At 40.1% G+C, this 230,185-nt stretch overlaps 1 protein-coding gene and 1 long non-coding RNA gene across 6 annotated transcripts; both read right to left on the bottom strand.

The window, feature by feature from the left end:
• Positions 1-9,514: 9,514 nt before the first annotated feature.
• On the bottom strand, positions 9,515-11,761 carry LOC113746427 (uncharacterized). Its single transcript, XR_003462851.1, has 3 exons — positions 11,677-11,761; positions 9,787-9,923; positions 9,515-9,697 (listed from the first exon to the last, which is right to left on the bottom strand). It is a non-coding gene; the product is annotated as an uncharacterized LOC113746427 (long non-coding RNA).
• A 17,047-nt stretch (positions 11,762-28,808) lies between these two features.
• fibcd1b (fibrinogen C domain containing 1b) lies at positions 28,809-173,473 on the bottom strand. Of its 5 annotated transcripts, XM_027282254.1 has the most exons (9): positions 173,384-173,473; positions 143,793-143,884; positions 101,419-101,502; positions 96,026-96,505; positions 87,375-87,534; positions 80,120-80,256; positions 64,110-64,206; positions 34,663-34,842; positions 28,809-32,633 (listed from the first exon to the last, which is right to left on the bottom strand). In XM_027282254.1, the coding sequence occupies exons 3-9, from the start codon at positions 101,485-101,487 to the stop codon at positions 32,368-32,370; spliced, it is 1,389 nt and encodes a 462-aa protein (XP_027138055.1). In that variant the 5' UTR covers positions 101,488-101,502; positions 143,793-143,884; positions 173,384-173,473; the 3' UTR covers positions 28,809-32,367. The 5 variants fall into 5 exon arrangements, with proteins under 5 accessions (XP_027138055.1, XP_027138056.1, XP_027138054.1 ...); XM_027282255.1 differs by lacking the exon at positions 101,419-101,502; XM_027282253.1 differs by lacking the exon at positions 143,793-143,884.
• Positions 173,474-230,185: the final 56,712 nt, after the last annotated feature.

Genomic DNA, 230,185 nt, shown 5'->3' with positions numbered 1-230,185 from the left:
ATATATATATATATATAAGAAAAAAAATATTTTATCTCAGTCCAACAGGAATTGACTCTTTACTGTTGAGTTAACTCATAAAGTGTAGTGAAGACTTTGTATTGCAAGAATGGTTTCTGCCCGTTTCATTGAGATTATTACATTCAGTGACACTGCCATGCTTTTCATGGACTTTCCTTTTAATCGCCATTTCATTGGTGACAAACCATTGAATATTTCTGAATAGCTGCACTGGAAAAAAAACGACTCACCAACAATGGAGTGTAAATTACAGTCAGTCCCTCAGCTGAGTGCGTACAGCGTGGATGTCAAAACACACAAAGGGTTAAAAAAGAAGACGCACGTGGCAAAAACCAAACACATGAACGCGCAAACAAACAAAGCGCACACAGACACGAGCGTCGCTGCGAACGTTGTCGTCCTCATACTGTACAAAGACATATTCTGCAGGCTGTTTGGTATTTCTGGTGCAAAGCTCTCAAGACACTAATGAGTAAAATGTTAGCTCATGTTGGGCGGATGGATTTTCACACTAGGCAAATTCTGCCAGAGAGGTTTCACACAGAGACATTGTTTTATGATTCGCACATATCAAAGGGAATGCACTCACACAGAAATAAACACAGATTTAAAGAACACTTTACATTGTTGGAAGTCGCATACTGCAGCCACGGGGCTCTGTGTGTCTTATATTCTGTATTCAGAGGCTGCCTATGGTTTGGATATAACTCATTTCTGAAAGCAAAAGCCTGACACCCCACTGTGTCTCCTACTGGCTTACTTTTGTTTTTGTTTTTCCTGCTGCTCTAATATTGCTTTCCCCAGCTCGCTCACTTGAGAACAATCTGCCTGAATTTACTGCAGCTATAATACCATTTTCCCCAGGAAAGGTGACCTCCACTCCAGGCGTGGTGAATCCGTCATACAGAAGCTCCATCCCTGCTGCTAATGACAACAACGCGTTGGTGTGTATCTTCATGCTCGCTTTTGCAACAAAAGGAACATTTGACTCTGAAGTTTGTTAAAGAGGGATGTAAATAGGCTGGGGGTTGTGCATATATGACATTATACAATATTTACTTGGCTTATACAAAACTAAGAGAATACACCTCCAACTTCCTTTCTTCCAGTTAGCTTTTTCATATCACAAGGATTTTTATGCAAATACTTTGTAGCATTGTTTTAAAGATGCCATAGAAACAAAGATATTATTATATATAGAGAAGAAGGGAAATGGAAAAAAATATTATGCATACTGGAAGTTTTTTTGATGAATGGGAGAACATTCAGTTTTTATATGCAAAATTTAAAACGTGTACAAAACTAGCCTACTTATGCCTATATTGCTTACTTTTTTAGAACATGTGAGATGTGCACAAGCCTTTTTTGGAAAAGTCAAGTCAAATTAAATGGTGTTGGAATAGACTAGTAAACATTACGAGTCTGTGCTTTTAATTCAACTTCTGTAAACTCAAAATACATGTTGCATTATAGGCAACAGTCATAGTATGATGTTGAAGCTGCGAGATAAAAGCTTCTGAAAATGTGAAACGTGGCGCCAGTTTGACATCTTTACATCTGCTTAGTAAAAGTATACGCATTACCGGTGAGAGCATACTCTACATTTTTAACTCCAGAGCTAGATGAAGACCCACTTACTGTGGTAGTTGCAGCAGCGATGACATCTTTCTCTGTCTCCCTCTGTTTAATTTAGCAACAGACAGAGATTTTAAAATGCGTTTCTCAGGTTGTGCAACTTGACTGACCTCTTTCTCATACCCCAGAACAAAAGAGATTTTCCACTGTGAGTTAAGCGCGAGAGAGACTCTACATTTGGATCATGAAAAAGGCATGCATCAAATGTGCAAAATTTGGGTGAGGAAGACCCATGGAGGGAACACCATCTGCCGTAGGATGACACTCTGATTGACTGTATTTTGAGAAAACATGGACTGCTTTTTATCATGACTTTGCAATTTCATACCACCGGTGAACAGTATTCTCATTAGTATGTATTCTCATACATTTCAGCAGTGGAGAAAACCCTGAGCTCCAAGAAACATAGGTGCTTTTTAATTTTTTTATAGGTACAGATTTTAGATGCACCCTACTATTAGATATAATTTATGTCTCGAGGAACTAGGTCAGCATTAACATGGAGAATTCAGGATTGGAATACTAAATAGTAACTCCAAAACCCTTTCGGACAACCATTAATATGCTGACTAAGGTACAGAACACCAATGGAAATACTCATAACGTAGAGCCTAGAGATCTATAATGACCCCTGGTTACCATACATCTGATGTGAAAAGGGCTGCAGGGCCATGCAATGTAAAACGGTCCACTCCATTAATATCACAGGAGCTGTAAAGCTGTCACTGCCACTCCATGCTCTTCCCACATAAAGCTGATTTGTGATGGCTCCAATCCACCAGCCCTCAGTCTCCCTAATGATGGCGAGATCCATCACACTCATTTAATCAAGAGCTGAAAGGAAAGCAAAGGAGATGGATGAGGCCATTGTGTGCCTCAATAGGTACTTTATAAAGTCACTCTCATACCCCGTCCAACACCACCCAAAATCTAGATGATAATATAATCAGTAATTTAGAGCAGTGGATGTTGCTCTCTCTCTCTCTCTCTCTCTCTCTCTCTCTCTTGAAACCGCTTGAACTAATGAGAACGAAGCACAAACAACTTACACTCCTGAATTGATGGTTCCATTCGATAGAATGTCCATTCCTCTAAGAGCAGTTAAGGCCAATGAAAAGAAAACAGAGGATGTGACTGATGAACCAACAAGTCCTCCAAACTTGACAAAGTTGTTTGTAACGATTGCGTTCCGCGGTGAACCTTATGACCATTTGAAGAGGAATTCATATGTGTGATTTCTGATCTGGCACCCCCTACGGGCAAAGCAATTTGTCAAGCATTTGTCAGTGTATTCCGAAACTCATAGAAACCTATCATGGGAGCTTAATCATGAAATTAATCACGAGACTTTTATTATTCATGAGGTAGATTAGGGTCGGGTTTAGGCAACTAAACCTACCTATCCACCTGAGAGAATATCAAGTTACTCTTGTCTTTGCCTCTCAGAAACATCTACTTGTTCACATGACCACAAGAGGCTGCTTGCCAAGAAAGATTTATAAAATAGTCCAATAGGTAGAAACAGTTTTGATGCATGGATACAAACAGAAAGACAAGGAATGTACCCATTCACTACTGTTACTGAGTACTGACTTTGAGTGAGTACATTACCAAGAAGGTCTTTCTAATCAACATCCCTTTTTCTTCCTTCCACATTGCGATTCATAGCGATGTACTGTACAGCAAGTGTACAGCGCTAGAGTGGGCAGGTTGAGGTGGTGGACTGGTGCCCCTGGAGGACCTGGGAGTTCACTGTGCAGTCAGCTGTGCAGTTACTGGAGAGAGTGCGAGTGGTGTAGACGGGTATGGAAATAAGCCTGTAATTCTCCGTCTGCAGGAAAGTCTGTTCATGACTGGACATGAATAATCAGTCATGGGACCTGTCCTTGCACTCAGAAACAGATGAAAGACAACTGATTTAATAAAGTCTAAGATTAAAGTGAACATGGGACAAGGTTATGTGATTTTTTCACTACTTCTACTATTACGGAATAATATTTCAAAGTTTCTTTGCTGTTTCTTTTCTTTGCCCTTTTTCTGTGCTCTGCCATGGCCATTTGAGAGGCTTTTCTGCACCTGGCCTTTACCTGTTCCTATTCACGAGTGCAGCCAATTCCACCACCATCAATGGTGACGGCTGTGCTGTGTATGGACATTACGTTTGCAATTCAGCAGAAAGTTGACAATGTTGTTCTTTTGCCTTGAGCTATTGAACCATATCCGTCAGTGCACAGCAAGCCACTAAACCATCTGTAGATGTGTGGGTGTGTGTATATTGGGGGGGGGGGGATGCTTGGCGGGTTGATATATTGGGAAAAACAAATGTGTGGACAGAGGTGGGGGTGGACAGTGGGAAAAGACAGAGGAGTATAGGGGCTGTTGGAAGCAGGCAAACAAATAGCTGACTCTGTATTCCTCCAGGCAAAATGAGGTTACTTCTCTGGTGAAGCTGCCCAATAAACTCTGCAATGAGGTTAAGGTCATCGGAAGACAGGACTCACAGCTTATCACTTTAGGTATGTGTAACTGCTTGTGTGCGCGGCCATGCATTAGTGAGTGTGTAAGGGAAAAGAAGGGAGAAAGGAACGAGAGAGCTGATAACGATGTGGTATCAAAGAGGAAAAAGGGGAACACAGAGAGAAAGAGAGAGAGAGATACCTACCTTCTCTGTTTGACAGAGCTTAGCCCAGTGGGACAGTCCATGCCACCATATTAGATTTTCTGCCTTATTGCCTCAGCCAAACTCACTTGCCTCAGGTCACTTTCCTGTATAAGGGGACGGGCATTACTCCAATCTGCTCGAAACCTCCCTGATATGTTGATCCAAGGCCAAGGCTTTAATATCAGCCGGCTAACCTCTTACAATCCCACCCCCGGTTAATTCAATTCAGACAACGTTAACGGCGAACATGTCAATATTGAAAATATTAACTTCAGTAATACATGTGGGTATATCCTATTTCAACAGGCATGGGTCCTGAGAGACCAGGAGGGATTCATCTTAATAGTGAGCTGAATCAGCAGCCGCATCAGTACTCATTTAGTGAATAAATGATGAGGGGTGTGTTGCCGGAGAAGCTTCCTTTACACTTTTTCTATTTGGTCATGGGGCGGATGAAGGCGTATGCAAATGACGAGGGAGGGAAGCTGTAATCTGCAACTGAGACTGATGAGATCTCAGTGGTTTACAAAAATGCCAGCAGTAAAAGAAAAAAAAAATCTATAGAAATGCAGTGCAAGACTTTCAAAAACCACTTTATCTCCATCTCTCCTTTGCTATTTCTCTATCTGGCTAACACTGAATGATGAATGTGAGTGTCTGCAGACACACACTTAAAATGTAAGCATGACATACTCAGACAATACCCCCCTCGTGCCTTCTATAGATTAGTATTATAGATAAAAATGACATTAAAATACACTTATAGTTCTGAATCTAAATCTTTCGGGAAAACATCACCTTCGCGGAAAAGCAATAAGCTTTGCAGGAAAGAGCATGCTCATCATTTACTCCCATTTCTTATGCACATAACCTTCAACACCACAGTCGCACTAATTCACCAAACATCGCTCAGAGAAATTGATACGGATGAACTCCTGACATTCAGCCACACAGTACAGATGGAGTGAGGGCTCTGTGGGTGATTGTCGATGCCTGAAAACAAATTATGAACACATACCATATGACTCATCCATCATATGTATCTGTGACATGGCTCAGCATGTGCTGGAGTCTTTAATCTTCCCCATGCAAATAGCTGCACACACTCTTTTTTTCCACATCTAATGTGGGCTGATCCATAAATGAAGATGTGCAGCAGGCACACACACATTACTTGGACCAAAACGACTTGTCAGATTTGCTGCTGTGTACTATTCTCAAAACAGGAGTTATCTACATTGTATATGTGCTGTTTGAAGTCCATATGCTGAATATCTGCCTGAATAGCACAAAAAAAATAAGGGGGAGGGTGTACTTGAAAAAAAAAACATTACCGTTTTTTTCATTTGCATTCTCTTTAAACGGAGAACCACAACAAGCTATTCTAACAGCAGTACCGACAGTAAAGAACTCGCTGAACTCTGCGTGGCATGATATACAGAGACGCTGAGGGGACAAAGGAGGGGCATGAAAGTGCAAAAGACATTTCTGTGGCAAATTAAATAGAGATAAGTGCTGTCTCAAAACAGAGAGAAGAAAAGAGGTATTTGCTGGAAACTGTGAAGTCATTCTTAGGTCACGCAGAGAGACAAAAAAACAAGATGAGACTGCTGTTGAAGCTGTATCAGCTCCTTTCTTATCAGCCCAGGCACCGGTAACAAGCTTTTTCCCCCTCAGAAGTGGACAAATGTCACCAAAGCCTGAAATCACGGACGGCCTGAAGAATGGCAGCTTTAATGACTTGAGAGTCCCATTTTAATGGGAATAGACCAAATTATGTAATTTAATTCTCTATGCTACATTTAAAATCTACTGGCCTTAATCTTGGTTCAGTACAGCGAGCTGTCCAAGCTCTGTGACACTAGGCAAGTCCCATCAGTCTCATGGTAGTTAAGAAGTGCAATAAAATGACTATGCGTCATTAGCAAAGGCGATGCTATCTGTTACTGAGTTGAAACAGATAGCGTTTCCAAATGGTTTTATGGTTTTTACCGCTGTTACAAAGACTGGATTGCTTTCTGTTTACGTTTGGAGAAAAAGCCTGATCGTGTTAATTCCTTTTGTGTACATAAAAATCTCATTAATCAAGCTTTCATTTTCCTTGAAAACTTCATGCCTAGGGACCTACAGAACTGCATAGAGAAAGCAAGGCTTATATGGATCTCAATCTAAATGCGGATGGTATCATTATTCTATAGCCATTACAATTTACAATCACCATTTTCTTCATAATGATTAAAATTAAGGAAAAAGGTTGTCTATTTCTGCATTCAGGGATTGTTTAACTGGCCCTTGTTTTACAGGCTGCGACGTTGCATCATCAGTTTCCTACTAGGCCATTTTTATCCGCAACAATGTGTTTGTTTAATCTAGTCAATATTCAGAGCTACACCTACACACATCTAATCAATAACAAGATAATGAATAAAACAAAAAAAGGACAAAACAGGCCTGATTGTGTCCTGTTATCTGTCCCATTTTGCAGCTTGATAAAAAGGACTCAGGTGAAGTAGTTTCCACAGCAACTTCCTTTATCGGTCTCATCGGATCAGCTGGAGGATCTAAGAGATTTTCAATGAAAGCACCCTCTACATTGGATGCTCATGCGTAACTTTGCTCCAAGCACTTCTGGAACCCTCCTTGTTCCTTTGACCAACATTAATGGAACTGAGACAATGATGATGATGATGACAGAGCTTGATCACATTCAGGGTCATGCACAGGAAGATGCGAAAGATATGAAATACTCGAGACATGACGCAACCACACAGCCTTCATGTGCAGACGTTCAGTCTTCCTTATGAAGTTCAAGAGCCGTCTTTATAAATACTAACTACGATTAATCCATATCAGTTCACTGGTTTAAAGTGAAGTGAAAATCAATAACATATAAAGCATATCTTCAACTGACGGAAGGCTAGTAATGTTATCTAGCACTTTTTGCCCCGGAGCTAGAGAGAAAATAACAGTACTGCACATTATCATCAAAAAGCTCACATGAAACGACCGTGCAGTAATCGTTACATTTTCTCTGAACTCTGCAGGGTCAACACAATCAGCATGACTCGGGATTTCATTTCGCTAAACGCCGCAGAAGGCTGGAAAAGCATTTTCGACAATAAGATGTTCAAAGAATGGTAAAAGGTGATGCAAGTTTCATTTCTAAAAACTTGGGTAAGGTTTTTGTAACTAGTTAAAAGTGTACATAAAAAGAGATATATAGGAGTGTCAGCAGTCTCTTGTTTAGATTCTGCTGACTATGGCGTTATGCAACATTATACAGGGTATAGACTGAAAAGTGAAAAATGGGTCCATTGTGAGTTAAAATGAGAAGGCCAATAAATGCCTCTGGGCACGAGAAACTGACCATTAAAGGGGGACAGTTTTAAGTAGCCAGCTAAAATATTAATTATTGGTTGATCAAGGTTACGAGACAGTACCTTGTAAACTCTGTTGCATGTGAGACTTAAAGTAAAGAAAATAAATCTACACTGTGGCTAATGATATAAGTTTTTAAGCAGCAAAGTACTGTGATAATACTGTGGCTTAGATGAGCTTTATTGCAAATAGCAGGCAGAACATTCATACTTTCTAGTCATGTTGTCACATAGCACACACACAAACAACAGGAGGTATAAGATGTATCCTGTCTTCATGCTTGAATTTTTTGGTACTTTAGTTTGGCAGCATTCCCCAGCTGTTCCTGGTCATGTTGACACACCTTCTCAGTTTCTGGAAAGTTGTGTTTTTTTGTTCTCACAGTCTCCCATTATTATGCAACCTTATCAACAGTACATTCAATTCACCATACTCACTACACTTTCTGCAGAGGGTTTCCATGCTGTTCATTCTTTTTTTCAGTGGTGTTAGATGAAATTGTATTATGTTGTCTTCTTCTCTGAACCAGTCCTAAACTTACTAAATTTCCCGCAGTTATAGGATGTATTAAAGCAGAATCAACCAGCTCCAATCACTTCTTCGTATGTATTTTTTGCATGCTCCAGCCTTTGAGTTCGCTTTTTAACTTTCTTAACTTTTTTTCTCTTTTGTTCGTTTTTGTTTTCTTCACTGGTACGAGGTTGTATTTAGAGAGTTTCGTGCTTTTTTTGTGTGTTTTTCTTCGTGTTGTTTTATAAATGCCGTTTCCACCTCCAGACGCTAATGCCAGAACTGTAAATTTGATCTTTTATGTATCTTATATATATAATCTATATATATATATATCTATATCTATATATATATATATATATATATTGTTCTTAATAGATGATTACTGTTTAACATATGTTGTTTGTATACCTGAAGTATAAAAATTATTTCCCCCTGGGATAATTAAAGTATTCTGATTCTGATTCTGATGAATCTCAGAGTAGGATGCACCATCACTAGTTGAGGCACAAGCATTTAAATGAACCTATAGTGACTGGATGAACTACATGCATGGACAATATGATCCGACATCATCTATAATAAAAAATCTAATTGTCCCCTACACACTAAAACCTTTATCTTCTTGGCAATTTAGTTTTTTCCACAGGCACAGTCTTTTCTTGGTGAAGCTGGCCATGTTATATGCATTGAGTCAGGTGGAACGGGAAAAGTCAAACCATGCACGCTGCTGTATTCACAAGGGGCGATCAAAATGCATGGCCTTTGATAGGACATGACAAAAGCTAGATAGCACAAAGATGCACTTGTACAGATCCTTGTCTGGAAGCACAAGATGAAAGTTTTTTTTTTTTTTTTAAACCAGCTTAGAGTACCCACCATTTTCCCTTTATGGAGACCTCTCACAAATCCTCTTGGCAAAAAATCAGAAAATAGACACCCTGGATGACAATCTACTGACAAACACACAGATCCACACAAATGCTGTGACCACAGCTGTGAGGACCCTTGACCGAGAGGAGGAATCCTACCACCAAGAAAAGAGCCAGTGTCACATATTTAGAGACTTGAGATTATGGCTCATTAAACCCACTAATTCCCACTCATGTTTAAATGATTTTTTATGTTCAGCTCATCAGCAGTATTTTTTTTGTTTTAATCTGAATAGGGATAAAGCAACAATATGGCAAGGTCAGAAGCATTTTGCAGCATATTGGAGCCTGTTTAAAAAAAAAAGACCATGGCTGATTTTATTCTGATACTGTCTCTGTTACTACGCATACATGCACACGTCAGGCTTAGAAAACAGGACCCAAAAGCAGATGTAGCTGATGAGAAAGTGACAAAGTTTATTGCCGAACAATCAGAAAGTACTGAACAGAGAGTGGGGGAGGAATTAAGGCTGGCTTTGGGTTCTATTGTGGATGGAGCTGGATCCAGGTGCTGACTGGCAGGGTAGACGGGTGGTCCAGGGTAAACAGGACAAACTTCCTAAGGCAAAAACAGAGTAGAGGGAATGAGCTCACAGGAATACAGACTAGAAACAGCAAACAAATGCCAGAGGCTGGTGCAAAGCATACTGAGGTACACAACAATCCGGCGAGGACTGGAGCGCTGGGCAGGTCTTAAATAGAGAGCGGTGATTGCAGGATGGGAGTCAGGTGCTTGATGGGGTGCAGGTGTGCCATAGTCAGTGAGCTGAGGCCACGCCCACCAGCTCCAGGAAACATGGGGAAAAAAAGGACAAATGGAAACACACCACAACACACCCACACACCTATCACTCACACACCCAGCCTCCAGCCAGAGTCATAGTCAGGCAGTCTTGACAGTACAGCATTAAGTGCATAGAGCCGCCATAGCTCTGGGTGGTTTAAATGCTCTGTAATTACCTTTAAACATAAGGCATATAATTTCTGCCACTCTCAGTAACAAATATCACTGACATAACGTCAAAAGTTATGTAGTGATCTGGTTAAATGCCATTGTGAATTAACATAGCGCAGCGTCTTTTCTGATGAAAATCTATCTGGTATTACCATGACTCTATATTCACCTACGGTCATGAGATTTAGGTAGTGACTGGAAAGCCAAATTTAGTTTCCTCCATAGAGTGGCTGGTCTGTGAGGAGCTCAGACATCCGAAGGAAGCTCACAGATGCCTCCTGAGTGCCTTACTTTGGAGGTTTTCCCAGGCACGTTCAACTGGTAGGGACTATATAGCCCATCTGGCCTGGGAAGACCTTCAGGTCCCGCAAGAAGAAGCTGGGAATCGTTGTTGGTGATGGGGGACATCTGTACCACCGTGCTTAACCTGCTGCCACCACGACCCAATGCCGGATAGACAGATGAGAATGGATGGATAGATGAATAATGCATAAATGTTCCATGTTATTTCTTTGAATGGAATTTTGTGCATTACAAAAAAATTGCATAATATTACAAAAACAAAAGTTTGTATTTATACAATTTTTAAAAAAGGAAGGGTGGTTAATTACTACTTAATTTGTATGATGCAACAATTACAGGAAAGTAGTAATAGTATGAAAGAGCCCTGTGACAACATGGAGATGTTTTAGTCAGATTTTCCTTCAAGGTATTGCCCTTTACTACTATTGGTTTTTATACCGTATGACAAGCAATCCTGCAAATTTGTTGAAACTTCACTGCTGAACTGTACAGACTCCAATCCAGTGAGAGAAGCTCAGGCATCATTTTCCAAAGCCACATCCTCCAAGCTCCTTCTAGGGGTTCCTGAGGCATTCCCAGACAAGTTATTGTATATATATTGTATAGTTACATAGTCATATATATAATCCCTCCCGAGTTTTTTGGGCTTCCTCCAAGTCAGACGTGCCCAGAATACCTCCAGAGGGACGCTTGAGGGAGACATCCTAATCAGATGCCCCCACCACCTCAACAGACTCCATTCAGCATAGAGGAGTAACTGTTGCAAGAAAAGGTTAAGAACTTAGATAGGGTATCAGAGAATCTGAGCTCCCCAGCCTAAAACAATTTTCAGATGCATATACCTGCATTTTCATCTATTTGGTCATGACCCAAAGTTTGTGACTAAAGGTGAGAGTTGGAGCAAAGATTAGCTGGAAAAATCCCGAACTTCAACTTGGGCTTCAAGCAAGGCCAGAAGGTGAAGACAGATGAACAAATTGCATGTAATACAGAGAGAAAGAGCCTAACTGAGGTAGATGGATGCTTTAGGAGAAATCCAGAGTAGACAGCAGTAAACACTTGCATGATCGAAGAAGAGAGAGAGACAAAGGAGATGGCATTAACGTCCCATTTGCTGTGAGCTGTAACACGGTTAAATGTTACTCATAATCAATTAGGCATGGCATAGGCTAATCTGCAGTGCTCAATCTCTAACTCATTGTCTTATAAAGGACTGGACTTATTAATGTTGTGAGCATAAATGAGAGCGGCCATGCTGTGTGGGAAGACATTTTACTTACCAAACAGTGATTTAATTGAAGTGTTCGGACGGTTGCCAAAGTCACACATTGGGAAAGACTTGAAGTCTTTCTCACAGAAAGAGCCTTAAGAGGATCGAAAAGTACAAATTCTGTCATTAGCTGTGGTAAGTGTCAGCAACAAGAGTGTGCGCATTTGTGACAATCTGTTAGATGACTCTTCAGTTAAGAAAAAACAGCAGTTGTGCAAATAAATAAGTGTTTTTTTTTTTCAAATGAAGCGTGTGTCCAAGTTTTAGCTGCAAAATAACATCTAATTGTAGTAATTCTGTGATTCAACAGCAGCGTGAAACACGTGAAAACAACATCTAGAAATAAAAACTTTGTCACTGCAGTGGGATTTTGGCTACATCAAATATCTCACAGCCATTGTGCCAAATGTGGCTGTGTTTAGTTGATGGAGGAGTGTGTTTGCCAATGTGTGAACGAGAAAGAGGCTGTGAATAAGCGAAACAAAGTGTGTGAAAAGTAGACTAAAGGGCATTGTACACAAGATTATGAGGGCACAGGAGGAAATAATGGTGGATGCGATGCACATAACTTTGCGCTTAAACAACAGCAGTATATCCTGTATATTCCATATATTAGGCTTGGAGTGAGAAAATCATTTCGCCATTAAACCTCTTGAGAATGAGTCAAGGGTTACAAAAGGCTGATGTACAGACTGTAACTTTTTGTGAGGCTTGTAAAGCTGCCCAGACTTGTATGTGCAGAGTTCCCAGCACAGTTTTTCTGCTTGTGTAATTCTGCCCAAACTAAAGCTGCATCAGTATCCCACTATCAAGCTGTGTACCAGGGGAGTCCAAACTGCTCATGCCAGGGACCATGTGGAGAAAAAAAAAATACATAGTCTTGTGCCGTGAGTGTCCTGTCGACTGAACACATTAAAACACTGTTAGGTGGAGATATTGCAAACATGTTTGTTCTACTTTACAGACATAGAAATCATTTGGATATAAGATTACACACATTTGACATTGATTGATTTCAGTGTTATGTTGTTTGGTTTGTGAAATGGACAGGCATCTATTAAAGGTTTATGTTTTCTGGAATAACATTTTTAACATTGGTTATATTGCCAACTGACCCCATAACATGTACCAAACAACCCTGTGATGGGGCTGACTGATTCGAGAAAGCAGATAAGGTTACCTCCTCACCTGCATTTGGGTTAAAAAGTCATTTTTATGATACAAAATAAACATAAGGAGGCTGGAATGGTGCATAAATTCAGCACAGAGCAGATTGTGCGGGGAAGGAAATCAGCTACCAAATACAAAATAAAACCCCGGTTAATTTTCAAAATAAAATACTCCATGTTCACCGTGGAATGGGCGAGGCCGACCTGAAGTCAACAGGTGAGGGGTTTTCAGGCGTAATTATTTATGACACCTTACATCCTTTTTATAAGGACACCAGAAAAAAGATGTGGCGTGAAATGCCAGTGCAGAAGTCAAAGAAACTACAGCCGGCAATATTGTGCAATTATGGGTGAATTTGCGAGATCTTGTGCGTTCTCGCGACGCTCGGTAGCCAGCGGAGACGCACCTGAGTGCATCACAAACGGATTATGTGTGATTTGGCGGACGGCGCCGTACTGCAGCCGTTCCGTGCGCAGTGTATTTTCGGGGTAAGGCTGTACAAATCAGGACTGGGAGCAATACAGATTACGGACCAAAGAACAGAACGGGGACAAAATACAGGACATGGAAACCAAACACAGTCAACCTGACGAGGGAAACCAAGAAACACAGTGTCAATACACAAAAGAAGGCATGTTAACGAAACACAGGTGAAAACTAATCAGGGACAGGTGAAACTAATCACATATTTAAAAGTGGCTGGGAAACGCAAAGACAGGAAGCAAAGTAACACAAGACACAGAAAAATAAAAACATCCATGACAGGTTGGCACAAACGCACAACATGAATCACCTAATTTCAGAAAATATTTGTGTATATTAAAACATATTTATAGCCGAGGCTTTGACCTTTCATTTGCCTCTGGTGATAATATTCTAAGATAAATGATGCCAAATAAATATGAGAGAGGGAGAAAACTGTGCCAACCAACTGCAACCTCTCCTGCACTTGAATCTGGACTGAGATGATTTTATCACTATTAAAAAGGTGATGGTAGGCCTTGTACTGAAGAATTGCTGTCAGGTCAGCTCAGTCTGCTCTTGTTCAGTGTCATTAGAGAAAATGTTTGCTCACATATGGATGTAGAGGCAGATAAACTGAACATCATCTTGGCATGGTGCCTCATCCGGGGGAAATCTGGACCCAGTGGAAGCTGCTAGGAGGATATCATCACATTGCTTCTCACTAAGCCTCCATTGCATGTCCTCCTGTAATCCTTGCACATCAACAGACAAAGAGTTTAAGAACGGATCAAAGTCATTCCTGCAGAATCTTGAAACTTGCTGGGTTGCGCGCACAGTCACATAACGTATATATCTCGATTTTCACAGAAATATTTTCACTTCTTTTTCTTCAGTTTCCTCAGATGGTGAGTGAGATAAAGTCAATTTGATTAAAAAAAAACTCACAGGCCATATAAACGAATGTGTTTGGCCACACGTAGCCTACAGGCCAGCGTTTGGACACCTCTTCTGTATGTGAATTTTGCTATATTTTATTAAAACTATGACAGTTTGGAACACACTGGATGGCAGAGAAGCAAATTATTATTTCTAATGTATAAATAGTTGCTATTTGAATTTATTAACCGACATAAATTCTTGTTTTCAATACCGACCTTGCACAGTGCAAGAGGGAATTTCCGGATATAGTATTTATTCATAAAAAAGATCTACCCGGCTAACTAGTTTCGATGTGATGAAACCTGTATTGATCTAGGGATTTAGGTGAAAAACTAACAATAGGTCTTACAGTTATTTTAGATGTATGAACAATACAATATGTTGCCATTTGTATGTGATTTGTTTTTCTAGTTTGTCTCACAGAACAGCTTCCATTCAAGTGTACTCAAATCCCCACAGGCACCAAGAGCCAGCTTAATGATGCTTGTATGACTCACGTCAATATGTACTCTTTTTTTTTGTCTCCTGTGCTGCCACAGTACAAATGGAGACATGAAGGTTTGGTAATAGTTCATCCCTTTTATCCCAAAGCACAAGCAACAACCTCTTTGTATCATTTCAATAAGACCCTTTTAGCTGAAACCTCACTTTTCTCCCGTCAACATTCTTCCATCAACGGCTCTCACCAGGTCGACTTAGTTATTAGCCACTGCTCCATATTTGTGAGGTGTCACCAGTAATAAGCAGGACTCAGGTTACCTCTGGCTGTGTCTGTCAGGGAGAATACCGGATCCACAGCTCCCACAAGGTCCCACTGGGACCTTCTACCTGCCAGCACCATCAATTAGCCTAACATACAACATCACATGCCACAGGGAGATGGGGACTCCTGGGAGCTAGGAGACATGGTTACCTGGCCTATGATATTTTCACTGATACAGGGCCTCCCTAACAAAAAAAAAAAGGACAGCTCCATTATATAATTCTTGCTCACAGGTGAACATAAACTGGAGGTGGGATGGACACATGCCAGCAAATAGGGGCAATTATTTCAAATTTCGAACTGAAACATCTCAAAACTCTTGTTAAAAAAGCAGCTCCATTCATTCCTAACAAGAGCTACAAAAATACCTACCAATATGGAACTCCAGATCTATAAGTAGTCTATGTTCATAGCCCTCTTATTGGATTTGCAGTTGGTTTACTCCATCAACTACCTTGCATTTAGGAATTTCCAGATGATCAAACCCTCCCGCCTCCCTTCAGTACAGCCAGCAACAAACCTACATCATTCTAGTATTGCAAGATTAGGAAGAAAGAAGCAATCCCATCCCGTGGTGGGGTGCCTCTGAAACAATATAAGATATGAATCTGAACCGGCCTTTGTATCCGTGTAACAGTGTGGAAGTACTTAAATTGCTCTTTACAGGTGAAATGAGGCACGAAGGGATGGAAACGAGAGATAGCATCCAATACTGTCTTGCCATCATTCACCCATTAGCCTCATCATATGTACGGTGCCTTCTAATCTACATCACCACTGAAAACAAGTGCTTCAGTGTTAGTACAGTGAACCACTGCATGTGCTCCTTCAAAGCTGACAAGCCCAACAGAAGACTCTAAAGTTGACATGGGTGGTATGAATCCTGTTGAGTCCTGATGGCAAAACCTGGGACAGTCAAGGAAAACATGGACCGTAGTCTGTAGATTAACCTGACGCCAGCAAAGGACATAATGTTGCTAACTAGCACTGGTAACTCAAGGCATGTGAATGTGATGCTGCAACAGCAGTGATATCAATCTAGGGTTAAAACAGTTTAGCAAATCCAGCAGTACTAGTCTAGCAATAAGGAGAAGTGGGGCAAAGGAAGCGAGCAGTGTGGAAACTTTGACAGGACTTGCTTAGAGATCTCCGTGACACCGGACGTGTCCTGAGACTGTGCTCAAGGTGGCTGAATGAAAAAGGGAACCGAGTGACAGGTGGGAAGCTGTTTTATAGGGCATGCATTCTACCACCTGATTTGGGTGGTGCGTAGAAAAATCTGTCTCAGGGTACTGAGGCGGAGAGAATAGAAAAACCAATAGAGAAGCTCATTAGAGGGCATAGCATGTATAAATTAGAAGTTCTTGTAAGGGCTTGTAAAGTTGCCCAGAGTTGTCTGTAGTGAGTGCCCAGCAGAGTTTTTCTCCTTCTCTACTTCTGTCCAAACTAAAGCCGTGTCAGTATCCCACCATCAAGCTGTACACCGGGATAGTCCAAACTGTGAATGCCAAGGACCAGAGGTCCAGGGAGAAAAAAAAAAGTATAAACCTTTTTCCTTTCTTAACAAACAAGTGATGCTGAGCCTTGGAAATTGTGTTGGGCCACACATGGCCTGCGAGTCACAGTTTGGACACCCCTTATCTATTCCAAGTAGTCATACCTCTAATTGGGAATTGATTCTTCTGAACACTCAAGCTCACAGATGGATGACAGAGAAGTGGATAATACTGCAGGAAGTATTCCTATGAATATTCTGTTATTTTTTAACCCCACTCTAAAAAATATTAACTGACATAAATTCTAGTTTACAGTATCTGATCTGCTCCATGAAACAGGAAACGTGCAGATACAGTATGCTTACCGATATGTCCCAGTGGACTGGATAATATCAACCAGCGAGTCAATGAGGTCAACATTACTGCAGAGCTATGTTTCCTTGCTCGGGCTCATACTGCTTATGCTAGTGAAAGCAAAGCTTCATTCTGTAATGACTGCCAGCAAATGAATGTACACACACACACACACACACACATACAAACAGTGGTACTCCATCACACAAATATAAATGCCTGATTCATAGCAACAATTGTATATGGAGCGTTTATCTCATCGGATCTCCAGGGTTGGACACATTTAACTATCAAAACTTTACTCTAACAATGTTCCCTCTATGCTGCAGTGTATCACAACTATTTCTAATTGCTACAGATGCAAATTTCCCTTGATTAACACCAGAATACATTGGCAAATTAAGTCCACTCCACGCTGACATAACAAGCATTTGTGTGTGTCAATCCCCACAGACACCAAGAGATGCTCTGCTTGTATGACTCGTGTCAATATGTACCCTCCTTTGTCCTGTGCTGGCCCAGCACAAACAGATATGCGTATGTCTGGCCACACAGCACTGGCTCATCCCTTATATCCCAGAGTGTAAGTGATAACCCTTTGTGTCATTTCAATAAAAGCCTGTTAGCCGAAACACCGCTTTTTTCCCGCCAACATCTCTCCATCAAGCGCTCTCATGGGGGTGTGCTTAGTTATTACCCACTGTTTCATATTTGTGAGGTGTCACCAGTAATAAACAGGTTCCAGGTTACCTCTTCTGGTGTCTGTCAGGCAGAATATTGGATCCAGAGGCTCCCCATTAGGCCCCACTGAGACTTTCTACCTGCCAGCACCATTGATTAGCCGAATGTCACGGGGAGATGGAGATTCCTGAGTTGAAGCTTGGAAACATGACTACCTAGCCAATAATTTCAAATTAAACATATGCTGTACCTCCCAATAGAAGAAGGGGGGGCTGCAGAATATAATTCTTGCACATATACTGAAGCATAGATAGAATATTGGGACAATTACAAATGCAATAAATTTAGAAACTCTGGTTTGAGCAAGCCTCAACAATCATGAGGTACTAGAGATACTAAAACAAGCAGGCATGTTTTTTTTTTTTCTGTGTGAAACCCAAATGCAGATAACAAAGACAAACGAAACAAGATCCAAATCCAGACTATAGATGTCCAAAACATACAAAAATCCACAACTGAGCAAATCTAGAAACAGGAGCACTGGGAGAAGAACAATGGACTAGGGGGTTTACACTAGGGACAGACCTGACAAACAGAGACTAGATGACGAGACACAGGTGAAAGCTAATTAGGGACAGATGAAACTAATCAGCGTGAAAGAGATAATCAAAAGTGGCGGATGGAAAAAACAAAAGGCCGGAAGTAAACACATACAAGACAGCCTATGGAAAACCCTTTCAAAATAAAACAGCAAATGCTAAACAAGAGACACAAAATTACAGCTCAAGCTGTAAATGCACATTTATCTTAAAACCGTGATAAAGGGCTAGTCTATCGAGCAAGAACAAGATCTGATGGCAGTCAGGTTTTAGCAGCTTTAATATCAAATGACATTAAATTAGCTGAATTTTCCATATTTTTACTTATGAATGTACTTTTCTATGTATTTAGTAATATATTCCAGTCCACAGTTTACTCTTATTTCATTCACTGACAGAAACAAGTTGATTGAAAGACGTTTTTTAACAGCCCACTTCAGCTCTCCACTCCGCTGCTCTCATGCTGAACTCTGCTCAACTTTCTCCTGTTTGCAAAAATGCTGAGTTTTCTCCTCCCGTGTCGCTCTGCTCTTCTCTGTCGCTCTTCGTGTCTGAGTGCTTATTTGAAATGAATGACTTCTGTCTCCCCATGTCACTGCCGGTGTGAGTGTTTGGGTTATAGGGGTTGACACGACCTGGCTCGGAGGCAGTGTCAAAAAAAGAAGGAAACACACAGTTTAAAGATTTACCAAGGATATCATTTATTAAGGTTAATCAAATAAATTAATTAACTTTGCAACAGAGGAATAAATGTGAAATGGGGTAATCAGTTGTCAGTGATTTAAATGAGAAATGTGCTGCGAGTGTGTTGTGTGGTGCAAAACTCAGAACAAAAAGATAATAACAACAGAACCAAAAAATGTGCTGCTGTCGTCAGGGAGCCAGAGAGTGAACTGAGGAATAAGACAAAGCCTTAACCACCACCTCAGAACACTAGCCAGGTGCACTGAGTTGCCTAATCAAAGCCCTGTCCCCCAATCAGCTCATGATGAGGAAAAAGGCAGGAGTAGCCAGCCCAGGCCCTGCAAGATCTCTACAGGGGCTGTGACAGGGTTGTCACTGTTGCTGCCAAAGCTGGACCCCTCGAAAACAGTTCCCAGTTGTGGTTGCGTGTCTGATGATCTGTTGGAAACGGCAAGTGCTGTCTCACACTCTGTTGTTCGAAAGGTTCAGTCTGATCTTCAGCAACTGGGTCAGGATGGATGGCTCTTTGAGCGAGGAAATATTGAATGGACACAGGTGGAGTGCATTCTTTGCTGAAAAAGCTTTGTCACACAGGAACAGGCAGACAAAGAAATATAATTTCATTTTACCCTTTCATGGCAGTACCACAGAAAGCAAACAAAAAAAAAGCCTGGTGATTCACATAATTCTCATTGAAAGGACATACATTATGATTAAAAGACTAAAATTATAGATGGGCATACAGAAGAATAACCAGATTTTTGGCCAACATACAAAGAATTTCACTTTTTTTTTTTTTACAGTGCTCTCAATATAGACATCCAGCTAAAAATAAGGCAAGAACAAAACAGACTTATTAACTTAACTATTATATTCAGACTCCAGTCTCTATGCAGTCTCATTATCATCCTGGCTGGGGCCGATAACGTTACGTGTCATCTGAAAACTTCACGGGTTTAACAGACGTGTCTCCTGAGGTGCAATTTTTGGTGTAGTAGGAGATGAGAGAGCATCTATTCATGGAGGGTGGCAGTGCTGATTATTTGGATGCTAAGTTCATGCCAGTAAAACGCTGAGGTGGAGCTACCTACTGATTTTTAATGAATATGCCTTGCAGGGATCAGTTCCCATCTTTATTTCGTAGAATAACAATTAATTCCACATTAAATTACAAAGCATTTTGGAATTTTGAGTTTAGTGTTGTCAAGAAAAAGAAATGCAGCCAGTCAGAAGAACAGTTGAGGGGTCATGCTTTCATGATTTTGATTCTGTCAGGTAAGCCGAGTAAAACAGTCAGACTCTATTGCATCAGTGTTTCCTCAGACGCTCCTGTTCTCTCTTTGGATTATTATTCTAATTAAGACGCTGACAGGTCAAGAGCTGGCAACAGTCACCGTGCGGTACAATACAAAGTTTAATAAAAATCTGTATGGTTTCTCACATTACCATTTTAATGTGTCACCACCGCAGAGCTCGAGATGAAGAAGAAAAAACAAAGGAAAAGGGCATTTTTGTTTTTCTAAGAGCCCACTACATGAAAATACCAGCCATACCAAAACTCAAGCACAATTCTGCAAAGGACAGAGGGACCTCTATATTTATTTGTGAACACCTGAAAGCTCATCAGACCCAACCATAGGAACATCAAGGCTGCGTGAAGATCCCAAGGAGCGACTGCTGCTCTCAAACTAATCAGTGCAATGAGTCCCTGTCATTGTTCTGTCATGCCCAGCACTGAGACCCTTCATGTGATAATAGGCTCAAAGGAACCGACTGTGACATGATGAAATGCCTCTGCTGCAGCACCACTAACAGAGTTAATTTATTGCTTTTTTTTTTATTTATTTTTTTGAGCTGTGTGCGAGGAAAATGGTGGAAAAACATGTTGACAGGTAGTTTTATTTTTCCATCTAGATTCATGGAGGATGACCTGAATGACTTAAACTATCCCAGTTGTTTTACACTTGCTGTACATTTTGTATATACCAAACATTCAGATGGACAAAAAAAGACAATAAAAGACCAACAATAAGATGCATCATATACAGTATAAGGCCTGTTGAGTGGAAATTAGATGGTATTATTGTGGCAAACCTGAGATTTTCTTTAACACACACCATATTTTTAAGCCCTTTGAGGGAGATCACAAATCCCTTTCTTTGTTAAGTGCTCACATTGGATTCTTCGGCTGTCCAAGCAATGTGGGTGAATTAAAGGTAACACTTAATTCCATTTACAGATGGCAGTAAGAACAAAATACTTACATGGAAAGGTTTAAGACACCTACCTTTGTATCTGTTTATTTACCTCTTGTAAAACCACTGAATCAAAGGATGATTATGAAAAGTTAGTCAAGACAGATGCAGTTGTTTCGGATTATTGTTAAATGCATATGGCGTTAATGTAGATGGTGAGATGAGCTAATGGTAGGCAGCTCTGAAAACAGTCGTGCACTTCTGGGGATTGTGGATAAGAGCGGAAATACAAAACTTTATCTTGTGTAGTGTGTTTGGGCGCTCTCTGAGGACGAGGGTATTGTAAACCTATTCACACGCAGACGCGAGGGTGTGTAGAAGGACGAGGAGTACAAAAGGCGTTGCGCATGAATCGATGCAGCGAGGAGAGAGAAATGGAAGATTAGAAATCAGTACATTTGCAGTGCTTCTGTTATCACAGGTAAAGTCACAGGTAAAACGCTTATCGTTATATGTTGAATTTGTAGCAGCAGTATAGGGCTAACAGTACAGTATGGTCTAATGCATATAGAAATTAAAGGGATAATCCCAGAATCTTTATTTGTTTTTACAGGCTTAAAAGGTGGCTGTAAAGACAATGTACTCCATTATTCATTAATCTGACATTACATTCACATGTGACAAAGAAGAACAGCAGTTTTAAAGTGTTTAAGAAGTCAGAACCAGCTAATTTTGTTAACGAGAACGGTAGAAAACACCAACATGACACAAAGGGAATGTGCAGTGCAAGTAAGGGAGCCTGTGGTGGGATGTCCAGGTTGGTGGAAAGATGTGATACAAGCTAGACATGACAGACTCATGAGAATCATGACTAATCAGACATTACACCAAAAAAACACATCATAGGCGATAATGCTGTCTGAGACCAAACACTCTGGCAGAGTCTGGAAGGTTGAGTCTTGATTTAATGCAGCATACTGTAGGTTAGGGGCTGGTGCAATAATCAGATGGACCAGAGGGAGCTGGAGGCCACACCCAGAGACCCACAAACACTGAGAGACAGACAAAAACACAAGGGATGGCAAAGGAAAGGAAAAACACTAGGTAGGAAGGAAGGAAGGAGGGACAGCCTCCTCTTAACAAATTTGGAAAATGTTGCCAAGTTTGTTAGCTTTAATTCATGATATATACAATAAACGATAATAGTGATGAGATTTCACATCAGAAAAGTATAAAATGTCCAAAGAAACTTCTCAAACTACTCCTGCAGCGTCCATCTGTGGTCTCAATATGTTCCACTTTTTAATTTGCCGTTTGCTCGTTAGTTACAGTACAGCAACAGCAACGACATCCAGGATGGACACGGCAAAAACATTCAATTACTCTCACAGAATCTGTGTCCTCTGTTCTCATCGCCTCTCTATATGAATCTAACTAAAATCTCCTCCAACTAAACGTATAACCTTGAGAAAAAATAAGGTTTCTTCAACTGATTTTTACTTCAAACATATGACTCCTCGAATTACTGACCACTGGGGCAATGGAGCACAAAATGAAATTCATCCTCAGTGACACCAAGATCAACATAACCGCTGCTCTTCAGGAATACCTTTCTGCCAGTGTCTATTGTAAAGTAAAGTAATAAACTGCCAACAGTGATGGTCACTTATTTTCAACTTTGTTTGCTTACATTTTTCAGCATGAAAGAAGAGAGAGCAGGATGGGCAGGCAGGTCAGCTGCTTTTGAAAAAAAAAGGAAGAGAGTGGCAAAGGGTCACTAATGCAGTTAGTAATTTAAAATAAGAGTGCAAGTGTAAAGGGTAAAGGGCTTAACTTTGAAGGGAAGGGAAAACAGCCATTATCTCTACTTTAATATGACTGTACAACCACTGCTGGCTGATCAACAGGTTGAAATGGGTTATTTTCATGTGCAAAGGGGAGTGAGATTATATCAAGTTATTTAATGTCACCTCAGATGTGATGTGCAGACTTACATTCATGCTCAGACTGCAGGGAGAGCAGAAAGTTTTCAGGAGCGCACACACACACAGAGCTTCTATTAAGAAGCTATTAATTGTCGTTTGTCAAAAAAAATCAGCATGCTCTCTTTGCAAGGTCTCCTACCAGCACTAAGGCAGCCATTGAGTGGTCATTACTCAATGTGTTGGCAATTCAGTTACTGATCAAATGAGAAGAAAATTAATAGAACTGGCATGATAACCTGTCTACACTACATTGTGTTCAAAGTGTTCTGCAGTAAAGTCATAATTGCACCGTACCGAGTGAAAACTAAAAGAACATTAGTTCATTAGACAGCTTAACAACGATCCAAATTTCTGATTCTAATACATAAATAGTCTTTCAAGCTAAATGTTACAAAGTGACGAATCAGTTCTGCCTGAAAATCAGAAGTTTATTTCTCATAAATACCAATGTGTTAACATCTGCATCCTCTTAATGTGTATGGATCTTCATATATATGCCTCGAGGTTATCTAGACGAAGAGGTTTCAGCGCCATGTAAGAAATAGCGAGAATACACGACTACCAACAAGAGATGGAAAAAAAAGAGGAAAAACAAGTCTGTCAGCTGTTATGGACTTGAGTCTAGGCAAGTAAAAAAAAGAAAAGTAAGCTGCAACCAATCACATGACATCTTTGGCCAGTTGCAGGCAAGTGTTTGGGAGCAATGAACAAGGCTGTTCAAAAATTATGACAAGCGTGGCAGACCAGCCGTCACATACTTCAGGGATCGAAGCGAAAGCCTGCGATTTGTTTTGGTCTTCGCCCAGTTTGCCTCTTCGAGCAAATTTGATTTTTGCGTGGAGGATACTGCCAGCTTTACTGTGAGTTTTTTTATAGTCCGTGCATGACATGACACAAAGCACGGACGCTGCTGCCAACCCATCTTATTATTAAATTGAAAGAACTGGCTTTACATATTTGGAAGAGAGCAGTCCTCTTCGAAGAACTTCAATATCACTTCCCCGAACACATACACACAAACACAAAGGGCAAATGCTTCACTGAATGTGTCATACGTATATGTATGTTTAACTTTTTTTATGTAAATCGACGTGCCCTTTGCAGACTGCACTATCATCAATTTTGATGTTCCTTACATTAGAACACATTGACTGTGACCAAAGAAACAAAGCACCATGCATTTAATTCGGTCGGGAAAAACACAAAAAGATAAAATCTTCGAAAGCAACAAATGGCAACACAGTTCCCTCTGACATTCATATATCTGTAGTAAGCTGCCTTCCCAGCAAGCATGCTGAAGATACAGCCGGGCTGTAATGCAAATCCCCCTATGGGTGTCCACAGAGTGAAGGCAGGGCAACAACAGTACTGTGTTATCGCTGTCAGAGTCAATGGATGCACTATATCAGATAAGGGTTTGGGTGAGATAGGAGTAAAGCTTTACCTTGCAGCAGAATGGGGTGCAGCAGTCTACATCAATCAGCGCACGGCATGTAATTTGAACAGACTCCCTCTTTTATGACAAAGGATGGAGATCGGTGTGTGCAGTGATTACCTGATAGATTAGCAAAGCATGACATTTGTGCTGGCTGAATGAATACAACGCTCTCTTTCAGTCAGGTGCTCGTGTGTTCAGTGGGTTTTCACGGCTCCGCAGTAATCTGTATGCTCTCCCCGCTGCCGCGCTGAAAAGAGAGACAGCGAAGGGAATGCTAATACCCCGCAACTATGTGGTAAAGACGGAGCAGATGACCTTTGCTAATTGATAATTGGCTCAGATTTAATTCAATTCATTCAAAATGTGTTTTTAATCATCACGTTGTAACTGCACATTAATCCATTGAAACATGTTTCAACATACATTATCCCTAGCTACATGCCTGTGTGTGGAGCTTCTGATTCTGTGGTACCAAGTGTGGACACAATGCCACAATCCCATCCCTCATCCCAGCACTGCCACCCTTATTTTCTTAAAACTATTCCTTTAAAGGTCTAATGGATTCAGGGGGCATTATTTATAGAAGATTAGAAGATGGAATATTCATAACTATGTTTCCATTACTCTATAATTAACTTTTTTTTATATCATAGAATGAACCGTTTATATTTATGGATGCTGTGGGTCCTCTTCTATGGGGTCTGCCATGTTTCTACAGTAGCCCAGAATGGACAAACTAAACACTGGCTCTTAATAAGACTTTATACATGTTGCCGCTGTAGTTTACCCCTCTAAGTAGGAAAAAGAGAGTAAAATGAGCAATATTCCCTTAAGGCCCACTCACACCGTACGCGCTGCGTAACGGCTGCACCACGGTCACCGGTGCTGATTGCTACCAGTCTAGTCAATGAGAGCACTCACACAGGTCACGCTATGGAGCGTCTCAGAAGCGTATTTCCGTAGCATTTCTATTTTTGACGCAAGCCGCTGCTAAACCTCGTAAATTTCAACAGAGCAGATCGCACCAGACAGGAAATCCAACACAAAATCAACGTAATAAACTTCCGCCCCCTTTCAAAATAAAACACAATATGCAGTTCATGTAGCTTATCACAACTTCACATCAACGTTACGTCATGACCGGTGGCACCAGGTGAGCAGTCAGTTGGTCAAAGGGTCTCAACATGGTCCAACATAGTATATCACACAAAATATTACACTGATGTTGTGTCATTCTTCCTTGATGATCTTTGTATGAGCATTTGGAATACCACTTAAAACAACTTGGCACTGCTCCACAAGACTAGCAAGCAGAATATTTGCTCCCAGGTCTGGACTTTGAAGGGGCTCGGTTAATGACACAGCCAGCACACACACAAAGTGTCAAGACCAGACTCGAATGCCTTGTTAATCTAGTGGTTCTACAGTCACTAACATCATTTGCCGTTCTTTTGAACTATGAATCGAAGAGCTAAATTACACGGCTGGCATCCCTCCTCAGTGTTACTCTAACACGAACCCTCCTCATCATGACTCACACTCCTTCAAGGCAATTAGTAGATGCACCATATTGGCCTGGTTTTTGGCAACACACAGACTAAAACTTAAATTTGATCAGTGACATGTTATATTATATTGCAAAAACACCAGGGGATCTTAGGACGGGCGGCTAACCACAGGAAGTATTTGAGTTAACTTGTGAGACTAGACAGGCATAAATGTATTTTCTATGAAATAAGGTGCACATCCACGTGGATTGTTGGAGTAATATGAATCAAAAGAGTAAGCTAAATAATTGATTGATGACAGTAAATACACAGCCAGTAAAGTATAATAAGCAAAGGAAATAGTAAACAGAAAGCAATAAGACAATAAAGTCAGTCAAGCGAGACTTAAAATCGATATAAGCTTAGGAATTATATTATTTTATATATTCACATACATTGCCAACATTTCAGAGCTACAAACTAATGGATACATTTCAGTGTTGTGTTACATTATAACAATTAAAACTAATGTTGTTTATGCTCCTGAGTCTCGACAGCATTATTGCAGAGAAGCTCAAAAAATGCTTATGGAACAAAATACCTGACAGTGTTTTTTCCCCGTAGCAAGCACACATTACTAATTATCATCCTGCGAATATTTGTTCCGATCTCTTTCTGTCTTTTACGGCACAGCAGGTGTACCGTTTGTTTACACAACAATGTGGCATCTTATTGAGTCTATTTTTAAGTCCGCTGCATGTTCCAGACGGGGTTCGCAGTGACGGGGGTATGACTCGATTGAGCCAAATGCTGCTGTGAATCCTGATAGAATTGTCAGTGCAATTAATATCCAGCAGTTCATTCCATTTAACATTTTATTATGTTCAATTGGCTACCTGCTATTTAGTTTGAAAACTTGTTTTGTGCCAGAATTAGCAGGGAAAGTGATTCAAATGTTTACCACCTCTCAGGCGTATTAGTGAAACTTTAAAAAATGTCACCCCCTGCCAACATAACAACTTAGTGTGATTTCAGTTGTAGATCACCATTCATCCTTATTAAGGATATTTTATTCTTTTTTGGCTGTTGTCTTTTTGTAATTGGACACCTCTGTCACAGGTTTATTAGCCTTATTCTAAGTTATAGCTTCAGTAATTAAGCTGCACTAATCCCATTTTAAAAAAAATGAATAATGATCAAATGACTCAGTGTCATGTGTAGAGTTTTCTGCTCAACTCAATGGTGGTGTTTTAGCGTCTTTTGGCTAATTGTTTTGCTTTTATCGCTTACAACTTTATTGTTTTGGTCTCGCTGTTCTCTGCAACCTTGCAACAAAAAGAAAAGCAGCAGTATTCAGGACAAAAAGGCTACGATAAAACCTGTTGTATGCTCCCCAGCATGCTGCTGGTAGTTAAAGAGTCAGATATTGGTTGCTGAAGACGAAAACCAGAGCTTAAAACAGAACGAATATTGGATGTGAATTTGTTGGCCGGAAACATGACTACAAATGTGACTCCATGTCTGCTGTTTATGTAGTTTGCTAAAATATTTGCTATACAGTGGTCCCTCGTTTATCGCGGGGGATACGTTCTAAAAATAACCCACAATAAACAAAATCCGCAAAGTAAGTTTTACAATTATTCTACATGTTTTAAGGCCGTAAAACCCCTAACCACACACTTTTATACACTTTTCTCAGGCATTAACATTTTCTCACATTTTTCTCTTATTTAAACACTCTCAAAGTTCAAACTTTCGCAGATTTAACAAAAATAAGTACAATACTATATTAGTAAATAAAACCAAAGATCAAAACCTGTTTTCAAGGCCAAACATTTTTAACAAATTTAATTTTAATGATCAATCTACGAGGTTTGACACATAAGAAAATACTACTAGTAACTCGCACGTGTTTCACAGTTCTTCTGACGGTGCCGAACACAATGCGCGTTCGTATTGTACAGTACACTGTAAAAAAAAGCATGCAAAATTACACAAAAAAAAAATCCGCGAAACAGCAAGTCCGCGAAAAGTGAATAGCGAGGGACAACTGTAATTACTAGTCAATACAGTAATAATATATCAATGTGGCTAGTATTTACAGTGGATAAGTAATCAGAGGTTATTGCGATGATCAAACTAAGTTTAGAATGAACCTGATGAGTTCAGAATTCAGGCCAAAGTTAGACAAACAATCACATGACAAAAATATAGTTTTCATTCATTTCTTCCTCATATGCTCCCATCAGATGAAAGTTAGTGTGTGTCCTCTTAGACTTGCTGATACACAGATACGTGTGGGCTAACTGTTATACACATAAGTGTTATAAATATTGGAAACTCAGCAGACTTTCTTGTGGTAGCTTGGAAATGCCACACACATAGCTAAACATAAATAGGGCCATGGCAGTTTATCTGTGGAAATAAGATGATTTTAGTGAAAGCTAATTAAAAGCTAATTAATTTCCTCTGATATCTCCACTTGCCTTAATATTTTTTTTATTTTAAATATTGCCACTTTCTAGGTATGCATTGGCACGGCATCATCTTGTTATTGGTGATAACAGCTCCACACGGGGAGATAACACAAAATGGACCATCACTTAGTAAAAGTAGAAAACTTTTAACAATCCGGTAGAATATTAAGAGTAATTGGGACATTGTTGCAACATGGTAATTTCTTTTAAAATGACATTTTTTCTTTGGGCCTTCCAAACTAAATTAAATTAGCCTCTATTGTATTGGACTGGAGATGTTATTTGAATCTTGAATGTGGAGCTTCATACAGAGCTGCATGTCTGTTCAGTTGGATTTACCAAACTCAAATATACCACCCACACTGCTGTAGATGCAGTGAGGAAAAAAAAAACCTCACCACACACACACTTCAGGGTGTTCCCCATTTATAAAATGTGAATGTTTATTAAATGTTGACAGGAACATTAAAACACAGTATCAAGATTCAGCAAAACAATCTATAGTACTTCACCAGAAATGAAAGAAAAAAGAAAGACAGAGTTAGTTCTGCGCTGGGACTGAAGGAAATGGGAGGACTGAGGGCCAGGGTGGAGCAGGGCGGGGACAGGAGTTAGGGGGCGCAAAAAGCAGAGCAATAAAGAGACAGGAGCTGGAAAGAGAGGAGAATTTAGGAGCTATGGAGTGGGGGGGAATTGGCAGCAGCAGAGGCTAAGGCAATTAAGGAGGTACACAGTAAGAAAGATAGAAGGTTTGGGGACCTGGGGGATCGATAGGGAGGGTGCTGATGCACTGTAATGAGCGGGATAACTGGGAATGATTAGAGCCTCAGATTTCACTCTTTTATCATCTCTTCCGTTGGAGACTTAGCAAAGCTGCAGCAGAGAGAGTGGCTACAAAGGCATTCACTCAACAAAAACACAGAAAGGGGGCATGGCAAATAATACTCGGCTTTACATTTAAATAACAAGGGGGCAACGTAGCATTAACATATACAGTGAGCACAACGTTCGTGTCGAGGTGAATAAAAGATTTTGGGAGTGGGTTCTTGGGAGAGGGGCGGGGGGGGTTTAAGGGTACGAGCGCAGTTCAACACAGTACCAGAAAGTGGTGTCCATTCTTATGGGTTCACAATCACAATAAGTAATAGTTCTTTTTATAATTATGTAAATCTCTCTGTTATCAACACAAACAGCAGGGGAGGCAAGTTGTACATAAGCATCACATGACTTCAAAATTTCCACAGAGAGACTCACTCGACCTCCCACTCTGTCTTCCGGCTCATGCACATGGGCATGTACAAACCAAAGCATGTGCATATATGTGTACACACAGAGACACTGTAGACGCACACATGTGCACACGCACTCTCTCTCTCACACACACACACACACATTTGCACACACACACAGTCCATTTCCTTCTCCATATATTTCCATCTTTTTTTTTTCTTTTTTCAAAATTTGCTATATCCTCTTAACATTTCTCTGTGCCATAATAACTTTGTAACGTGTCTGTGCTTTCATGTTGAAGAGAGCTGGCAGTAGTCCACCAAGACATGACGTAGAAGCTGCACACACAGGCGCTGTAGAAACGCACCAGGCGATGGGAGATCCTTCCGAGCACCGGTGTTGACAGAAAAACTCACAGCTGTTCCAGTGTCAGAGGTATTCAGCACAATGTTACTCGGTGTCACGCCTTAACTCACTGTCAGCTGGGGCGACACCTTACACAAGCACACATTCAGGAAAAAAAAAGAAAAAACTGTCTCCAAGTGCCGCGGGACTTTCCAAAGCCTAAAATGTCAGAAAGATCGCACATGTCCAAGACAGCTGACGTGCCGAAGAGGTTTGAAATCTCATCTCATATTGTGCCTCCGTAAAAGATTCGTATTTGTGCTGCAGATTTGAACGGTCATGTGCTTGAGGGATAATCACATTCCTCCTCTTCTTTTATATTCCACCTGTGGAGCAGCGTGGGCCACTGCCACCCGTCCTTCGGATAGAGGAAGGATAAAAGTTCTGTAAATACATCACTTCTTTATTTATTTTTATTTTTTTTTTCAATTTTATAACCAGTGGAGTCCATGTGCTTGAATACTCTTTGTGTTTTAGCATAGTAAGAAAACTGCTTCACATGCTCTAAAAGTCATACACACTGTACAATAAAATCTACAGATATTTTTTTTTTAAAGCTTTCAGTACATCCAAAGAAATCGATGAAACTGAGAAAAGTTGATTCACCGACTTGAAAAGAAAAAAGGAAAAAGAAAGTTTGAAAAATCTGAATTGCACTATTTTCTCTGCCCACAGGTTTGAGTTTTTTATTTTTTATTCGTAAGATCTTTTTTTTATTGTTATTATTTTCCTGTCACTTTTTTTTTTGTTTTGTTTGCTTGAGGCAATTTTGTTTTTGCCATAATACATTGCAGAATTCCTACTGAGAAGAAGAAGAAACAAAAAAAACAAGACTGTGGTGTGAAAGCCTCCGATATATATTTTTTTTTTTACAGCAAACTTTCGCTCCATTTGCGTGACGAAGAAGAAGCTGTCACACAAACGAATCCAATAATAATCACCTGGAAAGGAGGTGGGGGGGAAAAAAATCAAAACAAGATGGGCGTTGTTGGCCAAAATGTAACATTTCCTCAACAGGTCCAAGAAAATAAAATCAACCCGGGGCAGGTATGACACACACTCCTTGATTCCTCTTTCATTCTTGGCCTCCTTGAAATTGTTAAAAGGTCTTTTCCTTCATATTACATGTACACACATTACAGGCTTTGTTATTTCAGGTTAACTACTTAGATGGAGAGGGTGAAGATATGCCAGCCATGCATCATGTTTAGTCTGTCTGTGCTAAACATTGTAGTCAGCCGAGACGCTCCACTGAACTCATAACAGGGAATTGATAGTGTTACCAAATTCTGTCTGTCTCTCTCCATTGTACACACACACACACACACACACACACACACAACACACACATATGCACATACACACAAAGTGCTGGGTTACCATCTGTGAGTGCTGCATCAGTTGGCCAGTACTCAGCTGGCAGGCAGATCAGACAAAGTGCCCAATATGCTCCCTAATGGCCCAAGTCAGATGAATGAGATCCTCCGTTGTCTCTTTCTCTTTCTCATTTCTTTTTCTTCATCCCCTTTTTGCACCTCCTCTTCTTCCACTTCCTCTCTCCCCCCTTTGATTCCCTCTGCCTCTCCTTTGCTTCGAACTAATTTAGGTTTTTGTCAAATTGTTTCCCCCGTTCTCTCTCTGTCTCCGTCTCCCGCTCATTATCTTAGACCCTGCACTTCTTGCCACTACCCTGCTGGGTCTCATTCACACAGATCAATGATGTAAATGTGAGATAGGGTACCACTGCGCTGTCCCTTCTCACTGGGGAAACTCTGAACTTCTTTTGTGGGGTGTGAAAAGGTTTTTTTCTCTTTCTATTATATTTGGAGCGAGCCTCTCCATCCACAGATTATACAGCAAGGGGCAGTGAGACTGAACCACAATCTGAATGCCATGTCAGCACAGTTGAGAGGTCAGCGTTAGATGTCAGGGGGGAATCACTGGTGTGTGATTCTGCAGGGGATATTTGGACCACCATGTCAGACTGAGTAAAGCCAGCGCAGTGGACTGTGAGCTCTGGGATGCTGTTTTTCTTTTTTTTGTGAACTGAACTGATCAAAAATAAAAGGGATGATGGTCACATTATTTTTTTCAAGAAAAGGACCAAGCGGGATGGATAATGATAGCCAGCATGACACTAGTAGCTGAGTGATGGAGGAAGAGGAGCAAAAAGGCAAAGAGACATCAGGAGGCAGACGGCAGAGTTAACTAAACTCAAAGAGGTATGTTTTTTTTTAGTGAATAAACAATATCAAGACAAATATCTCCTTCTAGCTGTCAGAAGTTGTGGTTTGTAATGTTTCATAAAATCTCTTCTTTCGCTTCTGTCTTTCTCATTTATTCTCGGGGTCACGGGTAGGTCGTATCTTCATCTCGGAGAACTTGAGGGAGTACTGCCAGCCAGTCCAGGAGGACCACTCGATGCCGTCGGCGTAGGAGGTGTGCTGACCGCGCAGGTATTGGCCGTTAAGGTTGGAGGTGTGGCAGTTGCGGTACCACCAAGCGCCGTGGTAGAACGAAGCGCAGTTGTTCTCCGAGTGGTCGTTGTCCCTGTCTTTGGTGGTGAACTTCATCCCGTTGTGCTTCAGCAGAGAGTCACCTACGTCGGGGGAAAAAAAAAGTTTGAATGTGTTAGTACGTACGAACTGAAGAAACTTTTCAGATCATCTGTGCCTTTCACCAACATGTTCTTGGATCCAATACTAGAAACAAGTAATTAAACAAATCCACAAGCGATGAACCTCCAAATGGCATCGGACACTACAATAAATCATTTCTATAAACAGGAGGAGATGATAGAATGAAAAATAAAACTACACAGTTCTCCAGTGTATTGCTTCTCAATATTAAAAGCAGAAGTTCAGACGGATTTGTAGCCAATTTATCAAAGGTTCTGTGGTGACCTTTTTAACTTCCTCTTTTTAATAACAACCCCCAAATGATTTGATCCGGATGCCTGTCAGTTAATGGACAGAAATGTCACGAGGACAGGAAAGGCATACTTAATCACAAGTCTTGATGTCAGTCTTTCTCGTAGCATCAATATTCATCTTTTTTTTTTTTTTTAAACTGGCACTAAAATCATCCACCCGTGTTTGTGAAAACGAGAATGATGTAGGACCACTGCAGGGATGCGGGGCAAGTTCACCCAAATGCATTTAATCATAGTCTACGCCGTAAAGTCTGATCCACACCATGAAATTGCAGAACTCAAAATATCTACTCGCTATACAAAGATTTCTCCCTGCATCGATAACAGCCTCAGCAATCCGCTGCTCTAAGAGGCTTACGAGTAAAATGAAAGCAACGTCCTTGCAGATGCCGCGCAGGTACACCTTAAGTTTTCAGCAAATGGATGTTCAAAGAGCTAATAATGTTCAATAAACTCTCCATACCTCCCCTTCACACCGTTGCGTTCCCCTTTCCTTTCTACAGAAGGCGTCACACTGTGACCAGAAGTGGATAGAAGTGTAAAGCAGAGAGCGGAATGAAAGACCGCTCACCAGCCATCAGGTGATGGCTAACAGCTCGTCAAGGGCATCAAACAGCCCTTAATTGCCCAGGATGTGGCCACCCATCTCCTCACTCAGTCCTACTCTGCTCTCCATTTGGCATTACCATGGTAACCAACCGGCGGGGAGAAAAAAAAGATAATCTGACAGACGTGTCTGATATTCACGTTGTGTGTTGCTCGATGTTGGGGAGAAAACAAAACAATGTTGATTACCATTAACATCCAGCCCAAATGAGCACCTGTCAGCTGATCAGAAAGCAGCCACGGCAGAGCGGAATACAACTATCGATCGATTGTGAGTGAGAGCAGCGCTGCCGAGAGGGGAAGCTGAGGTGAGATCGTGTGCAACCCCCCCGAGAGAGACTACCCTTAATTTGACTGGATCCAAATGTCCAACAGGCAGATAAGTTCAAGGTCGGGTTCTGCTGAGGACAAGCCAGGAGCATTACAGGACATTTTAGCAGACAGCATATCTGGGGAAAAGGCTGTTACACATGACACTTCTTTTTTTCCAGTCCCCTCCCTTTTTACTTCTCTGCCTTATGCTCATCTTTATTTACCTCTTCCTGTTACTCCCTTCTCCTCTCGCACCTGTCCCCTTCATTCCTCCACCCTATTTCTTCTCACCCTTCCTCACCACTTCTCTCCGGGTGCTCCATCTCTCATATCTGTCCCCATTCTCTCCGTGTTTCTCGGTAGCAGCGATCCCCCAAAGGTTCTTTTAAATTGCTTCCTCATTTTTCGACGGCAGGTTTTTGTTTACTCTGCAGGTCAAGCAGTGCAATTAATTGGCAGTAATGTAATCAAGGTGACAGGTAGCTGGCTTGGATCTGATAGTTGGGGAACAGAGACGCAGACACTTGCAGTCCCTCTCTGTGTGTGCAGCTGTCTAGATGGTTTAATAACTGCATACACCTACTGCACTGTAAAAAAAAACAATATGCTGTTATGTTACTAAGAGGCAGCATGTGCTGGAAGTGGGTTGGAGCTTTCATCCACTGCTGTGACTTCTGGTTTCACAATTAGGTTAAAAAAGGTGCAAAAATAGTAGTGTATGCAAGCACACACAAAAATATTTCAAGCAAAGTCTAACTAGTTCACAGGACATACATACCTGCATTGCCAGAATAGTCTCCCACGGTCAAAGGGTATCCATCATCATCAGGGTCCACTGAGAAGAGGCCCACTCCAAACGTGCCATACTGGGCATATGCGGTGCTGTTCTCAAAGTCCTCCAAGTCTATACGTAGCTCGTAGTTCCCCTGAATGGACAGGGCATGGATCTGCTTCAGTCCTGCAGAGAAAAAGAGCGAGACATAGACCATAACAATCCATTACACAGTACTGCCATTGTTCTCAGGAAACAATTTAAAGCTATTTCAGCAGACTCTCCACGCTGTTCATTTTCTGGAAATAAGATGTAACAGGTTTTTTTTCTTCTTCTTCCCATTTGGTATCTCCTGCTGCATGCGTAGGGTTTCTTTCCAAAACAAGATTAGAGTTGCTTTTTTGAAAAGAGTGTCTAGTGCTTAAAGAAAAGTTTGCCACGAGAACGGCGAGACCAGCCGGATCCACTGAAAAGATGCGTGTTATTTTAAATGCAGTGATGACACAAACGTCTTCACACTTGAAAAAAAATTTGGATAAGAACATCTGGACGTAACGTGACTCATGGGTATGTCTCGCACGTTCTAAAGATGTACTTTGAGCTAAATCTCACAGCAGTAACCTAATTTTGAAAAAATCATTTTTCTCACCCATCTCTGCCTGAGAACTGTTTGGTTACAGCTCTTCCATTGCTTTCCCCGACTGTTAAAGATTGGGAATTTGCCCGTAATTGCTTTGAACTCTGCATGCATGGCAACATGAGACGCCGTAAAATTGAACCCGGTGAGAGAAGAATTATTTTCAAAAATGAAATTCAGACGGTTTATGTGTTTTGATTCTCTCTCTTAAAGTATTTCTCCAACTAGAAAGGCTGAAATGTGGATTGTAGCGTGCTCTAGCAGGGCTTCACATACCAACCAAGGACGGTGAATTGGTTTCCGAGCCGATTGCTTCTCATTCATTTAAAAAAAATACATTTGTATTAATTCCCTGTTCTGTCTCCACATATCAAAAAAAGTCCTCTAACACTTACAAGGATACTCGACTTGCTACAGAAGCTATCCTTTTATTATCCAAGAAGAGAAATTATAACATTTAACAGCAGATTCAAATATGTCTGTGGGCCCACTGATAATGAAAACACACAGTATTTTGAAGTCAAGTGTAGTCTGTGCTCTTATTAGTTATGTGTGCTTAAGCTTCATTCAGAACACACTGATAAAAGATGAGTGTTTAAGCTCTCACTACAGCACTAATGTCATTTCAGTTCCCTTAAGGTCAGCTTCAAGCAGAGAAAAAAAAAATACTCTCACAGGGTACATTCACTAAAACAGTGAGATAAAGGCTCAATAGGCTAATTTGATGCTCTGCTGGGGGAGGAATCACTAAAAAAAAAAGGGGTGTAACATGGTTGGAGTCATCATTTAGGAAGATTGTGCTAAAGAGTTTCTCGTTTGGATTTGAAGAAATGGGTTTAGCTACTCATCTATAAATCCTTACTAACCTTCGGTTTCATGCACACGATGAAGCATATCATGACCACTGTAGGTGCCATATGCTGGGATGTTGATGTTTATGTTTGTATCGGTCTCAGCTGTAACCTTTCACGCATGTCACAGGGGGTGTGGTTAAGGTGATTGAGTGATTGAATGAATGGGCATATAGTCACCTGTTCACGGCGGCGGCGGCATGGAGAGGGGGTGAGTAGGGAGAGCGTATTTTTTGTTGACCGCATAATTTAACTGCAGACTGAGTTTTTGAACATCTTGCATTGCCTTGCCTGGATTTGTCTGTTTTGATACGCTGGAAATAAATACGGACACAATCGAGAAATACGGAGATGGCTTTGTTGTTGGTGTAGCGAGTCAGCAGTACAATGCTTCCTCACTTAGCCTCTCGGTGACTTCGCTTTTCGTTTGGAGTCACCACAACCACAATTTTCATGAATGGATGGAGGCACCAAAAACTTATTTGCACACCAAGAATTAACTTTACTATGCACCCTTAGTTTGTGTATAGATAAGATTGTTTTCATGTCAAAGAATGCTTTTATGGATTCTTGGTGCTCTATGCTTGGAGTCATTACTTATGCTAAAATTCCCTCTGCAGACCACTTTAGAAATGAAACAAAACACTTGCAATAAACTTCCAACTATCTAGCTCAGATTTAAGCTTGCCACTTCTTCATCAGATGCCCTGAACTGATCTGTATTAATTGAGTGTATAAGACAGAAAGTGCCAGGAGGAAAAGAGGTTTCCATCCCGTCTTCCTTGCCCCCTTCTGCGTTGGAGCCATGGTGTCTCCCAGGGCAAGTTTCCTCTCCTGGGTTGATCAAAGGGTACCAGCAGAATAGTCTGTCAGGCAGAAAGATGCGAAAGGAACTCAACCTGGGTTCCTTGAGCACAAAATTCAAGGAAGGAAGACAACCATAAGTGTACTCAGCCTGGAGACTCTTAACAGCTTTTCACCGTGCTTACAAATGCACTCTACACAGTTACAGAAGTTATTTGACAAATAATAAATAATATTTGAAAGCGTACACTGATGGAGAAGCTTCAAAGGCTTCACGGTTCTCTTCGAGAGAGAGAGAGAGAGAGAGAGAGAGAGTTAGAGAAAGCTGTAGGCTGGAGTTGCCGGTTGATGCTTTGTTTTAGTGCCTCTCCTGTAACATGAATCAAAATCAGCATGAAAGGAGATGCACCGCAGGAAGGAAGGTGTTTTCATGAACTTCAACACTGTCATTTTACCTCCTATGGCAATCATCGCTTTCACAAATGAAACTCATTCTCCCTTTTGACACTTACAAACCTCAGACTGACTTTGTCTAATTTGAATTCCGTTGTTGTCGAGAATCGCACTCTGAGAGCGCCGTGTCTGAAGTAGAGGGCTAATTTGATGACAAACACAGCTGAAAGACCCCATTATTATTCAGAGACAGAAGCTTGCAGTCTGAGCCCAGCCACTTAGTTTGGGTTTAATCTAGCCCAATGGGAGGTTGATCCCGTTCTTTTCGTTTTCACAGTGGATCAGCGAATTGGAGGTGGCGAATCGGCCATTAATACATTCATAGGCAGGTAACTTCATGCATGTCGGTTTCTTGTTAATTCTCATACATGGATAGAAAAACTAAGTAGAGTTATATGCAAGGAACAGACACCCACTCGCACACATTCCCACACGCATTCACAGAAACGAAAATGGCTTCTTTGCAGAAATAGTTTTCGTGTCACACTCTTTGGAGAAAAAGTATCAATTCACACACACACCTTAGGGAAATGTACCCTGGAGTGATTTGACAAACTTCAAAGCAAGACTTAGGATATTTTCTCTTTCAGAAAAGAAAAAAAAAAGAAAATACCAGATGCAACACAACTCTATTTAAAGACTCTGCGGCTTCCAACTGTATTTACATAACTTTAATTCAGTCCCTAATTAAAGCCCCAGAGAATCTCAGCGAGACTTTAATTCAGAATAATTAAAGAGGAAGACACGTGAAATAACAACAGAGACTTCTTTGGTTAAAATCTAAATGCTCAGGTGTAACTCCCTGTAAATTAAATGCTATTGTTAGGTTTTTTTTTAAAAATGGGTTCTAATACAAGAGAGAATGAGGTGTTTTGCTTCAGTATTAAACATGCTGATTGCTCCATTGGGGGAAGACTCTTCTCTCTTCTCGCTTATTTGCCATTTAATGGAAGCTCAGAGAGAAAGAGAGTAAAAAAAAAAAAAAAAAACGTCTGTCCTCCTACGCGGTTTATGATCAGCAATTAGGGTATTCTATCTGGTTTTATATCTCAGGCCATACTGAGGCACATTGCTTTTTATCACTGCTTGTTTTGACTGGTACTGTCTGGTCTATCTTGTTTTAAAACTGGATCAGTGACCAGGAGAAGTTGCAGGAAACTGTCCCAGGAAACTAGATCCTCAAAGTCCCTGAAAGCATCAGGTTATCTGTGTAGCACCAACAGAAATAGCTAAAGTGGCTCTTGTATTTTAATTTCTCACTATTTAGGTCACGTAGGGGGGCCCCCTGTCAGAATCTAGTTTAATCATATACATTTTCGACATGGCGCACGGTCCTCAAACCAATGTGTTCAATCAAAATGATCACAGACATCAGTTGGTTTCCATGTGGGAACCATAGATAGTGTGAAATATGGATGTCATCACCTAATGTACAAAGATCCTAAGGTGGGCTGAATGAAGCCTGGTTGCTTAAACAAACCTCCTGTAATTGTACCTACCTGCCAATCAAAGCAGCCACACTGTTAATTATGAATAACTTTAAGCCTTAATATAATTTTAACCTTAAGCCTTAATATAATTTTAACAAGTTCACCCTCAGTACAGTTGTCACGAACGAATAAATTAGCTATAGAGACCAAAACCAAAAACTGTAAACATGTTTGTTTCTGCTGTGAAGCTCGATTTGGAGACTTACTGTATGGAGGCTGAAGGTTGCTGCTCGATGGGAACATGAATGTGGAAGGGCTCAGAAGGGACTCACAGGTCCCTGAGTGGTTGGTTCCATTTTTCATCAGCATGCATGCAGTGATTGTACATTTCTACAGCTCTGCCTGTGCTATCCAACACGTCCAATAACAAATTATGAATGGGTATAGCTTCTTTGAACTTCTTTCTACAGATAAATCTGGATATTACACGAGCAGTAGCACACAGGGACAATTACTCAATGTCATCTAAAAAGGAGATAAATAATACTGGAAAAATCTGCATCTCATTTCGAACAATCAATGTGTTTACTGATAAGGGATCTCATTTGGTGTGTGCCTGATTAACAAACACATCGATGGGAACACAAAAATCTTTAGGCATTCTTTGGCGTTAAATCATCCGCGTCATTACAGTCAGCCTTTACGACGTCTGCTGCAGTAACATTAGAGCTGAGGGCCAAGAGGCCAAGACGTCCACGGTATTAAAAATAGCATGTCCACTGAAAGCCGAACATTATCTCCACCTTGTCCATTTTTATGAATATTGGGACTACAGGTGGCAAAAAAGTCGAAGAGTATCCTCTCTTCTGCATACGAAAAGCGGGACGATCTTAAATTTAGAACACATTAATGCTCGTGGGAGCCAACTATTGTCCTTTCTGGATATAAATCTATGAAAAACGACAATAAAAATGATATATATCTGCAATTATCTCATTAAACTAGGTCATGGTAATCCATAACTCATTTTCACAGCTCTGAGGTTTATGGGGAGGAGGACAAATTTAGCTTGTTTAGAACATGAAGACAGTAATTTGTCATTTTTTATCTTTTATTCATTCTGTGAGGGCATGCTGTGTTCTCCAGATCTAAAGAGTAACAAAGCTCAAGTCTTCGTGACATTGATTAAACTATTACCACGAGAGATTTCAGCTCCTTCGATGTGATTTTTACAGCTAATGAGACTGACATCAATGACTTGATTAAAAATGTAGAAGACCTCTGCGAGATGTCTCTCTGATTCTGCTAAAAGGGCCAAATATTAATGATTTATTTGCTTTTATTTGAAAAGTATGTAAGGGAATGTATTGGATGCTTTTAGGGGATGGGGTTTGCGAGCCTGTGCTCACAATCTCAGCGTAGTGCAAAGCACTACAGGGCATAAAAGAAAAGAATAAAAAACAGATCTCCAAACCCAACAGAGGAATGATTACACTTCTCTCTGCCGCTTGTGACATTTCTAGAAGTTAATTATTCATCATGCTTTTCTCCCTCTGTTGCTGGGGGGCAGCTCCTGAGACTGTTTCAACCGAAAAGGAGAAAAAGAGCAGCACTCTTCCGTCTCCTCCTCCTCCTCCTCCCACTATGACTCAAGACCTCCCTCGTTTTGTCTTTCTTTTTCTCCTTTTTTTTCCACCCATCCCTCCTTCTTGCTTAATCTTCCTGTCAAGCTGTTTTACTCCACAGAGATCAAGCATGGGGAGGAGTTAGGAGGCGATTGGGCTATTTCCATAGCTACGAGGACAGTTGCTGCACCGTTTGTCATTGGAGGGGGGGGCGGCTCGGTTGGTTGGTTGGTTTGGGGGGGGCTTGCGAACACACGTCTGCTGAAAGGCTTCCTGTCATCCGCTCTTAGGGAATAGAAAGGGCTTGCTATCGTCGGCTGTCCTCTTGCGATCAAAAGATAGGAGCGCAGGGAGAAAAACAGAGACAGGTGTGGGCTGAACTCTCCTGCCTTGCTGCTCCCCTGGAGCCAGCTGTGACATTTGGTGGGACAAAAAAGCTAAAGAATTTCAAGATTAACTGTCTGTTAAAAATGTCTGTGCTTATTTAAGTTTCCTCCGACATTCATATTTTCCAGGAACTGTATGTTATTTATCATAAAGCAGATGGTACCCTATGTATTTCTTTTTTTAAACCCTTGGGGAGGGACTACATGGAGGGAATACATGTATTTCTGCGGTATGCTTTGAAGAATAAGCTCCTGATCTCAGCCATACAAGTATAAAAGAACTTGGAAAGTGCAAATCCTTTAACCCTACCCACTCACCTTTCTCTTTAAATGATGAATGTTCAGGCTAACTATAGATCAAATGAGATATGGCCCGTTATGGCTGCTAAAATGCTCCCAGTTCTTTCATCCTTGTGGAGAGAGAGAGAGAGAAAAGGATTGTGGGGGCTGCACTTTTTTTTTGGCTGGCTTCATACCTGATACAAATGCATAAGAGGCTGATTACACTGTATTCAAAGGCGTTTCAAGTCCGACTCTAGAATATCCTTTAGCTGAATGAACATTTCGGCTGTATTATTTGTTCAGCAGCAAACACACTGCGCCGTTCCCCAGACTAAGTCTAACTTGGGAATAATGATCTTGGGAATGTTTGTTCACTTTGCCCACAGCGCCCCCCATTACTGCTTTCAGAAGTCGAATTCTTCATCTTTGAAGATAGATACATTCTGCAATATATTATTATTACATATTGTTTCCCTTTGAATCCTTATGGCTTCCTGAATAGACAAAAGCTCGCTGAGCCGAGCTGTTATATTTCAGACCTGCAGCATTTTCACATGAATTAAATCCAGCGCACTTTAATGGGAGTTGTCTCACAGTCAAACAGATGGAGGTGGTTCAGCATGACTGCAGGTGTGAAAATGTGCCTCTGTAGATTTGATGAATGGTGTGTAGGATGACAGTATGAAGAGGGAATTATCTGTGACTCTTTCATTTTGCAACACTGCTAAACACAGATATGTTAATGCCGTAATCATGAAAGCAGAATGGCTTCTCTTCGTTATTATTTCACAGTCATGGGTCTTATTTAAGTGGGCAATGTACAGACAAAAACTATAGGACCTTTGTGGTCCCTACAAAAGCAGGTAACACCTGAAAACAAAGCTGGTTTTGACGCAGTCCATTTGAGCTACTCAGTGACAGAGAGAGTCAGAGATGAAAAAGCTGGTAGAGCTCTAATGTAAGGTATAATTAAATGTTAATTCACCGCAGAACACGTGTACTTTCACTGCGCTTTGAAATTCTCTTTCTCAAGCTCTCACTGCAATAAAAACTATTTTAATTGGCAGAAAGTATTTTGTTGGTCTTCCTTTGCTTTAAGCAACAGAATGCAATATTGCAGCTGCCTCACTGAATTAAGTAAGGTTAAGATAAATCAACAGGGATTTGCAAGTAATCAATAACAGTTGCTCCACTATTACCTTAATGACTTTAAAGATTTCAGTCTTCTTTTGGTAGCACTACACTTCCAAACTCCTCCCTGAACTCCATGAATGTCTTCCGTACTACCAGAGAAGCAAAGGTGAAGTATTAAGATATTAATTTTGTCAGAGCATCATATTTAATCATTTAATGTTATATGTCATGGTTTAATTCTGCACTAAGCTATTTAGTGTCAGTCTGCTTGTCTGTTACCTCTTCATTTACACTGGCCATGTTCAAATGTGTTCATTTGAACTGCTTTTAAACAGATTTTAAACACCATTACTTGCATCACAGTGGATATAGTTGCAGTCACTGTTTAAGATGATGTTTACCAGCACTTGGTGTGAATTTTCAATGTGTTTGTTATATAGCATGAACCCTTAATTGCAACATGTGGTTGCAGGTTATGGCAGAAGGTGATGAGGGGGAATGCCATCCTCCTTATTTGCAAAAAATGACAAAAACACATACCCCTTGTTAACCCTCTGGGATTCTATCTGCTATCCTCCCTCTCCAGGCCCGAGTACTGAGTTCATTTAAAGACAGACTATAGAAATATAACCAACAAACTTTTGAGAATTATTAAATTTTACAGGGAGCTTCTGTTTTTTAACCAGCACAAATTTTCTAGCCTTTACAATATTAGTTTAACAGGAAACTCACAGACCAATCATCTGACGTGATGCCAAATGTGTGCATTCTGATAAGCGCTGCGATTCGAGTCAGTGAGGGAGATTACACACACACAGGAGACAAGACAAAAGACAGTCGGAGAAATAAGTGAGTCAGAGAAAAGTAAATTCACATAAAGTACGTGACGGCTTTAAGATTAAGTGCCGTATATTGAAGCCGCCTAGTTATAAATGTCTGGATGTAGTCAACAACCAGACTCTGAAATCAAATAAAGAAAGTACAATTCAATAATGTTTCACCAAAGTCCATTATCTGTTTTTACATTTAACTCAAGGCACTATAAATACTAAATCCTGCAACAATACTCTACCTGATTTTTTCATTTCGAGTAAAATAAAGGCTGCATTGAAAAATAAGATACATAAGAGCCTCTGAAGCATGTACAGCTTGAGATAAAATACTAGCTGTCAGTGGCAGCAGATGGATTTGTAATTGTGCCTTTTTCTCTCAGTTCCACCCTTCTGTCAGTTTCTTCTTGGATCTATAATATTCTCTAAAATATGGTTCATATAGTAACTTGAAAGAAATGGTATTCCAATCACTAGGGCGCTCCCATTGGGATTTCCTCCCTTTAAAAATGAACAAATTGCCTACTGCTCAAAGCTGACTCGATATGTCGATCTATGTGTAATCAAAGTCAAATCTAACTTTGATTTTTCTTTTTAAATTAGTAACTTCAAAATCTTTCCATGTAACCCAGTTACTACAGAATTAAACACCTGCTGGGGTACAAGTACCCCTGGGTGGGAGTCAGTACTCTAAAGCATCCATAAACCATTTATGTGGCTTCAACTATCACAAGCAAAATTTCAAATCCTGAAAGATATAAAGATGCTTTCATTCACTTTCATTCAAGTCAGTGCAAACCTTCATCTTATGGGTTATACTAAGCTGTGGGCTGTGGCTAACCATGCACTTAAAACCAGCAGTGACTTTGTGGGTGTGTATCACCAATAAGCTGCTGTCTCGCAGGATTACTCTCCATACTGTGTAACACTAAGAAAGTACACAAGCCAGTTACAGCACTCCTGAACTGTCAGTCGATAGCTGATCTTTAAAAGAGACAAAACAATCAACGTATACATCCTGATGAACACACACATACAAGACATATCATATGTTAACTGGCCTTACTATCTGAAAAGATTATTAGATCATTAAAGGATATAAAAAAATGAGATTTTTCATATATACAAATTAATATTATCATGAATATGCTTTAAAGCATTTAAAAACACATAAAACAAACAAAAACCCAAATACTGTATATTATGCCAGACTAGAAAAAAATCTGAGACAGCTGAAGAAAAACAAGCAGAATCAATAACTGTGTTAATGCTATTTCCCATTATCTTTACAAATGATGAGGTGTTTAAAACTACTCCCCGTCTCTGCTCATTTAAAGTTGAACCGTGCTCGACTTCCTCCTGTCACTGAAACGCGGAAACCTCTCCACCAGCTGTCACTCTCTCTGCTCTCTGTCGCACCACGACTCGCCCGGCATTCATTTGAAATGAATGAGCACCGGCCGCTTTGTCTCGTGTCGCTGCTGCCGGTGTGTGAGCGCGACAAGTTTGCTCATGTGTTGCTTCTAATGCAACCCGAACGACTGCCTCTCATGTTTGTATGGTTCAGCTACTGCTAGTGAGCTTGATTCGGAGTCGCTTGCACCCAGACGTTAATCTCTTCTGAAAACCTCTTCATCTTCCCTCTTGCATCTTGACTATTATTAATGAGCGGGTATATTATTTAATAGATGGGGACAGGCAAAGCTGGTGTAACGCGTGAGATACAGAGCTAATTGGCAGGTCACAATGATGTATAGTAACGATGAGTCTTGATTAAAACTAATGTTGCGCGTTTACCCCACCAAGTAACACTTGCCACAGTTTAACATCAATAATACATCAAGAGCACACACACCCTCATACATCATATGCCTTATACAAAGTTAGAGTCATACTTTAACTAGAGATATATATAATAATAATTTCACTTCATCACACATCGCTGACTCCCTCCATGTTTATTTCCCTCTCATCATCTCACCGGTAAGACCCACATGGAATTTCCTCGTGTACCCAGGTCCTGGTATGATATATTATGCATAAAACATTTGCCTTTGCACTAAGAATAATTCATGCAGACATAATTGAGCACAGAAGAAGAAGTCAAAATGTCTGCTGTGACTACGCAGTTGACAGTGATTACTCATGATAATAACGTATCACGTGCAATTTGTATTCACATGTTGACAAATGTTTGAAAGAACGAGTGCCTTCGAAGGCACGAGTGCAAAATAATAGGGTGTTCATAGATAAAACGTCACTTGAAAGCTTTCAGTTTTTCCATGTATTACAGCTGCTAATATGTAGTTTGGCTCTTTTCTAATGATAGTACTCAAAGTGGCTGATTTTGAATTGTTTAAGTACCCTATATTTATTTACAACTGTGTTGTCTTGGAGTCGGTTTAAATGTTTTCTATTAGCTTTGATTTCCCAGAGCACTTCACTACTGCACCTCATCATTAGTGTCTTTTGGAGAGCATTTCACTGACAGCATGTGTGGGTAAGTGGGCTGGATGTTATCCTATTGGTCCACTCCAGATGCTCTTCAAAAGCAGCAAAATGCCAAAGTCAGAAATTCTCATAATTGCAGCTCAAGTCCCAGCCAGCTAGTTTGTTTATCTCACTCAAACTGGATTCTTTTGTTTGTGAAAAATGGCAGGTACGGCATGGTTGACCAAACAAATTGAAATCTCTCAAGTCAATCTGATTCCAATGTTGGCCAACGTCACATGAGATTAATTTATCGGATATCTATATAGCCCAGATTGATGTCAGTATTAGATTTCAGGTTTGCTTGCCATTTGTGAAACTAAATGCCATCCACCGGTCAAAATAAAGAAGACAATTTTGCTCAAGCGGCAGGATTAGAGTCATAAAATCATGAGAGAGATGAATGAGAGCCAACAACCCATCACATCTGATATCCTCAGAAATTAACCTTCGGGGTGGAAAGACTGAGCCAAGAGTAGTCATCGGAGATACAGAGCGAAAGTGGAGGAGAGAAAGAGAGGAAGGTAGACAAATGCTGGGAGAGTTGGCAGGCCTGTAAGGCTGTAATTCAGAGAGAAGACCACATTAATATTTAGAAGTGCTCTCAGGTAAAACAAAATGAGCAGAGCAGCCCCAGCTTGACTGGCAAGACTGGCAACAGACAGGGCATAAAGATCCACTGAGTATGCAGCAGTCACACCGACACGAAGCTTCACACAGAAGAAAGTCAGTACATTCGCATCAGAAATCGTCAACTTACCAATAACAGTCACAGCACATGCACACAGTATAAGACAGGTAGAGATCCATCCAAAGGTGGATTCATGGGTACAAAATTTTGAGCCTGATCTAAAACAGACCCTTGGATAACCTGACTGAATCTAATGTGCATAAATACATAAAACAAAGCTGAACCAATCCAAAAGGAACCTGAGAACAATCAGAAACAACAATGCACCCAATGCAAAACATGGTCATCCCAAACAAACCGATACAAAGTGAAACGGTCCCAGCATGGCGAGCCATGAATTAACAAGCAGCCGTCATGTTTAGCCATGCTAGAAGCCTGGTTATATAGACGGTCAGTCATTTTAGTCCAGACTGAAACATCTCAGTATGTCTTTTCATAAAGTTCCTTTAATGGTTCCCAGAGGATAAATCCTAGAGAAGCTGGTGATCTGACTTCCCGACTTTCCCTCCTGTGGTTGACAATAAAGGTTTTAAGTAAAATGCCTTGACATCTCTTGTATGGACAAAGTCCCCCTCAGGATGAATTGCAATAATTTTGGTGATCTCTTCAAGGTCCGGTGTGTGTGATTTAGAGGGTTGTGTTTACAGAATATGGCAGAAATGGAATCATTTCATCATTCATTCATAACTATCATAACACCCTCTCCTTCCAAGCCTGAAGGTGAAACTTGAAACGAGGGGCTTGGAATCTGCAGCTACACTAGATGCAACTAAATCCCGGTCCTTTAACTTTGCCCCAATCAGCTCCAAAGCACAAGTTCATAACAAAATACCTGCAAAATAAATGAGCCTCAGCTGTACAGTTAATACAGAATAGCATGTTAATATATATGCCAGAAGCCTTGGTAGACAAATAGTTAAGATGCATATTAACTATGCCTATTACATAGGTATTAGACATAATGCATGGACCTCAGACCCATGGCAATATAACTGAAGCCAGCCTAGATCTGATTAGACTGAATGGAATTTGGTACTGAGTCAGGTCTTGGTAGAAATCCAGAGGACCTGTAAAGACCTCTACCATACAGTACACTTAATCTGCCCTTGGGGGTAAAAAGGTAAAAATGTGAAAAAGCTTGCTGAGCAGCAAATCTAACTTAGAGAGAGAAAATGTGTTAGATGGAGGAGGAAAGACCTTGACAGAGGGGGAAAACGGAGGGAGCGAGTTGACATGAAGAAAGACACGATGAGCAAGGAGTAGAACATTGAAATGCCATGAAGACTTTGATCACGGGCACATGAAACCATTAAAACTCAGGCAAGGGCAGTGTGATGGTCTTGCTAAACACCCTCTCCGATATCGGGATAATGAGAGGTTTGAGTGAAAAAGTGTGTCCGAAGGGGCGACATATCTTCAGGCCCTCCAGCGCTGTTTGCCTGTAATGAGGTTGCCAAGAGTTCAGTGCTAATTAAGCGCCAGGCATCATTAGAATTTTATGATTTTTTAAAATGCTTCAAACATAAATATGGTCAACATAAAAAAAAACAAAAAATACGACCATTATGGTCTACTAAAAACATCCATAAATGCCCCTTCAGATGGAATAAAATGATTTTGAAATAAATGTCACAATAGAGTAAAAGAAAAAGAACTTTTATAAATTACAAAAAGTCCAATGGGTACTCAAAAGTTCCCAAGGCTGAACATTTCTATCAATAGCTTCCAAAAGAGGTGGTGACCCTTATAAACAGTGGAAAGTAAGTGCTGAGGTGTCAGACATATGTTTAATTCATTGCGTCAAGCATGCTTTTCACAGTTGCCATCACCTCACCTCTTATTTAGAGTCTTATTCACGATGAGTACGTAGCAGGGATGCCACCCTGGTGAAATGTGTGGAAGCAATGTTTAAAATGATGAATTGTTAATCTGTATGTTGTTCTGTTGTCTTACGTCTGACCAGGCGTAAACAATGTGGCACTGTTATGTACAAAGAACTGACAAAAGCGTTACATATTGTTTAATTGAAAGCCCTTAGGAAACCCCAGATGGATGACAAAATACAAATGGGATTATGAGAAGAGGGATTCTCGCTATGAAGACTTCTGTCCCTGTCACTAGGAGATCTGTTCAATCATTCCTCAATCAAATTTTCAATCACCCCATCTGTGCTCGTTCAACATTCCTTAATGAGAACATTCTGCTCATAAATTTTTACATGTTCTGGAAAATAAAATCCCATCCTCCTTTTTTTAAAGAGAGTTTTTCTGCAGCACAGTCCAAACCAGACAATGGTACCAGCACAAGTAGAGAGGTGGAGGAATATACCTGTAGGCTGGTGATGAGAGGCATCAAATAAAGTACCTGGGCCTTGTGGAGAAGGCTATGAATTGCTCTGGTCCTCATACATATCGAAATTACTGGCAGAATTGCTGCAAATTGCAGCTATCTCCACTCCAGCAGTGCAATCTAGTGCAGATGGAGTGTCTGCCAGGGTACAGCCACACCAATCAGAGCGAGCATACCCTCCTGAAGGAAGCAGAGGCAGTGCTGGAGGCTGAGGCATCATTGTGTCAGCATCAAGGCTGATTGGCGAGACCTCAGCTGGCTAGCTGACTGGATCCCTGGACAGGCAGCATCAGTGTGTTGGACTGACTGAAGAGGAATCACACTCTTGAATAATTGATTGGATATGAATGCAGTATTGGAGAAGCTTTAACTGAAAACACTTACATGTGCTCTAAATAATAGATTGCAGGGGATTCAAGTCCTGGGAGATACTGTAGTTTATATTTCTCTTTGTCATGCGGGATATAGTATCACATCATATATTCCTGTATTTCCTGTCAGCTGGGTTCCACTCTCATCTTAATCACACCCCCTGGTATGTTTTGATTTGCACTTTGTAGCATGTGCTGGCATGTTAATCATCATATTAGGTACAGTCTGCATAATGCACGTGTACACATGTACTCACACTGGAAATGCCATATACTTTAGTAGTTTGTAGTGCTTAATAAGGTGTCCTTGTAGATTAAGAGATCATTGGTGCTTTTGCTGTTAAAGTAGAAAAGAGCACATGCGCTTGTGGTCACATGCAAGACATGCTCATGCATATTTGAATATGTATATTAAATATACATATGCATCCGTCTGCATTAAGGTATGCAGACCAAGTATGTCACTGTGTCTGTGTGGAGTGATTTGTAAATATGAATCAGAAGACAGATGATATACTTCTACATTATGTGCAGTAGTAAAATAGAGTGAAATAGATTTTTCTTTTCAAAGATATCAATAAAAAAAAGTGTTGATGGGCACATGTGACAATATCTAATAATAAATAGACAGGACACTTGTGAATTTGTCCTGTGAATACACACACATTATATATATATATATATATATATATAGTGCATAACCTTATTATTATTTATTATTATGGGTGTCTTTCCAAATAATAAGTGAATAGCCAGGGACCAATGTAATACATAAGCTACATAAAGCCCTTTTCATGTGGAGCCAATTATTATGGCAGCAGTTGTATGAAACGCTCTTAAAATTGTGCACTGTGTCATAGTGAGGAATTAAACACAGTGTTAGCAAACTGCTGTGGTTGTACTACCCCCTGAAATGGTTTTTCTGGATTATAACTATCAGTGGGCACTGCTGGAGGGAGGAAATCTGGAGGGTAAAAAAGCAAGCGGGCAGTATGAGCCACATGGGCACAGTGTGTGGGCAGACGCTGACTGTAAAGAGCTGCACCAGGCACTAAAAAACAATTGTTTTCCTGATGTTAGGGTCATCTAGGTGATCCCAATAAGCATTGTTTTGCTTTAGTTCAGTATGTCGTAATCTTGTTGTGGACATGTGCACATATGGAATTATAGCATTACTAACAAATCCATTATTCATAGAGACTGTTATAGAAATAATTAATTGTGGACCGAGCAGGGAAACTGTAATGAACACAACATGGTCCTTAAACATGCGACCCAGCCAGTCCAGCCAATTAAAAAACTAAGTCAGTGTGGGCACGAATGTGTGGGCTTTACCAACAACTGTGAAGAAGTGATAGTAAATGTACAGTAGGTCACTTTGCATGGTTATTTGTGCAAGATTTAAACTTATTGGCAATATGCAAGCAGTGTTGTTGGAACATACAGGACAGCAACAATCCATGATCTATGTGCTGCAATTAGAATAATTACTCTTTGTGCATCATGGATGAATAAATTATTGAAAATTCTCAGTGTCAACCACTATGAAATAATAAATCAACTAAAGAGATGACTCTGTATGCATCAAGAGTAATTCTGTCAATGCTTTGTTAAAATAGTGGTGACATGCAGGCGTGAGTGGTTAACGATCCCTAAATAGAGCAACAGCTAACTTGTGTTGAACAAGCACCCTGATATGTTGCAGGATATGCAAACTGACAACTTGTTTCTTCACTGGCAGGTCTGGTGGATCTAATGTCACCTGCTGTAAACAGCTGACGGGGTCTTTAAATTTAAGATTTGCTTCGTCAAACAGAACAAAGCATTGTGAGCACTAGCCCTGCGCTGCATGAAACGGCAAATTATATTGTGGGAATCATTTTAAAATGCAATAATAATTCGTGCAGTGTGGTTCTGTGAGGACTGCTGTGAGAGGCTAAGAGAATCAAGAGTTTTGACAGCAACGTGACAGGAGGTTTTTTAGAAACAATGGAAAGCAACACACGGGGATGGATGGTGAGCACCTGGCGGAATAATGAGGCTATTTATTCCCTCTAACGGGAACAGAGACAGAGAGTTCGGAGGGATACTGTGTTGAGCCTTGTGGAGACTTTCTCTAAGCTGTGACCTTCCTGCAAGGTAGCAGCCTTTATTGACTCTACGCCAGTTTCTTATGCACGTTGTGGCTGTGCATGTATATGAGCTTGTGCATAGTTAGCCTTGTTAGTCTTTTTTTCTTTTGCATTTATGCATATGCATCTTATACAATACTGGAAAATGTATTCCTAGAGTGATGGAATTACAAAACACTATTTAGAAAGGTGTTGAAAAACATTTAAAATAGTCCACATCTGAACAAATGTATTAGTTTTTTCCATAAATGTGTTATGAATAAAAAAGTATAACTGTTCTTAATTAATCTCTTACTGTAGCTTAAGCCCCTTCCTGAGTCGCCTATGCTTTAATTTATTCACCGCTCCCTTCCTAACAACCTATTGGATTTGTACTCTCCTGAACTGCTGCTTCGCTAACTCCAGTGTGCTCCAACCTAATCGCTGACAAATCCTTGCCAAAGTCGCTCATCTGTTTCCTTTCCCAGCTATCTCACCAATTTTTCAACACATATCATCTCTCCAATTCTTTTTTTTTCACCTGTCCTCTCTGTCTTGACTCTTAAAGTCTCAATAAATAATATATTTCCACAGACTACATGGGCATGGACACTGGCAAGCTGTGCAGCCGAAGGTCCTGCTTTTAAATGAGACAAAAGCGTCACCGATCTATTAAAGATCGGAGTAATAAATCTCCCGGAGCATGATCGATCAATGCTCCATCCCCCTATTTTTTTCACTAAGCTGTGAGAAGCACTGACCTCTGACCTTGCTGCTGTTAGTGGTACTGCTGCCAAACTGGGAGAAGAAGCAGCAACATATGAATTGAGTATTTGGCCGATTTTCACAGATGAATCATTGACAGGGTCAAGGCCTGTCTGCAGCAATAGTTGTTTTCTTTGTTTGTGTTTTTACTCCACAGATATGCCTTTAGAGTAATCAGTGCTTCTGTCTACCATAGATATTGATGCGGGTTTGTGATGCAATTTCATCATAGACTTCAGGGTTATGCAAAGTAAATGTGGAGAAGAAGAGGTGCTTTAGGAATAGCCCCCATGAGTGTGATCAAATGTTTATTCAAACTCTTGCCTGGCTATGCAGGGCTATTTTCACTTGCACAAAACTGTCCATAGACAAAATAATTGAAAAAAAAAAAAAAAAGGTACACAAAGAAAGGCAAAATGGGCCGTCATCCTCACAGGAATTGTGATGTTCTTTGATTTGTGCTCCCTTTTGTAGATACAGTCCTCTTTAGATTTTCTATTGCGTGACAAGAATATAAATACGAGCCTCAGGATGCTGCATTGTGGTAGAGGCAAGCTGGGGAGGATAAATGCGCGAGGATGTGTTTATGCATGGGTCCGTGGGAAAGAAAAAGATTAGGAGGAAGGAAATGATAAAAAAAAAAATAAAATAAAAATAAAATAAATCACCAACAGAGAAATAGCTACATAAGGTAAACATGTGGAGTGGCTCTGTACAGAAAAATGCTGCATTATTATGTGTTTGAAATTTAGGATGTTCTTAGATGCTGGTACGCAGCACGTCTATACTGTAAGTTCTTTGCTCTGTTTAGGTGGCGGATGCCCTTAAAAAGCCCTTCATAAGAGAGAATGTGGTTGTGCATCATGCAGTGTGGCAGAAGCCATCAACAACCTTGAAATGGGTGGCTGACAATCGCAGCTAAATCGCTGCATTATTATGATCTTTTTGTCGGCGGTTCTTGCGGTTCAACAACAACTGTAACGCCTCAATGCCTTGCCCATCCTTTTCTCTCAGGACACCAACTACTCAACAAAATAAGCATGTTTGGCCCCTTTTTTTTCCCATCACATCTATTCTTTCAGCCCTCCCATTGTATGTGTGTTCCAGCGATGTGTGCAGACAGTGTGTTCTCTCCAGACTTGAAGATGAATGGGTTCCCCTGCTGTGTGTGGCTCCTCTGCTCTGAGTAGTTCTACAGGCTGGGAGTTAATTGCCAGAGACTCTGTGCTGTTTCACCATTGATCTGTGAAACATGGCTAGGACTCCAGTCACAGAAATGATACAAAGCATAGGAGAGGGATGAAGGGAATAAAATAGCAAAAGAAAGACAACAGACATTTGGCAGCTGATTTACCGTGAGTGTTTGAGTGTGAGTGCAGATGAGGGTGTTTTTTTTTTTTTTTAAATCGCATCTTCTCCTTCATTGTACTTTGTGACCATCGGTGAAGTCACTTACATGAAAAGATGGTGGTTACATTTTTCCACTGAACACTGTGCTTTAACATTTTGATGCCTGTCGCTACACACTGTTTTTCTCTCTTCAGTCTATTCAGGCTTCTCCTTTGAAGGGAAGTGGTCCTCACTCGCTTAGGACTGACACAGACAGACGAGCTTGTCAAACGCCCGTCTCCAAATTATAGTCATCGTTTTTTTTGCACGTCCCTCACTTTCGCATAAAACACACACAAACAGGAAAATATCTTATTCTTTGTGGCCCATTGTCCTATAATCACATGAGCTTACAATACTCAGGTTGGGCTAAGGGCTCAATTATAGCACTTGCATATGCCCCACTCATTAAAGGTGAGCAGTATGTAAAGTGGTTAATGCTGCAATCTTCCCACACTATTTGGTGCTATTTTCGTGACAGGCATTAGAAAAGGACTGTATAGGAGGGGGGGGAAAAAAAAGGTTTTACTTTTTCTATTTCTTCTCAGTGGCAGCTCTAAGTGTATCTTTAATGAGGTAGTCAGCCGAGGGATGTTAGATCACAACGAGGCACTCGTCAGATGGAGGACAACTTGCAGGCAGAGCAGTCTTATTACATTGTTCCCCACTGCTGGGGACCATCACAAAAATCTGATGACATGCTCTGGGCATCCTCAGTACAAAGAGAATCACTAAACACTTGAAGGGAAAAAAATGACTCTTGTATGTTATTCGGTGCTGAAATGTAATAAAAGGGAAACAATGGCAGTTGTTTTGGGATATCACGAATCAGAACCACCTTGGCCAACTATGCTGGCGGTTGCATCACAGGTGCTGCTGAACGATCGCGGAAATATTACACAAGAAGCAGTCTTGTCTTGATGATCTTCGCTCTCTTCCGTGACTACACGTTGCTACTTGTCACTTTGATCACCAAGGTGACACTGCTCGACGGAGTTTAAAGGCTACAATGGAGTTTAGAATCGAGTATTCATGGTGTATAGTTTAGAGAATATAATAGGTAGGTATAGAAAAAAAAAGGTGCAATTACCAAATACGTTACTATCCGCTACTTCAGTATCATGGATGGCGCCGTGGATTTAGCAATGCACAACACAGCCTTTGATATTTACCAGGTCACAACCCCTTATTTACCCCTCACTCTGTCTTCTGTTAAGGAGAGCAGGGAGTTGCAGGTTATTATTATTATTTTGCTAACAAGGAGGCTTGGCATCCCGCCTCAAATCACTTAGTGTATAGATGGAAAATATTACACAGTTAAATGTACAACATACAGGTCAAGTATGCTGTAAATACAGGTTTCTGGTCTTGCTGGTAATTGCAAACAGGTAGCATGACTATAAAAGGGCTCTAAATAAATAATAATCAAGTAATGCGGCAGTGCTGCATATTGTGTGGAGCTATAGGCTTTCTAACAATGGCGTGTGCTATATACGGGGTAGATGGTATTGCACAGCTATTGAGCAGATATTGTTTTGAGTCATCATGTGCTCTGAGTTATCTGTTCATTACTGTAAAGTCATGTGGAAAGAAATTGTTTCTGTGCCTGCTCGTTTTGGTGCACAGTCATCCGAATTAGCGGGCTGCAACAGTAAATACAAGCAGATCTATTTACCCAGCGATGATCATCATCACGGAGATGAGAGACGGATGAAAGTTCATATATAAAAAATATGAGAGCCTCCAAATATGGCACGAAATTAAGTTTCAGTTTCTCTGCTTTCTACCTACCCGCTCGCCCTCCTGCTGTTTATACACTAGTTGTGCAGCCAAATCTGATCTGAAACAGTAACCAGTGCTGCTCTGACGTCTGGCATTACAACATCTGGTTTGCATCCCTTGCTATCTGAGAAATGACATAAACTGCCAGCGAAACAAGGACACGATCCATAACACTGCCTCAGGCTTTTTAAGGAATTCAATGAGATTTATTTTCAGTTCACGTCTTCTACAGCTGGCTTATTAGACAGTTGAGTAACCATATTAGCATTTTTATTTTAGATTAAAACCATCCATAAGGGCTACATGTGTTTTATTTTCCCTGAGGTATAGGGCAAACAGATTTTCATCAGAATATGCTATTGTGGGTGACAATGATCTCCACATGAAAGGAGTGATGGAATGGCACATCTGCAGGAGTGGGGTGCAATAGTTGAAACTCCTACGGGAATAGGTGGATATGGAATTGTACAAACACTCTTTTTTCGCAGAAGCACCCAGCAGAAGGGGAGGACTTAAATAATTTGTGGTCAGGCTTAAAGAGGTCTCAGGTGGTGTACATGTCCCGGAGTGGTAAGCTGGCTGGTGCCAATGATATTTCCATCAGCTGGACTATTTGTTGTTCCTAATTTGTGGCCAACCAAGACATTTACTGTACCTAAGTAACAGCTCAAGGCACAGAAAATACACCCTCTGCTGGGTCTTTTTACAAAGCATTGGTCTAAAACTGAAAATTCCCATGGCAGCCACAGTGTTGAATATGGTGAAGGAGGTGGCATGGGAGTCTCAGACAGGACACGTGTGTCCCCAGAGGTACAGTCATTTGTGTAGGAGGAAAAGAGCAGTGAGGAGAACACACATCCCTGGGGATCACCAGAGCAGGATGCGAGTTTCCCCAGCCTCCCCTGTTGCATCCTGTCTTTCGGGAAGTTGGGGAGTCACTGGTAGAAGTGGATTAGTATATCTGTGTTTTGAACAGTGAAGTTCCAGGAGAAGAAGAAGAAGAAGAATACTTGCATATGGTCCCCATTAAAGATGTTGCAGGATAGAGTGCAGTGCCATAATGACTGCTTCATTAACCAACGTGTGTGCCTGGTAGGGAAACAGCAGGGGATTCAGCAGGGGGCCTATGATGTGCTTTCCGTGGGCCATTACTAGTTTTTCAAAAGAATTTTGGGACCACCGAAGTGAAGGAAACAGCCCTGTAGTTACTGCTCCTGTTATGCAAGCTTTATGAGAGACAGTAGGATTGTGAAGCATTTATAGCAGGAGAGAACTTCACACAAATTGAGTTATCTGCTTAAGATCTGTGCGAAGACGAGAGCCAGTTGGTCACCACAGGCCATCAGACAGGAGTGTGAGACGCCATCTGGGCCTGGGGTTTTCCTACATTTTTGGCTCTGAAAGAGTCGTGAGGCATCCTCTTCAGCGATGCGGCATGCAGTTTGAATGGCAGGAGTGGTGGGTGAAGGAAATCATTCGAAATTGCAGGTTGTGTAGTGAGTCAGTTGAGATCAGGGAGATATCTGAGCTTCTAGCTTGTCAGTATAGCTTCTATTGTTTGTGGACTTATAATAATAATAATAAACCTGCTTTTATTGTTGTATTTCAATCAAGTCTTTGTGAGAACATATTCTATATCTGCCCTGACACCTCACAATGTTGCAATATCAGTAAAGCCAATAATATTGTTTACCGTCATCCCACACTGTTTACCAGAGACTTTCTAGATTTTAGTTTTCATGTGTGAGCTGCGAGGAAATGAATGACCAAAGGGGCCAAAACCTGCATGGAGCAGGGCAGTATCATCCTTTAATACTGTGTGATGGTGTGTTTCTGTCCCTGGTGAAATACTTAATATACTATCTGTATTTGTGCGGTTCATGGCAGAGGTTTGCTCTTTTAAAATCCCCCCCCAGAATAATGAGAAGAGAGTCAGGGCGTTCTTGCTCCATACTGGTTATCTGGTTAGCCAAGCGCTGCAGTGCCCCGCTTACACAGGCTTGAGGCGGGGTGTAAACACCGGCCAGAATAAAGGAGGAACACTCCTGTGGTGAATAAAACGGCTTACCGTAAATGAAAAGAGCTTGAAGGTGAGGGCAACACCGTGACATCGATACACCAACCTTCAAGCAGATATAAAAGCAGATTCTGTCTCTCCTAATTTCTCTGATACACCGCCTCCAATAGTCTTTTCCTTAGAGTAAGAAAACTAGGCAGATACATAATGAAATGTCCAGGTTGGATTCACCTCGCCAGTTAACGTGAGTGCAACAGATATTGAGGAGTCCTTGCCCAGAGACTAAAATTTAATTCGGTTGGAGCTTTAGCAGTATTAGCATCTTTTCCCTGTTGATTCAGAGAACTGCCTCTCCTTAAACTAGAACATCCATAAAACTCCCAGTGTGTGAATTTCTTACACATTTTCTCATGGCGTCAAAATGATAATAAGGGATCGACGTTTTCGTGCTTAAAATTCTTAAAGAAATCAGCCTCCATTTTCATTTTGCTTCAAAAACCAGAAAAAAAAAGAAAAGAGAATTGGGGATTTTACATTATTACATTATTCATAGAATTGTTGTACTTGACTTCAAATGATACCAGATGCATATAGATTACTGACAAAAAGTTGTCCCAAACGACTACAGGATAAAAAAAGATATTAAAAAAATGTATGAAAATAAATAAACGGATGACAGAAATCCAATCCAGCAGTGGATGAGACAACAAATAAATATTAATTCTTACAAGAAAACTAGAATTCCATTTAGAGGTATTGATTAAGCTGTTAATGCTCCACTGATTAATAAAATTGAGTACTGCTCAAGAATGTTAAGTGTTTCTGTTTTTATTCAAATAGAAAAAAATAATCTTTTATTAAAGGTAAAGGTAGCCGGCAGTCGCTGACAGGCTCAGGTTGTTATTTGACAACATTGTGGAAGGATCCTTACAGGGACAGACATTTGCATTCACGAGTAAAGTGCTTTTTATTTAAGCACAAACAGCTGTTATATTGCTCCATTCCAAAACCAATAAACTCCATTAACAAAAGCATTTTACTTTGCTGATCGTAGCTTTTTTTTTTTTTCAAGATCTATAAAATAAATTTAAAAAAGCCACAATCAAAAGGACAACTGAAATAAAGACGAAACTCTCTGACAAATAGCTTTCAAAACACTTTGGAAACAATTCTTCTCAACGTCAATTCCCTGATGATAGGTTTCACAAAAAGAAAAAGGGCGGAAATGTCACTGGAATTTGGCTGGATCAACTTTTGACTGATATTCCATAAATGTCCAATACACGCTAGCTAAAGTGACAGCTTGATATTTTTGTTATAGTATTTTGCTCGTACACACGTATAAATCACTGCAGTTCGTTCATTGACTGAGACAGGACATGAATATGACAATAGACAATTTGTCTATCCGCTTTCCGCTGCACCTAAGTGCTGCTTTCAACACTTCAGACCAAGCTATGTTATTGTAATAGGCCATCTGGAAAACTGGGTTAGTCTCTTTGGGACGGCATTAAACTGTTTCAGGACCTATATTACAAGTAGACAAGTCTACATCAGCCTCAGAGACCAGGTGTCTAATAGATTTGACGGCAACAATGGAATGGCGTTGACCCAGTTTTATGCTCTTTGTACATGCTCCTCTGGGAGAGATTATTTAGCAATATGTTAGTTTTTACACTTACACACAGCATGCAGAAATTATATCTTTCTCTTAAGCCGTAGGTCTTAAATTGGATGTCATTTCTTCTGCCTGACATAAACAGTATCCAAAGAACTGCGAGTGATGTATGATAACCTTTCATTTAAAAAAAAGGAAAGAGAAAATAGTTTGTGTTTTTCATGCAGCAGGTTTCTTGCTTTGATGTAAACGGAAACTTAAGGTTGCACACCCGTTGTAAATCATTATCCATGACTCATGATAGGACCGTGCCTTCATCAGAAAGCAATAACAACAGACTGTCAAAGTGTCAAAGTGATGCACTACTGTAGCTGTTTGAGTTGACGCTCCTCTTCTATAGGCATTCCAGCTAATTGACACCTAAGCTGCCAAACTGCCAAACAAAAAAGATATCCTTATTGATTATACCAGAACTGAGCACTTTTCATTTGCCTCATGCATGTGCTCGAATTTGCTCACATTTCTGTCATCCAGCTGATTTTTTGAGGTAACAGAACCACAGAATTCAGGATTTGTTTACTCCGTCTCTTAATCTTCATTTTCCTCATCATGCTTCTTCTTTTTCCTCTAACGACAATTATTGACACCATCAGACTCTCTCAGAAGTCCAATGGAATAATCGTAAATGAAATCACAATTTATCTGCAAATTAAGATCATGAAAAATGTACAGAGGTGACGGCTGAGGTAGAAGCAATGCTGCAGGCAAGCATGGATCCATTTTTCATTTTTTGCCCTGAGGGTAATCGATGATGGGGGCGGCGAGACAACAGCATACCCTGAATGAGCAAGGGTACTGTGAAAGGTTCAAAGTAGCCTGCCGGCTCATTCAAATTCAGTCTGCTAAATCCTGAGCTTTCCATATTCCCTCCATGTTCCTATAGCGTACCATAGGGAGATCTAGCTGGCACTCTAACCACGTTTTTTTATTATGGGCTGCACTCTGTAATGGCCTCAGGTCAGCAAAGAGATCTAGATCTACATTAATTCACATAAACTCTGCAAAGACTACAGTATATACAAGCAGTTCTATGGCTGGCAAGGACACAGAGGTGGAGAAGGTGGTGAAGAACTCAAAACTATGCAAACCCAGGCAGTATTATAAATGTTTCCAACCGATTTACATATTATGAATTATTAATTACCGAAGCTCATGTCTGATGGACAAGTATGGGCAGGAATATGTGTCACTAGAAACTAGTTTGGATCATGATTTGAATGTGAATTACCCAATTTGAATAATTACATTAAAAAGACTGAATTAGAATCACATAATTTGAATTTGGATTGCTTATCTTGAATAACTTGGAAAAGTGAATTTGATTAGTTTGGGACTGAATTCCAATAAGCTTATAACTCAATGTGATATGATAAAGTTGAATTCATTTGCTCTGAAAAAAAAATACAAATTCAAATTCGGTTCACTGAGACACACCATTGTGTCACTAAGAGAGTTGAATTCTCACTGAAGAAAAAAAAAATCAATTCATTGTTTCATTCAATTTCATATTATTAGACTAAATTATATTATAGTATATTGTACTGTAATAGTATTTCAGTCCCAAATTACTTTCTGGTTCTAGTTTCATATGTCTGCCCATGGACAAGTGGCTGAAAGCAAAATAAAGTGACAAATAATTGATTATTTAATTAATAATAATACAGATTAGAGTGACACACTGATGTTCTGTTCATTAATTATTTCAATCTACAGTAACTCAGATATTTAAAGTATAAAATAGAAAGAATGATCTCAATAACAAACTCACAAAACAGCAGCAAGGTTTAAGAAAAAAAGTATGGGTGTACCACTCATTACCTGCAGGTGGCACATGTCTTAAAACTGCAGCAATTATTTCTCTCTTTTCCTGTAGGTGGCGCAAAAGAGTCCGTGTTAAAATGGTTATGGGTCACGGGTCAGATTTGTTTGATAGTGCATCAGCATCTAAAAACCATATACTGGCAATTTTAGATTTTCCCATAAAGATTGCCTGAGTGAAATGTGTTGGGTAATAAACAGATATGAGGCACAAAATTAAACAAATCGTTTACCGTGTGCCATCATTAATCTATAATATTAAGCGTGCCTGCATGCTTAGCTGCCCACAGATTCTTATTTATGCACACAGTATTGCTCCTAGAGTGCATGCGTGCATATACAGTGCTTTAATCTAGAGCGCTAAAGGGAGAGTAGCTCAGCTGTGGTATGGCACATCCACAACCTTGACTATAACCAAGTGTGCTTTTTTTCCTTCAAGCTCCACTTACTCCCCGAGTCATATCTCGAGCAAACTGTGATGAGAGTTTTTAAAGATACACAGACTTACCATGGTGATAGCTCATTAACACTGCTGCTCAAGCCAAATTTCCTCAGTAAACAACATTCCCGTAAATGATTAGCGTTTTTGGGGCTGGTGTTTTTTATGTAAGCAGACCAGATTTAGTGATCAGTAATGTGAGGATATAAAACAGCCTATTATCCCAATGGATGCCGATTGGGGAACAGACGTTTTTTCGTTTTATGAAAGTCGTTTTCACATCCACTTTTTTTTTTTTTGGATGAGATGAGTCAATACCTGTAGGCATCTCGCAAGCTTCAGAGCGTCGACACCATCACAATATCACTGTTTCATTTAGCCATGAATCAGAGTGCAGTCACAGTATGGTACAGCATGCGTTAAGTGGGAGTGCAGTAGCCCTGAAGGTTCTGGGATCAGGATTAAAAGAGTGAGCGCTTGAATGGTGGCTAATGTTTCAGAAGTGCATTCAAGCAAGTCGTGTTTTCAACAACTCCATTTAAAGCACAGTTCACCTCTAGATGTAGACTGTAGGTATGTATGCTGGTATGGCGGGCTGAATGTCGAACAAAAAAGAAAAGAACAACACAGCACTGCAACATGTCACTGGAGATGTTTTGGGTATACAGGGATAATAGTTGAGATTATGCAGCAATTAAAGACTGAGATCCCAGCAAGATGTTGATTATGTCTGAGAAAACAGTGATTACATGTTACCACAGAGTCAAACTCCTCAGGTGCGGTTGTTTCTAGTTAAGTCGCCTGTCGTGTATTTAAACTCAAATGTGTTTTCTGGGTTGTCAGTTTTGCCAATACTAACTCTAACTCGCTGCGTGTCAATGCTACTCATCCACCAAACATCAGTGATATTGGTAAGTGAGCTTCACAGAACCCAAGGGCCAAGCCACAGCCAGCCTCTGCTCCCATCTGACAAGCAGTACACTAGTATCCACTGTTGTACATCAGACTACAGAGCAGCTTCTTTCTTTCTTCTCTACTCCTAAATTAATCTCCATATAAAAACTCCATAATGAAAAAAACTTATTTATTCATAAATGTATCTAATTATTTGTTTTGCGAGTAGTATAAAAGGCTACAAGTTGCATTTTGTTATAAAACCCTGTGTTGTTAAATTATTAATAAATTAACCTTGTACCTTGATGCGAGAGAACTGCTTTAATGTTCTGTCAAATGTCGGTACAATTAAAACAAAGCTACAAGGCCACTAATGGAGAGAACAAGCTATATTTCTATTCAGGCCTCTGGGATTTTTTAAACATGTTTGAGTATGAAGGGAAAGCGATAAAATAAATACAATAGGTGATACAGAAGTCTAATTCAATTAAGATGTATTGAATGTGTTCTGTCTGTCTGTCTGTCTGTCTGTCTGTCTCTCTCTCTCCCAAAATGAAATATTTTGGTACATTTAATGAGCAGTGGTGTGAAGCCGAGGGATTTGGCTTTGATAAAGTTGATAATTTCACAGTTGAATTGATTCTTTGTTGGCATTCTTTCCTGTCAAATTTGAGGCGAGGGACGGACTTAGTGTGTCATGCTGCCAGCAAGATTTGGACAAGCACACTCGGAAAAATCCACATTTTTAGCAGAAGGCAACCGCTGAAAAGCTGTAAGGTTACAGGAAAAAAAATAGAAAATTACCGCTGTGTTTTTCATGTGAAAAATAAAAACATTGGATATGAATTGCTGATCTTTTGGCTTGTTTCGCAGCTTTGTGGTGCTCTCACGTGGGCTTTCATTAAAAAGGTGGGGTAAGCATTCTGGAGAAATCTAATATCATAACAAATACCATGATATAGTTGCAAACAATGACACAGCAAGTCATGTGACTAATGTCAGCCAGTTGCAAACTCCTAAACTTGCTGCTGTACAGCTGACATGCAGAGAGAATGAAAGGTTTCCCACAGCAAACAGTAATACTCATCGTAATCTCATTGACTGAGTTAACATTAGCCTTTATGCATTCATTGTATTGCGGTTTGTGGTGTTTGTTCAGGTGGTTTAAGAGGATGTATTACTTTGCGTGTCATGCACTCCTTCCATATGATTTGTTCATCCTTAACATAACCTAAATCCCAAGTACTTCCAAACAATGGATGGTGTTCCCTTCTTAAAAGGGGACTAGCTCTTTGCCTTCTGCTCCAGATATTTTTCTGATCTCCATTATGCTCATCTCCTCTCTGTTGTATATTACTATTCTCCTCTGGACTACAGCCACAACCATCAAGGAATCTTTTTGCACTTGGTTGCAGCGTTTCCAAAAAGTGAAGCCAAAACATCTCAATCACTGTTGGCGACTGGGCTGGTTAGTTAAGGAAAGCTCTTGATTTTACATGCAGCAGAGTTTTCTATGGATGGAGCGCACATTTTAAAGTCAATATCACAGCCAAGCATGTTCATTAAATTGCAAGAAGACAAAACTGTGATTGGTATTTTATATTTGACATTGCAAGTCATTAAATGTCGCCTGACACAAAAATCCAGGCTGGAATGACTCAAAAAAACAAGTTTTGTGTGGCTCATTGTTTGGGGCAGACAACTAGTGGGCCATGAGAAGAAACTGACAGAAAAAAATGTATTAGACTAGCATTACATTATGTAGAATCACATACCACACATTTAAATGTGCCATATATAGACCTTTTAATTCGCTGCAGTGTGAGTTGCTTTCAATGAAATGGGTTTCATTGTCACAGATCTACAACTATTACTGAGTTTTTGATGAGATGAACTGCCAAAGTCATCTAATTTCTCCCCGTCTGCCTCTCCTTGGGTATCTCTTTATCTTGCTCCATCAGCATGACTCGCTATTTCACTCTCTGAAGGTGAGTGTCTTTCTTCTTTCAGCTTTGAGATGGAGTGCTGCACTTGTGGATTCATGGTGACCATTATGTTGTTAATAAGGTGATATTTTTTTTTATCAAGTCTTGGAATGAAAATAAAAATACAGCTGGTTGAGCAAAGTTGGTAATGCTGTGTAAATTTTTACTTTTAAGTATTTGGCTTGCCATGGTGTTGCACTTACAATGCCAAACGCTCAATCACAGACATCTGAGAAACTTACCGAGCCAGTGTTCACCAGTTATCTTCCCAAATCCCTCACGATAGGAGTCCCATCCTCTGAAGAAGTTGACCGAGCCATCCTCCCTGCGCTGGATCACCTATACAGCCAAGACAGCAAAGCAAAGAGGTCAGGGGTCAGATGAGATTCATCTCACGCTGTGTTTTTCATGAGTCATTCTTAGTCCCATTCTTGGTGGCTGAGCTCATCCAGAACTAAACTAAATGAACTCATAAATGCTTGCTCTTTCACAAATGAATAATGCAAACGCTCTTCCCACTAAAAAGGCAATTTGTCGGAGGCTAATAAAAGGAATCCATTAAATCTTGACTGACTTCGAATCAAATCGCTATGGAATCTTCATCCTTAATTGAAATCCCGAAAAAGGGATGATATTCATAAAACAATAATCCTAAATACATGAATAGAGACACATTTCTTCTTCTTCTACTCTACCATGAATCATGAAATTCCTTCAAGCAGTCAGTGTGGGGAGAAATGATTTGATAGCAAACCTTTCAGCGTGAGAAACAAAGGAAATATTAGCAAATATTTACCGGTTTATCTCAGCCGTATCGCCCGATGAAATACTCTATCCATTAAAAGTGCTGACATACCAAGTGTCAAGCTGAGGAAGAAGGGAAATTGGAAACGTGCTCCTGAAGAGGAAATGCATGCAGATGGAAAATAGTCTAGAACTCGCTGTTGGAAAGCTGTGCTAATGTTGAAATGACAAAGGAAATTCCGTGAGACAGTTTATGTTCAGCATGACTAATCCCCTAAAATACCATAAGGCACCAGATGGCACCAACAGGCATATTTGCTTTTATCATGCACGCAGACAAAGAACAAAATCCTGCAGAGCAATGACAAAAATCTTCATCCTCATCATTTTGATCCTCATAATTGTCTTTATTGTGATCATCTTAATCATCGTTACTGGATCATCATCACTTATCAACACCATCTAGGGATTTTCTTCCCTATTCTTAGAAGCTCGATTCACGATCTTCTCGTTCTCCGAATTCTTCCGACATTATTCCAAGGATTGATTTCCATTCTTATTTCAGAGATATGATCATCTTCAAACATAAATTCTGTTTCAACCGCTTCCTCTCAACAGATAAGCAGTATTTTTCAGAAAACTCAACTTCTCTGACAATTCAAAATCTTTCTGTCAGGTTGTTCCTGAAATCTTCCATTTCCAGTCACTAGTCATTCTAATTAAACAACTGCTAAAAGTCAGTCAAACACCTGTATTATCTAGACTGTCAGATATACAGCAGCCAGATAGATACCTAATATATCCAGTACTTTAAATAAAGACACAACATAAACAAACAGTTCTTAAACAGAGCCCTTCAGTTTGTTTCTTTTTCTGTAGATTGTAACCAAGACACATATTGAGTGGGACATAAAGTGCTACATAATGGTGACGCTGTTTCTATGTAACATCAAGCCTAGTTTTGCACACAGGTACCAATGTATCTGTATTTAGAAGTGTGCACTCAGGAGAAGGCAGATTTCCAGCAGGTGTGTCTGGGGGCTTGTAGGTGGGAAACCTGCACTCCAGGCTGGCTGTGTGTCCAGTGTGCATGCATGACAGTAGAATTAATTAATTAATATCCAGGTTACTTAATTAAGGTGCAAATCTGGACAGGAACAATTCCAAAATACCAGTAATGAAAATGTTAATATCCTGACAACAAAGAATCCTACCCTGACTGCCACATACATGAAGACTTGCAGCCCCTATTGAGGAGTGAGCAGTCAATGGTGGGATAAAACAGAGCAGTCAGGAAAACAGGTTTTTCAAAAACTGTGACTCACTGCAACCATAAGAAGCCCTACAGCTTACAGTCATATATGTGCACCAAAATAAGCTGATCGGTAGAGCAGCATGCGAGATTAGCTGCAGATAGATACAAACATGGACACATACGCATACGACCAAACACTTGATCACCTCAGGCTTAAGCCTGCCAGAGAGAATAAGCCAATATTGGCTGAAGTATGAAGAATCAAGATGTAAATCTTTATTTTATATCAATCCGACTGCAGTAGAGACTCGATAAAGTGGTCTTATCCATAGTCATGATGGAACAAGCCAGCCAGTGTAACTGTATGGTCCATTGATGTGTTTTTAATAGTATATGGCCCAGAGAAATTAGATATATCCTCCTTTGGCCACGCAGGCCGAATTGTCCATTGTCTTGGTCTTGGGATTTGCTGACGATAAGAAAAATATACAGCATCACCGTACTTATCCTTTGACATGTTTACCCCATTGTGGTTTCTTTATAACGCAACTCATACAACTCACAATTGTCTCTTGTGCCTCTGAATGCCCCTCCCGCATCTATTCTAACCCTATAGACAGTCGACACCACTCTATTTGTGCATTAAGTTGTAGAGTGCTGCATGAAGCTATCAATTAAACAAAAAGAAAGAAACAGATTTGAATCAGCTGTTGCATAAGACTCTCAGAGGCTTTGTCCCAGCCGTGGTGCATTAAACTATCAGATTAGTGGCCCGGTTATCTATAACGATGTCAGTGATTATACCTCTTAAAGTCTTTACGTTAACGCGGAAATCTAACTCGACAGTTCCTACAGAATTTGACTCCTTATATTAAGTCTGAATCTTGGATAAAACTAATTAACATGACGGTGTGACTGACTGTTATTATAATGGGTAATAATTTACTGTGGTCCTGTGTTACTTCTTTACAAATGATTTAATATAAGAAATTATATCCCCTGCCTATTAAGAAACCATTGTGTTGTTTGAGTTACTGCAGCACAGTAAATCTTTGTTTCTGCCTAGTGGAAAGGTATATATTATTGCTGCAGATTTCAATATTAAATGTGTTTTATATATATATATATATATATATAGTGTATATAAATATCGTTATCAATCATTCATACACAGGATCGGAGAGCAGCTCATTCACATTCCAAGTGAAATGCTACCGAACAGCTTAATGCACAGATGGAGTGGTGTCACTACGACTTCACTGTAATTCTGTTAATAAAACAGTACTACTATACTATATACTCATATCAGGAGTTATGTGTCACAGTGGGGCTTCTGACAGGGATGTAGTGTTAACATTTTTTCTTACTTTCTAGACTTGGAATCAAGTATGCTCAGTCATAGGGTATGATAGCCGACTAGGGATAGCCTAAATGAAATAAGATCTCAGTGATTTAACTTTATAGACAAGGATATTATCACTTTTAGTCACTTGAATCTATTGTGTAAAGACATATAAATAATAGAAACACACATATCAATGATTAAACAATGAATAAAACTCTCTACGCTCTTTTTTGCATAATCATCCCACTTTTGATCCACTAGCTTATAATAAACATGTTACTCTGTAAAAAGATGAACATGTTTACCTCAATGAAATCTTTTCACAGTGGTATTAAATTATATTATGTATGGCTCACAGGGGCCAGTAACCAGTTAATAGGGCTATTACTGCAATGATGTCCTGATTAAACTAATCCAAAGACCTTGGGAAAAAGGCTGTGGCATTTGACAGTGGAAACAATGCACCGTCATCATGTTACTGATATGTCAGCGAGGCACTCAAGGACTGTGAAGGAGTCTGCCCCTGGTGTTTTCTACTGATTGCCTGGGTTAACTGCTGAGGCTTTACGTCAAAGACTTGTAGGAAAAAACAAAATTACTCTCTGGTAAAAGACACGCCAGCTGCAAGTTTGAAAAAAAAAAAAAAAAAAGAGACAACAGTCATGTCACTAAATTCTCCTTGAAATAATGACCTCCCAGCCTCCTTATCTTACCCCTCCCCATCCCTACATTCAAATTAGCTGAAATAGAGAAGACTGCAAATTGATAATGCTGTGTTAAAGATGAGGTTTTCCTTTTCATCCATCCCTAATTGTTTTTTGTCTCTCCCCTGGCACTCATTGTATTAGCAGCAATTTAAGAGGCAAAGAAAATTGCAAAAAAGTGCCCACACCGTCCAATAAATCAGAAGAAACTTAAGAACATACTCTTTTTTTAAAACAGATTTAAACCCAAAGAAAATAATACCAATATGTCAGACTACAGTCAGCCTTTACGAAATGATTTTAGACAATGATAACACGAGCTACCAGTTTTTATTCAGATTATCTTTGGCCTCTCGGAACAATACAGCACTCACATTATCACAAATCGGAAAAAAAAGTCAAAGCCTGTCTGGCTACATATATACTGCAGGGCCACCTGACATCCTGACAAAGATGTCTGATAGACTCGAGATGGAAAGAATAGAAAATGAATAACTTGCTCTCATAATAGCATTGTTCCATTGACGCAGATGGACCTCATCTACTTTTTCACAGGAAACACAATTATGAGAGCCGCATTGAATTTCGATAGTTTTAAGTCGTCAATTTCGCAGCTCCAGTATATCAGACGTCTTTCGAGCTGGCTTCCACACCTCAGCCTATGTCTCTCACTCGTGTTGTTCTGACAGAAAACACGAGACATGAGCAAGTGTACCAGCAGTACTTGCTACTGTGAGTCACTGCTGCAGTGAGAAACTGGCCAGTGGTCACACATGAAGCAGTAATCCACAGCAGCAGGTTAACCAGCAAGCAGTTCACTTCAGATTAAGGTGAACACTCTTGTCTTGCTGGCCCTGCCTCCTTCCATGTCTAGCATCCTTGTAAGACTGGAGAGCCCTTCTCTGAGGTTTAATTGCATGTTGACCCTAAAGGTCTCTGTGTGTATGTGTGTTCCCGGGAGATATGGAGCTCACCGAGACTCATTTTCTTTCACGTTTCAAAACGGAACGGCGTCGGTCGAAATTGGAAGGTGGTGGTGGGGAGCATGGGATTTTTGGAAGTGGTTGACAATGCTATTTGAGTGACAATATACAGCGAAGATACATGGTACAAATGTATTGTCCATTCGTTGTCTGTGCACTCACAGATAAATAGTCCTCTTATTTATTGTGGGCAAAAAACTGGTTTGTTACTAGAAGCAATTATTAGTGTAATTAAAAAAACAGCAGAATTGACATTTATATTCAAATAGGCTCAAACACCAATCAGCAAAGATATAATTACATTCCACTAAGTGAATGAACTGCCCCTCTTAGTGAAGTAGGTGTGACATAAAATTCAGAAAACGGTACATGGATGCATTTTTATAGTGCTTTTCTATGCCGACGACTAAATAGGACTGAATGCCCAAGTCTGGATCACGTGTCCAAGTGCCTGTATGGAAGGTCAAAAAGGTCACCTGGTCAATAAGTGTGTGTCTTTTACCTATTCGCACATACACGATTACTTTTGTTTATGTGTGTGTGAGTATCTGTCCTGTACATGCAGTGCTGCATAAGCGTGTGGGTGTTAATGGTAATGTCAAAGTTTGTGGGTACTGCAAAGAAGTTCTCTTGCTCCTGGCCTTGCTTTATCACTGATAACATTTAAGCGAAGCACATGGAGAAATATGCAGCCAAGAGGCAGATAAGCCAGACTGTACTATCTGCTCTGACTTTAAAATTATGGTTACTCATAAAGAATTTGCTCCCAACACTGACTTTTACCCGCACGAAACAACCGTTTTTCAATTTCACCTTCAAAGAAACAAAAGTCAGCCACACGGCTCAGTGTATCTGTCTAGAAATGTGCATTTTTACAGATGCACAGGCTCAAATTCTTGTGTTTTGTTGAGCCTGGGCCACTCTTGTCACCCCACATCAACCCGTCGCACACAAACATACAGACACAAATACAGTTTCCCTATTGGGACGCAGCAACTGACAAATCCTTACACACAATGTCTGGCTGGAGGGCAGTTCCTCACATCAAAGTTGTTGCTGTCAAGGTCAGAGTCTCACAGCCTTGTTCTGTTTGGGTGTGGGGCAGGTGATGTTCCAGCCACACACAGAATGAGAACCGCAGTTGTGACACAGCAGCCATTTTATTAAAAGGGTTGAGCAAGGTCTCGGTTTTTTCACAACATGAAGTACTGAAGCATCCAAAAAAACTGACTGAAATCGATACAGACTACAGCCTGTGTTCATATTAGTTTCCTGGCAGCAACGTAATAATAATAGCTAATGCAACCCGGTGCTGTCACACACATCGAGTTCTAAATGTGTGTCTGAAAAGCCTGCTTTGACTCTTTCATATGATATTGATGAAATAATGCATTATTATTTCAACTCTATGATACAATCTGGAAATGACCTGAGCTGCTCCAAAGGATCGGGCGTGTTTTAATGGATCAGTATTGGCAAAAAAAAAGCAGATCAAAATTCAATCCTTTCTTTCCTGTACTTTCCCACGAGTGTTGCAGTGCCGCTCTCCTTAACCTCAGTCAGACTCAACAGTGCACCGTATATTTGTTCACACCCGTGAAGTTCCGACAGAGAGATTGGCAAAAACTCATAAAGCGATATACTCTTCCTCTCTAGTGGATCGGTCAGGGCAACTTAAAGAGTCGCATTCTCAGTCGAGTTCTCGTTTTCATTCACATCACATCAATAATTTAAGCATATTAGTTTTATAATAGTTCTGAATCAGGACTTTTAGTATTTGGATCAAGTAGCTTGTCAAAAATAATGATGTATGAAATGAAGTATCTGTAGCTGTTATTTCACATTGTCAGAGACATATCTAATCAACATTTGTAAGTATGAGAACAAACTATTGCCATCTATTAAATATTAAAGAACTCCAGAAATGAACAGATCTCTTGACAGAGTCTGAACTGCAAACACTTTTTTTTTCCATTGCTATTGTTTTGCCTAGAAAAATATTTCTATACAGTAAAAATAAAAGATGTTTCTGGGACGCTTCCTCTCATCTGGTAGCTCTCGTACTCTCCATCACTCTTTCTCCATATTGCAGTATTCCTTTCCTTGCAGTTCTTAGGCAATTAATTCTTTCTATATGCGGAGTCTACATGCTCCACAAAGCCTAAACAACCAGCTCTCAGAGGCAGCTTTTTCAGTAATACCTCCGCCATTTCTGCAGCAGCACATGTTTATTGTAACATAAAAGATATGAGGAATTTGTTTAATTGCCGTAGCTCAAAAGTAAAAGCACGAATCCATAAAAAGCAACAGCAAACCAGTAATTACTATGTATATCAGATATCCTCGCCTTCTGTTTATCTTTCAGTCCAATAGCTTCATTTTCTTCCCTTAAACATTTAAGCTTATGCACACATAACACTGGGTAAGCATTATGCTTGTTTTTGTTTTCTGACTGTTAAATGTTAAAGAGATGCACCAAATTATCTCCAGTCATAAAAAAAAAAATATTACATTTTTAATAACATATTTGAATTCGTAATATCCCCGGTTTTAAATCTTAAAAGTTGCCAAGTTGCACAGCCGAAGTTAAACTTTCTCCCCACCAGACTTTCCGCACCAGCCTTTGTTACTGATGCATGGTAAACACAGCACAGCGCGGAGGCAGACAGGCCATACAGATGAAGGAAAGTACCTTTGGGGGGTGGAGGGTGGAGAGTGGTTGCTGTAACATGTTTTGTCAGAGTGTCTGTGTCAGCAAGGCGCAATAAACTAAGTATTGACAGTAAAAAGTCTCTTGTACTTTTCCTCTCTAGTGAAGGGAACTGTGACAGTTCGTGATAAAAAAAAAAAATGAGACCTGTGTTCCAGGGCTTGTCAACAACAACAACAAAAAGAATCAATGCAGCAAAGAAACAGGATGAAATGCACATGTAAATAAATCTGTAGGCATCCGTAGTGAGCTTAAGGTGTAAAATAAACTCTTGGCCAAATAGTGTTAACAAAAAAGAATCACCAATCCTGAACAACCATCCCACCCGAAACTTGCTGAAGGGTTATTGCATTGCCCGTGATCACATTAGGCTCCCTGTAAATCGCTGCAGTAGATGAAGGCTACTTAACAAGCTGCCTTAAACTCTTCAGCAGGATTTCTGTCAACTGCTGGGGGGGCCCACAGCGAGCACAGACGGACACCCTGACTGACAGACCAGAACACAGGGAAGAATCCACACAAGCACTCCAAAGCTGATTGGGGGGAGATTTACAATCTGGCATATGACTTTGTGGAAAATAGGAAATGTGCCAAAAGCTTGTTAGCTCCTGGCATGTACACACTGTGCTCACACTACGTTTATATGTTTGGTGCTTTGGCAACAGATGTCACTTGGTACCGCCGCTCTGTCTAACTGAAGATAATTGGTAACATCTTCAGAGAGTGATTAAAACATCAGCTATGAGGGACAGGCAGAGCTACAGAGAAAAAATGGCAAATACTGAAATCGAGATAAACATAGATTTATGAATAAGTATTGAGTACAATACAAAAAAAATAAAAATAAATAAATATAGGATGACAGAAATGAAGCAAGCTTTGAGGATAATATAATCAGCTCCAGACACTGCCTCACACCTCCTTTCACAGATTTAAGATAGATCAAAACAGACCGTCGGAGGAATTGCTAACAATTTGATTACATTGTTAAGAATATTGATGATATGGTGACAAATTCAACACTGTCTGATGAAAGCACTCATAAATCCACGGCAGTCTGCAGAATTGCTATCTTCAAAGAGGACTGCAAACATCTGTTTGGTGAATGTTTTATAATCCTATCAGAAAGACAGATGTGCTCTGAACACAGCAGCAGCAAACAAGAACAGAAGGAGAAACACACGGTTTTTCTCTCTCACACACATGCAAACACTTTTTTTTTTGCATTTACATGTAGACATGGCCTGCTTAAGTAAAAAAAAAAAAGATTATTCCTGGCTTTCAGCAGTAATCAGATTTTTTTTTTTTTGGAAACATCACATAAAGGAAGCTGCTTTTCCTTTATTGGTTTATGGGATTAAAAGAAATCAGGTTAACACAGGTAGATTTATGCTCAGGCTTTTCAAATGTTCTTTAAAAATCAGTGTACAGGCATGACAGAAGACACAGTATAGGGGAAGACATTAAGAATAAGCAGGTATAATGTTTACCAAAGTGAAAACTTAGCTCTGGTCTTGCCGGCAACCTTGTGTTTGGCATTATGGCCGTTGCCACCTTGATTCTTATGGACGTACCTGTGTGTGAGTGTGTAGTTAGGCATTGATGTACTGTTAGTTGACTTACACTTAGTTCTGACACCATTTTCCAAGCAGAAAAAATGATTCAGTTATAAACTAAACACCTGTCTAGTTAGAATTTGATATGAGTTTTGTGAACCTGCTTGTGCGGGACACATTTAATAGGACCATCATTTACAAAAAAGAACATCATGCAGTATGAAAGAAGACCTGAAAGCAGCACTGAAAAGCAAGCGGAAGCTCCGCTCACGAATAATATACTGCCAATGTGTTTACCAGGTTCACCAGCTCAGGCTGAGGGAAATCTTAATTTTGCGCTTATGTGGTCATAAAATATTGGAATTTAAAGCTAGAACTGGAGGTGCTAGATGTGCAGTTAGGGGATTTTGACATCCCACATGAATATGAACCAAATTACATGACAGTTCACCTAATAGTTCACTCAAAACCACAAAATCCATGGTGGTGCTAGATGAAAAGTCAAGTCAGAAACACTCAAAACCACGACAGTAGGATATATTGTGATAATAGTGATTATGCATGGAATTCCACACAAATCCATCCAGCAGATATTTCACTGAATATAGTAACATTTTAACTCACCGGTTGCACTAAGTGAAAAGTTCAGGGGAGCGCCAAAGTCATTTCGATTCATCTTCTGGGCACTATTGATATGTGAATACATTTTAATGTAATATTTGCTGAAATCAGACAGGCCCAAAGTATTGGACTGACCATGGCATGGCTTAAAAATAAATAAAAGTCAGAAAATGTCAACTCGAAATGTGCTTATACTAATTTTAAAAAATGTGGCAGGGAGCAAATCAGAAATCTAATTACTTACCGACTGCATGTAAAATTGGGTTTTCACAGTAACATTTCTCTTTTGCATATAAATGCAGTGAATCAGACTGCTCAAGCCTTAAATAGGAAAAATATATAATGGGATATAAAACATCAAACATATATAGGTATAACAGCAGCGATAGGAGCCCAATTTGTGTGCCTGCACATGTAACAGAGAGAAAACAGAATTATCATCATTGTTCCTGATGCAGCCCTCGCACAGCTATCGAACCTTTCTTCACACCACCTGCTCCCAGCCTCATGCGGCTAATAGCACTAAAGGACATGTCTGGCACTACCTTTGTTAATGCTACAGGTCGACAACAATGAACTCTGTCCTCATGCCAGTTAATGAGGGCACAAATAGACGTCTGCATTCTTGTCCAGAAGAGTAAACAAAAAAAAGACGTGAATGAACCCACAGTCGAAGGGACACCGAGTCTACGCGTTAGGAAAACCATTATGTTTCAAACAAAAGTCAGATTGTACTTTGAAGTTTTCAATTTCTGCGCCTTACAAAACCTTTACAGATAGACAAAAGACAGAAAGACAGAACAGGAAAAAAACATGTCCTTTTTTTTATTTTTTCCAAACCAATAAACTAACAAAGATGAAATATTGAAGACCCCGTGAGCCAGAGATACTGAAAAGCCTATAACGTACACTCAAAAGGCACTCCGAGCCTCTGAAAGAGCGATACAACATGCACGCAATCGTACATTCAATCTCGAACTTTTACATTTCGGTTCTTAGCTGAATTGAATATTTGAGAGTGATTGCTGTACTTCTGATAAAAGCACAATTTGATAATGCAGCCCTACACTGCACTCTGATATATCTACTCTCATTCATTATTTATGCCGTGGTCATTTTTAGTCCCTTCCTTTTAACAAATAAAATAGTAATAATAGAAGACATTACCCTAAGCCGCGAGGCTGTATTTAAATGGCATTTGAAAATGTCTTTTTGCTGAAACAGGTAGACCGCAGGCCCAGAGGATTACTTTATCTGAGTGTGTATACATATTTCAATATGTGTGTCTGACTGGGCGAGTCCGTAAGCACATATGAACATATATTTACTGTATGTAGACATGTATGTACTCTTTCTGTTAGTGTGTATGTGGTGTTTATAAGTGTGTTTTAGGGCTTGGGGCCTAGTATTGACAGCTCTTTTCTTTTATGTCCTATCTGCCGTCATCCCTCCCACCTCTGCGCCAAGACAGTCTCCAGGGCGTGAGTTATAGCAGGGAAGAAATAGTGACCAATTTCGTCTGACAACCATCCACATCAACCCGTGCTAATGTCTCTTCTGTTCTCTTCCTCCCTGTTCTGCTCTCTTCTTTTCATATTAGTTGTTCGACACTGAGGGACACTAATGACTTAGAATACCGAAGCCCCCCAACATATCTTACAAACACATGTCTCAGCTAAAGTCTCATTTAAAACCACAATTTCCATCACTGTTTCTGGGCGATCGCTGTCATAAATATGGGCAGCTTTTCACGACGTGTATTTCTTCTTATTATATTACTTGATGATCAAAAACTAGTGGGTCGACAGCTTTGCTAACAGCCAAACCTCAAGCAAGTCATAGCAGCCTGTTAATATTACTTACTAATCCAACAGCAGATTTACTCCGGTCTAGCAGTTTCTTAATGGGTCACTCTATTTTTCTCTTTTTCGTAGCTTCAGAAAACATTTTCTCAATAAAATATGATCCACAGTTTCACCACCACTGTGACTTGGTGCTGTAAAGTGTTCTGCATTTTCGTACACGGAACAACAAGGTTATATCGTGTAAGATCAGACGTATAAGATTCATACGCCATTCACTTGATTACATGTCACTGTGGCATTAAAATGATTTAAAATCTGTTATTTTATGGTAGAAAAGTTACATAATGAGGCTTGAAAGCCAGACTACCTTTGCTAAACCGTGGACACTGTGGCAATTAGTGGTAATTACTTGCTTTAAATACGCTACATCAGGCCTTGTCTGCGACATGCTGCAGTATGGAACAGGATCACAAGTCAAAAACCAGCAAATGTGATCAACAATATCAGTTACACAGCGTCCGTTTGAGGTTTGCCTAACCACCACCTGTTTATTCTTTAATCATTCGAATGTTTATTTCTTAACTGTTTCTCAGCAGCTATGTTATAGAGAGCAAATAAACACTGCAAGCATGCACCACCCTGCAAGAAGGTTCCACATTGTTGGATTTTGTATGAATGCTGCAAAGCGTACGCTTCGTCCAGTCCACTGCGGCTCTGTGTATGACACAGGCAGACGGATGAGGAGAGAGATGTGATGTAACCGAGACGCTGTGTTTTTTTATAGAGTTCTGACCTCACATTGTGCACGCTGTTATTGGCTGGGAGGGCGGGGGAGGGCGACACACCAGGTCGAGGCCCAGGATTGTGCCAAACACAGCAGAGAATACAGGCGGTGCACAGGGTCTCTGCAGTGCCGCACACTTCTAGTGGATCATAAGCGATGACGGAGAGGGATTATTTTAGTGTAGGTCTTTAGGATGCTTGCTCTAATTACAGTTAACTGTATTGATTACTGATTACTCCAGACATGTCAGCTCTACTCAAGATGCAGAGCTGTGCCCAGACTACATGTTACAGCATTTACTGTCTCTGCTGTTGATATAATGGGAAGCTGAAGCATAAAGCACGGCGACACAGCAGATCTGGCACAACTTACGGGTCTATAATAAACACTGTGTTCCCGGTAGCTATGGCTAGCTATAGCTATTGCTTCCCTTTGTTTATTTTTTACTTTTGTCTGGCTCCTTCATAATGACTCTGAGTCACTACACCCCAGAGGATGTTCTCCCCTATTTTCATGTGATTTCACCGGCACCTCATATTCTGCATTACCATCGAGTCCGTACAGCCAAGAAAACCTGGGGAGCATGCTATACTCATTACTGTATATTTGTCTTTCTTATGCCTCCTCTCGACAACACCTCGGAGCTACTTAAAACCACACATTTTCCCTTTTATATTCCACCCCCGCCTCCCTCTTTCTTTCTCTCTCTGGAGGAACATGACAGGTGCGGTACACGGTCATGTCTGTGGGGAAACAGTTGATCTTTCTACTTAAAGCAAATAACTATTGACGCAACAGCACGACCATTTATGTAGAAATATGGCATTGTATAATATATAGTATCCCATGACATATGCTTTATTATTCTAGTCTATAGACTTGCTCGGTTTCAAAAGCTAATTCCCCATTTATCAAATTAGAAACTGTGGGATTTGGGAGCTGATTGACGGTAGAGATGTAGACACAGAACCAACATCCTCCTAAAGGTCATCATTGACTCATGCTACAGTCCCGCTGATCGACGTCTAAATCTAGTCGAGTCCCGGTATCTTCCCGTCACCATTTCTTGAAACAGCCGCATTATCCACGAGGCTCCCTAAGGGCCACCTTTTTACTGCAAGTACAATAGAACAGAAAAGCTTATCGCCGGTCATATTGGAATTAATGTATTTCAGAGTGTGGGGATAAAAATGCAGCTTTTTCTTATCGGTATGTCACTTTCTCTCTCTCTCTCTCTCTCCATCAGATTCTAATGTTTCCGTCAGGGCCTCTCTTCTTTGCCACTTCTTCTGAGTCGCACCCTCCTCTGTTCCCTCCCCTCTTCCAAGTAACCTGCTCATCTCTCAGTCTGTCTGCGGCAGTGCTCCGGTATGTCAGAGTATGCTGATGAGCCGCAGCATATGGCTCATTCCTTATTTAAGCTCAGCCGTCAGACAGTAAGCCACTCAACTCGCCGAGCATCTCATCTCCCCCTACCTGCCCCCTGTTGGATCGCACCATGCTGATCTCTTAATGAGGCTCAAGCACTATCACAATCAGCTCAAACACACCAAGCAGGATAAGTAACTGCTACATTATCGCTTCAGTCTCAGCTGCCATGCAAATCCCTTTATAGGACAGTATGCAAAGAGCTGTTACTTAACACTAGTGCATCGTATGAGTTTGGAGGTGAAATTCTATGCATGGACGCACACAAACAAAAACACACACGCACGTACCCACTGACAGGCTGGTGTGTAGCTCTATTCCATCATGCTGCACTAAGCACTCTGTCACTCTGACAGTCTCGTTTTATTTGATGATCGGAGGGTGCGACCTTGCCTATCTCACACTGTTAGTCGCCGATTTAAGTGCGCACACACACACACACACACACACACACACACACACACGATTCGCCGTCATGTCGGTAGAACAGTGATGCGAGTTGAACTTTGAGACATGCCACGTCGTGTGTGTTTGTAGTAGGAGTGTAAAGGGAATGTGAAGTGGGCAAGGTAGGATGATAACACATTTAACTCGTGTTATGTACGTGGCAATTATTGTTTTACAATGGTTGCACTAGTGTTAGAAATCACAGGCGAGCGAAGCTGTTTACAAGTCTGAGAATCATTTTTAGAAAAAAAAAACATTTTTACACCTCTTATAACATTTTCACACATCGAAGGGGAAGACAACTTAAAATGTCCGTCCTTAGAAGTTTGAAGATATCCATCAACATGTTGTCAACAAGACAGCATCACACCCACAGGCTGAAAGAAGATAGCAGATGTTGACTTTATAGCTAAGATGCAGTTTTATTTATTCCCTTAAACACTTTTGGTGCAGCTTGTATCACTTTGCGCGACATAGTTTCCACAAACAGTTCATCATTTAAATGGTTTTTTTCCTGAATAGTTTTGGACACATTCCAAACAAATCAGTCCCTAGATACTCGACAAAGAAGTGTCACACCCTGTAAAGAATGACTCGTGATGGATCTGTGCAGCCGGAATTTCAAACTCTCTAAATGTTACAAGATCTTACTTCTCTATTAAGGACTGCTCTGCTTTTCCCCCCCGAGGACTGCTACAGTACACTTCAGAACAAAGAGAAATAAATGCTTCTAAGCAGTGAGATGGAGTGTGTGCGTGCACATCTAAAACCACACTTCCAAATATAACTTCAAACAGCTCCATGTCAATGTTTGTTCACCTCTCTGTCCCTCATTCCCATAAGACAAAGTGCATCCAGTATACTGTCTCACTTAAACAACTGTGTTTACTTTAGCAAGGCCAGGCAACATGTTGTCTCTCATCCTCTCAAAAAAAATATAATAAACATATGCAGCTCAGACGTTCACCAACAATAATGGAGGGGGAAAGAAAGTTTGAAGCACAATGACAACTCGCTTTGTGCATGAAAAATGGAAGCTGTGTTTTTTTACGAGCGGGCTGTACTTTTCGCCTTGCCAATATGGTACCGTAAGTCACCTCATCTTTATATCAGACATCACAGAATCAGCACATATATTAGATTTATGATCAGCTGTCGCGGCAACAGCTCACACTTGGTTTTTGTATATCTACCTTTGCGATTATGGCGGCATTTACTTACTACTAAACAAAGAATGTCACCGTGATTCATCGGATGCGTCTCAGTCTTTCCTGTGTCTCTCCTTTGCCGCTTTGTTTTATTACCTTTTCTTTGTCTCGCTCGCCTTTACTCATTTTTCTTTCGGCACTCTACCTGTTGAGACTCTCACTTAGACATGACTCATTAAAGAAAGAAAGAAAGAAAGAAAAACATTAAAAAATGATGGACCGTCTTCAAACGGGTCCACTTGAAACTGATCCCCTCTCCCCGCTGTGATAAAACTTTGATGAGATCTTTTTTTTTTTTTTTGGATTGATACAATCTTTTTTTTTTTTTTTGGATTGATACATGTGATTCCTAAGGCAGTACAACTGTAATCACAGCGGGTGCTCAGAAAAAACGGTATTGGACCTCATGTACTGGATGATTTGGACTGGAGCTAGTGTTGAAATCATTCTTATTTTTGTGTTATTTAGTCAGTAAAAACTGATTTGTAAAAGCAGAGGCCTGCAGTTCCAATCAATTCCCCTCTTTTCATCTTGATTATAACCCTGGTGAGAATGCAGCAGTATTTTCAGTAAATACACATACAGATTAAAAGCTTTATGCCTGTGTGTGTGTGTTGACTGTTAACAATGTGTGTGTGTGTGTGTGTTTTCCTCTGACTCACCGTCCAGCCTCCTCCGTCTGTAGTCATGTCACAGTACACCTGGAAGCCTGCGGGATGGTGAACAGGAAACACAGAGTAGATGCCATCCTCTCGCTGACCGCTGGCATACAGATCACCGCAGTCACGGGGACGCGAGCCTAGGGAGAGGTGAAAGTTGGGGAAACATGAAATAAATGAGGTCCAATATGGCTTGCAAAGAGAAGCGGTAAAGTAATAAAGAGAACACGAGATAACACTTGTCACTCTGTCTGCAGCCATACACTAGAGAGACACATAAGTACAGTAAACATGAGGGAACAGCTTTGGTTTTATGCTGTGAAATCACAGTGTTTTCCCAAAAAGGATTGCTCTTGGAAAGGACAGAACATGAGCAACACGGAGGTGGAAAACAAGACACGGAAAAAAGATAGATGACAAGATGGATGAGCTAGTTGATGGATGACACGGTGGGACAAGAGAGTCTAAGTGCTGCGAAGATAAAATACGTGAAAGTAGGTAGAACGCAAGTAGGTCGAAATGAAGACAGAAGGGCGGAGCGTGATGCCGCAGAGAAGAAGCAGATATATAGCACAGAGACTTAGATCTGAGATAACACAAGTTGTAGGGAAAAGGGAGGAAAACCTAAGACATATGGACAGTCAGAGAGGAAGAGGTATGGCTTAGTGATGAGATATATACATTTGAGGGATACGGCACAGATAAAGAGACAGGAAGAGTGGGGAGAGTATATAACAGACAGGCGGAGAAAGAATTCAGGAAAAGTTAGTGCCAGAAAGAAGAGACAGAGACAGGCAGCTTGTAAGCCACAGCAGAGCAGAACAGTGGCAGCCTTGTCGGCGTCTGAGGAATCCGTCTTACACAAGGGATACAAAATCTATTCCCTAGGAAGCAAGAGAGGAACTCTGTGATGAGGACAATGTCATAGATTATGCATGCCATCCTCCACCGGGGTCAAAACCCCCTGAATTTTAAAAACAGCCAGGAGTTCTTGAAAAGGCCATTCAAGATTTTTCACAGTCTCCACATGATATAGGATGTTTGATCCCCACCAAATCTTTTCCGTTCCTCCACATGAGCCTCGACTGCAAAGCTCCGACTTTCATCATCATCACACATAAATGGTAGAATTTCCCAGTTCTTCTTTTCATTACAGGGAACTGAAGCCGTCGAGGTTCCATGGGACATTAAAGAAAGAGACCATCATCATTATTTAAGAATCCGGTTTCCTATAACAAGGGCTTTCAAAGTTTTTCAGTTTAATGATCCCTTACAGCAGAGAAATTGTTCTTCCAAGGACCGACCCCCCCATGAGCGGACTCTACTCCTCTAGGTCCGCTTCGGCCTGGTTTTCTTTACGACTTTGTTTGCACACACTTTTATTTAACACAGATTGGTGATTTGTGGTCATTTATTGTGTGCTAATTTTTCTTCCATAACTTTCAATTATGAGCGTGCCACCCGCAGAGCTGAACAGTGTTTAGTGCATTCTGAGAAGTGAGTGAGCTCAACATACCTCTGATAGATGTCGCAAAAATAGTCATGGCGAAACAATATTATTACTTGCATCATTCTTGTTGTCAGCGTGCCAGTCACTAATTCTGCCTGCCATGTCAGAGCCTGTTACTCCCTCCCGGCTCCGCAGTAGGTATTAGTTCTCAGTCGGCGTCCGTCATCGTCTGATTCCCACAGTCACCTGTGCACCTGTTCCCAATCCCCTAATCAGCTCTCCATCAAATGCACCACTTTCCCACAGTTCCCCGCCAGACTGTCTGTTGTGCATTGTTATTTGTTTCTGCCTGTCTGCTATGACCGCTGCAGACCTTCATTTGCACCGTGATCTCTATCTCCATACGTCCCTGTACATAGTAAACATATAATCCACCTGATATCGATAAGCATTCTCATTATCTCAATTCTGCCCATACTGTGATTGAATCTCACAGGGCTGGTGGGAGAAAACTGGATCATCCCAAGTCAGCGTAACAATGCCATGGATGGGCATCATTAAGTTTTAAACCCCTTCTTGTAAGGGTCGACTTTCTATCTAACTGCTACTACGGACATCGTTTACTGAGCTTGCATGAAGCTATGTGAGCCAGACTACCTTAGAATGTGATGATGTGTCCCCTTTGTCCCATTTTTCCTGATCAAGACAGGATATCGGACATATTGCAAGTTAATGTCGGGTGTAAACGGTTCCTTTGCCTGCCTACCTTGTCCAGTTACGACTGATAAACTGATGCCAAATACTGTTTTGAATTTCCGACACAATGAACTTCGTTTTGCATTAATCTGTCTGCCTCTGAGTCCTGTGTTCAAGTCCATTACTTGCGACACTGAGCCTTTATAATCCAACCTTTAGGCACTTATTCATGGATGGAGCGCAATTTTGTTGCTAAATGGTGTTCCCGACTGTGTCTAGAGATTCTGATTTTTAAAAAATCACTGCTCTTTTATCATTTGAGCACTGTACACACACTCTTTCCTAAAAGTCTAACAGTTAAAGAATAAAGCTGGCGATTTTCTGTACTCTCTTACTGTCAGGTCAGCAAAAGACCAAAGCCATCAGTGCGTCCGTCTCACAGTACTCGACATTCTGAACTTTCTGGTTCCTGCTGAAATGTACTTTCTAAAAAAGCTGGACAGCCAGATACAGTGTTTGTTTTTGTTGTTGTTGTAGATTCACATTTAGTAAATGTGAATCAAACAGGAGTAAAAAAAACAAAACAAAACTGCATTTGCTGGCTGTGGATCTGGTGCATTATTGAGCATTTATAGCTCCAGGATGTGGATTGACTCAAAGGAATTCTATATTTATGGGAATACAGAAACAGGTCACCCAGTGTAATGGCTTGGCTCATTGATGTGTTTTTAATAACAACAACAGTGGAGGTTTTTGGATAGTGGAGGTCTACAGTAATAGGCTATAGTATATCGGGCTTTAGATACAGAGACAATACTCATGCATGGGATCATTTATTGTTGATTTTTGTCTTTTAACAGGATTTATTGACAAAATATAATATAACCAGACTGATCAGTTACAATAGACATTGATTTTCTGGTGATGTAACATGGTTTGGTTGGATGGGACCTTTTTTCTGAATCTCATCTGTTTAGTGACAAATGAATTAATTGCATTAAGGCATGCAACTTGAGTCCCTCTGGCTTTGCAGAAACTGCACAATAGGAACTAAGCTCACTTATATGCAGCGCATATCATCTCCAGAAAACGCTGCTCATCTAGTGGAAAGCACTAAAGTTGTTCCCAACCATGCACACTGTCCTGCATCCAACTTTCTTAAGTTATGTTTTTGCTCTTTTGTTTTAAAAATGCAACACTGATAAAACTCAGCAAATCTAACAGCGATAAATGAATCTACCAAATGCCAATACTTGCACATGCATGCTTACTGTTGACTACAGAAATTGACATTGAGCCGTATAGCCACTATATAACAGTACAGCAGAGTCAGGCAGTCCTAGAACTGAAAGATTTCATCCAACTCAGAAACCCTGCTACTGTCAGAGCTGAGATGGGCTTCACTGCTGTCAGGTTTGGATTCATGTAACTTTGAGAATTTAATATGTTCTTATGGGAATCCAATGCAAACAGTACAGAGATGAATACTTCAAATATTCACAGGCACAGTGGGACCGACAGGCAGTGCAGGATATCCATGGCCGTGTCCATACCTCAACATATATGTGCCCACCTGTGCAGATGTACAGTATGGATATGATGCTGCTGTGTTTATGTGTATACAGTTTATTATTTATTCATCTCATTGTGCTGCATTACTGACATGTCAATAAATGTATATTTTTTTTCTATTCTGGTCAACACCAAAATGCGAATATGATATGTGATTTCTAAACACATAGCCAAAAGCGAGCTAACCCACACATGAATGCCGTAAATAATAAAAACAAGGATATGTTGCGTGATGAATATGTTGTGCATGGGCATTTAGAGAAAATGTTTGCGTGGTTTTTGTAGCCGCTCTCTGGTTCAGTGTTGATGCCTTTGATGAAATGTCAAGGCTGTGCTCCACAAAAGCACTGACTTGCTGCTGGCTGCTTTGTTGTTGTTTGTCCTGACTGTTGCTCTAAGGAGCAAAAGGAGTAGAAGCCTGCATGGAGCTACATTTCAAGGTGGTGATGTATATATGTGTACATATGACACTGAGCTAATCCTTAACCTACTGTTTCTTTGTTGTTTGTTGTGTTTGTTTTTCTTTCATTATGGGTGTTTTTATGACCTTCTATACATTTTTTATTTTATTATATCATTCTTCATAGAATCCATAGAAACCTTGGATATGGGATATGTGAAGCACTGGCCAATGATGCTGAACTTTGGGGCTTTGCCATTGATTTACACATGACTTCAGGATCTCTTTAAATCGGACCATTTGAAACACTCTGTGGTTATTTACATGAAACATACCAACATTTTAAGTGGCAATGTAAGAAGTATTGCAAACATATGAATTAATAATTAATAATAATAAAATATTAATTAATTAAATAGCACCTGGGTGTATATAAAAGGCAAAAGCAAATAAAAGCTATTTTTATATTAGGTTGTTTAAGCTCGGACAGTATAATGACATGTCAAGTCAGGTATGTCAGTTGTGAGGACAGGAGTGGGAAGAATTGCTGCTGTTTTATGAATATTTAAAAAAACAAAAAACATATTAGTCAAGGGGAAGGCCTTGAATGCTTCGTATGATGGCTAATGAAAGGCTCTGCATATTTCAGTAACCCCATATGCCCCAAAAAGATTATCATCTCAATAATTTATTTGCATTTTTATTTTTGCTCTGAACTTTGGTGAGTAAAAACTTGCTGACACTAATAATCATGAGCTGTAATCCCTGACAGACAGTTGACTGAACTGGACACCTGTTTCCAGAAGCATCCGTATGAAATTATAAAAACAGGAGCAGCCGTAGAGCTGTTCTCCAGCAGGCACAGCAGGGTTGATGTAATCTTTATTGCTACCTTGTACTGGATGCTGACTTCACCATGTTACACAGGAATTAATTTTAAAAATACATGGAGCTCATATATAATTATCCCTTATTACAGACACTTTCCTTAATAAAGATAATAACCAGAACACGTGTGTAATCTCATGCAATGCAAAACCTGTAATGTTAACTTGTAATATTAATTTCTTTCTTTAGGGTTTTTCAGAACAGTGATGTTACTACACATCTCATTGCATCATACTGTAAAGTGTTCTTGTAGCTGTGTTCTCTCCCTAAACAATGTGCATACAGTGGGGGGAAATGCTATGCCGCTCATAAATTGACTAATGACTCCCATAGCGGTGGGGAACAATATTGTTTCAGTCTCTGTCGCCGCTACAATTAATACACAGCCACGAGACATTAAATTAAAATAAAGCTTGAAGAAATAATTCCACAATTGAGCTTTCATACCTACCGTGAGAGATCTAAGGGATAACTTCTCTATCGAATGATTTATTAATTTATTGCCACCCAGAACGGTGTTACAAGTAGCTGTTTACGGATTGCTTCAGATTATTTTGCTTAAGGCAACAAACCTCTGGAAAGTGGAAACTGAGAAGGGAAAGATTCAGCACCATGGACAGCGCTTCAACCGCTCTGTGCTGTCCTATGGAAACCATGTATCTCCAAAACACTTTACTTTTCAGCCTTTTAGATAATTCATTGTTTTTAATCAAAGATTTATTTTTTTTAAACCAATCAGGAAACACTTAATTTGTGTTTCTTGTCTTCGCCTGTCTCATCTTACAGGTCTTGATCTGACTTTATATGGATGTAAAATGTCTATTACTTTAGACTTCAAATATAAGAATTGTACAATATATTATATCGTCTCTGTGCGTACCTCCACTTAGATATTGTTTCACTTTCTTCTATATGTGGAATCTTCCATCTACAGTCAAAACTGGTCTTATTAGAATCTTATTGACCAATGACGAATCGCTTTGTTATAGATAGAGGGAGGATAGCTTTGGTTAAATTACATTTAATTTTTTGAGCCAAGGATAGATGACAAGCTCTGTGATCTCTCTGAACTGAGTCAGGCTGACGCACAAACATCAGCGTCAGATGGCCATTAGCGTTGTGATGCAGATTTCAATTTCAAATATTAAAATAGTTTCACTTAGGCCAGTGTTTACTGTCCACTGATGACTATGTAAACATATATGTGTCTCATTTCTTCATCCTTCTGATATCTGACATACGTGGTTTTCATCAGACAGTACGATGACATGAATATAGAACTGGAGCATTAGATACATCTGAGTTAAAAATCATAGTTTGGTTCAAAAAAATCTGTATTGTAACACCGATCCAATGACATTTAGAGCATATAATCCTGCACATCCATCCATGTAAGTAGGAATCTCAGGAAACAACAGCAGAGAGATAGCAGGTGTGTCAACTAATTGCATCAATTAGGCTGTTGATGTCGCAGGACGAAACAGTAAAATGGGATATTAATAAAACATGGCTCATGGAAACAGTTTCAGCTCCTAAGAGCAAAAGTAAAACAGGAAGCTTGAAATAAAACTCTTTCACGCTTCTGCTCTTTCTACGCTCGGAGTACGCGGACACGCTCTCACGCTTGCAGATTTATAAGACATCCACTACATTCTCCAGTCGCGCCGCTCTTATTCTGTTATTGTATGCTGTATGCACAAGCAGTCTCCACTCTGTGTGTGCTCCTTGACTACCTGTGCAAGGCATGTCCAACAGGGGAATGCCATAGGGTATACTGAGCTTGGTTAAAAGCCTTCCAATGGGATGATGCCTCGGGCTTTTCTCTGCCTCTGTGCAACACAGCCCGGTGGACATGCAAGTCATTTCTCATGTATAGTAGAAGAAAAAAAAAAAATTCCACATCTCAACCAAGGCCGCTGGATAATGTGGATGAGATGTAGCCCAGGGAAACACACTGATATCACCAGACGGGGTCGGGTTGAATGAATACGCGGTAAGATGGATGACAGACAGACCACACTGGAATATAATTTTACAGACTAATGGAGTCGGGCTTACACAAGGTGGGATCACGACACCGAGGGGGGGAATACAGTGGCAGGAGGTCAAACATATAGGTAGCCAGGTGATGTATGAATTAGATATACAGAGACAGAGGGACAAACTAAATATCAGACAGACAAGTGTACAAAAAAAAAATGTAATCCTGCCAGACAGGTACAGATAGTGAAGCCACGGCTCATTTCTCTTACCATTGGAGCAGCCCTTGAGACGAGCCCCTCTGACTGGTGCCCTCTGCAAGTCAGCCTTGACACGTGCCTTCAAGCCTACGTTCTCCTTCTGCATGGCGTTCAGAGCATCACTCACTGAGTTCACTACCTTCACCATGTTGATCTGGCTGTCCGACAGCAGCTGCAACACACACACACAGAGCAGGACAGGAGAATACACATTAAATTGACATTCATTAACAATGAAATTATAGCGAACCTGTAGCTGTATATGTGTTAGATTACTTCTGACCATTTCCCAAAGTCAGCCAAGGTTTGTACAATCTTCCAGACAGGCGGTTACCTTTCTTTCTAGTAGTTTGAATTGTGAGTGGTGAAGTCTCCTGCGTCACTCCTGCACTGGAATCGAATGGCATTGGATTCACAGTAAACTATGCATGCACACGCTGGACACGATTTGCAAGGCAAGAGCTGACACAGGCATATATTACACATCGTTTTTTTTTTTTTGCATAAGTCATGTAATGACTGGAAGATCAGAGCAGCCGGTCCCAGGCATTTTGTAGAGGAAACACATAGGGCGGTGCTATTAAGAGGCTGAAATTGTCATAGAAAAAGTAAATCCACTTCACAAGCACAACATCCTCATGTGTGCTGTCAGCACCAAACACCGAGTTCAGTAGCAAATCTGCCATTCAGTATCCCCACATTGGTATTTAATGTAGGCTAATTAGGCTTTCACTGTCCAGAGATCAGTGGGGAAGTTTCACTCTGTTACACATCGCCACATCGCTCATGCGATTACACCTCGGAGAATAGAAGTGGTGTTTTCTACAGGCTAAAATTAGTATGCTGAATTAGTAAAGCAAGTTGGGAAATTGTTGTTGTAATGGATGGATTTGTTCTCCGGCGTCCTCGGACAGAAGAGGCGCAACGTGCTGGATCATTTTTCAACGACGACACACGGCGGACTGTGCCGCTTTGAAAACGTCAAACGGTGACTCTGAATATATTTTTAATAATTGGGTCGATTTGGAAACTGTGCTGACTTGTGTTGCGTTTGGTGTGTCCTCGGCTGCTTCATGCTCTCGCTCTCACTGTGGTCTTTGAAGTAGCATATTTGATCTGCTGCCTATGCGTTGTGACTGTGATGCTCTGTTCTGAGTATTGTGCACTGCTTTTTTGACGTGTCGAGTTTGCCTTGGCATGCAAATCGGTCATCGCCTGCTGCATCCAAAGTTGTATCGGTTAACATATCTACACTAGTCAAAAAGTGTCAGTTTTCAGAATCACCTGTATGTGTCGGTAAAATCAAAGTTCAGAGAACAATAATAAAAAAAAGCAAACATCTCATGCTACTTACAGTATATGACTCAGGTTTCATCATGACTCGCCTGCAAGGGAAATTTATGACTCTCTTAGCTTCTTTCGCTTTATTTCATATGGAGTAGCTGCTCAAAGTATGTTTCTTTCCCCCAGGCGATCAATAACCGCATCATTTTGAAAAGTATCTCCAGGACTTGTATTAAGTGTTATCACCAGTATGCACAGGTGTTGCCAAATCAACCAGAACAGGTACTTTAAGGATTATGACTTCACAATAAATAATCCAAAGGATGTTTTTACCTTTGATCTACAGAGTGAGGTGCCGCCAAGTCTTTAAGAACATTAAAAAAAAAAAAAGTGACGATGTACTTCGTAAATGCCCGTTGCGTAACGTATGTCTTCTGGTTTTTACTTGATGTTAATAGCTTGTGGATGTAGCAGCCGACTCAAATGTCAGAACATCCTTGAACACACCAGCAAGGGCAGTTTTCCACAGTGGTCTTGACTGCATGACCATGTGAGGACAATGTGACTTGGAAAAAAAAAAAAAAACTGGGTGAAAAAAAAAAAAAAATTAAAACCAACCAAAAAAAAGTTTTGGTATTCTTTGGAAAATCATACTAATATATCTTTTACTCATTTTATAGTTAATGAGCTAAAATATAAAATATATAACCACTGGTGGATTATAGTCCTTTAGGGACCTTCGGAAACGCACAGGTGCAAAGACTGCCCTGTGTAGCAAAGACACCACATGGTACCCTATCCCATAATGCACCCAGGCGAATGCTGTGAAACACAAAGAGCCCTGTGGGAAGGCTGGTGATGAATGTGCGTGCTAAGCCTAGCAGAGAGCAGGGTAACCTCTCTGATCTGCCATAGTCACTTCCTTACCTGCAGCCCTTTGTGTGCTGTTCATTGCAGAAAGGTCGTTTTCACATAGCGCCCTAGTTGGCCAACACCTATGCACAGCCAGGTGTTGGGGCCCCATATGCACACACACACACACACACACACACACACACACACACACAAAGTAGGAGAAATATTCTTGCATTTCCTCATGCTCACACAAACTCTCTCACTCCTTTTTCTTTCATCTTGCTACACACTCTCTCTCAGCCGTACACGCTCGTGCAGACCTGCAAGCGCTCAAAGTCATATATAAGGGGCTCAGAGTCTTCTATCAAAGGTATGTCTGTGCAGCTATATTCAGGTGTTAAAACTGCATTACAAAGAAACCCCAGCGGCCTTTCCTTGGCCTCAATAACTATGCGACATACCTCCGAGGCACAAAAAAAGCTGCACCGCAATCATATTACACGGACACCGGGGCTTTAACCCACACACACAGACATAAACAACGCATTTACGTACGTGCCCAAATGTAAGCACAAAGAAAACCCCACGCATGCATACGATAAAGAAACAACCCTCTGTGAGAAGCAGCCAGGCCGGGTGAAGCAAAGATAACTGCGTTTTCTGCTCTGTGAGTGTATTATTGTTCATTGTGCGTATGCGAGGAGGGGCAAGACTTTCAGAGCTTTTAACGTTGCTTAATAAACGAGTTCGCCTCTGAGTTGTGTTCTTTCTCACGTGCAAATTTGACATTCCTTTCATTACACACTCTATGTTTGTTAGTGTGTGTGTGTGTGTGTGTGTGTGTGTGTGTGTGTGTGTTTAAAGGCAGAGACAAAAGCAGTGGAGTCTTAATTCTAAGCCTTGACTGACACATCAATTAGGATCATGCTGTAATTAGCTCTCATTAGACAGCGTTAACACAAGGAGCTGTGTTTGAGCGGGGTTCTTTCTTTTGCACATCTGTGACAGACTGCAAGGGGTTAGATTAACATTTTTAAAAAGGTTCCTTTTTTAAATCTCAACATGATTTGCACAATAATGTGCAGTGCATTCAAAATCAAGTTTAAATCTAGTTTGGTTCGATGCTTGTCGGACGTGTCTAAACTTAACTGTATAGAAAAAAAGGATTTAATCTTTTTGAACAAAGGTTGCTGGCCTTCATTAGATGTTTCATAAGGTAGAGACATGTTCCCTGTGGGGTAAAGTCAGGAGTTAAAAGGCTGGAGCTGGCGAGATATATATAAATAAATAAAAAAAAGTCATTCATTCACCATCTGCCAAATATGACACCTTCACCTCACATACAGCGGCTGTCCAGTCAACTGGAGCCTGGAGGAGCAAATGGGAGAAGTGAGAGGAGCCATCGAGAGGGAGCTCTCTTTACACTTGACTGCAGCTATTGCAAGTTGAAAATAATTTAAACCCTCAAGCACATTTGTACTATTCCACGACTTCTCTTATAAATCCGTGTAACGAAGAGGTTTGAAATGTAATGAGAAAAACTTCAAAACTTCTGTACTCTACTGAACTCCCTACAAATCTTGTGCTTTGAGACGACTGGCACACATGTGCTAGAATGACATTCATGCTGATGGCGGTTCTCTTTCTTTTAGAAATACCCCGAAAAGTTACTAAGGCAATTTATTTTGTGTTTCAGTCATTTTTCAGCGTGAGGATGGACCGTTTTCCGGAATATCTTAGATTTTGGGGGCTGTTTGTTGGACAAAACAACCAAATATATCATTCTGGCCTTTGAGAAATAGTAATATTTCACCACTTTCACAGTGTTTTTCATCTCCTAGACTAAACGAGTGATTGATTAACTGAGAAGATAACCAGCAAGTTAATCAATAATGAAGATAATCGGTTCTTGCAGCCCTGCGTTCTTACAAGAGGAGAAAATCACAGAAATAAATCTGCTTCCGGATGCTGACTTAGAAAAATAAATTCCCAGTGTTGATATCACTTGTCCACAGGGTACAGTCAAGCTGTCTGTTAACCTCATCCTTTGTTATTGTGCTGCACTCTGCCAGCCGCGTAGCTCTGAGCCACCTCTCTGCTCACATCCTCACATCCTGTTTAGAGAACTCCCCATCTTTTCTGACAGCTGTGATGCAGATGCACATCTTCATCTGACTCCACCTCCTCCTCAAAAGTGTCTCGGTGGCTAATTGTTTTCCTCGTGTGTTGTTTCTTCGGTGCCGGTGAGCTAAAGCCGAGCCAGGTTGGAGTTTTCATATTCCCTATTCGCATTCTTTAGTAACCTTTCATCCTAAAAGATGTGCATGAATGTATAAAAATAATAACAGCTGTACTTAAAGTGGCTGTTAAATAAATATTAACTTACTGCATAAAGTGTCACATAAATGTTTCGAGCCTCACCCTCATCCCGTCTGTTCAAACAGCGAGAGATCCTCGACATATAAGAGGCCTCTGAAGCAACGGAACAATGAATAAAAGATTACCCCCGATGATGGACAGAAGCTTCACGCATAAAGGGAATGTTTTCATAGCAAATCAGATTCAGATCATACAGAGTCTCTGATCTTTGATCAGGCCTTTTGATTTCGTACATGTGTGCTTTAGTGTAGAGGTGGGAGGCAAAGAATCCAGCTGTGCAATTAGATCATGATTAATAAAATAAAGCGGTGGGATGGCCCTTTAATGTTTCTGGCCATATGTCTCACTCGAGCAGTAGTGCCTTGTTTATTTGTACTACATTCCATTTTGGTATCACCGTCTCGACATACAACATATATAATTGTACCACCCATAATATCATTATACTAAACAAAGATAATATTCATTTCCTCTCATTTATTTCTGCAGTCTCTAAAGGATAATGCTCATGTTGTAGACAAATGGTTTATTGTTGTTATATTTCTCTGTAATTAGAAGATAACGTGTTTTGTCTATAATTAAGTACCTTTGTACCTCCCCAAAACTGCTGCATCCGCTATATTTACATTTGCATTGTTCTAATGACAGTGGTTTGGACCCTCCTCACTGCTTTTCTTTATTCCTTTGAATTGGCCAGCTGGCTGCAACTTTGAAGCTACTCATTTGCATTAATTGAATTAGGTTCCCGTATTTTACGCGACTTTTATCATTGTACACTCTTATTGTACGTTGAACATTATCCGTTTCACATCCTCTGCCTGAAATAGCAGCAACAAGCGCTCTACGAATTTCTACTTTTTAAAGTCTCCAAAGGACTTTGCGTCGAACAGAATGAACATCTTGAGGCAATATGGTTTTCTATTATACAGCAGAGGTTTGCCCCTAGATCCTTAGCAGAGGTTGTGGGTGTCACTTGTCCAAAACATTAATATTCCACAGGCACATAATTCGGTTTAAACTGTGACCTGTGGTTCAAGGGAATCACTAAGTCATACAGCCTCGCGGTCTTTACCTCCTTGCAGTCTTTTTGCAGTCAGACATTGTGGGAAAACTGAATGTCAAGTCAGTTGAATATGTGAACTACGTTTCATGTCAGTCGGACCTTCTGCTATGGGGAATATAGTCATCCAATACTTTTTATGCTGAAGAGGTGCATGAGTGCAGGCCATAAAAACCTTGACACCCACCCCAGCCGTTGGCCTTTATACATGGTTGTCTACAATGCCTGTGAACAGAGCTGCCACTGCTGCTCAGAGCAAAAAATACATTAACAACTTTTAATGTAATTTATGCTACTGACAAAAGTTTGTGCTTGCTGGCATGAGAAAGGTAAAGAGAGACAGTAACCTGAGAGCCACCGCAGAGACAGTACCAACACAGTAATATAAGGATGTTAGACTGGAAGTTCTTTGGATTTTCTGTTGAATTTACATAAACTGGGATGCTGAGCTCATTCTCCTTTTTGTAAACAGTGCGACACAGTTCTGGTGCTGTCAACAAATAGCAAAGCAAATAGCGCACGCTTCATTTTCTTTAGACTTTGACATACAAGTACAGTATGTCAATGAGGCAAAGGTAAATGTCAGGGAGTTATTGCTTTGTAAGGTGGTGACGGACGTGCTTAGGTTTTCTGACTTTACTTAATCTAACTAAATGACACTTGTCTTAATATTGAAAAATAGTTTATCTGGTGCAGTCCTCGGTTTAGGTTGTACCAAGAAATCATGAATCTGAGGTGATGTGTGTGAAGTCATACAGAGCCCCCAAGGATTCGATTCCTGCACCTCTAATATTCAGCAGTAGGGCGAAGGAAAGACACTGACATAATGTCACTGACGTATGATATAAAAATTTAAAGGTTTAAAATAATGCAAGAGTTCTGCAGTGACCAGGAATACCATTTGTTAGAAAAGGGAAAAATAAGGTTAATTTCTGCGGTGATGTTCTAACATGGCAGCTTATAAAGACTGAATATTTCTGTAGCCAGCCTCTAGTGGCTGTTTGAGGAACTGCAGATTTTTGGGGCTTCCACACCGGCTACACCTCAGCCATGAAGGTTGCTGCTAGGAAAAAAAAAAAATGAGAGTTTTGACCTAGAGCAAAGATACTAGACCTTGTCCGTCACTCTGAAACGTAACCATCAGTTTTATTGTTATTGTTACATCATATCATTTTTTTCTGGTCTTTCACAATCAGCGGGATTCATTATGCAAATGCGTGTGTTTTGACGTGCCTTTCTATTTAAGGCTGCAAGCAGTCAGTGTGAAAAATGGATGTGTCAGTTTGTGAAAAATCAAAACACATTGGTCCTAAACCCACTGCAATCAGATTCTCCTGCTTATCTCCTCAGGGGCATTTTGAAGGGTTTCTCTCTATAAGGGAGGGTGAAACTGTTCTTCAGGGGGCTGCGGTGCACACTGAGCTATTACTAACACTGGCACAGTCAGCTCTGTGTCATCGTATAAATCAGAAGTCCTGGCCACAGGTGGCCCATAGATCACACAGTCGCACTATGGTGTCAGGCAGAAACAGCGGATGTGCACACCACATGCCTTGCCTCCAAAGAGGAAATCAATCACCTGGAGTGTCTGGGCTGCCAGCACCACCTCCACTTAGCCTCAGTGCCCACTGCACCATGCCACCTACACCACAATAACAGCAGTAAAGGGACAGCCCGTCTTTCTGCTTTAACTGAGCTACCAATCAGTAACCATGGTTTCAAAACCCAAGGAGGCAGTCCAATGAGTTTTGAGGGATCTCTAAACAGTGTTGAACCTTGAGCTAAAGAGAAAGGATTGGCAGAAGCTTAATGCATTCAGTTGTTTGAGCTGTATGTCTGGCAGCTATGAAATCTATTTACAGATGATGGGCCAAAATTAAAAGAGCATGTAGTGTGAAGATTTTCCACGCACATTTAGGAAATGCATTGTCAATAAATCAATGTGGACAATGCGAAACTAAAGGGGGTCTAATTATGGTTTCGTCCAACGCAGAGTCTGTCTTTCACATCTAGGGAAACATTATGTTGTCTTATTGAATTAATGTGCAACTTATTCTGTTTCTTGAATCATGATGGGCATTTCTTCCCCTGTGACCTGATCTTCAAACGCTAGACTGAGTGAGTTATGCTGAGCGGAAAAATGAACCCTATTTGCACTTTGATCAAGCCGTTACTGCGCTTGTACACATAAGTGCTCGTACGGATAAATTGACATGGTCAAGTTGGCATTTGATTAGCGTATGATGGGGTTTTGATTCTGCAGTCAGGAAAGGGACAGGACTAAATAAGACCAAGCGACAACCCAAGCGAAAATCCTCGAGTCAAATGAGCTGTCACACATCTTAGGTTGGTTTCAATCAATACCTATTGATAGGTGTTCCGCAATCCAGTCCTTGAGTGACTCCGTACAGTACTTAAAGACATGACTTCAGTAGTGAGTCTCGCACACTGGATTCAGTTCATCTGATTTTACTGCGCGACCAATCATCCTTATGTTTGGTCATAAAAGCCAAAGAAACAAACTAACAAAGAAACATTTTGCATTGTTTTTCCTCACAGAATATCCATTTGTGCTGAATGAACAGTCTATAACTTATGGTACTTTTTATTTCTTTCTCAGGCCACATTTCAGCATCTAAACAGCCACTTGTACTCGAGTATTTTCATTTTATGCTACTTCATACTCCAACTCCACTACATTTCTGGGGCAAATCTCAAAGAATATCAAGGTTTTGCATTTAAAATACATGGATTGTAGATCCAGCCGTGGACTACAAGTCAACTAGTCAAGTCTTTAGTTGGAGTTTGCACCATTTCCTACCTTGTTAGGCAGTTGTATTTTCAGAATGATTATATGATGCACTCACATGTTAATCGCTGTTATTTTTATGGCAGCCATAGCAACTGCAAGAATAGATACAGCTACAACTTCATTATCACCTTCGTTCCTGTGTTATACTGTGACTCACTTATGACTCTGACCTGGATGGTGTATTCTCCATGACCTTACAATAACACTGCATGTAGACTGTGTCTGTGGCATTCACGCTGTTTGTGTATGCATGTTTACGCGGATGTGTCTCACCTGTATGAGGCGTCCCTGCTCCGTCTGCAGTGTGTTAAGGTCTTGCCCCAGGCTGCCTTGACCCCTGCGTAAGGATTCATAGTCCATTTTCAGTTGCCCCGCGTGGGCTGACAGCTTGGCCACCTCCTCAGCCAGATTGACAAGGAGAGCCCGGTCCTGGCCTTTCACTGACTTCAGGTCAGAGTCGTGGTCGGTTAGTGAGTGGAGAAGTGACGTCTGCACACCCTCCAGGCGCAAAAAGTTACTGTTGTAGTCAGGACAGTTGGGGTCGATGAAAATGTTGATGCGAGAACCATCGCCTCTCTCAACGGTGACCAGGGCATTGGCTTCATCCTGATTGGTAGAGATGTGGGGTAGGCCGTCAGACATGGGTGGGGCCTGGTAGTGGTTCATAAAAAGGATGGTGCCAGTGACAGTGACAGCTAGCAATACAGCCACAAAGAGCAGGATAGTGCAAAGCAGGTAGCTGCAGCTCATCCTCTGTGAGTAGGAAGGAAGGAAGAAAGGAGGGAGGGGGTGGAAATGAGGAAGGAAAGAAGAGAAAAAGTAAGTTTTAGGATCACAGTTGCTAGAACACCAAAACTTATGGCAAAACACCGGCCTTATTTAAAGAATAAGAAATGACTTCCATCCATCACTGTAGATATTTTGTATGGCACAGACTCAGCGATGTTACCATATTCCCATCTGTCAAAATGTAGTTTTGAATGATTTATGTAGCAACTATGTAGATTCTGCCAACTGTTTTCTTGAAAATCAAAATTTGCTAAAAGTAAAGGCAAAACAAAACAAACAGACAATTTCTGTCCCAAAAAAAGCTGATACATCATCAGAGCAGTGGTGGTGCAGTATAGAGAATGCTAGCCTGAGACACTTCTGGGAAACGTACGGTCAAGGCACCGATGTTCTGTCTTTCCATTTCTGAGACAGGAAGAAAAACAATAAAAAACCCTGAACCAATGAAAGCCGGGAAGAGAAAGTAAAACAAAAGTGTCTCAGGCAGCCAATAGCTTGAAAATGAATGAACGGCGAGTAGAATCCTCTTAGAGGAAAAGGGCAGACCTCTACCAGTAACATAGTCTCCATTAACTAGACAATAAAAGGTCTGTATGATGGCCCTTTATGATCTGGCTCCATTTTTCCACTCAGGTCAAGAGAACTAGCAACGGATTGGAGAGAGCAATGTGGGCCACCTATGATTAACAATGCCTGGCTCCCCCATATCTTCCTCCAAATGAATCAGCAACTGATCTCTTACTGATTTTTATTTCGGCACCGGGGGGGATGTTCTCTCTTTGAGAAGATGTGGGCAGGTGTGTGTGTTGACTGTTTGTATGTATGTAAAAGTGTGAGTGAGTGCAAGCTCATTAATATGTAAATTGGCTGCACAAGCACAGCGAAGCACACTAATAGACAGCTAATGGCCTGCTTTACGAGAGAGGTTTATGGTTTCTTTAATGTGAAGAAAATCAATTGTGTTGTCCAGGAAATACTCCCATCCGCTGTGTTTATCCAACAGTCTTTAGGCAGAAGACATAAAAAGTTGTAACCCCTTAGACAACTTGTCCATGTGGTATCAGAGGACAAGAAGTGTGCACATAATCTACAACCCACATAGCGTTGAACAAAACAAGTCCTAAGGATGATTTTTTTTTTATATGTAACACTCCTTGGGTAAATGTGAGTAAATGTTCCTATGGCTTGTGAGTCCCTGCTGGATGCCCAGATGGTGATTCAAACAAATCAAACAAGACAAAAAACAAGCAAACGTGGATCTAGTGATTAAGACAATAAATGAATTTGGTAGATTACGGTATTTAGAAATCTCAAGCGGACCAACCTGCACAACAAGAATGCATTTTTTTTTATTATCCTGGAGAGGGGCAAAAACATTTTTGAGAGGGTGAGTGGAAAATTTCTTCAACACATAGTGCATAGTTTGTTGTTTTTTTTACTCATGAAATATAAAAAGACCCCGAGTACATTGATTAAATTCATGCATTATTGTTTTCTTCTGTGGAGGCAAACATTACTTTGGACGCCACAAAGCAAACTGCCTCTAGGCTCTATTTGTCCTAATGTGTTTGATGCTATGTGAACATGCATGCACACTCAATATACTGTATGTACATACATAAACATATGCCGCGCGCAGACAACCCAACATACATTAATGCCACTTAAATTTCCGATGCACATGCATGCATATACACATAATTTGCACACAGCAGTTTCTGCCAAGCGCAGGCGAGCACATGCACGTTTGGAAAATAAATAAATAAATAAATAAATAACTGGAGCATTGCTTTGTCAGAACGTTGCCGCTTTTTTGTGTTTTTTCACCCAAATACATCATCACAGAAAAGAGCTCCAGGGGAGTATTGCCGCATGTAACAATTTTTTCACATTTCTACATTTCGACATGTAGACCTGACTGCACTATGAAATCTCTCTTTGCATGTCAAACTGTTATTATTATTTTTTTATTCCTTTGTGTGTTCGATTGCAGGTGCAGCTGACTTATTGTTACTGTGTGACTGAGCTTGGCTGTGTGTGTGTGTGTCGCAGGATGTCTGTGCTGTACATAATGTCTATAATGGCTTCACACTGCAGAATGACTGCAATGTAACATTAGAACTGTTTCACTGAGCTCTATATCGCCAGCGGGCCAAGACATCAGTGGAAGCCATCATCGGCACTGCACTAAATATTCATTGCCAGCATACTGATTGTTAACTTAACGTGGAGGAGATATACGATGGCCCCTGTTAAGCTGACAGTGAGACACACACACACGAGGCTGACAGACATCTACACACTGAAAAATACACACACACACACACACACACACACACACACACACACACACACACACACACAGGAGCTGTGCATTTTCACAAATATACCGTAATAGGCACATAATGATGTCCCCAAATGTTAACCGTAAGCCACAAGGTATAAAGTACTTTCTGATAGGTTCAAGCACAGTTCGGTACCAATAATAAGACTAACTGAAGGAAGGTTACACATTGTTTATGGCACATGGTGGTACAGGGGGAGCAGCACACAAATCATTACTGTACTAAAAATATATATATATGTTTTGTTTTTTTTTTGCTTCCAATGATGTGCAGGTGGTTCCAAGCCTCGGCTCTCCTGTTTATGTCCACCTCAGCTAGTAAATTATCAACAGCAAGGCTGTCCTTAATGTTTCCACACAGCACACTGCCCCAATCAAAGCTATTTTACCATTTTAAATGGACATCAGTATAATCTAGGCTAATGGCCATCTGACATCTGACGTCCGTGCATCAGCCTGACTCAGATAAGAGAGATCACAGGGCTTGTTGTCCATCCATGGCTCAAAGCTATTCTTCTTTTATGACGTAACAAACATCTTTTCGTTGGTCAGTAAGATTCTAAATGCTGACGGAAGACAATATGCAGATTTCATAGCCAGCAAAAAAAAAAAAAAAAAGCTTATACTGTTGTTCATTGGTACATTTTGGTCACTTAAGATAGAAATTTGTACTTCAAAGATACAGTTGCATTTATGTTATGGCCCGGCTTCTTCTATTTTTTTCCACTAGGTCAGACTGACATGAAGTCAGAGAGACCGGATTGAAAGAGGAAAAATTCAGCATGGCAGCGAGCAGTGGAGATTTCGCTGCCTTATTTGTTTTGTGTTTTTTTTCCATGGTCAATAAAAATAAAATGCGACAGCGACCTGCTTCACGTCCCGACTGAATACACGATCTCTCAACTCAGCTCAGGAGTTGTACGAGGCTAATGACACGGCGAGCAGCCTCTTAACATAGTTTTTTTGTAAATGAGTCTCTCAATCTCGCAGCAGGAGGCCACTCTGTAATTAGTGGCCGACTTTCGGATCCTCTCCTGTCTCTACTCATGCCACGCCACAGGATTTGAGAGGACGGCGGGGGAATTCTGATGGATAGACGGAGAAGGAGAGGCAGAGAATGAGAGAGAATTCCTCTCTATTGAAAATGATGTTGTCCTCCCACGCAGGAGCATTGGCAGACAGTTCTTGGACGAAAGGCTTTGTCTGCTCATTAGATAAGCAGGAAAGCAGCAGGAGTCTTGCAAGCTCTCTCTCTCTCTTTTTCTCTGGCTCACTGTCCCCTGCTCAAACACAAATATATATATATACACACATGCCTGTATTCTAACACTGGTGTGTACACAAGAGGAATTTCACATTAAAACTGCCCAACTAACGGCCATGGCGACATCTTTTAATGCTGAACTGGCACACACATGCATAACAAACTCACATTTTCACTCATTCCTCTTCCATTTCATTTACCTGCAGCTTGAATAACACATCTGTATGCGGCGCACGGCATCTTCCCAAATTCTGCTACGCAATCAAGCTCCCCTTTTTCCTCATGCAGCCATGATCACTGCGCTCAGTTGAAAGAATCCGCGGGGCCTAATCCTGTCTAATTCTTGTGTGCTTCGGTACTTGAGCCGAGGCGGTGCCATGGCGGCTGCTCTGTGGTAAAAATTTGATGTGTAATATGCAATAATCCTTCGCACTGCCATCACCGAAGCGGTGAGAAATCGGATTGTGATGAAAATCGCTGTCAACGACACCTAAATCCTTTCCACAGGTGAGCAAGGAAAACAAGCATTGTGTGCATAGTGTGGAAATATATATGCAAGAGGACATACGACATACATTATATATGCATACGCATATACTGGGAGTAATAAAGGGATTGTATATCCAGGGTTAGGGTTGTATCACATCCATTTACATGTATCCACTTTTCTGAAACCTATACCAACCTACAATGAGCAGTTTGACAGTTCAATCCAAACTCAGGTAGTTAATCTAATGTTCTTAATATTATTTTTCAAACATACATTCAAAAATATCACTGGTTCCAGAATTTCTAAAGTCAATTTTTGCAGTTTTTAAAAAAGTCTTGCATGATATTAAATCAAATTAAATATCTTTGGGTTTTGTTTCTGGTTCCCCTCCCCGTGTCTGTATGGGTTGTCTCCGGGTACTATGGCTTCCAGGTAATAGATTAATTGGTGACTCTAAATAGCCCGTATGAATGTGAGCTTGAATGGTTGTTTGTCTTCATGTGATGAACTGGCCACTTGTCCATAGTGTACCCTCCCTCGTGCCCAATGTCCTTGTCCAGGGTGTACCCTGCATCTTGCCCAGTGCCAGATGGGACAGGCTTCAAATAAGCATAAGTGGTTACAAAAAATGGATGGATGGGTTTCCTGTTAATTTCATGTTAAAGCAAATATATTTCATTACAATAATGCCTCAAACTAAATGTATCATTTGAATATAATCCATGAAACAAAAGCATGTGTTAGTGGGTATACAGTACGTTGTGGTGACAGGGCCTTACCTTGGCCGGGGTCTCCCTGGCTGTTTCTGAGTCTGACCAGCGATGTTTGAGCTGGGAGGAGCTGGGCATACACTCACAGAACGTCTGCATGGGACAAACAGACAGGGCCACCAGTGTTCAAGTCACATGTGCAATCAAGCATGCAAGCACATGCAAGCACAAACACACACACACACAAACACACACACACACGCATGCACAAATACACGAAGAGAAACAAAGATTTTTGGATCTGTACTTAAATAAGGAACACACGGCACATATTCCAAACCAAACCTTCAGATCTATTGTACAATTGGAGATAAGTGGTGCTGGTACTGATAAACTACAACCACCTACACACATAACTGCGCACTGACGTAGACGTGAGGCATCCGTACATCTACAAGGTATCACTGCATTCAGTAGTTTGCTCAATGTGTCTTAGCAGAGATTGCAGCATCCTCAGTACATACACAGTTTCCTCCTACTCCGAATAAAAAGAATGAAAAGCATTTCATTGAATGTGAGTGGGTACAACATGTGAGCGCATGAAAGCAAGCATTCACATAGGCAAGGCAACTGTGGGTGCTTTTATACAAAACCTGAACCTTATGTGCTTCAGGATACAGCATGTGCCTTTTTGTGCTTGAATGTAAGTTTGTCTGAGAGTAGTTTGAGCGGCCGCAGAGATAAAAGTGGAGTAATTATGAAAGACTGGGGCAACACCAACACATTAACACACACACACACACTAAGATACTAAGATCGAATGCAGCAAACATTAGCAATTACTGTATCAGTATGTGTTCATCATCCGAGCACGTTGTCAATACTGCAAGCCTGTGAATGTGCGTGAGTTTTACGACATTTTAAAGCTGCATTCATCATTTTTTTTAACCACTAGGGGGCAGAAAAACACCAAACAGGCTCACTTTGGATGCTCACGTCATCTGTTTTCAAATCCAGCAGGGATATAGCAGCTGTAGCATTCATTCGTGGGTGTATGTATGTCTAAATCTAAATTCAATATTCACTTTCTTTTAACTGCTGTTTTGATCTCCAACAACACTTATATTAAAAAATATATATTAGCTGCTAATTGGTTGACTTTCTTCACCCGGTTAGCCTCTTTTGTCTGACTGCCATTTGTTGCTCAGGAGGTAGTAAAAGATTTTTATTTTAATGTGGAAACAGCTGCCTATGGGGGGCTAATGAGAGCAGCTCAGACGCAGCCAAACAGTAACCGCGTGGGCCTTCACAAAAAATTGTTTATAGAGATTAAAGAGGTTTAAATGCTCCTCGGAGCCGCAGAGTTGGGTTGATAATGTTCTCCGATTTCAGCAGGTACGAGCAACCCCTTTCACACCGGAGTCATTTGATTTAATGTCCATATGAAAAATAATGCAACTTTGTGCGTACATGCATGCCGTTGTGCAGCAGCAGGTTGTCTTCGTCACGTGTCAGCGAGTGTGGATTGCTGCATATGCAGCTCACACGGTCGCTGTTATAATGGCTGACCAATTGTTCACCCCTTCGCTCTAAGCATTCTCTTCCAGTGCGTAAGACAGCAAGAGAGAGAGAGAGAAAGAGAGAGAGAGTACAAAAAAGAAGAAGGTGGCAAGGGAGGAAAAAAAAAGCAAAGGGGTGGAGGGGGTGAGATAGAGAGATAGAGGGAGATTTGGGAGAGGTGTGCTGAATGCTGATGAGCAGCCTTGGGGTCAGCGATAGAAATCTATGTCTGTTCTGCCTAAAACATTGCAGCTGCCTGCGCTTGCAGTACAGAGGAGCTACAGAGATACCATTACTAAATAAACAGACTTCACAGTGATGCGGCTGAACAAACTAACAAGTCAACTACACAGCGAAGTAAACTGGAATACATTTGTATGTAAGAAAAAAGGTGCATTTTACAGGTGCTACAATGCAGATATGGACACAAAGGTGTACTCCCGCTTCGTTCCAAGCGGGGGCCAAGAGATTGAAAAAAAAAAAAACACGCTCACATATGAACACATGCGCGCGGAACAAAGGCTGTGTGTCGCAGCTGCAACCCCACTCAGATCTCTGACACAGTCTTCCCATTACACGGAGCAGCACGTATCAGAGCTTTAGTTTGTTCATCCCCCTGCCTGGTAATGCTCGCATTGGGGTTCTTTGCTGGCTGTGCACATAAACACACACACACACACACAAACTCACAGTGACTTGCCAATATCTGTGGAGCTTCTTGTTGGCAGTGGTCCCGGTACGGGCATGACTGCTTGGCAGTGTTTGTCTAGTCCTAATCTGACTCCACAAGCTCCACCGGAGGAGAGGATTTACACTTAATAGAATATTTGGGCTTTTTATTGGTTGGACCTTACGCGCTGGATTCTATCTGATGAACCACGTTTTAGACGACGTGAAGGGCTCAGACTTAACCCGGGTGTGACTGGATGTGTACGTGCGCTCTTTTTGAATGAGTGGCGTGCAAAGACACGAGTCTTCCAGGCAAGAATCCCCAGCACTACCCGGGAACATTTGGATTGTTCGAATGTGTTGTTCTTGGAATGTATTTGCTCACTTTGCTGAATGTCTTTACCTGTGTGCATGTGTGACAGGGACTTAGCAAGGTGTGTTCAAACCAGCTGCTCACTAAGCTGATGGAGTGGAGGCTTTGCATATATTCACTTGTGGGCTTACTGATCACTTAACATGACTTGCAGACTGCTAAATAAGGGGACTAAGACCGGCAGGATGATGGGAAATGGAGTGTAAAAGGGGGGGAGCAAGGAAGCAGAATAAAAAGCAAAAGGACATTGTCTCATAGCTTGTGGAGGAAATTACACGGAGAGATTATCTTGTTAAGTGTGTAACTATGCCTTCTCAAAGCCACAACAAAGGAGAAGGGTTAACAGTGAATGAAGGAATGAATGGATGAATGAGTCTCGACAGAATAAACGCTGAGGATTTTCCCGCCTGCCAACATCTTTAAATTCAGAAGTCACTGGAGGCTTTATCTTACCCCGACTTGCAATGAGATTATTCACCACAGACATGCTCATGACTTATTTTCTGAACCCATGAGGTGCTTTGTATTAAGTATATAAAAAATTCTGTTTCTTCCCTTCAAAAAAATCAAACTCACTTCCTTTGAAATGCGCTCATATGGCAGAATTCCAAATAAGGACCACATAGCAAATAAAGATGCGGCTATTTGGAAGTGAGTGTTAATGAAAATGTTCTTTGAATTTGACAATTAGAGTCTTCTTTTTTTTTTTAAGTGTCTGCTACATTATTCACGAATTAATGAACTAGTATATAATGACCTAATAAATCCCAAACCAATGACGCATTTACAATAAAAAGTCAGTTTTTACTCGTAAGCTGAGTCGGATGAAGTGCTACATCATTTGAGTAGACACAAAAAAAATAAGACTAATATGAAGTGACAGATGCACAGATAGAAGGTTAGAAACTAGATCTATAAACGCATTACATATTGGATCATTAACACAATCCTGATAATTATTTAATAACGTGTCATTATCATTATCAGTATAACTCAGAGTTATTGAAGAGCTACTTGTGCGCTATTTATTAATCAACAGCTGGCCCCTGATGTGTTTCTTAATCGATAATTACTCAAGATTTTGTGAACTGAACTCCATTGTTTTATGGTTACATGTGGAGGTTGATGGATGATATTGATCTTATTCATTGTGTTTATGCCCCCAATCTCATACCAGCCAAACCCACGTACCATATGAATGTAACTTACATGTGGTCCCCCTGCATTAAACTGATTAAATTTGACATTTACAACACGGTTCGGACCAAATAATAGAATAATCTTCCCCACCGGCTTTATTAAACCAAATGGAATTGGAAAAAACAAACAACAACAACAACAACAAAAAACCATATGATGGCAAAAAAAAGAAGATTGTTGCATGGACTGATAAGAGAGGTGTTTACTTTGGCCAGCGTCTATATTGTGTTCTGCAGACCACAGAGGTTTGGGTCTGGGTATTTTAGTGAACACTTCCATTGAGGATGTGATGGGCAGTGCAGCAGCTTTTACAGACTTCAAAGGGACTATTCCCTGTACAGCTGATGGCTGATGACAGTGCCGGACACTTTTTGGACTATTTGGCCATTGGCACATAAATAATGGTTATACAGGGTACCGAGAGGGACACTGCTGTGATTTGGTAACAATAATAAGGACATGAGGTAATATGAGACATCCTATAATGGCCATCCATCACTGGTCTTATTCCTTTGGCTTTCTGTCCAAATTATATTTACTTTTCAGCTGCTTTTTGGCCAAACACAGTGAGGCAACCAGGGTATAGCTGTCTGTGAGGCTGTTTTTTTTTTTTTTTAATTCAGAGGATTTCTTTTCCTTTGCTGATTAGTTGCATCTGTGCTCAGAGATGAGCTATTCCAGAGGTGTGAACAAAATATTCTTTTAACACACCTTATGAAGACTAGCCTCAGGCAAAAAAGAAAACAAACACATCTAAACACACCACAATTAGAGAAGACTGTGAATGGACCTACAATGGAGGGACAGGCATTAACTGCAGAGCTGCTGCTTACATTATTGTTTATTCTGTGGTTGTGTTAAATAATCCAAAATTCACAATGATATGAACAGGAAGTGGCACTTTATCTCTGCCCCTCTGTTTTGATTTATTATTAGGCCATCTTATTTTATTGTGCAGTCAAGGGAATATCAATCAAACTGTTGTTGGTTTATTCATTTTACGAATGCTTTTATCTGGTTTTGCAAATGAACTCTCTCGTTTATATGATGACCTCAGCTCCATTATAAACGGTAGCTCAAGGAAAAATCACAGATTTAGTTTCCCCTCACTTTTTTTTTTTCTAAAAGCATATCTAGATATGAATCTGAATGTCTGCCGCTGTGTGGACGTGTCCTTGAGTGCGTAAACACAAACTAGGTAAAAAATAAAAATCACAAAACACAATCAACTGCATCAGCTAAAACGAACGCATGCAAACAGTGAGAGAAATGCTCTTCACCTTCAAAATAAGACAGCATGCAGAGAGAGAAGAGGGAGGAGAGGCCTGCGGGAGACCAGGGAGATGAGTTCAATCCTGAGAGACAAATCACCCGTTCTACCCTCCACTGCTTGTCCTTGGAGCTCACACTGCAATCGGCCACACACGGGGAGTGAGTCTGTCACCCACTGTCCCTGAGGCGCGCGCACACACTGGAATGCAGAAACGTATCACTGCAGCCGCTATTATAAAGCACACAATCACTGTGAGGTCAGAACGGCTGCTTTGTGAGCGTGAAGTGAAACGGCAAGATTGAAAGAGGGCTTTCAATTTCGCACACGGGTGTTATGGCGTATGTTGTTACCTCTCTTCTTTCAGGACGCGGACGATCTCAGGCTGCTCTTGCTCGTGCTTCCTTACCTGCTAATGTTCATTAGATCCTAAATGTGGCAGTTTTCCAAGCATGTACAGTAGTCATTTCAAAAACTCAACCACCCCACCATCTACCACATCGATTCACAGCGACTGTTTTGTCTTTCTTTTCATTATCCAAGTGCCTTTTCGACAGCTATTAGTCCTGCCATCCTCAGCCATCTAAAGATTTCTTTTTGATTTTTTTTTTTTTTTTACTCCTACCATTTCCCCCAGCTTTCATTGAGAGTTTGGGATAAGTCATGAACTGCTGTTGCTGGGGCCTCGTGTTGCCTATTGAGACACCGAAAAAGATATTAGGCTACACAAATAAACTTGACTTGTCTTGACTTGAAATTAAACTTTCATGTGCAAGATTCAGGCCAAATACGGAGGATGACTGCAGAAAGCGGAATAAGAGCACACACACACACACATTAGGCAAAAATGTATTCTAATGTGTGATTAAAAATGCAAAAGCAGCACTTTTGTGCCAACTAAAAACCTTCTGCGAGGGTCCTTAACAATCAAATAGCCAGCTCGCTGATGCTGCTTCAACACACGCACAAAAAAACACACAGAGAGATCTTTGTTGAAGGCACACACTCATTCTTGCATGAAATAGCAAGGAGGTAATTATGATGCTACCTCTGTCAGGAATAATCAAAATGATTCTCATGAAGGATGCCTCGTGTTTTTAACTTCACAGACTTACACCTCTTTCGAGCTCCTTCCCAGTCCCCCACTCCAATTTCTCTCTTTTTTTTTTGAAATTGCAGGCCACTTACTGTTCTGATTGCAGTTGCAAGCGCAGTTAAGTGCACCAGCACAATCATGCAGGCACAAGACCCCACACATACCTAAGACACACAAACACATACGCACACCGTAATGGGCTGCGCGCACACACACGTGCACGCACAGAGACATGCCATTAAAAGACAAGATGGATCTCCGCCCCACAGCCTTGCTATTTTAATAGCAGCGTGATAAGAAGGCAGACACTTCCTCTAACTGGCAGAAATGAAGAGCCGCGGCTCCTTAATGTATACATTTGCATATATCGCTATGTGGAAACTATACAGGCACTCATAAATAATACATGCTTGTTATGGATACTGGTGTCTACACTTCATGGAACAGCTACCTTGCAGAATGACTTATGGCCGTAGCTCGAGTAGCACATCATGGTGGCCTTATGTGTGTGTATGTGTATATCTGTCTGTCCATCAATCTCCTTTGTACGTCTGTGTTGCATGCAGGGGATACCCTGCATCCTGCCCAGTTTGACCTTGGCAGAAAAGAGATCAGATTTTGATGCTGACTGTGCAAGACAAATGTGGCGTTTGCTCCTTTACTCACACCGTCTGTGGACAAACCTGTCCACGAATGTGTGTGTGCGCGAGTTTGAGCGCGTGCGCAATGCTTCACAAACTTTAGGATTGTGTGTGTGTGTGTGTGCATGCATGTGTGTGTGTGCACGTGAGTGGAGCTGCGTGACTAAAGGATGTGTTGGTCGAGTGATATTGGGTGGTAAGTGCTGTGTGTTCGCTTTCCCCCCAGAGGGGAGGTCGTGCTGCAGTGGATATTGGTCTTTTAAGGTCATAGGTTTCTATATGAACTCTACTTTCTTATCATACACTCCTGTTGTGGGATCACGAACAAACAAACAGTTCCCGATGAAGAGCCATTATTTTCCTCAAGGCCTAAACTCCACTTCCTATCGTTAAACTGGAAGGTGACATTATTGTGTCTGGCTGAAATCTAGTTAGCAATTACAAATGTTCCCAGCATGCCAGCAGTCTAGTGCTACTACTGGTAGTGGCACTACTTGTAAAAAACAATTTTCTCAAAAAGGCCTTCACTATAATGAAACATTCAAAATTTCTGTGCAAAATAACCCTTCAGAAGCGATGGTCAATGAGTGCGGTATACTGTAGAATGGAGGCATGTGCGCAGCGTGAATGGGCCTCTTGATGCAGAGCGTGGGGGTTCGATCGCTGCCTTTTCAAGAGGTGGAATCAGCAACATTGAAATGTTTATGAAATTGTGAACTTGTTAAAAAATGGGTTTGGAAATTCTGAAAAGGAAAGGCACTGCCAGATGATAACTTTATGTTTAGTGTAAGCCATCGCGCGCAAATGGTCAAAACAGATGAAAATAAAGTTAAAAAAAAAAAGAGATGGCATGAGATACTTCTAGCCGTAATGCAATAAATAAGTAAATAAAAACACAGCCGCAAGCAGCTTTCCATTTTATCAGGAAAGAAAATATAAAGCCACCTTAGTGGAAACTATTAACGTCAAAAAGACTGTGAAATTAAGTTCAAGGCAGATACACATCATAACGCATGTTTGGTGTGCAATGTTTTTATAGTCTTATCCTTTCATCATGTCATAAAAGCTGACAATAAACTGACAAAAACGGTTAATAGCTCTCATATCTGTAGAAACTCAACTAACTAATCTAATTATTGTACCTGCCAGATTTAGTGTCGCGCTGACCCGTGGTTCATGAGATGAATCATCCTCGTTTTTAGGCAGATGCTCGAAAAACTGGTGGGGAATTTAATGAGTTTAATGAGTTCGGCTTGTTCAGACACGTGTAAGCTTCACATTTCCTCGGCGATGGTTAATGCAGCATTGTTGTAGGTTGCCTTATAGCTTAAACCATTCATCCTGTCAGTATCCACATCCAGAAATCCACCAGACCACACAGTAAAGTTCAACTAAAACTATTGGTACAAAACAATCAGGATTTTTGAGAATCCTAACTAAGAAAAAGAGGAAAAGAGAAAACTCTCTTCTCTCTTCATGTGGGACTATCAAAAGGCAAAAAACGTGCTTAGCTACTAATAAGCAATAATCCTAGTCACATCCATCAATTTCAAAATATTACACATGTAATATGACAGTTTACACACTGTGAATTATATTTGCACATTTCAAGTGAAAGTAATCGTGCAATTAACTTGTCATCAGCCTTCCAGTTCCAAATATTCCTTCCAGTTACTAAATAAAACCAATGAACTACTGAACTTCAAATCAGTGCACGCTAACCAATCAAACATCAACAAATTGCTTTGAGACTCCTATGATTACATTAACCAGAAATGATGCAGCAATCCAATACTACATGCGGCAAAATTCAAATCTAATTTTAAAAGTCCGGAAGAGATAAAGCAGCACATTTTGAAAAAGCGGTTACTGTTCATAAAGGCAGTGTTAAGGGAGTTCAAATTCTAAGCCAGGATATAGCGGCATACTTTATTTTAATGCTATTGTCTGAATAAGAAAAGAACTATGACAGCTTCAGTTGGTGAAATACAAGAGAAGTGTAGTCGAGAAATGTAAAATGGAGGTACATACTTTATTCTGAACAGCTAAGATCTTAAGTCAACAGTGTGAATCCTGTGGATTCAGGAGCTGGCAAATATGAGAGCAGAAGCAATGGCTTGCTCTCTGGCTGTTTATAAAAAAAGGAACTGCCACAACTGTCATTTTTTTTTTCTCTCCCCGTGAACGCAGTAAGGCAATGTCAAAGAAAATGTAATCCAAATGAACACTCTGAAGATGGCAAGGACTAAATCAAACTAGAGTGACTGCATAAATAGACCAGTTGAGTGTGGTTAGCCTGGTGCTAAACATCAGTCACGGTCTGGAAGTGACAGACAAGCTATTCAGTGTGTTTACTCAACTAGAACTACATAATAACTCAAACTTACTTCGTGTCTAGGTTGCAACAATGTGTAGGTGATGGATTACGAGGGTAAAAAATATGCATGGGTTCTGAAAATAGGTTAAAACTACAGCGTCGGATGAGCAGCTAAGCGAAAGATGTTTTGATTTGTGTGGATTTATGGTTGGGTAAAGGAAATCGCCGCACTATTAAACTTTTAGAGCGCTAAAACTGCATTAATTTCATTTTTGTTTAATCGACTCATTTCCCCCTCAAAGCACATGCTGATCCCGACATCGATTCTACACAAATCACACAGTCAGTGATGATGGTAAACATGCTCATATGGATATGAGAGGTCCACACTGGAAATGTAGAACTTTAAAAGGAATACACACGCGAGAAACTTTAATTAATGCAGTCCTCTGCTGACAATTCCTCAGGAGTTACGAGATTAAACCACTTCATTAGTGTCTCGAGAGACAACAGACAAGAGATGAGAAAGGCAGAGCTCGGGGAGAGACGAACAGGGAGACAGAGAAAGAGTAAGAGCTTGCTTTGTAAGTGTTTGAAAGAGACACTTTCAAGGCAGTAATTATGACGCAGAAAGAATGTAATTATTTTCCCAGAATGCCAGAGGGTCTTCCGAGTGTCTCCTAATAGTGATGGGTGACAATCTAATAGACCATAGATGTAAGTAGTGCATGGAGCTTAATTGGTGTTTAAACGTAAGTAGCTTGTCTGAACACAACCGGGCCTCTCTCCTAAATGTGTCGACAGTGCCTCCACCCTGTGATCCTGCCTGGTATGATGTGACAAATTTGATCAGAGGGAAACAGTGTCACTGTGCATCTCACACAATTTGACAGCTTGCAGTAATTAGCCGGAGGTATTGTGAGTGTTTAAAAAAAAAAAAAAAAAGCTGTCACGTTTCATACTTCCCCAGGGATCCATAGCCCGGTTAGCAGTTAAGAGGAGAAAACACAATCTTGAATATAGAGATTGCCAATGGTGACTTCGAGGTGTTTTGTTACACGGTGACAAATAAGCAAAAAAGATGGCAGAGGTTTTTACTCGATGCTATTCAGCTGAGTAACTTTTCCAAATTCATAAGAGTGATTTTGCAGTTTCTTTTGCTTTACAGGATGGTAAAACAGGGTAGAGAGGTATCTCAGGACTCAAGCGACTTTTCTCACATGGGTCACAGTGACAGAATAAATGATCCACTATAATGGATAAACCACTTTGCACCTTGTTGCAGCTTTTCCCAGGGTACTAGTGTGAACACGGCTTTATGGGAAATGAAGCATTCTCTGTATAACTCCTGTGGGAGAACCTGCAGTGATGAGTTAAAACGTCTGGACTCTTAATGGAAGGTTTGGTCTGCAGAACAAACCACAAAAGTTTTTTTTTTTTTTTTTGTCCCCCCTGAGCCTGTGTCAGCTCACATTTGCGCGCTCTCCTCGCACAAGTCATTTCCTTTCCTTTGCCGCTCAGCCAAAGAAAAAGTCGACCGAAGAAGCTTAGTGGTCTGATTGAAATCATAAATCCGTTTTATTCATTTCCAGATTTTCATTTTGTAAGATCTATTATTGAAGAAAAGGCTATTGAAAGCACGATACGCACCGTGTGCCATGACATTTAGAGTAAGTCATGGCAACAAAGAGATGGCAGCATCGGATCTATCTAAGAATATCTGAGAGTGCAGGTTTGTGCGGCTGTCTGTGGCTCGGGTGACAGATGCGATAAGCAAGCTGAACTTTATTCTAATAAACAGTGTAGGGGGTTACGTTCGCCGCCACCCCCGATACTCTGATCAGCGTTTGACCCGTGACCCGGCTCACAGCCGTCTTCTAATTGTGACAAGGCACATATGGCGGATAATTATTCTGAATAATCTGTTGCCATGGTGATGGCTGACCCTGATGGCCACTGATGCACCGTCCTAATGTCCAGCTCTGTGGTTAGAGGCAGTTTCGCCTCTTTGCCCTCTGAAAGTGTTGTGGATTAGAGATGTACATTATCACTTTAATCTCCTCTTTAACCCCTTCAATCAGGCCTTGCAGCCCCCGCAGAGGAAGGGCCCTGCACAGTCGCTCCCCACGAGCCTGCATATGGCAACGGACAGACGTATGTTTTACCGCTTGTATGCTTTATGGAAACCTAATAAGATTTCATACTCTCAGTGGTGCTGTCCTATCTCGGTAATCCACTTCAATCCTCATCTCCATCAGCCCCCTTCGGTGTCTCTAAGTGTACGCTCATGATATAAATACAGCAAGCTACTACTGAGCTCAGTTACTCTTTCCCTCCCCTTCCGACAGCCTCCAAAATGGATAAACAAGCCTTTCACTCTTGAGATGTATGAAACAGAAAACAAAACTGGTGAGGCATCCGTCCAGAGCCGTGTGAGCATGAAATATGAAATTGCTCTGAGTCATAATTGAGTGGCAACGGCAAGATAATTTGTTTTGAGTTTAAAAAAAAAAAAATGTTAAGATTGAAAGTGACTCAAATCAGCAACAACAAGCCATTACAGACCGCGTTAGGCACAAATTAGCACTTTAATATGGTAATAATTTAGTTTAGAAAACGGGAGACGTGTTTAAAACAAATCCACGGTTTAACATTGATACTCATGCATCAGTCGAGTCAAAGTTATGGGTGGATCATGACAATAATATTAATAACAAAACACATTAGAAGTCAGAAGATGGGGAAGCTGCAATGCAAACTACCATAGAGCATTTGTCTTTATGTTTGTCAGGTTAGTTTACCGATAGCGCCTGAGGGAACTCTAAGCCACCACTGTCTATGTGACCCCTGACCCATCTCGCTACAGGCTGACAGCAGCTGTCATGCCCCACATACTGGAAAAACCACAGCACACAGCAAACAGCCATCTAAAATCCAAAAACCCATATCATCAATTTCTCTGCGCGACTAGCTGATGACAGACAGCACGTTGACCCCGGAGGTGAACAATGTCAAGCTACGAAAACAAAGGTCAGCTAAGCGAGAGTCCCTTCTTTTCGTCCCGCTCCTCCCACCTGCCATCCCAAACCTGTCATCGTCCCCCTCATCCTTCTCTCCTACATCCACTCCCCGTGGCCACCCTTCACCGTGGTGCTAAGGAGTTTCTCTCTTCATCCTCAACACATTTGCAATAAATCAATGTGAGCTGAGGGGCTGTAGAAATACCGTGAGTCTGATTGATTTCTTATGTTAGCACATTATAGACGCCTGTGAGGAGCCTGCCAGATTCCATTCCCCCAAGTGAGAGCGGCTGAGAGAGAGTTTAACATACAGAGAGGATTAAAGAAAGACGCTGCATAAACCAAAACAAAGCTGAAGAAGAATCTTCAGGATTTGTCTGCGTTTATGTGACAATTACTGTTCCTGTCTAGTCACGAATTCGACTGTTAACCTAGAGAGCTCGGTTTTATCCCCAAACTCTGCATGTCACACTTTTTCGTTTCCTCCCCTCACACTCTCTGCAGTCCATCCCTATCCCTTGCAAACTCCATGTATTAGTCATTGCATCCGTGAGGAAGATTTGACTAAAGGTGGCAGACAAATGGCCGAGACTGTGCTGCGCTGACAGGCTCTATAAGAGCTTTTGCAATACCAGACTAACTTATACCGGAGCTACATGTATTATCTGACAATGTAGCCAGATTACGTTCATTTAGGACTTTCAATTAGTGTTGCAAGCTTTATTTTAACTGTTGATTTCAGTGTGCATCCAAAAGATTTTACGTAATATCTCACCAATGAAAGAGACATAAGAATGCATAGATGGAGGACAAACCCTGACCCTGGTTGTAGCTGTGTAGCTCTGTGTTGTGATTTAATCTGCGTTACGGACAGACAATTCAGTCATTGTTTCAGAAACTACTTTTGAACATAATGTCTTAGCCAAGAACGAATGGAATCTTTTTAATGCTACATTTCTAAACTACTGAGCTAATCTGATACCTCAATGTTTTGAACAAGCTTTTCCAAAAGTAGTCTGGGTGTGCAGGAAATGGAACAGGGACTGGACAGGCTGTACCTTCACTTGAACGTTATTTCCGTCTCCTTATGATACAGCCTAAGTTTGACGAACGCAGGAGTTCGAAGAAGAAGACAGAATGTTTGGGATTCAGATTCAGAGAGATGTAAGCTTCTGTTTTGGATCATTTTGTACTGGATTCTATTGAATTGTAGGGATCCAGTTGCAGCACTTGACTCGACCACAGACAGTAAGTCAAGTGACTGAACACCGCAGTGTTTGGGAAATATGTTGGCCAAGTCCTTGGATACAATAACGGACACAACTGAAATCAAATACATCAACAGGACCGAGGTTTTAACAAACGATACCACCCACATCCTCTGATATAATCTACAAGCAACGCTGTGTAACTGTTCTATCATAAAATAACAGATTTGAAATCATTTTCATTTTCATTTTCACATTGACTTTCAATCAGTCGTCTGGCCACTCTTTCATTACCACTCTGCATCTGGTACATCTGTTTCTGCGCTATGTTACTTTGCGCTCTGGGTACGATCGCCTGCGAGTCACGGCCATTTCTCTTATTTTGGTAAAACTGGATCATGTTTTATGGAGAAAATGTTTTCTGCTTTCCCTCCGGCTGCCGCTCATCAACTCTCTCGGTTATTGACAGAATTTCCTGATGGACAGTAAAGTAAACTGCTGTGAACTATAGCAGGGGGAGGGTTATTGGTTGCGTTCTGGACCAGCTTGGAAAAAAAAAAAAAAAAAGGTTTACAGCGTTGGGGTGCGGGCGAATACTGATAGGAGTGGAGCCAGTGAAGGTGACATTGATGGAGGAAGCTAGGAAGCAAAAAGGACAGAGTGACCGAGCGAGAAGCCGCCATACAAGAGTAAATCTGGAACTGACTTTTCAATGACTTTTCCAATGACTGACTAGTCATTGGTGAGAGCTTCATGTAATAAAAAGGTTGAAAGACAGACGCTGAGCTGGGCTTCTTGCTGTTGGACTAGTAAGTAATATTAGCTGGCTGCAATGTCGTGTTGTTGACCTTGCTTGATTTTTGGCTGTATCATCATAACAAATACATCAGTACAGTGGTATTGCACTAAATCGCAGGAAGACCAATTTCTCCTCAATGTTGTTTTAACAAAATATCCAACAACTACTGGGTTATTGAATTAAACTGAATAATACTGCATAGGGGAGGTTTATTTGTACTACCTGCATCTTTTTAAAGCTCAGTAATACTCACATTATTATACTTACATTTGCTTCAGAGGTTTCTTTCCCAAGAGATTGAGTCTTTCCATCTGGCGTCAACAATTTTAAATAGCCCAATAGTTTGTATTATGATCAAATATCTTATATACTCCAATCACTCCCAGCTAGGCCAAGCTATACTTTGTGTTCAGTGCTAATTGGCAAATGTTAGCAGGCCAACATACTAAGTTTAGACAGTGAATATCATGGACATTAAAAATATCAGCATGTTAGCATTACCACTGCGAGCATACTTTGTAAAGTTTGTTACATTAGCTTTTAGCTCCTTGCTGTGCCAAAGTACAGAAGTAAGTCTTATTATTGTTCACCACATCATTGTATATAAGTGCTAGGATTATTAAAGAAAGTACTGGACTCATTTGCAGTTAAAGAGGTGAAATATATCCATTAAGTTGAATTGTTGCCTTTGTATTTTTCCCCTCATTTCCCCTATACTTTTTGCATAATTGACACATTGAAAAATCTTTACTGCACTTTAAATATTCACCTTTGTACCGTGGTTCGCTTTTTTCCGTAATGTACTCCATTAACCGAAGAGCTTGCATGAATCTGGTTTTATGTGTCTGCTTGCACAGAAGTGTCTGTATGCACGAGTGTTTGTTTCTCTGAGGAATATGTCCTGTTCTCCATGCTGCCGAGTTCCACAACATCAGCAGAAACTACTGGTCTGCAGCACTCTCCATTTCCATATCCAATCTCATTCAGACTTGGGTCTTGCAGTGAGGTGCAGAATTTCACCAGGGGGAAACAAGACAAACCAAATATAGTAAATATGAGTGTGTCTACTGCGGCCATAGCAGTGTGTCAGGCGCTGTCCAGAAATGAGATGCAAGTCGAAACGTGCAGAAAACGATATGATTTCTTGACCTGCTAATGAAAAACACAAGCCTGATGGTGTACGACAGAGCCGCTTCCAACAGTTTTGAGAAGTCTGATTATTTTTAAATGGGGCAAGAACAACAAAATGTTTCTTCCTGAAGATATAATAAATCCAGAATGTGAGCTGGGGAGAAGATATTTCTCAACATCAATCCATCTCCTACATTTTTTTTTGATTGATTTAATGTTTGAATAATTTAAAGAGAGGCTTTTGGAATAACAACAAGCCATGGGAGTGAGTCCTACAATTCCTCATTTATTCAAATGTGCCACTTTCCCTCAGCACATCTGAATAATGGCACACACTGTGCCAGATTGAATTTTTGATGATGAATAAATAATGGATGTTGGTGGATAAGTCTGTTAATATATTAGCCATGAGTTTGTCATAACTGTTTAATAGGATCGCTGCAATAAATACATCTCTGCATCTCTTTGTGCCTCCCTCCCTGTCTGTCTCGCTCGCTCGGAATAAATTTTATGCGTCGCTTCATTTTTTATCTCTCCTAAAACTATCCTCACTCGTAATGCTTTTCTCATCCTCCCTCTCAGTCGCCTAACCTCTTTGGTGACGTTTTTCGTCACACTCTGCTTGTGACAGATGTAAAAACAAATGCATTTTTTGTTTCAGTTGAGTGAACATGCTGTCGTCTGTCGGCGGGAACTGTTTTAAAATGCATGAATGATACTGAAGATACCACAAGATATGCTTTGTGGTCAGTATTGTTTCTGGTATGCATGTTTAAAGGATGGAATTGGCTTGAATCATCATGTTTAATGTTGTTAAAAGCAAAAATACTTCCCTGTATCAAAAATGATGAAAATGTACGTTTATCTGATAAATTGCATAATCGTAGCAGGGGATAATGAGGCCATCTTTAATTTTTTTTTTGCATCCAATTCAAAGATCAAGGATAGTACTTAACAGGGACAACAAAGATTCTCCGGCCTTCATCCTTCTAGTCAATTAATGTTGCTATTAACCTTGAGACACCTGATGGTGCCTGGCTCATAATGATGCTATTATGTTGTCAATGTTACCTTAAACAAGTCATTAGCAGGTAAATATATGAAGTCAGTTTGCTGAGGGAATGACTCCATTTGGCTCGGTGGAGAACCGATAATGTGATTTCGGAGAGACTACCAAGTATGAGAGAGTTATTGAGCAATGTAGCTCAATCACAAGCACATAGGCAGTTAAACACCAAGATAGAAAACAAAAAAAAAGGCCCTCCGTACAATAGCATCGGAACAGATGCCACTCTCGCATCACTATTTTAACAACGAGCTGTGGCTAGTCGCCAGGCGTACTCTGTGTTCCAGGCAGTTTTGCCTGTGATTGTGTGTTTAACTGGTTCATGTTGAGTTTAAACTGCATTCCCATCCTCCTCCTCCCCTCCCTGTCCCGTAATAATCTTCTGCTCCAGATCTGGTGGTCAGAGCAGATTGATTGCTTGATTAAACTTCTCCCATTTATCATAAATTATTCACTGGATTTTCAGAGTCTAATTAATTTCCGTGGTATTTATTGTCCGGTCTGCGTTCTTAGCTCGACGCGTAAACCCATCACGAAAGGGAAACGCGAAACCGGCGCGCACGTGATTTGTAGTATTCGCGAGAGTTGATTAATGATGAACACCCAAGGGAATAAAATTTAAAAGTGCATTAGGTTGCGGGAAGTATGTCCTCTTAAAAGCAAGCCTTCTAATCTCACATTTCTGTTTGATCAAGGCTCAAGTGTCACATGAACGGAGCTCTTTAACTCTTAGATTGAAATCGCCAGGAGGAAATTGGACACTTCTCACTGCAAATATGAAGATAGTGCTCGATCTGTCAGTCGAATGGACCTAGGTAGTTGTCCATCAAGATGACTGAACTCTGTAACACATGCACACACTGTGTGTCTCTCATTCCTCACTCTACCTCATTTCCAGCCCACTCTTTTTCCTCCATCTGTACACCTCTCATCTGCCTCTCACAGGTGATTTCCAATGCATTTTTAATGATGATTTAGCAGTGAAGTGAATGATAAATTGCAGTGTGGTGGTATTACAGTCTTCCAGAGTAAAAGAGTTGGGGGACTAAGCACATTTATCTTTTCTTTAGAGTGTTTTTGTTTCATGTTTATGACTATTCCTTTCTGAACACACACACACACACACCCACAAGCATGCACAAGGGGCTCAATCCTGCAGATGGAAATCTAATGCCTCGCTCCCTCTCTCCCTCACTCACTCTCACACTTTTAGCTCTTCTACTGTGAAACCCTGCCCATCAGGTCAGCTTGCTGACACATCTATCAATACATGTTCTGGGGAGGTGGAGTATAACCTTGGCCTGCCATACCTTCTTAATGTTTTCTGCTTAGCTTTACCTTCTTCACATCCATACAAAGACACCGACGGAACAGAGTGACCATTTACATTATGCTCATCCAACACACGAAGCGCGTACACCGTGGTTGGGAGTACGCGCGGTTCATACCCACAAATGCACGCTGAGCGCACAAAATCAACACAGTTACCAAGAATCACGAATCAATTACGCACAATTACTTTCCATTGCAGCTGTTGTTTTGGATGCAAGCGGGCCCTTGGTGATGCTTTGGGGCTTCCGTGATTAGCCTTGTAACTGATCCAAGAGTCGACTGTGGGAAAAAGAAGAAGACCCCTCAAACAGCAATGTGTGGTGTATCTGATAACAATCCGATGTTTGAGGTATGTGTGATTTTGAGCATCTGCGTCATTTTGCAAAAGGTACATGCGCCCCCGGCCAGCTCGCTGCATGCTCAACACTGATCTAGGACCTACAGTGATTCATACTTTCCAAATCCTCCTGTGTCCTTTTCTACTCTACTCTTTTGTTTCTCTACTCTGGCGCTCATCTTTTCATTTTTTTATTTTTTATTCTTCTGCTTTTATCGACTCTTATTTTCATTCTTGTTTCTGTCCTTACTTGCCTCACCCTTTTCTTTTTCCTTCTCTCTCTCTCTCTCTCTGTCTCTGTCTCTCAAGGCCTCCTGGCCAAGTTGCAGCACCAGAAATCTGATATTGAAATATCCTGTCCCTTTGTGTCAGCAAGAGATATAGAAAGAGAGAAAAAGGGAAAAAGACAGAGGAGTGTGAGGGTCAGATAACAAAGCCGGCGGATGAGCAAGGCCAAAATGCACATGGGGCAGCTGCTGTCATTTAAAACCTTTAGACAAGTAAAGCCCCTGGTTTCACATCTCTCCTACATGCACGTTACACAAAATGGCTCCATCTTTCTGCAGCAGAAACCTAAACAAAATAACACGCTGCTCCATTACGGCGCTAAATCACTTTATATGTAAAAGCTCTCTTCACTTACATAACGACTTGACAGTAATGGCTCGTTACAGCTTTGATCCACCAACACACACACTCCTCTCACACATTCATACCTTCATTCTAACAATAGGCCTACACTCCTGTGAAACCACTTAGGTTTTGATCCCACAATTCAACAATGCTAAAGCGATGGGCTTCGAGCTCATATGGCATATAGATCTGTCCAAAGCTAAAGATAATGTTGCAATGATGGAAAAAAAGAAAGGGTGAAAAGAAGAGGGGTGATTAAAAACACATTTATGTGTGAGGAGAACATGCCAACTGGAAGATGAAGAACACAGTAGAAACATTAAGGCTTTGAGAGTCATTATAGTGCATGCCGATATAAAGGCGGTGTTGTTATGAAGAGGACAACCAAAGTGAAATCAATGACTCTGAGGGATTGTTTTTTCTTGATGAATTGAAGAACTCCCTCTAGTCCCACCCCCATAGTATTGTTTAAAAGGAACAATGGATTGATGGAAGCACATGATCACACAAGCACAGCATGCGGCAACAACAAAAATACATCAAACTGTCTTTTTAAGTGTCTTATAGCGTGGAACGGTTAAACACATACTGGAGCAAAACACAACGACCGACATGTTCCAATTTCATCAATCTCTTCACTGAGACGCTGACTTCTTTCAGCAGCAATCTACAGATGCACGAATAAGACATAGACCTATGTGCACACACATAGGCAAACGTAGGGACCTTGTCAAACACTCACATTATAGGTGTTAAAACATCTCGCACTATAAATCCTCTTCTGAGACTTTGCAGACGGAGGCACCCACACATTAACTGCGAGAAAGCCCCAATAGTGATGTGACAAACGGATGAAGGCCTTTCGGGGGCTTGAAAATTTTAACTGGCGGGTATTTCCTCGATGCCACCCAGAGCGGGGCAAGGGGAGACAGAAACTGAGGTTGTTAGAGTTGCACTGCTGCCATAGCAGGACCCCCCGCAGGGAAATCACAGGCCCAGTGAACCAGAGAACTCCAGTCCACACTGCCTCCTATACCTCGAGCCAGCTCAGCAGGTTCATTAGTTTGACAAGGGTGCCCACAAAACCAGCCAGCATCTCACAGTACATAGCCACGTAGAGTCATACAGTACAAAGCTACAGTTTTCACCTCTTAACTCCCTGTGAGTGACAAGTCATTTCACATGTTAGCAGTACCCGACAATAAGAAACACGTGTTACATGCTTGGAATGTGAAATACTAGAGAACATGTCTTGGTAAACATATAGTTAACATTCAGTTCAGAAGTTCAGTATTACTATTATTAGCAGGTCTGAGAAATCATTTAAAGTCACGATTTGAAAGGTTGCAAATTCAAGAGATTAAAGATATATATATATGATTTATAATTTAAATAACTTCGTCTTAAACTGTTGCCTGTGGAAGTTTCACCTACTATAATGGCAACTGCAAATTTACTCAGTTATAGCTGATTCACACGTTGGCTGAAATGCTCGCTCTCGGTATGCTGGTGTCTGCAAAAACTTGGCCAAACACGGTTTTAAGGAAGAAGAAACACCTGTCTGTATCATTTTTTCTGTTTGAAAAAACAAAACCCTGTGCCAGGCAAACACCTATAAATATGGTTTCCAGGATTCAGATATGAACATTTTGTATCTTGATTCTCATATCAAAAAACACTCACTCTTGCAATTTGCCAGAAGTTTGTCAAGCAAGAAACAAGATACGGTTGTGATTGCTGATTGCTGGGTACAATCTAGTTGAATGTATAAAGTGTTGCAGAGTCCTGAAACACAGAAATGAGTAAGCATTTTTCTGCTTCCAGTTCCCTCATCTCAAAGTCAATAGGCTTTTTCCAATGGGTTTTTGGTTTGATGCCTATAATGAGGTCTATGGTTAACACAAGCTTAAGAGATTTTCTCGTTTTGTTCTCTGACATCAAGATCCCCTATCATGGATTCCGAAGCTTTTACGTGACTTCAAAAAGGCAATCACTACAGAGACTGTCGGAGACATTCAACCTCATCGTGCCAAGTACTTGGATCAGTGTGTGGGATTTAGTGTCATCTAGTGATGAAGTTGCGGATTGCCAGCTTGCTCCTGTAACTACGATGCTTGTAAAATGTGTAAAAAAAAAAAGGCGAAACACCCAATAGGGAGCCATGGTGTACTCCGTGAAAGAGGACCCACAACATCTGTAGATATGAAAGGCGACCGAACAATTCATATTTTCAAGTGATTATACACTAATGAAAACATTGTTGTGCATATTATATTCAGTTTCTGACATATTTTTTTAATAGAGCACTTGAAGCTTTACACACTAGACCTTTAAAGCTCAATGGTGGTTGGATTCCTGTGGCTGTGGTATAGTTTGTTTATGGTCTAACGTTTTACGGTTTTTATTTGACCTCTTGTCTATTTACGCTTCAAAAATCATAAAAGTGTTCATTTGTGAAGATTATCTTGCTGAACAAAACATGTAAGTACACAAATCTTGTGTTCTGCACTGAGAAAATCCCATTTCTTTTCTGTCGAAGGAACCAGGGCAATGCTAACTTCCGGTTTGGCCTACAAAATGATGTCATCCTTACAGCACTTTGTAGTCCTGCAGTTTTCCATTAACGATAAGCACATTTAAACTGCAATCAGAATATTTGCCAGGAAAAATTTGGTTTTCTGTTCAGCCCTAATTGAAAGTTACATATAATGGATAGTGAAGCCCTCTAGGCTTTGCCTGATGCACCACAGTCACCACATGTGATGAGCGAGGTGTATTAAAGTGAGTTAGTGCGGGTTGATAAATCCTGGCAGAGGATGTGTGTGTGTGTGTGTGTGTGTGTGTGTCATTGCTGTCATGCAACCAAGATATAATTTCTGAGTTGGATGGCTGCAGAGTGTGTTTTTTGATAGATGTGGGCCAATGTGTGTATGTCCTGTCAAGGTAGACCTTCCTTCCTTTTTACAGCTTTGTGTCTGATGTGTTGGAGATAGACAAACACCCCAACGTATACTAAGGTGATTTGCCAACCCACTGATGTATTTTTTTTTTATTTTTCTATTTTTTTGTTGTTGTTTTTTTGTTGCTGCATGGTTTTAAAGTGAAGCTTGGGGTACAAAAAATCCAACAAATTGCCTGCAAAATATATACCTCTTTAGTGCACTGTGTGTGTTTGTGCATTTCATTGTGTGTGTGTGAGCTGGCAAAGCACAGATTTATGCTATGGTATTCTGCTCATAGACAAACAGTCCTTTCAGTGCTTTGGAAACTTTGGACTTCTCAGAGTGTTATTGATCAGTCGAGCGGGAAACCCCACTGGGCCTCACTGACTTCTCAGCTATTCTTTGTGTGTGTGTGTGTGTGTGTGTGTGTGTGAGGGCATATGTGGCCAGACATATAAATATATAGGCTAATATATGTGTGTGTGTTTGGGTGTGTGTGTTTTGGCACGTATCACAAAGTACTAAGGTAAACTGAGACAAAAGTTGCTCAGTTCACGGCTGATTTAAGAATGATGCTATATAGCAAACAGCCCTATAAGAAATCTGGCAAGCATTACCAAAAAAAAAAAAAGAAAGAAAACAAAAACAGAAAAATCAATATTGGTGTTTTTACAGCACAATATTACAACCCTTGTTTATTGTGTTTCTTGTGTGGAATTACATTTTTTTCCCCAGCAATCGTGGAGAAAAGAAGCAAAAATATATCAGGCAAGAACTTAAACAAATGCTTACACACCCTTTGTTTTCCTCACATTACTATGGTGATGAAGGCAAGCAGCAACCTTGACTTTTCTCAGCCTTTGTTCCTTTTCATTACTTTGTATGGAAGTTGCACTGCTGTATCCGCTCATTAGACAAAGCAAGTTAAGAGCATCCCTTGGCCACGCAGCCTCACACTGTTGCCTGTAATCCAGTGAATTAGAATCCAAGGCTGCTTTTAAGATGCACTCGATTCTCTCTTTCACTCTGACTGGCCTCCATCTGATATACAAAAAGGGCACGGGCGATAGCACACCTACAGCAACAAATCAAATATGCAGACTCACCAGACAATTACCAACCCATGTTTTGTAACATCAAAACAAACCCCAAGTCTGCAAGAGATCTCTATTAACCGATCCCCCTCCACACTGGGTTTGAAATGACTATGTGTCAATAGCACGAGGCTGGAGATAAAGGTTTGGTGTTACTGCTCGAGATTACAGAGAGAGGCAGGCTGACACACAGAGAGAGAGAGAGAAAGAGTATTTATGTGTGTCTGTGTGTGATAGCGAAATAACAAGTGCAGGAGAAGGAGACAGATAGATGTAGGGAGGAGAGGGACAGATAGCGACATTAGCCATCCCCATTCCCCAAAACCTCTCATCTCATCCAACATCCCTCCGATGCTGTCTGATCCAGAGTGATTGTTGAGGTTATTGGGCATATTTTCATCCTTTAGGCTTAACACTCAGCATATCAGAGATTTATTTATTTATTTAGTCATTCAGATATTTTTCTTTTCAAGAACACAAAACAGAAAAAAACTATATTTATCACATCAAAGATCACTCTCCTTGTTTGTTCTTTTTTTTCTGATCTGGGGCAGAAGATTTAGGGTATTACATATATCCCTGGGCTGAGATATTTGCTATTCACATGACCTTTAAGTGGATAGAAGAGAGGCAAAGCAGCTTGTAGGCAGCAAGCTAAAATGTTGGTGTAGTAGTCATTGATCAGCTCCACCTCAGAAAGCATAGAGGTTGCATGAAAATCAGCCAACTGTAGGGTATGAAAAATTAACTACAGCCTTTTATTAATCAATACTAATGTAACTAGACCTTATGGAGGGACTCAAACACAGGCCCAGGTCAGAGTTTCACCATTTTAATGAGTCAGACTGAGCCATGAAATCAACTTGAAGGACAAGACAGGAAGCTACATATTGTCTGGCACCTGTCAGGGTTTATAAATTAGAGGGAATGTGCCACAGTGTTTCCTTCTAACGTGAATGACACAGCCCACGCTTTGGTAAAGAAGACAAATATATATTTTTAGTAAGCCATTTCCTGTAGGAAGAGTGGAAAGTGCCAATCCTGGTAGAGGAAACTGTTTGTCTATAAGTATATATATTTATATATGCTGCACATTTCCTGCTGCTGCCTCATTTTCCCAACAGGTAAATGAATTTAGACATTTCAGCAAACTCACTGTACTAGTTATGAAAAAGTGCCAAAAGAAAAGCAGCAATCTAACATCCTTTACTTCTCTCCTATGTCCAAACATATATGCAGTGGCTCTTGGGAAGTTTTCACGTCAGTGCCTTTACATTATTTTCTCAGTGATGTGTCGCATAATAACTAAATCCATCCTCCGGGGGTAAGAGGATACCACAGGTAAATCATTGTGTGCGTTTCCAAAGGCGCCGAGCTTCTCTCAGTGCCCCCGAAATCCGATTCCGTTGTTTCCAGGGGAGCCCTCTCTCTCTCACGGGCTGTCAATAACCCTCTACTGACCTTGTGAAAACACATTGACTATTCCCCAAAGTGAGCTTGTCTGGCTGCTACACAGCGCACGTCCGCTCCTGTCTCAATTCATCCGAGCGGGAGACTGGCCTAAAGAGCTCTGGAGTGTTAATGGCTATTGGAGGGATGTCCGTGTGCCATGTTTTAATACTCGAAACAACACGAATGCACAAATATCCAGACATCCAATACAAGTACAGCCAATGCTCATATGGGAAGGAAATTTGAGATTTAGCTGAGATGCGCAAACAACTCATCTCCATTCCCACATTAACCTCCTGCTGTTTTTAATCATTATTCTTCACAGTTTTATCTATTTGTACCCCAAGTAGTCAAACTAACACATTGAAGCAGTTGTGTCGGGATAAATAGGAGTAGCCACCTGGATTGTGTGATCTGCGGGTGGGTTTTACACATTATGACAGGAACAGAAGTGCCGGGAACTGTCTCTACAGTGCAGAGCATCGCCCGAGAGCCATATCACCAAACTCGGTGTGATAACACTGCACCAAAGCAGATGCACCACTCCTCCTCATGGACACCATAGCGCAAACTGTAAAGGTTGTGAACATACCTGGGTTTTATGCCGAGTACCATCTTCGAGTTCAGAAGAGCTGTTCATGATTCCCCATCGGTCAATTACCATCCTACGGAGAAACTGCGCATCAGATCCGCCTGTTTTGTTCCAGGCGTAAGAGAATGAAGCCGATTTTTTTCTCTTTTTAAAAAAAAAGTCTTTACCTGTTATTTAACCTACTCCATGTGATAAAAAGGGTGTTTAACAGGGGGGAAAGGATGGAGACACAACTATTTCTGCGGCTCAGCAACCGCACACCGCACAAATTACGCACCAAAAATCCCTCCCGAGAGTCTCCTGATTATCTGGCCGTTACTCCAATTAAAAAGAATACAAAAAAGGAGTGTTTACAAGCTCCAGGGTTACAAACGCATCACAATTATAGTGGATTGATCAAAAACAAAACAAAAAAATGAACCCCAAAATGATTCCGAAAGCACCAGGCGCAGTCCGTTTACTCCACAAAAAGGAAAGAAAAAAAATCTTCTTTGACTCAGATTGCAAAGTGCAACCTAACCATTCCGTCTATCCACAGCCGTTTCCAGGACACTTTGAGACGCCAGGTTTGCCCACTCCTGTGTCCAGTCCTGACTGAACAGGTAAAGACGGGATGGGATAGGGTAGCAGAAACTGCCGCGTTCCTTTTTACTCGTTCATTCGGTGAAAAGACTCCGATACCGAGCCCATGGGGATGGATAGAGCCTCCTTTATTTGCGCCAGGCTGATCTGGCTGGTGTTTTCACAGAGATGCCTTTGACAAGACGGGTACGGGGAGATTAGCGTGCTCCGCTTGTGTGCCGCACGGGGCGCTCCGTGCCTCCGACTGTCAATCAGCGCGTCCCTCCGCTGCGCGCAGCGCGTTCCAAGGCACCGTTTCTTCCCTGTGCCGCCCTGCCCCTCGACTGCTGAGCCACCGCCAACCTGCTCTGCTACTTCACTTCCACTACACCGTGGACCCTCCTATTCCACTGCAACCCAAACATCAGCAGATTGTTGCAAACATATCCGAGATGTGTAGGGCTATAGACTCCAGACAGTGTGGTTAATGTAACACAATCTGGGCTGCTGATAAAATCCTCCTGCAGAAGATTAAAAGATTCCAGAAATCATGTCACTGATATCTGAGTAGGTTTATTAATTATCTAGCAGTGTTAATGACTGGGTGTGACATCACCTTACCTTTACCTTTAAAAGAAGGGCTGCTTGTTTGGTTGGTTTAAAGAAAATTAACCTCACTATAGAAGAGCAAAGATGAAACAGAATATTAAACTGAAGCAGCTGCCTCGTTTATTTCACAGAAATAAGATTTAAAACCCACCAGAGTATTTCTCTAGATTCACAAGTTGAACTGAGGTGAGCACTTAGATCGTGACATAAGAGCTCTTATGTTTGAACTTTAAGGTTTAAATTACCCAACAGGTTCGTACAGAAATCATTTCTCAGCTGGGCACACTGTTGTTGTTGACAGGCAGCACAGCAGCATGAAAAGACTCCCCTCTTTCTTGTACACAAAGTCATTACTGTCAATAATGTGGCCCACACCAGTGGTCATGTTTTTTTGTTCACTTAAGGTAGTTTGATAGACAGATGATTAGGGGTCTAATCATGGGTGCAGGGACCAAGACACAAGTGTGATTACTCATCCCAGTGATGAACCTGCACTCATGGGGAGGAGGAGGAGGAGGGAGGAAGGGGCGGATAATGCAAAATAGGGTCACAGCTATGCAGTTTGCATTGTCAGCAGCATCCTCCAGTGGATTGAAGGCATGTTGCTAAAGGTGTGATTGTAATGCATGACGGCAAACATAGGAGCACGAACTGCTGTTTGAAATGTTATGACATTAAACCTGCTTGCTTTTGTATTAAGATTCATTGAATAAATGGACTTTGGTGCAGAATTAGTAGCAGCACACAGGCTGTGAGAGTAAGGGTGACTACAGAGCAGATTTAATTATGTCTGACAAATTATGTTTTTTTTTTAAGTGCCTCAAAGGTTGGTTAAGTATTTCCCAACAATATTTAATATTAATGACTAAATGAACAAAAATAAAAGTTTAGGAAAAGCTTATTCTTTAAGGTTTAACACATTATTATTATTGATGCAGCAAATTTGCTTCATCAGGCGTCATTGTCGATTAAAGACGTCGATTTCCTGAACTGAGAACATAAAAAAATCAATAACAATAACAAGGGTTGATATAATGCAGCTTGTATAGGGAACAAACCTATAGAGTCAACCCTTTTTTTAAATTAATTTATGTAAATATAGTCACTAACTGCCCTTTAAAATATCAAGATTGAACATTCAGGACGTCTTGAAATTTTGGAGACCATTTGAGTCATGGAAACACCTTGAGATGCATTCAGTTCACCAAATATCCTGGAAATGATCTATGCTGTCCTGGAAAAATTCAATTGTATTTCAGCCTTTAGATGGCCTATGTAAATCTATGCATATATATTGTTTGAAACTCGACTATTGGTAGGATAAGCCGCGCGGTATGGTGCTTCAAATCGGGTTCGGCTGTGGTAAAAACCGCCCAGCACGCCATAAGAGAGAGTGATGGAATGTCCCATTAAGGCTGACCACCTACTGACTTTGAATGATTCCTTTATTTGACACTCAAGTGGATTTTAAATAATCTGAGCCTCGCCAAGTTTTACAGTGAATGTTCCTTTCCAAATAGCCCAGTCTGGAGCTACCGGTAGGTACATAGGATAGCTAAATCTCTGCTGAAAACATGGTTTGGTCATGTCTAATAAAAAAAAAGGTGGCCAGATAATGAACCCGAGACACTTCATGAACTCTGTATCATTAAAAAAGGATTAACTGGGGTTAAATATGTCAATACTAGACCTACCGGTAAATTATATGACCATTTGTGATTAAGTCCAGTCCTGTAATGTCAGAAAATCTCCTGGAGAATGTCCTAGAATGATCTTGGAAAATGATTTATTAAAGAGTGGGAACCATGACTACAGCTATAGAGCATAATGGATCAGTGATGATGCTTTATGACTACACTCAAACACATATAATGCTTTCTGATGCACTATATGGACAGTCAGGAAACATTAGAGATGTGACATAATGAAATATAACTTAAAGTGTCTTGTGTATGCTCTGTACTAGTTACTAATGATGATTATAACACATTATGACTACCTATACACACACATCTCAACAATGAACTGCAGTAAAAACTCATAGTATGCTATTAGAGTATATGAGCAATATGTTATAATCCCCATCAGTCAACCTCTAGTTTGCAACTGTTTATATAGTGCAATATGAATGTTTGTGTGTGTAGTCATAAAGCATTATGAATGCATTAGAATTCACTATGAATGCCTCCATAATGCACTATAGGTGTGGCCTTTAAATGTTTGCTAGAGCACCATTTTTAGTGATTTCGAATCAGAGTAAGGTGACACATGAATTCCTTTGAAAGGAATTCATAAACATGTCTAAGTGAGTATGTCGTACAGTGTATCATATGTAAAAACAGACATATTGACTCGTGCTTTACTGGAACAAAAGGCATTTAACACCAAATGTCTTTTTATGCCCCGAGGTCATGGCTCCTATTTGATGGAGAAAAAAAAGAGAAATGCAAACATTGCACATTTTCTGACAAACTGCAGGGGTATTCAATTTGTTCTACATCCTTCTGGGCCTTTGACAAATATTGTAATAACATAGCGATTTCCTTCGCAATGAATGAGCCATGACTTCAATATCAAGGGAGAAGGTATGATGGAGGGCTGCAAAATATACAGCCAAGCAAACCATTGAAGGTAGAACCTTGGTTATACCGGCTGCTGGTCAGGTCTTTGTCTGACATTGTGTGTACTCGCAGGCGTGTGTGTGTGTGTGTGTGTGTTTTCATGCGCCGGCTCAGTTCTGGCCCCATCTTTGAATGTCACTGAAACCTGATCAGCCAGAGACATTCAGAGAAAAAGGAGAAGTCTCCCAGGAAGAGCTGCTTATCTCTACAATTAGCTCAAACAATACAGCCCTTTATTGGCTTTGCTGTTTAATGTGTCCTGATATCCAAACAAGCATGTGTGTTTGTATTTTGTGTGACACTTTGCCCGAGCTCTGCACTTGGTTCAGTGTTGCTATCTGAGATTTTTTATTTTTTTTATCCCCCTTGGCTGTGTTGGTTTGAATTTCTACGCATGGAATGGCAGCAGGACAAATGCACAGAACTGTGAAGAACCAACAGGGTGGACTGCCCTTCCCAAAATGCCAAGCCTATAATTTGCAAAACGACAGAGTTGCAAAAAGGAAAAAAGAAAGAAAGAAGGGAGAAAACAAGAGAAGGGAAGAAAGAAAAGGATGGTAACAATCATGAAGTAGATTATAGAATGGCATTGAGTTGAATATGGGATGATACATCACTAGAGAGGTTTACAAAGTTTTAGAAGTATATGTGCACATATAGATACACACATTGCACAAGTAAGTTCACCGTACATGCGCACAAACACACACCAAATAACGGTAAACGTAATCAAAGTGTCAGTCCCTATACTCTCATCAAAAGAATTCAGTGAAAAATCAATAGGGGACACAAACAGAGGCAGTGCAGGAGGAGGGAGAACTCTCTGGTGTTATTAATGCATAATGATGGTCTTTCTCAAGAATCTCCAGAGGAGGGGAAAAGCGCTCACACCTCTGAAGTGCAAAGTCAAAGGCAGTGTTGCATCTCTCCCCGGCTGCTCTGTTAATTCCCTAACTTAGCCCGAGGTTAGCCATAGGTGTGGGACATGATTGAGGTTACTGATACATCGGATTCTTTGCACAGCTTTTCACTCTGCCCTCTCCCTTTTTCAGTTAGAATATCAACCCTATGGGGGCCAAAGCTATTTCATCAAACACTGCACACGTACGCACACTTGCAAACACACATTGCTGAGAACTCCGGAGTGTATACCGAGGCTGGTCACAGGTACCGTAGAGGTGACATTTACTAATGGTGAGACTTAGGCTTAAACCTGGGAGATGGGATTCCATAAGTGACCAGAGTGCCCTCTTCTTTACTGTCTTTATTACAGTCTACTACAAAGTATGATTATGTCTTCTATCCGTGAAAATTTACAGCGTTCATGTAATCGATCATATTCTGAGCTCTGCTGTTGTCATGTCCTTCTCGGCTTCCATCCTCTTTAGTGAGTCAGATGTTCCTTTGGTGCAGCTTCGATCCATGTTTCCAATCCGGTAGCTACTGTTATATAACTCATGCATACCATGTGTTGTCATCTTTGGCTCGTTAGAATTCTGTTTGCCTATTGGCTCACCATCAGGATGTCTTCGTGAGCCGCCGAGAGCTCTGTTTGTTGAATGGTTTGTAATTATCCGCGGGCCTCCCCCGGGCAATGCTCCCGGGTACCTCTGCAAGTATATACTGCTCCACCCCCCCCCAATGAACCTTTTCCTTTGGAGCTATGCGAGCAGCAGTAGGACTGGGAATGCATACATCATAAAAGCAAAGGAAACATAAAGTATAAGAGACTCATTAAAACATGCAAGCAGGAGAAATCAGCGCATCTGTGCACTGTTTACCTGCAAACTCTTCTTCTTCTGTAATCACTTCTGTAAACGCTTGTCCTTGCTTCTTTAGTCTCTCCATCTTTTCAACTCATTGGACTGCATGGCATCGTCAACAAGCCAACCTACCAATAACATACAACTATGTGATCCTGTTGCTCTCTCAAGAAATGTAAGGTCTTTCATGTTGCATTAAATGTAGGGCTAAACTCCCACAGTGGTTTAAGTCCAATCTGTACCTCTCTGGGGGATTGGGAATTAAATAGGCAGGAGGTAATCCAAAAATACTTGTTCTTGTAATGTCTTATAATTCCATTAAGGCTCTTTACCCCCTACAGGGACATGCCTGTACCTGTAATGTAGCACAACCCATAACATGACTTATTTGATTTCTATTAAATCAGTCTGCAGTTCCAAACCATGTGTTCGACTGTTCTCTGTTCTGTTGGCTGTGACCATAAACTATCAGACCTTATTAATATGGAAAGGCTTGTAGATCAGTCTCCTTCTTCACTCTCATAGTTACATGAGTTACATCTGAAGTAGTCTCTATGAATGGATAATCTCTCGACGAGGGATTGAGATTTTGGCATGGGAAGCTTCGCGGTTTCTGTTTGTAGTCTGAGTCGTATTGACCAATCACATTTGAGTGGGCTTTGGTTGTCTGAAGTGAACAGTTTGTGTGGAGAGCAAAGAGATGGATTGCATTGGCCTTTCTCGTCGTTCTTCCATTTGAAGTTGCTAATCCAGCTGCAGAGGAGGTCTTGGCCCAGACATCTGTTATCTGTTATCCTCATATCCACTGGCTACACCGATTGACCTGAAACATTGGATGTTGCCTGAGATTCTATCACTGCATCTAAAGATATGGGTTTCTAAAGTGATACATTCCATATATACAATTGCACATTGCTTCTGTGCTTGCTTTGGCAACCTTGTTATCTAGGTACCAAACAACACTTAGAGTTAGAGAGTTCAACGCTAGCATACACCAGCCAGTGACAGTCCTGTCATCACATTCTTTGCACCTGTGGACCACATATATTTTATTATATGTGGCAAAGCTCCTCTCAACATGGTATTCAGTGGCCTGCCTGCGCCTCGCTCTCGTAATCAGCCTTCAAAAATCATGGAGGAGGAATGCAATGTGTACATAATTTGTGTCTGCAGCATGTAATCTGCATTTGAAAGTTTGTTATCTTTTCGCAAAAAAATTTGCAAGGCAGCTCTGTGTGACCCGAGAGCCCAGAAAAATGGTCGGCCGGTGTGTGTGTGTGTGTGTGTGTGAGAGAGGGAATCTCTCCTGTGGTGCCATGCATTAATGTGTGTGAAAGAACCAAAGACAGAGATGAAATTCTACTACTTCACTCAAGTGTCAGTGCACTTTCAGGTGAAACCAAAGAGACGGAACCAAAGAGAAGAATGAAAATGATATATAATAATCATAATATCACAGTCATGCTGCTTGAAATGTTGCAGCCATTGGATTTGATGACAGATAGGCCAGGACGTCATGTCAACCTACTGCATCTATTCCTGGCTAGAAAGGAAGGTAAGAGGGTATCTTAAAAGAAAAGGAATATATAGGTTGAGTGGCCATGGATGAAAGAGACTACTACTCTTTCATCTTTGTGTCTAGGAAAGAAAGAAAAAAATCAATCAGTGTACAAATCTGTAAATTACTGAGTTAGGAAGCAGGCCAAAGGTGAAAAGATCTGCCTTCCAGAAAGCATTAGCTCCCCTTCAATATATTTGGACTCCTGTCTTAAATCTCCATCGAACAACAATGCCAACAGAGAACAGACATAAAGAGTTTGAATAATTGATACTTGGCTAAACAGGCTGGATGTTCTTAATATTTGTTTGAAGATAGCTGCCATCACTCTGACCACTGTGACCACATGCTAAATTTGGAGATAAAAAGGGAAAAATGTGGTTCATTTGCATGAGTTCAATACCCGATGTTTGGAGAATGGGGACATGTTCAGTTCTTACTAAACGAACAGGTCTATTTATTTTATAAAAACATGAAGTTCCAGGCCAGCCAGCTTATAAGAAACAATAAAGACAAAGCATATAGACATAGCTTAAGCTGAAAAACATGTTTCAGTAAAAAGGACTTCTGGTCATCTGGTTATAAATGCATTTAAGAGCTTTAAGGGATAATTTTCTAATTTTGCAAGATGCATTTCATGAGAATTCATCTTTCCAGGCTTCAAGCTATGCCCGTGTGTCTGAGAACAGTGGCTGCAGCTCAATTTGTGTTTTGTGTGATGATGTGTTTGAGAAGGATGGAGGTTTGTGCACATGCAGCTAGAATCAGATATATCAATCTTTTCTCAATGAAAAACGTTTTCCCTCTGCTTTTGATGGGCTTCGATAAAATCTAATTTTCAGCAGGCCCAGCTGGCCACGGCCAGTAGAGCTGTTCACACCGGTTCTAGACAATCGAGTCAAGCAGCACAGAGCAGATCAAGCTGGCCAGAAGACAGACACAGGAAGAGTATAGATAATCCATGAAATTGAAAGAATCCAGATTGTAAAACACTCAGGAAGACAATTTAACTACGTAGACTACTTACTCGTAGTGGAAGATGACCACCTTTGGTCTTTATCAAGATATCTCAAGGTGGTGGGACTGTGGACAGTTTATAGTTTCCAAAAAAAAAAAATTAAATTCAATTAAGCAGTTAAGTTTTGTCTCCTATGAACATGCAAAATCACAGTAAAGATGCAGGATTTCAACAGTGGCTTTGTGCCAGCTCTTGGCAGTCCTCCAATTAACTCCTTGTTTTGGGTTAATGTGCTGTCATGTCCCTTTGATACTCTGCAATTGAAGTCTTGTTGCAACGACTAAACCAATAAACACAAAATGACTTTGTACAAAATAAAAAAGGAACATCCATCTCTTTCTGAAAGTGCATGTTCTGAAGTCTAAGTCACACCACACCAGAATTCAGTTGTGGAAAAAAAAAATTAATTAATTCAAATTAAATCACTGCGATTAAATGGTTTGGCTTGCAGGGACGAATAAATCTTCACATTTGTACCAATGACCAATATCAAACAGTCTTGATATTGAAAGGAATAATTGTAACTATGGATGTTCTTGGCTTCCATACTCCATCCGCCCAAGGGCAGCACTGTCAAAACATTGTGGGGATCAAGAAGTGAGGAAGTCAAGAACGGCTATATTTGCAATTCATTTTTAATGCTGTTATTACAAATGCATTATTATCAAGAGAGAATTAGTTATCTTTGTTATCTTAAGAAAATAACATATTCAATCCGTTATCACAAGAAAACAAAAGGCTGTCTCCTTATATCATCTCTATAAACATATATCTACATATAAATACAAAATCTGCAGGCCAGGGACCAAAATTTTGCACCCAAAGTTTTTCTGTTTGTTGGCCAACTAGTATTGACCAGTTACATCTGAGTAAGCTTTGGTCAAGTTGCTAATCGGACTGCAGGAAAAACCTTTGCCCAGATTTACACTGGCTACACCAGAAGCCCAGAAACATTGGTCGTTGTCCCCAGAGTCTAAATCATCACCAGACTATAGACGGTAAGTTTTGAGAGTGTATTACATGTCAGGAGAAACCACATCCTGTCTTGATAGACAGAAGGAGAAAGAGAGAGAGTGAGGTGTTGTATTGTAAACAGCTGTTTCTACATGCCCCCACCTGCTGATTATTGTGAATGATCTGACTGTAATGTAAACAGATAATGCTTTGTTAATGACAGTTCTGTTAAAGTTTGTCTAGTTTTAACATCTTGTACCTAGGCATTGTCCGTGCACTTCAGGCACTATGGATTTTTGACGCATTCCAAGATCTCCTGATTTACAAATGAAACACTTGGAGTTCCTCTTATTGATCAACGCATTAGAGCGTACTTCAATCAAGCTTTAACACAGGCACAAACGGCACTCGTTCTTTCTGTTAGCGACAACATTCAGATCAGTCCTGACAAAAGACGTTTTCTTGTGATAAATTATCTTGTTGTCTTGAGAAATCGGATTTTTGTTTTCTCGAGTTAACAAGATAAATTAACCTGTTGCCACATGAAAACATCCAACATGGAGGAAGCTATTGTAGCCGGTTTGCTGTGTTGCAGTCAGATATCAACTGCTCAACCAAAGCGTCATGGTTTTCATACACATATACTGAGGAGGTGATGGTACAAATATAGCCATGGATACCCTAGACAGAAACAGAAGATAACACATTACAATCTGCCATGATATGAAATTGTATACTTGTTTCCAATCTTCCAAGTTTGTTTGGAGTGTTGTGAACATTGTGTGGATGGATGAGAGCGGATTGGGGGTTTTGCCAGTTGAGATAGTTAAAGTTTTAGTTCAGTTGTTATAGATCATCTCTGGTGAAACCAAACAGCTGATTCAGCGCCAACAAACAAAAAATATGTCCGTGTTGCCAAATCTTGCAACAGTGTGTTGTTGTGAGATGGAGACGAGAATGTTCGGGAAGACATGTGGCTTGTGAAAAATGAATGCAGTACTTCACGGCCTATGGGGCGAAAGAGCTGCTCATAATGTTGCCGTGCAACCTTAAATGATTTTAGGGTCCGCTATCTTCCATGTCTTTTCCATAATGAGTTGTACCTGGCTCACACCACATCAGCAGATCCCTGTGCCCCTGCTTAGCTTTGACACGACTGCAGAGTCATCTGAGGCACTCCGCAGAAGACATGATGACTCGTGGTTGCATTTGAAGTCTGCAGTGTACGGCGCGGACATGAAAGGAGACAGGACTGTTCCCTGTGGGAGTGCAGAGCTACTTACCAGCTGTTCAGGCACACAGTGTCACAGCTGCAAAAACCAGAATCTCTTAGGTAGTATTATTGTGTTATACGACCTATGGGGTTAAATCTAATGAAATGTAAACTAAATAATAACAATAAACTTGAGGAGGAAGGGAGTAAAATCTTCCATGATGCTGGATATGCTTCAATAAGATGCATGAATATCCATCAACTAGAGTGAAACAGTTGACAGGCCTGAAATAAGATGAGTGAAATTTCAATTGGGTCACTGTGAATTAAATTGCCGTAATGCACTGTATATTAAGATGCACCGTCTCATTTTCAAGGAGGTCCTCGGACACAAAACACAGAAATTATACAAGTGGATTTATGACACATCATTTACACAAGTGTGTTCACGTCGCTTGCAGATGAGCAGAAGTCAACTGATTAGACCGGTTAATGGCAAACTGAAAATAAATGACAGACATAAAAGCAGGAAAAAAAAACCTCCATTCTAAATATAGAGGTGATTACAATGCTCGGGGAAGATAAAAGATGTGCTTCAGGTATCGGGAACAGATGGGGGCCTCTCGTGAACTGTTATTTGCAGCACTCATTTTTATCACAGGTAAAGTTACAAACGGCTCTGTCCTCTTGTTAAATGCTTTCTCAGAGGGACAGAATGAGCACACGCTGTCTTGTATTATCTATATTTTGCTTTGTATTGTGCACAACACTATGATTCTTTTTTTTTCCTCTCTCTCCCCTGAAAGTAACATGAAAACAAAATGGGATCTCTCCAGTTACAAACAGAAACGCAAGACAATCAGATGACAGCTGGACTCAGGAAACCACAGTATAGCGTATTGCTTTTGCTTGATCAGTCAGCCCTTCCCCACTGTGTATCAAATTAGTAAACCAAGTGCACTGCAGAAAGCAGAAAGGTATTAATATGAACATTTTTTCAGCAATCTCAACATCCACTGTGACGGCCAGATTTGAATATGCATCAGCTACAGGGGAGTAATCTGAGTGTACTGGATATGTCTGCAAACACTATTTAATTGGGAGTCACTGTCAGCTACTTTACAAATTCATATATCTATTGTATATACTGTATGTTTCTTATTCGGTGTGTTGCTTGTTGGTGACAGCATTCCACACTGGATTTAAACTTGCAATAAATTAATTTTTTGGTAATATGGGGGAATCGCGACCCTAACCCTAACCCTGTTTTGGTCACCACCAATGCCTGAGGCGTCTGTTTGCTGTTTGGTGTTGGGCAGGTAGTGTGAAATTAGTTTTAGAGCCTTTTTTTTTTTCTGAGAACAGCTGCCTGTTGCCTTGGCACTTAATATGGATAATCAGTGGTATAGACAGAAAACTTTAATCCCTGTATATGCAAATTTACTCGAGGCAAACAGAATGCTAAACCACATCCTGCTCCTCTGCACTTTTTATGCACTTCAGTAAAAGGAGTGCAGAAGCTGATGGTCTACTGCTGACAAGGCTGTTGCACAGCCAAATTGCTATAATGTCAGTCTGACAAACGGGGGGAAGTGAAATTAAAAAACATAAAAAAAAAATAAAAAAAAAACAACCTCCAGGAAACAAATCTTCTTGGGCAGCCAAGTAGCTGAACCCAGTGAGAAGACTTTGACTATAGAGTAATGAAACAAAAAATTATCCAACTTCTACACTCGTCTACTTGAAGTTAAATCAACTAAATGGGCCGCTGAAGACATCTGGACATATTGCAAATGTGTTAAGTTGTTGCTGCACTCGTTATTTGCTCTTTAGGAAAACAAATATCCACTGAGAATGCACTGGAGAGACTGGTCTGTGGACCTCCACCAAAGCAGAGTCGAAGAACAGAAACTGATTGTGACTATGTGTAACTAATTATCGCAATATCAGCCACAACAAAAAAAGCAGCTGAGACCAAATGAGATATCAGGTTGCATTTATACTGTTGTGAAGCCCCAAAGGCAATTAATCTGTCATCTAAACATTACTGCAGTGTTAAATGAAAGTAATTACATTTCTCTTTATAATAGATTTAGACATAAAGGCTCAATTGTCTTGCGTATGTTCTCTGAAAAAAGTTTAATGTCTTACTTACTTACTTTTTTTCTTATGATACTGAGAGGAAGCACAGAGGCTCTAGAAAGCTCCGTTCCCTGTAGGTGCTGCTTTGGATTCTATTTTGAGGAGGTGACAGTCTCCAGGCCAACAGCGGGGGTTTGCAGTGACAAGCACCATATTATAGGAGAACTGGCCATTACAAATGGGGGAGAAAAATGTAGAATATTATAAAAGAATTTAAAAAAAACATTGGTCAAATCTTAGCTTATTAGACTGCAGAGACTTTGCAGGACTACAAAAGAGATACTGCTACACCTGCTGTTTGCTGCAGATTGACTAAAATATCTTACACTTTTATTTTGAAGTAATGTTTTACTTGAGTGCTAATAAAGAATGTCCCACATCTTTATGAGAATGTGACGTGTCCTTCCATGAATCTATAAGAATGCTCTTCCCTAAATCCTGCCTTGTTATCCCAAACTAATTTTTGTCAGTACTAAATTGAACCAGTAGCCCATCCCTTGTCACTCTTAAGAGGTTTTCCACGAGCACAGCAGAAGCACGAATGCTGATCAGTGAAAGCGATTCTGTCAGTACACAATTAGAGACCTATTACACTACCGGATATCATTTTCATTATTTTTAAAAAGGACAGACCTATTACCAAACTGTGTCTGCCAACTGAAAATGTGCAATAATTTATGGAAAACACAAGGAGATGGCTAAACATAATGAGATTAGTGTTAGTTCCAGCAAAGAGCAAAAGTGAAATTGGCAATTATATAAAAAATAATAAAATAAAGAAGAAAAAAAGAACTGGGCAAACAAACTTAATGAGCTTTGTTTTGTTAGATCTAATGATTTCCAAATCAGAGTGGCTGTTGCATCTAAATCACCAGCTGTAACAGGCTAGGTTAAATTGGGTGGTCAAAGTGAGGTCCCGAGCTTCTTAACACTCTTTTCTGAAACTCTCTAAATACATTAATACAGATTTGTCTATGATCTGTAAATATGATCTATGATGCTTAGGATTATTATGATGTATTACAGTGTCCCACAACTGAATCATCAAGAAGCCTTGTAAAAATATACACCAAAAAAATATATATAATTTATTGGAAGTCCACTTGCATTATTCCAAATTGGATCGCACAGCGTAGAATCTGTACGAAATCTTCTACAGGGACAAAACAGAGAACACCTACCGGAACAAAGATTTCATTATGATATCAATGTACAGCAGTTTGATGTGGGAAGGAGAGTCTGTAAGTAATTTAGCCACCAATTAAATTGCACTGAAACACATTTGAGGAAAAGTTAGAGGACATGTTCGAAAGGTAAGTGAATATAAGAAAAAAATAAATAAAAAATAAAAATAAGCACCCACGTCTTGGCTATTTTTGCACAGCAACCATCAAGGCCTGAATCACATCATCAAATAAAACGGGCGAGGGAAACAGGCAGAAAACAATCTAGCACCCAAACAAGCAGTCCAGTAAATAAAAAAAGTCTGACGCACGGAGTGAGCAGCCTTGGGACGGTGAAAATCAATTAAGTCGGGGGGTCCGTTGGGTGTTTGTTGAAGGGGGGGGGGGGCTCTGCTGTTCCTTCCTGATAAGAACATTTCTGTGCTTGATTTGGTTATGCCAAGAGAAGATTATCGCCTGGCAGGAGCGGCACTAGGCCTTACTCATTAAGTGGTGGGTTATTGCCAGTCCTCAACAGCAGAGCCAAGGTTTTAGTACATTGTAATGGGGGGGCTGGGTAAACACTCAAACGCAGTGAGAATCTTGGCCTGCTTTAGTTTTTGCAGAACTAAATTGCCTGGTTTATCAAGGATTAGTTATTAACCTTGATCCGGTTTTAATGGCAGTGGGTATTTCATCAGATGTGCAGTGCTGGGACATGCAGGGATGCCGCAGTGAAGGTATGGATTTTACAAAAGAATGAAAAGAGGCATGCTTTAATCATTTAAAAGAATGGGACATGGGTCATTACATCAGCTCCCCTGCTGCTGTTAGCTATTGTTTCCTTTTAAATGATTTATGGGATTTGGGGGATTTTATTTATTTATTTATTTTTTTAGCAGGGTTTGTCTGAACCAGCAGAGAATCAATGGATGAATCACACTGCCAAACAAGCTGTCCATTTGTGGTTGAAGATGATAATTGGTCTCACACGAGGTAACAGCAGCTCATTGATACTTTTCTGTCAATTATACCATTTCATGTTAACACATGTTGGCCATATCGTGCTGTAAAACCATACGCTGAGGGAATATAGTGAGGTTTTGAAAGGGATATGCAAACTTCTGCAAAGCCTGAAAACTCCAATGTAATCAAGTGATTGTAAGAACAACTTTTAGACTTCAGTAGAGGAATATTTACCCATAATCCCATAGGTACGATCCTGGTTTGCCCTTGAAAATGTTTGGTTGAAAGGTTTCAATAACGACACAAGTGCACCACCCCAGGTCCCAGAAATGAAAAAAGCCCGTCATGTGTAATTGGTGTGTGCGCCATTGTGCTGAGCCATGGGGACCCGGAGTAAATATAACCCGACAGTGTGAAAAAAGGGAAAGAAAAAGGTTCTTTTGATCCCTTATTCATCTCTCCCCTGTCACTGATAAGGCTGTGGAGGTTGGACGATGGAAGGATGATTTTCCCCGAGGAGAGCGAGAGGCTGCAGAACAGTGTCACAATGGAGACTTGGAGAGACAGATACAGACGCGCAGGGGGTGGTGGTGGTAGGGGGGTGAAATCGAAGAATAATGCTAAATGTGAGCGATTATAAAAGCATTTTCTTGTGGAAACGCAGGGCAAAGCCGGAGAGGATGAACTGTCTTTCCTATTGAATAGAGTGTCTCATACACTGTATATATGTGCAAGGCCTCTGCAGCGTTTGTTTGCTTCCCTGCTCCGACTTAAGGCATATAAAATAAATACTCTGAATCTGAAAATTTGACAGTAATGCTTTCTTTCTTCTATTTTTCTTTTTTTCCCCCCTCATGTGCCCCAGTGGTGTTGAATGCATTGGAGAATTTAATGTGCAAACAGCTTTCTGTAAATGAAAATTGGAAACGGCGAAAGTGTGTGCGTGCATTTTAAGTAAAGGGGGGGGGAGGGCAGGAGGAGAGGAAAAAGGGAGGAGTAGAGAGACACGGCTGTTCATTCAAGCATAATTCCATTACAGTTGGTGGCTGCTGTGAAGAGGAACCATTAGAGGTGTAATCGGGATGGATGGATGAGAATGAAGACAGAGGCGATGAACAAGAGGAGATATACAGCTGATGCTGTGTGATTGAACCATAGCCTATGACCCAGTGGGGATGGACTATAAGAGAATGTAATGACACCTGTCAGTGGAGGCAGTAATGACGTCACCGGCTTAGTATTTCTTGCTTTGATTTCCTCACTGCCTCTCTTCTGTCCTTCCTCTCACCCTCTCCTGTCTCTTCTTGTCTGTCTTTTTTTTTTGTTTTTCTCCCTCCTCTGGTCCTCCTCTCAGAGGCGATAAACAAACCAAGGTCTTTCTTAAAAAAGCATGGACTCCAAAGCAAGAGTGGTATGAGCAAAAGGGCGCTTAAAGCATAGACATTACCACTGAGAATTTACTTAAGTAAAGGAAGCATTATATCAATTTCAAGTAGTTGATCTGCAGTCACAATATTATTTGAGTAAAATAACTCAAAGTATCAAACGAAAAGTACACATAATGCAGGACTGATCCTTTAGTGTTCTATATCCCATAGATCATTATAACTGATACATTAATATCAATGTATTTTACTGTTGCATTAGATAAGCTGGAGGCCATTTTACTTTTCATGCTTTTGAAGAGATTCATCTCCAAAAAAATCTAATTTTTATAAAGACAGTTCTTTTCCTAAAGCAAGTAAAAGGTCAAAAAACATTAAACCAGTTTTTAATTTAAATAATCTTCCATAAAAATAAAAAAAAATCTAGAAATAAGACCATGAGAATCTTGAAACAATAAACAATTAGGCAGATTGCTGAACTGTAAGTATAGAAAGTTGATTTGCATTTAAAGTGTGTTCCTTCTGCACTGTAGATAATGACTTTGACTTAATTACAGAACCAAAATTAGCTTTTTCCCCCCATTATTCCTTGTGTACTAGAAGCTGATCATATTTTTTGGTTTGGAAAATAACCTGCAAAGTAACTATAGCAGTCAACTGGAGATAAAAATAAAAAAAGTATAAAGTAACCTCAAGTAAACTGCATGTAGATAAGTTTGTACTTATTGCAGAATATATATATGGATAAAATATATATGGGATATTGCAAAATCAACCTCCAAAAACACTGATCCTACATATCCCATGAGGAAATTTTTAGACTCACACTGCCCAGTAAATATACTCATGTCTTTCAAACTCCACATCCGCAGTTTGTCACATAGCCCGTCTATTAAATTTGGTAGTCTGATCTGTGTTATTTTTTATCCGGATTTACAATGCAGAAGATATTATGCAGTGGGTTTCTAACACTGAGTAGTTCTTCTCATGAAGAATAAACTGATCCTCATTTAAAATGCTTTTTGCAGTAAAGAAAATGGACTAAATGTATGTAGTTATACTCCTCCACTGTTAAAGAGCCATTCAGCATTCATCAAGACCCAGCACTTATTTTCCAGTAGATGGAAAAGAAGCCAAAATAATAGCAGTGGTACTTCAATCATTGAAAAGTTGTATTTCATAGAACAAATGACTAAATAAAAAAGCAGGGAACTCTAAAGATATCCTTTTCTATAACGATGAAATGAAGGCGTCACTGTGAAAGCAGCAGAATTCAAACCTACGCCTAGCATCATTATTTTCCAAAGTAGTCAGCTTCAAAAAGGAACTTTATGAACAGCTTTTTACCATCTGGTAAAAGTGTAAAACATCTTAAACAAAATTCTGTCTGTACATTTCTGTATCGCCTACATCTAATGGACGAGTAGAAAGCCCTTGACGTTGGCTATCATTGCAGAGAGTGTAAAGTGAGATGAGGTATGTTAAAAGCAATCAAGGCGCGCAGAGTGGACCCCTTGGGTTCCTCACCCGTGGTCTTTTTCTTCCCAAGACATGGTGCTGAATCTAAACTAAAGCGAAGTTTATTTGATGCAATATTTGAAGAAGTGGAGTTGCTCAGTAACACACAGCGCTTCTAGAAAGCCAGCCCTTTATATAAAAATCCCAGCAACGTCAGAGATTATATTCATGATTGAAATTATATGTTACTCTCATATCGCTCAGGGAGTGATTGCATTCATCAGGTGCAACGTTCTTTACCTGAGCAACTATGAAGCTGGTAGATGAATTGTTTTCTTGGTATCCTGCTATGGCACATTGGTTGGTTGGTATCTACAGTAATAGATGGTTTGCTGAAAATAGAAGAAAGTGATTGTTAGACCGAACCGGAATACAATCAACTAAATAGCAGGACCCGGTTGTTCAGGACATTTCAACTTGAGGTATTAATTGTGGTCAAGGTATTGTGAGAGTTAGTGTGACTCATATTCCCTAACAAACATGTTGAATTCAGTCTCTTCCGCATGAAACCACTGTGCAACAGATTGCTTTCTATTTATTTGCATCGTTTACATCCATTTCACTTGCTGCCAGTCTTCTTCCTGCCTGTGCTGGTGGATTGCTGCATTTCTTGGCATCTTACCACAACCTGTAGTTTGGTTGAATAGTGTGAAACCATTGGCAGGAATGTGTATTGCATCAGCCCGTGCTCATGAACAAACAAAATGGCAAACCCACACTTGAAAACATTGCTCCAAAGCAAAAAACAGGGCACCTGTTTTGTCCTGGCAGGTTATAGTTGAGGTTAGACAACCAAAACATTAAGGTTAAGGAAAGTCCAGTCTCCTGCATGAAAGCCAGACAGGCTACACCCCAACCTCCACAGTCTTACATCCCCCCTTGCTTTGGCACAGAGCATTGGCATTGGATGTAAATCATTATGTGTGAAATGGACCAATATGGACATAATTCCTCGGGGGCCGGTTTACAGACAGACGGATATGGATGAAGGCGAAGGTGTTTCAAATATAGCTCCTCGCACTGTGACTGATTCATGTGTGCATCTCTGTCCGGTAGCTGTCCACAAAGCTTCAGCTGGGGGTACACAAACATCAATACCAGATGACTCATTCACAGCTGGCAATGGAGCCATGAACAAAGTGGTAGCTGGGTAGTGGGTAGAGTTACTTGGTTCTGTTTTCCACCACATACTGACTCATTTGGCTGTAATCCACTGCTCCAGGGCAGCTGTCTTATCTTCACAGATTGATGAGTTCTACTCACATCTAATCACATTTGCAAAGAATTACTGTCTGAGAGTGAATAAAGAGTTTGGAATAAACAGAAACACACAAAAAAAAGGTAATGTAGATACCTGGTTGCATGTATACAATGAGGACCAGCAGAGATATATAGTATTAGCACACAGAAACACTGTATGTTAAGTCACCACGTGGGTAATAATGAGAAATAGAATGCACGTTAAAAGCCTCTCATTTGATAGTACGATGAAAGGAACACCAGACACGAGAATGTCATGAGATACACGCTAATGCACAGTCTTAATAAGCTGCAGTAATTATACGGGGTCGAGTGCAGTGGAAAAAAAAAATCTATTATTGGATTTGATGCCAAAGAGAGTAAATATTCATGAATTCTTAGAAATAGCTAATGGTGGGATTTCATCTTTAACCACACAGTCCTCATGAAAGAAGACTGATGAAAGATACTGGTTAATAAAGCTTCACTCAGTGTGAAGATGTATTGCCCTAATGCTGACTATTGTTGAGCCATGATACATTATGATTCAGCTATGAGGCACATTTACAGACTAGCCACTTAATTCAAATTGAAAGCAGGTTCTTATTTTATTGCGAACTAGTTATACCAGACACTTTATCATCATTCAGCCTTGAATATGAATGAAGATAGAGACGTACTAAATGATAGAAAGATACATGTTCTTGAATTATTTACAGGAAAACAGTTGAAGACAAAGACAGCTTTATGTTAATACTGTACGGCTGTTTAGATCCATTACTCTGTCGCCAACTGGCAAACACAAGCCCCTTTTTCCATGGATGACATTTATTTTAGAGGTTTTCATACATCTTAAAATGGGTCCCATAATAACCCATAATAACATAATAATCACCCACTCATTACCTGCAGACCTTTTTTTCTAAGAATTAAAATAAAAAAGAAAAGTGCTTGTACAACTTTCTTTTTTCTTTCTGAAAAGCTCACAGCATGCCAGCCTGATTGGCTCTTCAGAGTTTGATACCAAATGTGCACCCTGAAATTGAAGTGAAAACACTCCTGCTTTAAAAAAAAAAGAGTTCAAAGTATTGCAGAAATGATTATACTTCCATTGACATCATAGGTACTCACTACTGTTAGCCACTCTACCATATGTATTTTTTACTATTTCAAGCAGCTTTAGAGCCAAGTTTTTGACTTTGTCTAAAGGGATGTTTGTTCTTTGACGTGATTTTGATATATCATATTATTCATATAATATTTTTAAACCTTTTATTGATCAGGTAGTAGTTAAGTTGGAGTATTTTCCATTGCAACTACCTGTTGCTGATGAGCCTATGACCCCCGATAGCAGCTGAGACTCACACTTTGTGGATGGACATTATTTCACTTGAGAGAGATTGGTCTCACCTTAAAAAAAAAAAGGTCAAAGTTATTAACACAGTGGGACTCAATGGATCACAGTGGTCCTTGAGACAATTATAAAGACTGACCTATCTAAGCCACCTGTCATACACTCTCCTGCGGCTTGTGATGATGAGCACAGTTTGTTCAGCTGTGGTGTTGTGGTTTCTAAACTTCTTGTTGCTATGATTTATATGATCTTCATTTTTCTTTGTCAAACTCTGCGTGCTTGACACGTCACACTCTTTGTGTTGCATTGGAGTATTACGGGGTCCTTGTATGGAGTTCATTTGTTGTTACAAATTCTTTACTGTGAGTGATCCACGTAGTTAAATCTGTGTCTGTAGCCAGTGCAGTGTAACACACGCCATACACGGTGCTTCATTCATCATTTAAAATGGTATCGGCTGGCTCGTGATGAGCTGAAATCGGGTTAGTAATGGGATGCTGCAGCTGATCTGATGGGACTGTAGAAGAATAAAGTGGAGCCAGTGAAAGTCAAGGGCGTTTTTTATGTGCATAAATTTTAATGAAACAACATGCCTACCTAAAAGGATCATTGCTGAGTCTCTGCAGCCCAGTATATTAAAGGATAACTATTCAAGCACTTGAAACACATTTGAAAATATAAAAAATGGTTGCAATGGTTTTTAAGAACATAGTCTTTAATAAACATCAGCTTGTGAAACGCTGATCACTTGCAGCATAACTGTGCAGCTGTGCAGCATTTAGCATATTAGCACATCTGACCAATGATCCCATTGAAAAGGGGCGAAAGGATTGCCAGTTGGTCAGAAATCAGAGACAGAAATACCAGGTGCCTCCAGGTTTGAAGGCACAAACACATGCACACACACACACACACATGCAGTTCTCTCACACGAATGATAAGACATCTGGCTTCTTCAAGTGCATCCACTCAACTCACTACAAAGAGTGTGGTCAAGGACAAGTCTGGTGTTAGCTGGTGTTGTTGTTTTTTCTTCAGTTAATTCCACGAAAAGACAAAATGCCAACAACACGTTAGTCTGTCTCTCACTCCTTGACTCTTCTATCCTTTTTGTGGCAGTCAAGCCTCTATCCCATTGGTTCTTACTGAAGATAACAGGTCACAGGGTGCTGTCGTACATATTAACCTAAAACAGTGTCATAAAACACATTTTGCACCAGAAATAAAACCTGTGTTTACACTGTGAACTGATAAACAACACCCCAACTGCTTAGTATTTGAAATAAATGAATTGTGAGCAAAATGGGATGTATGTGTGTTTATGTGCAGGTAGTCCTAACCCTCGACTCCTCAGTTTATATCCACCTCACTTGGTAAACTAGCAGAGCTGTCCTACATGTTTCCAGATAGCACACTGGCATAATCAAAGCTATTTTACCATTTTTTCATTGAAATCCAGGCTAATGGCCATCTGACAATGACGTACGTGTGTCAGTCTGACTCAATTCAGAGAGATCACAGGGCTGGTCATTTTATTCTTGCGATAATATGTGGGATTGATTCCCACATCTTCAGTTGAAGTTGAAAATAAACTACAGTGTCCATTTCAATAATGAGCATATGTCTAAGGTTGTGTTTAATACTCTGTGAATAACAACAGAGGTGTAAGTAAGGAGATGTATCAGGTTTTATATGTGCATTGTGCCTGTGTGAGTGACCAGTTAATTGTTGGTTCTCGTCCTTTTGTGGGATGTTGTTAATAATAATAAAAAATAAAGATATTGCTTTCTTTATAACTTCACAATCTTTCCTAAAAATATAATAATTTCATTTGTATTCATTAATTTAATCAAAAAAGTTAATGTTTTAATTTCTTTGCACATCAATACAATGTGTCAAATATCTGTTTACCGAAACAGCACCTTTCCCATTTCTGAAAAAAAAAAAAACAGCAAGTGTAATTACAAGGAGGAGACAAAGTCATAAATAAAAGTCATGTTTTTGCCATCTCTTTTCTGTTTCATCCCCACAACATGCACTGTAATGTGATAAAGCACTTCAACTGAAGAAATCTGCTCAAGTCCCCTGACGGTAAGCATTTCACCCCACTGAAATGTGCTTGAACAAGCAATTGGACCTCATATCCTGTGATCAATATCACAAGCTGTGAAGCATTTCTATGGCTGAATTACTAATATGGTTTCTGTGGAAAATAATGCATGAACCTCTGCAGAAAAAAAAAAAAAAGTAATGGTCACATATAGGTGACAAAGGTGCTCCACTGAATCACCCTACCTCATTACAAATCATGCATAATGTATCTTAAGTAGGGTTATAAAGCTTTATTTATTTATTTATTTTGGTCCTTTGGTGTGTGTGTGGTCATGTGAACATATTTGTTTTGTATGTTGTTTTTTCTCTGACCTGGAACATGCTCCTGAGAGGTGCAGCAGCGGTATATTCAGCGATGCCCTGCGGCCTTGAACCTAATTGGTCTCAGAGCTTGTGTCACTTCACAAATTTTAACGTAATTTACACTGGCTAACTGTTCCCTCAAAAGGGCTTTGGGGGGGAGACACACTCTCCACGTTTTGTCACTGTTAGTATATGTCTTTGATTTAGTTTGCCACCTTCTGACCTCTCATTTCCCAGTGGCACATTTTGATCAATATGTAAGACAAATGTTGATAACCTTGGCTTGACCTCCTCTGATTCTGCTAGGTGGACATAACTGTATATGTAGTGCAAGTGTGTGTGTTCAGTGGAAGGAGGAGTATGTTGATCTGAACGTATATTTCACTTGATGTTCTGGTTTGGCTACTTTATGGTCGTTGATTTGAGTCGACATACCCCATTCTTGTCTTAAAGGTAAATTTCAAAATAAAATGACTTACTTAAAATGTGAATTATTAATTTTCCATACTTGATATATACATAACTAATTCTGGAATATGAAATATGCCAGAACTGTGTTACACATCCTTATTTAATGTTAGATGCAGTAAACCTTTTATATATGAAAACATTTGACTGTATTTTAATCTCCTGCGCGTTTAAAGATGACGTCGAATTTTTATGATTCAGTTTTGTTTTTACTTCACAGTTAATGCAAATAATCTGATTTAATACCTAGGACTGAGGTTGAGTTAAGTAATATTTTTCTAACCCCCATGGCGAAACATTTGTTCTCTACAGCTGACCCCTCCTAATAGTTAAGGAGTAGCGGGGAGCCCTAAGGTGCCTGCTCCAATTCTGAGGCAAGTGCCTTTGGAAATTGCAATGGCAAAACTATTTGTTGTTTCTTTTGGCATTAAAAGTAAATGCGTCACCCAGACAATGAAATGAGTGAAAGCTCTGCTCTGATTTTACCACAATTCAATACTGTGAAGCGACATTGCAAACCACTGGGCAAGACAAGCAAGAACATGGAAATAAGGATTTTGTAATAACATCAAAATCATTTTTGTTTCTCTTTAGAATCAATTTCCATCATATTTCCTGTATTGTCTACTGAGGAACATGTATGCTACTTCTAGCCATAATAATGTCTATAACTGTAGCATTTTTCTTCCTTCTATGAAGAACAAAGATGTTTTCTGTCATAGTTCTAACATTCTTTGTGAGTGAATAGGAATATTACACCCAGAACCAGACCTTTAATTAGAAGAGCTAATAAAGGGTATGCTAATTTGTTGAATACCAGCAAATCTTTCTGAGGTTCAATAAACATTTCAAAGTCTGAGTCACTCTCATTATATTTCTCGATGTCTTTTAAAGTGTCTGTGTTTTCCGATCTCCAATCAACCCAGTATCACATACAACATGCATCAACACTCAATCCAAAGTCTCTAGATCTCGGTATCTCCACCCACACATTTTAATTTAAATGGATTAATAAAATTAAATGAAACTAAATCAACGAACAAAGTGAAAAAAAGACTGTATGCAAAGCTTCGCTAAGCAAAACTCAAACATCACATAGGCCAAATACTTCTAGATATATTGCTAAAATAAATCATTAGTATTTTTAACAGTTCCTGGAGTTGGAGAGTAATAGAAAACTTTGACCTAACCTTCTTCGTGGCATGATATTTGGAATTAGTGAAGTTCTTAACGTCCCATAATTATAATGACAGTACAATTTTGCACTTTCTATAAGGCTGATTTGATACCATAACAATTCTACTTGAAGACAGTAAGTGTCTGGCAGTAACAGGGTCTGTGATTGCTTTTGTTTCAGTCACTAGTGTAATGGACTTTAATCTGGGGGATAGCTTGTTTGCTGTTGTACCAGCCTGGGAGTTGGATGAAAATGTATTATTTCTTTGGGTTAGCTTGGCGCAGAGGTGGAGGTGTGCGGAGGCGAGATAGATGGAGATAGCTTCTACCAAAAGAGGAGAAATGTGACTCTTGGTAATGAGTCCAACCTGTTGTATTTACATGTTGTCTTCTGAGCTGGCTTGCTGACCACTTGTAAGCTTACATCCAGAACAGTGTTTCCAACTTGACAATTTTCTCACTAGATGTTCTGACTTCTTATTTCTAATTTAGGAATTTATTCAGATCATCAGGGAAAAGGAGATAAACACATATGATATTGTAATTTATTCCGATGCATGCTGCATAGCGCTTCTGCCTTTCTATCTTTCTCTGTCCTCTAGCTCTGGATTAGGATGTTCCAAAATGTATATGTAACAAAACATATCACATTTTTTTTAATTTGCAGATTAAGTTAATTATTTTTCTACTTCAATTATACAATGTTCCTATGGTGAGCTGCAGCCCACAACTGCTAAGACGCATTGCAAATGAGTGGTATGACGTCATCAACATACAACTTAGTGTATTATGTCATCTGGCAGCTTTTAGTGTGACTTGTGGAGCTGCTGCTAGCTACTTCCATTGAAAAACAGTTGGCAGTGCGGATCAGGAATCAACTTGTCTTGTTTGGAGTCGGACGTGTGAATCTTCTGGAAAGCGGCGGTCATTGGCGCCAACATTAAGTTAGCTGGTTGATGACCTGTAAATAATTACCCCGACTTGTGAACGGTGGCTTGTTGACTCACAGTGTTTCTTTTTTTTTATGTGTGTGGGTGCTGAGGGGTTATCTAAAGGCATTCTTTTGATGAAACTGGGCTAATGAGCAATAGGCTAATTACTTTTGCTGTTGAATAATAAGTAATACAATTACTTTTTCAGTGAGTAATGTGTAGTGAGTTATGGATTTATTTAAGTAACTTGGCCAACGCTGAATAAGTGGCTTCTGTTACTTCTGCTACTAATTAATACCAACTCCATTAAATACGCACTACCTTCACTAACAATCTTTAATTCATGAATGTTTTTGCACTTCAGAATCTTTTCATTGTGGAGCCTTCTTCACGTTTTTCCTCTTTCAAACCATTCTATTTATTGCCTAAAGTTTCAATTCACATTTGTTCATGAGATACAAAAGGAAATCCTGACATAATGCTGCAATTACTGGCCTGTAAGACAGCACTGACAGTGACAATATGTCGCTGAAATCAGGCAGGACTTGTCAGGTATAAGGGCATCTGTTTTTAAGCACAGATTCCACAGGTAATGATTATACTCTGATGATGCACAGCTGCAGGCTATGATCACCAACCCACGAAAGCATGGAATCTCAAATGAATCTCCGAAAGAGGAATCCGCAGAGTGGAGACATTTGCGATTCATTTCATCATGAGATCAGAAGGCGTCGTATGAATACAGCTCTATAGCAAAGTACATAGGGGGTAACATCTGAGCGAGCTGCGGCCTGACAGAGCGCGAGAGAGCAAACACCTCAGAGAGCAGAGAAGAAAGGTAGAAAGTGAAATGCGAGGGGGAAGAGTGAGAGGTTTACGACCTCCCGCAGGTTCGACAGCGGGAAAGTGGTCAGTGATCAGTTTTTGACCTTTTAAAATTCAATTTCTCCTGTGTCACCTTTTCTTTGAGTGGTATTAGAGTGTTTCTACCGATAGTTATGAAAGAATAAATGCTGTCAATGCTAAGGAACAAATTGTTGAGCGGGAGAGATTTTTCCTGTAATCAAGTGTTAGAAGTATGTAGCCCTAAATGTCAAAAATAATGAAGAGTTTCAAGTTCAGCACCCTGCACTTTAGTTGTATTTGACTTGGAAGGAATTTTTTTTTTTTTTTCCCTAATTGAGTACGAAGTATCAAATCTGAATGCAGGAGTAAAATTTCCTTCTAAAAGTGCTGAAGTCTTTTTGAAACAGTAACTTCAAGGGTTAATAAGCTGTCAACAAACGTTATCACACCAGTCATTTCACTCTGAGTCAGCTATATGTCTTTAGAAATAGATGTTTTTTTTTCCCTTCCTGTGACCCTGAACAAGATGTGTGATTTAGAAAATGCATACGTGGATGTTTCCTCTCATCCATAATGTCTAAATCTTAATGCTTTAATCATACATCGACCATCCCACTTCATCAGCTACACTACAGGAACATCGACAGCTGTCAATCACGCTGGCAACTCTTTCAAAGCTTGCTGCGCTGTAGAAAAGATAAGTCAAGCTCATTCGTACACTGAATGAGATGACCTCTCCGTTTCCTCTACACGAAAAACCCCTCAGCGCAGCATTTCCTTTTTAATTAGTGCATAAATCATCTTCGTCTTGTAGAAAATGTTTCTATATTCCGCCCTCTTCACAGTCACTCCTTCATTAGAGAAATCAAACTCTCGCTGCATTATAAATCATGTGGGAGTTGGCGTCATACTAATATAGTACGGGCATGAACTGAGCTGGCCGTGCCTTCACCACAACCGCACTCTAAAAAGCAAGTTATGATCAGCTTAGCACCAGACCTTCTTTAACAGCTCAAAAACATACTTCACATATTTACTTTCCAGCTGACTGAGATTTCTGTCTGGGTTAGAAATTCTTAGAGAGCCAGTCTGGAGTCTTTGAGAGCTGTAAAACATGGAATATACTCTCTATTTATGATTATTGACAACATCATTTATGCCCCTTAAATTTAAATATATTTAAATTTCACCTATTGATGTCGTAAAATTTGCCTCTTTATTTGTGCATGACTTTTTGGCAAAAAAAAAGGAATCTATATCTGTTTATGCATAGCCAATATGATATATAAAACATGAAATATGTATACGTTAATAATGCTTTATGATCACGTCTATATTTTGTCACCTTCATCACATGTGCAAACCCAGTTAATGGCTTTTCTCTGCATGGTATTGGGTTTAACAAGGTTAGGACGTATCTATATATTTATATATTTACAGAGGGAAAAATGCACTTTGCAATTATAGTAGCATATGAAAGACTGGTATATTGGATGTAAAGTCTGAACGAAACATGAATTAAAGTAAGAAAATCAACATAAAGAATAAATGCAGCCTAATTGTTTAATTGTTCTAACAGCAGTTTGCTTTACTCCTTTCACGCTGAGGCAAAGATTTATGAACCTGCCTGATCGTTGACATGGTTTTCCGACTCTTGCTGTTAGCAGAGGATGTGATGCTGCTCTCACCAGTTTTACACCAGTGTGCCAGTGCTCACCTTTAACACGTGTTAAGGCTTTTGTCCTCCTTAGAAACTGGCTGCCAGTTTTATCCCTCTGAGACAATCTCTACCTGCCCAGATTAGAAATAAAGATTATAGAGAATATGCATGTTGCATTAACGCTTCCTAAGGTGACCATGGAAGAGAAGAATGCTACAAAGTCAAGGACTGTCTGTCCAGACTGTTTGCATCACTAACCAATATTAAACCTTAAAGCTGCCATAATCAATAGTATTATATTAATAATGGATCAAATGACCACTATACCTCAAAGGATGCCTCACAATGACAAACCCATATATGTATCTACAGAGTGTTTTTTTCAGCTTATTGTTTTTGCCTTTATGGCCCTCAACATTACCGCTTTGGTTCACTTTCAATGCTCCCATCAGTGTTGTTTGCAGACACAGCAGGCGGCTATTGAGGGAAAAAGTAAAAACTCACTTTCCACTCCCTGCCCAGAACCCAAACAGCAGACAGCCAAAGTTATCTGGTTAACATAGTGGAGCGTTTAGAAGCTAAAGAGCCACAGATTTCCCACGGAAGTTGGTGGGAAGCAAAAAGAGAGTGAATATTGGACTTCAATTTATCAAGTTGCCAGAAAAACAACGGCAAATGAATACTAATGTTAACCTATACCCTTTGGATGTGTTCATCAGCTTTACAAGGTGACGATATCCCAGTGTTATAGCTTATTTCCGCAGCCCCTAAGTGGTCAAAAATAGTCTGTTAATGAAGATTTAAGAGTGAAACAACCTAGCATGGACAAATCTTAATGCTAGTGAAATGTGGCACCCGATTTAACAGTTGCTGACCAGAGCCTTGCATGGCCAATGACTCCCCATTGTCAGAAACTAGAGGATCAGTGTCGGTTTTGTGATTAATAGGTGGAATCTGAGCTCATTTAACTGCGTGTGACTTGAAGAGGATCAAAAGATACCATCCAAATTCTCTTCTTCACCTTTTTAAAATCCTTTCTCGGACATGACAAGGAGACGTGAATGCAACACTACATGCTCCGCTTGTATCTCTGCTGACCTGCTGAGACATGGAAAGACAATTATAGGAGGAGAAGATGACAAGCGTGTCAGCATGACGGCTCACTGTGAATTCCATTTGTCCTCCAAGCCTTTATTCACCATGAGTCACACCTGAATGAACCTCCACAGGGGAATGAAGAGCAGGCGTTGAAGCAGACTCACTCTTCCTATTTGTCTCAAATTCACAAATTGTAACACACAAGGTTTTGTACCTTGAATACAATATATATATATATATATATATATATATTTTTTTTTTTTAAATACTTGAATAAACATGCACATGAGCTCCAGAGCTAACTCCAATAATTTAAATGCAAATACAAAGCAGAACAGATTACAAGGAAGAAAAAAAAATAATGGAGAGGGAACAAAGACCATCTTGGAGGACGAAAAAAGAGAAACAAAATAAAACACTTGAGGGCAGTTTGCGATGAATGGACATGATAGATAAGGATTATGGAGCCATTTGTACTTGGTGAGTCACAGATGGTGAGTCAGAGTGAGACGTAGTATTCGGGAGGGGGGGGTCTGTAGGGAAGAAGTGGAGGTTCGAGGAGAGCAAGAGCGCCTGCGAAGCTAAAAGCACACGAGAGATCGCGTTAAAACACTAGACACACGAGATACTGTCTTCATTTAACTGAATTTCACAGTGCTGTATGTAAACAAGAGGAGCTTTGGCAAGATGATACTCTGTTTCTTAAAGGTTAGGATGAAACATGCTAAGGGATCACAGAGGCAGCTGATTGTTTACAAGGAGATTAATTACATTTGCATATATAGACATATCTCAACATGATAAGCAGGTGGTGGGATGTTACGTGTTGATTTTTCCAGGTGGTACGGGGTTAAAACATCAAAGATCCAATTAACCTGTGAATCCATAGGTCCAAGATAAAAAAAAAACAAAAACAGTTTGCACTCTTTAATAAACTCCTGAAAATGTTTCAACTGTGCCGTGCACTGTATTCAGATCAGCTGTTTGGGTCAGAAAGATGTGAGATCAGAGTGAAATTAAACTTTAAGTTTCTTAAGATTTCAAAGATGATGTGTGCTCTGATGCAGACATCTAATCTGCAGCGTAACCCCGTGTGTGGTGCAGTTGTGCTTATGCGTAGAAATAAAGAAGTTCTAGAGTTAGAGCAGAAAAAGGCTGTGTGACGGCAAGGTAAAATGACAATAATCTATGCCGTCCAATTAAATAGATATTCATATTTTTGAGCTGGGCCTTTTTTTATGTGCCCTTGTCCACTACGGTGCAAAGGTCTGATTCTGTGCCGTGATCCCTGTCTGCTTCTCCAAACCGGGGGTGTGCTAATCATGGTCTACCTCACACAACTCCACTTCAAAATACCAGTCCTATCTATGTACATTACCACCTCATGCAGGAGAATAGCTTAGAGTTAATGATTTATAAAATATGTCCAATGAAGTAATTCTTTGAGTGAATTAGCAACACTATTAAATTTTAATTGTCTCTCAGCATAACTGTCAGGGCTCAATGAGTCATACTTAAGAGCGGGCATAAAACTCCATCCAAGGTGAAGAAAAAAGAACTTTAACGCAGTATTCAATCAGTATTTTAGATAAGCAGCTTCCTGCTATGATTGAAATCAGTCATGAAGATGGACACGAGGCCAAACAAAGATCAGTGCATGGATCCAGAACCAAAAACCTTCGGTTTATCCCCACACCTGTTTTTTTAACAAGTCGTATTCTGTGCTTTAAGACACACTTCAGTGCATGTATTATGGATGTTTACAACGGAACTGCACTCAGTCCCAAAAGCCTGCGGGTTTCCGCTATCCCAGAGGTTGCCATTGGGACAGCTGTTCATATAAACTTAACAGGTGTTACTAGTTTCCACTGAGAGCCTCACTCTTTACACACTGTCTATCTTCCCTTGTTTTGTTCTCTATATATATTCAGGGTGTAGCACCTACATCTTTCATCCGTCTCATCCAATACATCTGCGATGTCTCATCCAACTTTAGCAGATCCTAAACATACATAGACAGCCAGAAAGTTACTGTTTTATTGGCGTTCATCGAGTACAGATCCATACAAGAAAAGAATAACAGATATCATCGCACTGAATATTTTATTTCATAAGAGAACCATCAGACGGCCAGGACACGTCTTCTAGTCAGTTTTAAAAAACATGTGAGAAATGTCTCAAGATTCAGTATTTATTCCAATATGCATCATACATTTTACAGTATAGATGAAATATACAGGCAAGCACAATATGCCAGTTCTCATCATATGAACCCTCAGGCACTTTTGCTGCATGCTGCACCTACAGAGGAATGGACAATATGCTGCTTCAGCCCACAATACCAAAAGTGTTCATGGCAGTGGAGAGTCTGTAGCTATAGCTGTGGCTGTAGCCAATTCTGGATTCCCATACATGTGATAATATATATAATATATATATAGAGAGAGAGCAGTATCAATTTACTTTCATTTAACTGTTCGATTTTATGTCCTGCGTATCCTGCAGCTATGTATCACTATGAATGTTTGAGCAATACATTTTTCAGTATTGGTAGAATATTCTATCTACAACATGTTGTACAGGTGTTTTATCATCAATGTCAACTGGAACAACAACAACAACAAAGAACACAACAAAGCTTCAGAAAATGCGAATGTGAAATTAGCATTTATGTTTAAAATTCACGTTAGATGTTACAGACCAGGCTCTGTGGATATTTATCGGCATTTGTGCTACTACTTTGAATTTCTTTGTATAGAAATCAGTGTTTCTGGATCTACGAGGACAAGTCATTCCTCATAAAGTACGCCGTTTCTTGGCCACAAGAGTACGCATGCGCACAGCGCTAGAGATCCGCTGGTCGAGAGTTCGAGTCCTGGTAAAGGAAGCGATCGGGTACTGTGACTGGCAACACTTAGTCAGTTGGTTTCCTCTGCCTCTGGCTTTGGTCAGCTCATTCCTCATAAAGTACGCCGTTTCTTCTCATTCCTCATAAAGTACGCCGTTTCTTGGCCACAAGAGACACGGGGGTGCTGAATAGACAGCGCCTTTCTTCCTCGTCACCAGACCTTTGACTCAGGCACAAATCCACACATGCACGCATGCGCACCCAACACCCGCTAGAAACACAGTGCTCCACTGAGCATCTGTGGACCCATGAGCTGTGGGACTACGGCCAGTGCTGTCTGTTATACAAAAGGCTACCCTTTTGTATAACAGGGCCTTTTGTGACTTTCATAGAAAACTCGCTTTGAAGAACAAAATTCACAGAGAACTGTTCTGATCGAACCAACGTCTGCCATACTACCTGTCTTATGATGCTAGTGACGTCATGCGCCCAGGTGGCCGAACGGTTGGCGTCCAAAGCAACGTTGAGAAATTTCATGTATGCATGCGGACAGCGCTAGAGATCCGCTGGTCGCGAGTTCGAGTCCAGCGAGCCTCACAGTTACATGCGCTTGACTTCTTTGGTGTAATTCACCGGTAAAGGAAGCCATCGGTTACTGATGCCAGTCACCTTTAAAAATATTAAGAAGCAGAGGACTGTCAGTAAAGTGCTCCAGCCAACATTCAGTCAGTTGGTTTCCTCTGCTTCCGTAAACCAAGGCAATCCAGTACTAGGAATCGCTGTGAACTTTGTAATCCAGGGACCCTATTTGGAATCATACTGGGCTTTGGTTATTAATTTTATTTCTTAAGTTATGATGTTACGAAACAATATTGTCAGTGCATAGTTGTTTGTTTTCATTAATTATAAAAAATCCAGTACACTTGTTGCATTTTCGATGTATTGTCTGGTTATCGGCAGATGCATGGGAGCTGTCCGGTGCTGAATCTGTCACCTTTGCACGTGAAACATTTTTGCAGTTGCCTTTCAGTCACTTGTATTAGGCTTAACTATTTCATTGAATATTCTTTGGCCAAATTCAGCTCGTGCTGTGTATCATAACTGCTTATCGTTCCAGATTTAATTTTGTCCAGCCGCTTCTTGCTCTGTCACGCTCTCCTTATTTCTACTTCGCTTCCTCCTTTAACATCCTTTTCTGTCTCTTCACCTCTGCCATCAAATCCATAGAGGCTGCTGAGCCTGGTTACATTGCACTGTGGCCCAGCGGATGACACCAGCTCTGCTCGCTGTCAGCATTCCCTCGCACCCTGAAAAATCTCCCCTTCCAAGTGATGCAAACTGTGGTAAAAACACGTCTATAATTAACAAAGCGAACTAACATTAGCTACATGTTACTAACAGCCACTCTGGTTTGCAACAGTTACTTTACTGTCGATGAGAAAAAATTGAAGTTGATGTGGAGCAGCCACAGAAAACATTTTCTCCATAAAACATGATCCAGTTTCACCAAATCTAGCAAGACAGTTGTTGGTGTATGACTTGGTGGCATAAAGCGTTGCATACTTCTCACGAGAGATGGTACAAAGTTGCAGTGCAGCTACACACGAGTGTATCAAAATTATTTTATTATTGTAAAAGCTGTTATTTTATGGCTTTTAGACTCAAAAGTACATTTTTTTCCATGCAATGCATTATATTTATATTTGCTAAAGGCTAAGACAAAAGGATTTTGCAGAACCAAAGTTGTAATACATACAAGTCATCCCTACTTTACCATGGCACCCTTACTTTTGCACTATTCATATAATTTTGTTACCATGGAGAGCTATATATCATCCCATTCTGTGTTCAAAGCACATACTTGCACTGTTCATTTCACAAAATTCCCCAAACCACGCTGAAGCACTTTAAAATGTTGCGCTCCTAGCATATGTATCTCAGCATCAAGCAATATTTGCTCTCCTTGTATCTGTTTCTCGAATTGTGTTTTGCTGCTCTCATCGCTTGCGGTCTAAAATTACAATCCAACCATCTGTTGCAAATTACTGTCCCAAAACAATATTTTATTGTAGACAAATCAAATTGAAAACACGGCCTAACATTTTTTTAGGCTGAAGCTCATGATATATCTATCTCCGTGTCCCAGGTTATTTGTTAGTGAGAGTGGCAGAATATGTGCATTGCTCATTTTTTCAGTTTCATTATTTTGTATTGTGAGGTAAGTTTGTGGTTACACACAGTAGATTGGACACAATATATCAAAACATTGTGTATAAGAACGTTGACAACATATTTCCAAGCTATTCCAGAAGAAAGCATCTTTGTGTCTTTCAGGCATGCAGAGGCAAATGATGCCGACTCTGCATTCACGCTTCCTTCCCCCAGATTACTTTAGTATTTCTCAGATTGAAGAACACAGCTCATTCGGAGCTGCGTATACCCTTGAGAGGATGAAAACTGTTAACTGCCGTTTCAGTCTGTCAGTGAGGACATCAACATAAGAACTTTTAATGTGATGTCTTTGCAATATGCTTACCAGATTTTCTACATCCTCAAATCTGTAAATTAGCCATGAATATGGATGAGCTATTCCGCTTCTCTGATTAAGTGTGCGAGTGTTGCTCTAAATGTGTGTCCTCCCTTATAGTATTATGTTTAGCATAGCCCTAGGAAAAGCCCAACAAGAGGGTTTGGAGCGGAGAAAAAAAAAATAAAAAATCACACAGTCTGACACATAATTCATCGGTCAACACTCTTTTTTTTTTTTCAAAGAAAAACAAAAAGAAGTGAGAGGCTGGAAAAGGGCAGAGAGTTCTAAAGGATGCTCACAAATTGTTTGGCTGGACTGGGTTGTCAGAGAGAGCTGGGTGAAGGAGGCGCTGGGATGAAAGTATTAAGATCAGAACAGAGTTTTGTAATTGTGTTTTCACCGCATCCAGCAGCTACCACTGCAGGAAGGCATTAAGCTGCACTATAAAAACGCAGAAGGGAATGTGTGTCTTGAAAAACTGATTTTGTAGGAATTCTAATGAGAGTCTGGGAGGATTCCACAAGACTATGTAATACAAATTGTATCTATTAAACTATTTTCAAATCTTTCATATGGCTGTATTAATACATCTTCAGTACAGTACATCCATCTTCTATAACCTTCCAGTAACTGCTCCTTTGTTAGAGGAAAAAAAAAAGTACTATGTGCACATTTCTACGTTCTGCTTGATTTGGGGTAGCCATCATGGCTGGTGGAAACAGTAGCAGCATCTGTTAGGTGCTGTAATCCATCCAGATTTCTGCCCTCTGAGCATCTGCTGCTGCACACTCCAAGAGAGGATCTGTGCTGGAGGAAGGGGAAGGATGAGGAGGAGGATCTGGAGGGTACCGCGTGGTGTAAATGTATGGAAAGCAAAAAAAACAAAAAGATGATGAATTGTATGCCAGGAATTCTTGTCTAATGATTTATGCTACAGTTCCAACTTTTGTGCAAAGCAATAGCACACGCTTAACATGATACACCTGGTATAACTAAGAGTTTGCCATCCAGAGTAATGCTCGTTACTATGAGACGGCAGGATCAGAAAGTGAAAAGGATCCAGCACACTTGCATCTTCAAACACTATGATGTGTGTCTGCACCATACCAGATGTCGTGGTCATTACAAGGTGGCGTCAGTGCCAACCTCTTGGTCGGCCAGCAGCTGCCTTAGCAATGTGAATCTCTAAAGATTAAGCCAGACTCCAATCTGCTCTGATCTGTTTCGAGGAAACTGATGATGATCAACAAACAACTAGAATCAGTGATAGCACATCTAATCCAGACAGCCATCAGATCACGCACCAAAAAGTCATCACGGGAAATTACTGCAAATGCTGCAAATGTGAAGATGAAGCAATGAGCAATGTGTTTTTGGTTAATTTCACACATCTTTGAGAGCAATTCGGGGAGATAGATAGAAATCATTATGGCGGAAGGTCTTCATTTATCAACAGGAACTCATGTTTACTACCTTAGTTAAATCCAAACTGATCAGTAAATATTTAATTACAAGTCTAAAATATAAATTTTGACCAGAAAAGAGTTTCTGTATTTGTGGGAGAGCGTTTGTTCATTCTCCCAAGCTGGCCATTGACCAAAACATTGTCATTTCCGCAAAATGCTCCTCGCTGAGACACATAAACAGGCAGCTGTGCAGCATCAGTTACATCTGTGTTTTCATTCAGAAACAATATTAAATATCAGCTGGCTCTCATCACTTCCAAAAGTTGAAATGAAACGTCCTGGGCCTTCTCATTTATGTCCCTGGCTACGGTTTTGTCAGAGAACACTACTATATCAACTTTCCCTAGCAGCCTCATCACACTAAATAATGGCTTTGGCAGCAGGTAGAATTAGATCTTCACCGACAGTGTGCGGTTTTTGTGTGCGGGAAATCTGATATAGCTATAAAGGACACCTTCAGTCACTCAGGTTTTTTTTTTTTTTTGCTTAAATGCAGTTAGCTCTCCATCTGGTCCCTCTTTTGTTTTTGAGGCAGTAAAACTAGATTTTTTATTTATATTTGAAATGCTCAGCATTTGGTCTTGTGGTTTGTTTTTTTTCCTGCACTTGAGTCAGAATCCATTGTGCCTTTATTAAGTGTAGAAACTTGGATATAATCTGAAAAAATGAAAAAAATAGACACTGCAACTAGCAATGTGTATCTTGTACTGTGTGTGTAGTGTGACTCCAGCTATAGAGTTACATGTGTGTGCCATAGATTGCTGTCTAGCTGTCAGTCAGTGCGCCTGACAGATAGGAGACTGAATCCTGCTTTATGCAAATGCAAATAAAAACAACATTTTTTTAATTGGCAATCTGCAAAAAAAAAAAAAAAGGGCTCCATCTAGATGGATATCCAATGGTGAATTCACATGCACAGGGTCACCTTCACCCAAAATGATAAAATGTGAATTTCTCTCCTTTGGCTACTAAGAATCTTGAATGTTTGCCTGCACAGAAGGGCATTAAAAGGAGAACACTGAGGAGGAATACTAACGAGAGTAAGTGGTTGATGCTGCATATCGGAAATGAGTGAGTAGTGCAGAAATCAATCAAAAAAATCAGCAAGACTTGTAGAGACTGTGGGCTCATCAATTTTAATAGTGGCGGATGCACAGTTGTCTGCTTTCATGCAGCTTATTCCAGAACAAATGAGAAGGGTTTTTAATCCTGCTCAGTAGTCCCAACACGGCTAATCGCTGCTGCCCACACCACTGACACTAACCACATAGGACACAGATGGCTCATGGTGCAATGTCAGAAGACACCATGGAATCAGCTGTAAGTTGTGCAAGAGTAAAAGTTCATTCCTGCTCGACACCAAGTCCTGCTGGGATCAAACATACCAGCACAGAAAGAAAAAGGTGGGAGGCGAGGTATGAGCACAGCGAGGGACTGCTGTTATGATATCAAATATTGTTATCTGTAATTGAATGCATATTTTCAAAATAATTCAAACTTTTAGGCGACTGCTAACCAACTCAATGACTCATAAACGGGAAACTACATTGGAAAGATAAATATAGAAAACTGATCTGCCGTTAATACAATCTGTTTCATAAAATCCAATTGAATATCTTCAAAGTAAAAGAGGTTCAGATTGATGTTAATATTTAGGAATAAAAAATGTATGACTGAGATGTACTTAGTGCACATGTCGAAGACTTGGAAGGAGAGCGGAGCCACGGGGAGCTAATCTAACAAATATTGAACTTGAGGTGATCCAGAGGAAAAAAATGGAAGCCCCCATTAAAAATGCAGTATGGGAGTCGAAGGCAAATCAAATTGCAATCAAGAGTGCTAAATGACACCTCTGACTGACTGAACGCCTCATTTTACTGATGATACATGCAGATTATTAAACTGATTCAATGTAATATTTGTGATTTTTTTCCAAGTTGATGAAAAATCATGCTTGTAGACCGTGAGGTAGAACGAAAGGTACAGTGTTCAATATGTAACGTGGGGTTATGGCCAAGTTTAACAGTCATAGGCACTCGCTTTATTTGACATTATGGGTGCATTATGGGTGCATGGGTACATTTATAATTGGATTTCTGCAGTGATGATACTGCTGCATATGGCAGTAATAGGTTACACAGGACAAGAAGTTTTCGGTTTAATTCACGGCGATTTATGTGAGAGACTGTCTTTCAAATACATCTTTGGATAAAGAGCGATTTGTTCCATTTTGTATTTTTACAGAAGTATATAAATGATAGCACTAACAGTAAATGATGAAGATTATTTTGTTTGTATCTCATGTAGAAGTTGTTCAATGGATGATTACTCTGTATTGTGCATACAGCCTAAAGTCTAACCTTTATAATAATGACGGTAAATAGACTCGCTCACCACTGCTCTGACCCAGGATCAGTCGTGATCCTGATTAAACGCATGTAGCAGTAATCATGTCCAAGTGACGCTTAATGGCTGTTTCTGAATCCCTGTGGTGAGGGGCCAACCATGAAGTCTTTCTAAAACCTATTCTTAAACTTACTAAATAGCATGAAACAGGAGAGATGTGTTCTAGTATTTTGTTACAAGCCGAGGAGCTTCGTTTTTGCAACAGTTGAAGGTGTGAGTGAGTTTTTAGGCTTAACACGGAATACAGTGAATCACAATAATCAAATCGATACGACCTTCGGCCGATAAGGCCAGGAGAGAAAAGACTTGATTTTTGAGATGCACCTCAGTCGATAAAAAACATGATTGAGCCACTTCTGGAACTTGTTTCTCAAATAAAAGGTCACTGCCATTGTATTGCACCCAGATATCTGGCTGCAGGTTTGTCATGTAGACGGGGAGCAAAGATGTTTTTTTTTTTTTTTTCCAAAGATCAAAACTAATTATTCAGCTGGAAAAAAACTTTTGATACATCCAGCACTTTATTTCTGACAGAGGGGAGAATTACGGATGAAAATTGGATTTTAATGGGACATACATTTACGTGTCATCTGAGGCTACATCAGCTGCTGCGTCTAACCTGACACAGCACAACACAGACTCTGTACGGCCTGTGGCAACTCTCTCTGCCTAACAGTGTTGGCTATCTTCTGCCATAGTAAGGGAACGAGATGAAATGTGTTTTTTCGCATGATTAAACCCCTCATGAACTATATGTAAATTACTAAAACTGACTCATCTGCTTCATATCCTCTCAAATGCACCTGGGGAATCCCCATCTGCCGAGCCTACTGATCAAGGCGCATCCATCCCGCACAGGAGACAGGTGAGCTGTTGGAGGCTCGTCCCGCAGAGAGACCTTCTGTCTCCAGTGACAAGATCAGGAAGGAGTGCAATTGTAGATTTGTTCTTATGAGTGGCTTTGTCAATCAATCATAGATGGGAAGCTTTTAAAAAAATGCCCACACCTGTAACAGAAATAAAACAAGTTTTTTAAGAAAATTATGTTTTTACCTCACACAAACATTAAAAATAACAGAAATACACTAATGGGTGTGTAAAAAACAAACTTGCAACCTGGAAATTTTAATCAACTAAATCATAAGCAGTAATGTGGCATTGTTTTGGTCTAGTGGAATATTCAGCAGTGTCAGCTCATGTAATACAAATAACCACTCAAGAGCCGTCACGCCAATAATAAGACATTTCTGTCTTAATCAGGTTTTTGTTAACTAGTGTGTGTGTGTGTACACACCCACACATTTGCATTCAGTCTGGCAGAAACAATTGTTTATATCCATGAGATTAGATGCACCTTCTATCTCTGGTAAACTGTACCGGAGATGGAAAATTCAATTTAAGACCAAGTATGTTCATTTATGAATCTAACTCATTTAGAAAGACGGTTCATACTTAAAGAATATGTAAGTAGGTGATATAGCTCCAAGTGTGACGTTTGGTCACTGGGTTTGATGCTCTTTGTTCGTTCAAGTTTGAGCTCAGTTTTAATAAATAGTCTGAAAGCCTCCATGCAATCAGAAAACAGCTGTCTGTCAGGATGTCTAAACTGATAGATGGACAAGTGGATGGTTGGATGGAGCAAATACCTTGATGGATGACAGTGACATGTTGACAGGTGTTTTTTTTTCTAGTAACATCTTAGCTTCTCCATTTTTCTTTGCTTCAGTAACTAAGGAGATCTAGGATGGGATTTTAGGATGATTTTAGAATGAGATGAACTCTTCTCCTTGGTCTGTGTAAGGTCAGTAATAGTAGTAGTTGTTTATTGTAGCTGTAAGGAAACAGTTTGTAACGCCATAGAGAAAAAGAACATTAGATCAATCGATAAACTTAGACCTATAGGAAGAACCTGTACAAGATTAAAAACTGGTCCGAGATCAACATTAGCTGGCAGAAACAGCGCCTGCTCCTCCCTCTGTCAAGCTAGATTAATACCCTGCATCCAAATGTGCTCTGGTGCTACTCGGTCACACCTCCATCCATCACACGGCAGGGATTCTCCAAGACAGGGTTCACTATTTTACCCATCTGTCAATCAGCACCCACAGGCAGAGAGCACGGGCTCCTCCTGCCAAACCACACAACACCTGCCACCTCATTGCTTTGCCACAATCACCCGGCCTTCACCTGGCTCCGTGCCCCGCAGCCCTAAGGACTCTCAAAAAAAATCAAAGCAAGAAGCATATTGTAGTAATATCCAACATGTGAGGTCACACCGTTGCATTTATTTTACTTGGTTTGTTAAGAATATCACTGCGCAGTTAGAAATCAACAGATTGGGCACACACAAGCAACTGTTTTTTAGCCATGCTGGTAACCTGCAGGAGACCGGCTCAAAGCAAATCCTTTTACAGCTTTGATAAATTTAGCTAAGTGTGATAGATTGGTTGGAGGTATTTGCTGTAATTTACCTCCTCTGGTGCTTACACCAAGAAAAATGTATAGAAATAAGTCGGGAAATAGCTTTAAAACAACAAAACCTACGTCAGAATGCCGTTTGTTGATTTCAGATTAGCGTTCAACACAATCTCCCCCATGAAACTGAATATTGGACTCACAAACAGACCCCCAGACAGTTTGGATTGGCGGTCACACCTCCTCAACTCTAGTGCTCAACGCTGGAGGTGATGTGTGTGCTCAGCCATCTCCTGTTCACACTGTACACCCATGACTGCAATCCCAGACATGGAGAGAAATCTCTCGTTTGTGAAGTCTGTGAACAACACCAACATTGTCGGCCAGATCGAGAGAAAAATCAACAATCTACCACAATCAAACAAACTCTTTACCCTAAAAAAAGCTGCATTTCTTAAGACAGAATTCCTGTGCCAAGTTCCAGTAAACTAGTACACAAGAAGAGCAATGGAAAGCATCCTGACTGGAAACATTACAAATTGGCATGGGATGTGATCGGCACAGGACCTGAGGGCTCTGGAGCAGGTGATTAAAACAGCCCAGAACATCATTGGGACCCATTTGTAGAGCATCAGTGATACATGTGAGGTATCACAGAGCCCAAAGGATACTAAAAAACAATACCCACCCCAGACACAGCCTGTTCACCTTGCTGCCGTCTGGCAAGCGATACAGAAGTATCTCCAGACTACAGAGCAGCTCTTTCCTCGGGCTGTGAGACTCCTCAATTCATCTTCCAAACACTCAACCATGAAAAAAAGTAGCTTTTCATCACATAAACCTGTTTTGTGGAATAATAAATTATCCCAGCACTTTAATAGGTTACTTACGAGTAGACAGCAGGACACTATGTCAATTAACTAGTTCCTTGAAACAGTGAATCTGCATATGTGGCACATAATGACTTCAAATAGCTTTCTTCTGTCCAATGGACTCTTTAGTCAGTTTTTTTTTCATGCAATCACTCCATCAAATGCAGTTGTTACGAATGCATCCTCTATCCGTACTGTTTCGCTTAAGGTTTGGTAACTAATCGGGATTACTGTGTACATTTTTGTCAAATATTCTCCAGACATAGTCCTTTAAACCCTTGTTGACATTCCAAACACATTTGCTCTATCAACCTCGCTGTCATCCACACAATACTACTTAATTAGGGTGAGGCTGCGTAGAGAGAGAAGAAAAAAAAATATAACAAAAAGGTCACCTCTCACCTTCTCATCTTTTAAGTTTAACCAGGTACTCCATTAGAATAATTTCCTCTCTTCTACTCACATTTTCTGCAAATATTGCAGCCGTTTAAGATGTTTTAATATTTATGCCCAAGACCCACTATGGACTAACCATGTCATCAAACTGACAGCTTGACTGACAGGTGGAATACCTGTCTAATATATAGATTGGTTGACATTAATTGGATTCTCACCAGAAAGTGAAACAGACACATTGTTGCTCAAGGATATGTGGAAGTTTCTCAAGTTAAATTTTAAAAACGCAAAGTTCTGGATGCAGCTGAACCTCAAACCCAGACTACTACGCATGTTATCTATAATGAAATGTCAACATTGTGAATGATATGACTGCATTACAATTTCTAATCCTCATGTGATAATATGAAACACAGTACTCTGTTGGAAAGGTATTAGTTTCTGTGATGGCCATATCTTGGATGAAATATATTCTAATCAACAATTCATAGTGTTTTCTAAATACCATGCACTAAATTTATATAAGCCATTACAGCCATCTGAATCCAAACTTTACAAATCCACCACATGTGTGTAATTACAAGAATAATCACATGGCTTCAACACTATTTGCATCTCCAAGTCCTCGCCATGGCCAAGTGGGGACGTGATGGGAACTTCAGTTTGCTTAGACTTATGTCTGTTTAGTTAGTGTTCAGAGTGATGGGAACTAGTCTGTTTCTCAGTGTCAGTCAGTACTTGGGTATATCCAATCAATGCTGCCTGATCTAGCAAAGCTCTCATTTTTCTGCTCACAGCTTCCGAATCTGTCATAAACACTTATCTGAAAGCAGCATTGTAAACAAGACAAACCAAAGCAAACAAATCTACCGAAAATTACATTCTTTCCCAGCCTCTGCACTTGAGCCAAACTTTTTTTTTTTCTGTGAGCTGCTGATTGTCAGGGGACTTAGTGTATGCTGTCTGGCTGGCTGCTGTTCCCCACCTCAGGGATTTCAGGTCTAATCTGTCAGGTGCATGCCCAAGCATTTCTTTATCAACTTTATCAATAACAGTGCAGCATTGCCGGGGCAACAGAGAGAGAGAGGGAGGGTGCAACAGCCAATCCTTTGCTCTGGAGCAGACAATAATTACTCAGTTTCTCCTACAAAGAACCTGGCAGACAGGGAGGGGCTGGAGCATGACTGACATCCACCTACTACAATCTAAAAAAACACATTTGGCCGTTTTCCTCTCATCAATCATACAACTAAATGAAAGTCTTGGCTCGGTATATGGTGTGCCAGATGTTTCACTTTGCACGCCGTAAAGTTTTGTGTACATGGTTGGTTGAAGTATGCCATATCATAGCCATCCTGATTATTATTTAAATATTAAAAAAGGGACCCCTCTGTGAACCCATGCTTCTTTTTTAGAGACACAAATTCAAACCACGGTGATTAATGTGGCTGATTTGTTTGTGTGCATGGCTTCAAATGCTTTTAAATAGAGAAATCATTTATTTCATTCTTTAGAAGAATTAAACAAATCAATCTCTTTTTTTTAGTGACAAAGCAACAACATGAAAGCCTCATGTATTTCAATATTTTCAGTCAAAATAATATTTAGAGGTCGCTGTATTTTTCCAATTTGAGTGGCTTTAACTTTTTTGGCCATTGTTCGACTTTCACTGCTCTTGCCAAGATTTTTCTTAGCCGGCATCTTGTCTTGTGATGAGGAAATGTATGCAGAAGGATGTAAGATGTGCCTGTCTGTCTGTCTGCTCCGTCTTTCCCTGATGAGGCAATTTATCTGGAAGGCTGACCTGCATGTCTGTGTCTGCATGAATCTCTCATCCCTTTCCAAAAAAAAAAAAACCCTTTGTGCAGGCAGGATTGAAACATTTCTAAACCTAGTAGGAGAAATGACAACTAGAAATCTCACTCGATAAAACAGGGTCCTTCATTAATAATTTTTTTTAGACAGCATGACTGTAATGAAACATTTTTAAGGTTCGGTCACACTGACCAAAATTAAAAATAATTTTTGCTGTCCGCAATGTTGATATCTGTAAAACTGTCTCCCTGGTATTGAATAAGTGGAGAGTCTAAAATGGAGATAACTATCCTAGCTTATTAGCTGTGTTTCACTATCCAGTTTTATTTAACTCTGATGGAGTAACAGCTCCACAAAAGCAGCATTTTCTTTTCTTCACACAGTCCAGAGACAGAAATCGATGTACAAAAAGGTATTTTGAAAAAAAAAAAAAAAAAAAAAGTAAATTCTTGGTCCCATTTGACACCGAGCTAATAAGCCGCCTCAAACTTATGATGATGTTTCTGCCAACACAATGCCAAGGGGAAGGAAATAGCTCGGTATAGAGAAAATAGAAAGAGGAGTGACAGGGCTCTAATGTTCCCGGCTGGCGAGCATGTTAGCCATGTAGCCATAGTCTAACCAAAGAAAACACACGATAGGAAACAGACAATGTGACATGTTAGTAAAGCAAGACATCAAATGTACAAAAGTAATCAGAGTATTACAGTGGTGATTACTGTAGCCAGCCATGTGGTGCAAAAAAAGTAATCCTGTACCATATTATCATAACTGAAGGAATTGCTGACCTCATAAAGTAAGTTGTAGTACTACAGCCAGCTACTGTAACTTCGAAATAGTTTCATTTTTAGATTTATGCTTCAAGATATTTGTCAAAGCTGCAGAGTATTTGTTCAGACCTCTCTAAATATATAAAAAATAAATCTGTATGTAAACTGAACGTCACTACCGAAATAAAGTTTAAGTGTGAAACAAAAATATGTTGCGTTGCTTAAAGTCATCATTGATGATTCATTTCATCGGACCCTTCTGCGTGCAGGAAATCAAATAAGTTTTTAATGAAACATTTGTGAAAAAAACATATACAATACATTTGTCATGAACAAAAACACCAGAACTTTCCTTATAAAGTATTTACAGAACCTATATCAAAATAAGTGTAAATAAAGTTAACTTTTTTTGTAAAACTGTCAAGAACACGTCATCCATCGTGGGAAAATGGTGTCTGCTAAAAGTTTCAGCTGGTGATGGAGCTGTCCGGTCACTGACATCTCTTCTTGTGGATACTCAGACTTGCCTGACTGCTGCTGGGCCACCATTCAGGTTGTCTGTCACTGAGGCATGACAAGTAATAACTTCCTCCTCTGATGGGGTCCAGAAATACGAAAGCTTCAGGTCACTCTGTAAAACAGGGAAGATTCAGGATCACTTGTAAGGACAACTATGTAGCAATATTATAGTAAAAAAAAAGCTCACTGTAGCTCAAAGTAGCCCTAATATATCAGGCTACAAACCTGGAGGTCTGACGTGAGGCTGGAGAGTCCAGCAGTGAGTCTCTGTGGCGGTTCAACCTGGAAGACATCATCCCTTGTTGCAGGTAACTGTTGTGATGTGCTGACCTGTATGCAGGAAACAGTTAGAGATTACACCAACTTGTATTGTTGTGTATTTATAGCAACAGCTATAAACACTGCAATTATGGGAACACATTATTTATTCAAGCGATTACTGGATCAGGAACTGATTCCACAGAACATCTGAGTTTGACTGTAATTTGTGACATGATGTGGCAAAAAGGCACATTTTCCAAGTAAACACAGTAGTGTTAAATGTATGTGTAGCTCATTAGTCCAACATTGCCACAGCCATTAGATACACAACATGCAACTCATACTGCACAGAGAGTTAAGTAACCTACAAAATACACAGTATAACAACATAAAATTAGGAAACTTACAGCTTCAAAGATAGAGATAGTCACACACAGCCAGCGCAGGAAAGCAGATGCACAGTTCTCCAGTCGTTGTGGGGGCATTTCCATTGAGCTACAGGTATTTCTCATCCAAGATGATGACGGACATAAAAAACTTTGTTCTTGTCACCAGCTCACAGCCCAGCAGTTTATGTGCTTAGCGATTTCTAAATAATGCGCCCAGCGCAAAATAGCGGCCTTCAAAAGAGTTAGTTCTCTAGCCGTTGGTGGAGATCCTATTACAGTCTGAAGCCAAAACAGTAATTTCTTTACTGCTTCTTTACAGTTTTAATTAAGTATTAGCCTACTTAAAGACTTTTTCTTGGTCCATCACCCCTGAAAAGACAATGTTTGAATATTCATGAAAACTGCATGCGAAAACTAAACAATCCATTTCGTTGGTGGAGGCTTCCCCTCTTGTATCTAACTCCGTGTTGCAATAGTAGCCAAGCGTGCACACGAATAAATGAGCTCCCTCTATCCATGTTGTGAAAGAACGCCGTAAATTGATTTACTGGTTTTGTCACATCCATGATACATCACATACAAGGTCCTGTTTAGAGCTGAGGAAATGTGTGCATTTAATTTATGACTCAATAACAAGGGACCCCTTCTCACATTGGCTCTTTTGATCTATTGCTCGCAGATGATTGGATTGGTTACCACGAGAATGTACCGAGCCAAACAAAGCATGAACACAAACCGTCATTCTCTTATAGTGAGCGCCATTAGACAGAAGTTTGACTAGTAATTGATAAGATTTGTTTTGTTTCAAGTGCTTAAACCAACTACTACCCTCGTGTAATCGCCTGATAAATGGATTTTTAAAAATAAATGCAAAAGAGTAACGCATGGACATTCAGAATTTATGATGACAGTCATGTAGGAATTAGGAAAAGCAAATAAAACTGGATTTGGAGGGGAACAATGTGATTTGCGGTGCTGGACCACTGCACAAAAAGAGGAAAAGGATGGAAGGAAGCGCAGGAAAATGACAGGAGAATGAGGCAATGAGCTGGCGGGGTATCTCTCTCTCTCCAGCTGCATGCTCAGGAAACTCTTTGGAACACAAAAGGTAGGATGGTGAACAGCCTGAGGAAGTGTTACACCAAAATGCATCCCGGTTGCCATATGAATTATTCCAGCCTGCACTGCTTGCATGGGCTTTTGGAAAACAACAGAAAGACTTTAAAGCAGGTTTTGAAAGATGAGTGGATGAGTACTTGGATAAAGGGTTGTAGAGAAAATGAACTAGAAAAAAAAATCCAGTGGGTTGTTGTAAACACAAACACAGCCCTCAGTCATCGGAATGAAGGGCAGAGGAGGAAGTGAAACCTGCTGTCCCAGTGTCCCAAGTTATTTATTTTTTCATCGGCGTGTGGCTGATGCAACACAGAGAATAGAAAAACAGCAAACATATGCAGGGGAGGTTCAAATTCTGAAGGGACTGCAAAACTATGGCAATAGAAAAACAAATACAAAAAGAACAGCATCCACACACGTACGCTTTGGGGTCACGGTCTGTCTTCAGGCAAACAGAAGCTGAGAACACTCAAGTAATATAGTCATCTAAATAATAAGCCCCAATGCAAACATCTGTGTATCCCAGGCACAAGACATGACTGACTATTAAAGCTGCAGTAGGGAAACCATAAGATAGAAAATCTGGTTCCTCTGGCTTATTCTAGTGCTCTTAATGGCAAAGAAACACTGCACCTGAACAAACACAACCAATCAGGAGGATTTTCAGATGCAGTATCAATCACTGCTCATGCACTTGCACATGCAATTTTAAAAAACACAAGCACACGAGCAACAACAAATGCTGACTCTTATTGCCAAGTTGTGACTAAATCTGCTTGTCTTTGATGACATAATGCAGCTCAATGATCTATTAAATAAAAAAGCAAAGACGCGGCTTACATGATGGTGAGGCAGGCAAGGGTCAAACCCAGGAAAGCAAAGGCACACAAATCCATAGGAGGAGGCCGGTGAAACCAACCAGGTTTGAGAGACAATCAAAACTGGCGGGAAAACAGAACAAAGGCAGGAAGTAAAGTTACAGACACAAGGAGAGGATAATTACAAAATAAAACAGGAAAGACTACACAGGAAATCCAAAGAGCATCCGTTGACGCTCACTTGCAAAGGCTTTTGCAGTTGTGTCCATTACTGTGATTGTGTTTTTTGGCCAATATCTTCAGCCTGAAGGTTCAGGAGAAGCTTTTGCAAACTTAACAACCATCCCTTCTTTTTAAAAAACAAAACAAAACAACAACAACTGTGTACAGTACAGAACATGCCCCAGCTCTATGTGGAGCTTTGGGCTCATTATGTCTGCTACCATGGTACTCGTATCGACGAGTTGCACAGGCATGGTAACAAACAGAAGGGAACCTTTGAGGCTTTGGGGTGGTGTGGTGATTGTACTTGACTCTCATCCCGCTGTTAGACGGGTCAAAGCTGCCTCTGAACCCTAGGGCACTCTGCCCTGTGGCTACAAAACACCAGAGGGTGCGTCTTTGAGAGGAACAGTCATGTCAAGAGGGGCCTGGGGTCATGGCGAGACTCATGCGGCGAAGAGTGAACCCTACAAGGGATGAGGTTTCACAGGGCAACCGGCTCCTTCTGTGCTGTGGTTGAACTTTTGGGTTAGGTGGGAGAGGTTTAGTAGAGTGAATGGTGAGTAATACAAGCAGCAGGGACGTGTGCAGCTTTAAAATTTTATGGAATTTAGCGTATGAGCCAACTTAGATTCAATGTTCTCTGGGTTTCACACTGTTAGTTGGACAAAATAAGTAATATAAAGATGTCTGTGGAGCCCAGAATCTGATAACAATCACATAAATGGTTAGTCAATACATGTATATATGCATACATGCAGTATATTGTTGTTGTCAACTGGACTAAATTAGTCCAGAGTGTTCCAGCCCACTTTAATCCCTGGATGTTTTTGCATTTGGCAGCATCACCCAAATGTCTATATATACGCGCTCTCATTCAATCTTAAGGTTTGCTTATATGTTGGAAACCGCTATCCTTTGTTTTCTAATATGAATATCCTTCCCACACCCGAACACAGCTTTTCAGCCAGGTGGACACATTTTTTTATTAAGCGGGAGAATAAATAAATGGCATCCAGAAAATTAGGCCATGACTTGCCATCTGGAGCACTTGGAGAATTCCTTGTGACCTGACCAGCTGATTGGCCTGCAGTTTCAGGCCAGTGCTAAAATTTAAAAAAATTAAATCAATAAATCAAAGTAAATGACAGGGTGCAGGCACAATGACACACAACTTTAGACGGTCAGGAAATAACCTTGAAAATAAAGACCTGTTTACTCTTTTCTGTGAGGTACCTCCAGTTACCCAGAGTTAGCTTCATGATTAACACAATTCCAGTTGAATTCATCAAGCCTTTGTCACATGTGTATTTAACATGTGACCAGTATTGACCACTGAGTGATCTGAAGTGCTGCAACAGATTCAATATTCAATATTTTTTTTCCTTTTAATGTATGAATTCCTTTCATCCTGAACGTCCATCTGGGTGTTGACAAGCAATAGATCTCTTCCCACGATGTCAGAACTGCTCTTTGTTCACTTTGAAGACTCTTCATCTAAATTTGACAAAGTACTAAATCAGTGCACTCAAATTACATTAGAGATAGTTATTAACTTGGCACGCGTGTCCATCAGAAAGAGCTTCAAACCCTAATGAGCAATCATCTGCGCTTATATGTCTGTGCCTAATTGCACTTTTAATTTACTCGATCAGCAGGCGCAGAGATGAATGCATTTATAATTGTTTGAAAAAGATTTTCAATCAAATTATCTTGCCTTTTTTTTTCATCTTTTGTTGTTGTGAATTATTTATTTATTTCCATCAGAACCCAGGAGACATCTTTTTTAAAACGCATCTAATAAAAATGGCACTGCTTTTGTTCATCAAATCCCAGGGAAGCTCTTATTCAGCACCATTAAGAGCTTTTTATTAACATAAAACAAAAAAATGTGAAGCTTCAGTCCAGCTCAGATGGTTTATTAACTTTCCACTAAGATGTGTTTTAAAAAGTTCAACATCGTTCTGTATTGAGAGATCAAGCATCTCTCACGTGCATGTTTGGTTTAACAGATTTTAAAATGACGAAGCCTTGATCGGACTTTCTTTCGAGTGAGCTTATCAAAAAAAAGGTGGTTGTTTTTTTAACCATCTTTCAAATAAATCACAGAAGCCAGAAAGGAGGACATCAAACTGGAAGAATGCAAATTCACCACCAGTGTTTTCCCAACATATAATAATCCGATTAAATGTTACTGTTCCAAACCGAGGTAAAAAAAAACCCTCAACTGTATACACAAGGGCTTTGTGTTAACTCTCCTTGATATGTCTTCTCAGGCAGAACGTGTTCTTCGGCGCTGTGTGTCACCCCTAACAACCGCCGACAAACATCACACCTTTCTTTTTACATGTCACTGTACTGCCAAATCAGGATGCATGAGCTCTCAGAAACAAATGTCTGGGATCTTCAGGTGGAGTGGCGCATTTATCAGTTTTTTGTTCCCTGAGAGAGCTTCAAGTGATCTAACATTAGCAAGCAGCCGGTGGAGATGAATGCACCGTAACAAACAGTCCTGAACTGGAAACAATGAAACAAACATGGGCTAAATGATCAGCGTGCACAGGGAGGCGAATGACAAATTAAGTAATAAAAATGGCTACAGCCATACGAGTAGCACAACAATGCTTTGAGCTAAATGAACATTAGAAGAAAAAAAAACATTAACATGACGTTTAACAGGAATATTTACCATGTGTACCCTCTTGGTTGTTTTGTTAATTAACAAAGAACAGCTGAGGGTGATGGGAAGGTCATTAGTCATGGAGGTATTTGATCAGAAATGAAAACACTTACAAATCATCCCGAGGGGAGCATGACTGAAATTTCATGTGAAGCCATACAAAATATAAATGTAAGAGCATTACCAAAGTAAAAAAAAAAAGAAGAAAAAAAGTGTGAATTAAATTTCATGCCAATCCATCCAGAAGCTATTTTAGGTCCAAAGTGATGGACCAACCAACTGACAGACATTGCTACAAGTACAATATGGTATATCTTGAGATATTTTTACAGCTCACAGTGGGGAGTATTTCCACTGTAAAGGACTCACATGGCTGACAAGGTGAGAATGTCACTCGACCACTAAGGAATGAGAGGAGGAGGTGCCAGGTGACTTAGAGATACTGTCTTGTGTTAGCAAAACTCAGGCCAAAGGCCACAGGGGTGCTGCATGCAAACACCAGGTTTCAGAGTTTGATATAACCAGCTCAAGGCGACCTGTAGGAGAAGTGAGAGAGAACTTGGTACTCCAATGAATTTTGAGAGGCTTAGGAGTATTTTGGGGGTCCGGCTAAGTGGTGGGAACTGCAGATTGGAGATGACAAGAAGTTAGACAAAGTGCCAGAGGATGTCTCTGATCCCTTAGGGGTATGTCCTGCAATGCAGGCCATGTCCAAAATTTTGGTCGTATAGGATTAAACTCTGGGTATGAGTCACAGCAGAGTTGCTACTGAGAATACAAGTAGTCTTCAGGTGAGAGAGAAACCAAGACAGCACAGTCCTGGTTGTAAAATAAATAGGATTCTTCATGGTGGAGACAGGTGTAGGACTGAGGAAAAAGCAGGCAGTGCTAATTATAGCATGGCATAATGGGTATACTCAAACACACACCGGTTGGGATTCATTTGGGGTTATTTGGTGGTGTAGTGTGGATGGAGTAAATATATAGGGATGACAGCTTTCACTGAATGGAAAAAAAAGTTCATCTGAGGTACGAAAGTGAAGCAGAGGAGGGTATGCGGTAGCTGTAATGTCACGGTACTGTGCGGAGGTGTGTTCAAGTTTACAAGCAGGTTTGTCGGTTTGCGGAGAAGCGGAGAAAATCAAAGGCTAGCAATTAGTAAAGCAATTATGTTCTAACAGTGTTTTATGTCTGCGGTTTCCTATTCGAGATCACAAACCTGTCAAAAAGAACAAGTTAAGATAGGAAGCAATCAGACTTCATGATTAACACTGACACATCTTAATTATGTTCATTGTTAATCATTATTTGGTTCCTTAAAAGATCAATAAGGAAAGATGACATTAACTTGTAATAGTGTCTTGTCATTTATCCCTCAGGCTGGTAAATGGTTATAATATCTGGGGATATGGCTCATTGATTACATGGTGGTTTAAGGGCACAACTCATTAAACTTGTCATGGTTATAATGCAACAGAATCACTAATTCTGCGACATAACCAAACACTAGTTGTTACAAGATTTGTCTCATCATCCGAAGCAGTCTTTGGAAACGCTCTCTGCTTGTGAAGTTAACGTTGGGTTTAATCCCCCGGTTTCCTGAATGCCATGCCAGAGCAGGATGAGATGACATGGCTGTCTGGCTGGGAGACAGCTTCTAGATGCCTCTCATGTCAGTTTGTCACAGCGGGTTTGATGGCGCTTCAGGTGACAGGTAGGCAGTCTGGGAGGAGTGAGCGCTGCTGTTTTTTGAAGTGGTTTTGCAACCATGCTGACACTCTGAGCTGATCTTACTCGCTTCAAATCTTAACACTTCTTGATCTTCTCACCTTTGGTTCAAACTAGACTAAACTAAGACTAAAGTGAACAGATTTCATTCACTAATAAACTCTCAAATGTCCAATTTGAATGATTTTTTTTGAAGTTCTCTTCGTACAACATTTTTTTTGGTGTGGGTATTAATTTATTTATTGCTATTTCTGAACCTTCATTTGCATGAGGATTTGCTTTTTCAGGAACACGCTGTTCACACTTACACTTGTTAAGAAGCTGGCCCAGTCTTTTGGCCACTGAGCAGCTCCACTGGAGCAGATGGTTGCTGAAGTGATCCCCACCTAAGTGACGGCAAGCCTAGATCTATTAGGTCATTGCTAGGGATTGAACCGGCAACCCTCCGGTTACAAAACAATTGATCTAACTATTCAGCCACATGTGTGAGTGCACACCTTTTCTAAAATTCACAAAAACAGTTTCATTTTTGAGAAAAGAAATGTCTGCAGTTCAAATTTGCATATATTGTAAAAAAGAGATCCAATTAAACTCAACATGGTTTTACCAACAAGTTATAGTTAAAGAAAGGAACTGCTTTTTTTATTTTCATCTCCTGTTTTGTTTTGAAGCTTTTTAGTAAAACACTTCTTGAATGTGCATCTTACCTAATTAAATTGGACTGTGTTTGGTGTCAGTGTTCTGTTCAGTTGTTGGTCTAGGAGAGAATATTAGCACCAGATTCCTGACACACATATGTGGGATAATTAATCTGATTTAAAAAGTAGACACTTATAAGTTTCATATAATATAATTCATGCACACTCATAGTCTGATACTGCACACATGATGTTTCACACCACAGAGCCTGGATACTGTAAAGGTCTGAAATATTTCAAGGATAATTGGAAATGTCTGCAAATAAACGTTTTCTCAACATTTTCCACAAGTACTGTACAATATGACCCACTCTTTGTGGTGAGATTAAAACTTTAGTGGGTACCTTGCAGATTTATTTTGTGGGGGGAAAGCCTACGGGGACAGAATAACCTTCACATCTCCGAGTTAAAAAATGATGTCTCTTTCTATACAGTGTTTCAGTGACTTGTCTCTTGTTGCTCCTCTAACAGTAAACATGGTGTGAGGTTATGAAGTGCTTCTTTAAAGGTGCAGTGTGTAAGATATAGGAAGCTCTAGTTACATAACTATGTTTTCATGGTATAAGCACCTAAAAAGAAGAATTTTTTTTAACCTTAGAATGCAATGCATGTTGCACCATGTTTGTCTTGTAGTCCATAAAGGACAAACCAAAAACTCGACATATGTTGTTGGGTTGTGTTGTTGAGTGGAGGGGGTTGCAATCAGAAATTACTCTGCTAGATGCCACACTGGTACCTTGAGTGACTTCTAACATTTAGGAGAATAGAGCAAATAAAACAACACATATATCATTCTTTACCTAGCATGCAGAGACCTTTTGTTAGGCTTTTGTGAGATTACCGAACGAAAGCAAGCAGATTCGGCGAGCTATCATTGATTGACAGGGCAGTGATTTCCAGGGGTGAGGAATCATTAAAGTTTATTTGAGAAATTGAAGTCTTGTTTGCCTAAGCTGATTATTCTTTGTCTGGAAGACGGTGTTATCAACACAGCCCCCAAGACTGTTTATTCACCGAAGCTAGGTCACTTTATTTCAGGCACAGCACGTTGGTAAATTCACAGTTTGGGTACTAATTTGCAAACATGTCAGCTGGGAAAACAAAAAATTTAAAAGTTAGCCATCGTTTAGAGCATTAATTGCCTAAAGTCAAAGAAAGAAAGAAATTAACTGAGTAAAGTTTAAAGTAATTGATTTATTTGTCATCAAAAGAGCATGTGGTCTATTGTATGGTGCTAGCTAAAGAGACTTGGATCAAATGAATAAGCCCATGTAAATAAAAAACCTACGTGCTAATACAAAATGGTGTGGGTGGTGAATAGTTATATATGCTGGAAGGCTGAGCACTACATATGGACTGCGCAAATGTTTGAATTTTGAATATACCACGAGAAACAACAGAGACTTTAAAGTGACTTATGCATTTACCACAAGGCTCCATTCAATCTTTCTGGAAAAAAAAGACATTTGTGTTTAAATATTCAGTGGCAAACAAGGTAATAGTGTGATATGATGCAGCAAATGTGGACATACCAGTGATCAATGGGTGTACAAAGAGTTTGACTGTGTTACCAAGCTCTGCATCTCCTGCCAATGATTTTGTTCAACCATAACAGGGAATCTTTCATCACTGGAGAGACAGCAACACCATTTGGTCAGTTGATCAGTCCACCACTTTGGGCCTCAACTGGAATAGCTAAATAAACATTGGATGGTAAGCATTCATCATTCCCAAAGATTAGTCCTGCTAACATTTGTAATCCCTTGAATCTTCCTTTGTGGATTTTAGTGGACTGTCTTATTAGGTGGATGGATTTCCATGAAATTTCAGACAGATATCCATATTGCCTAATGATTTTGGAGATTCCCTGATCCCCAAATCCAATTTTTAATTTGTCCAGACTTGGTTTGTGTCCAGATGGCTGTTAAACTGACATTCCCAGCTGTTTAGTGCTAATTAGTTAATTTTAGCATGTTCATATACCAAAACTAAGACGGTAAACATTAAACCTGATCAAATCAGCATGAGTAGCTCTATAGGAATGACCAGCGTCCCAAAGTACAGCTGGCTGTAGATTCTTAGTCATGGTTGACATGAGGTGGAATGAGTTTCTCACTGGTATATTGGTGCATTCCTATTAGCTCTTGTCCTGTGGTCCCTGATCCTCCCAGGCACAGGGCTTGTAAGATGAAAATGAACTAGCAAATGGGGTCAGATACGTGAATCTCTTCTCCAACCTCATTATCTCACGTCCAAGTCTACCTTGATTCACAGTGAATTATGAGTATGTGTCGTTGTTTTTGAAAAAAAAAAAAAAAGCAGAATAGTATAGAATTGACGTCTACCCTAAATTTATAACCACCCTTCTCTTTCAAAACATTTTTTTTTTACTGCTGCAAAATAATAATTTACTCCAGTATAATGAAGTCATCTTCATGACAGGTCACAGAAATTACAATTTCATTTTAATATAATGCATTATGATATATGATAATGCCAGCTGTCTCTCAGATTATTAATAACAGTACACTCATCTCACAGCAGCATCTTGTCGCGAGGTTAAATTGTAAGACACATTGCATTCATTAATGTGTCATACATGGCCTTTGCATGTGTTTGACCACTAATTAAATCTACATATTGTGTTTTGTACGTCCAACCATGCACAGTAAGTGGATTCACAGTGGTCTAACAGTCTCATGTTACTTCCATTTTCATATAACTGTTTGAGGTTACAAGTGACAGACAATATAAATATTTTCCATTATGACAGTCTTGAATCTCCACACAGGATTTAAGTTTACTGAGGAAATATTGAGTTTGAAGCAGGCATTGCAAATATTAATATTGAACTTTAGTAACCCATGTCAAACTTTCAAAATGTACTTCCACTCTAATATATTGTGAACCTCATGTTGCCCCCGTATATGCTATTTGTTTGTGTCCATTCTGCATGGCACTAATATCTTTTATTAATACCTGTGTATATTCAAGTATGGGTGGCAGCTCCAGTATTTACTGCACCTCCATGAGATTACACTCATTAAAGACAAAATGCTGACCTTGGTAAGACACAAATGCATCTTTAAGAGACAGGCTCTTCCATCACAGTGAAATGGAGCGCTCCCCATCTCACAATACTGCTATTAAGTTTCATCAAGGCTCATTACATGCTGACTCTATGTCATCTCCTGTGCACTATAAAATCCCTCCCTGCGAACACACAGTACCACAGTAGGTGTATTATCACACGTACTTTCTATTGTTATTGCTAAGTGCCTCTTACAATAGAAATGAATTCTTTTGAGGTTTCTGATATATAAATCTACAAGGAAATAGTCACTGTCTGCGCGGATGACCCTCTCATTCCAGTTCTGGATAAATGCTATTCAAGATTTCATCAACACAACATTCAATATTGAATGCGGAAAAAATAAAGTATTTATAACACAATGCAATAATCACGAAACAATGCAGATCTTTATTCCCTCATTGTTCATAATCATATATGAGCTCAAATAAATCTAATTGGATCACATTCACCCCCCAAAACCGAATTATCTTCACTGACTGGCGCATTCGAAGGCAAACAAGCAGAGCAGCACACCAGAGAGAGAAACAGAGAAACTGAAATTGAGAAAGAGGGCGAGCGAGAGAGACAGGCAGGATGGTGGGCAGACATAGCAGCATGCTTATATGATCTTGACCCAGCAGTCGATAGGGAAGGGCGGTGAAACCTGATTACAGACAGCCCACATCCTAGCCTGCTGATTTCATTTCCCTCACTCTGTTCGGTCGGGTAAAAGACAGAGGTGTGATGTTCTGCACCAGTACACTGCACTGGCTTGATTAAACCTCTAAGCTCTTTTTTTTTTTTTTTTGCTCAGGTGTGATGTTACCTGTGATGTACGCCTCTGGTTTATTGGCAGTTGCTATCTGAATTTCCATCTCACATAAGTGCACCTTTTTGTTCCCCCCTTATTTCATCCCTTAATTTGCACTTTTTTCCTACCCCGAGAGAACCAAATGTGCTGCACATTCTGACATGTTTCTACGAGTGAGACTCCACCTTTAGTGGCTAACTAGACATAGCTAGAGGGGTTTTTTTTCTTCTAAAACACAAGCTGTCACAGCACTGTGCTCCATTCTTGAATGAACAAGGTGATAGAACAAGGGGAAGGCGTGTGAAGGCGGTTGTCCATCCAACTGCCTGATGAGGTTTGAATTAAGCACCATCATACCTCATCAAGTGCACTCTCCATACCTGAACTGGCTGGAGTGTCTCACGATTGGTTTATCCCGGACACTTCGGCTGCACACACAAGTTACATTTGTCTAAGCAGCCTGTCACTAGCTGGGAAAGTATCTGCATCTTCTTTTTTTTTTTCTATCCCTCTTGGCCCCTCCTTGCTGTAATGGAGAATGTGATGAAACACTCATCTCAACCTTTTTTTTTTTTTTCCAGGCAATCTATGTGTTTAGGGTTATTTATACTCGCTTCTGCAGGAAAGCACACCGCAGTCAGTGGTGGATAATGAGCTGTGATGTAGTCAAATGGAAATCAAATGTCTCTCTTTTTGTTTTTTTCCTCAGCAAAGAGCTTTTTTATTGAAGCTCTCTGTTTAATTATTCTTGTACCCATCAACAGGACATCACTGAAACGTACTTATGCATGAGCCACTACCTTCTGTTGAAAAACATGCTGCAACTCGTGCAAATAAAAAAAACTGAAAATGAAGGGAGTGTTTGAGCACAACGGAGAGCAAACCATTTCTGCAACACACATTCAGCCAAAGAGTCCAACCCAGTGAGACGTGTCAGTGTTATGGACAGTAACAAAAGGGCCATAAAATGGGAGTGAGTAAAATTGATTTCAGACCATCTAAATGAATATGCATGGCCAAAAATCCTTCTCTCTCTATTTTTCTTTTTCTCTTACAGACACAAACTTTTTCACAGCCTTAGCAGATAAAATGTCTTAACATATGGGAGCACATGCTCTCAGTATGAGTCTAATGTAATCTTGTGGGTCTCCGCAGTAAATTGTGTTTTTCCTTTTGCTATAACAATTTCCTCTTCAGGCTCTTTTGCTTTGTTTGAATTCATTTGCACAAAAAAAGCAGAATTTCACCTTCTCCTGGTTCAGCTTTGTTTTTTTTTTTTGTTTTTTTTTCCCATTACTGAATTCTCCAACGTTTTCATTTTAAGATTCCAGTGGCATTATTCTTCTCTAGCTTATGGCTACAGTTTTTTCTTGGTTACATCAGGTCATATGTTGGATCTCATTCAGCAACCTGTAAGGTAGCCAAATAGCTAATAGCAAGCTGAGATATTTGATGACACAATACACATTTCTTTTGTTATATACAGACAGCACCAATGCTACTTTAATTAGAATATCTTGTTAACCACTTTCCAGCTTTACACAAAATTTCACAAATTAAATTTGTCTACGAAATAGAAGATTTTATAGTACTACTGTGCCAACTGAAAGTGGGACCTTGTAACTTCTGAAAGAAAAAAAAAGAAACACAATCTTCCTCTTAAAAGTTTTCATATTCATAAAAGTCTCAGTGGAATCTTAGGTTATTATTTTCGAGCTGTGTCCTTCATGATCTTTCTTGTACAAAGGAAGAATTCAAATGTATTAATGTCGGCATACTGCAAATCACAACTCTCGGAGACTCGAGGAGAATATAACTCCATGTGTGTCAATGGACGAAACGACACTTAGAGTTGTACACTTTGAGGTAAAATTGAATTCATTTGTATGAAAAGATTTGAGGATCCTTCAGAAAATCTGTGACTGCTTGGATGATTTATGACAGACTTTGAAGGCTGAGCTTTTGAAATACCTTTAGATTTATTGCAGCCACTTTTTTCTCTTGTTTTCTATTATAAAAATATAAATATGTATATTTAATCCATGCGTATGCATAGATATACTTTTCCTTCCTTTTGCTGATGTATAAGGAAAGAGGTCATGAGGGGTGAAGAAGGAGGGTTTAGGGAAAGGTCAGATACTGTATGCAGTAATTCATTCATAAGCAATAACACACGTCCTTGCTTCAGTAAAAGGCTTTAGATGGAGCTTTTTGCATTTTCCAAGGATATTGCAGCCATTGTAGTTCGTGATTACAGTGTGTGTTGAGGAGGTTGACAAGAAGACCAGACCAGTAAAAAAATACAGGAATGGTACCTAATATTTCCAAACATTCATTCATGAGGTATAAAAACATATAGCAACTGTATATGCAAAGCTACGGCAGATAATTATATACAGTTTGAAGAAAAAACAGGCGACACTTTTCTATATATATATATATATATAATATATATATATATATATATATATAGCATTCTGATGTTTGCACACAGTCAGATATTTGGCTTTTGTGTGCACCGACATATTGTATACGATTTTCTATTTTTTGCCAAAGCTACTCATGATCCTTTTAAATAAACCTCTCTTTTCTTATTTATTTATTTATTTATTTTCACATGGTGCGGGAAACTCACGTCATGTTTGACTTATCCCACTGAAATGATTAAAGCATAGGGCGTAACAATGCCAATCAGGCTTTAACTGTTTAAGGACACCAATTCGAAAGAGTATTTTCAGAATTTCATCCCCTTTTTTTTGTAAGACAATATTTTGTCACTTGAGAACAGAGAAATGTTTTCTCATAACACCGAGAAGCCAAATGAGTGAGTCAGTGTCAACACAAATTAGCTGTTGGAAACAGAATTGTGGCGTGAGAAGTCGGCGTCTCGGTGAGTGAGAAGCAACTTGACATGTTCCTGTTGTGAAACATGTGTTCTGAAGGTTCTGACACACAATATATAGAAAATGATGAAACTGACTTGTTGTTCTTCTGGGTTTACAGTGTGTTAAAAATGCATACTGCCCGTCTACTACTTTGATCTAGACTAAAATATCTTCACAACTACTGGCATTAATTTATACCAATATTCATGGTCACCAGAGGATGAGTCTTGGTGACAACCATGAAATTTTAAGAAAGGTTTCTATTGGATGAGTGCAGCCTCACAGAGAGACCTTAGTGTTGTTTAATTTTTAATCTAACCATGATTGAGCAAGCATATCATGATTTAACCATAACATAAAACAAGATATTAAGACATGAAATATCACCCAACATTATAGTATTAATGTTTCTCGAAGCTGTATAAAAAGCTATTAGTCAAACAGATAATTCACAGAAAATGCTGTACCATTGTGTTATTTTCTCCGGGAGTTTGGTTCTGGAGAAAATGGATTTCTTCAGAGCACACTTGGGATAATTAGCCGGGGGTGAATGGCAGCCACTCCCAACACCTCTGTCATACTAGTAGGCTACTAATGAGGAGAGCGCCACACTTTCACCCAGAATATATTAGCATCCCATATGAGGACACTGTCAGCCTCGGTTATCACCCGTCCAACGTCGCCATCCGTAGAAAAAGAATATTTTTTTCCCTTCTATCTCTCTTTATTCACTCCTTTACATACTCATCATTAGATGTAGCATTTCGGGCTTCCGGTCATGCCCTTCACAGATCACTGTAGTGAAAGTGGGTGGGATACTCCCCACCCTGCGGCATTGTTTACTGCACACTAATGTAGCACTATGGATACAATTAGGAGGGCAAGAAACTTGTTGACATTGCTACTGACAGATTTTTTTTTTTTTTTTTTGTCACTGTCAAATCAGTGTGCTGCCAGTGTGAACCTAAAACGTGATTATGACTCTGGTTTCATGTGTGGATTGTCTTCACAGGTTCTCAGTTTTCACTTCCACAGCCGGTGTCACTGTAATATGTGTAAATAAGCGGAAACTATGGTGATGTGATGTCCTGCGTCGTTTCTAGCAGAGCAGCAGCTAAGTTGAATCGCTTAGGTTAAAAATGGCAACGCTTAGGCTTCAGTTAACTATGAAATATGATCCATATTTAACGCTATGAAATGATCCTTGGTTGGTCTCAAGTGACTCTTGAGGTGTTAACACTGTACATGTCTTGGAGATGATATAATTAGCAAGCTGAATTGTCAGAAATAGAATTATTTCAACGCTACCTTGAGATAATAAATTGGAAAAATAAATATTGAACTACATATTCTGTCACAAAAGGGGTTAATGCCCCAAGAATAATCAAGGAAACTTATGTTTTATTCAATGTTGTTGGTATAATAAGATATTTTACTTGCTTCCCTGTGTTCAGTAGCTGCTTGTAACAAGAAATACAGATTAACAAAAGCATCTTATGCTTCAATACCCAGCACTTCTTCCTTATCTTACCCCTCACGTCTCACTTATTTTATACCTGCCCAGTGTGTTCTGGTTTTACAATGGCATAAAAAATGGACAATGGAAGAACAAGCCTTCTGCTTCTGTGTAAAGCTCTGTTTGTATCCAGCATAAAGTATCGTGTTAACGCCTGTTATTGCTTGTTTTCCCATTCCGTATCAGTGCGCAGTATATGGTTATTATACGGAATAAATCAGGTATAAAATATGAGCTTTACTTATGGTGCTGTTGGCAGGACAATTATCCTCCGGAAAATCATGTAAATGGCTGTTAGAGGTTTTGCAGTAAAATTAATGAGTTGACTTTTAATTTTTTTTAAACAAAACCATTAAGACAGAGAGAAAACATCAAATGTAGAAGAAATGCTTTCTAAACAAGTTGCTGCAGTTGCTGTTTCTTTATAATTATTTTCATTATATTAAAATCACTCTTTTCTTTTCTCGGCGTCTAGTCTTTCTTGCATTAGTGGAGCACTTCAGCCCAGCTTTCAACAAAAAGCCAGCTGTGTTTATTTAATGAAATCATCAGAAACGTTCTAAATATTAAAAGCAATTTGACGCAATTAAAACGTCCTACTATCTCTTTCAATTTCTCAGACCACATTTCACTTTTCACATTTTACTGACCACTGAATAGAGCTGCTGAAATACTGCAGAGTGTATCTGTCGTTACCAATATCCATCATGGATTCCCATGCTCACATTAATGGTAAGGTATGTGTGTTTTGGTTTTTTTCCTTTACATTGTCTACAAGGCCAACATCCATACTGTCGCATAGTATGGATGTATGGAAACATATGTCACTGTCATCTCATATCGATTTTCTTTGTAGTTTGCCGCAGATCTTACATTTTCTTCCTTTCTTCCGTATAGATAATACGAATGAACATAAAACATGAAAATCTCAGTGTTATCCGTGAACTGTGAGTTATTTATCAGTAGTCTTTCTGCCACACTGAGTGAAAAAAACAAGCAGCCATACATCTGATTTCAAGGGTAGAAGTTTCACGTTGACTGTTGAATTGGATTTTTTATGAGTCGCAATACTTCATTTCCAATCAGTGATGATTGAACTTCTCCTTTATATGGGCCTTGAATGCAGCTTTAATCTACAACCATTTTTAATCTTTCAAGAACCTCATCAATACAGTGCTGACTGTAATTGGGTAATAGTCAGGTATTTTTCATGCTGCAAGTACTGTATGTACATGTACATTAAATACACAGGATGAACCTATGAATCTATTAGAGAACCAAAGGCTTATCTGACAAGGACAAATTGCTGCCAGGCAAATAATGGGACGTGATTGGACCATTGAGAGTCTATATTACTACCAGTTGATATAGTGACACACTATTCTTTTAAAGAAAACCAGTGCTGCATCGGTTCAGACGAAGCTCAGGGTCACTGCTTCCACTCTTCCCTGCACCTTAAATGCATCGCTGTTCTCTAACAGAGATATTACTAAAGTATGAAATCTACGATTTATGTGAGTTCACACATGATGCATGTCTTAATTTTTTTTTTATTTTGTTCTCTGATATTTCCAAGAAGTAGGTACTATTCAACATTTCTACATGAACTGAGGTTTTAGGATGAGGGACCATGGTATGGCATCATGGTAATATAACATGGATTATTATAAAAAATGCATTATTATTATTAAGTCTAATTAACATTTTTCTCCAGATATTTTCAGACACATCCATGTTATGTGCTGGATTAATTTTATCACCACAACAACAACAACGGTAAACACAACCTCACAAGCTTTGATCACCTTTGCTACAGTTTGTATGGATTATATTTAAGATGGTCTTTTTTTTGTAAGGATAGTCTGTTCCAGATATATAAAGATAAAAAAATATGGGTGGTAATAGAAATTTCACCTTGCTGCATTAGCTAGTGAATTCCCATCAAAGACAACATCGACATTACCTGAACTTTATTTCAACAGTGAAGGCTACGTTCCTGCACTGGAGAAAAAAAAAATCTGAATCTCAGTTATTTGCTTACCAATTCACCGGGGTGATAAACAGAAATATATTTTTTCCGAAGATGACAGGAGAAGCCATTCATATTTATACTAGACCAAGGTGACCTTATTTTTCCCCTCACAGTGCTGAAAGAACACCCTCCTAGAAGCAACATTTCAGAATTATAGACGCATTATAGGTTTAGCCTCTCTGCAGACTCAACTCTCTTTTAAAATGACACACGTGGCAAGCCTGCCAAAAGGTAGCTGGAGCCATCTGAGCGTGACTGATGGGAGCGCAACCAGCCATAAGGGGCACACTCTGCAGAAAAAAAAAACAAGTTCCCCTCTTCTACTATCATCCTATAGGGAAAAAACAATAGTGTGTGGAGGAAAATCTAAGTCCTGACACACTCCAGTTGTCTCTGGTGAGGGAATGAGTGCTATTTGCTGTGCTGAACCTCAGAGGAGCTGTCTCTGACCTGGGGGTTCACATTTGTGTGTGTATATACTGTAAGTGTCCAGGCACAGACTGTGTATGCGGTGTGTGTGGTAATGAGAACGCACAGGCGACACCAGTGAGGTTTGTGAGAGCACAGAGTAAATGATAAACTGCAGAGAGCGGAACAGTGGAGAAAGAAGCGAATGCATTTTAGCAGCAGTGGGAACCTATTTAAATTTATTTTCAAAGTTCTGACTCGCTCTTTCATGGCCGGCCGCCTCGCTTTTCTGAGAGGCACTCTGAGTACCCCGAGACAAGTTGACAAAAACATAAAGAGGACTGAAAAGTACAGAAAGCAGATGAAAAGAAAAGAGTCCTACATGTGGTATGGGGGGGATGTTTGTTCCCTCTCCCTCTGTCTGTACCTGTCCTATTCATCGGCTACATACAAATATCCAAATTTTCCTGCAGAATAGCACAAGGATCAGTGAGTAGGATTTCGTGGCATCTATCTGTGTCACAGCAGATTGCAACCCCCTCCACTCGCCCTCTTGTTCCAAGTGTGAAAGAAAAAATACAGTGGTTGCAAAACACTCCATCTAGGGTAAGTGTTTAGTTTGTTCACTCTGGGCTACTGTAGAAACATGGCGTACACCTTGGAAGAGGACCTGTGTCATTTGTAGATATAAAAGGCTCATTCCAAGCTAATAAAAACACAAAGATTCTTATTTTATGTGATTACACACTAATGAAAACACGGTTATGCATGTTGAATTACCGTATTTTCCGGACTATAAGCCGCTACTTTTTTTCCCACGCTTTGAACCATGCGGCTTACACAAAGATACGGCTTTTCTATCGATTTTTCTTCAGCCTTCAGGGGGCGCTCTAACAGCACATGCAACACAACACGCAGGATAAATTATTTTCACACCCTCACCCCCTCATCATGGAAAGCACACGAAGAAGTTCGTATGATGCAGCTTTTAAGTTGAAGGCCATCGATCTGGCTATCCAGGAAGGAAATAGAGCTGCTGCACGTAAGCTTGGCGTTAATAAATCCATGGTGAGACGTTGGAGACGGCAGCGGGAAGAACTCATTCAATGCCAAAAGACGACAAAGGCTTTCAGATCATCAGCCATCAATCACTTTTCTGTTTTGTCTGATCAGCACTTTTACTGCCGTGTTACAGGCACTGTTCGGAAACAATCAGTTCAGGTATATAAATAAACATTTACTGTACAAAATCTTTCTGTGTATCCGGTAAATATCTAACTTCTCAACCTGGATATTGAAGGCTTATAGTCCAGTGCGGCTTATGTATGTAAATTTTTATTCTTTTTTTTAAACTTAGTGGGTGCAGCTTATATTCAGGTGAGCTCTATAGTCCGGAAAATACGGTATATATTCTTTCTGCCAGATTCTGTAAGCCCTGAAAATCTTACACACTGGAGCTTTAAAGCGCCTGTTTCCTTCGGTGTCCATGAGAGAAAAAAAAACGGAAATTAGGACATTCACTTGTACGTAAATGTACGGAGGTTTTCATGTTGCATCAGGGTGTATTCGCTCCAGGCAAATAATTGTCTTATGTGTATATTATAATCTGCAGGGTCAGACAGGCAAGCACTGATTTCCATGCAAGTTTCCTTGGCTGAGGGTTTACTGTCAGTGTAGAATTAACAGCATTGTCAATTGTATCCATTTAAATTAATGGGGAGATTTTACTATGCACATCAAACATTATACTGTCACATAAATAAGACAACTGTGGCCAGACTCTAAAGCAGCAGACTGTGTTACTATATAGCTTGCATTAATTCAATATGTGGTTTAAAGAAAAATACTTGAATTACATGGTGAAGATCATGGCATTGATTATATCGAACCTCATAGTGGGTTTAATAACCTTGAAGCTCTCAAGTGTGACGTGATCACTTTGGCAGTTGTGCAAAGTAACTTTGCATTACTTAAGTACATTTACTCAAGCACTTTAATTAAATACAATTTTGAGGTACTTTGGTATTTCCCTGCTATATTACTTTGCTAATTAGGATTAATGACACAATTATATGATATAGTATTGATGACCTGGCAGTATACAGTTAGCTTCACCTTCACCAGCTGCATAAGTAATTAATATTGGTCATTGTGAATTAGTAATTATTATTGAAGTACTTTCACTTTTTGCAGTTATATTTGATGCAAATACTTCTGTACTAAAGTAAAAGACCCCGAGAACTTCGACCACTGCACTTGCCACAGTACGTACGACTGAATTTCAAAGGGCCTAATGCACAAGAGAGTTTGCGTTTGCATTTGAATTCAGTATCTGTGTTGTACTTCTGAACCAGATACCAGGCGCCATTATTGTGCTCCCTGCTCTGCATGCCCTCTCATCAGGCCTGACCAGCTGCCTTCACCCCGCGCTGCTACTCAACACATAATAAGTAGCTGTATCAAGATTTTATTTTATACACTCTTTTTTTTTTTTTGAAAGTGTAAAATAGGACTGTCATCAAGTCAAACATCAGATGAAGACAGATACAGCTGTCAACTGCAGGTTGCGTAACATTCCAGTGACAAGGTCTGATCATACAGTGAATTTTCGTGATGCATTAAAACTACTGTAGCTGGCACAACTGCTAACTTGCAAGCAACCCAAGAACATCATTTTATCTTGGTCACTAATGGGACAATGAGTTCATACAGTTTTTTTTTTTCCTTTTGATTGTCTCAGCACCATCAAAGAGGCATGCTGTTGGTCACAGGCCTGGATTTTTGTGTCAAAATTGGAACCTGACATGAAAGATACCTACAGATTGTCCCCATGAGCGAATCAAAGAAACTGCCCAACTAAACTCTATTGGATACTGAAAATAACAATTTCCATTTAAAAACAGTGGGGCACAATCTTTAAAAGAAAAAAATGGTTGAGAGAGGAGAAGTCAGGCCATCTTTTGTCTACAAAAAGAGTTTTCAGGCATAAATAGCACCAAATATGAGCAGAGAAATGTAACCAAAGCTCAGTCAACCTTACCTCATTCACATTATTCCACTTGCAAATATTTGCAATATTGATCACCTGACAATGTCTGACCTTATTCCATCAAGATCTAAAAGCGGGACGCTATTGTTAAAGTGCTACAAAGCAAAGGTTTTAAATGCATCAGTATCTAAAGATCATTGGTCAAGGTTAATTGAGCATGTTATCATGTGCGTCTTCTGGGATCGGCAGCTCAAGGCTAGAAGACAAACACAACCTGCCTTGCCTTGGCCTTGGGCTTGGTTTTTTAAATGCTCTGGAGGCAAGAGGAAGATGGATCAACAGGAGTGAGGGTAAAGGGCAAGGACAGTGTTGATTCTTCTCCCCACGTTCATCCACAGTTGCGTTTTATTGAGTGGGTTTAAATTGACTTGGTAATTTTCTGAGAACCACAGCATACTGCCAACAAAGAATAATAATGAAGGAAAGATAGAAGCTCACAACAGAGACAGACATGGGGAGAAGAGAAAAAAGGGAAGGAAGGACAAGACTTATCAATAAGCAATTAATTCCAATAGCCAGATTGAAGTTGAGAGTGTGCAAAATTAATCTAGGATGGAGTGGATGATAATTTATCACCTCTGCAATAATCTCCTCGTTACTGTGTTTAAAGTTCGATCAATTTTGGCCAAAACACTGTAAACCAATGACAAACTAATGGGTGCAGAATTAATCTAAATGGTATCAATTCAACACATTTAAGCAGCAGTGAGATGCCTAAATCAGTGGGCTCACATATAGACTAGAAGAAACTGTAAATCAGTTGCTGGCAGTTTTCTTTTCTTGACTAGACTCTTTTTAAAATATGCTGATGAGCTGTGGATCAGAGTGACAGAGTACAGAAATTAGACATGTACCCAAAAAGTGATCAGGCATGTCTAACACAGGTCACATTTCAGTCTGTCAACCACACACAAAACAACACGAGCCAGTGAAATTTAGGTAACAAGGTCCTTTTGAAATGCTAATGTACAATGATGGAAGTACAGAATTTTAATTAGATTGTCTTTGCATTGTAATAGTTGCTCTTTTGTTGCTGCTCTCCAGCACTGATAATTCATTAATTGCCCTTTTGGGTACAGCTTTGGCATTTAATTATAAGTTATGTAGGAATGAAAAGACTTACTTCTCAGTGTGTGAAGTGGATACGTTACATAAGCAGCTGCTGATGCGGCTTAACACACAAAATTTAAGAGAAAGGTTAAGCATACAGTAGCAGATGGCAAGGAGCACATTTTTGTCATATAAATTGTATTCATGTACAGGTTTGTTTTTGTAATGCAGTGGAAAACATCGAGTCACTTCACCCAAATTACAAAAAAAAAAAAAAAACAACATTATCCCACTTACCCTTAGTGCTATGCAGACATTTATTTTAGACATCAGCTCCTGAGTCTCCTGCTGTCAGTGGAGGAGAATTTAAAGCATTGAAAAACTGCAAGCTGCAGTGTATTTCTGCCACAGTGGAAAAAGAAAACAATGAATCAGAATCACGTTATAACATGAAAACTTTCTTGTTAAAGTAACTACTAACTCATCGCCTCACAATCTCATCGGTTATTGTCTAATGACGATTTAGCCTATGGGCACATAGGCAAATGTTTCGGTGTAGCCAGCGGATATCCGGAAAACAGATAACAAATATCCAGGTCAAGACTTCCTCTGCAGTCAGATTAGAAACTTCAAACATTAGAATGACAGGACAGACGCATTTTGGCTAATCTCTATGAACAGATATGTGCATATGAATAAAAACAACAGCTAATAAACACCTAAATCACTGTAAGACGATAGCCGATGGCCTCTGAGATTTCATTTCTGCCAATTCGTTCTGCCTCTTTTGCTCTCCACATGGACTGTTTACTAGCATGCAATCAAAGATTGCTTAAATGTGATTGGTCAATAGAAACACTTCTGATGCCAAAATCTTGGTCTCTTTCCCATATATATTGAATCACATGTTAACAAGTAACTTTTCCTGTTATCACAATATACTATTTATCTTGTTGTTATTGTTCTTAGAACATTTTTTACAAAATGGAACTGATCCATTTTCCCCCACAGTGTGTTTACTTTTTGCATTTTCTAACAATATATTTCATCTAACTAGATGCTGACTCCTGCAAAATTTTTGGTCTCTATTGTCGGAATGTTTCTTTTTTATTAATGGTGCATGCATGTTTCTTTATTTTTCTTTGTGTCTTTCTTCTCTGGACCTTAAACAGAAATTTAACCTTTGCACAGGCTCGGCAATTTGCTAGACACCAAAGTACTCCCTACTTTTCTACCTGCTCGTGTATATATGTGTGTCCGACCCCGTGTGCATGTGTGTGTGTGTCTGTGTGTGTGGTCCTACCTATTGTAGCTGTCTGCATGAAAGAACTAGCTGTCACATGTGATCAGGAAGCATATCACTCATGTTTCCGAGATTTAATTAGCAGAGCCTGGGCAAAGTTGCCCTTGGGAAGCCAGTTTTCCTTTTTCTTAATTGGTGCATTAATTAGATCAGAAAAGCACATTGTGTTTGCCCACTTGAAAGCTTGACACTGTTGAAGCATCTTATGAGTGTAAGTGTGTCTCTGCATGTAATATGAAGGAAAATAATTACGTCCTCGAGAGGATGGGGGAGATAGGTTAAGGGGTGAAACCAAGGTCTAATCCACAGGTTCCTCACAAGCTACAGGTGGCAAGGTGAAATTATTCTGCATGCCCAACTCCAATGCACCTCACCAAGCCATTACAGAGGCAAACATGTTACAGTTTTTATTCCCTTTCTCTCTTCAGCATTCACAGATCTACAACGAATTACCCCCCAAAACCCAAACAGAATATTGAAACGGGGATTAGACTCTGTGAACCCACAGAGATAACAGCTCGTGTTTAGCAGGGGGCCATCATCCGGATGATAAAAGCCCACAAAAGTGCCAGGTGGAACCCATCTGGCTACAAACACACATCTTGCACTCAAATTTTTTGTTTAACTTGTTTCTAGTAGGTTAAATTTCTCATTTAATAACTCCAACACAGGCCCTTGCCATTACATTTTTATAAAAAAAAAACAAACAGAGTATTTTATCCTTTCTGGCGACGTATAATAATGACAATACTGCAGGTTTCCGTGGTAAAAAGAAAGTATAGTAGTTACCTATTATGCAGAAAAATATCTCCATGACCTGCTATCACCCCTAATGACTACAATTCAACACTGCGCTTATTACACTGTTTCATTAAAGTTCCTGTATGAAGCTTAACAGCATTTTAATTTAATTTAAATGATTTCCCTGCCTACTGTGCTGCATTTTTTTCTGTGATGCTTGTCCCTGACTTTGACTTTTAATTCTGCAGTAGATCTGTATTCCAGGGGAGGTCCGTGTACAGGAGAGTAGATGCTGCATCCTGAAGTAGTGCAGGAGCTCTGACACCGCTTCAGGGCAGCAAAAATAAGTCTGCTTGCATCCAAAGAGATAGGTGCCCTTGTTCTTTTTGTTGGGAAGGGACAACAAACCACTAAAAGTTAAGTGGTATACAATACGACTTTACTTATACTGTATTTGTGTGCGTGCCTGCCCCTCCCCTCGCCTTTCTTTACCCCCCCCCCTGTATTAAATATGGGTAAAACGGAGGCTTAAAACACGCCTCAGTGCTCTCACTGCCTTATCATTCATCCTGGAGCAAATTTAGCTCATTATAATCCATTAGCGAGCGCCTTGGCGTTCCCTGTAGGCTAAAGGAAAACATATCTAATATCAAACCTCAGCGAGAGGCTGGTACCCTTCCGAAACATCATGAAGCCTAATATTTTCTGATATTGCCGGCGAGGCTGTGGGAGCAGTGACTGTACAAAGCATCATCTATTGAATAACTGGGCGAGATGGATGATAAGAGTCACAAGCTTGTGGTTAACTCCCATGTTAACTCGTGAACTGGTTGGTTAAGAATCCTACTGTCTGTTTCAACAGACAGTATAAGACAGTGCCCTCTGATGTTTCATGTAAAACATGAGCATTCAGCTGTCCTTCACACATGCCCTTATAATTGACTCAATTAGCGAATCCTCACTGTCCCAATTCTCAAGCCTGGGGACTGGTGGGAAATATGTTCAAGTTATTCCATCTAAACCTTTGCCCGCCTACGACGGCGGACTGCCTGGAAACCGCCAAGAAATTAGTCCCAGCGCTGCGATCAAACTACAGCTCAGCTGGAGAGAATAAGTGGAGATCCAACAGTCTTGTCATGTTCTATTTTATACTCCTCTACCCTCCTCTTCTCGTTTTTTAAAGCACACCATGACTGTAGCTGTCTTAAGCAATGCCTCATTATCAAGTGCACCACCCCCAGAACAGAGTGACTTGTAGATAATGTAGAATAAACCCAATGCAAACTAAATACTGACCAAAAAAAGGATGCAACTGCAGAGAGAATTTTAAATGCGTGGGTGTTATTTGCATTGTACGCATAACAGGTACATTTTTAATTTAGCCTAGAGGCAAACCAATTAAAACTGCCTTGGAAAAAAAAGGACTGGTTGAGTTATGCTGAGTAAAAAAGAACAGGGATTTTTTTTTTTTTTTTCCACATATCATTCTCCAGACGGAAAAATACTGAGTCTGCAGTAATAAGTACTGCTTTAACTCCCCTTCCCCCAGCTAGCTGCCTTTAGCTCATGCATCAAGACACATGGCTTGAAGTAAAGAAGCCAAGAATGTCACAAATAGCACAACTATGTAGTCATGAACATTAATTTAAAAAATTTCAATGAGGTTATAGCTGAGTCATAGGACTTCAAAAAACAGTTTGTTTGAGAACTCCTTTGATCCCTTTCCCATTAAAAGAAATCGGTGCTGCAGCAATGCCAAGAGGAACGGTAGAGCATTACTCAGGGAGTCGTTTTTATTAATCACAGGGGTATGTAGTTTCAAAACTGTGTGTGTATTCCGGTGAAAATAAAGAAATAATAAAATGATCCCAGCACCATGGAGAGAGACACAAAAGAAGAATAGACTGTTTCAGGGAGAGAGAGACAGACAGAGAGGGTTTTAGTGTTTTAATGCAGAATACGCAGGTCGAATGCAATGAGCGTGAAGAGGAATGAAAGAATCACTTATGTAGTTAGTATTACAAGGAGTGGCAGAGGTCACAAAGGTTATAGAAGTGGTTGTGAATTCATTCTGGCTAAATAGGACCAGGAGTGCATGCACCTTCATGCTTTGTTTTAAGTAACATCCTGAGTATAGTGCTTCATATTATGTGTATGTGTGTGTGTGTGTGTGCAGTACGTGCCAGAAAACATAATTTCTGACCACATTTTGTGCACAGACCGCTCTGTTTGGTATGATTGTCCAGACTGCTGTTTGATTTTTATGCCCTTTTCTCTGTTTTGATGCAGTGCAACTCTCCCCATTAGTAGTGGCCATGTAGAGTCAGTGAGGGATGGAGTATCATGTCTGAAAGTGAAAACTTCAATGCATACCCTCTCTAAAAAATAGAAATAGAAACATATGCATTTGATCTATTGCTATTATTGACAGAACATTATCATTTAAACATGAATACATTTTATTTTATGATTTCACTATGCTATGGTTAAAGTGGGTTAAATTTATGCACAAAAACAACTCAGGTTAGGAGTAGGGTCGGGGTTGGTATTTCATGGTTAAGGGGAAAATGAATATGGCATTAAGGTTATGTGACTTCTGTTGTCATGGTTACAGCAATAACCACTTAGTGAAATTTATGAAAGAACCAACAGTCATCGTTAAAAGAACTGACTGTCGGCAGGAAAGTGAAATGAAACCCCTCTCTGTCCACCCACAACCTCCCACTTCAGTGGACGTCCTCCTTTTTTTCTCCTGATGGACAGTCATAAGCAGTCATAAATCTTATGGCTGCTACTAGCGGGCTTTGTCACTTGAGTGTTCACATCGTCATTTTGGGGCCATTGCTGAAAGAAAAAAAACACTCACTGTGTTGTGTTTTTAATCAGGATGGCAGGATTTATTTATTTTTTATATGCTGAACTAGATTTCTGATTCAGTGTTCATAACTCCTAAAAATCTACAGAGCATCATGAATCTACAGTGTAATCTATAACGTCAGCAATTTGGTTGTTTGCATAGGGAACTGAGGATCCTCTTTGTTACAAACAAGTCATTTGTTTATGTCTCTATGGCAGATGCTGGCCAAGAAGCAAAGGCACCCAGCTCTTCTTTTTCAACTTGTGAATGATGGGCTCTTGACACAGCTAGGAACTGAGTCAGTTCATTTCGTGGGTGTGTAATCTCTAGCCGCAGGCTAACCTTTAGAGTGCACTAACACTCAGTTGTGACATGCTTCAAAAAGACTTAAATCACACAAAATAAGCAGTCAGGTATGAGTAATTTTGCCAACAAGTTGACTAATTCACTGTTTGAGGTCATCCAGCTAAGAAAATTATTTAGCCCATTCTGTTATTTGTAACAAAAATATAATAATTTAGTCAGTTTTGTTGTGGAGAAATTGCTGAAGTCAAAGGTCAATGGTGAGGTCAGGAGGGAAGAAAGTGTTCAGGAGCCTCTGATGTCTTATGCTGTATTATTTATTGACGCTTGGCCCAAGGAGAATTAGAGACACTCTCAAAGTTCATCAGAAGTGCCTGAGTCAGTCTCACATTCTGCCCAACTCATCCTGGTGGATCGACTTTAAACCCCAAGATAACACCACAAATACTACACGCCCAGAATTAGTCAAAGAGAATGTCTTTACCCATGGAGGTGTTATTGTCAGCATATTCTAGTCTGGAGACACAGATGTCTGTTTACGCAGATTGGAACATCAACAACAAGCTATCTATTATGACTAGGAAGGCAACAATAGGTCTCTTCGACCCCGGCCACCACAGTGTTGAGATATGGTGGCACCCAGTCAAAGACAAACAATTAATACTGCCATGGACCTAAAGGCCCACACGTGACCATGTGTAGCCTAAGGATAGAAAATTCCATAACAAGTTTGACTTCACTTAAATAACTGTGCATATCACATTGAACCCTGGGAACCATGGAAAAAACATAGGGGAGATCACATTTCTTTGCTATAAAATAAGAGACTTATGGCCCATGGGCAAAATCTGACATGCAATAGGGTTTGTTTATACCAATTAGTAAATGTCCATTAACATCCCTAGGCTGTTACTAGAAGAATTACATATCCATCCATAGCCATCTGTGTACTACTCAAAACTGACCCTTGGTTTCTGCCAAAAGTTCAGATACACCTGATCTAACCTCTATCTGTCAGCAACCACCTCCTTTTTTACTAAAATCAGTAAAAAGGAGGTGCTGGCATGTGATTACTGTAAGTATAAGCATTACACACCCAGAGCCTAAAGTTACATAGTGAAAGAACAGGCAACAAGTCAGTGTGGCATTAAAATGTTACATACATAACGTTGCTTTAACGTCTACTCTTATGCAGATGACACCCGTTTATACTTAGATGTTTTAAATTATAATTTTAGGTGACACACCATGTTAACTGTATCCATAAAATGCAAATTGGGTGAACAATGGCAAAGGAAGTTTAGTACTTACTCAGAGATAAGGACAAATTAAGCAAGAGTTACGGTTTATCATCTTTACTAACAACAAGCTTTAATACTCAGTGTAGAGAATGAGATATTCAGCACATTTTGAATTAATATTTGAAAACAGCAAGTCTCTGTAAATGATTAAATTATTGTTCTGTCCATTTTATTATAACTAAGCATACTACAATGGTATGCATCATCAAGCAGATGTATCAAGCATTTGTGTGAGACACATTCTAGACAATAGTAAAAGAAAAAACGACTGAAACACATTTGCTTCACTCTCATCCTTTAACGAATGCCATGTTAAGTCTGGTTTTATGTTCTTTTAATGTTGCTCCTTCCCAGAAATCAATAGTCCTATTTTAATTCATGCCTGCCTGGTCATATCAAAGAGCTGTATGCTCTGCACACAAAGTTAATGTGTCTTGCATGGCTGGCTTTGGAGCAATGCTCCTGAATGTGAATACCCTCAAATCAAAGGTTATAAACATGCATCACCACATGGCCTCTTATCTCTTAGAAGGGAATAGCTTAAGCCTCAGATGAAACATTGCTCTTATGTACTGGGATCTGGGTGCAACATGATGTAAGTGCACAGTCACAGGCCTTTTTGGATCGCATGTCACTCATCTCGGTTTTGTAGTTGAATTTAGTTGTTTAAAGAACTTGGTTCATTTCTTATTCAGCTGTCTCAGACATATGCCACCAGCTATATTTTAAAAAAGTAATAAATCACCCTCTTGTATTAGCCATGTAGCACTCATGTTTAGTTGCTGGAGCCACCCTGTTTGACCTGTATGCTTGTACTACCACTACTTTAAGTCATTCTCTTGTTTTCAGCCCTGGAGTTGCAATGCAAATTATGGTCATGAGATAAAAAACACACAGTAAAAGTAAAAGGAAAAAGAGTGAGACACAGGATTTCACTGTAAACATGATTACATGCCGTGACCCAATAGTACTTTACGGCTTGTTGGAAAGTTAATAACTTTAATTGAAAAGAAACACTGACACAACAACAGGGGTGAAAAAAACAGTCCCTCTAACCCTATGACTACCTTTTCACAGAAGACAGTGATAGTAGCAAGCATTTGTGCAGGGTTATAGTATATATTAGGGATGAGATATGAGGACAATAATGGAAGAGGAAGATGTTTTTATGGCTCGACTAAACATTTTATATATTTTCACTCCACTTATATATAGGCCTTTAAGTGATGTATATATTTTTTTAAAATAAAAACAAATTCACAACTGCTTTTACAACATTCTGTCCTGCACGGTACGGTAATGTAATCCAAGGACGTGCACAAGGCTGGGCTAAAGTTGCCTGTTCAACAGCCTATTTGGCCGCTGAGCTGCCTCTCTGGAGGAAAAGAAAAAAAGTTTTATTTTGACTGGATAAATAAAAGTACTTAAGACTAAATTTATCAAACCAAACTTTTATTACTTTGTTTTATATGTTTGCATCCGGTTGTACAATACTGCTTTATATTATGTGATCATACAGCTTGCTAGTATAGATCTATTTTCTCAATCAGCTTCTCACCTCGCCGTACATGAACACATCATTTTCCGACAAAGTTTGAACAGTTTGGGTTATTTCGTGACAGACTTGTTTATTTTGTTTTGCCACTTGCAGCAGGGTTAAAAAGTGACATTTTGTATTTTTGTGCACCAATCAGGTTTTAGTAACATTTGGATCTGAATCTGAGGACAGTTGAGGGGTTGTTTGGGAACTGTCAGTCAAATCCCAACCCCAATACAAACACTGAAGATTTGTAAAAGTTTTTTTTCAGGAGCTTGAAATGGGCTGTCATGCACAGCATTAGGTGTGGTTATATTGGGAAGCATGGGGTTTGTGAGATTCTTGTCTTGACAGTCAGCATGCAGTGCCACTATCTCCGATGTGTTGTACTGTAGATCACATGAGTGTATTTTAAAAGCTTTAACACACAGAATGTTCAATTAACTCATTTGGTTGGCCCTACTTACTGTAGCTACGTTAGCTTTGAGATTTTGAGAAAGATGAACGGACATACCAAAGTTTGAGGAGCTCGACCCATACTTAAGATTACAAGTCAGAATATTTTCGCCTTCTGTTTTTTTTAATCTCCCCATCACATGTTCACCAACTCTCCGAAAATCTAACACCTTTTTAAAAAATGTCTCTTCAGAGATAGGCGCCAGTTGAAATGATTTATTCCTGATGAATGGAATAGAGAAATAACTTTGACATGTTTATTGAAATGTGTCAAATTAAAAACACTGGGGGAACATCATTTTGCATCCTGCTGTTATCCTTTCTGTTTATCCACCAGTGATTTAAAGGTCTTGATAATAACAGGTGTGAATGCCACTGTAGGAAGCAAAAACAATGGGGGCAGTTGACTGCGGGTTTTTAATTAGATTCCATTAGCTAAGTAATTGCATCAGGAATGCTCATAATGAACTCTAATTACTTGTGGAGGTCTAAATGAGAAAATCAGTGGCGGGCAGCGGTGGGTAAGGGAGGGTTCAGGCATGCCGCAGGTGACTCTCCTTGGGGAAATTTGCGTGACAAATGACTCAATATTCATGTTCACTTATCCATACTTTAACAGGAGGAAGGTCTCGCGCAACTGTCTGAAACCTGTTTATATTTTCTGCTATTTTGTCATTTGTTTGGAATAGTGATTCGCATACTGTTCGCCCCCTTTATATACTGTCAATCACTTTATTCCTTCGCTCCACTTCTATGTCTCCCTGCCTATATCCCGAGGCCAAATGCCCTGCAGTGTTCCCAGGTTGGCCAGCGCCTTCCATCTCCTCAGGCTCTGTGTCTTTGTGTACTTTCAGCCTTGTTATGCTGTCAGACCAGGAGATTAGTCATTCAATCAGGCTGAAGAGGGAGTCGTTCTCCAGATAAGGCCTCTGCTGAAGGAGCTTCTTCTCCACGCCGCTCCGTATGTTGGCAGAGATTGGCTCCCTGCTTATCGACACACACAACATTTGCATCTCTCCCTCTATTTTTCTCTTTTCTCTCTCTATCTCTTTGCACCCTCCCTCAAACTCGCCCTATCTCTTATTTCCTCTCTCCGCTATCAGAATTACATACTTATTTTCGTCCCCCCCCCTTCTGCAGCCGCTTCTCATTCTGCTCTCAACACGGCTATCTTCAACACATGCTCTGACAAATTCTGCTTTTATCTAGCATTAGGGGTTGGAGATATAAATGAATGTTCTCCTCTCTTTATTTGCTGCTAGTGCAGTCAATTATATCTGTTTTATATTCAGACATTCAGAAGACATAAGAGGGGAAATTGTTGAGCCTGCAGCCATCCTTGCCTCGGCCCCCCCTCTGTGTATTATAGGCAGCCATTTTTGCTAAGTGACTGCTCAGCATGCTTTGGTTATGCATGAGAGCAGACTGACAGATGCAAGTGACACAGAATACATGTGCATCTTGAGTGGAAATAAACATTTCAGACAGTAGAAAATAGGAGGGCATTTTAAAAAGCATTGCTACAAAGGCAATTTTTCTGCTTATCTTTTTCTTAAGTAACGTCTGTGTCTATAAGTAAAGTATGTTTGTGTATGTGACACCTCAGCTTGTTCGCAACAGAATAAGAGCGCCGTGTTTGCGTCAAATGATTAAAGTCTGACCATAAATCTGTTGACATGTCGCCCGTCAAACGACTGTGAATGATGGGTTGAAACTTTTAAGCAATTTTTGTCGCCGTCAACATACAATAAGATCATTCTCACCTGCATGGCAGAGGCGACCAGCTCATTATGTTCGCTAATAAAAAAACAAACTGGTGGCTGTAGTCAGAGGACCATAAATTAGATGTTTTTTTTTTTGTTTTTTTTATTGGTGATCATAAATAACCCTTGATAGCAGACGTGTCTCTGTCATCCCACACCGAATGAAGCCATCTTGTGGATAAAAGGCAGCGGAAGCCACGGCCAACAGTTATGTCTGTTCACATCTTAATACTCGCCCACTCGAGGATATTCATTAAGCTCACATTTTGGCAGGGCAAATATTACCTATAAATATGCAACAACTGTGACACTGAATATGTGCTTTTCAGGAATGATGTTTATTCTTTAAAATGTCCACGATATAGTATCTTATAATACATATTGAGTATTTGTGGGATGTATAGGGGAAACAAGTCGGACTTCTTAGATTAGGATAGATGTCAGGCTGAGCAAACCGTTAACCAACGCGCCTTCTGCTACTCTATATTTGGCTTTAACCCTAAAATCCTCACTCCACAACTGATCAGCATCATACTGTATGTGTGAACCTTTTTCCTCCCTTTTCTCTCTCTCCCCCTCTCTCTCCCTCCTGGGCTGTGTGGCATGAAATATGATCTGTGTGTGCAGAGAAAGGTCCAAACAGTGCAATTTATCAGAGTTAGAGACATCCAGGAGTACAGGAGCGAGTACAGCCTATACAGCCTCCTGCATGGACCACTAAAGATAATCAGTGGTAGCACCATATAATTTTGGTTTGTTACGCTGCATCTCATAATGGCTCGTCCATTAGAGAAATGAGCAGGGGTATACATGAACAACAAAGAACAACGGGCACACGTGTGCATAAATAAATGCTTCTTTTTTTTTCATGGTCTATTTTCCCGCCTGAGACCCTGGAATCATCTGTCTGTGCTCATCAGTCAAGATAACACAAAGAAGCCAGTCTGCCCAAACAAAACATAAGTAGGCCTTGTCTAAAGACCGAAGCTGTGTTGTAATTTGGATACATCCATTAGTACACTTCTATGTAGCTTACTAGACATAGTGAGCTATTTTTTGGCAGGGAAATGTGTAAGGTAATTCTACTGCTGTTTACCAGAAATGATATATAAGTAAGTATATATACAACTTATACATTTGTATATTGTGTTATCTTTTCAACCACTTTAGCTCGAGCTTATAGCTTCCTTCGCAGTAATTTCACAATTCTAGTAGTCCCTCTCCTGCCACTATGTAGCTAAGATGGCGACCGATGAGGGTGAGAAGTGTCCTGCATTCCACAGTCAACCTTTTGACTGGTATGAGTGCACCATCTGGTCATCGTATACCTAATTTTTCATTGTGTTTTACATTGTGAACGCGCTGATGTGCTCAAAATAGCAGGCGTAATTGAGACACAGCACAAGTGTTTTACTGTAGCCCTTATGAAAGACGCATCTATGTTCTTCCCACTCTCACCAAAATAAGCCCCCGCAAAGATGACACTAAAGCGTGAGTATGACCTCGCCATGCCCTGCATAAAGAATACTCTATGGAGCTATTTGGTTGCATTTACCCCTTAAGATGAATGACTGAAGTGTGGTGAAAAAGAAAATTGCCAAAATTGCTAAAATTAGGTAGTTAGTGGTAAAACAGAAAGGATAGCTGAGGCTGGTAGGAATCTCAAGTTCAGAAGTAGAAAAGTCTGGCACACCATCAAAGCAGTCAATGCCTGCAGATTATTATTGAAATATAATTGCTGATGTGTTTCAGACCTGCCCGTAGAATAAATAGTGAAAATTTCAGCGAGTTTCAATTTTAATAATGACATTATTGCCTTTCATGTAATTGGAACACACACTTTTTGTGGTTTTTTTGGGGGTCATAGACCAAAATAAAGTAGTCATTAAGATTCATCTCTTGACTATCCACGCACGCCTGAACCAGATTTCATGGCAATCCAATAGAGGTTGGGATATTTCATTCTGAAATGGTGACCAATTTACCTAGCTGGCGATTTTAGTCATGCAAATCACAAATCACTGGAAATGTCATGGGGTTTCAAACCACAAGCTTTCTATGTGGAGTTTGTATGTTCTACTTGTGTCTGCATAGGTTGTCTCCAGGTACTCTGGTTTCGTCGCACAGGCCAAAGAAATGCATGTTAATTGGTAGCTCTAAAGGCGTGAATGTGAGTGTGAATGGTTTTACTTCTATGTCAGCCCTGTGATGACACAGTCTTGGCAAGTGTCTTCAGGGATCTAGCTGCCCTCGACCCTGATAAAGATAAGCAGCCATGGAAATGAAGTTTTTTTTTCATGCTGTATGTTATGACATGTATATTCAAGCGAAAATTTCAAACCTCCCAAATGTGATTTTTGTCATTTTCAGACTGGAATCTAACATATTCAAGCAAAAAATCTGCAAGAAAATCAAATTTCCTGAGAGTTACAGTTACAGATGTGTTTCAGCTCGGTAGCTCAGATTCTAACACTATGTCACATCCAGAGTGCAGTTAGCCATGACGGTGGCCTGAAACAAGGCTCCTCTCTCTCTTCAATTTCATGAATACTGTAGAGTGACGTGCAAAAGGATACATCTCCATTCTTCTTCTAGCCTTGTACAGTAGCTTGCTTTTACCCCACAATGTGGAGGACGCACCATACATACATATGTCCATGTTGTTGCCACAGCAACAAAGGCAGACGATACAATGGCACGCAATTCAGCTTAATTGCTTTCAAATTAAAGTGTGGACAGTCAGTCCTAAAGGTCAAATTTGAGAAACAAATTGGATTTGCCAGGAACCAATGGAGATAGTAATTTGTCTAATATTCATGATACAATTTATAAAGGAATAGGATGACAAGTCAGCTATTGTTAACCGTTTATGTCAAATGGAGAAATTAGATCTCTTAAATCTGAAAATTGCAATCCAGATCTAATTGTTCAATGGCTTTGGTGCTAATGAAATAAATATTATAAAGGTTAGTATGTGTATTTTGAAGTAATACGACTGAACCAAGTGTTATTATATAATTTATACCAGTTGCACAGGCAGCCTTGTTGAAAACAAGACAAATTAACTAGCAAATGCAATAGGTGACCCAAAATACCACCACCCATTTAACTTAATGACACCTCGCTGATAACTGTGTTGTACTTTCCACAGTGTCTCACTTACGTTTGACTAATCATTTGGATTCTCTCGTAACAAACAACACTGACAATATTATGTCCAAGAAAGCAACGATTGGCTGTGCATTACCTGCAACATGTCAGTGGAAATCATTTCACACTCTATCCAAAAATACTCATGCATCAAAGTCATTTAAAGGGAGTGGGGGGCACAATCACCAAAAGGGCACTTCTGTATGGATTTTTTGCTGTTGTGGAAGGAAACTGGCTAATGAATCTCAATGACTTGCAATTACAGCTGCTGTACTTACACGCCAGAATCCTCCGAGCATGTCGAGGAAGAGAGGCAAGCTGTTGTTACTGCAGTGGGACTCCTTCCCCAGGTGCTGCGCTGTGTTGTGTGGAGAGGGTTGTTATTGATTCCACTGGAAACAGCTTCTTTATTAGCACCCGCATCTCAACCATCTGGTATAGGGATCCAAGAGGTGTGTGTACAGGCTACATGAAAATTTAATCGTCAACGTCTGTCTAAAGTGACTACGCTTTACCCTCTGAATACATGTACTATTTATTCATGCACGCTCCCCCACAATCACCCTGTTGACCTTTGAATTACTAGACCCTTGATCATTTCATGTGAGTGGACAAAACTGACAATGAAGATATGATTCAGCGTGCCGCATTCCCGTTGACATTATATAGCTCTGAATATAGAGGATGTTTGCCAATCTTTTACGGCCAACAGAAACAAACGTGGCATGCTGATGCTCTTCAATCAATACGTTGTTTTGGTCGTGCTGTGGAAGTACACTCATTGAAACATCCTTGAGTGCGCACATAGGCATGCGGGGGACTCAAAAGATATACTGTACGTTCAATGGGTTTAAATTAGGTTTGGAATTGATGTCATGGCTTCAGTGAACAACACCTGAACTAACAACCTAGTGCGTCAACACTTGCTCATACATCAAAGAATGTCATCCTACTCCTCATTAATGTCCACCATGTGTTAAACAGCCAGACCCAGGCTACATCAGTAATGAGGCCAGAAACTGTCATTTGACCAAGACTGTTAGTGGGCCAGCGCTCACTTGCAAAAAAAACCACAGCAAGTGTATTTTATCTTATGCACCTGGTCTGTTGCAATGGATGGGAGTAAAGCCGAATTGTCTTAAATAAAATAGCTGAAGCTAAGCTGGAGACATCACAGTACAGAAAAAAAATGAGGATTTGGATTTTTGCTTTTAATAGAGGTAATCGATTGCATAATAAGCATCATTGATTTCATTTAAGTTTAGTTCGGGCACTACGGAAGTCAACATTATGATCTTCTAAGTAATTTTAATTCAGCTCAGACTAAATCATATAATTTTAAAGCTACTGATATCAATAAAGATGAATACGGTTGTAATGCATCTAATACATCTATATGTCACTCACAAAAAGATGTGGCTTTGTCACCAGTCACCTGTCTCTTGTGGAATGTACTGGGAAAGAAATGAAGGTCTCTTGATAACCTTGGTAATGGGATATCTTCCTTGCGCTCATAATGCATATGGCTAATCATAATTCATAACACACACACACACACACACTTAGTGACTTCATAAATTGGTCCAGCTCCTGTGTTTGAGGTTTGGGGACCTATTTTTCGAGGAAACACAACATGTTATTTATCATATTCCTTATTGATATCCTGTATAGATGCACGCAAGATGTGGCCATCTGTATTCTATATCATCGGGTGGTGACAGACATGGATGAGTTCTGATGGGATATTCTGTACCCGCTACATGCCATTATCTGTCTACTGCCTCCGTCTTTTCTTCTCTACCTTTTTTGTCTTGTAACCTGGAAACCGGATTGAATCTCTGTATCTTAGCAGCCATTTCCCAATCTCTCTCTTTTTTTTCTTTTTTTTTTTTTTTAACTTTGAGACATCCTTCTAGAAAGACATATCCATCCCATCGACTCTCAGGCGTTTTCAATTCCTTTGATAGGAGCGTCTGTGCAAAACAAACCCATACCTGTGCATGTAAACAGTGAGTTAGTCAAAGTAGTTTGTGTTATTGAGAAGTCACCTCGTTGCTAAATCATTCACATTATTCTTTCTGTCTGAAATATGTTTTCCCGCTCTCCTGTGTAAACATTATGCAGCTCGCACACACGGAACACAGGATGAATTATTAAGAGATGAATTCAGAACACTTGAGGCGGCACGGTGGTGCAGGATTTAGCACTGTTGCCTTAGAGGAAGAAGCCCTAGACGGCTAACCTGCTGTCCAGCTGGGATCTTTCTGTATGGAGTTTGCATGTTCTCCTCAAGGTACTTTGGTACTTTGGTACATTCATCCCACAGTACAAAGACATGCCAGGGATTTTAAACTGTCTCTAGGTGTGAGTGTAAGCATGAACAGTTATCTGTGTCTATGTTCAGACTGCAGGCACAAGTGTCCCAAATACTTTTTTCTTTTTTTTTTTTTTTTTTGCTCATGTGACCCAGATCTTTTTTTTTATTTTTTTATTTCTCTTAAAGCAGCAGGGTGTAGGATTGAATGGCATCTAGTGGTGTAGTTGTTGATTGCAACCTCCTCATCTGACTCTCTCCTTCATATATGAAAAATACAAATAATATAATATGAAAATGCCCTATCTGCATATGAGTTAAACTGTAAATGCTAGGGGCGGTCGGTAGCATAGTAGGTTAAGCGGCCGCCCCTTGTGTGGAGGCTATAGTCCTCGCTGCAGCTGGCCCCGGTTCAAATCCTGCATCGGACGGCTAATTTACTGCGTGTCACTCTCCCTTTCTCTGCTTCCTGTCTATCTTCAGCTGTCTTATCATTAAAGGCATAAAAGGCGAAAAACATCAGCTAACATGCTAACATCAGTGGCCTTTATCTGTGGAGCTTCTTTTGTCCATGTTGGTTAGGATTGTGAACAGCCAAACAAAAAAAAAATCGGATCAGAGCAACAAATCTGAATTGAGCAGTAAATGTAGGTGTCTGCTCTGTGATTGACTGGACGTGCACAACAGCACATTTGCTCTCTTTGGCTGAGTTGCCACTAGGGGAAAAAATAATTGTTGTTGTTTTTGCTCTCACGGATGCATAATACAAGTAGCCCACACTTATATATACTATACCTAGTTAAACCAAGTTAAATTAACAGTATATATAAGCTTCCAAACAGTGTGCAGCTTGTCACGTTTGTATGAGGTTATACAATATTGCCTTCCAATCTTGGAGGCTGGCTAACATGACAGGGGCATGTTATATATTTTTTTCTCTAGATTAGAGCAGCAGACCCACAAAATGTCTCTGCATGTCCCTGTTAGCAACGTCTCGCCCAGTGTGAGCTGGAATTGGCTTCAGCCTCCTAAATGAAACGTGTGTTTCACTCATGGATGGATAGTTAGTTCCAAAACATCATATTGTCTGATATGTTTATTCTAAACCAACAAGATATAAATAAAACATTGAATATTCATTATGGCATTTCTGTCAAAGCCGGTTTGAGTTAGCTGAACTCAGCAGGAAGGAATCAACCTGAGACGGAGAACGGGTTAAGTGGGATGGAATAACTGAGACAGTTGGTGAAATGACAGTAAAAGGTCATAATGAGAAACAGATGGAATGAGAACAAGAATGAATGAGAGAAGAAAAAACACAAGAAAGGAAAAAGATTCACCAGGATTCTGCACTGGCCCAGCAGCAGCTGTCACTAGACTTGTGCCACCCCCCATAGTGCCACAGCTGAGCGCAATGAGGAATAATGAGCTTTAGAAATCCACAAAGGTCACCCACTGCAAAGATCGCCTTCCTCACTACAGCCCAATCAGAAATGCCACCACCAAAGCTGAAATATAGTTTAGATGGGATGGGAAAAAAAAAAAAACTAAAGAAGGAGAAAAGCAAAGCCAAGCACTTTAAAGAGGATCTTCACCTTTATCTGCCAACCTGAGAGCAAAGGATCGGTGGGGAGGGGGGCGGCTACAGTGGGAGATGAGAGGCGAAAACTAAAGAGGGAAGGAAGGAAATAAAAAGGAGGGGAAGAAATGAAAACATTGAGAGTGACACAGGGATATTGTGCACTAAAATGACTGCAGAGATTCCTTGAACTGAGACAGTAAGGCCTTGGTGGTGGGGCAGAGAGAGAGAGAGATGATAGGATTGGAATCATGAGAGGAAGAGCAGAGCGAGAGTGAAAATATGCTATAAAGCCTCAGTGTGTGAAAGAGAGCAATATCAGTGAGGGCACACAGAGCTTCTTTAATCCGGCTAAGTGTGTGTCCTTCCATTCCTTTACCCACTCATACTCAGTGGAGACGGATAAAAAAAAAAAAAAAAAAGGGAGGGCGAGGGATGAATATATTATCTTTATCCGGCCATAGATCATTCAGGAACATATGGCACCTAATTGTCTCACTTGAACTTTACAACAGTTGAACTGTTCGGTACTGTAATAATGAATTACATTTTAAAACCCCAATATGCAATTAATGTACAGTGCTGTTTCTGCCCAACTGTGGGTGTCCATGTGGACTGCATTCAAATTGCAGCTAATGTGGAAGAGTCCACACGGTTTGCATTTAAATACAGATTACCTTGACTGGGTTGAAAACTGCACACGAGCCATGTGGAAATGTCTGCAATATAGACTCACAAGAGAGAATGTGTCCTTTCAAGCCAGGTTTGTGGAAACTGAGCTGTCTTAGACAAAGTACAAAGATTTTGAATCTAATTTACTCTTTGGAGTCGCTTATCATACACTCCGTGTCTGTCTTGCAGCCTTTTATTTCACAAAGCTCTCACCAACGACTAAATAGCCAGTCTGAGATTTACTCTTGGCCCACTTTCCCAGCTCCAGTTTTGGTACTGGACCTGGGTCACATTCTACCAAAATCTCTGTCCCAACTCCTTCTCCCAATGGTCTAAACCTCTTGTGCTACCAGTAATAGACACCAACACTTCCCCACTGTTCTGAGCAAGCTACCTGAATTGAAGTTACTTTAGTGTCCATCAGGAAACTGCTGATGCAAAGTAGCCAGAGGAAATCAGAAAGAAAACACATTTTCTCCATGACTCGATGTTCAGTACTTTATTATATCTTTAGTATAGGGAATAGCTATTGCAGATGTCATCTGAAGCATGATTCTACAACTGCACGACATAATTGTCACCTGACATTTATGGAGAATGTGTCTAGAACAGTTGCCATCATTGTGAAACTGGAGGCAAAGAGCAGTGATGGCCCAATGAGGAGTGCATTTGTCCAATCGAGTGTAGGAAGGGTTCATTGTTGATGTGTGAGTGAAGGAGAGGAATGTCAATTATCTATTCGACTGCCTGTCTTTGAGATGTTTGTCTCAAGCCAAGCCATCCATGGAGCTGCCAAACCACAGAGAAGGAAACTAAAACTGTAGATGCCTCTACCAGATTACCTCTGCACCGCCACACTAACAATTCTTTATACCTCGCATACTGTTCATGAAGATTATATAGATATACGTGTACGGCAAAGTGGAGAATAAGTCTGTGTGTTACTTCAACATAATACTGACAGCATCCTTCAATAAGCTTTATATTGTAGGGAGGTAATTACACTTGTCCACAGATCTTTCATAAACCAGATGAAGGTAAATATAATGTTCACACATAGTACAAAGTACTGAAGTAAAAAATAGTTAAGCTTAACAAAGGAGGATGAAGAAAAGACTTATTTAATCTTCATATTAGACGTCAGCATAAGTGTAGGTTTCTCATTCTGTCTTTTGTTCCTCTGCCTCCTCCTGACAGTGATGAACCTGGTCATCAGTTGAGTCATCATGTACGCAGTTAGAGTGAGCAGTACCTGTCCCAGTTTCGTACTGGACTTTGTGGATTTAACATATTAAACAGCTCATTGTACACACAAAAGATAAATACCCAAAACAGCTGCTGTGCAATATGTTGTACATGTCAGTCAAAAGCTTTTGCACATATTGTAGACAATAATTATTTGTTAAGCATTTTTCATTAGGTTGCTTAATGAGACACCTGTCCAAACATGCACTCTTCCATTAATTAGGAGCCTTACCAGAAAACCAAGTAGAGAAATGTCGATTAGATATGCCAGCGATGTTGGAGAAACTACCTAAAGTCCAAATATTCAACTGAAAATCCCAGTAACTCACCCAAAACATCTTTGTAATCATAAAGTGAATTTTAAATATGACAATAAATGCTTCTGACATACATTACCTGGCTTTAAATGGACCTTTAGATCTTTACAATTTAAAGCTTTTCCCTGCTGTGCTGTGGTGTCTCAATACATATATCTTACTAATGTACTTGGCATTGAGGGCTGCCTATTACACTTTGTGAAGAAGTCCAGGCCTAAAGGCAAGGACTGTCTCAGCAGACATTTCAATGCCAAAACAAACAATTCACAAACAGCACAGACAGGAGCCTCTGTCATGCAAATGCGAGTCAGATAACCTCAGCAATATATACTTTTTTGACAATATACAAAGAGATGTTTCAGGGTTTATTCTTCTCTAACTTGCTTATGAACAAATGCATTGGTGCTCATGCCAAAGATAAGTGCAAGCATCGATCTTTTGCAGGGGCGGCGGGTGACGGTTGTTCTCTTCATCATGCTATCATGCTATGGTAAAGTCATGCTGGGCTGCTGCCAAACACTAAAAGCTAGAGAATTTATTTCATGAAGAGATGTCAGTGAATTATTGGCACCGGGACAAGATTCTCATCCTGACTTTCCATATTATATTAAATTTGCTATTTTGGTTTATTTATTCTGTTTTTTTAGGGCATTTCTGTAAATAAGATCTTTCCTTTGTTGTTCTTCCCGAGGTTTCTTCCTTTTTTTCCCTTTCAAGGGCTTTTACAGAGGGTTTTTAAATTCTCTGAATCGAGCATCTAAGGACACAGGGTGTCCCGAGGATACAGGAGTAATGACTGTCCAGAGGAGATGGGAGAGTCATTGATGAAGGTTATGTCCATCTGTTGTAACAGCGGTGGTGGACATTGTTGCTGACACAGTGCAGAATTGTCTCACAGGTGAGCTGAGTGAAATGCCAAGGACAAAAGACAAGGCCCACCATTCATGACTATGGTATAATACCAGTGGGTGCCCCTATAGTGCCCCACAAGGGTCATTCCCCATCTCATTGTCCCTTCATTTCCATTCCCTTCTTTCTAAAAACCAAAAAAATACCCCCAAAATATAGCATAATATTACCCGATTGGTCCTCAAGTGCAATGTCTGTGTCTTACTGGCATAGATTTCATGACCTGAGTACTATATTGATTGATACTTGGAAAAGAAAAGTAGAAGGAAAAAAACAGCCGATCAATGCTTTTAGCACAAAGACATAAGGGATGTTTTGACCATGGTCAGGATTCTTTGTATGCAAAGTTTAGATGGATATAATACACACACAAAATACATAATTTACATAGAGGTTATGCCCTGAATGATGGAAAAGGTGAGAGTATACAACCTGATTAGTTAGAACAAGACTGATGAAGTGAAGGAATGGGGACCACAGAGGGGTAGAATAATAATGAATTCTAGATGGCCAAGTATGAGGATGCACGCTGATATATGCTGAGGCATGTACTGTCCTCAGCTCAGGATGACTTTTTCCTATGGTACACTGCAGCATCCCTAATGATTCAAACTACAGAAGTGCTTAGATCATCACAAGTATGCTTTTACACAACACACTCATCCAAAGTTCGCACCAGTTAAAATCACCCACAGCACCCACGTACCACATGAGTCGACACAATACTGACATACAGGATTTTAAAAAGAGCTGGGCTTTGAAATGTCAGAATACGAACTGAATTATCTCACAGCTAAATTTTAAAATATTGTTTTAATTTTGAATCTAAGAAGACCAGGTGAAGTATTTGTAATCATAGAAACATGGCATCAGTTTTTTAGCATATTCGTTGTACTCTATGCCTGTTTTTACAACATTGAACTCGCCCAACCTAAATGGAGACTCCAAACTAATTGATACCAAGTCAAAGAAAGCAGCACAAAGACTGTGTGAACGTCAGACTTCATTTGAAGCCAACTGAAATAATGAGAATAAGGTTGGAAGCCAGTATCTTTCTTTTCATGTTGTCCTTTTGTGGAGCTTTATACTGCGTTAGCTTTGTTGGTGTATATGGAAGTCGATACTCACCGGTCTGTGTGTGTGTTGTGTAATTTTGATTCCCACCCAGCAGCTACCAGATAGAGTTCACTCATTGTACTCTCATGATAACATGCAGACTTTTTTCCCCCCATTGACCATTTGATTGGATGAAAAGTAGGTAGAATTTCTTTAGTTGACTACAGCCGTATTAATCAACACATTTTATTTTAATTCTGGCAGACGGTTTTGCTTGTTCAAAGATCATCATAGTGCATATTTCGAATTCTGTAAATATTCCTACCTGTTAATTTAGCTTAATTTATTTTGGTCTCTATGACATCAATATCTGTTTTTTATGAAAGACCAAAGAACAAATTACATGCACCCAAGATCATAATAAAGATGAGTCAGTCACACAGACGCTAACTAAAACTTTCAGAAAAAAAACATTCAAACGTCAGTGTTTCCACCTTGAAAGGTACTTTCTTTTCTTTTTTTAGGTGAAGAAAGCATTTTTTTTCTCTAAAGAGAAGAGAAACAAGCTTTGTTGAGTTATTTGAAATATGTTATATCTCATTAGAATTTTTAATTGATGAACAAGATGCTATTAATGACATTTGTAGTTGCAGATGATGGCATGTAAAGGAGTCAGGGAACCAATGGCTTGAACTTATTATACATTTTCTGGAACAGGTTTCGAATTAAGTACCTGAGTGTAACCTGGGAATGATCTGATTTGCTGTTCAGTTAAAACCATACAAGGATGATAAAAACCTAAATATAAATATAGACCAAATAGCAGACTACCCAACCTTGATCCTTGAGGGATACCATTATCAACATGTTAATGATTGATTTGAAACCTCAAGAATCCTAGATTTAGGTGAGTCTGTCTTTTGGGTCAAATTTCAAATCAGCAATGATGAATGAAACTTGCACATTGAAATTCATTTTTGTAATAGGTACTGATTGGCTTTTAATTTTTCTGACAAACTACAGTGGTGCCATCACCGGTATACAGATTAATATGACACCTGTTATTTTGAATTTCATGCTTCGTGTGTTTGTTTAGATATCAGCTGACATGCATTTATTTATATCAAATCCTCTTTAAGCTTATCTGAGATGCCGGAGAACCAAATCCTTTACGGTCGCCCTTGATAAGCAGCCCACCGATGCATACGTTCACCATAAAATCATAATCTCCGCCGAAGAATCACTAATTGAAGGATTTGAGAAGAGAAAAATAGAAATAGTGGTGATGTGAGCAATTCACTGAGGAAGAATTAAGAAGACATCCAATAAAGCAGTAAAATAAATCAATACACTGCCTCCTTTACCTTTCCTGTCACATACATCAAGTTGTAGTGGTTAAGGTGTGACATATTATAATGGGTAGACACAGGTGTGACTGAAGATGAAAAAATTCATTTCATTTTGTACTGTTCTCTGTAATTTACAACAAATATTGCTTAAAACTGTTCATGTTCCTGATGATGATGTTGATGATGGAGAGTGGCCTTTTCCAAATCATAATCAAATCTCCTGGGGTGTTATTTGTGGGTTTATGCATGATGTTGATGTAAATGTTGGTGGGTTTAACATGCCAGAATATTTACTTTGTTTTTAGTTAATGTGTCTGAATCATAGACAGTATAAAACATGGGTGGGGCATGCATGACGTCACCGTAGTGAAGTCGAGAGTCTCCAGACTAATCCAAAAAACGGGAAATAAACGTAGACCATGGGTGGCCAAGGCATGTTGACTGAAACCTGGGTGCTCAAACAAGCTGCCTGTAACTTCTAGTATAGTCTAATATAATTTGAACACGTGAGTTATATGAAAATTCACTCTCAAGTCATTATGAAAGATATGAAAAGTTTTTTTTTCGTAGCTGGCTGTAAACTGGTTATTCCTGCTGTGAAGTTTGGCATTTTAATACCAATTTTAATATGAAGACTGACTCATTCCGCAGCCGGCCTTGAGTCAAGGAGCTGCAGTTTTTGGCACTTCTGTGTTGACTTTATTTCACAGCCACGGAGGTTACCGCTTGGTCTGAATAAATCCATGAGGGATAGGCTGTGTAAATGACCAGAGATGAAAATAAAATATTCATTCAACATTGCAGGATGAAGTCATGTGCAGTATATGAGCAGTATAGAGGTGACATACATAACTATATTAAGTGTGAACTGGATAGTACAGGAGCAACCAACGCACAGAATAACTACATTTTTACAGTTTTTTTACTGTACTATATTACTGTAATGACTTATTTCTTACATGTAGATGCTTGGTCGTCACAGTGTTTATTTCTGTCATAAAGTTTATTTCTGAGCAAGACAGAATACATGCAAAGGTGGAAATGCATTATGTGGGAGCTGTACAGGAAGGACTGATTATTGAAATGTATATAGTTTCATGCAAAGTGAGTTGTTTATCACGAACACACAAATTGAATACGCACCTACACACACACACACACATATATATGTGTGTATATATATATATATATATATATATACACACATATTAGTTCAACTGCAAAATAAGAGAGTAGACATGTGTAGTGTGATTACACCAGCATGCTGCAACATCTGTATGCATTATCACCTTGGAGCTATTCGTGACACTTCCGAGATACACTGTATTTGTAACAAGTGCACACACACACACACACACACACACACACACACACACACACACACGTATGCTTTCACGAAGCAGGGAGTGAGTGAATGAGAAACTGGATGTACCCAAACCAAAACCCTGTCGGGTCAACCATGCAGAACAAGATTTCAAGAGGAAGGAGTGAGAAAAATAGGACAGTCACGTGAGGAAAAAGGGGGAAATTAGTGGGTGGATACCACAGCTCTTAGCCTCGGGAGTGATCACAGCTACCACACTGAGATAAACCTAGAAGAGGTCAATAAGGAAAACCATTAGCTGACAAATGGCCACCACTGTAATGACATTATAAAGCAGGGCTATAGGAATCAGAGGGCGCATATCAACATATGAAAAGGAATAACAACAGCTCGGACATTAAGGCTAATGCGTACCAGTGATAATCCTTTACTTCTTACTTTGAAATGATCATTAAGTTGCATCACTCAGATGTAAATGGGACATTTCGGTCATTTCAGTACTTTAATTTTTTGCTTTAAGCTCTAATCCTCCATACTGTTCAGGCTCGGAGCTCAAGCAGCCACACTTATAGGACATTTGGCCATTTGGATAAGGCCAGTCACAGTTTATCCTCTCACTTTCCTGTGTCTTTTCATCTCTGGCTTGTGTCATAATAATAAAACCTGATGAGACGCATAAAATACTGAAAAAATAACATTGGCCAGGATAGGCCCTGTGAGATCTCCACATTATTCATAGCACCTCTGTGGCCTTGTTTACACACACACATCTCTGGCCCCATGTGATAGCCCTGATGTTGGATTAATGTCGTCATTTGCACCTATTGTTCACACACACACACACACCTTTTCTTCTCCATCCATATGTCCTTTCCCCTGGTGTTGCTGTTTTTCTCTGTAGCCTTCAGCATTTCACCATCTCCGCCTCCTCCCAGCCTGCTTCCTCTCCTCCCTCCACTGACTTTTAAATGAGCAGAGCACCCCAATGGATATATCACTAACTCCATTAAGCAGGCAGCATTGTTAGCCTTAAGGTGCAGCCTGGTGTGCGAGCACATGCCTTATGTGTTTGTGCACACACATGTGCGTGCATGCACGCTCGGCGTATGTGCATGTAGAGAGGAAAGAGGGGAAAAGGCACAAAGAAAGATGGAGGTAAGGGGTGTGCGGATTAACTGCATGTGTGGGCGGGCTGCGGTCACGTACCACTGAGGTCAAATTTGCAAAGATTGAACATAAGCACCTACATTTCCCTTTTCCATCCATCTAAGATTAAACAGCCATTAAATTAATGACCTGGTATCCCCAGCCGCATGTGTGTATGAGACTGTATGTGTGTAAATAATGCATGCGGGTAGATAGGAGCACGAGCAACAACCTCAAATAATGTAAATTATCACAGGAAGGTCTACTTGATAAAATGTAAATGATCTTTCGAGCATCTCCACAGCGGTGATAGACATACCCTATTAGTTATGGGTGTGGGACTGGATGATAATCAGTTTCTGCTCCATCTCCTGGGAATTCCTCGTACATATTGCCTGTATGAATCTGCTGCAACAACGTGAAAAGTTCAACTACCCCCCCCTCTCTCTTTCTATTCTTCCATGCGTCACAGATCGATATAAGTACCGCCTCAGTACTCGTTATCTTAATGGTTAAGTGTAATTCGAACGAGGAGCAGTTTGCTACTTAGAAGTGTTACATTAATTGGATGTATGATGGGTTGCTGTAACTGAACTAACTTCAGTAACCGAGGTGTAAAATGATGATGAAAGTAACTGTGGTAGAATGCAATCATTTAAGTGTAGCGTATAATTATCTGCCGTTACTATTGGAAATGAGATTGTGTGTCACTCTGTGCCCCGTACGCCTGTTTCTGCACTATGTAACTTTATGGGTGATCATCTGAGACAAGTACGTAACGCTTTACAGCACTAAGTCATCTATTTTACTTATTTTGGTGAGACTTGATCATATTTTATGGGTAAAATGTTTTCTGCTTTCCTCTTTAACATCCTCTGGCTGCTGTGCCGCCACAACTATCAATGTATTTACAGAGTTTCTTGGTGGTCGGTAAAGGAAACTGCTGTGAACTGTACCTTGTTCTCACTTTGTTAGAAATATCAGCATTTGTACCAGGTTTTCAGGTCACGGTGCGGGGGAAATGCTGACAGGGAGTGGAGCTGGTGTTGTGCCAGAACCGGAGCTGGGCAAGCAGACAGCATAACTAGACTTAGAAGCCTCTAAAATTATAATGACAGAGGTGAAGAGACTGGAGAGGATGAAGTAGAGAGCTAAGAAGAAAAAACGAGAGAGTGATGAAGCTGCTAGACAGGAGTAAATCTGGGACTGAATTTTAGTCGTTGGCGAGAGCTTCGTGAAATAAAAGGCTGAGAGTGACAGCGATATTGCACTCTGAAATTAAATTCCAAAAATGCCAATTTCTGCAAAATGTTGTGTATCTCTTAACACTTTGAGTTTTCTCACCTCCTGTTGTTTTTATAGGAGCCCCGCTTTTTTGTGTATTACATATAATGTGCAGTGATAAAGTTTTATTCGTGTGCACTTTGGATAATCTTCAGTCATCGACAGCTAACATCCATTTCCAAGTCCTCCTTCCCTCAAAACTCTGTTTTGCATACTGTTACTTCACTTGGACCGTTTGACCTTCACTGTGCAGGATGATGTATGTGGAGAGTTTGACACTCGAAGGCTGTTTTCACATTCTGCTGAAGGGGAGGAAAGTTGACGTTACAATGAGTTTGGAAGCAAATTGTTGTCCAGTATGCATCCGACAGAGGTGTGATCTTTGCAAGATTGAACGTCAAGACCCCCCGAAACACGATCTTAAAATAAATGCACAATACATTTGCGTATTCATATGATTCTGGGTTTTGTGTTTTTAACCAGGTATATTAACTTCTTTTTTTTGTTGTAATTATTATTCCTCACAGGATATTTTTCTTGAAATGGTGGAATAGCAGATAAACAACTCAACTTTCAGTCTCCGTCTCACAACAACCTCTGCTCTTCCCCATTATCTCCTCCATGGTAGGCTACTTCCTAAGTAGTACAATGGTAATGAGGGAGGCAGAAAATAAATAATATGAGAAATGAGCTTTGGGATGCCACATGAACGTTAGTTGTCTTATTTTGTCTTTTCCAAACCTGTGGAGACCCTCACAGTCAGTCACACAAATGGGAGGGTAGAACATTGCTTCCACTTACAAAGCAACTCAAGCACAAAGCAGCTATGTCCAATTATGGGAGGTGCAAATTAAAAGTGCAAATTGCAGTGTAAAAATCTCAGAGTCAAATTTAAATGTAAAACTTGAAACCAGGGTGCGTGGAGCATTCTAATGAAGCCATTGAAGGGGATTAATATGGTGGGTAATTGCTAGATCTTTTTTTTCCTCTCTAAAGCTCTTTTTTAATCAACAGTCGACTAATTACTAAATCCAGGGATGTCACAAATAAAATATGTTTCAAGAACATGTTGGGCCAGAGTGATAAGAAAATATGGCCTTCCCTGCTGTCTATTAAAAACAACAACAACAACAGCTTTTTGACATTGCAATAACAGAAGGAATCTCTGAAGGATGCTTGAGCAAGGGGCGAGGTTGCAAATTCTGGGCCTTTGACAACAGCTTAACAACAGCTCAGACACAATAAATATCTACAATCCCTGGTTTGTTACAGGGCCTCTGTCCAGCTCTGGGTCCCCTAAATCACTAAAAAGATTTCTGCCCTCGATGGCACCCCTGTGCAAAAGTGTCATATAGCTATGTTTGCAGGTCTGATGAAACTTTGAAACAATTTTGGAGGGCAGTTCGATTTGTTTATTCTATTCCCAATGCTATAACCAATGAAAAAAAAATCCTGCGAGTCAAAAAACTGCATCCAGTGACTAAAGTTTAAAATTCTGTCCACTGCTGTAGTAATGGAAGGTGTACAGTCAGAGGTTTAAGCTTTATACAGCTCTTTAAATCAGCAGTAGACGAGTACACTGTTTGTGTCAGAAAGGACAAGAAATTTACACACAAAGTGCATGAAGATGAGTGTACTTGACATGAAATATTTATCCATGGTTCTTGTGATTTACTTGTCAAACACAAAAAGGACTGACAAATATAAAACAGTGGAAAACAAAAGATCAATTCTGGTTATTCTCAACCAGTGTGTGTGTTTTTAAACAGCTTTATCTCACTGGCATTTATTACAAACCTCTCCTGTCATTTCCTGCCCACCAACTGTCCTTAATAATTTCCTGAAAATGTAATAAAATTTAGACTTAACTTGACCAATAATGGAATGAAATGCCCTAAGGGATATTAAGGTTAGGTTTAGAGGACATTTATACACATAGTGCCAAACTGATGCAATCATTTTGATGAATAATGTAAGAATGGGAAGATGAATGCTTTTTTTTTTTTTTCAGGAAATGTGATGTTCAAGAATACAAAGTTTACAACAAAGGTTTCAAAATGTAAACTCCAGTCTTAAGGTAGAATTATAGGCAATGATGCATCAAACTAAAATGCCTATCATTGGGAAATGAAAGCGCCCATACCCATCCTGATTGGAGCATTTCGCATCGATCATCCGTTAGACCAGAGTGGATCTTAGATTAGAAGAATGACTAAAGTTATAAAAGCCAGAGAAATGTCTCCTTTGCCTTGTCTGATCTTTTTCTGCATTCACAAAGGGTTCCCAATTGAATTTAAAATGAGGAGAAAAGTTGACCTTAGAACATTTAAAAGTGGAAACTTTTTGACTTTTGCTTAATTTTATCCCCACAGATTGTGACAGTGAGGTCCAATCAGGGAGTTTCTAGTTTTAGAGAGATGGCTACAGTAATGCATTACAGTGGTCCCTCGTTTATCGCGGGGGATACGTTCTAAAAATAACCTGCAATAAACGAAATCCGCGAAGTAAGTTTACAGTACTCCCTTAGTTAATCAGGACGCAGAACACATGTGAGGTTCTCCCTTAGACAATTTAGGACGCAGAACACAATGCGCGTTCATACTGTACAGTATGCTGAAAAAAAAAGCATGCAAAATTACACTAAAAAAATCCGCAAAACAGCGAGTCCGCGAAAAGTGAACCATGTTATAGCGAGGGACAACTGTACTGGTAAATTCTTTTTGGATATTTCATTCAGCTAACACAGAGAGACTAACCTGATATCACCATCCTTCAATTTTTTTTTTCATATTATATGAATTCAAGCTCCAAATGGTTCAAATAACCAACCAAAATCTCTGGTATTATTCACTGTAATACAGACCATTTACTAAATTTCAAAAATTCTATGCCCCCAATGTAGACAGGTTTCCATTTCTGTTGAGGTTTTCATGTTTCGGTAATTTGTTTTTGTGCCGTAAACTGCACAAATCTCTAAAGTAATGGGTGTAAAATGTTCATTGTCCAAAGAACCTCCAGGTTACCTCGACGTGCATAATAAGCGTTAGCTAGTAAGTTGAGTTCTGGTCTGAACTCTGGATTTTAATGAAGTGGAGGTGGATGGCTTTGCACTGAACCCACAGGGAAGAAACACACGTAAAACAGCTCTGACTCATACTGTGTAGTAATGTTAACGTTTGTCCGCCTCTGTAATGAATGCAATGAATGATAGAAGTTCCAAGATACTGAATTTTTACAGGCAACAGGTGTGCAGGGTCTAGTTTTATGATCCCAATTATCTGATACCTAATATTCATTAAATGGTGTTGTTTTGAGTGAAACTGTGTGTGTCATCTAATAAGGTCTTGTACTAATAGAACACATCTGGCGAGTGTCAGGTATATTTTGAGAGAACAGTGAGATTTTCAAACATGCTGATGTTACAAATATCCAGAATGAGCAGCTTCTGTGTCCTCTACTTGTGCAGCCGGCAAACAGCAGGAACTTCTTTTTTTATTTCACAACATTATTTGTATAACCCATGTCTCCCATTGTTTGGGACACTACTGTACTTTACTGTACATTACTGTGGAGTCTGTGGTAGCATCACACTGCTACCATAGCTGTCCTTTCTCAACAACATGTTCAACAATCTCAACATTTTCCCCTGTTTGCTGACATTTTATGCCAACAACTAATCGATTAATGAGAAAATGATCAACAGATTAATTGAAAATGAAAATAATCTGTGGTTGCAGCCCTACATAACATAGTGCGATTGAGTTTTCTAGCTCCCTGCTACAGGAGCATCCTTGGAGGTTTATAAATGGGGAAACTGTACACCCTCCAGACAGCCTTCACTGGATTGTCCACGATGTGCAGACAGCACATTGCAGACTGCTATTTTGATCCATGACCAAGTAGGATTGTTTTTACACCCCTATATCTGCCTCATGAGTGTGCGTTCAGATTCAACTTGAACTGTACACTGTCTCTTTTGCTGGTTTGTGCAACAAAGGCTGTGCGAAATTTTGTCACTTAAATCACCACAGAGCTTTGAGCACCACCACTCCGTAAGCCGATCCAAGTGCTCCTCGTCCCTACGCACCCAACGGATCGGCGGCATCGTCACCTGTCAAATCCATCATTTCAACACGTATAACACTCGCACCACACTTACGGTTCTTTAAATAGGAGTGACTGTTATCAAGCCTCAGTTATAAACCTCCATTTTTAGCATTTCTTTAGCATTGCCCACACTTCTTTGCTTGGCTCGTAGCTGGTTTTCACAAAAAAATCCAAAGCAGCAGCAGCTTGGACCTCTCATTGTGACAGCTTAAAAGCATTCCTGTGTTTTAGTTACTGGAACACCCACATCAAAAATCATTTTTTTACACATGAATTTAATGTGTGAATTAAATCTAAATGAACCAAATATTTATTTATTATCTGGCTGAGAGTGTGACTGCGCTTAATCTGCCAAGATTTTTTGATTCCCTGTACTCTTGGTAATAAAAGACATCCATTATTTTATGATGCCAAAACATCTCACTCCTAATTAATGCCCATTCATCCATTAGCTTCATTATCTTATTAGATCTTCTCTGACACTTGTGTGAACAGGTGGTTTTAGGTGTTGTACAACATGCCCTTCTCTGCTAATGATGTAATGCTCCATTTGACAAGCTGTACTGAAAGGGGGGGTCTAGACCTGACCAGTTACAGATGATTGGTCATTTTTAATCCGAGTGGCTCATACGGAAGATCATTGTTAAAAGTCAGTGACTCTGCACTCCTGCTGTTATCACGACATACTTTGTCATGTGTCTGTGAAGTGACATGCCTGATTATGCAGCATGCCAATGGATAATCAGCATGATACAGAAGATGCAGCGGTACGTTCTTTTCAGTTCATTAACACATTTCTCGTCCCAATCATGGATTTTATGGGCCCACGCTCACAAAGGGGTCCCATTAAGGAGCGATAATATCAGACCCTACCTTCTTTCTTTCTTTTTATGTTCCATTTTTTATGTACATTTAATTGAACTCTTCAATTATTTAAAACACTCAGCAATATGTTCTGTGAGGCAGAAAATATTTCAGATTAAATAAACCTGATTTTATTTCAAGGACCATCATCTGCTGGTTTCCTGTACCTCTCTAGACTTTGAAGATTTTTGAAAAATCTGTTACAGAAGTTGTAGAATATATTTGATATGACTAGTCTTAGTTTTAAAGGACAATATTTTTGTATTTATTGATACATTTAGACTTGTGGCATGCCGTTCTTGGTACTCAAATCATGTTGATGTTGTTGCCATTTGGCGGATTACTATTGGGATTAATGCGCTGTGTGGCCTTTTGGTTCTCAGTGGTAAACCGGACGTAGCGGCCAGTAACACCAGGCTGGGTGTGCTAATCCTGTTTTATGAATATTCTGCCTGCACACTTTAGCTGCTACAGCAACACCTGAAGACTGGAAAACAAAACTCTTTCCTATTACCAAGAGAGACAGTCCATATCATATAATATTATTCTGATATCATGTGAGAAAAATACTGACTCATTGTGTGGCTACATGTTGGTACAGTGTCCAAAGTGAAAACTAGATGTTGCATACAGTAATACTCCACAACACATAATAAATTATTATAATTTATAAATCTTGTATCAAAGTGATAATAGAAAGTAAGTACTGCAATGCAAATCAGGGAAAAAAACTACGTTAAGTACGTTAAAACTACAAAACTTGAATACACAGGGAAGCTTGTTGTGCTGCTAGCTTGATTAACTCTTTCTATGATGCACCAGATGTATGATGAAGGAAGATCCCAAATGTCTACAGTGCATACTAATTACAACCACACAGTCATTTACTATGCAATAGTTCAGACCACTGAGCAGGATACATAAAGGGGACATAAACAAAAACCTGTGCTGTGTTTATGTGTGAATTATTTAAAAGTCGAGTCCTATTAAATATATATTTGCAATTACATAATTTATTTAGAAATAAATCTGCGACCAGACATTACCTGGCACATAAATCATGGTTGGAGTGGCTGGAATGCTGTTTGGTGGCTCGGCCCACTCTGTTTGTTTGCCATTTAAAGAGTCGGGGCTCTGTACAAACACCCAAAGGACCAAAGGGAACAATGGATACCCCACATATGAAGGTCCAGTGTGTAAAATTTAGGATGAATGATCTACAGGAAGAGCAGGTCATTTCACACATAGTCTGCCATGTTGCACTGCTGTTTTTCTACTGTAGCCCAGAACAGATGAACCAAACACGGCTCTAAGTAAGGCTGCTGTTTCTCCTACACACTTGGACGGCCAGACCTCGGTTGCAATCCGCAGCCTCAGTGCTAAATGCCACTAAATCCTGCATACCAGACCTGTACAACAAAGAGCTTTGAAGCAGTATTTTGATATTTTTTATATTTCAACAGGCGTACTTTTGACACTTTGTATCATGGTTATGAACAATTACTACCGTGTTCAACATTTACTCCAGTGCAACTTTAAAAAAAGTTGGCCGACTCACAAGAGACAGATTCAGGATGATCAAAATCGATGCGGCGGCGGCGGCTGATATATCCTGCCTTCAAGCATGTGTCAAGCTTCAAAAATGCTGGATCATAAAATTCGCCTTAATACATTTTTTTTTTACTGAGTACCGATGAACTCTAAAAAAAAAAAAAGGGTTAATTTGTGCCACAGGAGGCATAACTGCTCTCACAGGCTGTATGGTTCTCCACTTGACAAGTACACAGGTGGCTTAATTTGTCAGTCAATCATGCTCAATAACGATGCAAACATCCAGAATTATCCCCGAGTAACTGTGTGTCACGCCCCGCGTTTCATTCATAATATTTAATGAACTGAGTTCTCTGCACACCTGTGTTTGTCACGAGCCTGTGAACATTTTAGCTGTGCAATGTTGTGACCAAAACATCATACAGTATAAACAGACACGTTACACATGAATGTGATGCCGTTTTGTCAGGCTAGAGAGGACTTTTCATAAAGGTGGGAAGTTTTTTTTTTTTGTGACGATGTGGTGTTGTGATGCAGCGCTCATTAGTTTGTCAGATAACGCATTCCCTGTGGGGATATGGCAACCGCCTTCTGCATCGCTAAGTGAAGTGTTGACAGCTGTGACATCAAATCACTGTTTGAGAGCGTAACTCGTCGCTACGACATTGTGTCATCATAAAAAGGAGGCCATACCTGCTAGTCTCGGCGCAACAAGCTTCACGTCGTGACAGCCAGCTGCAGCAATCTGCAGCATGAAAGGGGTAGGTGGCAGGTGGAGGCTAAAGGATCTGTGGTATTGAGAGGTGGGGGAGATGAGAATGAGAGGTAAGATGCGCGGGGGGAAATGAGGGGAATATGTGGGAGGGCAGAGTTGAGTTTGAGGTATTACATGGTGCTGGCGGGGAGTGGAAAGGAAAACAAAGGGAAGAAAAGTGCCTTGGGAAAAACAGAAGAAAACAGACAAATGAAAAACAGTCTGACAATAATCCCGTAATTAATATTTTGTCCGTATTTACTTTGGGTGGGACCAGCATACCATACCAGTCAAACACTTTGTCCAATCGCCCAGCTTAGGCATGGATTCAAAAAGAGCTGGCTTTACTCTGGTGAACAAATTGTACCCAGACCAGCCAGACGGCTGCAAACGCATTTTGTTGCCCTAAACAGAGATTTAAAATAAGTCTTCATCGTGACATCGTGATGTCTATCTATTAGGTGTGGGAAAAAAAGAAGTCCTAAGCAAAAGTCACAAGCAAACTCCTTGGTGATACAACTTCAGAGACTTGAGAAGAAAGTGCAACAACATATACACATGATGTTGACGGTTTCTGGGTTTATGTCCTAAGGCTTGTATTTGTCACGCGACTTTTCAAAGACAACTATTTTGTATGCAGTCAGCAGAGTGATCTTGACAGGCTGAATCTCGTGCTGTCGAGCGTGAAGTCTATCTTCTTCTTTTTTTCCTGCGTCACAGAAAAGCATGTGGCTAAAATGTCTTGAATGGATACAAAACAGTAGGGGGTCCCAGGCAAGAGTATACCCTTGGGTGCTTTGCAGATCCCCACCCCCCACCCCCTCGTTTCAGCAGGCCCCATGCTGAGCTCATTCTGCCAACTCAAACACCGACCAAAGTTTTGAAACCAAGTACACAACTCTTTCTGTTCTCTGAATTCTTGTGCAAGACTTTGAGTCTACAGCATGTGTCACAGGTAAAGTCAAAATCATTACTCTCCGCAGATTAAATTGCAGTATCATCCTGATTAAACAGACCGAGAAAGGCAAGCTGCCCTCGGGAAAAATTGCATGTCTGGTTTATTCTATAATAACATTTTCCCACGTTTCCCTTCCTCGCTCCTGTTCTTACTGTTTGCATAGTGTTCAAACGCGCTGTTGTCTCATGCAACAGTTGTGTTCTCACACACTGCACATACAGGTGGTGTAATAACGGGCCTGCTTGATGAATAAAACTCTGTTTGCAGAGGCATTAGATTCTTCATCATAATGGCTCATCCACGTACAGCCAAAGAGATTTGAAGCCAGACCTGCTCTCGTCCAAAGCCAGCAGAGGATTTCACTGCAAATTGATGTGGTCCCTTTTACAATGTCCCTGCCTGAGTACTGATAGAGCCCTAATAAATCAAGGCAATCACAAGGAGATATGGGAAAGACTTTGTTGTAAATCCCACTGGGATCATAAATGTACAGCATCTAAATGCCTCTGTCCACACTACCTGTCTCTCTCCGTTTCACGCTATCCGTCTTCATATTGCTTTCTTTTGTCGTTCTTACTTTTCTCCATCTACTTCATTCCCGCGTCGACATTGATTCTATCAGCTGCGCGAGTGCTGATTTGTCACTTCAAATGTTCATTGGTTTTCGCGATGATTGTGCCAAATTTCTAATGGAATTCAGCAACGCTGAAAATCATTTACAGAAAGGGGAGTAGAGTGCCCTGCATTACACATTATTGGTTCTGCCTCTCCACAGCCATTTGTTGGACTTGTCACTTGTGGGATGTAGTTGGCGCCGTTTACAGAAACTGGAGAGCAAGCGCACTCATGAATCCACCTGGAGGGTTGAAGCAAACAAGGCTACACACTTTCTTATGCCTCTGCACAATTCTGAGAAACTTAGATTGGGCGATCATCAACTGATTAAAAGTGTTGGTGCTGTGTTCTCACCAAAGCGACCCAAAGGTAATTGTTGAGGCCTAGAACTCATGCACAAGAGTGCATCAGCTCAGACTCAACTCTGCATTTTCAGGTTTAACTGATGGAGCATTTAACACACTAGCAGTTCCACGTATAGGTGAAATATGTGTTAGAGAGCAGTAAATGTTCTTGACGGTGTATCAAGCCTGCTCATGTTAATGGTCACAAGAAATCAAGGAAGTACTGGAGGGTACTTCAACCACCTTTATGACCCAACCATCACCTTTATATGTATGTAATCACACTAACGGCTAAATGAAATGATCTGTACAGTCTAAAGGTTAGAGCTTAGACAATTATTTAATCAATTGATCAATTGCCCAAAGAAAAAACTTGCATTTGGTACAATCTATCTATAATATAATGTATCTACAATCTATATGAAGATAAAGTTTTGAATATTAAAAACATCTGTTTATATTGGTGGCTGCAATCACTGCAAGTAATATGCAATTACTTGTCATAGCTTCCACACTTTTTAACTGATACCTAAGTTTAATCAAACACAGATGGATGTGTTACATAGGACCCCAAGCAGTCAGTATGAATTACAGGGATATGCAAACCACCTCTGGGCCTTGAGCAGATCTTGCTGAAAAAAAAGCCATGCAGGTCTTTCACTGTTCACACTCTGTTTATAAATAAATTGTCCCTTTAAGTCACAGAACTCCCCTGAGCGACATCGCTTTATGGAGATGACCCGTGCCTGCTGAAATATTCCCGACAGTTTTAGCACCTCTAGTCTTCTACTGTGAATCAGTAGAGTCAGCATTTACCAGAACGCCTTGCTCTGAGGCCAACTGCCAAGTACATTTATCACCATATCGATGATA

The sequence above is a fragment of the Larimichthys crocea genome, chromosome IX, assembly GCF_000972845.2.
Source record: "Larimichthys crocea isolate SSNF chromosome IX, L_crocea_2.0, whole genome shotgun sequence".
NCBI classification, from domain to species: domain Eukaryota; kingdom Metazoa; phylum Chordata; class Actinopteri; family Sciaenidae; genus Larimichthys; species Larimichthys crocea.
Note: the sequence above shows the minus strand (reverse complement) of the source record. Positions and strands in the feature narration are given on the sequence as shown.

Coding starts and splice junctions, on each gene's coding strand:
- fibcd1b (XM_019269056.2), bottom strand. CDS start 126,153: ATGGTAATTGACCGATGGGGAATCATGAACAGCTCTTCTGAACTCGAA. Junction 101,503..126,081: donor GTACTCGGCATAAAACCCAG/GTATGTTCACAA, acceptor TGTCCCATGCAG/ACGTTCTGTGAGTGTATGCC. Junction 87,535..96,025: donor AGCAGGGACGCCTCATACAG/GTGAGACACATC, acceptor TGTGTGTTGCAG/CTGCTGTCGGACAGCCAGAT.